General features: G+C 47.6%; 4 protein-coding genes across 5 annotated transcripts; all 4 read right to left on the reverse strand.

Moving 5' to 3' along the window:
* Positions 1 to 4,198: 4,198 nt before the first annotated feature.
* Positions 4,199 to 4,729, reverse strand: LOC127219252 (60S ribosomal protein L23a). Its single transcript, XM_051180627.1, has one exon. It carries the CDS (start codon positions 4,727 to 4,729, stop codon positions 4,259 to 4,261), a length of 471 nt encoding a protein of 156 aa, XP_051036584.1. The 3' UTR covers positions 4,199 to 4,258.
* A 10,425-nt stretch (positions 4,730 to 15,154) lies between these two features.
* On the reverse strand, positions 15,155 to 23,387 carry Sap30l (SAP30 like). Of its 2 annotated transcripts, XR_007834265.1 has the most exons (5): positions 22,708 to 23,387; positions 19,240 to 19,362; positions 17,308 to 17,406; positions 16,357 to 16,480; positions 15,290 to 15,425 (listed from the first exon to the last, which is right to left on the reverse strand). XR_007834265.1 is itself a non-coding variant. In XM_051180628.1 (4 exons), exons 1-4 carry the CDS (start codon positions 22,903 to 22,905, stop codon positions 15,297 to 15,299), a joined length of 549 nt encoding a protein of 182 aa, XP_051036585.1. In that variant the 5' UTR covers positions 22,906 to 23,381; the 3' UTR covers positions 15,155 to 15,296. The 2 variants fall into 2 exon arrangements, 1 of the variants encoding a protein (XP_051036585.1); XM_051180628.1 differs by lacking the exon at positions 16,357 to 16,480 and having other exon boundaries at positions 15,155 to 15,425; positions 22,708 to 23,381.
* Positions 23,388 to 37,737: 14,350 nt separating this feature from the next.
* On the reverse strand, positions 37,738 to 175,364 carry Galnt10 (polypeptide N-acetylgalactosaminyltransferase 10). The gene is made up of 12 exons (XM_051180629.1): positions 175,070 to 175,364; positions 103,910 to 104,012; positions 99,766 to 99,904; positions 89,799 to 89,965; positions 61,344 to 61,529; positions 57,149 to 57,332; positions 55,189 to 55,306; positions 48,480 to 48,587; positions 45,357 to 45,578; positions 44,262 to 44,378; positions 41,402 to 41,551; positions 37,738 to 40,660 (listed from the first exon to the last, which is right to left on the reverse strand). The coding sequence occupies exons 1-12, from the start codon at positions 175,226 to 175,228 to the stop codon at positions 40,502 to 40,504; spliced, it is 1,812 nt and encodes a 603-aa protein (XP_051036586.1). The 5' UTR covers positions 175,229 to 175,364; the 3' UTR covers positions 37,738 to 40,501.
* An 83,174-nt stretch (positions 175,365 to 258,538) lies between these two features.
* On the reverse strand, positions 258,539 to 264,055 carry Mfap3 (microfibril associated protein 3). The gene is made up of 2 exons (XM_051180634.1): positions 263,696 to 264,055; positions 258,539 to 261,392 (listed from the first exon to the last, which is right to left on the reverse strand). Exons 1-2 carry the CDS (start codon positions 263,967 to 263,969, stop codon positions 260,623 to 260,625), a joined length of 1,044 nt encoding a protein of 347 aa, XP_051036591.1. The 5' UTR covers positions 263,970 to 264,055; the 3' UTR covers positions 258,539 to 260,622.
* Between the last annotated feature and the right edge of the window lie 7,463 nt (positions 264,056 to 271,518).

A 271,518-nucleotide genomic window follows, 5' to 3' on the forward strand; every position in this document is an offset into this window, starting at 1 on the left:
TGGCTCTTTTGAAGGACCGGGGTTCAATACCCAGCTTCCCCAAGGCAGCTCACAACTGTCTATAACTTCAGTGCCAAGGGACCAACACCCCCAAGCAGATATACATGGAGGCAAAACACCAATGCACATTAAAGAAATGTAGCTACATTAAAAACATAGATGGGTTGGCCAGAAGGCCTGGTAGGGATTGAAAACTGTCCTTTCCTTTACACATGTGCCTAACATGTGTGCACCCCACCACATTTGCACACAGTACATACAATACATAAATACCCGTAATTAAAACATTTTAAGTTATTTTAAAATTTCAAAGAAATTATGCTCTGTGAATGGATGTTTTGCCTGAACCACATGCATGTCTGATGTCCCAGGAAGACAGAAAATGGTGTCAGACCCTGTAGATTACAAATGGTTGTGAGCTACCATGTGGGTGCTTGAAATCAAACACAGATCCTCTGGAAGCAACCAGTGCACTTAACCAATGCACTTGGGAGGCAAAGGCAGGTGGATCTCTGTGAATTCCAGACCAGCCTGGTCTACAGAGTGAGTTCCAGGACAGCCTCCAAAGCCACGGAGAAACCCTGTCTCCAAAAACTCCAAAACCAAAAACCAAAAAATACCCCCAAAACAAAAAACAAAACACAACAAAAACAAAAAACCAATGGGCTATCTCTCCAAACACTAAACATTTGTTTTAAAAAAGACTCAAGAAGGTTGTATGTGGTGGTGCATGCCTTTAGTCCCAAACTAAGTAAATCAAGAGAGAGACAGAGAGAGAGAGAGACACAGAGAGAGAGAGAGACACAGAGAGGAGAGACTTGTGCAGGAATAATGGCTCAATGGCCAGCCTGGTCTACAGAGTGAGTTCCAGGACAGCCTCCAAAGCTATACAGAGAAACCCTGTCTTGAAAAAAAAAGAAAAGAAAAGAAAATAGTCCATTAGAAACAAAGATCAAAGGTCGTCAGTGACCATGTCAATAAACCACTACTTTTTTAACTGAATATTTTTTGATTTATTATTGTGATTGGGTCTCTTGGATATTCCAGGCTAGCCTTGAATTCTCTGTGTATGGGAGGATGACTTTGATATTTGACCTTCTTACTTTCACCCTTTAGGTTCTGGGATTACAGGTGTGTGTACACTCAGTTTATGAAGTGCTAGGAACTGAACCCAGGGCCTCATAGAGGCTAGGCTAGCACTCTCAACCAAGCTAACTCTCCAGCTCCTTAGTGTGTTTCAGATAGTATTGTTTAACCTGCCTGGACTTGCCTGCTTCTTCAGACCAGGAATTCAGATTTTATTTACTATGTATGCAGTATACTGCCTGAATGTATGCCTGCAGGCCAGAAAAGGGCACAAGACTTCATTACAGATGGTTGTGAGCCACCACGCAGTGGCTGGAAATTGAACTTGGGACCTTTGGAAGAGCAGGCAGTGCTCTTAACCAATAAGCCATCCCTCTAGCCTTGAGTTCAGTTTTTTTTCTTGGTTGTTATTTTGTTTTTTTGAGACAGGATCTCACTGTGTAACCTTGGATGATATGGAACTTACTCAGTATACTAGGCTGGCCTTAGTACAGAGATCCACCTGCCTCTGCCTCCTGAGTGTTGGGATTAAAGGTGCAATGCCACCCACCTAGGCCAAGAGTTGGGTTGTTAATTCATTGGTGTAACTATTAAGCTGCCCAGCTAAGGCTCAGACTCAGAGCCAGGCTCTTTAGCCTATAGTGTGAGTCACCGAGTTCCAGGGTGTAGAGAGGCAGGAGTCGGGTGGGAGAGGGTGGCATGTCTTGGAAGAGTCTTCCTGGCTCCAGACCAAGCCATGTAAGTCAGGAGCCCTCCAGCCAATCATCCTCTAACATCTAGAGTCTGCTGGACCTGTCTGCCCTCTTGTCAGGCTAAAATGGATATAAGTCAGTGTTTTGAAGCAGACTATCACATGCTGAGGTCATGAGAGAGAGGTCTGCTCAGATCCCAGAGTATATATTCACAACCATTTTGAGCTGGTTGGCTGAGCTGTATGCTGTGGAGCAGGCTTCCTAACAGTTCTGAGTTAAGAGCTGTCTTTTCATGAAAGGCAAGTGTGACTAGCTCCTGGAGATGGGGCAAAGATCCAAGAAGGGTGAGTCAAAGTTTGGAAAACTTCCTGACACAGAGGAGGTGGGTGATGGGCACCAGCCATTAATAAGGCTGTGGTGGTGGCTGGGATGGGCAGTTTGGCTTGCTCAGAATCCCAGTGCACAGCAGAGTAGGGGTAGGGGTAGGCCTTTCACAGGCCTGAGGTGATGGTGATAGTGATGGTAAAGGTGGTGGTGGTGTGTGTAGCTAGTGTGGGGTAGAATGCTAGGCTCTATGGCCTTGAGCACTGGCCAGCTGCAAATCAAGGGCATGGGGCCAGAGCTCTAGGTTCCTTTCTGCTTTGCTTGTCTAGGACCTGCATCCGTAGCACTCAAAGCCTTGTGGGAGGGGACTGAAAATGTGTTAATGGCCTGAGCTGCCACCGACCAGGGAGACGGCGCCCCCTAGTGGCCAGAATGCCTCCTCTGCTCCATGAGTGCAGAGAAATCAGCAATGACTCCAGAGTCCTTGTGCTAAGGGCACGGAGAGGAGCCAGCAGGCTCATGAACCACAAGTTCTGAGCCTGATGCAAAATCGCCAAGGCAACACAGGGTCTGCAGTCTAAGATCACCTAAGCTTTTTTCCCCTGAAGTCACCTGGCAACAAAGTTTATCTGGGCCTCCTTGCTATACAAAGTCCAAAATGCAGGGCACCTTTTCTTTGAACTGAGGTTGCTGAAATCATGGCAGCTCCATGGTAATCAATCTGCCTCCTGTTACCATTATGCTGTGCTGGGCTAATGGAAGGCAAGGTGGGTTTCCCACAAGACTGATTACCCCATACTTCTTCCATCTCTCTGACACTATTAACCTTCCTATTCTCTCTGTACTGAGGGTCGCATGGTGCATGCAAGAGGCTCACCACAAGATCCTAGTAAACCACTTGATGAGAGTTTGTGATGGGATGGGTCTGTGTGACTGTCAGCATGGACAACAATGTTCCAGTGTTCTCTCTTTCTGGAAGGTGTCTAACAAGCATCACCCCCCCATCCTCATTATCATTTCATGTCCAGCTTTGGAAATATCCCTAGACAGAAATATGTATATGACATCAGCAACTGGAGGAAACACACCCTTAGCTGGAGATGATGCAGTCACCGAGGAACTGTTCAGGTTGATTGAACCAAGTTCAACCTCATTTCATTTAAATAAATCCCTGGAGGGCTGGGGGTCCTGTTAGTCATGACCTCCCTCGGTCCTCACTCTGGGCTGTATTAGGCTTCACCTGTGGCAACTGCCCATTGATGTGGCCAAGAGAGAGCTATGAGGAGCCCCTTGCTGAGTGGACAGCAGCCAGGTCCTCGCCTGTATTGTGGGATGTTCACTCGCACTGGTGAAGGTCTGCCTGAGCACAGGTGTCCCCCAGGGTTTGCTTAGCTCAATTTAGACTTTTTGTTGTGGTTGTTTTGAGATAGGGTCTTATTGTAGTCCAGGTTGTTGTTGAACTCACAATGTTGCCAACTTGAACTTCCAGAAGATCCTCTGGTCTCACCCTCCATGCACCAACTCAACCCAGCTTTAATACAAGCCAAATTTGCTGGTAGCTATGAGCCCTAGGTCAGCCTTTCTTAGCTCTTTTGGCACAATGGCTCAGGCTTCTCCAGGGCTTCAGAGCACACAGACACAGCTCTGTCTTTGAAGGGAAAGCCTGTGGACTCTGGGACCTTTGCTCATCACAGTACTTGCCTGTGACTTGGAACAAGTCATTTATTTTGTTATGGTTTGAATATGAACTATACCCTCAATGGCTCATTTGGTGAAGACCAGGGTAAAGAGTTTGGGAAGTGATTATCTCTTGGGCACTGCCCTTAGCAGACTCACAATACAGTGGCATTGCTGGGAGGTGGAGCCTGGTTGGAGGAAGCAAGTAAGAGGGGTGTGTCTCCTAAAGGTAAAACAAGCACCTTTCTCTGATTAGCCCTCTTTGTTTTTATTGTACTTAAGTGCTCTCATTACATTGTGTGATGAGAAGGATGGAATGCAGGCAAAAGGGTACGTGAGTGATGAAAGAGTATCAAAGCTATTTTTTTTTTCTAGTTTTAAGTCCATTGTAGTTTTCTTTCTTTCTTTCTTTTTTTTTTTTTTTTTTTTTTTTTTATGGTGAAAAAGTGTGTATTTGGAATTAGCCAGCTGGACTCAGTTTAAATGATCCCAATTTTGTTGGCAACATCCAGAGCATCATAATCAGGAGCCAACCGAACATACACCTTCTTCTCTCCGTCAGGCCTTATGAGGGTGTTGACTTTGGCCACATCAATGTCATAGAGTTTCTTCACAGCCTGTTTGATCTGGTGCTTGTTAGCCTTGACGTCCACAATGAACACAAGTGTGTTGTTGTCTTCTATCTTCTTCATGGCTGACTCAGTGGTCAGAGGGAATTTGATGATGGCATAGTGGTCAAGCTTGTTTCTCCGGGGCGCGCTCTTCCGAGGGTATTTGGGCTGCCTCCGGAGCCACAGGGTCTTGGGCCGCCGGAAGGTGGGTGACATGCGGATCTTCCTCTTTTTATGGCTGTGGATGCCTTTCAGCACTGCCTTCTTGGCTTTCAAGGCCTTCGCTTTGGCTTTGGCTTTGGGAGGGGCAGAAGCTTCCTTCTTCGCTTTCGGCACCATCTTGGCGAAAAACTAGTTTTCTTTCTTTTAAATCATGGTGGATAAGTGAATTCAACCCACTTTCAAATTACAAAAGGATCCAACATGTCATATCTTTGACTCAGTGTCCTAGGTACTTTTCTTGTTATGATAAGACACCATGACCAAGGCAACTTATAGAAGAAAGAATTTATTGAGGTTTACAGTTTCAGAGGGTTAGAGTCCATGCCATCATAGTGGGGAGTGTGACAGCAGTCGGGCAGGCAGGCATGTCACTAGAACAGTAGCTGAAGGACCACATTTTTCTTTTTTAAGAGACAGGGTTTCTCTGCGTATTCCTGGCTGTCCTGGAACTCATTCTGTAGACCAGGCTGGTTTCAAACTCACAGAGATCCTCCGGCCTCTGCCTCCCGAGTACTGGGATTAAAGGCACTGAACCACCACCACCAGGCAATTTCCTTTTTGTAAACATCTGAATAAAACTCCATTGTATATCTACATATTCATCTGTTGATGGATGCAGACATCCCCTAACTATTGTGAACAGAGCAGCGAATGAATGTGAATGCGCAAGCATCTCTGTGGAAGAAAATGGCAGCCTTTGGGTGTTTTCCTAACAGCGCTGCAGTTGGACAAATAGAAACTCTCTTTTTAAATCTTGGAGAGGCCTCCATACAGATTCCCATCATGGCTGTGCTAGCTTTCACTCTCCCCAGCAGTGAATGTGGTTCTTCTCTTCCATACCCTTGACAGTGTTTCTTTTGGGGGGGCACACATCACCTTTCCAAAGCTATTTCTTCATCTACAAATAGTGGTAACCACACTACTTATTGCAAGAGTCTTTGTTGCGAGAATTTCTCCCTACGGAGATGTAAGTAATGTCTACCCTTCCTCCTCAGGTCCCAAAGACAAACAGAAGTATAATTTTACTAGTTTACCCTGGGAAAGCGGGGGGGGGGGGCTGTGCTTACCTACACACCATGGTTGAGAGGGTGCCCACAGGAGCATGGGTGACCTCAAAAGAGTTGCACTGGCAAGTCTTGACCCAACACAGATGATGGCTTCTCCACAGCCACAATAGATGGAGCCCTTCTTTAGTTAAGCTCCCCCAGATTACAAACCCTGGCTTTTCCTGAGTCTCCATAGGCTAAGTGCAATTAGGGTAGAATTGCACGAAAATGGTGAATGGAGCAGCTGGAATCTCAAGTAAGGGTCTGATGACCCTGCTCACACCATCCGTCTCTGAAAGAATATCAACAGTCACCAGGCTCTATTGAGCCAAGATAGCCTCTTACTAGCAAGCATAGGTGTAGATGGAAGCTTCTTTCCTGCCTGGTCCCACAGCTGTCCAGTCCCAAATAAACACACAGAGGCTTATATTAATTATAAACTGCTTGGGCTGGCTCAGGCTTATTATTGGCTAGCTCTCTTAATTATTAACTTATTTCTGTTAATCTGTGTATATCCATGTGGTCTTGGGTTACTGGTGATGCCTGGACTTCTTGCTTCCTTGGCAGTTACAAGGCGTCTCCCTGACTCTGTCTACTACCTTTCTGTATCTCCGTTTGGATTTTCTATCTAGCTAAACCCTGCCTATCCATTGGCCAAAACAGCTTTATTCATCAGCCAACGAGAGAAACATATATTCATAGCATACAAAAAGATATCCCCCATCACATAGTTGGTCTGATGAAGATGGCTGCAGTTTTGCTAAGGGGCTGGCTGTTCTATAATAGCTGTCAAGGCATGTAGGTGCTTAGCATCGAGCCTGGCACACAGTGTGTTCTTCTTAGTGACAAATGCAGCACCAATCAAAGAGTTTTGCTTTCTTCTCCAGTACCAACCTTTGTTTGACAGCACGTGATGGAAACCTAAGGTGAGAGCCCCGGGATGGCCCTTTATAAGACCAAGTGTTGCCCACATTTGAGACTGCATTTTTGTGCTTGTTGTTTGTGGGGCTGTGGATGGCACCCAGGGCCTGGAACATGGTAGGGAAGCACTGTGAACCTGGGGTTACTGCTTATGCCTTTCCACACGGGTGAGGGATAGAGCTCAAAGTAAGCAGAGATCATGAGGTTCCTTTGAAAAGTAGCTGGAGAGCTGGGCGTTGGTGGCGCATGCCTTTAGACCCAGCACTGGGAAGGCAGAGGCAGGAGGATTTCTGTGAGTTTGAGATCAGCCTGGTCTACAAGAGCTAGTTCCAGGACAGGCTCCAAAGCCACACAGAGAAACCCTGTCTCAAAAAAACTTAAAAACAAAACAAAACAAAAACAAAAACTGCTTGGTTCTTCTATAGGGCCAGGTTTTGGTTCCTAGAACCCATATTGGGTGGTTCAGAGGTACCTACTAACTGCAGTTCCAGAGTGTCTGTTACCTTTTTCTGGCTTCTGCGGACATGCACATAGGTGGCATACACATTACATACATATAAATTAAAAAAAATGGCTTTGGAGGTTGGGAATGTGGCCTAGTTGCTAAAATGCTTGCCTACTATGCATGAGGCAATGGCTTTGGTTCCTGGCACCCCATCAAACTGAAAGTGGGGGTGTATGCCTGTAATCCTAGCACTCAGGAGATAGAAGCAGGAAGATCAGATGTTCAAGGTCACCCTCAGCCACACAGCTATTCAGGCTACATGAGACTGTCTAATTGTTAGTGTACTCAGAACTGGTGACCATTGTACACTTCAGATAACACCCAAAAAGCAGCCTGCTCCCAAGTCTACCAACCAGGGCTCTCTGAGTTGGCACGGTGCTGCTGGCCTTTCCTGGCTGGCTGTCCACATTGTGCTCAGGGAAGGAAGAAGTGGGCTGCAGCTGTTTAAGAAACATCTAGTGACTTCCCGCAGACAGGCTCTTTAACAGAAGTATGCTCCTGCACAGTTCTTCTTGTCAACCTCTGATGGTTTCATTAACCCCATTAAACCCTGCAGGTGCCTGTGCTCCTTAGCGCGTTAATACTCTTGGGCTCTGGGAAGCTGAAACCTGGCTGGAAGGTTGGGTGCACCTTGTTAACCTCCATTAGACCCTATTAAATCCCTAACTGGAGTTGTAGTGACTTCTTGGGATCCCTCATTAAAACTGATGGGGACCAGGGTGACCTGCAGCGGTGCCGCTTCAAAGAGCAGTTCTCTGAGTTCTTCGCCATGAGGGTGACGAGTGTTCCTGGAGTCAGATGAGCCTTGGGTTCACTCCCAAAATAGTTCCAGTACCTCAGGGTCCTGGGGGGTAGGAGGAGTTCCAGATCTCTGAGTGTATTTATATCCCTATAAACAGGCATTAGTAACTGAGCCTATTTATTGGACTGAAGTGCTGTGTGCTATGCAATGCATTTGACAGCTTATGGGAAGAGCCCAGTCAACTGTGGGCGACTGTAGAAACTGAACACCCAGCTCTTGCATGTAGCGTCCTCATACGATTTTTAGATTGCTGCCATACAGGTGGCTCGTCTCATCGCCATCCCCTTCCCTCTCCTTTCTGTCATTCTCGTCCTCTTCATCATCTTCAAACTCACTGTGTACCTGAGGATGACCTTGAGCTTCTGATTCCTCTGCTTCCCAAGTGCTGAGATGACAGCTGTGTCATCAAACCCAGCTGTAGTGCCTGGGCTCAAATCTGAGGCTTCTTATACTTAGGCAAGCCCTCCTTGTTCTGAGCCACATCTTCAGGCTCAAGCAATTTGCTGTTCTCTTTTAGTCTTCATTTCTTTCTAAGAAAGTCTCACTATTCAGTCGTGACTAGCTTAGAGCTCACTAGCCCAGGTTGGCTTGGAGCTCAGTGATCTGCCTACTGATGCTTTCTGAGTGCTGGAATTAAAAGCGTGCACATCCTCCCTTCCACCCTCTACTCATTATTCTTCTCTTTCACTCTCTTGCTTTCCCCTAACTTGCTACATTGCCAGGAACAGCACCGAATGAATTACTGACCCTTTAGTCTCTACCTCCCAAGTGCTGGGATTACCAACATTCCCTCCACCCTTGGCTTGACTTCTCATCTCTTGTGAGGACAGTGATGAGGAGAGGCTCGGGACTTTGGAAACTTCCATCAGTTGAGCTGGCTGTGCTGGAGCAATGACTTCACACCTGTGGCCAAACAGGTCACAGGCCTTAGGGGAGAACCCAATACTATCACTCTGCTAAATGAACACAGTATTACCCTGACTCCTAATGACCTTTTGTCATATCCACAGATCAGAGCATCTCTTAACCCTCAGCAGAGATGCTTCCTCTTGTAAGTAGGTGCTAATTAACATGAAATCTCAGCATAGAGGGGGAAGGTGGACTGAAGAGCTGTTGGCATTTGATACCTGCTGGGAGGGAGAGTCCGCTTTAAGTTTTTGTTTGTTTTTTTTCCTGTTGTTATTTGTTTGTTTTGAGACAGGGTTTCTCTGTGGCTTTGGAGCCTGTCCTGGAACTTGGCTCTGTAGATCAGGCTGGCCTCGAACTCACAGAGATCTGCCTGCCTCTGCCTCCCAAGTGCTGCAGTTAAAGGTGTTAGCCCGGATCAGTTTTAAGGTTTTAATGATGTGACTGGTGGGTAGGCCCCACTCCCAAGACTAGTGGGAAACACAAACTTGATAGAGAAAGAAAGAAAGACGAAATCCCAAGGCTGGGTAGGAGGGAATGGGAAGGTGGAAAGAGTGGTTATGAGAGTTGGGGTAAGTTCAAAATACATTGCATGGGATTCTTAATGAATAAAACCATTGCTAAAATTTATCTTTAAAAAATGTCTTGTTGGGAGGGCAGTACACTCCATAGTCCCAGCACTTAGAGGCTAAGATAGGGCGGACATTGAGCTAAAAATCTAGCCTGGTCTGCCTGATGAGAACTTGCTTCAAAAAAGCCAAAGGAGAAAAAGAAAGCCATAGCCTGGTGTCACATCTCTGTATTGACAACACTCAGGAGGCTGAGGTAGGAGGATCCATGAGTTCAAGGCTGGCCTGAGCTGCATACCCAGATTGTCTGAAAAAAAAAAAAAAAAAAAAAAAAAAACACATGACAAGAAAAGAAAACTATCATACACTTTCCTTGGTCTGCTGCAGATAGAGGTGTGGGTAAGGCACGTATTCCGAGTCTTGTGTGCCCCTAGCAGTGTAAGGCTGGGCAGGGGATTCTAGCCCATGCTGTCTCAAGAACCTGCAGACTCAAAGCTCAGTCACAGAGCCCAGGCTTCTCAAACTGTGGGATGTCTGTGTGTGAATAGTTTGGGGACTGGCAAAAGCAAATGTCAGTGCAAGGGGAGACACAGTAGGGCATGAGCTGGGTGGGGAGCAGGGTTTCCATACTTGGCATTGGGATAGTTATAAAAGGGTCTGAAGCTCCATTTCTCTTACCAGAAGACCTGTTCAAGCTGGCCTCCCCCACAGGTTATGGGCAGAAGGATCATGGGAGAGACCTGGACAGTGCTTTGCAGCCTGCCCCTGTGGACTTTCTAGCTGTTATCTTCTATCTACTTTGTCTGGGACTTGAGTCCTCTAGACAAAACATCAGTGAGCTAAGGGACTGGGTACTTATTACCTCTTTCCAGGGGAGGGACACACAGGGGGTGTAGGACTTGGGTTCACCCCACTGTGATCCACACATCTCTGCCTGCACTGAGACTAAAGGGCAGAATAAGTGTGGGTACCTGAGGCTGTCACTAAAGCCTGTCACACACCGATGGAGCCCAGATTGGGTAGAAGCAGCTAGATTTTGAGCAGGAATTCAAAGGGAACCATGGAGGATATCTCTTGCTCATTCAGATCATTTATTGAGAATAAAAGTCGGGCCATCCCATCTGTGTGACACTGCAACAGGGGTCACATACATGCTAAGGAGAGTCCAGAGAATAGACCTTCAACAGTACAGAGCCACAGGCACAAAAATCAAAATACAAATGCCCCCTCCCCCCAAGTTTGGCAGGAAAACAAATACAGTTGGAGGCCTGGGATGGAAGGGCACTTACTTTTCAATAAGGCAGTTACAAAGCGGACAAACCCCATTCCCCAATGGGAATCACAGGCAATAGGAAGCAGGCGAGGATGGCGCATGACAGTAAGCAAAGCGAGGCTTGTGTTCAGAGGTGCCAGCAGGGGGAAGTAACCCACCAGAGATGGTCCGCCTTAAGCCCCAGGCCTACTTTGTCCACTTCAAATATCACAGTGACTTCTCTTTTCCCAACCATAAACTTGGAAGCAGTCTGTAATCCAATGAAATAATGCAAAGCCATCCATCCCCAAATGCATGATGCTCCCCAGAGCATGAGCCTGAGCTTGAATCCTGTCATCCAACTGCCCTGCTTAGTTCAGTAGGGACCCAGAGCCAGGGCCATCACCCAGCCTCAGAAACAGGGTGGAAGGCAGAAGTTGGGCAGAGATCACAGGCAGAGCCCACTTTATAAGGGCACAGTGAAGATTAACACTGCATCCCTCAGGTGGTGGCCCAACTTTTGGTCATCAACAAAAATTCTTGCTCAAGGACTCCACAACTGAGTTTTATAAATCATAAAACAAATCTCATAATACTTCAAATAATTTATGGTTCTCTGTTAGGTCACATTCATAGCTATCCTTGGTGGCAGGGGCCTAGGGGCTGTGGTGAGCATGCCTGGTCCTTGGCCAGTCATTTTGCTAAGCTTAGCAGTCCCTATTCTTACCTCATCCCACCTGGAATTCTGCAGGGGCTTGTCCCCAGGGATAAACTCTGAGACATGTCAGGGCAGCTTTCCTCTTAGATCACCTGTCACCCTGGGAATGACCTAGGGGTGGTGGGCCATAAAGGTCCCCCCACTAACATGAATTTAGCAAATTTCTTGGGACTTTCCCCAATCCACTAAAAAGTGATAGGAGAGTAACCTTGAGTGACCCTGAGGATCTAGCATCCCTCTGACAGAGACATGGAGTGCTGTCAGCTTTGCTGGTGAAGCCCTCACAGCAACCAGAAGGCAGGAGTCCTCAGCAACCTGTGGGGGGGAGGGGGTCTTAGGCTCCAGGCAAAGTTGTGTGCTGTTTAAAACTCTCCAGCTGAGGTTTTGCCTTGGAGATGCCACAAGACTGTGTGGCCAGCATGGGACTAGGGCCTCCGATGACTTGGATTCTTGTTAGCAGGCTGGTACTCTGCTGGCAACTTTGGCATGAGCAAGCAAGGACACAAGGCTGAAGGGTTTCTTCAACATTTCCTAACAAGGAATCAAGACCAATACTTAGGGGTAAGGGCAGTCAAAACACCATGTTGTTCTCTTCTAGAAAAAGATACAATGTGTGGAACAATGCTGGGACTGGGTCCTTTGCCCAATGAGCCACTCTGTCCACATGGCCCCCAAATTTCAGAGACACAGGAAAGCCAGACACTAATAGACAGAACAGTCTTGCCCAGGAGGTAGTGAGCTCTCTGTCCTTGGGAGGTGATCAAGTGCAGACTGCTCACTGGCTGAGATGGGTAGGCAGATGTCAGCACCAATGGGGAAGGAAGCTGCATGGGAGGATTCAAGACTCTTCCAATCTTTTAGATCCCATCATACAACAGAGAGCCTTCAGATGGTGTTGATAAGGCAACTTCTTTGGAACTATGCCTGGCACCATCCACTGCAGTGGACAAGGTATCCTACCACCACACACCAGGCAGTCACTAGGTAAAATGTTAACAGAAGTTCCTATACACAAACACACATAACATACACAAAGGCAGCTACAACCTCTACCTGCAACATTAAGATTTGCTCTCTGAGAGGTTACTAGGATTATAGCTAGCTATGGCAGGGACATGCAGCACACAGAAGCCAAGTTCCTCAAGTCACAACCCCCACCTGAAATTTTGGTTTGCTGTCCTTCCTGAGGTTTGGCTATGATCTTTTTTTCACAGTTTGTCCCATGAATGAGATACAAGAAGCCTGTCTATTTGCGTTGTAAAAAAAATTAAAGCCCAATATGAATAGGCTATGGATGTCTTGGTAAGACCATCCTTAGGGCACATCCAAGAACCACACCAGGCTAGACCACCATGCCAGTTCTGGACTTGAAATTCCAGTTTTGCAGAAGGAGCACCAAGTAGAGAAAAGACCATGCTGAGCTGTCACAGATTGGGAGAGGGAGTGTGGGAGGCCTGAACAGATGATATGAAAATACAGGCACTCGAGATGAGTGTTTTTCTCTCAACAAACCCCGTGGCTCCCCAAGTCAGGCCTCAAACCTTCTTGAAGGCAATAGGCTCTTGCCATAGCTAAGCCAGAAGATGGGAGGCAAGGGGCTGGCTGCTATGTAAGTTCAAATAGCTTTGCCTTTTCTTTCAGGTGATGTTTTGAAAGGATGAAAAAGCTAGCCCTACTTCTCCAAGGCTGGGTGCATCAGAGGACAAGGATTCTGTGTTGGTAACTGGCTGGAGGGCAGATGTTTTCCAGCTTGGATCTGTACATAGAAACATGGGAACAGATGGAGCCTAGAGCCACATCTTATACAGATTTAGCCTCTCCACAGGAAACTAAACTTGATGCTGAAGAAACAGTGATATAACTTATATGCCCAGTTTTGGCTTAAGTATCAGAAAGTTACATTTCCTTTCTTGATAAGACACTGACATTTCCACAACGCCAGTTAAATTAAAGGTCCTGTCTGCCCTCAGACACAGCTTCTCCTGGGCCCTCTCATTGCCTCCATCAGTGGTAGGAGGGAGATTGACTTCTGCTTGGAGTTGAGGATGTAAAACACCCAGAGGACACCTCACCAGCCCTTGCTTGCAACCAGGACACCTTTCATATTCTATATACACCTATTTACACACACTCAAGGGCTGTAGTCTGCTTGGCATGCATTTTGAGAACTCTGGGAGCTTGGCCACCGTGGAACACAATGCAGATTAGTGACGCTGGGGGCTCTGTCTCTATTCCACAGAAGCATGGTGTTCTGTTCCACAGAAGACCATCTCACACTCCTTCACTTACTCACTCACTCACTCACTCACTCACTCACTCACTCACTCACTCACTGTGGGGTTAACTCTGATCTAAGATGCTGCTCAGGAGAAGCCATCTGGAGACAGTAAGACTACTGGGCCAGGCCTCTGCTGTCCCCTTGTTAGTTAAGGCTTAAGAAAAACTCAGAATTGAAGTGAAATAGGAAAATGAGACATTTGACCAAATCTATACTAGGATGGTTGGAAATTAGCAGTCTTTTTCTCTTATCTTTCTACCCACAGCTTTGGCCCCACTGACTGGAGACTCTGCAAACATCTTTGGATAGGAAAGCTCTGCTCTCCCAGGATGCTTTGGTTCCAATATGACTAGACAGCAGAGTCTTGAACAATGAGAAAAATTAATACTTGCATTCTCCTGAAAGGAGGCAGGTTCTGACTTTTTCCACTTGAACATCAGGTGTCAATGACTTTTGTTTCCCTTTTTTTTTTTTGGCCTAACAGGGCCAAGGAGCCAAGTCCTACCACACTGTCTTCCCACAACTGGGCTTCTGAGCAGGAATCACAGGGACCCTGGCAGCTCTCCTGCAGGTCGTTAACTAAAGACTGCAAACATGAGCCTAGACACTCCATCTGTCTGTCAGAGCACTGTCAGGAGCATAATGGGACATGGTATGTACCTCACTGTGGGTGAAGTGCAGAGACTCATGGAAGGATATGCTTTTGCTTGACACTTTTTTAAAGAAAAAAAAAATCACGTATCTATTGTGTGTGTGTAAGTCAGAGGACAGTTTATAGGAATTGAACTCAGGTCACCAAGCTTGGCAGCAAGTGCCTTTTTCTGATGAGCCACCCCCAGGTCCGTTGCTTTGTTTCTGAAACAGTCTTTAGCCTAGCTTACTCTTGAGCTCTCTATCCTCTGCCTCGTCCTCCTGAGTGGTGGGACTAAAGCGTGCACCACTGTGAGCAGCCTATGACATCTGTGTCAGTTCTAGAATCTCAACAGACAGTTTTGCACATGCAACTGCCCAGAGGTCCTTGCTTACCTCAACTGCTTGTGGAGGGGCAGGGTTTCCTCCATGTCTAGCGGTTAAGCAGAGAGTAACAAATGACAGTCTCCATGGTGTGAGGAGCAAAGCAGAAGCTGCATGGCTGTGATAGCTCTTGGCCAACACACGCTGAGTGCCCACTGTGTACAGATCACAGGGCAATTGGGGGACCAGGGTCAAAATGATTTGCTACTAAACAACAAACCTTGCAATAAAGCAGCATGCCTGTGTCCCCAGTGGGCAAGGGTCAGTTCAGACATGGGCCCACTCTGAACTTCCACTGTCAATGAGCCATGCCGCAAGGGCTGGGCCTCGCCAGTGGCAGCCTGGTACTGCATGGTGACTGCCAAAATGCACATCACCCAGCATTTCCCAGGAGAATTGATTTAAAGCTTTGCTGAGTATTCAAGACACGGTTTTTAAATTCCTTTTATGATACTGTTTTTTCAGTCTGAGAGGTTGAAAGTCTTCTTACACACATGCTAACCTGTAAGAATATAATCCTCCTGACAGAAATTTACAGTATCCATTATTCAAACTTTATTTACAGTAGATGTGAACAGTCCTTATGGGCTGAGATGTGCAGACACCACCTGACATCAAGCATCGCATTGCTGTCCTCTTCCCAAGGCCTCCGCCTCACCCGGCTGCCTGGGCCTTACTCCAGCTGCTTGCTGCCCTCCGATTTCTGGTCCAGTCTGCTCCTGTTACTCTTCACCATGTAGATGAAGTAGGCAAGCGTCTCTTTCTCATTCACTGGTATGTTCCTGAAGTGTCGGCTCACAGTCTACATAGGAGGAAAGACCAAAGTCCTTTAAGCTAAGTGCACTTTGGGTCCTACATCCTACACTCTGCAAAGAGGGAACAGAAACTGCTTCTAGATAATTTCCTGGCACTTAATCTTGCAAAGGAGCTGCAGGACGTAGTGGTCCCCTTGCTCCAGGGCTTAGCTGCTTTTCCCCTAGGGCTACCAAAAGGGTACCATTTCTGTTCAGGATACCACTAAGGTACAGATATATACTTCAACAGCAGCAAGTCATCCCTGGCATAACTTTAGCTATCCCTGGTTGGCCAACTGCCACCAAGCCTTTCAGGCTCTAGAAATGACCTCCCCCCAAAAAAAAGTTTTTAAAAATTGTGTCAATCCTGGGGCAGTGATGGTGTACATATTTAATACCAGTACTTGGGAGGCAGAGGCAGGTAGATCTCTGTGAGTTTGAGGCCAGCCTGGTTTACAGAGAGTTCCAGGACAGACAAAGCTGTTATAAACCCTGTCTCAAAACACACACACACACCCCAACCAAAACCCAAACAAACAAAAAAGAAACCCCAAAAATTGTGTCAATCTGGGTGTGGTGCTGAATGCCTGTAATCCCAGCTCTCAGATGGATCAGGAGTTCAAGATCACCAGCCTCAGCTGACTTGAAAACACACACATACACACACACACACACACACACACACACACACACACCAAAACCCACCCCAAAATATTAAATGAACAGTCAAAACAGATGTGTCTGGCCCCAAGGATCCCTCTAAGTGGGGACCCTGGGAAAGTGTGCCAGCCTGAAGAAGGGTGCTCACTGGCCACGCCCTGATTCTGCTTTTGCTGACTTAGCCCTGGAGAAACACACTTCCTCCTTCCTCCTCTTGCCCCGCGCTCTTCCTTCTAGCGGGCAGTGGGTAGGCAGCAAGGCTGTGCGCTGCTGTTGTACCTCTATCTGGTGAGGGAAAGGCTGAAGAGTGAAGACACATCACACAGACCCAAAACCAAGGCGGCGGGGAGCTTTTCAGTAGACCCTGCATGGATGGAGGTGGTCAGGGCGGATGAAGAAAGACCTGGAAATAATAAAGTCTTGGGATTGTGTTTGTCTTTTCTCTGCCTCTCAAATTTTCTACAACAAAAGGCAGGAGAATTACGAGGGATGAGGAAGCTAAGTACTGTGACATGTGCCTGGAAGGGAAGCTGAGGCAGGAGGGTCACCTGAGCCCTCAGCATTACTAGATCATATACAGGGGGGAGACAGATGAGAGAGACACACAGAGAGAGGCAGAGTGACACAGACACACAGAGGGACAGAGACAGAGAGAGCCCTGCTAAGGGTGACACCCTCCCACTTCCCACCAAAAGAAGAACTTAATGAGGAAAAAAAGAATGTTCCTGGGTGCCATGAAGCATACAGGAAAAGATTTCCATTAACACCAGAGGTCTAGAAGGGGGTGTGGTAGGTCCTGGAGGTTGAGGGGTAAGCTCACTGGTAGATGACTTGCTTAGTCATACGCAAGGTCCTAGGTTTGATCCCCACTACCCAGAGGGGGAAAAAAACCAAGCCAAAACCAAACTCTAAACCTAAAGGCACAGTGGCTAAACACACCGACACACTGAAAGGACTAGTTCTATCAAGAATCTTGTAAAAATTTTGAGAACCAAGGTCCTCATGTTGCTGTGAGACTTTAAGCAAGTCCATCCCTGTCTGTGAATGGTTTCCTTGGGGAAACAGGACTTTCTATTCTGCATGGTGTGGAAAGCTCCTGAACTCTATGTCATGCAAAAGACAGATTGGCCTGTAGAGAATGGAGGAGATGCAATGAGTGGATGATCTGTGTGGGAGGGATAGCTAGGGCCACAGGAACATAGGCCGGGCCTCTCAGATTTATCTACCTACTTCTGCTAGCTGGGCCTTGTTGAAGCCTGGTCTGGTCTGCAGCTTGTAGTGCCGTTTGTAGCGTCGGAGAGTGTTCACCTGCAGCTGGAACAGATCAACCTAGAGAAGAGAAGAGACGGTTATGTCTGAGCCGGGCACACCCTAGGTAGGGCTGGGGAGGGAATAAGTCAGAGACACTGTTCATCAAGGACTAGTACCTGGCAAGGAGGCCAAAGGCAGCTGTGGAAAGGGCTTTTGTGTGGGTGGAGGAGGGGAGGCTGAAGCAGAAGGGCAGTGGAGAGACAGAAAGAGGAGAGAAGGGAACGATTCTGAGCATGGAAACCTGGAGCGGAGGATGGGCTTGGCCAATAAGCAGGGGGGCTACATGTCCTGGAAGACCGAAGGAACCTGGGTTGGGGGAGGTACCTCAGGGTAGGGCTGGAGGTTGGAAGGGAACAGGAGGCGCTGATGCAGCACTAGCCTTCTAGTGAGTGGATAGAGCTGAGCCCTGCTGCAGGCAGAGCTAGAGGACCCCGAAGTGTTCAAAAGGCCAGCTCAGGGATATTGAAGGGAATAAGCTAGAGAATGGACTGGTAGGGATCCCAGGGTGTCAGCAGAAGAACACAGATGCTCAGCCTCAGGTGTCACCTTCCTAGAGAGTTAACATAGTGCTCTACCTGCAGGTCGGGGCCAGAGTCTCTGCAGATGGCTGAGTAAGGGCCAACAAGGAGCCCTCTCTTGTTCAGCTAGCCTAGGAAGGGGTAAACTACCTAGTCGCGAAACACAGAAGGCTCAGAAAGGGTAGCCTTTACCTACCTCCAAGAGACTCTTTCTTCAGGCAAGTGGGACTGGCTTAAAAAAGAAGAGTGATCAGTATAAGGGTCTAGAACCCTCCATTCATTTGAAAACATTCTTCGAAACCTTTCCTAAAATGTTTGGTCAAAGGGACTCAGAAGCTGAATATGTCTTTATGAAATAACCACAATGCTCCAGGCAACAGAAAGACACTGGAGAGTAAGGCTGGAGAAGGGACATGGGGAGAGGTAAGGGGAAGGGCCAACTTTCACACACCCTTCCACACCTGCAGACTAAGGACCGCCCAGCCATGAAGGGTGCTCACAGGTGGTCACCTTATGAGATAAGGTGTTAAGAATCAATGCACACTGGATACAGTTCCTTTTTTGCAGAAGCCCAAGTGAGAACACTTTGAAAGGAAACCCAGCTATTCCTTCCTCAAATTCCTTCCTTAACACAATGGGACCCTTCTGGGTGAGAAACTGGAGCTCATGGTCACATGCAGTGCTTTTATAGGGGGCACATCCCAAAGGACATGTGGCAATGTCTGCAGACATTTTTCACTGTCACAACTCAGGCAATGATGTCACTGGCCTCAAGATGTCAGGGGTGCTGATGATTCTGTAAGACTCAAGATGCACCCCCTTCTCCTCAAATGTCAAAATTTAACACCTGCTAAATGACTGCAATGTGTCTCTGGGGACAAGCCCCAGTCCAGCTGGTGACACTGACAAAATGCACCACCTTTAGTTTCAGGTCAGAAAAGAAGGGGAGAGCTGCTCAGATCACACAGGCTCAGCATTAACTTTAAAGACAAGAACAGGGTTTTAAAAGAGGCAGCACCATGGTCAAGCACTGGTCGGGTTCATGAGGTAAAGTCCTACAGTCTACTATAAGGAACATGAGCAGGGCCACTAGCCCTACCTGGGACTTCAAAGCCTGGCCTGTTTCACAGTCAACATTACTGAAAGTCTAGAAAACACATTTCAAACAAACCACAACAACACAAGCAAAGGTGACTGGTTGGTTCAGAAAACACAATAGCGAGGGGGAAAGCTGGAGGCAAAACCCACTATTCTCATTCTCTGGCTGAGAGGGAGGCTTCCGTCATAACCTACTCTCCCGGTTCTCTCTACCAGCGAGCATTCTGGCCTTTACCTCAGGAATGTCAGCATCATGCTCAGGGGAATCTCCGCCATCATCACTTGTCTTCCTCTTCCTTTTATTTCTGACACTCTGGATAAAATTTTTGTGGAAGTCACAGATGTACAGGTGCCTTACCTGATGGGGAGAAACCTAAAGTCAGTGTTAGTCTGTAAAATCATAAGCCTATTCTTTTGGTCAGGTACTAGAGAGAGATGGATGAGAGAGGCAGGTCACAGCTTACAACCTTATTACTATAGGCTGCAAAGAAGAATACAGAGGGCTGGGGGTACAGCTAAGTGAAAGAGTACATACCCAACTTGCATCTCTCTCTCTCTCACACAGTGCATTAACATCTAAGTCTCTACAGTACAGGAAAGATGGCTGCAGCTGGGAGAAGACTGGCTTTATAGGTACCAGGAGGAATTATGAACTTGCAGTGGGCAGAGATGGGGCAGCAGGGACTGTGGAGATGGTACTCACCACAGCTATTACTGCAGGGTGACACTGAAAAACTTGACATCTGATCCACAAAGGATCAGAGAGAGGCAGAATTCTCACAAAGCAGAACCACATAAAAGGGAGTGGGTATTATCCTGATTTTCTAATAAACACTGGAGTATATTAGTAAAGGTGCCAACAGCTGCTCAAATGTGAAGAACGTGTTTTTATTTAAGAACGTGAGTACCACAGTCCCCCGGAGGAACCGTTCCAAACCCCCATAGAACCCAATTCCTGTGTAAATGGTTCTGGTTAGGGACAGCTGGTGCACAAATGCTCTGTGGAGACATCTGAACTGAAGTTTAGGCTTTAAATCTCTGAAGATAAAAGTAAGCTGACAGGAAGTCACCATCAATTAATTCAGGTCCTTTTATGGAGGAAATAACAAAAACTGTTTATTTGGATGATTATCAGTTTCATGTGGTTGTTTTAGTGAGTCATGAGTCATTTTTAATTTATATTGTGATGCTGTCTTGCACACAGCAGGAGCTCAATAAGTGCAGATGCACCAATATAGGTACTCTCATATCTGCAAACAGTTTATGCTGGTGAGAGTCACCTCTTACATTGTCACAAATTGGGATGGCTTTGCCAGATTCCACTCTGACAACAAACTTTCAGATATAAGTATGTATCACTGTCCTAAAGAGTAACACCTGGGTGACAGAAGACTATAGAACATGTATCCCTGTTCCACCCCTGGCAACTGGCACTTGAGTTGGCAATGTTGGCAAGTGACTCTTGAGAGAGCAAGCTGCTTCTCTCATGTGCAGTGGTAAACTGAGAGCGGCAGAATGGGGTGTTTCTAAAGCTTAGATGGGAAGATGTCCCCCCCCAACTGTGGTAAATGCCCCGTTTCTCCTGCTACATTTCCTTGATACTATTCCCAACTTCAGCCACTCTGCCAAAGCAAAGAAGAAACATGCCCATTGCAAGTTGGTTACTTATTAATCTATTACAGAGGCTGCCAGTGTCCACCTGAAGGGTTGTGCTGCCTTATTTTAAAAGGGTACCCACTAGATCCTTTTACAAGACAGCCATCCTCTGTCCTTAACCATGTCCAGCAACTTCAGGGCTCAGAGGCCTTTGTGTGTGGGGGGCATGGTGGGGATGAAGGCCCAATGTTGGTTGCCTTTCTTTTCCTCTCCTGTTTCACTTGCTACAATAGCTAAAAATTCTTGTAACACAGTAGTTACTTGGGATTGGATTCCTGCCCAAGTCTGTGGGATGAAATAGAGACTCTTTCAGAAATAATGATGCTCCACCAGCACCTTGAAACAGACTGAGGCTCTTTCCAACCACGGCCTTTGGGAGATGCTGCTGCAGGGCAAAAGGGCCTTTCTTCTAGATGATTTGTGCAATGTTCTACACTGCTCCACATGGGTTCCCCATGGGCTGAGTGGGTGAGTAGAGTCCCTACTACTGCAACAACAAAAACATCCAGATGTGAGACTGCTAAGAAATACTGCCAGCAGCCCACACAGGGGGGTAGGCACTGTTTCCAAGTGCATAAATTCATTGCCATTCTAAAATTCCCTTTTCACTCCCACATGTGATTATCAGGGGACACCTTAGTGTCTAACCAGTTTTGCTTCAGAGTAATCCATTTATCCATTCATTTCTCATTTATTTATTGACAGACATTTGTTTTAAAAAAAAAAGTCCAAATCATAAAAAAAGCATTGTTCAAAAAAAAAAAAAAAACTATACAAACTATACCAGCTAACTAAAAAAAAGCTGAATGTGCAATAGAACAGTCTAGAAGAAAAGATGATGGCCTTATTTATTAAAGACAAATGGAACTTGGGTGTAGGGCTTGGAAGCAAGCCAGGTAATGGGTTTAGGAAATTAGCCAGCTCCTAAGTGCAATATGCATTTGGAATCGTTGTTTCCTACCCCCAGCCTCAGTTTCTGCCACATCATGAGTATAAAGACAGACTCCCTTTTCAGGTAATAGGCAATGTCTGATGGGCCCTAACCTAGTGGTTCTCAACCCGTGGGTCGCGATCCCCCTTGAGGTCACATATCATTATTTACATTAAGATTTATAATTGTAGCCAAATTACAGTTATGGAGTAGCAAAGAAATAATTTTATGGTTGAGGACCACCACAACATGAGAAACTGTATTAAAGGGTCACACCACTAGGTAGGTTGAGAACCACTGCCCTAAATGTGGGCCATTAATCATTCAAGTTTCCTGAATACTAAAAGTTTCTTAACCCAGCCCCAATTCTTAATCCGGAAGCTGCCACTCAGGGCTTGCAGCAACAGATGTCAAACTAAAAAGTTCATAACTGGTTGGCAATAAGCACGTCTTCAGAACCGTTAACAAGAGCAGGTGAAATCACTCAGGAAGTTTCCTATAATTAGGAAGGCGCAGGGCAATCCTATTCAATTTTAAATGTCCGCCTCCATCTGCATTACCAAATATGTTACCCGTCAAGAAAACTGATTCCCTGCCCCCCTCCAATCACATCCACTGTAAGAGTCATCTAAGACCTGGCCTTGGCCTTATTTCTGCCACATCTCAGAAAAAACGCATTCGCTGCCAGCGAAGCGGGCTCTGTGCTGAGCTGCAGAGACAGAGGCCGCCAGAGACAGGAAAGTCGCGGCCACCTTGCTAGTGTCTGAAAGAACGACAAGGTCCCTGAAGGGAGGACGAAGTTGGAGAAGAGCCTCCGGGTCCCCTTGTCGCCTCTTATCCCCAATTCTTGCAAAAAGTAACCCATCGTTCTCTGTTCTACTATCCGACGCAACAGTGACAGCTGGAAACTGCTGTCACTTTCCCAGGCATGGAGAGTGTGCCAAGCCCTCCTCGGCCTCCCAGCCCACCCTCTGGGATGCGGGCAGCGTCGCGGAGCACAGAGCGGCCTCCACGATCCTGAGTCCCCTGTTCTGCACAGACCGCGAGGCGAGGCCCAACGCACCGAGCGTCCCCGGGGTCCCTTCCCGCGGCCCTGAGCTGATCCCCGAGACTCACGCTCTTGTCGATGTCCAGCTTGAGTTTCTTCTGCGAGATGCTCTTCTGCACCCTCTTGCTGAAGGAGGCGTTGCCCGCGGGCCGGACGCAGCGCTCGCCGTCCGCGATGAGGCAGCAGCTCTGGCCGTAGCCCGGGGCGGCGGCGGGGGCGACAGGGGGCCCTTCGCGGCTGTCCTCTTCAGTGCTGAAGCCGTTCATCTCCCCGCCCCGGCCCGGCCCCTCCGGGGGAGGGCCCCTGTAGGCCACTCCGCCGCTGTGAGCCCCGCGGGGCAGCTCTCCGTCAGCCCCGCGCCCGAGTCCCACGGTGCGCCCCGGGTCAGGCGCGCTCTGAGCTCCGGGAGGCCCGGCTGCTCTGTGCTCCTGCAGCCCGGGCTCCGCCGGGGATATGCACGCTGAGGCTCGGGCCCGGGCTCGCAAGGCTCCCCCGGGATCCGGGCCCGGCCGCCCTGGGGCTCCCGAGGCCCCCGCCGGCTCCCGCCTGCTCCGCGCCGCGCCGCAAAGTCTCCACCCCGCGGCTCCCCGCGCGGGGGCCCGGCCTCGAACCTGCCGTGTCCGGGCCCCGCGGTGCTCACGGCTCGCCCCAGCGCCCTGCCGCTCGGCGGCGCCCCGAGTCCCCGCGGCAGCCCCTGGGCCGCCCCGGCCGCCGCCCGCCCGACGCGCCGCACCACAACAGTGCGCTCCCCCCGCCCGCCGCGGCACAGCGGAAGTCCCGCCTCCGTGCGCATATTGGCCGTATTCTCTGTGTGGGTGGGGCCTTCGTCGCCGCTGGCGTTCTCCATTGGTCGCTGCTGCTGCCGGTCTCCGGTGCCAGGCTACTTCCTGGACTCTGCTGGGATGGGTTCAAAGTAGAGAAAGTGCAAGAGGGAAGAGTTGCCAGGGAGGGGAGCGGGCCGCAGGTTCAGTTCTAGCTGTGGTGCGGGATGCTGAGATGGGTCTAGAGGGATGCAGGATCCTCTGGTCCCAGTTAGGATGGTGAGCAGTGTCCTCGCTCCGAGGAAGAATACTGAGCGGGGTCTGGAAGATTGCAGATGTCCTGGTCCGGGGGAGGATGGTGCAAGGGCGAGATGATGAGCTGGGTCAGAAGAGACGCGGGGTCCCTACTCTGAGGATGGGTGCTGAACAGAATGTGGGGGGACACAGCGTCTCCACTCCGGGATGGGATACTGAGCAGGGTCCCCACTCCGGGTACGAGATGCTGAGCGAAGACAGGAGAGACACAAGGTCCCGTCGAGGGGCGGAATGCTGAGCAGGTTCCTAGTTCTTGCGCAAAATGCTGAGCTGGATCCCGGAGCAAGGTGCTGGTACCAGGACGGAATGCTAAGCTGAGTCTGGCAGGCCGCAGGGTCTGGTATACCGAGCAGTATGCTGAGTGGGGTCTGCGGGAAGCAAGGACAGAATTAGAGATCACGGTCAAGGTGGACTGAAGTATCGAAGACTTACGTGGGAGAACTGAGGGACCGGCATAGGGGAGGAGTGAAAGGGGACCTTAGGGACAAAGTGCTTCCAGGAAAACAGACTGGGCAAAACGGAAAGGCCTGGGCTGGAAGACCTGCGCAGCAGCGGGAGGTGGAGTGCAGGACACGGGATAGAAAGCCAGTGTGGATATGCGCATAAAGAGGCGTGGAGAGACGATGGAGGTCTGATAGGGAAAGTAGCAATCTTTGGGTTCCCCATACACCAAGGAAGGAGGGGTTTGAAGAGGGAGGGGGTCAGTCAATCCTTCTCTGGGTTGTTCTGTAGGATGGGCTTTGAAGGCTGAGGCAACAGAGAAAGGCCTTTAGGTTAGGCCGCCCACAAACGACTTTTTAGGAACGGATTTATAGTTTTATTGCTTCAAGGCCCCCTCACCCTGTGAAGCTCAGGGTGCCACCTCACCCTTCCTGAAAATACAGGTCTTATAGCCAGCAGTGTTGTGCAGGGGGATGTGGGGGAGGGGATGTGGTGGGTGTTAGGTGTCAGGTAAGCTCTTAAATTCTCTTCAAGAGCCTAAAATGAGTTTGTGCAGTCTTATTTTACTTATTCCACACAGGAGATTATGTTAGGAAATTTTAGCCCACTACAGGGGCTGTCTCAGTGGCAGAGTGGTTGACCAGCACACCCGAGGCTCTGGGTTTGTTCCCAGAGCTGCTTAAACAGGGTGTGCTGCAATAGGCCTGTGATCTGTCTCTAAGGAGTAGTATCTAAAGCTCAAGGTCATTCTTGATGGACTGCATAGCACACAGGCCAGCCTTCGTTTTGTGAGACCTTGTCTCAAAACAAAATATGTCCATTACGAATTTGCTTATAAAAAATAGCAAGAAGCGGTTAAGCAAATTTTAACATCTTCAGAAACAGTTGTGCACTCGAGTTTTAAGGTAAATTCAACATCAGTATGTACATGCATTAAAATTCACCATCAACTTTGGCAAAGATTGATGAGAAATTGGAGAAATGCCTTTTACTTTCTTTTTTTTTTTTTTTTTTCTTAAACATTTATTTATTATGTATAGTGTTCTGCCTACATGTGTGTCTTCAGGCCAGAAGAGGGCACCAGATCTCACTACAGATGGTTGTGAGCCACCATGTAGTTTCTGGGAATTGAACTCAGGACCCTTGGAAGAGCAGCCAGTGCTTGTAACCTCAGAGCCATCTCTCTAGCCCTTTTCAATGCTGACTAAAAGATGTAGAATAAGCTCTGCATGGTGAGACTCACACTTGAGAGGTGGGTAGGGGAATCAGGAGATCAGGAGTTCAGGGTCACTCTCAGCTACTTGTTGAATTTCAGGCTAGCCTCGGCTATGTGAGAACTTGACACAACAAAACTAGGATATAAAATTGCACGTGGACTTGTGAAATGTGCAATGTATGTATCTGCAGGGAGTGGGAGGCTGGAAAGATACTTCATTTTCAAACACTTATGTTGGGTGGCTCACAACTGTCAGTAATTCCAGCTCCAGGAGATCTGGCCTCCCTGGGTACCTGTTTGTGCATTCATACACGCACAACCACACACACTTAAAGAAACAAAGCCACCCTCCCTTCAGGACAGACATGGGAGAAGGAGAGAACTGATTCATGCAAATTGTCCTCTGACCACAGCCTCACTATGGCATGAATGCACCACCTCCCCATAGGAAAAAACAGTAAATGTAATAAAAAAATTTTAAATTGCCAGGTGGAGGTGGCGGCAGCAGTGGCCACGCATGGCTTTAAACCCAATACATAGGAGGCAGAGGCAGGCAAATCTCAGAATTCAAGGCCAGCCTGGACTACAAAGTGCATTTCAGAACGTTTTCATACCTTTGTTCTGCCTTTGCATTTTCCCTAATAAACATTTTTTGCCTTTACAGTAGAAAAATATAATAATTCCTTCAGAGTCTATATGCTCCAAAGCAACTTCTTGAAAGTGTCTTGTGTACTGTACAGAGGGGAGGCTCTAGTTTCACTTCAGTTGCTGTGATATATAACCGGGTTGAAAAGCAAAAAACAATATAGGTGATAAAAGGGCTTATTAGTTTTATAATTCCAGTTCAACATTGAGGAGAAATCAAGGCAGGAACTTGAAGCATCTCATCCACAGTCAGGAGAAGAGAAAGGATAAGCAAATAAATCCTTGCTTGTTCTCCCCACTTAAAGGGGGGAAAAAAAAACTTTATAGCTAGGCAGTGGTGGCACATGTCTTTAATCCTAGCACTTGGGAGGTAGAGGCAGGTAGATCTCAGTTCAAGGACAGCCTGGTCTACAGAGCAAGTTCCAGGACAACCAGAGCTACACAGAGAAACCCTGTCTCCAAACCAAAGCAAAAATGTATATATTTTTATTTTATACGTATGAGTGTTTTACTTGCATGTATGTATGTGAGCACCACATACATGCAGTGCCTTTGGAGGTCAGAAGAGGGGATCATCCCCTGGAACTCAAGTTATAGTTACAAGGCACCATACACATGCTTGGAACCAAACCCCAGTCCTCCTCAAAAGCAGAAAGTGCTCTAAACCACTGAACCATCTTTCTAGTCCTACTTTCTCTACTCTTGCACAGCCCAGGGCCCCAAGTCAGGGAACGGTACTACCTGCAGTAACTTGGGTCTTTCTACAGTCAACTAACAAAACAATCTCTACCCTGAGACATGCCTACAAGCCAACCTGTTCTAGCTAATTGCTCATTGAGAATCTTCTCAGGTGATTTTAGGCTGTGCCAAGTTGACAGTTAAACCTAACTGGTACAAGTGTCTACAGAATGAAGCATGGCCCTGGCCTTATAAGGATGCCCCGTAGGTAGGAGTTCAGTGTACAGAGAACGCAGTTGGGGGGGGGGTGTCCACACAAGGCAGTGTGCGTTGGTTCTGAGGTTCATTGATGTAGAAAAAGCTCGGCTTTTCTTTGCATGTTATGTTGAGATACTTCTCAAGTGTCTTGCATTCAGCCAAGTCATTCCAACACCCAGCTCTTCATTACCATTCTTACTTGGCTGGAAGGGGTAAGCAGCTCCCCTTTGGGGCTCCAGTTCAGTTCTCAGGGCTGACACTCATCATTTCAGTGTCCTTTAGAGCCTTCTCCATCTTACTTGGCAATCCTTTGTAAGTGCAGTCCTGTATTAAAATCATCTCATCTTTGCCTTTTTAAAAAATGTGCACTGGAGTTTTGCCTAAATGTGTGTCTGTGTGAGGGTGTCAGATCTTGCAGTTATAGACAATTGTTAGCTGCCATGTGGGTTCTGGGAATTGAACCCAAGTGCTTTGCAAGGGCAATCAGTGCTCTTAACCATTGAGCCATCTCTCCAGTCCCAAACCAGCTCATCTTTAGATCAAAATAAACACCAAGGCTGTTTGTACAGCATATGTATGTATATGAGCCACATGTGTAGTGTAGTGTGTGTGTGTGTGTGTAGATGCCATGTGTGTAGAGTGTGTATTTAGGCACCATGTGTGTAAAGTATGTGTGTAGGAACCACGTGCGTGCACCTGCTCTCATGCTCTGCCATCCTTTGTATTTCTTCCAGGGATCTTCCATCACAACCTTTCCCTGTGTGTGTAGCTCTGGCTGTTGCTGTTTTAATGACTTCATAGTACTACAGCTGATGCACCAAGCAGTTTTAGATAGTCAGCTTGACTGTCAGAACTGTCTTCAGATCTGAGTGCCACTCTTCATGGGCAATGATGTTAGCAAATTATTTCCTCTCTTCCTGCCTTCCTTCTCCTTCATTATGAGACAGTATCTCATGTGTCCCAGGCTGCACTGAAACTCACTACATGTCAAGAATGACCTTTAACTTCCGATTCTCTTTCCTTCATCTTCCAAGTTCTGGGATGACAGACATGTGACACTGAACACAGTGGTGCTGACTATGGAAACCACTGAGCTACATCCCCAGCCCCATTTCACTGAAGCCTGCTATAGATAGTGAGTGCTTAACACAATGCCTGGTCAGCATTAAAGGTTAATCAATGCTAGCCTGTCTATCTACCTCAATTCACTTGCATTTGCTTCCAATAGCTAGATCCCCCCCCCCAAGACAGGGTTTATCTGTGTAGTTCTGGCTGTCCTGGAACTCACTCTGTAAAACAGTCTGGCCTCGAACTCACAGAGATCTGTCTGTCTCTGCCTTCCTAGTGATGGGGTTAAAGTTGTGCGCCACCACCACCGAGCTGGATTTTCTTTTTGGACAGGGTTTGTCTTTGTTTTGCCTGCATGTAGGTGTACCATGTGTTTGCTTGAAGCCTGTGGAGGTCAGAAGAGAGTGTCAGATCTCCTGGACCTGGAGTTACAGATCAGATCATTGTGAGCTGCCATGTGGTTGCTGGGAATTGAACTTAGATCTTCTGTAGGAGCAGCAAGTGCTCTTATCCACCAAACCAGTTCACCAGCCCTAGGGTTTGCCTTTATGGCTCAGGATGGCCTGAACCAGAGGGCATAGGCTCTCCTGGAACTGGTTGACAAATGGTTATGAGCCACCTGATGTGGATACTAGGAACTGAACCTAGGTTCTCTGTAAGAGCAGTACATGCTCTGAAACCCTGAGACATCTCTCCAACCCCAGTATAAATTTTTTCAACACAAAACTTTTTCTAACTAGGCATGGTGGTGCATGACTTTAATCCCAGCACTCAGGAGACAGAGGCAAGTGGATCTCTGTGAATTCTTGGCCAGCCTGGTGTACATAGGAAGTTCCAGGACAACAAGGGCTATGTAGAGAGACCCTGTCTCAAAGAAAAATCAAACAACAATAATAAAAAATAATAAAAAAAATGTTTCCTATTATTTCCCTATTACTATGATGGGATGTCAGAAAGGGGATTGTAATGAAACACTAAGGTTTTCCATATTTCTCCATCAGGTCCCCTGACCCACTGTCTCTTAGCTGCCCTGCTCTCTTCCCCATCACTCTCTTCCATCCAGTCAGCAATGATCCCATAGCATCCTAGCCTTAATGACCACGGTTGGCACCAATGTTGAGCAGCTGCCAAGCAGAAGGCATTTCTCTCTGTGTTCTTCCTTCCATTTTGGAAAGCTGGTGGCAGACCACACTGGAATTACTTTCAGTGACTCTGGGGACAGGTGGAAAAATGAGCGACAGATCTTGGATGTTAGGTTGCTCATTAGGAGTATCCTTGATTGTTGTGGGTGGCTGATAGGTTAGTCCTTTGGCTCAGACATCAGTGGTTGGTGTTTGGCATTATGCCTGCCAAATACTTCTAATGTTTTTTTTTCCTTTAAATAAGCTAAGATGTTGGGATCTCAGGAGATTTGATGTCTTTTTAAAAAATGCTTTATTTTTATTTTATGTGTATTGGTGTTTTGCCTGAACATATATCTATGTGAAGGTGTCAGATCCTCTGGAAGTGGAGTTATAACAGTTTTGAGCTGTCATGTGGGTGCTGGGAACTGAACCCAGAGCCTCTTGAAGAGCAACCAGATCTACCAGAACTGAGGTGCTGTGATGGTTAATCTTCAGTCACCTCAGCTGGATGGCATACCTCTGTGAGTGTCTGAGAAGATGACTGCAGACAAGTTTAAGTACAGAGGAAAGTCCCACCCTGAATGTAGAAGACACCCTCCCATGGGCTGGGCTCCCAGACAAAATAATAAGAAAATGAGCTGAGCACCCACCATCACCCCAACCCCCCATCCCTTATCCTGACCCTCACCCCCTTCCTGACTGTGGATACAATGTGATCAGCTGCCCCTTGGCCTTGCCACCATACCTTTCCTGCCAGGATGGACACTTTACCCTTAAGCTTCCAGCCTAAAACCCTTCCCTCCTTCCTTGAGTTTCTTTGTCATGTGTTTTGTCACAGTCACGAGACAAGTAACAAATGTAGAGGGGATGGGAAAAGAGAGGATGTCTGCCTCCTGTGCTGCCCAGAGTCTGGAGGCAGAGCTGGTCTGTGGCATCTGCAAAGTGTTGCAGGGGATGACTGGAAGCTGTGGGGACAGGTGCTGTTTTGGGTAGGGCCAGCACTTGTTGGATGAGTGGGTGGATGGTTGAGGGTAATAGCCTCCAACCTCTGGAACCCAGAGGCAGAGCAATCCTGTGGCATGGATCACTAACTCTGGATTCAGTCTGGCTTGGGATCCTGGTTTTGCCACTCAGCTTGGGAACATTGGGGAAATGACACGGTCTTATCTTATGCCTCAATCTCCTCATCTATAAAATAGTAACCGTTTATTATTGTTGTGATAATCATCTGAGTTGGAAGCTACCATAAGTCATGTGTAATAGTGCCTGGAACAAGTTGGGCATTCACCAAGCACTAGTTATTATTAGTGAGTGGCTAAATCAGTTATGGTTGGGTTTGGCAAATAACTAAATCTCCATGTTTCTCTTACCTTCAAGAATTCTGAAGCAATCTGCGAGCTTCCCTCAAGGGCCAAAGAACAAGTCTCCTTTGTCACTCTGCAGTGAGGGTGGTGGGACTGGCAACCCCATGACTTCCACCTTGATCAAGATGGGTGCTGGAGTTGCCTTGGCATTCTGGCCAGAAGGAAAAGGGAGAGACAGGACCCACTTTCTTAGGGAGACTTCTCAGGGGCTATGGGGACCTCCCACTTTTTTTGGCCACATCTGACAGCAGAGTAGGGGATGAGTACAGGGAAATGTCTTTTGACTTTCTGGTAGCTATATGCTCAGTGAAAATGGAGGGCCTGTGACTAGGGTATAAAGGTGACATATGTGGTATTTCAGCCATAGCCAACCATTTCTGCCATACATACCTCTTTTAAAATTCCCATGCCCTTAATTTGAGGGCTGGGGATGTCTGGTTAATTTGGTTCTATTTTTCTGGTGAATCCTCTCTGATACAGTTTTCAAAGAGCTGCAGAGGTTTTATGGTATTTTTGTTTGTTTGTTTTTTGCTTTGGGTGTTTTATACCTGTTAGTGTGGGTGGATGCATTGTATGAGCAGGTATGCATACACACATGTGCACCACATGGGGATCACAGGTTGCCACTGAGTGTCTGTCATTCCTTGGTAGTTTACAACCTTTATTATTTTTCAAGTTATTTTTCATTATGTGTAGTGTAGGCCTGTGAGTGCAGGTGCCTGAGGAGGTCAGAAGAAAGTGTCAGTTCTGTGTGAAATTGGGAGTCACAAAAGGTTATGAGATGCTCAACATGGGTGCTGCGAACTGAACATGGTTCCTCCAATGGAGCAGCAGGGAGTAAGTACTCTTAACCATTTAGCCATGTCTCCAGCCCCAACTTTTATTTTCTCACGGAACCTGAAGCTCATTGGTTTGATTAAGGGGGCTGGCTACACAGGGATCCGAACTCAGGTTGTTAGGCTTGGCAGCAAGCTCCTTTACCTGCTGAGCCTGCCAACCGTGGTTGATTCTTTTTATGTGTCAAAGTTCAAGACCCTCCCTGCTTTAAAGGTCAGTGTGTCATAAAGTTTAGTCACTTTGGTGTCATTGTGACAAAAACTAGCCAGAAGCTAAATGGTGGACTTCTTTAATTTTTTTTTTTTTTTTTGAAGTGTTGGCTATATTGTCTAGCGAGGCGAGGGACAGATCCTGGCAGAGAGAGGACAGGCCCCTACTTAACTTCAAGTAGTCCTCACCTCTTCCTCTTTCACCAGCTCCTCACAATGAAATGGATTGAGAGATACAAGCCTGAGTGGCTCTTTGTGGCTCTGTGGGTTTTAACAGCCAAGAGAATCTACTTTGCCACATACACCATATACAAGTTTAGATATTTTTGTATCTGTTTTTTTTTTTTTTTTTGTTTGTTTGAGACAGTGTTTCATGTGGCCAGGTTAACCTCAAACTTATTATATAGCTACTAACCCTCCATCTCTAGCTACTAGTTATAGGAGTGCTGCACCATGCCCAATTCAAGAGGTACTGGAGATCGAACTCAGGGCTTGGTGCCCTGAGTTCCCAGCCATTGCCCCTGCTCACAAGTCTAGGTCCTCTGTTTGCAACAGTTACTGAATTCCTTAGAAAGATTTCTGCTGTTTGGATATGTCAGTCTACTCTGCAGGGCATTTAAATCTTTGAGAAAACTCAAGCACATTCAATTCTTAATTGTCTTTTAAACTATCTAAGGAAGTTGATTAATTAAGGCAGTAAGTCTATCAAAAGACTAAGAAGGATTAGATCTATTAAATGTAACAATTCAACAATAATAAAGAACAAACAAAATGATTCTTCTTGTTTTTGTATGAAAAGCTACTATGTTTCAAAGTCCCCAAGTCTGTAAACTGAATTTAAAAATTTTAAAGGAGCTGGGTGGTGGTGGTGCACACCCCTTTAATCCTACGGAGGCACACGGATCTCTGTGAGTTCCAGGCCAGCTTGTTCTATAGAGCTAGTTCCAGGACAGCCAACACTACACACAGAAAACCTGTCTCCAGCTCCACTCATTGTTCCTAAATGAGCAGCCTTACGCCAGCTGGTAGCACACACCTGGAATCCCAGCAGAGGCAAAAGGATCATGAATGAGGCTACCCTGCACTAATTACACCCCATACATACGTGAAAACTGATATTGCAAATTTCCCTGACTCCACTTCATGCCACCCTCAGAATAAATAAGTATATATAATTTAAAAATTAAAAAGTAGTCTGGCTTTGGTGGAGCACACCTTTAATCTTAGAACTTGGGAGGCAGAGGCAGAAGGATCTAGCTCTGCGAGTTTTAAGGACAACAGCCAGCACTCTAAAGAGAGACCCTGTCTCTATAAACAAACAAACAAACAAACAAACAAAATAGCTGGTGTGGCAGTGCACACCTTTAATCTTTGTGATTATGGGAGGCAGAGGCAGACAGATCTCTGTGAGTTCAAGGACAGCCTGGCTGACACAGTCAGTTCCAGCACAGCCAGGGCTACATAATGAGAGCCTGTCTTTAAAAAACAAAATTTAAATGAAGCAAAAAGTCAGAATTCTAGCTGACTGTAGTGTATGCCTATAATTCCAGTATTTGGGAGGTGGAGGCAGGAAGATCAGAAGTTCAAGGTCATCTTTGGCAGAACCTTGGTTTAAAAATATGCACTTATGTGTTCAGGCTATGAAACTAAAAAAAGGGATCATGAAGGGGAGGGAAAGTCCTCAGTGGAGGTGAGAAATGGCACAGTGGACGTGGAGAGCAGAAGTGAGGACTAACTAGAAGAATGGGAACCCATGAGGTAGAAGGCTGGTCCAGGGAGGGCAGTGGAGAATAAAGGAACCTGACACATGTGTGAAGACATGCTGATGAAACGTATCGTTTTGTAGGTTAGCCCAATTCAATAGTTAGAAACAAAACAACTGGAGGGGCGATGATAGAATAATTAGAATGAATTTTGGATTAGCCTGTGCTAATTAGATGGGGGGGGCATTGGCACTTCCAGACCTGTAGAGGGTATGGACTTCCTTCCTGCTGTCTTTAGCTCCTCTGGCTTCTTTGATGTTTGCTTACCCAGCAAATTTCTCAGGGGGTGTCACGCCACTACTCCAGACACTGGAAAGTTCTATATCTACAGACAAAATGAATAACCCCTGCTTCCTAAGTCCTTTATGAATTTGGACAGGGAAAGAGAATCAGCCACTCCTCAGGAGAGATGCCTTGAAGGGGCTGAGTGATGCGCGCAGTTTCATCTGTGCAATGCAATGAACATCTCTTTCATTGTATTCACTTATTTATTTAAAGATTTATTTATTTATGCACACAGTGTTCTGTCTGCATGTATCCCTGCAGGCCAAAAGAGGACACCAGATCTCATTATAGATGGTTGTGAGCCATCATGTGGTTGTTCAGAATTGAACTCAGGACCTCTGGAAGACTAGCAAGTGTTCTTAACTACTGAGTCATCGCTCCAGCACCTTTTTTTTTTTTTTTTTTTTTTTCATTTTATTGAGCTTGAGTCCTGGCATGTAGTCTGAGTCTCCTGAGAGCTGGGATTATAGATGTGTGTAACCACAGCTGGATTGCAATTAACCTTTTTTTCCCCTCAACTTTTTATTCTTTGTGGATTTCACATTATGCATCCTGATCCCACTCATCTCCCCACCCCCTCAAATCTGTTCTTTGGCCTTGCAACCTTCCCCTCCTCCCAAACAAACCAAAAGGCTTAAAGGAAAAAAAAATCTCAGTGTGGAAGCTGCAGTGGCACACATCTCTACCTGCAAGTGTGCATTGTCACTAACCACTGGTCTGGTTCGAGGCCTCTGGCTTCTGCTGCCCTATGGATGCTGGGCCCTCACTGGGACTCCTCTTGGATATCCTGTTGTACCATGTCATGGAGATCCTGCAGTTTTGGGTCCACAGGTCTGGTCTCTGCACATGCTCCTGCAGTTCTCAGATGAGTAGCTGGGTTGGTCAGCCCACCAGCTTTTCCTTGTTGTCACCACCAGGAGACCCCTCCAGTACTACCCCAGCTAGCTCAGCCAGTGCAGGCGGCAGCAAGGCACAGGGCCAGTTCTGCTCTCACAGTCGTGGGTCCAGCTCACTCTTACTTAACACACCAGTGTCGGCTCTACTGTTTTTCCCAGTGAGGTGCTGGCCCCTCTCTCAATCGCTGTAGGGGACTACAAGGGGGATGGGGTCAGTGCTCCTGTTTTCATGCCCTCAGGGCCAGCTCACCTGCATCCCTGTCAACAGGGTCAGCTCTAGTGTACTGCCCAGGTGAGAGGTGTAGGGTCTCTTTCTTGAGTGCTGCAGCCAGGGAGGGGCAGGGCTAGCTTTCCCACTCTTATGGCCAGGGGCGAGCTCTCCTATCTGCCTCAAGTGGCAAGGGGTGAGGCAGGGAGGGCATCTTCCCTTCACCCATGCCACAATATGGCAGATGAGGAGTGGGGCCAGATTTCCCATGCACAGTTGTGGATCACACGTGCCCCTTGGCAACAGGATCAACTCTACTGTGCTGCCCAGGTGAGGTGCTTCAGTGGGTGAGGGGCAGAGACAGTGCTGCAAACAGTGAGGGGCAGGGCCAACACTGTGCATCCCTATCCTCGTTGCCTTCAGTCGTAATAGGAGCCACACACTTTGACACAGATTATACGTGCAGCAGGGCCACAGATCCAGCAGTAGCCCAAGGTCCAGACAACACCATGGTCCCTGGTGACGGTGCAGGCCACTCAGATCTGTATGGCCTCAGCAAAGGCATAGCCCTTGTACACTAATATGGCCTTAAGTGGTAGCTAGGATTAAAGGCATGTGCCACCATGCCTGGCTCCCTTTGGGATTTATTTTTATTTTTATGTGTCTGAGTATTTTGCCTGGGTGTATGTGTGTGTACTGTATGCATGGCTAGTGATTACAGAGGCCAGAAGAGGGCACTGGATCCCCTGGAACCGGAGTTGTAGATAGTTGTGATCCACCATTTGGGTGCTGGGAACCAAAGCTAGGACCTCTGCAAGAAGATCCAGAACTCTTAACCTCCGAGGTCTCTCTCCAGCCCCATCAACCACTGATTTTAAGCAGGTCCTTCACTGATCTCTCCTCGGTTTTCTAGTGTGTAGGTGCCTTAGTCACTGTTCTTTCTATTGCTATGGAGAAACACCATGACCAAGGCAACTCTTATAAAGGAAAGCATTTAATTGGGGCTGGCTTACAGTTTATTGTTATGGCTTGGAATGTGGCAGCAGGAAGCACGGTGGCAGGCTGGTGTTCTGCTGGAGAAGTAGCTGAGTTACAATCTTTCTGAAAGCAAGGAGAGAGAGAGAGAGAGAGAGAGAGAGAGAGAGACAGACAGACAGACAGACAGACAGACACTGGGCCTGGTATAGGCTTTTGAAACTTCAAAGCCCACCCCCATTGACACACTACCTCCAACAAAGCCCCACCTCTTATCTCTAACAGTGCCACTCCTTAATGACTGAACACTCAAATATATGGGCTTATGGATGCCATTCTTATTCCAACCATCACTGTAGATGATGTGCCCAGAACTTGGAGACCTCAGCATTCTCTTGGACCTCCAGGGTCATAAAAATCTCAAGGTCATGTCCCCTTTGTGGAACTTATGTAGATGCTAATGCCGGGCTAATTTTAGCTCCTTCAGGGTCTGTTCTTGCTAGACTACAGGCTAGCAGGGCTCTGACACTGTCATTCAGTAGACATGTGATACTTTTTGGCTTTGACTCAGGGTCTCACAAATTAGTTCAGGCTGGACTTGAATTCACAATTCAGCACCCCTGAGTGCTAGAGTTATGGACATGCTGGACCAGTCTGGGCTACTTGAAACTGAACAAAAAGCTGGAGACAATAGGAACAAAGGGCTTTAAAAACAGCACCTTGGAGGCTGGCCATGGTGGAACATGCCTTTAAACCCGGCAGGCAGATCTCTGTGAGTTTGAGGCCAGCCTGGTCTATAAAAAATGAGTTCTGGGACAGCTAGAGCTGTTTCACAGAGAAACCCTGTCCAGAAAAACAAATAAAACAAAACAAAAACCCAGTACCTTGGTGGCTGGAGAGCTGGGTCATTAGTTAAGATTACTTGTTATTCTTGCATACGCTCCAAATCCGGCTCTTAGCACCCATGTAGTAGGGTTCACAGCTACCTGTAACTCTGTACACTTGCACATATAAACTCATCTTTAACAAGAAAGCAAATGAAGCCAGGCAGTGGTGGTGCATGTCTTTAATCCCAGCACTCCGGAGGCAGAGGCAGGTGGATCTCTGTGGGTTCCAGGCCAGTCTGGTCTACAGTGCGAGTTCCAGGACAGCCAAGGATACATAGAGAAACCCTGCCTCAACTCCTCATCCTCCTACCCCTACAAAAGAAAGAGTATCAGCTCCCCTGGAACTGGAGTTAAGGATCGTTGTCCACCACCCTGTGGTGCTGGGAATCAAACCTGAGTCCTCTGTAACATCCGCCAGTGCTCTTAACCACTGAGTCATCTCTCCAACTCCAGGTGTGCACCTTTAAGAAGACTGTCACTCTTTCTTCCACCAATTAATTAATTAATTAATTAATTTATCCGTCCATCCATCTCCAGGCCTGAGTCCACATTTCTGGTACTTTGCCTTCTCTAAGCCACGGTACATAGCACTCTCTGGTATCTGCTAAGTGACAACACTGGGGACAGTTTCCGCTCAGGGTTCCTCTAAGAACATATTCAAACACTGGCCATTTCACTATGAATTAAGGCCCAGGGTGGTAGGAGTTGCCCAAGATCTCATGGAGGGTGTTTTAGTCATGGTTCTACAGAAACAGTCCAGAAATAACACTTTGATAAAGAGGTTATTTGTGGTTGATGGTTGAGTTCAGCTTGTTCTGTCGTTGCCCTTGGGAATTCCCTCCCTTCTGGTCTAATCTAGAAAACTGTGGGCATGGAGTTCACCCCTGTGCCTCTCCATATCCAAGTCCCTTTCTGTATCATTGCTTTTCAGCGGCTGCCCTCAGCCTATCCTTTGAGCTCTGCAGGGCGTTTCCTGATGGCTTCACCCCAGCTTCTAAGACATCCTGGTTAACTTCCCTTAGTGCTCTGCTCCTACAATCGTCCTTGCTTTGGTCCGCCTTCCCCTCTTGGTTTCAGCACTCTGCAGGACATCTGGAAGCTGGGCAGGTGCTCAGTACTCTGAGGACATCGACAGAAAGGCAGGTGACAAGGGACATAGCACAAACCATTTTCAAGAAAGTCTGGAGGTTTATTGAAAATCACAGTCACAACTGAACATGGTAAGTTGTCCTTCACAAGGCTCACTCTTCTAGGCAGGAGGGATGAGCAGTTTTGGGCTTTCCCCATGGAATCCCTGTCTCATTTCCCAGCTTCCCTGCTTGCAGTCCCTCCCCTGGGGACCGGGTCTTCTAGCCAGTCACAGAGCAGAGTGGAACATGTTAAAAATCTTTAAACCTGGGACCACTCTCACCCAATGTTGGTAGCAGGGCTCTGACTTTGTCCCCTTCACTCTGTCTTTAGAAAACTACAAACACAATGCCTCCTGGGCACTGAATGTATTCTGCCTAATCTGGAAGACTGCCAAAGCCAAGAGACTGTGCTTCTCATCTATGCACAGGAACAAGAGTGACAGGAAGGTCTGAAGAGGTACCATGATGCTGAGTTTGGAGAGCCACTAGCCCGCCTGCTGCCTCAAGAGAAGACCTATCATTCCCGGCTGCTTTCAAAGCCAGAAGTTCCAGTTGGCAGGAGAGGGTAAGACAGCTTGCCACACAGAGGCCTTAGCCTCACAGCAAGGACACTTCACATTCCAAAAATGCTTCTGGAATCTTCTGGGTGGAGGGGTTGTGGGGGAGGCTGCCTTTCCAACCTCATCTTGTTTTGTGATCTAGGCCTCTGAATGAAGTGTTGGGGGAAAAGGGGCCAGCTGCCTGGCCTGTCACTTGGCCAGTGGCATGTCCACAGGTCCTTGTGCCTGTGTGGACTACCAGCTGAGTGGAAACCTGACTCTTTGAGATAAGGCTGTCCACACCTGACATCAAAACAAGGTGGAAATCAAGCATTTGCAGCCAGCCACCAAAACCAACCTGGTCCTTCCTGTGACATATCCTCCTCAAGTCTTACGCCCTAAGATCAGACAGAGTCCAGCGGTCACAAATGCCGAGGTGAGCTCAGAGGAAGTGGCCGCCTGAGAAGAGAGATGAACCAGATGAGAATGAATGAATGAAGTGAGGGAGTGGGCGAGCGAGTGAGGCTGAGGATGGCTTGTGGCTGCCCCTGCCTTAACCATCTGCTTGGCTTGACATCACGTGGAAATCCAGCTGGTCATAGTGAGGGACAGGCAGAGCACTTCTCGGGGCTGGCATTCCCCCTACACAGGGCTGCCAGGTTCCTAGAACTTGCAGGCCATCCTGTCCCTGGGAGGGCTCCTGCACTGGTAGGAGTTGCCCCCGTTTCAGGCCTCTGGATCTCAGGTTCTGCTTTAAGCCTAGCACCTCCTGCTTGAGTCAGACATAAAGACACGCACTCAGACCACGGGACCTGCACAAGCGCCCCTCCTCCACCCGCCCCTGTTTGTTTGTCTAGCAAGGCACTAGCAAGTGGTTCAAGTTTAGGGAATCGGCTGCTCGGTTGCATTTTCTCTTTGTAAAAGGCACAGTTTTTATTGTAATGAGGCCGCATTGCTCTCTGAGGACTTGACTCCCCTTGGTTGCAACCCACATCCCCACTGGATTCTAGACACCCATCTGCCCCGTTTTGATACCTTCCTAGCTGGCCATTTGTAAGGTAGAATGTTCATATGGAAAAGGACACTAGGAATCCACAAGTGAGCAGGGACAGCACAGGGCTGCATGGAGGTGGCTCTACGCCAGCCACTTGGCCAACCTGGGGGCTTGCTGACCTCAGTACCAGATTCTCTATGGCAGAGCTCTGTCCCCAGAACCACGTATCAGTTACTTCACTGGTAGGTAACATGATCAAGTGACCCAATCCTTAGAGGGTGAGTTTTTGTTTGAGGCCCCCTGGGGTCCTAACACGGGGGTGGGGTGATCTGGTAGGGGATAACAGCTCATGAGGTCCTCATGGTTAACAAGGCTGCAGCTTCCATCGCTAGGGTCATATGTGGGCTTGGGTCAGTGGTTGCCTGACCCTTGGCTGATTGCATTGTATGCTCACACACCCCATGGTTCACCTTGGCTTTTGACAGAACCACAGCACTTTTAAGAAACTCCAGGGTTCTGTGAGTTTAGAATCACAACGGTCATTATCTGGGGGATGCTGCCCCCATGGGACTCTGGAGGGGAGCACCCTTTTCTCTCTGAGGCAAGGAGCTGCCAAGGAGAGACACAGAGAAAGGGCTTTGGAAGCATGGGCTGGAAGCTCTTCAGTCTGGAGGTCTGGGGCTGAACTAGCCCCCAAATCCTACCTAGTGCCCAGACAGCCCTGAAGCTAGAATGGGTATCTGAAATACCCAGAAAGCCGGGGGGGGGGGCATCCTTTACACCTAACTGCTGGCCAGGGCTAGTTATGGAACACTCTGAGGTCGCAGTGGGCTCTCACTGTCCTGCACCAACACAGAAGCTGGGCAGGATTGGCAGTGACCCCCAGCACAGGCAAACTGCCTTGCCAGTGGCTGGCACATAGGCTTAAAAGCTGCCCGAAGGCCGATTCCGCCTTTCTTTCTAGGGCGCTGTCATGTCTGGGAGCAGCCCGAGGACTGGGCAACCTCCCAGGACTAATTTTCTGGCCTGAGGCTACCCAGGTATTCCAAACACTTAGGGGACATGTTGATAGCTGAGGAGCTCTGCCTTCCTGTAGAGCTGTTTGTGCCATCTGTTCTTCCTCTGGCCCCTCCACACAAGTGCTTCAAGGACCTCTGTCCCAAGCCATTTGGCTCAGCACCTTGGTGCCCACAGGTCCCCTTCTCCCACAGGAGGAAGGTTTGCAAGCTCCATAGCAACCTGAGGGGCTTGTTAAGGAGGTCTGAGGATTCAGTTTCTGTTGAACTTTTCTAAGACAGTAGAGTTGGTATGTTCGAAGAGCCACTGCTGGGTGAGGGAGGAGGGGTTGCAGGTGTTCATGAAGATCCTGTGGTCACTTTCACTGCAGTCCATGCAGCTGCCACTCACAGGGTGGTACAGGGTCTTGTCCTACAAAACAGGGAGGTTGTCAGGTGGGGGACACAGCAGCGAGGAAGCAAGAAGTTGAGATTGGCGCTCACATCCTGCTGGCCCTGCTCTTGGCCAGGTATGGCCCAGCATCTCCTGTTTCCTTGTGATGAAATGTTACTTCTAAGCCGGACCTTCAACACTGCCTGCTTCCACCCAAACACATTCTGTCCCTGCTGTATGGCTTGGCTGCTCCCTCCCTCCCTCCCTCCCTCTTTTCCTTTTTTTTTTTTTTTTTTTTTTTTTTTTTTTTGGAGACAGAGTCTCACTATGTAATTCTGGCTGACCTGGATTTTGTTATGTAGACCTTATCTCATTTCACTGAGATCTGCCTGCCTCTGCCTCCCCAATGCTGAAATTAAGATGTGCAACACCACACCCCAGCTTGTCTTCCTTCCTTCCTTCCTTCCTTCCTTCCTTCCTTCCTTCCTTCCTTCCTTCCTTCCTTCCTCTCTCAGGGTTTCTTTGTGTAGCCCTGGCTATCCTAGAACTAGCACTGCCTCCTAAGTGCTGGGATTGAAGGTATGTGCCACCACTGCCCATTGGCTTTCTTTTTTAAGATGTATGGATCTGGGTTTCTGCCCTCTCTCTCTCGGGGCTACATTAACAGCAGAGAGGACGAGTGGGCAGGATCTGCAGGGAGAAGAAGGAGGCATTGCAATCCTTAAAACAAACAACCTCGCAAGCAGGTAGTCTGCTCCCCCATCCCACACCACTCCCCACCTTTCGGTACTTCCACAGCTGGTTGCCCTTCATGCTGTGGCAGTCGTAGAGGGTGACTGGGCTAGTGTGGGAGACAGCGTCGAAGCAGAGCTTCTTGGTGTGCTGAGGGTCTCCAGGCCGGATGTCCTCCTTCCAGGTGAACGTGAACACCTGCACAGATAGGGACATCGGTAGAGAGGTGGCAAACACTGAGAATGTCCCTTTTTGCTTACTAGTTTGCTTTTTGAGATGGAGTCTACTGTTGGATGGCCCCAATCTTGTTATGTAGTCAGGGATAATCTTGAGCTCTTGATCTTCCTGCCTCCAGCTCGCAAACGTTAAAATGACAGACATGTGCCACGCCTGGCTTGCATGGCTGTTTTTATTTGTTTAGTATTCACTACTGTTGGAACAGGGTTTTAATCTGTAGCCCAGGCTGGCTCTGAATTCTTGTGTCCATTGACTCTACCTCCTGTTTTAATAAGCCAGCCTTAACTCTTAGAGGAGATTTGCTTTTATTTATTAGGAGCATGTCTGTGCATATGAGTGTAGTGCTTGCAAAGACCAGAAGAGGGTGTTAGCTCCTCTGGAGTGGGAGTTATAGAGGGTGGCAAGCTGCCCAGTGTGGCTGCTGGGAAATGAGCCTGGATCTTATGTAAGAACAATACTTTCTTTTAACTGCTAAGCCATCTCTCCAGCTCCTGTCTCTCATCAATAAAAGCTATCAACTTCCAGCTAATCCTATCACCTTGTTGCTACTCCTACTTCGTTCTCAAGTGCATCCCAGGCAAAGTAACATGTCAGAAGCTTCAGCAAGCACCACTCTAATGAGAGCAGGTCCCCTCAGAGACCTTGGTGTCACTAGACACCGAGTGGACTTCCCATTCTGAATGAGAATCCAAGCTGGCCTCACTTTCTGAATTTAGCTTATTAGTGCTCTCCCCAGCCCCTCCTGGTACATTTCCACAGCCCTGCCGAAGAATAAGTAATTGCTGATGCTCATCCACATTGTGTGTGCACAGCTGGTGTGCTTCAACTGCCTAAAACCACCCTCAAAGATAACAAGCTGTCCCTCTCCAGGGTCCCTGTGCTCCCTGGCCTAATCTCCCTCTAGTCCCCTCATGGTATCCTCAGGCCACCAGAGATCTGCTTTCTCATACTAGAGATTCAATTGCAACTTCTAGATTTCTCTAAAACTGGAATCATAGCATGTCTTCCTCCTCTCTCTGCCTTTGTTTCCAACATAATCTCACTGGTCACTCTAGCTGCCAGTACATTTACCAACAGTTCGATCCCTGATCTGTCCTCTTGTGTGCCTGTTCCTGATATCTGGGCTGGCTCCAGATTTTGGTTTAAAAAGCAGGCCATTAGGAACATTTATGTGCAAGTCTTTGGCTACATGTTAGGGTTCCAGGCCAGCCCTGAGAAACCCCTAGAAGGCTGGAATTGTGCTGAATTTACACAGCGGCTTGGAAAGGACTATCAGCAGTGTCAAATCTTCCTGGAGAGTCCAACCTTCATTCACTCACGCCTAGGATTTCCACCAACAGGGTTTGCTGTGTGCAGTTCCCGCATTTTGTTAGAAGCCTGAGTAGTAAACACTGTTCACGCTGTAGTACCTTTGTGTTTTTAATTTGTATCAACCGGAAAACAGAGGACAACAGAAGCCAGCAAGGATGTAGGGCAAAGGAGCTCTGCTACCCTGGGGAGTATATCAAGTTAGTGCAGCCCCTGTGAAAATCAGTGTGAAGGGGCTTCAAAAACAAAAAACAACCTACTATATGTGACCCAGCTCTCCTCAAAGGAATCAATGCCAACACATCAAAGAAAGACCTGCTGTGACTTAGTGAAACAAGGTCTCACACAGCACAAGCTGGCCTTGATCTCCCACCTCCTGCCTCAGCCTCCAGAGTGCTGGGTTTAACTACAGGTGTGTGCCACCATGGCCAGTTATGTGGTGTTGAGGATTATATCCAGAGCTTTGCACATGCTAGGCAAGCACTCTGGAGCTGAACACCTGCTTCCCAGTGGTTTTTTTTTTTTTTTTTTAATTTATATTTATAGGCTGGGCTTGGTGCACACCTCTAATTCCAGCATTTGGGAGACAAAAGGCAAGAGGGTCTCTAAGTATGAGGCTGATCTGGTTCACATAGCAAGTTCCATGACAGTCAGGGTTATATAGTGAGACCCTGTCTCAAAAAAATTATTTTAATACTCTGTGTGTGTGTGTGTGTGTGTGTGTCATGGCATGAGTGTGATAGTCAGGGGAAACGTTGGGATTTGGTTCTCACCTTCTACGCTGAGTTCTGGGGATTGAACTCAGGTTTTTAGCCTTGCAAGGCAAGCACCTTTCCTGGCTGAGCCATCTCACCAGCCAGCCCCACTTAGTGATTTTATATGCCGAGGAAGACAGACATAGGGCAGGCAGCACATGCTGCCTTCCAAGGCAGTGCCCTCTACAAGTCATTCCCCTGAAGAAAGGTCCTCAACAGAACTGGCCAGAGGCTGGTGTCATGCTCTTGAAGCTGCAGAACCATGAGATCTGAAAGTTCAGTAAACTTCCATTCTTTATAGAGAACTCAGAACACAGCATTTGGTTATAGTAACAGTAACCTCAGGAAGCATGTGTGTGGACACACACACACACACACACACACACACACACACACACACACACACACCACTAGCCTGTTGGTTCCAGGCATGAGGGTGGAAGTGACTTTAATAGGACAGTCCAGATGAACATTAGTACCCATCATATGCAGAAATCCCATTCTTTCTTCCCCTGGTGCTCTGGGAGCTCTGGGACTCATTCTCTGGTTGACAACTGTCCCTCTTCTCTAAGTGTGAGGACCTGGGAATCCCTCTGAGTGGCCCTTACCTGCATGCTGTTCCAGGCAGCCTCCCCACGGCCCCGAATACAGGTCTCGAGCCTCAGTGGTGAGCCCAACGTGCCGAGCTTTGTGTCTGTGCACAGTCCTGTGCCTACATTGCGAATCTGAGGGCAAAAGGAAGAGCAACTGCTGAGGATCCTCAAGGCATCCACTGGGCCCGGCTGGGTGGTGAGGAGACAAAGGCAGAATCCAAGACAGGCTGACATCTGAACTAACTACCTTAGAGGAGCTTGCCCCAGGCTGCTGGAGGACCTCCAGTGACACTGTTCCTGAAGGTGAGAAGGAAGGGCCTTCTCTGGCCTTACATTGAGAGCACTCTACCCAGCAGATCCAGGATCCAATTTGACCCCCATTCCAGGGGCCTGAGGGGGAAGGTTTGTGGTGGGGGAAGTATCTTGGAAACTATTCGAGCAGGATGCAATATCTTTGCCACTCATCTAGAGTTATCCGTCAGGGCAAGGAACTAGCACAGGAAAGCAGGAGTTCTCCCCAGCCCATTCCAAAGAACAAAAGTGGCCCTGGTCCATACCTCAGCCATGAAGGCCCGAGGGTCAGGCGGGAGCTCTGGGCTGTAGATTTGCTTAGGACGCATACATCACCAAGAGGCAACGGGGTGACAGTTGAGTTAGTCAAAAATGGGCTCCCGAGGTTCTGGTGAGAAATTCTGTAGTCCGCAGGAGGACGAGATGGAGATGAGGGCACTACAACTCAGTTGTTCCGAACCTGACTTCTATATTCTTATTCCGAATTTCCAATGGGTTCCATGGGTTGGGAACATGGTTCACCTGAAGAGCATGACTTAAAATGTGCAAGCTCCCGTATTCCTGTCCCCGACACTGCCAAGGCCAAAGGGCCAAAATCCAGCAATGTCTCATAGTCAAAAGGTGAAATGAATGCTGAACCCAGCTTACATTCTCAGAACACTCAGTAGTAGCACGATAAAACAAAACCAGAAAATGAAAATCAGCCCCACCCTGACAGGGTCTGGGAGAGAAAGGGAAAAAAGGATGGTGAGCGACACTGAGGTTTTTCCTGGGCACATTCTCTGGGTGTCTGTGCCCAGTCCCTCCAGCCACACTCACCTCCCCCCACGCTGCAGCTGGGGGCTCTACAGGTGGATAGAACTTGGGCAGGTCCCAGGCAATCTTGGTCATGAACCACTTGAAACTCTTGCAGTTGAGGGACACTCGGAGCTTTTTCTGAGCCACGACATCCCCAGATGAGAGGTGGCGGTACTCTGGTCTGCGCTGGTATATGTATTCTGCGTACTCATCCATCCACACCTCTGCCACTCGCTTCAGGTTCTGCAATGAAAGACGACTTGCAAGGGTCAGCTGGAGCCATCTTGCCAGCCCTTGCGCCTTATTTCTTGAGGCAGGGTCTCTCTCACTGAGCCTGGAGCTAGGCTGGCAACTTGCACAGCCCAGCTAGCCTGTCACCAGCTATCCTGCCTCTTTCCCCTGGCTTGGCTGTGGTTATAGTTGCCTGGTTACAGGTGTCTTTTTATGTGGGTGCCAGGACCCAAAGTCAGGTCCTCCTCACGCCTTTGCACTGAGCACTTACTCACTAAGCCAATTCTCCAGCTCTTCAAAGTCAGTTTGAGTTGGGTTTCTGTCATTTTCCACCAACAGTTCTGGCCTAATTCCACGATAAGAATGATTTGTGCCCAGAAGGTCTAATCCAACCAGCAGGTGGGATTCCTACCAATCCTCAGAGGTTTGAGAGTTTTATTATAAAGCTTCAAGACAGCCAACTACAAAACAACCAATGGTGACTGAAGGCAGCTCTGGGCAGAGGACTTTGGAGACAGGAAGACTAAGATCTTGCATGTCAATCAGGTGAAAATCCCCTATTCCTGCAGCGAACCCCACTCAGAACACAAGAGCCTAAGTCAAAGGAAGCCCCTACTTGCAAACCTCTTCCTTCAAACCCAGACTTCCTTCAATGGCTAGGACCCCTTACCCCTTCCCTCCACACAGGGAACTAGATGGTTTGACTTCTATCTTGTGGTTAATCTGAATTTTCCTCTGAAGTGTAACAGTGATTGACACCTGTGTGTAAAGGTTTGCTTTAGGAGCAGACAGCATGGCGGGGCTGGACAAATGTTTAAGTGTTTTCTGGTGGAGATAATTGAGTTCTGCAGACCAGATGGTCCCAAGGCACAGAGCCTTAAAACAGCCAGCCCCTATGTAAATGAGGGGGTGTGGCCACACAACAATAAAACTTTATGATGTCAATCACTACTGGATTTTCAAGTGTCACAACCTGGTGTCCTACATTCTTTGGCTTTCCCTCCCGTTGCTTAAAATTGTGAAAACCATTGTTAGCTCTTGACCCAAGCAGAAAGTCACCTTCTCCTGAGCATAGGGAGGCATGGCAACACTGGGGAGGCCCTGCATGGGAACCCTGCTTTGTGGCAGGGCTCTGCCTATGATAGCTTCCAGAGACAGCCAGGCTCCCCTGCAGCCACTGGCCCCACTGGAAAGAGAGCCTGCACCACCGGGTGTCTGTGCAGCCAAGGCTGGGCCTGGTGGAGGGCCTCAGAGTCTGCACATCGGGAACATTCTAGAACATGGAAACTCTTCTCCTTCCCTGCCCTCCACCTGCTGCAGGACTGCCTTTCTCACGCCTCAGGCCCAGTGACAGGCTTGTGTAGTAAGTAACCCTCTAGTTTGTTCTAGAGGCAGATGTGCCACTAAGAGAGCATACTGGCTCTCTCAGGGCCCTGAGAACCTCTACATGCCATTCAGGAGGCAAGTGCCCTAGAAGCCCATGAATGTTGTTGCCAAAACAGTGAGCTGACTTTTTTTTTTTTGGTTTGAAGACCAAATCTTGATTATGAAGCCCAGGGTGGTTTTGAACTCTCCATCCCCCCTCATCTCGAGATTCTGGAATGCTGGGAGGAGCAAACACATTGTATCTGACCTGGAACTAAATGGTGGCAGTGAGCTGCAGTTATGGTGGGCACAGGCAGCCACACAGGTGACAGCTGGGCTTACAGAGAAGAGGTGGGATGCACCCCTGGGGCTGGCCCACATCAGGACAGATGGCCAATGATGTCAGATGCCTGAATGGGATTCAGGTGAGACACAGAAGCATACTGTCCAGCTCCAGCTGCTAACAGGGATGCAGCCACTGACACCTGTGGACAGTCAGAGCCGCTGTCGAGGGAACACATGCAGGTGCCTGTCACACTTAAGCAGGAGTTGGAGTTCATTTCATCTCTCCATCCCCAAAGTGGAGAACAGAACCCAAGGGGAAGGGAGGTCAGTCAATGTCCCTCCTCTCTGCAGGGTACCTGGCTGGAATTCTGTGTGTGGCTGCAGCCCTCCAGCACCCTAATGTCCATCTCTGATTCAGAAAAGGATGCAGTCGCTGTCCCCATGCTCCTGGTTGCCCCCAAGAGTGGCAGTCTCCTCTTATGAAAAGACCGTGGCTCTGTTTTCCTGCTTGGCATTCTGCCGCGAAGGCCAAGGGCATCTGAGAAGATTTCCACTTCTTGGTGGGCCTTATCTGGAGTCCAGCTCCACTAAGGGGCAGGCTGTCCACAGAGCAGGCGGTCTGGAGGCTGTCATCAGAGATTCTCACCGCTAGAGGGCTCTGCCACCCAGCCTTCCAGGCCTGTGCTCTCTGGCTCAGCGGTGCTAGAAGCTGAGGAAATGCCTGTCCAGCAAGGCTGGGAACCCAGGCAAGAAGGTCCCCTAACACTTCTTTGTTGGCACATGGCTGCACTCTGGCCTTTCAATCCCCGATACGGTTTGGGCGGGGTAAAGGAGAAAGTCACTTCTTTATTACCCCCCCACAGCAAGCTTTTCAACAGCGATGAAGAGTCCCACTGTGCCTGCTTGACACATTTCTTTAACTCATTCCTGTCTAGCTTTGTACCTCCATTAACTCTACCACAGGTAGCCCTCCTGTGAAATGACCAGTTCACTCCATTTAACACATCATTTTCCTATCTTTCTGCAATGCTGGGCAATGCAGAGTTGGAAAGGATCTACTCTGTTTCAACAGAGCTCCAAACACAGCCTCAGAGGAGTGGGGCAATCCAGTCTTCCCAGCCCCACAGCCTCCACGTAGCCACGTGGGCTTTATTAAGTCCTTTTCAGTTGGACTGCACTTGGGCATCAACTGGATCCTGGGCCCCAGGATGCCTCCATGCTACCACTGGCTGCCCCCAGTCTCCTGGAAAGCTGCCACCTTACCCGGGCCAGGCTGACTCCAGCAGGGACCTTGTAGGGCACATACTTCCTGTAGATGTGGCCCACCCTGGAGCAGGGGATGTCCTCCATACGGCCCCCACACATCCACACCTGTAGGGCGAGAAGGGAGGATGAGGGTGATGCCTCTTTCTTTATGTCCTCATTCCCTCAAATGCCAGCACACTGCCTGCATGGCTTTCTCAAGTCCTGAATGGTACGGAAAAATACCTCACAAGCTGTGGAAAGGGTTGCCAGCCATAGCTGCCGAGCACCCATTGCTGACACTGAGACGCACAGGAAGTAAGGCCCACAGGCTAGTAAGTTGTCGAGGCTAGAATGGAAGCCCACGGGCATTACAAGGCCACTGTGTTCTTGAATTCATAGCAGCTGTGATTCCCTGCCTAAGACCTCCATGCCCAAGATTGGGACCCCATGGACCAATGGATGGCTCACCAGGTAAAATGTACCTACTGTCAAGCCTTGGGATCTGCATGGTGGGAGGAGAGAATGGACTCCCCCAAGTTGTTCTCTGACCTCTAAATGTGTGCCACGGAACCCCCTCCCAAATTCATTAGTACAAATAAATAAAATAGATTGGCCCCTCAACATTTCCGGCATGAATGGGGGTGTTAACGGGAAGAGACATTTTCTTCAGTGGTGTAGCCACTGGTAAGGTGTCTGTGATCCTGTAAATAACAGTTAAGCTCACTGGTTCACATGCACACAAGACATGAAAGTAGAAGGGGTCAGGCTGGGAAAAAGAAGGGGACCAGGGAGGAGGCTGCTACACTGTCTTCATTGGCTGGGACGGTCTGATTCAGGACTATGGTGAAGAGAACACCAAGTATGCAAAGGCTCAGGGGTAGGCGCTGACACTGTGCCATGGAAGCCAGAGGCGGAGTCCAATGGGGTATGAGGGAAGGGTGGGCACGGGCATTGTTAGGGTAGGGCTGGACAAGATGTCTTCATACCATTCAATTCTACAAAGAAGTTGCTTCCGCTCATGGAATGGGGTAGGTGCAGTCCTGGGCAGATACTACAGTCCAGAATTGATGCCACAGTGGCTTTGGGCATGGAGGGTCCTAGCTGCTTCTGGGATATTGATCATGTTTTCTCCTGTGGATTGAGGGACTGGCATGGGACTCAGATGATCCAAGTTCTGTGCAGCACCCTTGCTAGTGGCACACTGGGGACTGGGCTTCATGCCTTAATCCATTCAGGGCTCCTAAAGGGTCCTGGGTCTTGCTACCTCCTGCGAAGATGGATGCAAGATTTCCTCTGTGCCATTTCCCATGGTGGGAGGTGTTTGAAGCTGCAGTTAGCAGAGGTGCTGTCTGAGCAATGCAGTTCTACTCAGATGAAGAAAAAGGAAACCCTGGCCAGTCAATTGAACAGGACACTGGTCTCAAGATAATGGGCTCTGGATGCTAGATTAATGTCAAGGCCAAGCCAAGAAGTTTATTTTTAAAGCGGGATATCGATCAGCCGCCAGGCTCTCCTCACTGAGGATTGATGGGGAAGTATGCATTTGCCAGGCAGATATGCCTGCTCATTGCCAGGCCACCCTCTGCCTTTCTGAAAGAGGGGTGGTGTCAAGCTGGTTTTGACCATCTCCTGTGGCACATGCATTGGCCAAAGCTGTCCCCAGCTCTACTGGCTTGGGGTCCATCCACTATGCAAGTGGAACAAATGAAATCCAAAGCCTTCTTTCTGCTGGGGCCTCCAGGTCCTGTGGCCCTGGCCACACTGGCCACCAGCCTGAAGGAATCAGGGTGACCTTGCTCTGCTGGAAGGTTGAGGTATCCAAGGTGTTCCCAGAGTGTAGGATGTTCTGACTTCATAGATGATCTGGGTTCCCTCCATGGATTCCTGCCCAGGATGGAGGTGCTGCTGATGGCCGACTCAGAATGGGAGTTCCCTTCAGGCTAAACTGCAGGGGACTGCCAAGTCCACTTGGACTACCCAAAATGCATCTCACATGAGGGTGCTGGGAATTGAACCCAAGTCCTCTGGAAGACTGCTGAACCATCTCTCCAGCCTCTTCATGTAGCCCAAATATTAAAAACTCAGAGACAGATATTGGAGTTCAAGCTGACGATCAGAAAAGCAAAGCAGCCAGCCAGCAACTCTTACTTCTACTAAGCTGAAATGAAGATCCTGTCTTCCCTGTGATTGGAAACTGAATTTCACATGAGACCCTTTGCTTCTTCGTTATATACCCTCTCTAGTGCTGCTATTAAAGGCATGAGCTCTGTTACTCTTTTAGACTGATTCACTCTTGTGTAGCCCAGGGTGGTCTTGAACTCACAGAGATCCATCTGCCTCTGTCTCCTAAGTCCCGGAATTAAAGGTGTGTGCCACCCCTGCCTGGCCTTTTTGCATTCTGATCTCCAGTGGCTTTATTAGATCACAAATAATGTATCACCACACCTCCATCGCTTTTCTCTTAAATGCAACATAATCATATGCATAGATGCATGTCAGCTGCCATCCTGTGCAGTGGTCATGGCATCTCTGCCTGTTGGCAATTTCTCTGTGGGGTCACTGTCCTCCCCACTCCTCCTGGGCCAGTGGCCAGGCCAGCCAGCTTCCATCCTCAGCCTTGTCGGCTGAGGCCTCAGGTCTTTCTGTTTGTTTTGAGAAAGGGTCTCATGTGCGGGTGTTCTTAGCTAGGAGAGCGGTCACTGGCTGAAATGGAAGGCCCTTCTCTCATCTTTCTCTGGAAAGCCTGCCTTCTTTCTGGGATGGGCGAAGTGGGATAGACACAGGAGGCCAGAGTATCACTATCATGGCCTCCATATGACAAACATCTCTTAACTGCAGATATGGGTTTCCAAAACTTGGGGTTGCCCCTTTCTGGGACAGAATGTCACAGACTCAGGTTGGTGTCCTGGGTTGAGCCATGGCAACCATGGAAGGTCCAAGGCCCAGACCTGGCTCTGCTCTTAGCCAGTCACACTGTACTGGCTTCTGGCCTTCCTTCCTTCACAACCAATGCAGCTTTACATGGCGAAAGTGAGGTCTGCTGTAGTCAAGTCCCTCTCCCTTCTGGCTCCAGGAGGGCCAGGGCTGCAGCTGGCCCTGGGACAGATTCACAGCCATCAGGCTAATGACACTCAAGGAGCTTCCCACAGGCTCTCACAGGCTGCTTGAGCTACAGGAGACAGACCTGGAGAGGGAGCCATAGTAGACTGAGTGACTAGACCTGGAGGAGCGGGGAGGGTTCCTACCAGGGAACTGTCAGCCCTTCAAGCCTGGCCTTTACAGATGTTACATTGTTTTCCATCTGGGCTACTGGTGTAAGAGTCCCATGGAATGATAGGGCCAGAGGGGAAGGGGGAGGCACAGAAAGAAGAGATGGGATGTATGTACTGAGCTACAGAACCCAGTACTTAACCAGCTTCTGGAACGGACAAGATGTCAATCTAAGCAGGGGCTCTGACATAATGACCTCGGACAGAGACAGAAGCCTGCTGGGGACAGGGCTGGAAAAAAGAAGGGATCAGTAACTTTCCCAAACATTTCAGACTGCAACTTTTGTGTTCCATTTTGAAGTAAAGTCTCATGTAGCCCAGGCTAACCCTGAACTCCTGATTTTCTCCTGCTTCCTAGTGCTTAGGCTCACAGGCATGTGCCACCAAGCTACTTTATTTATGCTGGGGATTGAACCCAGTGCCATGTACATGCTGGGCAATCCCTCCACCAAGTGAGCTACACCTCCAGTCCCTTGCTTTTTCTTTTCTTTTCCTTCCTTTCTTTCAACACAGGGGATTCTGAGTGCTGGCATTACAACTGTGTACCACCATAGCCAACCAATTCACCAATGGTGGCATAGATTTAATTATTTACTTAGTTTTGGGGCAGGAGCTCACAGTAGCTGGGCAAGCTATGTCTTCAGCCCTGGAATGGGTTTGCTGGGGTTCTCTCAGAGGACAAACAGGCCTGGTGTGGAATCAGAGCTGGATTATTAATCTGTTAGAGCCAGTGGTACAGAGAGATCCATCACGATTTCTGGAAGTACACTTTGTGTACTTTTAGGCCAGTGTCTTTTCTGTCATCATGAAGGATGGGGAATCTGGCCCATGGGAGAGGCTAAGCCCTGGCTGAGACAGAACCTTGTGTTCAAAGAGACACCACGGCAGATGGACAAGCCTGCCTCGGGCCTGGAACACAGGCAGGACAGGTGGGCTGTCACTGGCCAGGCGAGGAGGGAGGGAGAAAGAGAGAGAGGGAGGGAGGAAGGGAGAGAGAGAGAGAGTTGAGGGAAGAATGCCTGCCTCCCTCCCCAAGGCCTCCCCACTCATTATATCAGCTCATTTCCCCCAGAGAGTGTCGGATATAATTGGATCAGATGGAATTCGAGCCAGCCTCCTTCCTGATATTCCAGTACGGCTTCATTACAGACTCTTTTGTAAATAAACGGAGTGGAAAAAACAAAAAACAAAAAACAAAACAAAAAAAAAAACCCAAACCCAAAATCACCATTTGTTCTGCTGTGACTGCCTGATGAGTGACATTAGACGGGTCTTTGAAACACATGGAACAAAATGAAACCCTTTTGGGTTCAGAGATCCCTTTGTGAATAACTCTCCGCCATTCTCCACGGCAGCCGTTTCTGGAGAACAAGTTGCTGGGGGACTTGGAAGCGGCTCTGGCCCATGACCTAGCCACCAGATATTCATGCAGCATCTTCCATGCCAGGCAATCCTACAGGTGCTGGGGATGCAGGAGCGAGGAGACACAAAAGGATCCAGGATCTATTGCAGTTGATTACCTAGCAACACCTCACAATTCGGATGGGTTTCTTTCTGGAGACAAACCTGGAAGACTACGTCATCAATCAATGTTTGGTGGACAGATCCATGACTTCCCAGCACCCATGCAATGTAGCACGTGTCAAACTAGATTATGTGGGTTAGGGAGACTGACCCTACAGTCAAGACCTCTGACCTGGACCCAAGGCTTAACTAAACTGTGGTGGATGAGCATGGTTGCAGCTGAGGGTGCCCATCCAACAGGGAGGCCCCTACCAATGGGCCAAGGGCATCTGGGGAGAGACTCCTAGGGTATTTACTTTTCCTTTTGAAAAACCTTTTGGGTTTGTACCTGGGAGAGTCGGTACTCGCAGAGGCCACAAGGGGGTGTCTGATCCTTTGGAGCTGGAGTTAGAGAGGGTTGTGAGTGTGGAATTTGAACTCAGATCCTCTGCAGGAGCAGTAGGTCTTCTTTCCTACCGAGCCATATCTCCTGTCCCTCATTTGCTACTTCCGACCCATTCTATTCACTGAGAGCCCGAGGAGTAACCAGGTGGAATAGGAATAACCCCAGGAAGAGGCAAGACCTGAAGCAATGATGAGCGAGTGCAACTGATTTTCAAGGCTAGTTTTCCTCTCAGTTGCTTTTTTCTCAATAGGCTAATATGTGGGCTTTGAATCTGGCAAGCTTGGGGTCAGGCCTTCATCCAGTCATTGAAGACTGAGTAGTTTGAGTCCTACTTGCCCTCACGATGGGGATGTGTGACAGTGGCGTCACTGTCATAGGTGGCTGGGAGGGTCATATAGTCTGACACACATGAAGGGTTGGTGTGGCATCTTGTTAACTCCACAGGGCTGGAGGTGAGCTGTTATAGGGCATCTGTCCCAGTTAGTTGGTACCAAATACTTTGGGCATTACTCCTTGGAACCAACGTTTGAGAGGCTGGTCCTCTCAAAGGGCACAGCACCAAAGACCTGGAGGTTAATAAGGACACTATATCATAGCATTACCATTGCACAGAAATATCTCGGCAGAATTCTAGGGAGCTGTTTGTATTCCCCAGGTCTGAACTGTGCAGCCAGTTCTGTAGATGATGCCAATGTCTTGAAGGAAGATAATGTTCTTTAGGATTCTTATTAACCAGCCCCTAGCAAGCATGGTCTCATTAATTCTCAACAACTCTGACAGCCTCATAACTACCAACCTCATTTTAGGGAAGCTGAAATTAAGACTCAGTGAGGGGAGATGCCCTGGTCCAAGACCACACAGCTACTGTTGGAAGTGGCTGAACTTGGACCTGACACGGACCACCTAGGCCCAGCCCTGAGGTCCTTCACCACAGTACTTGACATCAGACCACTACACTGGAACATGATTCTCAACCCAGAAATGGTGCTGTTTGTCCCTAATGAGATGGGGACTTGTCAGCCAGGGACTGGTCATGTTGGATGTCGGGATACGTGTGTGTGTGTGTGTGTGTGTGTGTGTGTGTGTGTGTGTGTGTGTTATCATTCAGCTGAGGAGGCAGAGCCCAGAGAAGTGATCTAAACTGCTCAAAGTCAAAGCCACCAAGTGATAGGACTAGAACTTGGATGGAGGTCTTCCCAGCTCCCCCATGGGAGCTTCCACCCAGTGGTCTCTGCTAACTCCTGCTGTGACGGGCACAAGAGGGACAACTCGAGAAGGAGACTATGTAGGTCAGCTGGGCATCTGCGAGGCTACAAGGCTTGCGGCCTAGGTTTGCCTGTCTTCATCTTCCCGGTGCTGGTGGGTGGCTCTATCACAGCCTTGCCATGCTGAGATGCCATGCACAGTTCTATGGCTGAGACCGGGGAGTTTGAAGAGCCCTTCCACCCCCTCACTGCCCCTTTCCTCAGGGAGTGGCTAGCCAGCTCCTGACTCCTCTACCCCAGGAGCAGAGAAGTCCCAACAGCTGTACATGGGAGAAGAGACTCACCTTGAAGGAGATCTCATACTGCTCCCCTCCCCAGATCTCCAAGCCAGGGTCATATCCGCCCAATTCCCAGAACCACTTCCGGTCCACAGCAAACAGCCCTCCAGCCATCACAGGAGACCTGTGAGAGAAGGGGTAGGGTATGAAGATGTGCAGTCAGAAGCTCTGCTTCTTTGCTCATGGCGTCCCCAGAAACCCAGCTTGTCTGCTGGGGACTCCAAGGCCTCACGGGCGGGCGGGGACCTGGCCTTCTTGCCTGCCACTTCCTCTCATAAACCACTGCATTTTAACCTAAGGGATCCCCAGTCCATTGATGCAATTAACCCCTGAGGGTGTCTGTGAAGTGACATCTGCAGCACCAGCACCAGCATTTCCTCCCCACAGGGCTCACGGCTGCATTACAAAGCCTGTCTCTAGCCTTCTCTTTAGTTACAGGGTCTGATTCAGTTGTCTTCACCATGAATGTGCCGCAGAACCTTCCAGAGTTTGAAAAATAATGCAGCTTGCTGGTACCTTGCTGGGCCAAAGGAAGCTGCCTGTGGGCCAGGATCCAGACAGGCACTCGGTTTAGAGCTGGCCCCTTTGAGGATTCTCTCTCACTGAGCTCAGCAGATGCTCGGCTGTGCTGGCCAAAATGACAGCTCAGTCCTACCAGTTACTCTGGCAGGAAGGATGAACTCCATTCACTCATTCATTCATTTATTCATTCATTCATTGGTTTATCACTGGTTGCCACCCATGAAGCAGGTCCTGGAGGGGCCAGGAAACAAATCACTGTCCTTTGGCGGACAGCGGTGTGGTGGACAGGTCAGCTCAGAGGAGGGATCCAGGTGAGAGACGGAGAACAGCAAAGGCCTTTGGGAAGTACAGACAAGAGCATGAAGGAAGGCAAAGAGTGTGTCTGCTTCAGGTCCTGGGAGTGGGGCGGCAGGGATAGGGAGTAAGGAAGGATGCCAAAAGGAAAAGGTGTTGAAGAGGGTTGTTGAGGGGAAATACCTCAGGGGAGGAGGGGACCACGCCAGCAAGGCACAGGCATGACACAGAGAAGGGTTAAAGAGCGAGGGTGTTACACGACAGGTGCCAGAGGACACCGTGATGCTTCCCACAGAGCAGTGCTGAGCAGAAGCTGCCTGATGTCCGTGGTGTGAAAGCCTATCACTGACCAGGTCTGATGATGGGACAATCCAAGCCTTCAAGCCGACGTGCTCAACAATAGCCTTCCTGTTGCTGCTTGGCCCCAGGACTCATGGCAGAGACTGATGTGACAGCGCTGTACCTAACCGTGCGCCTCCTAAGCCTTCTTTGTGGCAGGTGGAGGGGTACGAGTGCAGGAGGGGGACCCCTGGGACATTACTGAAGGCTTGACACACCACAGGTCACCCTGCAAGTACTTAGGTGTCCTTCTCACCTCAGCTTTCAAAGGGGGTGGAGCCAACTGTTGCTATCCTGACTTTGCTGCTGTGGAATGGCAGCAGTCCCGGGTAATTTGTGGGAGGCTTCAGAGCCACTGGCTCACCCTGCCTCTAAGCTGCAGGTTCAAATCTCTGACCTTCCACCCTGCTTCCCTCACGAATGAGCTGTGGCGATACAGTAGGCAAGTGTCAGTGGGCTACATGAGACCCTGTTTAAGAAAAAAACACAACACTCACCCAGCTTCTCTGGCCCTCTTATGTCACCCAAGGTGATAGCAACCCTAGGTGGCTTAGGGTAGCGGCTGCACTTGAAACATGACCCTTGGCAAAGAGAGGTGGTTGGTGTGTGTTTGGGATATCTGAGATCTGGGGTGAAGAAAGAGATGTGAGGGAATTGGAAAATCTTAGTGGTTAGGTGACTGGTGCTTGGTTCTTAGTGGGCTCAGGCCTGTGGACTCTCCGCACTGGACACGAGGACAGGGGAAGAGTCTCGGTGTGTTGGGAGGGGCCCTGGGTCACTGCCAGTATGAGCCTAGATCAGTTGTACTTACTCAAATGGGTCACTGGGGTCAGCCTTCTGCAGCTCTGGAGGGATGGGGATTCGCTTGTAATACATCTCCCAGTCGAAGGCACCTCGCATGGCGTCCCCAGCCTGTGTCTCATACCGGAAGTCATCATGGTCGATGACGTCAATCATTGGACACACGATGGTCTTTCGGTTCCGAGCAATGCGGTCTGAGGTGGTGGAGAGATGCGTATTAGGGGAAGCAGCAGAGGGCAGCTTCCTGCTCTATGGGACACTTACTCTGAACGTTCCCCAGATGACTACCCTCAACAGCTCCTTGGGGATGATTCTCTTGACTCTACTTCAATTTACTATGTAGCCAAGGCTAGCCTTGAAGTCCTTAACTTCTCTCAAGTGCCAGGATCACAGGCATGTGCCTAGAGGCTGCAAGATTTTGTAAGGAATGTGGCTTCCTTCCAGACCCAGCACCACAGAAAGGGACTTCCTCACACAACATCTCCAAGTCCTAGCGTCTCCTCTCTGAGGCGGGGTGGGAGGGTCTGCCTTGGAGGTTGTTAAAAGGCTTGGATAACACAGTATTTGAAAATGTCCGGCTGGGCGGAGGTGGCGCAAGCCTTTAATCCCAGTGCTCCGGAGGCAGAGGCAGGCAGATCTCTGTGAGTTCAAGGCCAGCCTTATCTAGAAGAGCTAGTTCCAGGACAGCTTCCAAAGTCACAGAGAAACCCTGTCTTGAAAAACCAAAAAGAAAATGTCCAATTACAGGGCTATGAATGTATGGCTTTGCTGTTGGTATACACTAATTTTCTTCTATTCGGACCCCTATTCTGGCCTTGCCACACACTCTTACTGCAAAATCCTGATCATGACTCATGGCCCAAAGTAGCCAGGTTTCCTAGTATCTGTCTGTCCCCAACTGCTCATGGGCACCGATGGCTGTGGTCAGGAGTAGGAGCATTCAGATTTGAGATTTTAAGCAGCCCATGCTATGTAAGAGGGAGCAGACAGCCCTTGGAAGTTCTGTGTGCCCAAGCCAGAAGGTATGCAGGCAGAATGTGCCACCCCACCGAATGCTACAGGCTGAGAGATTCAAGACAGCAGATGGAGCCTTGACCCAGTCCATGTCATAGCCCCTTTCAGGCCTGGGAGGAGCTGATTGGTTCCCTCTGCCTGACCTACCAAGAGGATTCCAGTGCTGGTCCGATCTACGCTATGTCTGTCTGCTTCAAGGGAACCACTGTGGGGTCCATGATCTGCCACGAGGGGCAGATGGGCTGTGCTGGGGAGCTTGCTGCTCAGGGTCAAAGTTCATGGGTCATGTTCAAGTCTTGCAATGTGGGCCCTAGAGGGCTAGAGAAGGGAAGGGCCCACATTTCATCACGCCATACAGCATTTTCCCAAGAGTATTTGTGCCTGTTTTCTAATCTGAAGGCATGACCTACAGGTGGGAAGGTGAGTGGTGAAATTGAGTGTATGTACGTGTGTGCATGTGTACATGGATACATACATACATGCATGCAAGCCTGGAGAACCGTGACCATTAACCCTACTTCACAAGACAGCAGATCCTTTTACAGGCAAACCGATGTCAGGAAGCAATATTTAGTCCCACTAAGTTTGAAGGTACATACTAGATTGAGATGGCCACTGCATTTCCAACTCGTGGTTTAAATAGCTGCAGAGGCTGGAGATGTACCTTAGTGGTAGAGCATTTGTCTAGCATGTACTAGCCTCAACACACACACAGACACACACACACACACACACACACACACACACACAGTTACAGAAATGCCACTTGCAGGATATATCCCCAAATGGACAGTAGCATGACCAGTGCTAGATACACTTGGGGGTGAGTTTTATCCCTACATTGTTCTCATCCGATGAGTCAGAATCTCTGATACATGGCTTCCATCTGCCTGTGGACAAGCTCCCTTGGGTGGAAGTGTGTCTTCATGATGCTTAGGGGCCTTGATGGAAAGATCAGAAGAAGGGTCCCTATCCTAATTATTCAAGACCTCTGAGGTGATTTTGCTTCCGTAGACGGTTGGTGCCAGGGATGGCTGACAGCTGACCTTGCTAGATAGCAGTGGCCTGTGTCACTGAACTTGTTTGGGAACAGAACACCTAGGTTCACACCCCAATGTCACCTCTTCATAGTGCATCTTTGGACATGGCTGGCTGATGCCTCAAGAGTTTTGGCTTCTTTGTTGAGCACAGGAGGATGAAATGCCCCACCCTAAGGGTCTCTGGGGACCGAGATGCCTGTGTTCCCCATTTCCCATGACCATGAGGGATATGGTAAGATACTCACAGGAGCTACTCTGAGCCTGAGTCCCTCTGTCCTTTTTTGTCACATGCAAAGAGTAGGTAAGGATGCCGATCCTGCCTGTTGGGCCGGGTAAGTCAAATCCAAGTACAGACCTGGCCTAAATTCAGAGGGGCTCTCAAAGCCTCGAGGATGGTGACAATCATGAAGAAAGAGGAGATGATGACTGGGAGTGGCTTTCCCACCAGGCTGAGTCCTCAGGCTCCACAATGTCTGATCATTAGTAAGGGCAGAGGCTGTCAAGCGAGGAGGTGTTAATGGATTCACAAACAAAGCCATTGCTGGGACCCACATGGATGTTCTAGTGTTTCTATGGGGGAATGGGAGGTGGGGGCGGGGAAGAGTGAGAGGGGATGTGTCTTCCTTCCGCCAAGGATGAAAATAGCCCTCACTCATTTCCATAGAAACAGAGTTAAGGCTGTTTAGACAAGCTCAACTCAGTGGTCCACCTCTTCACTCTCAGGAAAGGACCATCCACAGGGCTTGGACTGCTAATGTGCCGGCTGCTGCTGAGACCGAGGCCTTTTCCTTCTCTTCTTCGGGAATGAAAAGCAGATGCAGGCCATTGCTTGGTTTAATTAAATAGGCAGTTTATCAGAAATTCTGCTCTTTCTCTCAGCCCGGTGAGATCCTGGGCCCCATCGTCAGGAGTGCATGATCGGTGATGTGCTCAGGGCTACAAAATCAGCTGGGTTGTCCTGTGGTTGTGTGGGCTGCCCTTCCCGTCCTCACCTGCACGGTGGCATTTGCTGCTGAGGTTGCTGGACCAGGTAGCACTTGGTAGCTGGCCCCTCTGGCCACCATAGTTGGCATGTGTGGGTTGGAGTGTGTGGCTGGGGCATCATGGGTCTTGTGGGGAACTGTGATGCTCATTTGTTTGTCCTCTGAGCTGGACAGCTTACCCTCTGCTTTTGAGGAGTTCACTTTTCTCTTGAGGATGGTAGCCTCACAGCTTGCCCTGGTCCTGCTTTGCCTTGTCTCTCAGTCCTGACAGGACATTTGACTTAGGTATCTGCCTGGCAGTGCCTGCTCACTGCCTCCATCTGGGTGGAGCTCCTCAAGTCTTGACGTGATCTTCCTCCATTGTGAGTCCCTCATGCCCACCTTCTACCCACGGGCTTCGGAGGAAGGTTCCTGGATTACGCCTCCCTCCAGGTCATCTGAGAGGAAAGGAATCTGGGACGCAGTGTGGAGTTGTGGGAAAGAACAGACTCTGGAGCTGCCATATAGTGACACCAATGGCCCAAGGGGACAAGCAAGCCCCTAAGCATCTCAACTTCAGTTTCTCTGGTTACAAAAATGACCAGTTCAGTCCTGGGCACCCTTGTGATCTTTTCCGCAACCTGGACCACAGTATTGGTGCTAAGTGGTAACTACTTTCATTTGATGTGAAGACACATCCTTCCCCACCACCACAATTTGGTTCTTTTGTTTAAGACAGGGTCTCATGAATTCCAGTATGGCCTTAGACTCATATGTAACTGAAGATGACTTTGAACTTCTGATCCCTCTGCCTCCACCTACCAAGTGCTAGAGTGACACATGTGTGTCACTATTCTTCATAGGTGTGTGTCACAGTATTGCTGTGCAATACTGGGGATCAAACCCAGACTCCTACATGCTAAGCAAATGCTCCCCCAGGCCCTGTAATTTGCCTCTCCATAGCAAAAAGCTTTGACTTGCTCTCCAACAGACTTAAGGCCATCTGAGGAAAGTCATCTGGTAGCATTTTCCTAATCTATGAAACACAGGGACAGGACTGGACTTCTGGGCCCCCTCTGGAGCTTGGAGCTCCATTGAGTACTGTCAGGGGAGCAGAAGTCTTAGAAGTCTTAGTGTCACATTGGGGTGGCAGGGCCACACACCCACTCCAGGTTACCCATCTCCTTACCGAGCAAAGGGGGGAGCCAGTTGACATTGGCTTCACAGTGCGAGTCTAAGAATGTGATGACGTCTCCGATAGCGGCTGAAGCCCCCAGCATGCGGGTCCTTATCAGGCCTTCTCGTTTTTTGGTCCGGAGAATCCTCACACTGGGGAAAAGGGCCATGTAGTCCTCCAGTGGCTTCTTCAGGTGCTCTGTGAGGAGACAAAGGGGCAGAGATGGGGCAGAGTGACTGTGTGAGACTCACTCCTTCACCCAACTCAGTTTGGACCCTGATTCCCAGTCCACTGCCTTGCAGGTCTCAGACGAGCCAAGACGGGCAGGACCAACATCTACAAATGGGGAAACTGAGGCTCACAGAGGTCCAGTGATGCTCCAGGGCTGGGACACAGCGAGGCTTCACCAGCAAAGGTGGGGACACAGGCAGCTCCTTATGCCTGTCTGGTGTCTATTCCCTCATTTACTCACAGAAACAACACTGTTGTTTCCCGAGGAGACTGACCTTCTTCTTATGTCCAACTTGGTTGGGTAGGCTGACTGCCTTCCCCTGGAGTAAGTGGGAGGGGCATGTGGCTCAGGCCTAGCCAATCACGGCACTCCATCCCTTGCGATTGGCTCAGGGATGGCCATGCAACTTGGGCAGGCGCTTTAGCTTAAGTCCTGGGTGGAAACAAGGTGAAGAGAAGGGATGCGGGGAGCTACCAAGGCTGCAGGCAGCCTGTAAACAAGACAGAGGGTGTGCTGGTTAGATTCAGCATCACCTAGGAGACACAGCTTCGGGTGTGTCTGTGAGGGAGTTTCCAGAGAGGGTTAAATGGAGGAAGGACCCACCCTGGGTGTGGGTGGCAGCATGAAAGAACGAACGCAGAGAGACACTGTGTTGATGACATTTCCATTCACCATTCCCCAAACACAAAGCAAACAGACTGCCCAATACATGACAGCTTCTCTTGTTTGTTCAGTCTACCATGGGCTGGATTTTTGTCCTATGCCTGTAAAAGTTGTCCTGCATAAGTATCGGAGATTTTCTTTCAGGCCAGTAAGGTGACTTATTGCACTTGCTACCAAGCCTGATGACCTGAGTTCAGTGCTTGGGACACACACGAAGGAAGGAAACACACTCCCTTAAGTTGTCCTTTGTATGCTGCCATTCCCCTCTCCCCATGCACACATAAAATAAATTATTTTTAAAGCACTTCACGTTCCTAGGCATTCTTCCATCTAAGTACTCACCATGTCTGACCATGACTAGCTTCCAAGGTCAGGCACAACTGGGTGAGTTCAAGGAGGCATGGCTGTAGACACAAGATGGTACTTTAAAGAATGTAATAAAAAAGGTTTGGGGAGATGGCTTGGTGGTTAAGAATACTTGCTGCTCTCGCAGAGGACCCTGATCAGTGACCAACTGCACCCACAGAGAGGCTCAAACCTGCATCAGGGTAACCAGTGCCCTCTTCTGGTCTCCAAGGGCACTGCATGTACATGGTCCATATACATACATTAGGCAAACATACCACAGTCAGCGATAGCTAATGCCCTTGAGTTAGGAAAGCTGTGTGTGTTCACTGCCCTCATTCCTTAGAACAGACTTTCCAGATGGTGCAACTGGTTAAAAAAAAAAAACAAAACAAAAAACCTAAAAGCACAAAGACCTGACTAAAAAGATAACAGTGTTGTTTGTAGCTGAAGATGGCACTAGCCTCCACCCAGAAAATCCATACATTCCCAGAGAAAATGGATTCAGGATACAGATCAGTATTTAAAAATCCATGGGATGTTGGTGTATAATTTAAAATGATAAAAAATACCATTCACATGTCTATAAAACAAGAGCAAGTATAAGTCTCAAAAATACAAATCATTAGCCAGGTGTGGTAGCGCACACCTTTGATCCCAGCACTTGGGGCAGAGACAGGGAGATCTTTGAGTTCAAGGCCAGCCTGATCTACAGTGAGTCCCAGGACAGCCAGGGCTGTTACACCAAGAAACCCTGTCTAGGAAAACAAAACACAATAAAATACAAAAAACGTGGTTGGGAAATTTGAAACACCAAGTCAGGTGGGAAGACATCTCTTGCTCAGGGACCAGGCGTGAAGACAGCCATGGTTCCTAGTGACACAAACTTAAAGCTGCTAAAATCACAGCGCCTTCTTTTCAGAGTTGACAGTCAACAAACTGCTCTGAAAATTTACATGGCCATGAAGGATCTAAAATAGTGGAGGTCTTTTAGAAAAGAAAATGTTGGGAGACTCTTGCTTCTTGTAGTAATTAAGACAGCATGAGGGCTGCAGATATGGCTCAGTGGGGAAAGTTGATTGCCACATGCCTGACAACCTGAGTTTGATTCTTGGGACCATGTGGTGGAAGAAAAGAACAGAGTCCCACAAGCTGTCTTCTGACTTTCACACATGGCACACTTGTGCCTCATATCACATATGCATACACACTGAACAATATGGGTGTAAGGATCCACCTGCCTCCATCCCCCAAGGTTGGGTTTACAAACACACACAGCCATGCTTGGGTTTTTACATGAGTGCTGGGGATGTGAACTCAGGTCCTCAATCTTGCACAGTAAGCACTCTTATCCACTGAGCCATCTGCACAGTCCCCATACTTGTTTTTTAAAGATATCTTTACATTAACCCACAAATGTGCAATTGGTACCATTTACAATTAACTGCGAATAAACAAAACATGTTGACAAATAAAAATGGAGTCAGGCTTAGCTTCTGTTTTAGTTTTGCCCTACCTAGAGGTAAACTGGAGGTCAGAACAGGTGATCTGCGAAGCTAGCAGAGGCTCTCCACTTGATGTACGGGGAGAAGTGAGAGGGCATTGGTAAGAGGTACATCCCCCTGCCGGGATCCTGTGGAACCATGAAGGTCACCCCAGGTACCGTTAACAACTGCTCTGGGGGTGGGGGTGGACTGTGGGTCATAGAGACTTAAGACTCCAGAAACCTCTTCCGGATGAAGGGTGCAGCAGGTCACGTTGCTTAGTATCATAAAGGTGGAGCAATTGAAAAATATACTGGGGAGAGATTTCCCCAGTATGCACTCCTGGTCCAGTTTGCACTCAGGCAATGAGGTGTGAACACAGAGAGGGAGGCATGGCCAAGCTCTGATGGGTAGTTGTTTCTGCAGAAACAGTCTCTCAAGGAAAGAGGAAACCCACAAGTCAGTGCTGCTTCTGGGCTGTGTTCAACCGGTGGGTCGTTAACTTGTGAGTGAGATTATGGGGCGCCACACACCAGTGCTCCTGTGGAGGGAGAAATATCACCACCACTGTGTAATCACTGAGGTCCTCATATGCACAGAGCCCCATCCCACTAAATCACCCTAATGCAGACGGTGGCAGTTGTTACTGATTGGCCAATTAGAGCCTTTCGACAGCTTGTGGTAAAGTTGGAGCGATTATTTAGGGGCAATTACTGGTCTCCTGTCCTTATGAGAAGGTGTGTTTACTCAAAGCAGGGCCACCTTATTTTACCATTCTCCTTGCACGGGGGGACAGCTCAGAAGGTCGCAGGATTTGGAACTAAAAGGAACTGCAAATGAGGACGGTGATGGTCACCATGGTGACAATTACAGGGACACCTGCTGAGCCTGACTCACACACAGGTCTCCCCACTTCACATGCATTACCTCAGACACCCACAGCTCTAGAGTATTAAGTGTTCCTGTTTGGAGAAGATACTAAGAGATGTAATTTGCTCAACAATTACAAGTTGGACACTGTGTCTACAGACTGATGTCACCTCTCCCCTGGTCCCTATACACACACCCCTCCACTCAGTTCTACCCCTTTTATTAAGGAGTGAGGAGGGCTCGAGAAGTTAGTGACTTTACCAGATTCACACAGTAGGTAAGCACGGCAGGGTCATCTCCCAGATCAGGACACAGGATTCCTTCCAATGTCAAAACTCCTTCCCCTGCCCACACCTGTCCCTTTGCCTGAGGCTTGCTGTGTGTGTCCACACTTGGGATGTGTGGAGTGCCGTCTCCATTGCCCCCTACTATGTGGGAGGATTGTGCACACATGCTAGCCAGTGAGGGATACAGTCATGTTTATTTCCTGCCTGTCCTGCCTGAGGCCCTGGCGCTTAAGGAGTCTACCGTGTGGAGAGGCTAGGGGAATTCATGAAGAAGGGCACTTTTAGCACCACAGTTCCCACCCCCTCCCAAGAATGCTTGCAGAGTGATCACATGACACTGGACTCCATATCACTCTAGGAGAGGCTGAATTGTCCCCTTGCACCCCCTTCAAGACCCACATTGGGGGGGACTGGACAGATGCCATTGGTCCTCAGGAAACTGAGCCTGTGGGGAGAAAGGTCTCACCCCAAGTTTCTCAGCTGATGAGGCCTGAGTGCAGGGGACTTGAGGCCACCCTCCGCCTTTCTCTCTCTCAATTTGGAGGATGGAAGGTTCCCTCCCTCCATCATGTGGGTTACAGCGACCACTGTTTGTTAGGTGCTGCGGCAGGCACTTTTACATGCTAAGCCATCTTGCTAGCCTCTTGCTGTTGGATTCTAGGGATGGGTCCTACAGGGAGCTGAGATTAGAAGGACCCCCTAGCATGACACATCCACTTCATTTTTGACATAAAGTCTTTCACAGAACCTGGAGCTTGCTGATTGGCTACACTAGCAAACACCCTACCAGCTGAGCCCATTCTCAGCCGTAGAAGCCTTTTTCTACCTCTGTGACTGGAGCAGTTGCCAGAGTCAGCACCCTTCAGCTCAGCTCAGCTCTCTGAACCAGGCTGTGTGGATTCTCTGTTCATCAGGTGTCCTTGAGCCCAGCATCAAGCCAGGCTTCTGCATGTCACTGCTGAATTATCTGTGGCTTCTTCTGGCTGCCGGTCAATGCCACTAGGGGAGTGTCCATAAAACATGGAGAAACTTCCTAGTACAATCAACATGCTAACACAATGAACATGTTAAGTGTCTGTTGCCTCCAAGCAGAAATGCACCAGGAATGAAGAGGTTCTGTTCTCTTTCCTTGGCTAGACACAGAGACAAGAAACAAGCATTCTCTAGCTGGTCCTCATGCCACCTGGAGGTGCCACAGTGTGCTTTTGTGTACTTGTGGACGTTCTAGGTCTTGTGATGTCCTGTCTCTGCTGGACTTTTCTGGTGTGGACCCTCATCTTTTTTTCTTTGTTTTTCAAGACAGGATTTCTCTGTGTAGTCTTGGCTATCCTGGAACTCGCTCTGTAGACTAGCCTTGAACTCACAGCGATCTGTCTGCCTCTGTCTCCTGAGTGCTGGGATTAGAGGAGTGTGCCACCACTGCCTGGTCATGGACCCTGACCTTTATGGTCATGTGCTTTCTGTATGCCAAAGCTCTTTGTGATATGCTGCTATATACTTGGGTCTTTCATTCCCAAGACTCCAGAAGGTGTTACTGATGGCCCTCTTGTACCTCATATGGGGAACCTGCGGATCAGCAAAGTTCTACATGAAGCTTCATCCCGCCAGCTGGACTTGATGGCCAGGAATCAGGCAGGTGTCAGGCATCATTAACCATGTGATTGAACTGCTTCTCCATCCCTCAGTTGCTCGATTTACCCTGCCTCATGGGTGCCAGTTTCCAGGTGCCCAATCCCAAGCCTCTGGGCATCGACCAGAGGCTCACACCTGCCTATAAAAGTCTAAGTGTAGTGGCACTCAGGATCTGCGGCATTGTAAACCTAGCCCTTGCTTGCATGGCTGAAAATAGGGAGCCAGCTGTGCCTAGCAAAGGTGTTTCTGAAGAACTCCGTTGATATGAATCAAGACAGCCCTTGGGGAAGGGCGCGCTAGGAGATGTCTCAGTCTGTAAAATGCATATCATGCAAGCATGAGGATCTGAGTTCAATCCCCAGGATCTAGTCAGGAAAGCCAGATGTGGTGGCCAGTGCTTGGAATACCAGAGCTGGGAGGGTAGAGACAGGAAGATCCCTGAAGCTTTCTGACTGATCAGCTTAGCCTCATGGGTGAGCTCCAGGCCAGTGAGAGACCCTGTCACAAAACACAAGGTGGCTGGTGCCTGAGAAATGACATCCAAGGCTGACCTCTGGTCTCCACATGCACATGTATCAACACACACACACACACACACACACACACACACACACACACACACACACACACACACGAGAGAGAGAGAGAGAGAGAGAGAGAGAGAGAGAGAGAGAGAGAGAGAGAGAGAGAGAGATTGAAATGATATTCAAAATCATCACACTGGAATGTACTTTCTCATGCTTTCTTCTGCATTCCTGTTCCTTTAGCTAGTTGGGCTAAAGGAACCCTGCAGATTGCTTCCCTGATCTCGAAATGGGTCCACTCTTACTCTCTAGAGAACTTCAGCCTGGGGGCACATTCCAGAATCATCAGTGATAAAAAGACACTTGATCCAGAGGGAGTAGTCTTCCAGCCCAACTCTGTACCTGGGGCAGGTGCTTCTTGCAAGACCCCTAATTGCTGTGATGACCAAGCATCCGAGAACATGCAGGTGTCCGCTGTCATATCTAGATAGGGCTGTCCCCACCTGCTCACCTCATCAGGTGATCACTCTAAATACTTCCTATCGAATCAAGGTCTCTGAAATGCCAAAGGCCCTTCCTTCTCTAAAGACTCCAGAGGGCATGCCGGATCTTTCCTTTCACCACAGAGGCTGCTGGGAGAGCACGAATGCAAGGGGGGATGTTTTACATCTGCAGGCCTCTTGTCTTGGAGGCTGGAAAACATCAAGACCACTACAGATCTAAGGGGAGTAGGGAGAAGAAGCTCTTTGTCATAGGCTGGCGGAACATCTGGCTGGACCTCTTTTAATTATGGCTCCATGTCTCTTTATGTCACAGCTGGTTCACATTCTGCCTTTTAAAAGTCTTGAAATTTATAAATTACATCATTAGTGTAAGATGACCACTTTTCAAAGAATTTCCATATAATGCCACAATTGTGGCATTACAGAGAAATAATGAAATAACAAGAGTTTCAGTGTGTAAATGTTTGGGTTGAAAGCAGGAGGAAGGAGATGAGGCCAAGCATTGTATAGTCAGTGTTCTGAATTCACGGGTGATATAATCTTCTTCAACAGTGTTTGAAAATACTAGAAAAATCAATTACACCTGTACTGATCATGTCATGGACTTGTTTTTCTTGTCATTATCCTCTGAACAAGGATAAAGCCTAACACAGGGTAACATTACAATGAGGCTCAATAACTACTCACATAGTATCCATTGTACTGTGTATGATAAACCATGTAGGGATAATTTAAAAACTTACATTTCTGTATGTGTGTGCATGTATATTCGTGTATATGCGTATATGCTATGGCACACATGTGCAGGTCAGAAAACAACTTGCAGGAGCCAGTTTTCTCCTTCAACCATGTAAGTCCTGGAGAGTAGACTCTGATCATTAGACTTGGCAGCCGGTAGCTTTACCTAAGGAGCCATCTCTCTAGCCTCCAATAATGCAGAGATGACTTATTGGAGATGGAGGGATATATGCAGGTTCTATGTAAATGCTACACCATCTTGTATCAGGGACTTGAGCATCTGCAGATTTTGGTATCCAGTGGGCTCAGAGAGCCCAGCTCCCAAGGATACAGAGGAACTACTGTCATTGTAACTGTCATAGTCTGGCAAATGTTTCCATTAGTGAATGGGGTGTGTGTGTGTGTGTGTGTGTGTGTGTGTGTGTGTGTGTGTGTGTGTCTGTCTGTCTGTCTGTCTGTCCATATGTTGTGCACTGTACCTATGCAGGTGTTCCTGAGGTGTCATATACCTTGTTTCCCATAGATAAGGGTCTCTCACTGGCTTGTGGACCCCAGTGACCTGCCTATCTTTGCTTCTGCAGGGCTGGCATTGCAGGGGTGTGCCACCATACCTATATTTTTTCTCGTGAGTTCTGAGGATTGAACTCAGTTTCTCATGCTTGCATGACAAACACTTTGCCAACTGAGCCATGCTCTCAGCCCTTGCATTGGAAACACACACACACACACACACACACACACACACACACCAACCATAAACAACCTCTGGTGGAGTCAAGCCAACACACAAATTGTGTCCCTGAAATACTCAGATCCTTAGATGAGTCAAGGAGGAAGATACAAGGTGAAGGCTGTTCCAGCCAATGAGCCTCCTTAGCAAGAACCCTGCAGGGGTGTGGAAGGTGTTTTGGATGGCAGATGGCAGTGGGGGTAAGGAAATAGGAAGAGAAGCCGGGGTGGAGGGAAATTCGGAGATGAGGGGAGGAAGGAGAGGGTCAGTGAGACAACAGACAGCCCCTTTGGTATGGTGGGGGAGGGGAGGGGCATCCAGAGTTTGTTGCTGGTTACCCTGGAGTCAGCAATGACAAGCCTCTCTGTGGCCTCGTCCATCAAGGGCTTGGTCCAGCCTCTAGTCCTCTGTAGCACTTCTGGGCACATGTGATTTTTTAGGATCTGAGAGCCACTGGGGTCATCGATTAGTTCTAGGGTTAACTCGGAGTGAGCCCTTGAGCAGGAAGCCAGTGGACATGGGGACAGCTGACTCCACCTCATCCTAAGGCTCCTGGAAGACCTCACTCCAGGAAAGCTAACCCATAGCTGGTACCCATGGGAACAGACTCGGTGGGCCTGGCACTGGCAGAGTTGATGAGCAGCCGTTGTGATGGCTCAGACTGACTGACAACTTGACAGGATCTACAACCGCCCAGGAGGCAAACTCGAGGCCAGTCTGTGAGGGCATTTCTAGGTTAGGTTAACTGAGGTGGAAAGACCCATCCTAAATGTGTGTGGCACCAACCCCTGCCTGGGTTCCTCGACTGGATAAAAAGGACCAAGTGAGTTGAGCACCAGCATGCATCGCTCCCTGCTCTTCACAGTGGACACAACCTAGGGAACCACCTCTAGCTTCTGCCTCTAGGATTTCTCCATCATGACAGACCGTACCCCCAAACCATGAGCTAAAACAAGACCTTTTATTTCTAAGCTGCTTTTGTCAGGTGCTTGGGCATAGTGCAACAGGGCTAACTAGCACAACAGTAGCGCAGGAATTCAACAGCACCCTTCCTTAAATGAGGTGCCTGCTGGTCCATGGCACAGGCTAACCTAAACTTTACAATGGCCTGAGATTGCATGGCTGGACATGTGTATAACTTCCCGAAACATTTTCTTTATCATCACATTACAAATGACCCTACTCCTTATATGCACAGGTCTCTGGCCTGAACATGCCTTTGGTGGTTTTAAGAATGGATTATGCTCTTCCTCAAGCAGCAGCATCCTCCAGCCAGCTCCCAGGGCTGGGAAAGCACTTCATCACACAAATGAACTGCTTGTCCCTAGTCCACGCAAGATGAGTCACCTATTGAGAGAATTCCTGTTACCTAGACAGACAGCCTTGCCTGCATTTTTAATTTCAGCTAAATGCTTTGGTCTCTTTTCAGAAAGTGGGAAGGGGCATAAATCTGTTTAATAGTCAGACAACGAATAAAAATACTCAGAAAAGCCACCTTGATGGAGTTAATTACGCCGTGTTTTCTGAAAGTGATTCCCCACCAATCGGAAACAGCCTTTCCCAGCCGCAGTCTAACCAGGCTCCTGGGTGGTCCTAGTCCTGGGCTCTCAGTGACTGTTTTTAAATCATGTCACTTGACAGATGTCTAGGGGTAACATGTGTTTCATGTAGGATGCAGGCTTCCATGTGGATCACTCACAGTGTTATCAAGAAATGAAGAAGAAATTTTCCATTCCAGCAACGTGTTGGCCTGTCAGCTTGTCATTTGCTAAAGGGCAAACGTGCCTCCTGGGGGGATTTTCCTGCACAGTTCATAGAAAGAAAAAGCCAAGCATATGCAAGAGATTTCTAAGCACTTCTCTACTGTCCATCAGCTCTTCATCTAGAAAGAAAAGAGCGGGCAAGATGGCTGAGGGAGTAAAGGCGCTTGCTGCCAACTGACAACTGCCAGCACAAGTTCCATCTCTGGTATCCACATGGTGGAAGGAGAAGTAACTTCTGCAAGTAGCCCTCTGAACCCCACATGCATGCAGTGGCATATGTGCACCCTCCCACCACTTAAAAAATAATTAGAAAGAAAAAATTCTAGGAATGAGGCTTAGTCAACTTGGTGCTTGTCATGCAAGTTTGAGGGGCTTGAGTTTGGATCCCCAGCACCCATGTTTAAATCTGACCATGGAGGTGTGTATCTAGAACCCCAGCACTGGGGAGTAGGGTGGGTAGAGACAAGAGGATCCCCCGAGTTCCCGGACAGACAGTCTAGGCAAATTAGTGAGCTCCAGGTTTAGGGAGAGACTTTGTCTCCAAAAACAAGGTGGACAGTAAGAGAGGAAGACGCCTAGAATTGACTTCTGGCCTCCATGTGCAAGTGCATACTTCAAGTACACATGTGTACAGATATACATACATACATGCACTACACACACACACACACACACACACACACACACACACACACACACACACACACCACACCACCACCGCCACCACCCCAAACCAACACAGGGTATTTGGACTAGGGCACGAATTCTAGGGCAGGAACTTTGAGATTTTTTTGGCTCCTTATAGAAGCTTCTACCCAGGAATTAATCTAATGGACAGGAGTCTTCTGCTCTCTCATTCTGCTACCACAGTTCATGCGGTGACAATCTAGTCCTCTTGGTGGTGTTGGGGGCTTGCCATTCTCATCCCCCCAGTCCCGTCTCCCCCAGTCTCACATTCCATGCTGCTGATTTGGCTCCACACATCCTGTTTTGTGTCTCTGTCCTAGGGAGTCATAGTCATGCCTCAGATGCTCCCCACAGCAGCATCCAGAGACGATGCTCACTCACTGTCCCTGGGGGGCTGTGCAGGCTCCTGCCCAGCATGGGTTTCTAGGGAGCAGGGCACAGGGCGATTCATTTCTCTGGTGGCACCTAGCATATGGAAGGTGCTGAGACATCTGGTGAACAATGCTGATCTGATCTACTTTGTCACTTTCTGCTTTTACAGTTTTAGATCCCTGCACACCATAAGCAACTTGGATACTAGCCTGCCAACAGAAGGTAAGACAGAAAGCACGCTGGGGAAGGTGCCATCGGGTACTCTCTTGGGAGTGTCCAAAGGATGTCTTCCCAGCTGGCAAGTACCAAGGAACTGACCACTCAAGTTCCCACATAAATGCCACTCACTCTGTTTTTAACAGAGGAGCGATGTGTGGTCTTGGCCCATTATATCCAAGTCTGCTCTATGAGATGGCTATTTCAGATGTGACAGGGACACCGAGGTAGGGAGAGACAGAGAATTTGCCCAGTGTCATCAACTGTGCTCTCTGGCTCAGGCCCTGTCCAGGCATCTCCCGTCTGCCTGGAGCCAGAAAAACCACCGCAGGGGATGACAGCTCAGTTTAGTACAAAGAAGGAAGTTCACACAAGAGCTTCCGCTGTTGTCTTCTGCCACCGCCAATCCAATAAGGCAGAACTGACTGACCCAACCTCAGATGTTGGACTCACGGTTGTACTTTATGACCTTGAAAGCTCTCTCCAGTCCTGGCACCTTGTGATTCTACTGTCCCACCATGCAATGCTCCAGGAATGGGGGAAACCTAGCTGGAGCTTGACTCCTTCTGAGAGGCACCCCATAATCAGCATAGACTGCGCTTTTCTTTTTATAAGCACCTCCCTATTTACCTACCCCTGTAATTGTCTCTCTGCCCCTGCTGTGATCAATTTGTACTTTCCAGTGCTAGGTTTGCTTTCATTCATCAAAGGCCAGAAAACACACATCAGTGCTGCTCGGAGGGAGGGAATGCTACATACAGTGTGAGGAGCTGTGTGCAAGGTGATGCAGCAGGCGAGAGTTCTGTGTCTTAGGAACCCAGAGCAGCAATGGGTGGGTGGGTGCGATGTCCCAGGCCTCCAGCTTAGCACGAGCTGCTTGATGCCTGGGGATTCCCATTTGTTTCATGCTAAATTGTGAACTACATATGTCCACTCCCTCCACCAATGGCCAGTGCTCCCACATCAGGTAAAGAACAGATGATACTGAATGCAGCCATAGCATCATAAGTTCAGATCCAAATAAAGAGGGTCATAGGCCTGTGTGTGCTGTAGCAAGAAGCAATCAGTCCTGTTCTGACCATCTAGGGACCCTAGGTAGTCATCAGTCAGGAAGCCAGCATCACCAGAGGCCGGGGTGTGAGCTCAGGTCACAGCAGTGCTCCAGGGCTTTGCAGTGTTAACCTACCTGGGCTTGTTACCCGGCTTCACTGCTCAGTCACTGAGACCTCATTTCCTGTGGGTGACCTGGCTCTCCCCCCGGGGAGCATTTAAAAACACAGTACCAGGAAAGGACATTCATGTTTGGAAAATAGGACATACAAGAGAAATTAAGTGCCACTTTAAAAACTCACTGTCCAAGTGGCTTCCTTTAGTTCTTTAGTCCGCTTGGCCTTTTATGTCCCTAAGGTGAAGAGAAAAATCTACGCATCCAGGTCAGCTTTCCTTATTCTGTACTTTAGAGATAGCACAGATAAGGGCAGCTGAGCCTCCTGGACTGGTCAGGGGTGGCATGAGTGGATGGGGAGATGGCTAAGTTCAGACCTCCATTTAGAGAGAAAGGCATTCCTGCTCCCCTGACAAGAGAACCCTTTGCACACAGTGTCCACGATCTCAAGACATGGCACCAAGCGTCCTCCAGGATCCTCTCCTGTATCCCAGGTTGGATCCAGGAATATGAAGACTAAGTGGCAGAACAGAATCAGTGGTCAGTGTGAGTCCAGAACTTTTGTTTCTAAACACTGGGAATCCTTAAGTTGTGGATGTGTGTGCAAAGATTAGCAGACACCCTTGAGGAATGGGTTCAGTGTAGAGCAAGTCCGCAACAGGAGAGGCTTCCTGAGCTGGCTGCAGTGGAATTCATAAGGATGGACACTCTGGGACAGAGAGAGAGAGAGAGAGAGAGAGAGAGAGAGAGAGGAGGGAGGGAGGGAGGGGAGAAGGGAGGGAGAGAGGGAGGGAGGGAGGGAGAGAACACTCACAAAGGCACAGGGCCCTAGAGCCTCTGTGCACTCAAGGAACTGGAAACCAACGACCTTCGCTAATGATCATCTCATTAACATGCACTGAGTAAGTTGTTCATAATTGCTTTAGATGGAAAGGGTACAGTTCTTAAGAGTGTACAAGTATCAAGTGTGCTCTTTGCTGGGAAGCAAGAATTCAGTGTAGGCAGGATTATGACCCAGTGCCCTTGAAGGAGACGGGCCATGATAAAGCCTTGTAGGATGCACGTGACTGGAGCAATGACTTTGTTTTCTCAAAGACTACCACTCTCCAAGTGAATAAGAAATAAGCACTCTGTGAATAAATAAAACATTACAGAGGAAAATGTCATAGTTCCTGTGAGTGTGTGAGTGAATGAATGAGTGAGTGTGTGTGTGTGTGTGTGTGTGTGTGGAACCCCTACACATACCTGGGAAGAAGGTGGCTTTTGGGCACTTTAATTGCTATTGATGTGTGAAAGGCTCATCCTGGGCGGATGGGCCTGGCTACATAAAAAGTAGCTGAGGAAGCCAGGGGGAAGCAAGCCCATAGACAGAGTTCCTTTATGGTTCCTTTATGGTTTCCATCTCCAGGTTGCTGCCTTGCCTTCCCTCAGGTTGCTTTTGGTCAAGGTGTACTAGCACAGCAACAGAGAATCCAACTACAAGGTTTCTTCTGGCCATGACCCTCAGCCTCTGTTCACTCTACCATCTCGTGGGCCACCTTTGCTGGCAGCCCGGAGCACACCCTTTCTTGCTTTTCCCTGTGTTTGTTTGTCCCCTCCCCGCAGTGTCTTTGTATGGCAACCTACTTTTTTCCACTCGATGTGGCAGAGCTCTGCTTATGTAGTTAAGACACAGACTCGCTCATGCCAGCCGGTCTCACGCTCACTATTGTAGCCATGGCTGCCCCTGAATTCCTGATTCCCCTGCCCCCCATATCCCAGAGTGCTGGGGTCACAACAATGCACCCCACCCGACTTCCACAGCAGTGTCTTCCACAGCTGTGTTCCACACCGGACCTATAACGCACTCATCTGTGGATGGATTTTCAGGTTGTTTCTAATATAGTATGACTAAAATCTGTGTCATAGGGGCCATCTGTAGATGCACCCACGGTTTACAGGCAACTGTTTCTCTAGGCTAGAACTGAGCAGTAGACTCTGCAGATGACGAATACACACTAATCTTAGTTTTGGGATGATAAACAAAAGTAGGGCCCCTCTCAAAGAGAAGGCAAGATTCCCACCCAAATCTGAGAATCCACATAGACAGTGCAGAGTATTGGGGGGGGGGGCGATAGAGGCAAGAGAAAGAAGGAAGAAAGGGAGGAATAGAGAAGAAGAATGAAAGGAAGGAAGGAGAGAAGGAGAAAGAGAAATGGGAGAAAGAATGAAAGAGAAGAGGGAGGGGGCAAGCTCAGAGTCCAGCTGTGTTTGGGTGGAAACCACTCACTCGGAAGGTCCCCAAAGGCAGGCTTCACTCATCCCTGGACCTTGAGACCACCTGTGTCTTCGAAGGCATGCCTGGTCACTACCAAAGCCACAGGTCTAATAAATCCAGGGATATAGGTAGCCTTGCTTGGGTGAGCTCATGCACCTCTTGCTGGCCCACATTCTTGCCCTACTCCCCTGAGCCAGTTCAGATGACGAGCATTTGTGTGGTGAAATGAAGCCGCTGTGAAAGCTGCATTTTCCTGGTGCTAAGGGTACAGGAAGGAGGAGACGGCGCTCGAGAGAGCGAGCCCCGCTCTGCTCCAGAGCGGGCACCAATTAAGATGATTACTGGTTTCCCTACAACACAAATACTAATGGCCTGTCACGCTCTGGCATATTTTTCTTGGTAACCTTCAACTCCGAGTTGATTAATCAGGCTCTTGTGGGAAGGCTCAAACGTGCTTGGGCAGAAAGAACGCAGGGAAACTAGCCCAGAACTCTGAAGGTTGGCAGTGGGGTGGAGGAGGCACACTCTCAGCAAGGAAGAGTGTGGGGAGCCCCCCCGCCACAATCTGTGGGGGAGATGCCCTGAGAATGAACTAAGAACGAGGAACAAGGGTGAAGGCTGACCATGTGATTCCACTGTCTCCCACTCTGGGACCCACGGCCCGACCGGTTAAAGTGGATGATAACTCATGTCCCGTTCCCTAAAGAGAAGGACACCAGGGTGACTGACAGGAACGTCAGCTCCCTTAGCACAGGGGGAATGGGAGTGAGCACAGCTCCTGAATCAGAAAGACTCAGGCAGTTCCCCGCCTACCCCTCCCCCTTTTTCCTTCATGTAACCGGGTTGGTCTCTCAAACTCTCTACATATCCAAGGATGACCTTGAACTCAGGATCCTCCTGCCACTGTTGGGAAATTTAAGTACTTGTCCCTAACAGCTCTCTTCCTCCCCATCCAGCTGCAGAACTCCGGTGCTCTCAGGGTTGATCAAACAAGGTTGTTCTCATAACTTTCCAGTGTGCAGTGCCCATGACTTGACCCCAGGTGTGGGTGGTGCATGATTTCCTCCCATGCTTAGCCCATTCCCTGGCTTGGGTATACAAGCCCATTACTCTCTGTAATAAAAGGCAGCAGCTTCCTCTTTACTTCTTGTGGTGGTCTGTTAAGTGCTTCAATCTCAACACCCTCCGCCAAGCTCGGTACTCTGGCCGTGCGGGCATGGCACTGCCACCATCTCTCAAGGGCTGGGATTATGGATGTGTCCCGCCCCCCCCCATGTGTCCCGCCGCCCCCGCCCCCCCCATTTATGTAGTGTTGGAGACCGAACTAGGGCTTCTAGTACACTACCAACTGAGCCACATCCCCAGCTCAAATGCCTACTTTTTCCACAGACCAACTCTGCCAAGGTACATAGGTCTCTGGTTCCTCATCCACCAAGCAGTGACTGACAGACTGAGCACCCACTTGATAATTATTAAACAATAACTGTCTGCAAGCCAGATTTAATAGTTATTAAACTATTGCCGTCTGCAAGCCAGGAAGAATGGCACAGGTTCTTGGAGCCTCAAGCAGCTCCTCAGCTACAAAGGTACCTCCTGATGCAGAATGTGGCAATCCTGGAGGTCATGGTCAGTGTAACACTCAGTAATGATGGGGATGTGGTGGGAGCTGCATGTGGCTGCTCTTCACTTTCCTCTCCCTCCAGGCATAGCAGAGGATCTAAAGTTTGTCCCTCTAGCCCAGTGACTTTCCCCAGCCTTCCCCCTAAAGGCATTCTGGAACGTCCTGGACTTCCTGCTTGCCAAACAGCAGGCTTGGTAGATTCTGACCAGCTCTTAGCAATGCAGGCTAATGCCTGGGCTGGAGGGCTTGAGAGTGAACTGCAGGCCATGTGTCTCTGGAACTGGTCAGCTTGAGCATGTATGAACATGGCTAGCCTGGAAACCCTGGGGGATTCCCTGAGAACATTGGTTCAGTAAGGACAAGGGGAGAGCCAAAGACCCAGATTTGCTATCCTATCCCCCCCAGTCCCCCAGATAGGGTTTCTCTGTGTGTATTCCTGGCTGTCCCGGAGCTCCCTCTGTAGACCAGGCTGGCCTCAAACTCACAGAAATCCACCTGCCTCTGGCTCTCAAGTGCTGGGATTAAAGGCGGGTTCAACCACCACACGGACAAGACCCAGATTTTTGTGGGAATTTCCTTGGCTTCTAAATATTGGCAACTACCTCAGATTTTAAAAAAAAAATATTTTGAAGGTAAAATAAAGAGTTCTGTGGGGACTATTACTAGGTCCTTGAAAGGAGCATATCATCTTCAAAGCTGTTAGTTTGTGGCCTAGAGCAAAGGAGAGTAACTCACCAAATAGTTTCCACAGACCAAAGGCATTTAGTGCATGAGAAAAAGGAAGACAGAAGCATTCAGATCACTCTTAACATAGGCTCTCTCTCTCTCATAGGTCTTGGGTGGGTTTCTGTTGTTTTGTTTGTATCTTTCTTGCATTATCTGCATCACACAGAAAAGGGTCCTTAGCAGGCAGTTCTCACACACCAGCCCCTCCTCCCTGTCTAAGCCTGCCCACAGTTGTGCCTGGACTTATCTGTTGTGTTCTCAGAGCCTGAACAGCCTGGCTACCTGACCTGGGGAGGGTGGGGATGAGGGCTGTCAGAAGGCATAGGACAGATGTGTATGCCCAGGAAAGAGGGTGGTGTGAGTTGGGGCTAAGGCTGGATAGGCTCACTTGCTCGATCAAGTGCTCGAATGCCCTAAGTTTCAGCGTCTTGGCTTGCTCCTGAAGGTATATCCCCTAACTCCTTCCTGCAGCAGCATTCAGCCCTGGTCTATTGCACCGGGGGCCCTATGTGGTGCTAAGGGGTACCTCAAATCCATCACATAGATGATATAAGTTAGCCAAGCACACTAATCACTAATGATATCACAGTGAGTTGGCAGTCTGGCTGGGAGGTGACAAATAGATAAGCAGAAACAACAAAATAAAACAACTTGGCCTCTACTGGCCCTGAAGGTGTAAATCACAGCTAGCATAAAAAAAAACAAAAAAAAAACAAAAAAACAAACAAACAAACAAAAAAAAAAACCAAAAAAACAAACAAACAAAAAAAACCAACAACAACAATAACAAAAAACCCCACAAACAAATTCCTTGGAGCTGTAAGGGCACAAGGGTTATAAGCATTTGCTGCTCTTTCAGAGGTTCCGAGTTCAGTTCCCAGCACCTACACTGGTTAACACACAGATGCCTTGGGATGGCTAATCTTTGTTGTCAACTTAACCACACCTGGAATCAACTAAAACCCACACCTGAGCATGCTATGAGGGATTTCCTTTATTGGATCATTTGGGATGGGAAGACCCACCCTATACCTGGGCTGCACTTTTTGATGACAGTCCACACAAAAGGTCATAGAAGAAGGACACTTTTGCTTTTTGCCTCCCTTCCCTCACTCTGGATGGCAAGTTCATCTATCGTGCTGTGGAGGCATTCCTTTGCTGGTGTTAGAACCTACTTCTTTGGGATTCCAACATAGACTGAAGGCCAGCAAGCTCTCTAGAAATCCTCTGGCCTCCAGCACCATGGACTGAACAACTTCTGTTAGGGCATAGCCATTGTTGGGCTACCCAGACTATAGAATATATTCATTATATATATAAAAGGATATACTCGTTTGATCATCTCTGTTCCTTTTATAGAACTTGGACTAATGTATGCCCGTGAATCCATCTTCCTTGCCTCCCCCCCACCCAGTTAAAAATCAAAAAATGATCTCTTAAAAAAGATAAATTCCTGGCCAAAGCCAAGCTCCTGGCATGACTAACAAGGGGACACCTTAGAATGCAGCCCCTGGTCCTTTTGCTCTGGAGTGGGTTAGTGTTGGGGAGGGCTCCCTCTGGGAGAATCATGGACCCCAGTGCCACCTTCAGGTGTCAGAACAGAACTCAAGACAAAGTAGTTGTAACCAGAGAGGAATCCTGTGAAGTTTTCTCCAATCTATGGCCAATGCTTGATATAATACATAAACCAAAGATGAATCAAATTTTCTTGGCATTAAAATGTCCAGGCGCTTGGCAGAACATAGCCGCATTTCCATTCCTGCCAGATCTGTGTCACTCAGCATCGGCTCAACTGGGCAAGCACTAACAATTACAAATGCTTCTCTACAGCACAGCCATGTGGGTATCGGGACTGGAACTCAGGTCCTTTGAGCAGCAACTGATGATCATTAAAAAAAATTTTTCCCCAGGGTCTTTCATTTGCTAGGCAAGCACTCTACCACTGACCCTAATCCTCAAACGTGTAACAATTATTCTTAACCTGAATACTGAGCCATCTCTCCCTTTCAATTTTTTCTGAGACCTTAGCCATGGTATAGTGTCACCCACATTAAGGGTGAGAATTCCATGTCTGCCCTCCTCAGTTAATCCTTTCTGAAAATGCCTGAAGATATGCCTCATTTTTGCCTTAGTGTTTCTTCCCTTTAGACAAACAAACAAACAAAATCAGGTGTTTTCTCAGTAGCACTGGCTGTATCAGAACTCACTATCTAGACCAAGTTGGCCTCAAACTCACGGAGACCTGCCTGCATCTGTCTCTCGAGGTTAAAGGTCTGTGCCACAAGGCCGCTTGCTTGATGTTTCTTAATCCAAAAAAGTTGGTGGTAAGGTAGGGGTGGGGAGTAGGGTATGGCTATGCTCAAATGGGGCTCATGTTGTCAGTACATGAACAAAGTGAAGACCCTGTAGCTTTGCCTCTCAAGGGGGGTGGAGGGTCTTGTAGCAACAGCCTGTGGGGACCTGGCCATGTGTCCAACTTCTGGAGGGGCCTGGTATCAGTGTGGCTATGGCTGCCAGTAACTGGTGATCCTTGGACATGGAACAAGACTTGTCATTAACTGGCTCTGTGGGGTAAGGCAGATCACTACATAGAATGTGTAGCTTGGGAGCAGACTCCTGGAAGTAGTAGAGAATTCACTCCCTAGCACTGAAGCCAGGTGGCCTCAGAACAAGAAGCTTCCTGGGGGAGGGGAGACGATCTCCAGATTTGAAAACAGGCTTTGCATGTGGGGGTAGCACACAGTAGCGTGTGCTGAGCACAAAGAACTGGGTGTCCTGATTTGAGTTTTTCTCCTTTCCAACGTTGTGAAGACAAGCCGAGGCAGGCTGCTGTGGCTAAAGGATTCTGGAGATGCTCATGAGTAAGTTACATGGTTTGAAAGCAGGGCCAGAGAGGCTTTAAATCTGCTGTCCCAAGTTAGGAAAGATGCAATCCACCCCCAAGTAGAAAGGACAGGATAACAGGAAAGGCAGGAAATGTCTACCTGAGGATTAGGCAGGGCCCCAAGCACGTTCTCTCATAATTCTTTTTTTTTTTTATTGTTCATTCAGGAGCGATTTATTCTATGCCCTGTGAGTTTAGAGTTACGGGCTTGGTGGAAGCCTCAAACAGGTGATTATGGTAATTTAGAGAGAAAGTATCAAGCCATTTCTGTCACAGGCCGCTCCAGCTGGAAAATAATAGCATCACCTTGTATTTATAGAGTGTTGAATGATTCCAAAGTGGTCTGTCGTCTATTAGCTCATCTCATCCCCACGGAAGGCCAGCGAGCCAGGCTGAGTCTCTGAGGTTGGGCTCTGACCAAAGGTTGTCCCCTCTCTGGGGTTCAGTTTCCCTACTGAAAAAGGAGGAACTGAGATGTGCTTCAGCTGATAGAACACTTGTCTAGCATACACAAAGCCACGAGTTCTATTCCTAGCACTGCACAGCCTGGGCCTGGTGTTGGGTGCACACCTATAACCCAAGGTGATCTAGGGCCATCTTTGGCTACATAACAAGTTTGAAATCAGCCTGGGCTACAAGACACTGTCTACAGAAAAGAGAAAGGGGGGGGGTGGGAGACAGAGACAGAGAAAATGTTCTTGTGGCCCCCATAGGCTCATATATTTGAATGCTTAGTCATCAGGGAGTGGCGCTCTTTGAGAAGGATTAGAAGGGTTAGAGGGTGTGGCCTCGTTGGAAGAAGTGTGTCCCTGGGGTCTGAGGTTTCAAAAGCCCATAACAGGCTTTTATCTCTTGGCCTTCGGATCAGGATGTAACACACAGCTGCTGCCCCAGCACCAAATGTGCCACCACGGTCCCCGATGACAACGGCCTAAACCTCTGCAAGTATAAACGGGTCCCCAGTGAAACGCTTTCCTTTATACGAGTTGCCATGGTCACAGTGCCTCTTCACAGCAATAGAACAGTGACTAAGACAGGTCTCATGCCCGTTTCTGGTTTTCCCATTAGTTGTTCGCAAGAGGCCTCAGCAGCCCTGATATCTAAGGACGAATTTCTCAGCTCTGTGTCCCAGGACTCCCCCTGTCAACATCCCCAGAAAAGGTGGCTATGATGCAGCTCCCTGGTTCTACCCAGACACAGTGTAGAGAGGTGTGGCCTGGGAATCTACTCGACACACTCATTTCCTACGTGATTTCCTGCATGCCAATGTCTACGCCCTGCCTCCTGACCCTTTGGCTAAGGTCTCGTCCTATGACACAGCTGAGTCCTGACTTGGGGGGAGGGCGAGGTGATGACACCAGGATAGGACAGAGCAGTGCCTGTGGAGTGTGGCAGACGACCCGGATAATGATAGCCTCTTGAGGACATAATTAGAACCCTCACAACCGGAACAGGACAGTTTAATAATTTAAGTGAGATCTCAGGATTAATGAATAGTGGTTGGAATGACATGTGGGACCATAAATCCTGGCCTGCTGTAGGAAAGTGATGATTTACAACAAGGCTTCCTGGAAAAACAAGGTTTGATGAGCCTGCAGGCGGACCTCCCCCGCCTTCAAGGGACTCATGTTAGGCGATCTCTCATACTTTCCATGCCCACACCCTCCAAATACGCTACAAGGTGCCCTCAGTGGCCTCGGCATACCTGCATATCAGGGTTTCCCACAAGTCTGAGAGCTTCACTTCATCTGGAATGTTTGAGACTGAAACCAAGGACCTTGTATATACTAAAGCAAGGCCCTCTATCATTGAGCCACACCCCCAGCCCCTTCTGGGGGATTCTAAGCAGGGGATCTGTACACCAGATACATCCCCATTCTCTCACTGGGGTATTCTAGCCAGGGGATCTCTACTCTGAGCCACACCCCCAGCCCCTCACTGGGGAACTCTAGCCAGGGGTTCTCTACACCAAGTCACACCCCCAGTCCCTCACTGGGGAATTCTAGGCAGGGGATCTCTACACCGAGTCACACTCCCTGCCCCCCCAGCCCCTCACTGTAGAATTCTAGGTCACTGATTCATTTTCCCACCCCTGGCTGGGGACTTCTAGGCAGGTGCTCTACCACTGAGCCACACTCCTAGCCCCTCTGGAGTAGCCTAGGCAAGTGTGCCCCAGTTAACAGTAATAGCACAGCCTCACTGTAACAGTGACAGCCTGATGATGACCATTCCCTGAATGCTGGCTAGGAACACCAACTCTCTCTACCATAAAAGGGAAAGTGAGAGTGATGGAAACTCCACTCCTAAAGGCTTGCACAAGAAAAGAAGGCATGTGCTCTGGGTATGCGGACAGGATGTAGTACACTGGCCTAAAGCACACTGGATTCACAACAGGCTGGTTGGCATGCAAGGGAGAGTTATGAGGGAGGACAGGCTCACTACCTGACTCTGCTTCCTTCTCTCTCTCTCTCTCTCTCTCTCTCTCTCTCTCTCTCTCTCTCTCTCTCTCTCTCTGTGTGTGTGTGTGTGTGTGTGTTAGAAGAATGAAGCCAGGGCCTAGAACATGTTAGGCAAGTGCTCTACCATCCCCAGCCTATTCCCTATTCCTATTCCCCAAGCCTAAGGAGGAGCAGGACTGGAGCTAGTATCCACTTGCAATGGCCTCTTCTCAGAAAGGCCTGCTCATGGGTCAATCTCCCCCACTTCTGTGTCACAGGGCTGTCCCAGAGCAGCTGCAGTGTGTTGGCTGGGAAAGGTCAGGGCCCAGCAAAGTGATTGTTGGCTGGAGTTTATGAAAGAGAGGCTAGACAGCAGTTCAGATGGAGAACATTCCAGCCCACATTCTGACAGCATGCAGGGAGGGAATCTGTCTGAGCAGGTTTGGCAGACAGCAGAGCTTCCCACTCTCCTGTGGTGTTCCCCTCACTGCAGCCTTTTACAATGCCCAGGAAACCCCCTCATGAGTGGGCTCAGAGGCAGAGAGCCAACAGCAGACAGGAAGAGGTTAGCAGCTACCCTAGAGTTCCTACTCACTCACAAATAATGTGTGCATCTCTAAGAAGTGAAGCAAATGAATACAATTAATTTTTAACAATCACTGTGGGATCAAAAAATGTTCTGGAAGGAATTCAGTGCGCAGGCTTCTCAAGGCTAAGCAGCACACATCTGTTAATACTTATAGGAGGCCTCAACACATGCCCGGCCCTTTGTTCTCTGTAATGATGTAAAAATTACATGTTCATAAAATGTATTGATTTGAGGTAGGAAAGTAAGAGGAAAAGAGAAATTAAGCTTCCAAGGTTGGAGAGTACTGGATACTGTTTTCTTCTTTCAGATCTCAGAATAAAGACACAGAAATGTGTGGATTAGGCCTCCCTAATCTTCAGCGCTGTGGAGCTGTGCCTATCTGGAGTCATGAGAACCAGTGGCATTTTAAGCTGGATAGTAACAGCTTCAAAGGTGCTTCTGGGTTCAGATCAAACCAACATGGGCTCTGGAGTGGTGGATGCCTGAGAAGACAGGCCTGGAGTCTGAGAAAAGCAGGAAGAGTTCTTGTAGACTCTGTGAGCCATGGCCACATCTGGAGGCTGCCAGGTGTATGCATCTGTGTCTGTGTGCCCATGCCTGTGTGCTTATGCATGTGTGTCAGTGTGCATATCATTATGTGTTGGTGTTGGCTAGTGTTTCTGTGTATATGTGCATGCCTGTGTATATGTCTGTATGAATTGGCACTGGTGTGTGTGTGTATGTGCACATGCATTCATATGCATGTTTGTGTCAATGCGTGTATGTCTTTGTGTGTCAATATTAGTGTGTGCATGCATATGCCTGTATGTATACATGTGCATGCTTATGCATGTGTGTGTTGGTGCTGGTAGTAGTTAATAACTATTTTTGGCCAATGCCCTTCCTTAACCAATTATAAACAATATTATTTAAAGGGTCTGAATTAATGTTTATGATAAATGAGAATAGGAGACCATCTCTTTTAGATATATGGATAAAGATCAAATGTCATGACTGAATACTTTGAATTTTTAACCTAAGAGTTTTTGCTGTTTTATTAGGAGGTGATATGCAGGGGCAGAGTAGGAGTGTAAATTTCTTACACTTTGGGGTGATGCTAACTATATAAATTTTCCCTTTGGGTGGATGCTAACTAGAAGAGGCTTCCTGTCAACTAGCTATGATGTGCTTAAATGACTTGTATTAGTTACTTTTCTCTGCTGTGACCAAGTATTTGACACGAAACCACTGGTGAAGAAAGCTTTATTTCAGCTCACACACAGTTTGAGGAAGTCCATTATGGCTGGGATAGCATAGCAGAGACTAAAGCATTGGGAGCATGTGGCTGGGCCTCACTGAATCTGCAGGGACACAGAAGCAGTGAGTGACAGGAAGGGGGACCAGGCTATACCCTGAGGGGCAGACACTGACCTACCTCTTTTGGCAAGGCTCTACTTCCTAAAGGTTCCCCAACTTGCACAGATGGCACCACCAATTGGGGACCGAGTGTTCAAACACACGAGCCTGTGGAGGACAGTTCTCACCCAAACCATACGATCACAACAGCACGTAGTATACAGACGGAGCTCTCTCGGTGTTATTGTTTGTTTTCCTCTGTATGCTTCCCATTTAGTGAGCGCAGTAAGTGATACTCAGCAGGTTTCTGCTAGATCAAGTTGCATAGCAAGGAATCCTTTACTTTTATTTTCACCTTAAATGCTCTCTCACTCTCAACCCTGGATCAAAATCACTTCCACCAGCTTTCAGTTGACAAGAGTGGCCCAGCAGTCACCTGCAGACAGACTGACATGCCCTCTCTCTTCTTGCAAGAAACTCAGATGTCCTGCTCCATCCAGCTTCATTCCCCTCTCATTACACTTTTAGTGAAACACCGAAACAGTTTAAAGACTCGTTTCAGAGTCAGGGGAGCTGGTTCAGTCAGTCAAGTGCTTGCCGTAGAAGCACGAGGACCCGGCCTATGTAGAAAGTTGGACATGGTGGTACACGCTTGTAACCTCAGAGCTGGTGAGGGTGAGCCCTGCAGCTCACTGGACAGCTGGATGGCAAGCACCAGGGCACTTTGAGGCTCTGTCTCAAAAGCAAACAAACAAAAAGCAACACATAAGGCAGAGGGCTCCTGAGTAGTGACGTGAAGGTTAGCTTTACTCAGGATGGTGAGATGGCTCGGTGTGTAAAGTTGCTTGCAACAAAAGCCTGACAACCTCATCCCTGGGACATACATGGTGGAAGGAGAGAAATGATGCACGCAAGTTGTCCTGCGCCCAAACTGATACCCATGCTCATATACACGATAAACAAAATATAATAAATGTAAACAATGGCTAACAAGATGCAGCAGAGAATCACTTGAGAAGAGGGCTTCAGTGAGGAACTCCTACATTGGGCTGGCCTGTGGACATGTCTAAGCCAGGGACTGTCTTACTTAAGTTAATTGATGGGAAGACCCAGCCTACTATGGGTGGCACCACTCCCTAAACAGGGGGTTGTGAATTATCTAAGAGTGGAAACACCAAGCTGATCACAAGCAAGCAAACAGGCACACATGTATTCATCTTTCTCTGCTCTTGGATATGATGTGACCAGATGTCTCAAGTTCCTGCCACCATGACTTCTCTGTAGCGATGGGCTGTCACCTGGGATTGTGAGCTAAATAAAACCTTCCCCCCAAAGAAGCTTTGGTCATGGTGTTGTATCATAGCAACAGAATGAAACTAAAACAAATGGTATCTGAGACTGTCTATGGCTTTACACATAGGTATGTGTATGCGTGTGCACATGTGCGCACGCGGAAACACACACACACACACACACACACACACACACACACACACACACACACACCTTACAGAAAACTGGGAGAAAATGCACAGCTGAATGCACCCGCTGTGCAAATTTTTAAAATGCAGACGGCTCACCGCCTCAGTGAAGGTGTCACTTTCTGAAAATATAATGCAGCTATTTTCCAGGACAGGAACAATCCTTTCCCACACACCGGAGCTCTTGATGCTTCAGACGCACTCTGAACAGATTTACCCAATTCTTTTCTTTCCCAGGACATCATTTATATAGTGCTTGATTCATAAACCCTAGCTTTTGCTTTCTTAAAGATGCACAAAACGTCCCATAAATACATCAATTCTTGCACCCTGTGTTTTTGCCAGACATTCCCCGAAGGTTTACAGATTTCCTTCATTACAAGCTAATTGATATTCAGAAAGTGCCGGAGTCTTAGCAATCCTCTCTGTTGAGAATGAGGGAAAGTGCTCACAACGTCAGAGACGCTACAGGAGAAGAGAGCCTGTAAGCCAGAGCAGGTGGTCACGGTGACACGAGGGATGGATAGGAGAGCCTGTACGCTAGTGTGTGTGGCCACATCGACATCACACATGGATAAGAAAACCTGCAAGCCAGTGCACGTGGCCAGTGACGGGGATGGAGAGGCAAGCCTGCAAGCTGGTGTATGTGGTCACAGAGACGGGGAACAGATGAAAGAACCTGCAAGCCTGTGAGCACTGTAGTGACAACAAGTGACCATTAATGCAGATCTGGGATTCTTAGACCCAGAGAGACTCAGCTCCCTGTCAAATGTCATCTGCCTACTCTTCGGGCAGGCTGGTAGGGGACAGGTGAGCATATTGTGCCACTTAGAGCATCTGCTGCGGCTCTGTTTCCCCATCTGTGTGACCAAAGTCTTACTTCGAAGAAAGGGACTCACCCCAAGGCTGTCACCTCAGCATGTCAACGCTCTAGGCAGCTACAGGGCTACACTCACAGCTGAGCTCTTCAGAAAAGATAGCATACAAAAGTAGGGAAGCGGAGGAATAGATGGACAAGTGCACATGTCACAGGAAACCCACCAGTGTGATCCCCTAGGATGCTCCAACAGTGGAGCCACTGAGGACGACCACGGAGGAGCCATTGTAAAGGGATCGCGGGCCCCGGGAGAGATGGAGTCTCCTATGGACTCTGCTGTTGCAGGTGCACAAGCTGGGGACCATGAGAGTGGGTGAGGCCTCAGAATACATCTATTAGGAAAGCTGGGAAGAACATTTACCCCAGTGGAGGGTCATTTGCTCCCTCAAGCCACACACAACTTTGTGTTGTCTAATGGGAGTCTCTGACCTGAGCGTAGCAAGGCCAAGCCAGAGAAAGAGGTTGAGATAGGAGGCTGAGGAGGGCAGGAGAGAGGGGACAGAGGCTATTCCACTGCAAAGCAGTCATAAATAATAGCAAGAAACAGCAGTAACAGCCAGCAGCAATGGGCTTATTTTTTTATTTTCCCTGGGTGACACATAGCCCAAGCACTTTACTGCCTACTATCTAGCAACTCATTTAACAGTCAGGGCTCCCAGAGGGAAGTCGGTCTTAACAATTCCTTTTCACACGTGAGGGACTGGAAGCACAATACAGGGTCAGGCGCCAGGCTAAGGTCATAGAAAAAGTGGGAGTCAGGGGCAAGGTCAGAGGCTAACTGCTTCCAGGTTTGCAGCTAAGAGCTGTATAAGGAGGAAGGCCTCCCACTGCCATCACAGGCTCACAGACCTTACTGGGCGGCCTCGGAGTGGGAGGCCATGAGCTGGAAGGCAGTCTGTCTTGGATTTCGTTTGTGGCCACACCTCTGTGTTCCTTCAAGCCCCGAATGAGATACATAGTGAAGACGCTCTGCATATAGACAAGGTCATGTGCTTGGAGGCACCGTTCCGTGCCTGCACTGTGCCGTGGTAAGTGCCACAGGCTGGCTGGCTTGACACCCTCATTCCACGCCTGCAACCTCCTCCTTCCTCTACCACAGACACAAAGGCCTCATGCTCCTAGCCTCCCACACAGATAGAAGGACCAAATTCTAGCGTTCTGGCCACAAGGTTCTGGAAAACCTTCTAGAAAAAGAAGATAAGCTTGACAGGAGGAGGCTGAGTTTTTACCCAGAACTTACACCAGTTCAGCAGTCATTTCATGGCCAGGAGGAAGGGGAAGAAGTATTGAACGACTTAATTTCTTCTTTTTTTTTTTTTACCCCCTTAAACTACAGCCCCTATTTTGGTCAGTTTTTACTGCCAACTTGACATAACCTAGAGTCACCTGAGACAAGGGAGCCTCAGTTGACTTGCTTGATGAGACTAGCCTGTGTGCCTGTCCGTAGGGAACTGTCTTCATTGCTAACTGCTGTTAGGAGGGTCTGACCCACTGTGGGTGGTGCTGTCCCTAGGCAGGTGGGCCTGGACTGTATAAGGAAGCTAGTTAAGCAGAAGTTAGGGATGAAGCAGTAAGCAGTGCTCCTCCACAGTTTCTGCTTCATTTCTGGCTTAACCTTCAGACTTGACTTTCCTCATCAATGATAAACTGTGAACATAAAAGCAAATGCTTTCCTCCTTCAAGTTGCTTTGGGTCATGGAGTTTATGACAGCAATGGAAAGCAAACTTGGACAGCCCCCAAATGCAAGATGTACCAGTTCTGTGAATAGGTACACAGGGGAGTGAACTGATCCATGGCTTATGCCAGCTATTGCTCATCCGATTGTCTATTCTTCACAGTTTAATGCATTTCCAAACCAACAAAAGGGGATTACAATAGGATCTGCTTGCTGGGATGTTGTGAACATGAAATGGGATTGCGTGTAAGATACAAGGTCTGTGGAGTAAATAAGGAGTCATATTTCATACTGCTGGAGAACTCTTTTGTGGGTAGCACCCCTTTGTAAGCATGGAGCTCAAGAAGCAGAGCCAGGGTGGGCAGGGCCTACCTCGATCACTGAAGTCATCGACCAACACGATCTCCGCCACCAGTTCTGGGGGTGAGCGGTTGAGCACACTGTGAACAGTGCGGAGCAGTGAGGACCAGCCTTCGTTGTGGAAAGGGATGATGATGCTGGTGTTGGGGAGTGTCTCCAGGTAGTGCTTGCTGTTGCAGCTGGAGGGAGACACAGAGAAGATAGGCATTATCCAGTCACCCACCATTCAGCTTTCACATCGTGGCAAGAACGCAGATGCAGCATCAGGCTAAATGGGAGTCCCACATCCTCTCCAGCCATTAGGGTAGGAGAGACTTTATTCTTCTTAGCCCTACTTCCACTGCTAGTTGACTGGGACCTGTGTAAAAGACCCGTGTGTTTGTATGAAGTTTACACACACACACACACACACACACACACACACATACACACACACACGAGAGAGAGAGAGAGAGAGAGAGAGAGAGAGACAGAGGGTGTCATTTACAAATAGCCAATTTTACTTAATTTCTAACCTAGAAGCTATTCATTAATTTATTTACTTATTTTCTTGTCTGATTGTCTTGCTTAGAGATTGTAAAGCAAGATTGGGTAGAAGTGGCTAGGGCATGTGGAGGGACCTTTCATCCCTAAGCAATGTAGTTTCCTATTGGTGCCATTTGGCAAGAAGTTCCTCATATTCTTAGTCTGTGGAATGTCTCAAGCTCCCTAAAGTTTTGGATTTTGTCAAGTGCTTTTCCCCTTGCATCGCTGACATTTGTCGTTTGTTGCATTAGTATGGTGTATCAGATTAATTGGTGAGCCTATATTAAACCAACCTTGCATTTCTGGGATAGGCTAGCTGGCCACAGTACATTATCCTTATATAATGTTGAATACTTTATTTACTGGTTATTTTGTTGAGGAGTTTTGCACCTATTCTCATTAGGAAGACTGACCTATAGTTTTCTCACAATACCTTTGGCCTTCCATGTTGCATTTAGTTTCTAAATGCTAGGCTATTGGGACTGGAGAGATGGCTCAGCAGTTGGAAGCATTTGCTGTTCTTTCAGAGGACCTGGGTTTAGTTGCCAGTATCCACATCAGGTGGCTCACAATATCTTGCAACTCCAGCTCCAGATGGGTTCCAACACCCTCTTCTGGCCTTTTCAGGCACCAGGCATATATGTGGTCCACATACAAACACATAGGCACTCACATGTATAACTAAAACAAACAAATCCTACCTAGCTTCTTAACATAATTATGCATTTGCTTTTTGTTCTATAATATGCAACAATTCCAACAATACTGGTAGCAATATTATTACATATTTTTTTTTTTCCTGAGGAAACAGAGTCCTATCTCAGTGTCTGCGCACTAGGGGATGGCACACTCCAGATCCGAGAGAGAAGGGAACCTGAGGGAAGAAAGAATGTCTGGGATGCGGGACACTATTCAAGAGTGCTTCCCTATCTCCCTCCTTTATAATGTACCCCCAAATGTACCCACTATGAGGCTGGTGGTTTTTCAAGTCCTCTCATCCCAGCACAATGTCATCTCCTAAGAGGTGACACCCAGGTCCCTGCTTCCCCAGCTTTTTTTAATATACAACCTCAGGGACCCACCAAAACTGTGACCTGAGAAACAAGTCTGGCAGATTGTTCTTGTGTGGCCTTTTCCAAGTTTCATTTCTGTTATGATAATAAAACACCTCGACAAAAATCAACTGTGGAGAAAAGGGGGCTCATTTCAATCACAATTCCAGGTTACAGTGCATCATATCGGGGAAGCCACTTAAACATCGGGTCGCAAGGTGCACACAGTCAAGAGCAGTGAGAAATGAACGCACTGCATGCCTCGTGCTCAGCTTGCACTCTCTGGGCACGCACATGCTCAGTCTCCTGCCGAAGCAGGCACTCCCAGCCCTTCTCTACCTCTGTCCAGGGATGAGACAGCTCTCTCTTTCATGCACTTGGTTAGAGCTGAGTGTGGTGCTGTGTACCTGTCCTTCCAGCACTGAAGCTGAGTGTGGAAGGCTGGGAGCCCAAGGCCAGCACTAGCTATGCAGAAACCCAGTGTCAAACACAAACAGAAAACCAACACAACAGCGGCCAATCCCTAGACAGCAAACAGCAGGCCACAGCCGGCTGGAGTCAGGGGAGTGTGAAGATGTGTGGGACAAAAGGGCCAAAGCTAAGTTCTTTATGAAGCCCTTTCACATTCACAGCCGCTTTGCTGAGAGCCAGCCACAAGCACCTGCTCAAGACACAGCCAGAGGAACAAAGTTTATTGCCACTTAGTCAAAGTTTATTGCCACTTAGTTACGGGCCTCAGCCTAATCAGGCATCCATAGATTTACATTCTTGGCTTGCTTACCCCAGACTTCAGGTGCAGGTAGTCTCAACCAGACAGGGTTTCTCTGTGTAACAGCCCTGACTGTCCTGGAACTCACTCTGTACAGCGGGCTGACCTCAAACTCACAGAGACTCGCCTGTCTCTGCCTCCCTGTGTACTGGCTTGTGCTGGGTTTTTGTTTTTTTGTTTTTTCCTTACCTGTATGAACCGATGTTCTAGAAACTTCTTCGTTCAGGTCATAAATAATTGTTTCTTCTTTTTGAGACAGGGTGTTGCTATCCCAGCCTAAAGTTGGTTTAAAACTCACGATGATCCTCCTTTCTCTGCTAATGACTGTGGTTCCTAAGGAATGTCATGGTGCAGCTGCTAGGACAAAATGGACTTTACCCCTAGACACTTGATGATTTATGAAAGGAGGGAAGACAAACAAGCCGAGATGCAAAGTTCCAGGATGTTCTGCCATGGTGTCTCCAGAAGCAAAGAACTGGAAAGTACCAGTATGGCACACCTGTCTACAGAGAAGTGGACAAATAGACTATTTCCTGAGGAACATGACACACCTATGGAAAGTGGCTGACACACATGAACATAACACATAAAATGAAAGAAGCTACGTGTAGAATAAAATAGTTAGACCACATTGTTGTGAAATCAAGCAGAACACTAAACTCACATGTCTATATATACTATGAGCAAAGACTGAACGTTTATGCTCCCTGCTTGGGCAGAGCTTGGATCTGAGCATGTGGGGAGGTGGGACAGATGACTGCCGTCCCTCCTCCCATCTCAATCCAAATGTGGAGAGGAGAACTTGCCACGAGGAGGGCACTCTGTTGTGTTTCTAAACTAGGCTGCCTAGCTTGTCACCACATTTCCCCATGCCACCTTAAGGAAGGGAGAGGGGTGGAGCGCTACTTTCATTATGTTGGCACGATAAACGCCATGATCAAAAGCAACTTAGGTAAAGAGAGGATTTTATTTAGTCTGTCCATCATTGAGCAAAGTCTGGGCAGGAATTTATGCACAAATCATGGAGCAATGTTGCTTGCTGGCTTGCTCATAGGCTCATGCTTAGCTAGCTTTCTGATACAGCTCAGAACCACATGCCCAAGGAATGATGATGATGCCCGTAGTGGGCTGGAGCCCCCTACATCAATTAACAGTCAAGACCTGCCCACAGACCAACCTGATGAAGATGGCTACTTAATTGAGAATCACTTTTCCGGTGAGGTTGCATGAGGTTGATAGGTAATGCCGACTAGGATAGATGATAATTATTCATCTTTCCTTCTCTTTAAACTCTTTCAATATCAACATCACTTATGATTCCACTCATCTCTCTGACCAGTCCCACTGGATTCCAACTCTCTGTTCCTGGATAGGTGTGTACCATTTTCAGTGTTGAGTATGAAATACAAGTGGAAATTATGTTGGTCATGTTTGCTGGATTTATCTAGTAAAATCTATTTGAAGTGCTAGTCCAAGGACCTTCCCCTACCAAGGAATAACATACTGAAGTCTCTCCCTCCTCCTTTGTGAGACATGGACCCCTGTCCACAGGAGAATGCAGGGGTAAAGAGTCACGTGCTTTGACCCACTTTCTACTGGCTATGTTGACTTTAGCCAAGGGCTCTCCTAAGAGTCAGTCCAGGTGATGTAGTGGGAGACCTCCATAAAATCATGCTGGGGGGGGGGGGAGCTGGAATCACACTGTAACTGGGAAGTGCCCCATCCAGTGTCCAGCACACCAAGAAATGGATAAGCACACAATAAATGGGGGCTTTTTTTTTTTTTTAAAGATGGATGTTGCGTCTGTTTCTAGGAGATTCAAAAAAATGCATCTGTTTATAAGAACAACAAAGCAACAACAATAAAAAAAAAAAATCCAAACTCACATACACTGACCATCCCTCGGCTGGCATGGCTGTGGGTGTTTTTTAGCTAGCATGTGTTGTGGGTGATGCATGCTTGTTTGAGTTTTAGCTGACAGGCAGCCATTTTTGTTTGCAAGCTATCAATCTCTCTGATTTTCAACCCACAGGCTGAGCCTACTGAAATCTAGCTTACAAACCAGAGGAAATAAAAGTCACCTGAAGAAACTGTATTATTGGCTGCCATTTTACTTCAAGGTTCTTGAGTCTTTAAATCTTGATATTGGGTCCAATGGATCAATAACTGCTATCTTAAAAAAAAAAAAAAAATCAACACTCCGTGGTTCAGAAGGAAGTAGTTTAATTTTAGAGGAGAGCTGGTAAAGTCTCCTGGGAAAGTAGAGGTGCTGCAGAAGGACCTGGATTTCTTTTCCCAGTGCACAGACCTCTCTACCCACAGGGCTCCCAGCTCATAGCTGCCTCGGTAACCACCTATCACATCAGGATACCTACATTCTGCCTGCAACCGGAACTCTGCATCCTGGGTGATCCTGGAGCACTCTGGTTTAAAGGTGCCCAGCAAGCTCACTTTACTACACGAATCATGATGAAAAGGATGATGTCTGCTAGTCAGCATTGTGACTTCTAAGCGTGTCATTAGTCTGTAGAAGGTCTAACCAACTCTGTATGGCAGAGGTGGTGAGTAGGGCTCTTGCCAAACTGCAAACCCTGAAGGTGGACTACTCTGGCTTCATTTTTGTCACTGAGGTAAAACACCTTGACCCAAAGCAACCTTTGAGAGTTGAGGGTCTAGAGGGCTTATCCCTCCAGGTTATATGCAATCTATCTCTGAGGGGGAAGTTGAGAGAGGGACTCAAAGCAGCTAACCACATCACACCTGTAGCCAAAAGCAGAAAGAAACAATGCATTCGTGCTGCCTGCTTGCTTTCTGTTAGCATTCTCTACTCTTAAGACTACTCAGAATCCCAAATCAGGGAATGGCACCTTCCACAATGGGCAGGTTTTTCTACCCCAATTAACAATCAAGACCCCCCCCCCCACACACACACACTCCAAAATGTGTTCACAGGCTAACTTGGTCTAGAAAATTCCTCAGTTGAGGCTGTTTTCTCAGTTTCTAGGCTGTGTCAGATTAACAGTTAAACAACTAACCAGCACTTCATCCACGTATCCTGACACCAGCCAGTCTAGGGTCAGTTCGAGACTCACAACCTTGTTGGATCTCTGCTGTCTCTTGCTCTTCACAGAAGGTGAGCTAAAACCACAATCTGAATACCGCAACTCAAAAGAAATAAAAACACCCCATTTCCATTCTTCACAATACCACCACGCACTCGCCTACTTTGTGGACATTTACATATTTAGTAACATCTCATTCCGAATGCCTACTCCAATCCTGCTCTTCCAGAGGTCATTCCCTGCCTGTCTGTAAATGGCGACCCCACCTCTCCAGCTGCTCTGGGGGCAGGAACCTTGACATTATCCTTGACTCTGCTCTTCTGCTCACTTCCATGCAGCTCTTAGGTAGATCTTGCTGTCTCCACCTTCACGGTATCCTAAGGGCCAGTCCTGGCTTCTCTGCTGCTCCCTGCTAACACAAGCCACTCTCCTTTCCGGTCACAGACTCCTAGCTTGGGTTCCTTGTTCCCATCTGTGGCTGCCGACAATGACTTGCTCTTCGTGTGCATGAATGTAGGCATATGCATGCCATACTGCACATGAGGAGGACCCGGAACAACTCTGTGTGTCCACTCTCACCTTCCACCTTGTTTTGAGACAGGGTCTCCTTGCTGCTGTCCATGCCAAGCTAACAGCCCATAAGCCTCCAGGGACTCTGTTGCCTCCATCTCTGTTTCCACCTCACTGTGTGAGCGTTGAGATTACAGACCCATTCTACCGTGTCTCTTGCTGGCTCTCGAATGCGAACTCGGGTCTTCATGCTTACGTGGCAAGTGCTTTACCCACTGAACCATCTTCCCAGCCTCCTCACTGGGTTTCTTGGATGTAGCTTTACTGTTACCACCCAATTTGGAGCGCTTCAAGCCATTATTTTCCTTCTCTTTGTCACAGATTCCAATTACACTCACAGTAGATGACTCAAAATTATCCCAGACTTCATAGAGTTTTCAGTTATGTTTCATTCTGGACGGTTTCTTTCGCGATGTCTTCAAGTTCACTAACATTTTCTCCTGCAATAGCTATTCTGTCATAAATCTATGCATTTCTAATCTCAGCCACAGTTGGTTTAATTTCTTGAGTTTGGGAGGTGGTTAAGAGCACTTGCTGCTCTTATAGAGGATCCAGCTTCAGTTCCCAGGACCCATTTGGCAGCTCATAAATCTGTAACTGCAGTTCCAAGGATTTGACAGCCCCTTCTGTATTCTGAGGGTACCAGTCTCCCTCTCTCTCTCTCTCTCTCTCACACACACACATACACACACACACCGGTGTATACACACACATACATGCAGCAAACAAACAAACAAAAAACACTCATACACATAAAATAAAAAAAGTATTTCTAGAGTTTGAGTCTTTCTATATCGTCTATGTCTACTTTATAAACAACACAGCTGAAGTGTCCTGCCAATGCCACATCTGTATCAGAGTCAGGCTGTTCTCATCATCACAGGTCACCTTCCCTGCTACTTTGCACTCCTACTAAGTTTCGACTGGCTACCAATGTTCACAGTTGAGTGCCTGTACGCCTGCACCCTTGAGTTTTGCATTACATTAAGGTACTTGAAAACACTTTCATCTTTCTGATTCATAATTTATGATTATTTTCAAGACTGGTCCGGGGGCTGAAGAGTTCCCACTAAGGTAAAGAAGTGCTTCTAGGCACTACACCCAGCTGTTCATGGAGTGTGAATTATGAGTTTCCCCAGCATGAGCCGTAGGAAGAGAAACAGTTATCAGACTTCATTGGTGTTTCTCTAGTCCTCCTGGGTGATTTTTTTTTCCCATCCAAGACATATGCTGAAAAAGATATATGCTCCACACACCGCCCTAGTCTACCCTCTCTCGGTGCTCTGAGGATCAACCAGTCTCAGCGCATCCCTGACCCCTAATAGCAATAGAGGCATGTGCCATCACACCTGGCTTTTATATGAGTACTGGGGACTTGAACTCAGGTCTTCATACTCGTGTGCTGTGAGCACTTTATCACCTTAGCCATATACCCAGACCATTTCATTTTATTAGTGTGTGTAATATGACTGTCAGACAACAAGCTCAATCTCCCTTTTCATTTGGACTCTGTAACCTGTTGGAGTTCTAAAGTGGCTCCAGAGAATCTGGCCTATTACAATAAACCATAAGTTCTTTTGAGGAAATTCAGCACATATCATAAATTTTATCATGCTAACACAAAAGGAAAAAGCCAAAGGGAGTATAGGGGGTGGGAATGTGGTTGATAGAGATTCCATTTACATCCACTCACTCTTTCCTGATATTACATATGCTCACCATGGAGAGAGCAGGTCATGGCTGTGGGCTGCTGTCATGTCTAGTGTGGTTAATTTTACAATGTGAAACCAAAAACCCCACTGAGGCATCCCAGAGGAGTCTACAGACCCTACTCCTGCCTTCAGTCCTGAAGAGCCTCTATGTTTGGTTGCCAAGCAGCTGGACTGGGTTCCCCAGGGAGCAGGAAAAGTGGGCCAGCCCACCAGCCAGCCTGTGTTCACACTCACTGGGCTGGAGGTGCAGAGGGCAGGCCTGCTTAGAGCCAGCTGGTCATCTTCCACATGCCAGCCCAGCAAGTTGGGGCCAAACTGCCTAGCTCCTGCTCTCTATGGGTGTGTGTTTCTGGAGCAGCTTCTGTGTGAGCAAAGGCGCCTGATATAAACAGACAGCCCCCTCCATCCTTCTCCTGCCATGCCGATGCCAAAATTCAGTTTGAAAGGATAAAAGGCAAACAGGAAACCCAGCTCCTGCCCGAGAAGTTGTTTAAGCCAGAAGAAACCGACGGCACCAGTCTGCTCAACCGCTCTAATTTGCTCAGGTGCTCCCACTGTCAAACCACAGGAGAGGCGCCTCTCTGGGGAACAGAGGAGGACTTCAAGTATCTATCGACTCACTGCTGGAAACTCAGCTTCCACACATGGGGAAGCTGTAAAAAGCAGGTGTTAGAAGTACTCAACATTAGCAATCAGGAGGCTAGTAAGGCGGATAGGCTGCTAACAGAGGTGCCAGGGGCCTCCTGAGCACGGACCCCCTCCCAAGCTGTGGAGACATTTCAAGGCGACACTTCTAACGCGGAGGAAAGAAACACAAAGAAAGAACGAAAACCTGCAGAGATGGCTCAGCAAGTTAATGGGTATTGCTGCCAAGCCTGAGTTCGATCCCAGGAACCCACATGGTGGAATGGGAAAACTGATTCCTATAAGCTGTCCTCTGACCTCCACAGGCACTTTGTGGCATATGTACCCTCACATACATAAACACACACACAATTTTTTTTAAAGGAAAGAAAACCAAGAGAAGGGAAGCCAATCAGGCAGACACTGTTTCCAGCTTTGGACTGTTCAGGTGAGGGTTTTCCTATTCTATAATCATATAAAAACATCCCCCATGCAATCTATTCCTCCTCACTGTCAGTGCAGAACCTGAGTTACATGAGCTGAGCCTAACACAAAGGCCTGTCATTCCAGTTATTTGGGAGGCTGAGGCAGGAGGACAGATCATTGAAGGTCCACATCAGGAGAATAGTGAGAATTTCTTCCTAGGAGCTGGTGATGGTTTAAGGTTGGGGCACTCGTGGTATAAGTTTTTTTTTTTGTTTACAGTTAGGATTAGTGGTCCAGATATCGGGCACAGGGTTTGGTCTGGTGATTCTCAAAATGTCAGCTCACTGATCTGAATCCAGCAACACCAGTGTGGCTCAGCAACGCTCTGAAGACCATGAGACAAAATCCCACAGGCAAGCACTCCAGGCCCCTCTTCTGTCCCCTCTAGGTGAGAGACCTCGGTGCAAAGGGCCTAGTCCTGGGTACAGCCTGTCTTCTAAGCAAGGCTTCCCACCTGTGTGGTTACCTGTTCTACACTGTGGCTGCATCAGAGTCACCTACAGGTCTTCTGGGGACACTGATAGCTGATGGCCTCCAGTGCTTTGATGCAGTTAATCTGAGTGGAGGCCTGGGCTGGAGAGATCGCTCATGGGGCAGAGTGCTTGTTGAACAAGCCTGGGGACCTGGGTTTGAAGTGCTAAAACCCACATAAATCCAGAACAGCAGGAACCATCTGTAACCCCAGCACTCCTACAGTGAGGGGGGCGGGGAGGAGAATTCCCTAGGGGCTGGCAGCAACTAGCCTCCTGTATAGTGGTGAACAACAAATGGACCCTGCCTCAAACAAGGCAGAAGGCAAGGGCCTACACCAGAGGTTGTTCTTTGACTTCCACATGTGTGTTGTGACACATGTGCCCTTTCCCCCACCCACCCACCCACCCACCCACACACAAACACACACACACACTTGCACATATGACAAATTCCCAGGTGAATTGATGCTGCTGTTTGGGAGACTCTGAGAATTGCTGGCTCCTACCCCCTGAGTGAAGGAACACACAAACAGAAAGCACCATCCCTGGCTACATCGGCTCCAAGTTGCAGAGGGTTTGATAACTGAAGCCTCTGCAGAGGCTCTGTTCCACAGGAGGCTGGCGGCACTTCCTCATGTAACTGAATTTCACAACCCAGAGCAATGGGCAAAATCCTTAGGCAGCAGACGAGAGGTGTGACACTCACTTTGGGTGCCGGATATCGGGGAGAGAGCGATTCAGGGAGATTTTATCACTGACGTAGATGTTAAATCCATTTTCTCGGTATGCCTGGTCCACTCTCTCGGCATCGGTCATGGGGTAAGGCTTCCCCTGTTCTCCATTTCCTAGGGGCAGAGAGCAAATTCAGTGTTGCTGGTTTACCTGACAGCTGCAAGGGCTGAGACTGGGGAGAGAATGACTGGACTGCAGATCCAGCCTGATGCTTGAGGCTGGAGAGATGGCTCGGTGGTTAAGAGCACTGGCTGCTCTTGCAGAGAACTCAGATTTGAGCTCAGCGCTCAGTGGTGGCTCACAACCACCTGTCACTCCAGTCCCAGTGATCAGATGTCCTCTAATGGCCTCCATGGGTACTGCACACATGTGGTACATAAGACTCACATGCCAGCAAAACACTCATACAGATAAAATAAGTACATGTAAATTTTTTTCTTAATCTTATACCTGGTCATGGGACATACTGGTTACTTCTGCATTACTATGACCAAGGAACTGAGAAAAGCTTCTTAACAGAGGAAAGATTTATTCCAGAGTGTTCTGTCACATGGCTGTGTGCTTTTGTGCCGGTTGTGAAACATAATGTAGCGGCAGCAGGAATGCATGGAAGAGGCCCAGGGAACACAGAAAGCAGAGAGAGGGAGTCCAGGAAGAGACCAGGGTGAGATTCAGCTCCAAGGATACTCTCCCACTCCTCTACCTTTTTCACAGAAACCCTACCCCCTACTCTTGTCTCCTTCCAATTTGTCACCACATCAGCTTCATCAGAGGATCAAACCATTCATCATTAGGTCTCCAATCCTTCTGGGGCTGTTCTGGAGGCTTCACAAGATCCGGCCACACCTTTCGGAAACCCCTCTCTCTTCCAAGGGTTTCTTCAGAAAGCAGGCAGGCCACTCACTGCTCTCCCAAGAAGCCAAATCCTCTCCCTCCCTCTGCCACCTGGACACCAGGGACAAGCTGACTACAGACATGCACTGTGGACAACCTCTAGACCATATATTAACTCAGCCCACTTCCAGGCTGTGTAAGGAAACCTTTAAGAATAGACCCCGTATTTTGTGAGACTGAAGTCTCTCTCTTCAGGCCCTCACTGGACCATCTTTGACAGTTGTCTTCCTTTGAAGAACAGTTGGTCTTGGTGCCTTTCCCCCTAACCACACCCTCTCATCTTCCTCCCTATAACCTACAGTGATTAGGTCAGAGGTCCAAAGATGTGCTTGTCTCTGGAGAGGCCCTGACAGATAGATCCAGAGTGAGCTCAAGCAAAAATAAAATTTAGACAACCAAGATTTAAAAGAAAAAGCTTTCTTCTGTTGTTGTTGTTTTAATTATGTGGGGGCTGGAGTGATGGATAGGCAGTTAAGAGCACTTTCACACAGAGGACCTGGGCTCAGGTGTCCAGCACCCATAGTGGTTTACAGCTATCCAGAGGATCTGATGCTCTGTTCTGAACTCCCCAGGCACTAGGCACACATAAGAGTATACACACACACACACACACACACACACACACAGGCACACACACAGTCACACACACACGGGCACACACACAGTCACACACAGACAAAACATTCATACACATAAAAAGAAAATTTAAAGTGTGTGTGTGTGTGTGTGTGTGTGTGTGTGTGTGTGTGTGTGATGGAGAGACAGAGAGAGAGAGAGAGAGAGACCGACCGACCTGTGGAGGCCAGAAGAGGGCATCAGTTCCCCTGGAGTTGGAGTTACTGGCAGTTGTAAGCTGCCCAACATGGGTGCTGGAACCAAACTTGTACCTCTGAAAGAGCAGCAAATGCTCTGAACTGCAGATTCATCTCTAGCTTGAAATAATCAAGATTAATGTCACCTAAGCACCCCCCCACAAATTGTGCAAGAGGAGGAGGGGTTCCAGCATTCATGCAGCCAGGGTAATGTCCTGCACTCCACCCATCTTTCCCTAGAGTCCCCACAGCGACCCCGTACAGTGGAGTGGAGAACTCTCACTCTGCAGGCATGCTGAAAATCATAACAAGATTTCCGAACCAGGTGTGAGGCCGAAGCCCATGCTCCCTGAACTCCCTCCAGAGCCTGAACCCCATGGCCACTTAGTCCCCTGGACAGGAGGCAGGTCTACCTTCTCCGAGCTGATGAACCCTGGCTCTCTAAGCTACACTGTCTCCCCTGATAATACCAGCAGCACAGAGGCCGCACAAGTGAATGCTTTTTGTAAACTGTAAAACACCAGATAAACTTGAGGCAATCTGATTCCCATCTAAACAAGGAAAATGTTCTGTAGAAATCAAAATTGTCACACAAACAAGGGCTAGGACGAAGTAGCTCAGTGGCAGAGCACTTGCCTAGCAGCTATGCTGGGCTGGGGTTGGACTCTCAGTACAGCTGAAAAGAAATGGTAAGTAAATGACTTTTAAAATGCCACAGTGATAAAAGATGCCTTGATTTCTCTTTAATGTTGGGAGGTAAATTAAGAGCTACCTTATCTACCCAGCCAGGTCTGCTTAGAAAGTTCTACTGCGAGTCACAGATTCACGGTTGACAATCTGTGTGCAATACGTCTGAGAAGGACAACTGAGGGTACTGATGCTGTGGAGGTGTGGCAGGAGGGAAGAGGCCTGAACTCACGCTCCAAATGAGGCATCAGGAGACCCACACAGTAGGGTGTGTGTGTGTGTGTGTGTGTGTGTGTGTGTGTGTGTGTGTGTGTGTGTGTGTGTAACAATCTGGCTCCGAGGCCTAGCAGAGGAGAGGCCAGCCCGCTGAACCTCAGCAGGGCATCCTGGCAAGGCTGCAATTTCTGTCTTCTCAGACAAGATCCGCTGTGATGGTTGAGGAGGACACTGGGTCTGTACTTAGCACTTCTCAGTGTCATTGTTCGCCTTTTCTTTTCTTTTTCTTTCTTCTTTTTTTTTTTTTTTTATAAAAATTTAGGCAATTATAAATTAATTTTTAAAAAAGATTTACTCTTTAATACTTATGTATAAATTTTATCTCAACAAACAAGAAAGTAAACAGTCATTATTTTTCTTAATTTCCCTGTTGTTCTTTCTTCCCTTGCTAGCCAGCTGAATATTCTAATAATTCAGGCACGATTGTCTGGCCAGCTGGCTCTCTGCAGATGTTTCCTTTCTTTAATTTAAGCAGTGCCCTTCCCCATTCATATAACACTCCTGGCACATGGAGTGGAGTACTGGGCGTCAGGACTGGGGATGCCCTGGGCACCAGCTCAGTTATTACGCCTGTTCTCTTCCAAGATTTGCAGTAAGCTGCTTTTGTCATAAATAATTTAGAGGGGACACCTTTAACCCGGATCACTACACACAATTTCAATCCCTGGGGCTGCAGTATCCACTTTCCACTCAAGCAAAGCAACCTCATACCTCATATCCATTACCTCCCTCCTCACTCTCAGAACAGCGTTCTGAGGCTGCTCAGGCGGACTGCATGTGATCACCCACAGGTGGGGAGATGGAGGCTCAGGAAGGGTGGATTTCACGGGTGGCCCCTTAAGGTGGCAGCTGGCATTGGAGTTGTTCTGACCTTTTCTTGGACTCTGCATAGAAGAATCTCCACACACGGTGTCTGTACCTCTTTATGCTGGCCCTTCCCCTACCTGCCAGCCTTACAAGAAAGGTGACAAAGTCCTATTAGCAAAAGGAAACTGGAGCTGAAGTCCATGCAGCCGGTTCCGGAGCTGGTGAGGTACTGGCCATGCCTTCCAGACCTGGGTTCAAGTCCTAGGTTGGCCTTGCTCTCCCTGTGTGATGTCTAGCAGGTGACATCATATCTGAGGTACAGGTCCCCTCTTATTCAGTGGGCCATAAAGGCTGATCAGGTTGTGCAGGGTGGATGCTCTGTGTTCAACTCAAATCACTGCTACTTACTTTACTGTGTAGGGGACCTGCTTGCTAATTGGAAGGTAGCAAACTTGAAGACAGTGGGTCTGGTATTGATAGGAGAGGCCAGAAGAGGTGAAAGGTGGGCACAGGAATTAGGAAGGATGGTTGCAGGGAGGAAGCAAACAAGAGGTCCAGATGCTCCTAACACACACGACACACGCACACATGCCTGTGGCAGCTTACTTATACAATGCCCATACTCAGCCCCGCCCTCCATACCTACGCGCTGCGCGTCCCTCCTGATGGCCTCCTTGTCGTGCCAGTCCTTCAGCTTTTGCTCATCTCCCAAGAAAAACGTCTTTTTTGGTCGACTGTTTGAGTCCTTAAAAAAGAAAAGAAAAAGAAGAAAACATGAAAATGAATGGCAGTAATGAAGGTCCAGAGGCTGTACTGCCTAAAGGGAGCACTAGAGACTGTCCAGCCTCCTGAGCATCCTTCTGAGAGCCTGCCATATGACTGCTAGATGGGAAGAAGCCAGGGGGGCGCAGAAGCTCAGTGCCACCCCCTGGGAACTCGACACCCAGGAGAGGAAAGAAACAGGAGAAAGTGCCAAGGGTGTTGCTGCCCACCAGAAAGGATATGCGGAGCAGACAAGGCAGTCAGAGCAAATTGCTGTCCACACCGAAGAAAAAAAACGAGGCTGGGCGCGGTAGTACACCCTGTCATCCTAGCACCCAGGAGGTAGAGGCAGGAAAACCGTGAGTTCTAGGATAGCTTGGCCTATACTGTGAGACACTGCCACACAACAAAACAACAACAACAACAACAAGTAGCAGCTAAGGGATGCAGTTCAACGGTGGAGTGTTTGCTTGGCACTCATGAAGCCCTGGGTTCAGCCCTCAGCACTCCAAAGGAACAAACAAAACACATGAACATAGATTTAGTAACATATTTAGTTTTTGAGGATGTATTTAATTTTTAATTATGTATGTATGTGTCTGTCTGTGTGTGGGAGGCCAGAAGAGGGCATCGGATCCTCTGGAGCTGGAGTTACGGGGGCTGCTGGACCCAGGTGTTAGGAACTGCATGTAGGTCCTCTGCAAGACCAGTGCACACTCTGAACCACAAAGCCATCTCTCCAGTCCCAATGCATATAACTAAACCGAATTCATTTCATCTAAAACATTGGCATTTCAACGATCAATCAAAGTAAAATGCAATTATGGGATTTTACTTTTTGCTCTGTTTTGGTTAGGTTTTTTTCCAAGACAGGGTTTCTCTGTGTAGCCTTGGCTGTCCTGTCTCATTCTGTAGACCTGGCTGGCCTTGAACTCACAGAGATCCACCTGCCTCTGCCTCATGAGTGCTGGGATTAAAGGTGTGCGATACCACCTGCTGGTATTTTACTCTTTTTTTTGGGACTAAGTCTGAACTTTCGGCATTACACCTAGGAAAGAGCCTCAAAAGTGGGTGTTAGGCGTGTCTTTAATCACAGCACTCAAGAGGCAGAGGCAGACAGATCTCTATGAGCTTGAGGTCAGCCTGGTCTGCAGAGTGAGTTCCAGGACAGCCAGGGCTACCCAGAGAAACCCTGTCTTGAAAAACAAAGAAGTGAGTGTCAGGTGATGGAATAATAGACTCCTGCTTCTACAAGAGTCCTGGGAATTCAAAATCAGGTTGTCACACTTGCACAGTAAGCTCTTTACCCACTGGGCACTTTCCTAGCTCCAAACACACAGCTCTTAAGTAAAACTGATCATGAAAAAGAGCATGCCAAGACTTCTAACCCAGAGGTACTTGGATATTTCTGTAACGCTGTATCACACCCAGAGGTGTGTGTTTCTGAAAACTGAGATCATTCTTTTTTGGCTTGCAATCATCTTCTGATTACACCTCCTCATTCCTTCACACCCCACTGAATGTCCCCTGGCCACAGGAGACGAAGACAAGGGAAGGAGTGCAGTGAGGAGGCTGGCACAATGGCCAGAAATCCCTTTACAAAGAAAGCACACTGCAAATGCATGTGGACACGTGCTTGGAGTGACTGTGTCTGGAACCCATGTACTCTTAGTCAACATTCCAAAGGGATCCATCATGCTCCCAACTGCCACTCACTCACTCATCCAGATGGAATTTTAATTTTTGTTTAATCACCATTTAGTGTGTCTGGCACCCTCTGAAGAGAGAACAGAACTGTGACACAAAGCCAACTGCATTCTGCTGGAGAAGAAAGATTGGTCCAATCCCGAGACTGCAGACTTGGCAGCGCCTGTCAGCGAGGGTGCCTGAACCTCTGGCCCAGCTGGCCAGGGTCCTCAAAACCACAGGAGGGCTGAAAAGGAAATGGAGAGGGTCATGGGCTTCAGCCAGATCTCAGGATGTATTAGGGGAGACTTTACTGCAGATATTGGGGTGATTCTCTAGACTCCCAACCCACCCTTCAGATTTTGCTTTTAAGATCACACACACTCTTTGATCCCAAACATTAAGTAGATTACTCTAATAGCCCTTGTGGTAGTTTGAATGTAAACGGGCCCCCATAAACTCATAGGGAGTAGTACTATTAGGAGGTGTGGCTTTGTTGGAGCAAGTGTGTCACTGAGGAGGCCGGCTTTGAGGTCTCATATATATGCTCAAGCCATACCTAGTGTCTCAGACTACTTCCTGTTACCTGCTTGTCAAGATGTAAGACTCAGCTTCTCTGGCATCATGTCTGCCTGCATGACACCATGTTGAACAGTGATAATAATGGACTAAATTTCTGAAAAGGTAAGCCACCGCAATGAAATGCTTTTCCTTTATAGAAGTAACCATGATCAAAATACCAACTAATCCAATTAAAAAATGGGGTAAAGATCTAAATAGAGAATTCACAACAGAACAATCTCAAATGGCAGAAAGTCACTTAAGGAAATACTCAACATCTTTAGTCATCAGGGAAATGAAAATTAAAACCACTCTGAGAGTCCATCTTATACCTCTCAGGATGTCTAAGATCAAAAACACCAATGACAGCTTATGCTGGAAAGTATGTGGAGAAAGGGGAACACTCCTCCATTGCTGGTAGGAGTGCAAAATTGTACAGCTGCTGTAGAAATCAGTATGATGATTTCTCAGAAAATTATGGGATCAACCTACCTCAAGACCCTGCAATACCACTGTTGGGCGTATACCCAAAGGAGGCGCATTCACACCACAGGACATTTGCTCAACTGTATTCATAGCAACATTATTGCTAATAGCCAGATCTTGGAAAGAGTCTGAAGAATGGAGTACACAATGGAGTACCACCCAGCAGTAAGTAACAAGGACATCCTAAAATTTGCAGGCAAATGGACAGAACCAGAAAAAACAAAACAAAACAAAAAACAAAAACAAAAAACATCCTAAGTGAGGTAATCCCAAACCAGAAAGACAAATATAGTATGTACTCAATCATAAGTGGATACCAGACATAAAGCAAAAGATACCCAGCCTACAATCCATAACCCAAGAGAAGCTTGAACTCTCTGACAGAAACGGATGGAAGACAGTGGACCAAGCTCCTGAAGTACAATCAAAGTGAGGGAGGAGCAAAAATATGAACAAAGGAGTCAAGACCATGATGGGAAAACCCACAGAATCAGCTGACCTCAGTTAGGGAGAGATCACTGACTCAGGGCTGACAAATGGGGAATCTGCATAAGACCGAACTAGACTCCCTTGATATAAGTGGAAATGGTGCGGCTGGATAATATATGAGGCCACTGGCAGTGGGTCCAAGATCTAACACTAATGCACAAACTGACTTAGTGGAGCCCATTCTATATGGAGAGATACCTTGCCAAACCTAGACACAGGAGTGTGGGGGCGGAGAGGTGCCTTGGTCCTGCATCAACAAGATGATGGGACAAACTTAGACTTCCTAGGGGAAGCCTTACCCTCTCCACGGAGCAGATGGGTGGAGGCAGGTAATGGGGAGAGCAGGAGGAGAGGAGGGAGGGGGAACTGGGATTGGACTATAAAAAATAAATTAATAAAAACAAAAGAAATAAAAGTTACCACAGGCATGGTGTCTCTTCACAGCAATAGAAACCCCAACTAAGACAGTCCTCCTATGTGTATGCTTGACACAGGATACACACACACACACACACACACACACACACACACACAAACACACACACACACAGTATTCTTTTCAAGGTCAGAATGGACCAGATAGACGTTATTTAGCTAAATATGCAGTTACTTTATGCAGGGTGTGGTGGTCTGAATGAGAATGGCCCCCATAGGCTCATATGTTTGAACGCTCATATGTGGAACTCTCTGGGAGGTGTGTCACTAGGGGTGGGCTTTAAGGTTGCAAAACCCCATGTCAGGCCCCGGTGTCTCCCTGCTTGTTGCTTGCACATCAGGATATGAAGCCTGTGCTCCAGTGCCATGCCTGTCTGTTTCCATTACAATGATCATGGACTAGACCGCTGAAACTGTTAGCAAACCCCCAAATAAGTGCTTTCTTTTGTAAGGGTTGCTGTGGTCATGGTGTCTCTTTGCAGCAACAGAAGACCCAGGAGACACACCTTTGGGGGTGTCTGAGAGGCAGTGCCAGGGAGGTTTAACTGAGGAAGGAAAGTACATCCTGAGTGTGGATGGCACCACCCCTGTGATTTAGGGCCCCAGACAGGATGGAAAGGAGCATAAACTGTGCACCCACATTCACTCTCTCTGCTTCCTGACTGTGGACCACATGCTCTTACATTCATCTCCCGCTGCTGTGCCATCCTTGGCATGATAGACTATAACCTTTCTTTAAACCATTAATTAACACAAACCCTTCCCGGGGCTGGAGAGATGGTTCAATGATTGAGAGCGCTTCTGTTTGTTCAAAGGACCTGGCTTTTATTCCCAGAACCATCTGTAACTCTAGTTTCAAAGGATCTGATGCCCTCTTCTGGCTGCCACAGAAACTAGACATGTACCCGATACACTGACTATATACCAACAAACACCCACACACATCAAAAAACAAAACAAAAACCGCATCTTCCTTCTGTAAGTTGCTTCTGATGATATATGTTGTCATAGCAATGAGAAAAGTAGTTATACATATAGATAAATAAGACAGTTCATGGGCTCAACAAACAGGATGATATAAAGGGGAAAACCCCTACATCACTGTAAATGTATTGCCTTAAAAGACAGGGATAAAATTTACAGATATTTAGAAGAGTAAAAAATGAGCATCCCCCCACCCCAGATGACTGGGTAAGGATTCCTCCAGAGTCTTTGGGAGGCTTGTGGAAAGATGGGGAGGGGTCTGCCTGGGAGCAGTGCAGGTGGAATCCAGCCAGAGGGGATGAACAAATCAAGAAATGGAGGCTTGAAGGTGATAGACAGATTTACTTAAGGGCAAAAGACTGACATGGCAGAAATAAATAAGATTCAAAAGGCAGACATGAGCCACACAGAAGGAGGAGGTCTGGACCAGTGCTGCATGGCAGGTGGGAACAACAGACAGTGTCTGAGCAAGAAGTGAGGCAGAGCAGAGCTCAGGAATAAAGTGCTGATCTCCACATCATTCCTTCTCCTCCTACGAGAGACTTGGGATGGAGACGACTTTGCTTTAATCTAGAGGAAATGTTTCCCTTTCCAAACCGAGGGCTGCTCTTATTTTAGCCCTCACAAGCAAGAGCCAAGTGAGGTTGACTACCTCAGACTCCATCTGATCTGCTGTTCGGAGACAATGTGCTTTGTTTTGTTCCGTATTTCAACCAGAACCAAGTCGTGTAAGAATACAGCTGAACCTCACTGGTACCATCCCCCAGAGAGTCTCAGATTCTAGATCTAAGTGGGAGCTGAAAGGCCATCTCCTGGACACCCTTGGCATCCTTGGTCCGGGAGGAAAGCCCCAGGCAAGCTACCCTGGCATTGCAGAGCATTCTCAAGGCTCCACATTTATGTTGCTTTGGGAGCTCTGAGGACTCATCTGATGATGTGCCAGTCTCCCCAAATTGTGCACCCCAAGAAGCAGGCATAGTTTCCACTGATGGGCACATATGGCTTTGTTTCATTTTATTTTTCTGGACAGAGGGAAGGTCACGTAGGGATTAGACATGCCTAACATAGTCACAAGGATTTAATGCCATAAAGGGCTCTGAGAATTAACTGTGTCCTTGATTAAATGGCTTCAGGTCAGTTTAATGGGCTGCACAACTCTAAAGAGAGAGGGCTCACCTCACCTGAAGGTGATTTCTAAAAGATGCCACAGTTTTTGAACTCTCACACCTGCCTCCTTCATTGCCAGTCGCTTCCTGTCTGTATCCCAACCCCTGAGGCTGGTGGCAGAGATTCTGTCTGTCTTTCCTCTGGGGCTGCTTTCATTTTCATTTTCAGGTAGAAGTACCAGATGTTTTAGCTCTCACACTCATGAAAACACACACACACACACACACACACACACACACACACACATTTCCTGCTGTGTGCTGGTACTAAAGGTGTGTACCACCATGCTTGACAAAAATGTTTCTTAAAAAATAAGAGACAACATAAATTTTTTCTGAATTGGAATTCATTACAACCCTATCTTTTGTTCTTCAAGGCCCAAGACATGGACTAGAATATGTACAAAGTGTAACTGATGAAGGACTCATATTGAGAGTGCACAAAGAACATCCAGAACTCTAGGCATTGGATATTAGGGAATTAGGACTCAAGCCTATTATGAAGCATCATTTACTATTTAGCAGGATAGCATAACCGGATAAACAGAAAGCAAGTATTGGCAAGATGGGGGTAGAGAAACTGGAACCCATGTGAATGTTGGTGGGAACGCCAGTAGGAACACAGCTACCATAGACAAGGTTAGAGGTTTCTCAAAAGGATAAAGAGAGCCATCCCATGACCCAGTGATGCCTCACTTAAAGTTATGGACAGGAGAGACACAGACTCAAGACACCAGTTTTCGCTGCAGCTGGTCACAACTGCCCAAAGACACAGTTCAAGTAGTGTCTGTCAGTACAGATAACTCATGGCCCAGACACACAGAAGAACACCACTCAGCTGTGGAAGGGACAGACGTTTGATAGCTACTTCAACATAGACAGACCTTGAGAACATATTAATGCAGAGTGAGATAAGCCAGGTACAGAAGGATGTGTGCTGTATGGTTCTATTTCTGTAAGTACTTAGGAGATGAATTCAGTAAAAGAAAGAATAGAGGTTATTACTCTGGAGTAAAGAGAGTGAGGAGGGGGCCTTCGGGGAAAGGTGGGGGCACGGTGGTAAGACAGCACTGGGAATGTATTTAAAGCCAAGATTAACATACTTGACAATGGATGGGATTAAAATGTTATGTCACCTCCCTCTTCTGCATCCTAGTTTACAATGCTTACATAACCACACACCACAGTGTACCTTAGCATAGTAAGGGTTCTTTGAGGACCGGGAAATAGCTCAGTTGGTAAAGTGCCTGCCTTGCAAACAGGGGGACCCCAGTTCAATCCACAGAAGCCACATAAAAAGCCACGGTGTCCTAACCTTGTAACTCCAACACTGGGGAGGAACAAACAGGTGGGTCCCTGGTGCTCACTGGCTGATCAGCCTACTCAGCAAGTGCCAGACCTGTGAGAGATCCTTTGGGGACCCTACCTCAAAAGAGTGGACAGCGCCTGAGAAATAAGACCCAAGACTGGCCTCTGGCCTCTACACATACATGCATCTCTGCCCTACATGTAAGTCACCTTCACACATCCACACATTAAATAAATAAGGGCTCTCTGAAGTCCCATAGAAAGAAAGATGCTCATTTAATACAGTATTTCAAACATTTATCTGAACAGAACTCCCACCCACCCCCACACTCACCCCCAGCCTCCGAGTAGCAATTAATATAGCCAGGAAGGAAACTTGGGAATCTCATTTTTTTTTTTTTTTTTTACTGCTAATAATTTCAGGGTTCCTGAGAAAGAACACAGCATGGCTCCTCCCACACAATGCACAACTGGATTTTTTTATTCTGCTTTGTTTCTTCAGAGCATTCAGATGCTGAGAGTGGTGCACGTGTCTGTAACCCAAGGAGCATGGTGAGCTATGTAGTGAGACTTTATCTTAGAAAAACAAAACAACAAAAACCACCACCAAGGAAAAGCTTGTAGACACAAAACATCTACACTAAATCTCAGTAACTTGCAGGAGGAAAATGAAGTTTATGATAACAACATCAGAAGCATCTATAGTTATGTCCTTAACTATCCATCTACCCACAGATCCATCGATCCATCCAACCCATCCATCCATCCATGTTAACTGTGCAATTACTTTTTGTTAGGAAATAGTAATTTTTTTAAGGTGATGGTTTTTGTCTCTGATACAGGACAGATCTGAAATCATTCTAGTCTGGAAACGTCTACCAGGTCATGACAGCAGAACCGTGAGTTTTCCTCTCAGTTAACAGTGGTTCTGGGTGCAATTTGGCAGAGGAGTGCTGGACGAGGCACTGAAGAATGAGTAGAATGGGGATGGATGGGTGTACCACATGAGAAAAGGAAATGACGTTGTCCCACAAGCCCGGTGTGTATGATCCATCAATAGATAACACCACAGGCTGGTGACAGTGGCACATGACTCTAATCCCAGGACTCAGGAGGCAGAGGCAGGAGGATCTCTGTGAGTTCGAGGCCAGCCTGGTCTACAGAGGGAGCTCCAGGACAGCTAGGGCTGTTAACACAGAGAAACCCTGTCTCAAAAACAAAAGCAAAACAAACAAAAAACATACACACACAAAAACCAACAACAATAACAAAACAAATACACCAAAACCAAATAAAAAACTCCAGATAATATCACATTCACAGTTTCTCATGTGTGCATTCCCCCAAAACTTTGACTTAGTCTGAGGTCTCACGAGTTCTTTTATTCTAGAGAATTCATTTAGATTGAGCACGTTACTGTGGTAGATTGGCTGGAGGTGGCCCTAATCTTCCATCCCTCTCTGCATCCACCTCTCAAGGGTCTTGCAATGAGATGGCATATGGCTCCTTCCACTAAAACTGCCACTTTCTCACTTCTGGAAGCTAGATTGGCTTCCTGCTTTGCTTTGGCTAAAACAATGAGGGCAGAATGAGGCTTAAACCAAAGCTCCAGTGACTTGAACTCTTTCACCCTCCTGTTAGTTCTTCTGCCTGACCCAAGGCACTGGAAAAATATGAGGCAAGCAGAAGATGAGACCATCTGGATGGTTAACCTTCATGATCAACATGGGTTTGATCACCTAGGAGACATGCCTTGTGGGGGGGGCAAGGTGGTATGTGAGGATGTTTCCAGAGAAGTTTAGCTGAGCAGGAAAAACCAATCCTGAATGTGGGTATCATGAGTTGTGGTCCTGGAAAGAATTTTAAAAAGAGAGACAGAGAGAGAGAGAGAGAGAAAGAGAGAGAGAGAGAGAGAGAGAGAGAGAGAGAGAGAGAGAGAGAGAAGGCAAGCTAAGCACCAAGATGGATATCAGTCTCCAAAGAGATGCAAGATCCCAGGCAGGAGAAGCAGGGTTACACATGGATGGCCAGAGATGCACCAGGGAGTCCAAAGGGAGAAACCACCCACTGACCTGTGGCAAGACAAGTGGCAATTTGAAGCCCCTGCCTGCTGGAGGTAGTTTGTAATAAAGCATAGTCTATGGGAACAGAGGGCAATAAAAGAACCTAAGGGAGTTCATATCGATTTGTCCCTTGTATCTGCAGGTGTCAAAATCCAAAGAACTATTTGAGCCTTCACCTCCCAACTCATTTCTTAAATATTCAAATCATGTCTGCCTTGCAAAGCCTATGTCCTCCAAGAGGCCTCCATCTGCATCACTGTATTTAAAAACCGACCTCACTGAGCCCTCTCTTTGGAAGTTAGGACATGGTCTTAAGGTACAGCTGTCTGCATAAATATTATTCCCTCCCACTGGGAACTACCCAGTGTTGTCAAATTGTCTGAAGAAGAGCTGCTTTGTTTGAGTTTTCAAGTCATTGGGAACCAAAGCCAAAGTTCTAAAGGTAAGCATCTTTTACAGTCCCCACCTCTAAGAATGGACAGACTCTGTGCATGTGCGAGCAACACACACACACACACACACACACACACACACGCACGCACGCACGCACGCACGCACGCACGCATCTTCCTCCTGTGCTTGCAGTGTGCTCTATGGCAAAAGGAAACAAATCATGGCCAGAGTCACCTAACCCCACACAAATCCCTGAGAGATTCCTCCATCTGGCAGGGTGAGAGGACATCAGAGGGATTTGGAGTGGGGACTCTGGAGATTGAAGAGACCATGTGTGGATGTCCGAGGAGCAGAGACCAGTCCCATCAGATAGCCTGTAATGAAGTGGAGGCTTCCATCCTGCATCCACAAGGTCTCAAGTCTGCCAACAACTTGAAACAGTGGTCATCAGACTCTTAGCCCAGAGTTTCCACTGATGAACCCAGGATGGCTAACATCTTGATTTTGATCTTCTGAGAAAACCCAGTAAAGCCCACCTGGCATCAAGACCTGTATTGTTCCTAGTTTTAAAATGTGTGATAACCTCTAATATGGCAACAGAAAGCAATTATACCTCTTAATGACACTTTGCCTTATACTGTGTTTTCCAATCTGATTGCTGACATAACTTTCCACCTTAAATTTCCTTCTAGAACCTTCCACTAGCCCACCAAGAGATGGGCTCATGGCTCCTTCTTTTTAAACATGGGCAGATCCTGTGCATTTCCCAACAATAAGGTCTGGCAGGGCAAATGCCGTATCTGTATACCATGTGTGTGCTTGATGCCTGTGGAGGCTAACTCCTGCAAATGGAGCTACAGATGGTTGTGAGCCATGGTATGGGTGCTGGAGCAAGTGTGGGGCCTGCACCACACAAAGTTCAACACATGAGCCTGCTCCACATCTGTTCAACAGTGGTCTACCATCTGTGCTCATGGTGTCAGAGCACATCAGAAGGCTCTTCCTCAGTCCCTACATATATCTCACGAGCTGGGTGTCTGCTGAAACATCTCTGGGCCACCCCCATCCTTCTTTCTCAGCCCCATGTGGTCACGAGTTCCTGTTAGACTTCCTGGATATGACAGGGCTCTGGAGAACATTTACGAGCTGTACAAACTAACTGCCCCAAAGACTAGAGAGAGCCGAGGCTGGAAGCTCAGCTTGCTCACTTTATAGATGATTGGAGTGCTGGTCCCTAAAGGTGAAAAGACATGTGTAGGGTTAGTTACTGTATCTGTTTCATTGTATTTTCTTTTTGTATTAGTTTCCTTCCTGTGGCTGTGCTATCACAGCTCAGGGAGGAAAGGTTATTTTGTCTCACTGTCTAGAGGCTGGGAAGGCAGAGTGGTGGGAGCAGGAAGCTGCTCATCATCACACAGCATCCCAGGAAGCAACGTGAACAATGTGTGGGCTAGGAAGCCCACCACCAGTGACATATTTCCTCCAGCAAGGCTCCATCTGCATGCTCCTGTGTGTGTGTGTGTGTGTGTGTGTGTGTGTGTGTGTGTGTGTGTGTGTGTGTGTATGCTCATGCGTACATACGTCATAGTGAGCTTGTGGAGGACAGAGAACATAGTGAGCTTATGAGAGTCAGCTCTCTCTCATGCAGGCTCCAGGTGTCAAACTCAGGTCCCCAAGCTTGCCAATCCCTTCTCTACCACTTTGTTGACTTTTCCTACTGATGTGGTAAAAACTGAACCTGAAGCCAATTAAGGGAGTTAAGGATTTTGGCTCACAGTATGAGGGAACAGTCACTACGTTGCTTGAGGCTGTGGTGGCAGGAATGTGATTCTGCTTTGCTCATGTCTGGGTGGCATCAGGAATAGAAATGGGACAGGAAGTGGTGCCAGGCTATAAACTTCCTAGCAACCCACTTCCTCCAACTAGGCTGCCACCTGCCAAAGGTTTCACCATCTCCCAATACAGCACCACTGATTGGGGAGCAATGTTCAAACACAGAAGGTTGCCAGGGGCATTTTATATACAAACTATGATGCCGACACACCAGCCTGAGAGAAACATCTAAAAGTGACTGTTTCCCCACATCCCAAAATCGTGAGTGACACTCAACTGGTGCCAACTACCAACTCCTACAGTAAGGGAAGGAGGTCTGTGGCTACAGGGGACTGCGGCCAATCCTCAGGGCCGGAGAACCCCAGCTTCCAAAATGAGGACAGAGCAGGCCAGACTTAAAGAGGCAAATAGGCCTGTAAGAAATCACTGAAACCCGTTGTTTTCTAACTGTACGATAGATGTGTGGAGATTCTGTGGCTAGGAGGAGGGGTGTCCCAGCATGAGGGGCTCGGGCTTCCTCTCTGTTGCCCATTAATTAGGCTTTCATGTAAAATTATGCAGGAAGTTGTTTCTACGATTTAAAAGAAAGCTCAAAAACCAATGGTCTGATCCAAAGCCTTCATTGCTGGTTTTTTTTTTTTTTTTTTTGAAAGCCAAACCCTGTAATTTGATTTGCAATTACAGAAATAATAAAGACAAATTGTGAAACAGTCAAATATGAAAGAGTCCAAAAAGAACATACTAGAAAATAAACCTCTCCATTCTTAAGCTTCAGTCTCATGCCCTATAAATGACTCTTTTCTTGTGGATGTTTCCAGAACTGATAGTGAGGAAACAGACCCAGAGCTGGGCGTCAGAGAGCACTCAGCCAGGCTCCATGTTCTTCCACTGGACTCTATGCTCCCGGCCCCCCTCTCTCATTCTAACTGTGCAAGTTGCCAGCATTTCCACAAATCACCCCGTCACCTCAGGCCACCAGCAACAGCACTGCAGCCCATCCATGCACAATGCTTCTGCTAGCCTCACTCACACAACAGGAGGGCCTCCCGTCCTGTCCAGGAGACCTCGTCTCCCTGTGGGCTGTTTCACGGTAGGGAGGTGACTAGAATTAGGCCCTCTGCATTCTCAGCATCTGCACTGGCTCAGTTCAGGCACAAAGCAAGATGCCGTAAAACCCTGAGCAAGTGATCTCCACCAAAGGAGAGGCTAGAAGTAACACCCTCCAGTAGTGACATCTTCATACGCCTGACCCTGGAGAGCAGCTTCCTGCAGCCTGGATGCTTGTCTCTGCAGTGCTGGCATATTTAGCATTCTCCTTGTCCTGGGCCACACCCATGCCTCCTGTACCTTAGTTGCTCTCCTTGATCTTCCCACCCTCCACCCCCTTTCTACCTCCTCAAATTCAGAAGGAGATGAGACAGGATGGTTTACTCCCCTACAGGGCTAGCATTTGCTGGGCTCTCTGTGCACCAGGATCTGTGTGGGGCCAAGCCTAAGGAGGGAACGGCTGGCATCACCCTCGCTGCTTCCGGGAGGAGGGGATGGAACTGGAAGGGACAGCTGGCATAGGAACAGGAACCTGGCCAACCCAAGGCTTAGGGGGGATGTGCTCACTCAAGTAGTTACTTTTGATCCCATGGCCTTTGATATCATATCTGTCTCCTACACTGACATATTGCGGTTCTGAAGAAGATGGCCCTAAACAACGCCAGGAGACTCTTACCACTGACGCTTTCCTCCATCACCTAATAGCCCACCAAGCTCCTTCCTGAGCCTTTGAAAATGGACTCAACTCCAGAGAGGGTCAAAGATCCAGAAAGAGAACCATTTCTTCAGCTCTATTGCACGTGCTTTTAAAGTGGTGTGTTCATAAAATCTAGTCAGAGAAAAATGCCAGGATGTACAAATGTTCCCAGAACAGAACAATAGAACTAGCATTTATTGAACTTAATAATTTTAAAAGCTCCTTTAAAACCCTTCAATAGCTTCCCATCGCTCTTAAAATGAAGCCAAATGCTTCACTGGGTTTAGAAAGTTCTGGAAGGCCTGGCCTATGCTCACCTCCCCTTGGTCTTAGAGCTCTAGGGACTTATGTCCTACTGTGAGGCTTTTGTACAAGTTTCCTCTACCACAGACACCTGTCACACCTGCCCCTGCTCCTACTCCACACTGCATCTCAGATTCTAGTTTCTCTGGGAAATTCAACATCTCAGTCTCTGTCTGCTCCCGGCACAGCTTGATCCTGGCATCAGAGCACAATATCAGAAAGTGGGCTTGCTTGGCATAACTGCTTAAGGAATGTATCTATGCCTGGATCACACACTTCACAAGGGCAGGGGCACTAGTTAGTGTTAGATCACACTAACACTCGACCGATGACACTTTTAGCAACATACCAGGCATGTGCAAGTGCTCAATAAAGGCCAGTTCAATAAACCAATTACACGGATGAATGAGTGCTTAACACACACTGACCCTTGGAGTTCCTTCTGGGTGCTCCAGCTTATTTTACACTCAAAAACAACCCCCAAGGGGAGGATAAAAGTACTGCCAAGGTCACAGACCATAGCTAATACATTTTACCAGTGATGATGCCAGGTGTGTGGCACTTATTTAATCCCAGCACTGGGGAGGCAGAGGCAGGAGAATCTCTATGAGTTCAAGGTCAGCCTGTTCTATAAAGCAAATTATAGGCCAGTAAGGGGTACATAGTAAAACTCTGCCTTAGAAACAAAACAAGCAAGCAAGCAAACAAACAAACAAAACCTAAAAACAAAACAAAAACCCAGCATTAAATAATTTGTTCAACGCTACAGATATATCAATGATTTGAACCCAGGTTTGCATAATTGCAAGTCTTCCCACTCTTCTAGAAATGTTGTTTTTGTTAGAGATGGCTCAGCAGTTAAGAACAACGGTGGCCCTTCCAGAGGTTCTGAGTTCAATTCCCAGCAACTACCAGGTGTCTCACAACCATCTATAGTGGGATCTGATACCCTCTTCTGCCATTTAGGCATACATGTAGACAGAATACTCATATATATAAATATACACATATATACATACATCCTTTTAAATTGTTTTAGAATTACATTTGTGTGTGTGTGTGTGTGTGTGTGTGTGTGTGTGTGTGTGTGTACATGCTCACTTGCATGTGCCATGGCATGCCATGCATGTTGAGGTTAAAAGATAACTCCAGGAGTCGTTTCTCTCCTTCCACCATGTGGGGTCATGGAATTGAATTCAGGATGTCAGTCTGAACCACCTCACTGTCCCAACTCTACTTTTTTAACTTGATCCCCAGCCTAGCTGCAGAGGACACCTCAAACACCTACTTGTTCGCCTTGCTTTAGCATATAAACTTAAACGGGGTGTGATCTTTAAGGAGAGTCTTTTCTTCCACAGACCTGGATCTGGGTCTCAGGAATCTACATCCCATACTCTTTACAGCATTTTCTAAGCTGGTTCTCAATAAGTTCTTGAGAATCCCATCTCCTCCTGGCCTTTCTTCTTGGTTCTTGGGTGCCCTTGGGACTGAGGCTAGAGAGTAATCGGAATGTCACATGAGAAATCCATGGAGATCTGACAAAGAAAGTTCAGTGCTTATCTGTTATCTTGCCTAATATTACTATCAGGAATCCAATCCAGGGATGGAGAGATGGTTCAGCAGTTGCGAATGCTTGCTGTTCTTCAATAGGACCCAGGTTCAGTTCCCAGGTCAAGTGGCTCATAGCTACCTCTAACTCTAGCTCCAGGGATGCAGACACAGACAGACAGACAGACAGACAGAAAGAGACAGAGAGACAGAGTCACAGAGAGAATTTTTTGTTTTTGTTTGTTTTTCAATACAAGAATTCTCTGTGTAGCCCTGGCTGTCCTGGAACTCACTCTGTAGACCAGGATTGCCTTAATATTAGAGATCTGCCTGCCTCTGTCTCCTGAGTGCTGGGAGTGTGCCACCACCGCCCAGCTGACATACACAATTTTTTAAAAAATAGAATCTTAAAAAATAGCAGCCCCAAGTCCAAAATTATATATCTTATATATAAAATTGTACATAACATGCTTCTTTGAATAGATTTTTATTAATAGAATCTAACATTCTCTTGCTAGCTTTGTGAACTTAAGGAGATCCTAAACCACAAATGAAATGTGTAACTTCTGATCTAAACACACCTGTGCTATCATCTCCCCTCAAATGATGTCATCTGTGGCTCCTTATTTGGCATTCATTCCAGAAAAGGACTCCTATAGGAAGTCAAGAGTTTGGATGCTGTGTGGTGAGTCTCTCTTGCCTGCATTTCGGAAGACTTGAGTTCATGTCTGGCCAAGGGCTTTGATGATAGGGTCTGCTAACTGCATCACTGCATGTAACATTGATCTTGCTAACAACCACCGAGGCTACAAGTCTGCCACCCTGATCACTGTGTTATCAGGAATTCTTCGACTCTGTGCAAAAATGTTAATTTCATGCTTTGTAAACACATCTCTTGTAAAAGAATGGCACACCTACAAAAATTGCTTTTGACACCCCAAGATGATCTTCAGGGGAAAGGAAGTCTCCCGTCTGTCCATTTCTGTAGCCCTCAAACTTGAGCTAATTTCTTTTATAACAGAAGCATTGACATCAGGGTCCACTAAAGTGGCAAAGGAATAACTCCAGGCTCTGAAGACCAGCTTCAAAGGAGGCTCAACTTCCTGAGGTGCATTGTGTATCTTCAACAATGTGCAAGGAGCTTGGGAAAGCTGGCAGCACCCCACACTCTAGGTCTCAGAAACAGGACTCTAAGAGATGATCTGCCAGATACCACAGTCAGCTTGCAAAGGAAGAATGACAGAGACACAAGGGAGCCCACCAGGCTCGTACAGAAACTAACAGTGGGGCTGAGAACCCAACCCACAGGCCTGATTCTCGATGAGAGTGGGGTGCTTTCTGTAAGCCATGAGTCCTAAGACACAGAGAGAAGCAAAGATCCTGTTAAAAGTAGAGAAGTTAGGCATGGTGGTGCTGGGTTGTAATCTCAGCACTTGGCAGGTGGAAGCAGGAGGGTCAGGAGTTCAAGTTCATCCCCTGCTACCTAAGTTCAATCTTATGTAGCCTGGGCTTCACAAGATTCCTCCCCTGTGCCAAGCAAACTAAACATACAAAGTAAATAAAATAAAAACAAAGGAGGAGACCCTAGCCGCTCCATTTCCTATGGAGCTGTGTTCTGACATCCACCACACTGGATGAGGGTAAGAAAACAGATGAGCCATCTAGTGAATTCCAGAAGTACACCGTAGGCATCTGCTCATCCAACCTGCTGCCACTATCCATCCTGCTGCTGTCCCCAGAGGAGACAGACAGATTGGAGCAGGAACATATTCGGAGCATTTGATAGAAGGCTGTTGGGGCTACTGAGCTTTGCTTTAATTTCAGGACTTCTTTTCCACTCTGGAATTTGGATGTTTCAATTTCACTTTAACTTTAAAAAGTCATGTGACTAAATGGTTTGAGGAAGCCTGACACTATCAGCAGGTGTGTGTTGCTGACCAACGTGACCTCTCTCCATGAATGCTTGCACCAGGCATGGGTCTCAAGGACTCAGGATTCCAATAAGATTCTAATATGCACAGTGGGCCAAGAGGAAGGGGTCTACAGAGAAACAAATGAAAGGCTAGCTTCCCCAGAAGGGAGAGAGAGAGAGAGGAGAGAGAGAGAGAGAGAGAGAGAGAGAGAGAGAGAGAGAATGTTTGCACGTGTGCTCGTGTTCTCCCCTTGAGTGCATGCCCTTGTGAATGTGTTTAAAATGATAGCCCTCAACTTTATTTCCCCCAACTGTCAATTACATGGCAAGGAAAAAGCACAGAGGGAAAAATAAAATTCCCTGCAGGAAACAGAGAGGAAGGCATAGAAGACTTCTCTGCAATTCTCACTCCCTGTAATTGCATGTGAAATTTACAATTAACTCAGAGTAACGTGAAATGTAATTAAGGAGCACTCCCATAACTCCACCATCCAGTGTCACCACTGTGAATGGCTTCATGCTCTGCTTTATTATCTTGCTTCATGCCTGTGTCTGAAACCTGAAGACCCACCCAGAGGTCCAGAGGCAGCTTTCTTCGTCTATCATTGTCAAGAGACAATCCCCTAATTAAATATACTTTGGAAGCATTGTCAGAGCGTGTTATAGCCTAACACATGTTTGCACTTATCCCCTTATACTGGACATTTGTTTCCCATTTCCCACTATTAAGGGGTAAGGGGGTAGATAAAACGCTTGCTGCACAAGTATAAGGAACAGAGTTCAATTACCCAGCAGGCACATAAAAATCCTGAAGAGTGGGTATGGAAGCCCTCCTGTTATTCCAGTACTGGATGTGCGGAGACAGAAGCTGGCTAGGCAGACTAGCTGAATCAGCTCTGGGTTCAGCTGCCTTGATAAAGTGAAGTGGGCCAGCAAGATGGACCAGTGGATAAAGGTGCTTGCTGCCAAACCTGACAGCCTGAACTTGACTTCTGACCTGGCGAAAGCGGAGAACCAATTCCCACAAACTGTCCTATGTCCTCTGCACACAGCATGGGCACGTGCATACTTGCACAAAAAAAAAAAATGTACACAATAAATAAATGTAATGTAAGAACTATCATAAGCCACGGTTATAATTAACGAACACCTAAGTGGAGAGTGACTGAGGAAAATGCCCGACACCAATCTCTGGCCTCCACAAACCTGAGAGACATCTTTCCAGCTCCCCGGATCTGACTATTCCAAAGGAAGGCTGGTCTCTGCTCTGAGAGGACACAGCTCAGGAAACAGGCATAGACCACTGACACTGGGTTATAAACAGCATGGAATGACCCTAACCTGCACCACTGAAGGTGTACATTGTGAATTTAGAATCAAAACACTGTAAATTCGTGGCAAAAAAAAAAAAAAAAAAAAAAAAAAGCTTTTGGAAATTCCCCTCCACATGGCCTTGGGTGGGTGTGCAGCATGGAATGAATGGGCTTCCCTTGAGTCGGCCCTTGTCAGTGTGCAGGGAGCAAGGAAGCCCTGACAGGGCTGTTCTAACTCTGGGGTTTTGTTTTTGTTTGTTTTTGAGCCAGGGTCTAATATATATAGACTCACTAGGTAGCCAAGGATATCCCTGAATTTTTCATCTTCCTGTCAGTGTCTCACAGACGACAAGATTATAGGCAGGCGGCCCCATGCCTACTTTTATATGGGGCTAAGGGACTAAATCCAGGACCTTGTGCTAGGCAGGCATTCTACTAACTGAGCCACATCCCCAGCCCCTGGGTCTGACATTTGGATGATTAATTCTCCCATTCATTCTGGGAGACATCTGGCCAGATGCTTCATGAATGTAAAGACTGCCTGGCAACTTGCAGGTCTTTTATTTTTTCTTCATATTCAGGCACAAGGATGCAAAACTAGAGACCAAGTCTACAAGTCTCTATAGACCCCAAACGGAAACTCTGCAATGAGGAGAAAACACGCTAAGGGTCCAAAACCTTCCTCCCCAGAAACCACACCTGCTGGATCGTTCTGGGTTTTCCTGGAAGAAGAGAATCTGCTGGCCTGCTTCTAAAATGAGGTCAGGGAGGCGGGTATGATGGGTCGGGAGTGGGGGTGGGGTGATGTCCCACCAGCTGCTCACTGGAGGTCAGATGAAAGTCCCCCCTGATGGTTGGCACAGGGGCCCTAAGACTGGGCTGTGAGTTTCAGACTTTCCCTAGAAACAGCTGGATGGGGGGAGGGGAGCCTGCCCTGCTCTGAGACAGAATTCACTGCACTGGGGAAGGCGGGGACAAGAGTCCATTTATCCTTGTCTTAGACAGAGACTAAAGATGGGTGACAGCCAAGAGCACTCTGACTTTTTTCTGTCCCTTGGCATTCTAAAAATTCCAACTTGGTGCCTCGTGAAAACAGGACGCTCCAGCCTATCATTTCCAACAATGGCAACGGAAAGGCAGAAGGAGCGCAAAGACCATCGAGGCGTCTCACTTGCTTTGAGCTTGCTGTGCATGTGACATTGCATGCTCTGTCTTCTTCACACAGTGGAGAGACCAGGAACCAGTGTCTCACTGGGGCCTTCTGCCGCACAGCAATTTCATCCTGACCAAAATACTCCCTGTTGGAGGGTGGATGAGGCTAGCCAGATTTGAGAAGCAAAGAAACTCAGGAGGCTCATGAAGTTCAGAAAGTCGAGACTACCACAAGATCCCTCTTCCAGACTGCGTAAATACGAAACAGGCCCTAGGGTGGGGGTTTTCAGTGGAACTGCCTACAAAAAGTGTATAGAGTAGCTTCCGTCATCTTTGCTGGGGTGGGCTTTTCAGTGATGCAACTACCTTTAAGTCATCCATATTCCAACACACAATTAAAACACACACACACACACACACAGAGTCACTAAGCTTTTTTGGCTTGTGGTCAGTATCCACCTGGGGTGAACAGACTTGTCCAAATCTGTCCTGCTTTGCTTTCTGTTGCTGGTATAAACACTACAATCAAAACAACTCAGGGAGAAAAGGGTTTATTTCATCTTACAGCTTGTTGTCCATCACAAAAGGGAGTCAGGACACAAAAGGGAACTCAAGGCAGGAACCTGGAGACAGGAACTAAAGCAGAGGCCATGGAGGAATGCTACTTACTGGCTTGCTTCCCATGGCTCACTCAGCCTGCTTTCTTATACCACCCAGGCTCACGGACTTTTCCCAGGGATGGCACTGCCCACAATGGGCTGTGCCCTCCTAAATCAATCACCAGTCAGGAATAATCCCCACAGATATGCCCAAGGCCAATATGATGAAAACAATTAAACAACTCCTCAACTGGTATTCCCTCTTCCCAGGTATGACCTAGGTTTGTATCAAGTTGACAAAACCAACCAGTGCAACACCTCTATTCTTCAACAGCTGAATAATATTCCATAGCACGGATACAGTGTTCTGTACATCCATTCATTAAGGTAATATGCATGCCTAGGTCTAGTGTGACTCTAGGCTTCTGATTCTCTTGGGTCTATTCTTACATGTAAAAATGCTGGGTCACCTGACAACTCCACAGTGAACCTTTTTACAGAGCTGCCAATGTCTCCAGGGCCCAGGTTCTCCGCTTCTGTGCCAACATTTTGCTATTGTCCGTCTCCAATCTGCTTTGATAGCCATTTCCCCTCAGAGCAAGATCCGTCATGGGATTCTGCACAGTGTTCCACTTTGGTTTCTATAACTGGCTCAAATGCCACCCATCTATCATCTGCAATATCACATGGAAAGAACAGAGGCAGGGCCTAGTGCACAGGAGGGGTTCACTCTGGCTCTGGCAGGACCCACAAGCACCTTTCGGTAACCTGTCATGACAACTTAGGACATTCTTGGGTACAACCTAAAGGGACTGATGCTGAGAGAATGACCTGTAGGGTTTGTTTTTTTTTTTTTTTAAACTACTGTCGAAAACCATCTCCAGCTTTATTTTAGGAGGGAGCCAAGGGAAGGACAGCAGGCTGGACTAGAGAAGCAGGACGCTGAAGAGACATGGGGAATCAGAGTTTGGCATCTAAGTGGCCCTCAGTGATATCTGCTTGTTTCCACTGTCTTAAGTCTTGGTGTTAACTAGAGACACAGGGTGTAGCATGGAGAGTAAAACCTCCATTCCAGGCATGGTAATGAGCTTGCATGCAACAATTCTCAGGCAGGAGCTAACAAAATACTCCACAGCTTCTACAGCAGCAACAACTTAAGCACTTAAGCTGGGGATAGAAACGGTTACCAGGAACCTACTCCTGCTTGGCCAGGCTTCTGGCATCACCAAGGAGGAGGTGTAGTCTGGGCAGGGTGTCTCAGCTAATGCTGTTGCTGAGATCTCATGCTTTCTTGTCTAAGACAACATGGCAAGAAGGCAGAGCTGCTGATGCCACTGGCAACACAGTCGGTAGCTTCTCACTTGTGAAATACTTGCTGTTCTTCTGCCTCTCTTGTCCCCAAAGGGCTGAGCTATTCTCACTTAATGGATGAAGGTTTCTGAGCTCAGTTAATGAATTAATTCCTGAACATTAATTACAGTATATCTGGCTAGGTAACTGCAAGACCAGGGGCTCTAGACCAGGAGCTCCACACTGGGCTGGCTGGGTAGGGACTCCCTTTACATGTTCAGCTAGAATGGAAGCTCGGCGAAGCCTGAGCACAAGGATGCTGAGGAAAGAGTGAGGAGTCCAAGTGGGGACCCTACCCTGGGCTAGTTATGTGGGAAGGTTACATACAGAGAGCCTCCTGCTCTCTCTAGCCAGCCTAGGCCGAGGGAGACGCTTGCCTAGGGTAGCAGGAACGAGATTCCACCTGGGCTTGGGAAGGGCATGGAGCATAGCTTCCTTCCCAGAATCATTCCATGAACATGCCCAGTTCTGGGGAGAACTGCATTCTGAGTAAGGTTCCAAGCAAGGGTGCTGTTGGCCTGTGGCAAGGGCCAGCCCTTCCTCCCTCATGGACCCTGTTTTTCCATCTGGATGCTCTTCCACTTGGGCCACTGTCTTGCTCCCTCTTCCAAGGCAGGCACTGGAGAGTTTCCATGGTGTTCTATAGGATCGCAGGAACAACATCAGGAGTTTTCCTGGACACAGCTATTTAATGAGTGTCCCTCCCCACACCTCACACTCCCAAGCAGTTAGTTAACTGGGTCATCCATAACTCATCCCAACAGAAGACAGCACGCCAGTCTATGCCTTCTGCAGAGGCAGATTCACCAAGCAATACTTACCCCTTCTCTCTAGCCTGACATTTATGTATGATCCACGCCAGTTAATTAAACCATAACCATTTTATACATTGACTCCTGGTTGTGATGGGCACAGACATCCACAGGTCTACCGAGGTCACACTGAGTCTGATGGGGAAACTAAGGACTTCACTTAAAGGAGCATCAAACTGTGCAGGCACCAGATCACACAGCCAACAGAGGCTCCATGTCAAAGAGGCTTGGAGGAGATGCCTTTGCCACTTTACTCCCCCGAGAGACAGACGCTTCTCAAAGTTATTTCCTGAGACTAGAGTGGTTTTGACAATTTTCTGATTTGCTTAAAATGAGCGATGACGAAATGTCATTAGAAGCATCTGCAGTCATTAAGGGGGTTCGTGCTGGATTCTGCCACTGTCTCGGAGGGAGAAGAGACAGGAGACTAATTAAATGAAGCCGGCTCACCCGGGAGCCTGGCTTCCAGAGCGTAGTCTCCCTTGCCAGCTGCCTGGCTGCACTAGCATCAGCCGCTCGCCCTCCCAGCATAATCCTCCTTCCTCTGTGACAAACATTCCGACGGTGTCCAGAATAATAATGCAATTACAGAGAGAAAACACCTCAGCCATGAAGGGCAAGGATTTGGAGCTGTTCAAACATGGGAGCTGGAATCAAAGCCAGCAAAGGGTGGGATTTAGGGGAGAAGGGCTTAGAATGTATTACCATTCCCTGCTCCTCTCCCTCCCCCCCCCTTTCTCTCTGCTGAAATAAATGTAGCCCCTTCATCCTCAGGGAACATGTTCTGAGACATCCCTGTGAACATCCAAAATGGCAGACCCTCTTGATAACTGCTTTCTTCCATACATAGGAATCTGTGGTGAAGTTTAATTTAGGAACTGGGCAATGTAAAAGATTAATAACAACAGCAGGGCAGTGGTAGCACACACCTTTAATCCCAGCACTTGGGAGGCAGAGGTAGGTAGATCTCCAAGTTTCAGGCCAGTCTGGTCTACATAGTGAGTTCCAGGGCAGCCAGGAATACACAGAGAAATCCTGTCTCAAACAAAAACAAAACAAAAGATTAATAGCAATAATGAATTATAAAATGGTATAGTTATCTATCAGAAAGTTAGGCAAAACCAATGAATCAGAACTTTCTATTTTGTGGTTCAGAAAGGGGAACCTCAGATTAGAGGAACTCAGAGGGGAAATAACTGCCTGAAGTCATGGCATAAGGCCAGCTAATCCAAAGTGATCTCTGCAAGGTCCCTGAAGCTCCCAAAGATTCTTTAATGTATTTCTGCCAAAGGGCACATTTCCTGTTTCTTTGCCATTGCTACAGTTGCTCCTTGGGTCTGGATACAAAACCCTCTGTGTGGAAAGGGGGGAAGATGCAGGTTTCATGGACAGCAATTATGCTGCATGAATTTCATGTTCCTAAGACAACACAGGGTCTATGCACAGAAAGTACCACATAAATGCCTGCCGATGGGTAAGAAGTATGCTCCATGTTGTTTATGTTAAGTCTAATTTGGCTCTCTTCAGTTTGAAAGAGAACCACCCTGCAGGGTATTCTGAGGGCTTTATAATTTGTGCAAAATTCATAACCACCAGAAGCCAAAGCCACAAACCAGAGATATGGTCTGCTAGCAGCATTCCAGAGCACAGGGTTCATTTTTGCATACTGGGGGGGGGGTTGGTAAGATGTGTAATTATTCCAAAATGAAGGTAAAGACGTTTCCAAAAAACAGTAACATCTAACAAGCCAGCATTTCTTGAGGAAAACAACTGTACTTCTGCTAAGGTTAATTTCACCTTCTCAGGGTCAGAGCAAGCTCTGAATGATCATGAACAGCAGGCCATAATTCCTGCTTCTGCCTGGAGATGCCAGAAGAGCAAGACAGGGACTCTTGATAGTGAGGGGCAGGCAGACCACTGTTCTTGTGTCAAAAAGGTACAGGCAACCAACTTCTTCTAAGTGACAAGGGCCTGGGTCGGAATGGTGAGCAGTTAGGTTGACATCCCATTCATCTGCTGGCCAAAGCCCTGAAGTCTATCAGTCCAGGGAGTCTACACTGGACAGGTCACATGGCCTTAGACTGACCTCATAGGAAAAGTAGCCTCCTTTACGTAGCAGAATCTAAAGGCGTTCATTTTTGGAGGCCTGATTTCTGGCTTCTCCTAGCAAAGTCCAAGTGTATCCTGGCATGAAGGCATAGGTAGGCATGGAGGATCATGCCTGTAATCCCAGCACTGGGGAGACTGAGGCAGATGACTTACTTGCCACAAGTTTGAGGCCATCCTCAGCTACAGGTTGAATTCCAGAGCAGCCTGAGCTATAGTGTGAGACCCTGTCTCCCTCAGGTTTCATCTATAACACTCGTGAGAATTTCACATAACACAAGCATGTTTACTTTATGTGAGAAGTGTGGTCCCTCCCAGCTCAGGTCTGGGGAAACATACTGATTCTCCCATAGACACTCACACCTGCTGGCACTGAGCCTGGCTTTCTAGAAGTGCAAGCGATGTGGAAAATCCTCCATTTGTGTTCATCAGGTCAGCATACTGTTAGTGTGAAGAAGTGCTTTAAGGGAGGTTTTTTAAAAACAATGTCAAACCTTGAAAGCACAAACACATTGATAAAACCCGCTCGTGCAGAAGCCATTGCTCCCTAAGGACAGCAGGTGAAAGCAACTCTGCCTTTCCAGGATGCTGTGTGGAGACCCCAGGAGGCTGATGCGCGCACATGTTAGTCACACAGGGGCAGTAAAGCTACACTTTCACTCTCTAATGATGGAGAAAAGTGTGAGTCCGCTAAACTTCCACGTGGCCTTTCATCTTTAGAGACCACCTAAACTGCCAACAAAAAGGTAGCCTGCTTCTTTGTATTTTCAATGCTTGATTGTTTATTTTTGTTGTTGTTCTAGGGTGGCCTCAGAACTCTATGTGGGGGCTGATCTTGAACTTCAGATCCTTCTGCCTCTGCCTCCTTGAGTCCCAGGGCTGTAGGTATGCACGGCTGCTCTCAGGGTGCTGGCTGCTCTCAGGGTGCTGGGGATCATACTCAGGGTTTAGTGCTTGTGAGGCAAGCACTCAACCAACTGGGCTATACCTGCAGTCCTTTATGTGGCCTTAAAAGTCCCATCTATCTCCTTTAGCAAAAAACCAGGATCCATGAAGCCTGTGCTTCTGGGGCTTTGTGGTCCTTTGAATATTATAGTAACTGCAGTTTTAAATACAAAAGCAGGTAGGTGACTGTATACCCAGCCTTCATCTGCCCCTTTTCTGGGGCCTGCACCCTGATCTTGGGGAACAGGTTTTCTCTGGCTGTTCACTTCTGAGCATCCGCATTCCATTCCAGAATCAGGGGTCCCACCACCACCATCACATGAGGGGCAATGTATGGGTAAAGGAAGAAGGTGCTGAGGTGGCCAATGACTTTGGCCATAAGCAGCAGGAGGAAGCCCTCTGTGCTGGGCAAGCTTCCTGCTGCCTTGAAGAGGGGTAGAAAGGCTTTCCTGGAAGAGGCAAATGATACCCAGTAGAGGTCACAGAAATCTTGGGATCCAGGGAGCATCAGGGCGGCACTGTCCCAGTCTTTCCCATTGTGGCTTCAGTAGCTTAAAGAGGAGTTCTACCTTTGCAAGTGATATGACATCTTTAAAATGAACAAGATACACCAGGTAAGACAGACAGCCATGGTCACAGGCCCCACATGGTGCTAATGCTCGAAAATGCACTAAGTTCTCTGAAGGCCTAAATGTCCTGTTTTCCTGAGCAGACAGCACAGATGGCAGGGCCAACCCTGGGTGCCTAAAGCAGCAGGTGACAGCTGTGCCTCAATGCTGGTGGCTGGCTTTAACCCAGCCAGCCCTCTTCATCGCCAACAGTAGTCTCTCAGGGCCAACTGCTTGAAGTAGGCCTGTAAGCAAGGCAGAGGTGCGCAAGCTCAGCAGACATTGCCAGGGTCCTCCTGCTACCCTCCCCACTACAGAAACAAAGCCACTGGATGATTGCGACATCTGGCTTCCTAGGCGACAGCCTTAGAATTGTGGTTTCTGAGTCACTGAGATATGAATGATAACAGTGCGTGAATCAAACCTGAACAAAGCCAGAAGAAAGAAAGGAAGGGGAAGGGAGAGGAGGGGAGAGACCCGAAGAACGGGGATGCGAAAGGATGCCACTGGCAGGTCGTTCAACCTTTTCACATTGTGGCACAATGCAGCTGTCACTTCCAAAATTACATTGGAAAACATCTCCCCCCCCAAAAAAAAAATTACTTAACTTTTCAGTTTACTATCTTGTGTTGGGCACATCCATAGTTCCCCTTAGCACTCTCCTCGTGGGCCATGGATCAGACAGACAAGAGAGCCACAAAGCCTGTTTGTCTGGATTTCAGAAAGACATGCAAGGCCACCACTCAGCACAACCACTGGGACAGTGACCGCAACAGGATGAGCCACCAAGGCTCCCAAGAGCCTAAACACGAGTGGAGAAAGCAGGGGACACGGGAGGAAGCAGGAAGTGATGGGGACAGTGGCTCTGTCCTGAGAACAGAGTCCTAGCACAGGCAACAGAAGCAGAAGGGGAATATGGCACAGGCCAAGTGAGGACTGCAGCCCGCATGACCTCCAGGCCTGGCATCAGCGACAGGTGAGAGACCTGTGTCAGCCCCTGACACACCTATTACTGCAGAAGAGACTGAGCTTGCATGATCAATACACTCAAGGAGAAGAAGATGAGAGGCTGGATGTTTATGTCCAGCGACACTGCCATTCGAGGTCCAAGAATAAAAACGGTACCAGCACTGAAAAATGTAAGGGATACTGCTCCCGGGAGCCCCTCAAAGAATCTACCAGAAAGAGCCTCAGCCAGCTAAGCCAACTGCAGGGACATCGGCAGGTGGTGGCGGCAACATTACTCAGCTGCCCCTGGGACTGTGTGAATAAATATAAGAGGGACAGTGAAGAGTGACAGTCACACAGCACCTATAAACACATAGGTAGGGCAACAGGTACAAAAAGGGTCCCCAGCACTTTCCAGGCCTGTCGTGGTTATTGTAACGCTGCCATCTCGACTGCCAGGGCTGTTGCTGAGGCTACGACAAGGTAGCTAGGGTTCCCCATGGGCTGAAACCTAAGGTGCACAGATAGACAGAAAGAAAACAGTCACAGAGTCTTTGGTTTCAATTAAATACATACGTTAGGAATCGTGAGGCAGTCTATCTTTACAAGTGAATACAACTGTATTTATAATCCCTCCCTCTTAGCAGGTCCCCGAAAAAGTCAAGAGCATGCACAGGGGCAAGAAGCATCCCTGGTACCCAGTTTGTGTCTTAAAATCCCATTTTCCATTAAAAGAAACTAGGCAGCTTTCTCAGAGAAATGGCTGATAGCCAGCCCAAGGCAGAAAAATCACTGGCTGAGTACAGGTATCATGGCATGGCAGAGACCAATGACAACGTCAAAGAATCTAGGGTAGTGTCACCAAGACTGGAAAGCACCACAGATGGGCAGAGAAAAGACACCAAGCGACATGGTGTGCCTCTTGACCAGGAGGCAGAGGGCCATCTGGGGTTCTTGCCACAAGGACCAACTGCATCAGCTGCCGCTTGGCAGACAAAAGGAGAAGCCGGGGCCACTGGAAGCTAAGGCTTAAGTGTGCAGCAAGCAAAGGCCAGCATGAGATGCTTGCTGGGCCAGACCACACAGCATGCACATCATGGAGGGTTGGAGTGGTGGGAGACATGCACTGAAAAAGCACACGTGACCAAAAGCCCACTGGGGCGTGAACCTGAATATTAAATCTTGTGGCTTGGTACATCATAGGCTGAGAACTAGGCACCGTGGGGGTATTCCAGACACAGGTCACAGTTCAAGCATGGCAAGGAGGTGGAAATGGGGTGTGGCTTACTCTGAGCACAGCCAGGGATCTGACACCAGAAGTTCACTTGGAGACACCAGAGGAAAAATAACACTAGGAAGTGTAAGTCCCATCCTGTCAGGACAAGATGTCTGTTCTGAGGCCAAAGGGAAAAAAGGCCAGTGTGTCCCACCATGGACTGGCGCTGGGATCCCTTACCCCAGGGGTCACATCTCACTCCAATCCCTCCCTCTTCCTAAACAGAACTCTGATTTTGTGCATTTATCCGTCCTGCAGGGTTCCAGAGTTACATGAGGGCTGAAGCTGCAGCCCTCATCTCAGCACAGTGAAGAAATGTACCCTGGGGAGAACAGGCCCAGTATGGTGGAGCCAAAGAACAGGAGAATGGCTATCGGACCATACTGGCTGAGCCCCTGAACTAATTCATCCCACAGTCACCCTTCAGCCAGGTTCTTACGAGGAGAAATAAATCACCTTATCATTTGAACGAGCTGTGCCTCCCATTAATTACAGCTACAAGCAGCCAAAATTATGCATGGGGCTTCTAGGGGAGATAATCTACAGGCCTACCAAGCACTTAGAAGCGATACTCCAGGAAACAAAACTCCATCTAAACAGTCACTACACCCTCAGGTCCAGAAGCTGCATGACTCTGGGGTTACCCCCAACAGTCTCCTGGTTCTGCAGATGAACAAGGGGTTCCCACAGCTGCCTTAACTTCACCACTTAATCACACAAATCTAACTGGTGTCAGGCTCAAAGGGGAGCTAATCCCAGGGAAGGGAGAGAAAAATGAAAAGAAAATGCAATTTAACAGTAGCCTGCAGAGACCACCAGGTGAGCAAGATTGATTCCACAGAATCTCCATTTGTCTCCCTGGAATCTCTTCGTGGAATCCTACACTTGGGGTTCCGGGAAAGCAATGCTGCTTACATGGTGTGTATGTGCGTGTTCAAGAAAGACATTCCTGGGGATGGAAAGATGGGTCAGTGGTTAAGAACCCTGGCTGCTCTTCCTAAAGGACCTGGATTCAATTCCTAGCACTCACGTGGCAGCTCACAAGTGTTTGTAACTCCAGTTCCAGGGGATCTGACATCCTCACACAGATATACATGCAGGCAAAACACCAACACACATATAAATAAATAATTAAACACTAACACATATAAAGTATTTAGAAAGAAAAAAAAAAAAGGAAGGAAGAAAGGAAGGAAGGAAGACATTCACTCACATGCTCCTGAAGGCCAAGGGTGACCTGCAGGGTAGCAGAGAAACCTGTGGCCTCTGCAAGCCAGAAGGAAATGTTGTCTGGCTTCACCTCCTTGGGGATTGTGACTCTCGCTATCGGGAGCACCAGGGATTAAGGAATGTGTGGGCCTGCCATGGAGCCTGAAGTCCATCAACTGCTTGGGACAGTTGCCTTGGCCTGACTGCAAGTGGAAGGTCAGGCCCTTGCTGACCTACATCCTGAAGACCACACAGGGACAGAGCTGTTAGTGGGGTGAGGAACTGGGACAAGCTGGACCATACCCTCTTGACTGTTCAAAATGTCACCCCTTTCGTGGCATGCTTACCGCTTTGGCTTCGACTGTCTCTGGGTTAGGACTGGTGATGTGCTGGCCAATTGGCCTGTAGCCCACATTCTCCATGGGGGAAGACAGGAGAGGACAGTGGCACACCTTAGAACACAGCACCAGTTCCAGAAACTTGGTTAGGCACACAAGTTGCTGTCTGAGCCCTCAGTCAGTTGGGGCTCACCCTGGGGTAGGGGCAGGGACCAGCAGTGTAACAAGCCCGCAGGAAGGTGGGACAAACAGAAAGGAGCAGGTGTGGTAACAGACAGACACACTTTTAACCACACAGCTGGAAGGTGGCAGAGGCTGAATGACCCACCGTGAGATGCCACCCTTTCCCATGACACCAGGAAAATGAAAAGAGCATGGTCTCCCTGTGACCTATGACAGCTCTACAATATATGAACTGCATGCCCCAGACCCTGAGGGCGTCACCCTCTTGCCCTCTTTATCTGCTGGCTGAGCAGAGACATAAAGGTGCCTGTGGTCAAATGGCGACTGCCACAGCCACTGAGCTTGCTCTTGTGTCTCTCTTGCATCTTATCAGCTTCTTACAGTGAAATTTTATTGCTATTGGAAAATACAAGACATCTCACCCCATGCCCTCGGATGCCTCCCTCTGTCTTCGGTCAGTCTCATACATTTCAGGGGCTCTCAGGCCCAGCACCTTAGGAACTGCCAAGCTTCAAACCCATACTCTTCAGAACCAGCTGGGGTGGGGCCTGCCAAAGAAGCCACACTGAACGGGTAAGAACATGTCCTGTCCCTATAGCCCAAATTTGGGTAGGGCTGCCCTATGCACTGCCTCTCATGCTGGCTGAGCACACTAGCATTATGCATCCTGCATACTGCCTTACTCTATCAGCCCAGCCAGCCAGATACTTTCCCTCAGATTACAGATGGGGACGCTCAAGGCTCTGTTATCCCCTGCCTGGGTCTTATAACCAGGAAGTGGCCAAGAGGGCTTCAACCCCTGGTCCCTATGGAGTTCCAGAGGGACAGGAACATGCTGGCACTGGTAGATCTGAACATACCTGGCCATGAGTTACCTCCCTTATCTGAGAAACAGACTCATGCCCTCCATCCACACTCACAGACAGAATGGCCGTTTCCAGCCAACAGGTTAGTCCTTAAGACTTGAGTCCATGCCTTTTGGGTACTAGAGGCTTTTACTCCTCCAACTAGGGCCTTGGAAACAACAGAAATGACCCATATCCTTAAATCTACATGCCCCACTGTCTACCACCTAAGAATGACAGAGAAAAGCCTATGGAGTTGTTGGGCTGGCCCTTTCTGAGAATACACAAGTGTGTATAGAATGTCACTCACTCCTCTTTGTACCACTACTTAATGAATCCACCATCAACCACATGCTTCCAGTCCTTATGGAGACCGGGGCTAGGAGAAGGGACTTTTCAAGGTCGTTTGGGAAGTGTCTGATAGTCACGTCTGAGGTTTATCTTGAATCTGTCAGTTTATAAGAATGTATACCCATGAGGAAAGGCATGTGTCCCTCACTGGCCTTGTACTGCACCTGGTGTATTATAAACAAATTTGTCCCCTCTCTCTCTCTCTCTCTCACACACACACACACACACACACACACGCACACACACATGCACGCATGCACACACGCGCGCATACACTCAGTATCACAAGGGAACTGGAATGGGAACCTCTAGATTTGGATAGACCTTCCTTGCCCTAAGTGGCTATACTTAAACAGTTTAGTCTTCTGTGAGCTTCAGGTTTACTCGGCTGTTCTATAGAGTCACCAACAACCTCATCAACTAAGGACAAGCATCACAGATGTCACCCTCTTAACACAATGCCTGGCATGTAGTAGCTGCTTATTAAAACACAAACATGCTCATAAACAGAGGCTGCCAATCCACGGTTTCTTCCCTGTGAGAATGTGAGCTGCTTAAGCACAGCAACCAGGTCTCTCACATCTATAACCTCAGCAAGGCTCCTAAGAAGAGGACATGAGAGCTTCCTGCCCAGTGTGGTGACTCTGGGCTATTTCCAGGACAAGCAGGCCAACCCCTCTCAACCATGGGGTTCAGCTCCTAAAAGTCCCTCACTGCAAGATGGGGAAAAGATGTCTTCCAGCAGGGGCAGTGAGGAAACTTTTGCCCACCTGAAGCCTGAAGAGGATAACAGTATGAGGACGTAGCACAGCAGCCAGGCTGGAAAGGCCTTGAATGGTCAAACTAAAGAAAAGCACAGACAGTAGCCCTTTGAGTTCACACCCCAGCAGATCCTGGTAGTAGGACCCTGTAATCTCTGCGTGGGGCAAGATGAGGAAAGAGGATCATCTTGAGTTTCAGGCTAGCCTGGTCTGCACAGCGAAAGACCTCTTTAAAAAACACCAAAACCAAACAACGAAGGATTCACACACAAGCTCTGCTCTTTGCCAGCCTTCAGATTCCCCTTCACTGTGCCCCGACTTCCTCAGGTGCACTGGAAAGAAAACAACAGTCTCCTCACAAGGTGTGTGTACGTCAAACCCAGATCTCTGGGTACCTGGCGCACACACAGTAAGAGGGCAAGCAGTAGTCATATTATAGAGAATACACTTTTTTTCTTTCTTGAGATAAAAAAAAAACCAACTTCCCTCAGACAATAACCGAGCCAAGGAGGAATTCAGCTGAAATAAAAGCCGGAGCAGAAACTGCTTCCTGTAGATGAGTATTTATGAAGCCAATTTCAGCTCTAAGAGCTAATGATTCCCCTATGGAGTCCGTGCAGCAGTCCTCAGAGCAGGACATGTCCTTCCCGAGTGCCCCAGGGGCTGTGCACAACCCTCCAGCCCCACCAGCACTTCCTAATCAGTGATAATCCTGCTAATGATCGGGGAGGAGGGGGGAGGAGCGGGAGAGGGAAGGTGCAGGTGGGGGATCTAACACGCCAGCTACTTTGTTTCCTCCAGACAAACTTTTGCATGAAACAGATTAATTCAATCTGCATATTAATTCGGACTACTAATTAATGACTAAGAATGCTTTCAAGGCTGAAAGTGTGATGGGAGGGTTTAAAAAAAAAAATAGCAACATCCAGGAGTCTCTGGGTTAGAAGAGGGAGGAAATAAGCCAACCTCTTTTATTTTCTCTCATTTGAACATTCATACTTTTATGGTTGGAGGAAATGGCGGGCAATAGGGGGATTCGGGGAACGTGCAGAAAGGTACAGTAGGACAGAATGATGGGAGGGCATGTCCTCAGTATCCCAGGGCACCCCAGGGTCGGGTCATGTCCTGATCTCTGTTGCTTCTGTGCCTGCACACAGATAGTGACCAGTGACCCTGACAACAGTAACGCTTGTGAGCAGAGGGCAAGGGCAGCACAGGCCATAGTTCCAAAGGCTCCAATGGGAAAAAGAAGTGGGAACTCAAAACTCTTGTCAGGGCAAAGGGAAGTGGGTACTAACAGCCAAACCCAGGAGGGGAGTACAGAGGAAGGGAATCTATAGGTGCAGACCCAGGCTCACAGAGATGGCAGGGGCAGGAACAGAGACCCAGCTCCTCAGTCCCTTCACTGAAAAATGTCAGAGTGCTGAAGACAGCACCCTTTCCCATACACTGTGAATATCCTTGCTTTTAACTTGACAACTTAAACCCTACTTTCCTTTCCTTCTTTGAAGCCCTTCACTTCTCCTAATCAAAACTCCTGTTTAATTTGGCTGCCAGACACCCGGTGGGAGTCTAGAAACCGATCTGGTGCAAGAGTCACTCAGCTTAACAGAGGGAAACCGGAAGTCCCCAGCAGAAAGAAGCTGCTGCTACATCAGGATAGGTGCCTGGTCTAGCCTGCACTCCTACTTCAGAGCACTTTCTTTGCTTTCTTTCTTTCTTTCTTTCTTCTTTTGCTTTCTTTCTTTTTAATTTTATGTTACAGGCACTAGCGTTTTGCTTGCATGTTTGTATGTGTGCCACATGTATGCCTGGTACCTTCTGGGATCAGAAGAGGGCATCAGATCCCCTGGAACTGGAGTTACAGGTGGTTGTGAGCTTCCATGTGGGTACTGAGAACAGAACCTGGGTCTTCTGCAAGAGTAATAAGTGATCTTAGCTGCTGAGCCCTCTCTCTAGTCCCCACGCTTTCTGTTGACTACGGAGCCAGAAAGAACCAGTGGGGGAAATCACTGCTAGATCCCAGCTTCATCTCCATCACAAGGAAGCCAACCTTCTTCAGTGACATGTCCTTCTACCCTAGTCCACCCTGGCCACCTCCAAGCAGACAGCCCAGACCTGGCAGGTTAGGCCTGAGCCACACAGCCAGCCTTCAGCTGAGGTGTGTGAAAAGCTTGGCCTGCAGGGCCTGCCACACACTGCCTGCCTGGCCCCATCCATCAGCCTGGGTAGATGGTGGTGGTGCTGCGGGGGAGGGGGGGTCTCTCATTTTTCCATCATGGCTTTAGGGACATTTTCTAAATGTGACCCTGTTTCTGTTATGAGTCTCAAAGTGCTCCAGCCGCAAGATCATAAATACTCAAAAGTGACTGCTAATGGCTATGGCAGCTTGTAGAATGCCAAATGGCAGCGAGGAGTGGCGACCGTAAATTACACACTGCCTCCCTCCTCCCTCACCATCTTGTTGAGGTGTTCCGTGGATTGGCAATGATAAGACAGGCTTTCCAGTGGATTTCAAGGGGGGCTCCCAGTGAATTCAGATGGAGCTTTGAAAAATATTTCCAACAGATGCTAAAAAGAAAACCGACAGGGATTTCCATACAGAATCAATTTATTAAAGATACTTTTAGTTAGCTGGGCAGAGTGGTACACTCAAGGATCATCAAGGGTTGGAAGCTAGCCTCGACTACACTTCACGACCTTGCCTTAAATGAAAACAGTCAGTGAGATGCCTCAGTAGGTAAGAATACCTTTGCCACATAGCTTTATAACCTGAGGTTGGTCCCCAGAACCCACATGTGAAGACTAGCTTTAATCGTCAACTCTACATGCTCTGGAATGACTTGGGAAGAGAATCTCAATGAGGGACTGTCTAGATCAGGCCAGCCTGTAGGCATGTCTGTAGGGAATTTTCTTGACTACCTTAATTGCAGTGGGAAGAGCCAGCCTGAAAGTGGTGGCTCTATTCCCTGGGGTTTGAGTCCTGGGTTGTGTAGGAGGAGAGAAAGATGGAGTCCTAGTCATACATTCATTCATTTCTCTACTCCTGACTAAAAATGTGATAAGACAGCTGCGCGGAGATCCTGCTGCTATTATTCCCTCCCACCATGAGGATGTAAGCTGGAGCTGCGAACTAAAACAAACCGGTCCTCTCCTAAGCTGCGATTCATCGGGGTGTGCTGTTATAGCAATGGGAAGGACTCGAGAAGACCACTGAAAGGCCAGAGAAGACAACTCCAAAAAGTTGCCTCTGACCTTCTTCACATGGCATCACGGCACAGAGACATACAATACAATTAAACGACAATTAAACTTTTAAGTTGTATTCATTTTTAGAATATAATTGCAAAAAAATAAAAAGTGACCCAAACAAAAATGAATATACTTAGTATATGAAAGCAATCATTAAAAGAATGGAGATGTTGACAACTAATATCGGGATCAGGGGGTGGGGCTGTAGCTCAGTGGTAGAGCTCTTGCGTAGCATGCAAGAGGCCCTAGGTTGGCTCCTCACTACTGCCTCTAAGTAAATAAACACATGCACTGGGTCAGGCATCAGGCTGAGCACTGCACATGGGTTATCTATCTAGTGGAATTCCTGCGATCACTTCATGCAACAGATGCTGTGATTATATCCTTACTTTATGCCAGGAGTGTTGCTTAAGTCATTTATCCAGAGTCACAGATGGAGGGACAGGCTGGGTGGTGTGCACACAGCAGAGTTCAGGGTCTGACTCACCCTGTTGGTCTCCCAGTCAAAGCAAACATCACACACACACACACACACACACACACACACACACACACACACACACACACACAGAGCACGAAGCAGGGGCCTGCAGAGCTCAGCAGCAGGGCGTCAGGGCACAGTGGCTCACATAGCACATGCATCTGTGCTCTCTGCATTCAGGAATCACGACACAGGATATGGTCCCGTGAGGGGTGGAGGTGAGGTGTCAATGTGGACAAGAGAAGCCTAGGGCCTACATCAATATCATATTACAGAGACTGTCATTAGCATAATGAACAGAGGACATGCCTTTTAGACTCAGCAAAATAAAGGCAATATCAGCTCCCAGCTCTTAAGACAATTTGATGACATCGCATACGTGAAAAAAACTCTTTGAAACCCTGTAAAGGATTGCCCCGACTGCATTATTCATAAGAACTCATTGATAAAGAAAAATTCAAGTCCAGCTCTAATGCTCAGGTCCCCTTTGCAGAAGAACTGAACACCTTGCTCATGACAGAATATCAAGTCGCCTCATTTCCACCTCTGTCTCCTAACATGCACACACACACACAGATTTAAAAAAACGAGCAACGATCAAGTGAGAGAAATTCCCATGTGTCTACACTGGCTCCATACTAGACACAGACCATCTGACCCTATCTGTGAGACTGTCCTGACAAGACCCTTGACCTGGTGCTGATCCGCTTCCCTCATACAGAATGATCTAATGACTCAAACTTCTCCTTAGGAGCAAAGGCCTTAACCACAGGACAAAAACAGTACAGAGCAGAGCAAACCCGGGGATGCTGGTGGCCACACTGCACACCAAGAACAAACAGTCCTCTGGATATCTGCAGATGCACAACCCCACAGCCTCAGGACTTTCTCCTGTCCTGGAGCTAAGGGGCTGGTCACTACTGCAGCATCAGCCACTAAGCTTCTGGGGAGGAGGAGCTGCAACTGCTGTGGCCTGGATCGGAGCTGGGGTGTAGCTAAGTTGCTAGGGTGTTTGTCTAAAATGCTTGGCCCACACCACTGCTTAAGTGGGAGTGGTGATGCATGTTTGCAATCCTAACACTCAGGAGGTAGAAGCAGAGGGACTAGAAAAGTCATCCTTAGCTACATAGCAAAATCAGATCTAGACTACATGAGGGAGGAGCAAGAGAAGGAAGAGGAGGAGGAGAAAGCCAGGCCTGATGTCCCAGCTACTTGGGAGGCTGAGGCAAACAGATCAGTAGTTCAAAGCCAGCCCGAGTAACCGGGGAAGATGCTGTCTCAAAATTATTAAAAAGGCTGCTATGCTAGCAAGTTTTGTGTCAACTTGACACAAGCTAGAGTCATTGGAGCCTCAATTGAGAAAATGCCTCCATAAAATGGGCTAAAGGGAGCCTATGGGTCATTTTCTTAATGATGGATGTGGAAAGGCTCAGCCCATTGTGGGTGGAGCCACCCCTGGGCTGGTGGTCCTGGGTTCTATACGAAAGCATGCTGAACAAGCCACAGGGACCAAGCCACTACACAGCCCCCTTCTATGGACCTCAGCACCAGCTCCTGCATCCAGGTTCCTGCCCTGTATGAGGCATGCACATAGGAGGAATAAGGCATGTACATGGGTGTGGGGGATAAGGCATGCACATGGGGGGATAAGGCATGCACATGGGTGTGGGGGATAAGGCAGGCACATGGGTGTGGGGGATAAGGCATGCACATGGGTGTGGGGGATAAGGCATGCACATGGGGGGATAAGGCATGCACATGGGGGGATAAGGCATGCACATGGGTGTGGGGGATAAGGCATGCACATGGGGGGATAAGGCATGCACATGGGTGTGGGGGATAAGGCAGGCACATGGGTGTGGGGGATAAGGCATGCACATGGGTGTGGGGGATAAGGCAGGCACATGGGTGTGGGGGATAAGGCATGCACATGGGTGTGGGGGATAAGGCATGCACATGGGGGGGATAAGGCATGCACATGGGTGTGGGGGATAAGGCATGCACATGGGGGGGATAAGGCATGCACATGGGTGTGGGGGATAAGGCAGGCACATGGGTGTGGGGGATAAGGCAGGCACATGGGGGGATAAGGCATGCACATGGGTGTGGGGGATAAGGCAGGCACATGGGTGTGGGGGATAAGGCATGCACATGGGGGGATAAGGCATGCACATGGGTGTGGGGGATAAGGCATGCACATGGGGGGATAAGGCAGGCACATGGGTGTGGGGGATAAGGCATGCACATGGGGGGATAAGGCATGCACATGGGGGAAATAAGGCAGGCACATGGGGGGGATTAGGCGCACACATAGGAGGGGATTTGTAAATGCTGCTACACAGAAGCTGAAAAACATGCCTGTGGTCCCGCCCCAAAGGAGGGGAAGTACCAGTGTGGAGGCAGTGGTGAGACTGGTTAAATTACCTCATTTTTGTAAAGTAAGAGCACACGACCCTAGAACTTGCTACTGGGGTCCGTCCCATGGTGCAGAGAAACTCAGGCTTGTTGCTGAGGCAGGCACTGTTGGCTGCCATGCCAGCTCAAGATGTCCCCTCAAATGAGAAGACAGATGGTCTCTGAGACTAACCCTTGAGTGTCCCCTGTCAGGCTTCCCAGCCTCACAGATGGCTTTCCTCTCCCCCTTGGACCTGTTGCCACTGAGCAAGTACAGCTGTCAACCCTGTGGAATACAGACCTGACCTTCACCTAGGGCTACAAATCCCTCCAGGACCCTCTATCATCTCAGCTCCCAGTCCTCAGACTCACTCCCCAAGACCAGGCCCTGCCAGCCAAGTCACAAGGGGAGCCTTGGTCTCACACGGGGAGCCTTGGTCTCATCGCTGGGTCTTCCCCTCAGGCTATCTTACCCTTCAGACATTTGCCCAACAGCACTTCTCCCAAGCAGCATTCCCTTGAATCCCAGCAGCCAAAGCTCTGGCCAGTGTCTGCTGAGTACCACCACGGTCTACGCCATCTTCCTTCATTTGCCTTGACTGTGGGTTCCATCTGCTTTCCCACCAGAAGCAAGGCTGACAACTGACAGCCTGTTGCTGAATGACTGTTTGGCTGTGTTGAAAGCACAGGGCAGGGGTCCCTGGCAGTGGCACTCCGAAGAGCCACAGCCTCATTTCCTTGACCCAATAGCCTTGGGGCCACATATACTTTTGAGAGGCTGCAGTCACTGCTGGTGACAGTCTCTTGCAGAGACAGCAAGACAACACTGTCCACATTTGCCGTTTCCTGTTCCCAGATCCCTTCCAGAAGCAGCTTGACTTCACAAACATTCATTCATTATTCATTCCCTACCTCCGAATATGGTCTCTGCGGCACTGGAAGGGTGCACATGGAATAATGGCTTCCCATCTGCAGATCCTCCTGATCCAAGCTGATCTCAGAAAACCTTGCCAAGAGCACCCTGTCACCAAATCCCAGTGAACTAGCGATGCAAAGGACCCAGCTGTGGCCAGGCCTCTCTCCTGCCACAGCGTCTCTAAAGCCAGCAAGCCATGTTGGTGCTTTAACTTTAATCTTTGCAAGCACTCTCTGAAGGACAGAGCTGAGAGGACGGTCCCTGTGGCACAAATGGGGGAATCTGGCAGGCTGCAGCATTTGTCCAAGGTCGGAGTCTGAGACCATGACACACTACAGTGTGGTATTCTCCCGTCTGCATTCTGACAATGTTTTCTTACATGGTAATCTATATTTTATGTGTTTGGGGCTGGGGGGCCCTGCATGCATGGAGGTCAGAGAACACCCCTGGAGTCAGGTCTCTCCTTCCACCATACAGGTTCTGGGTAATGAAACTCAGGTCCTCGGATATGGTAGCCAGCTGAGCCACACCATGGGCCCCCTGGGCATGTCTTTGAATGCTCTGAGTCTTCAGAGTACATCCCTACTGACTTGATAACTCTGAAACGTGGAAAACAGAAAGAAATGGATGCAATGAGGTGGGAGGTACTTAACGAGGAGCAAGCAGACACTGCTCTGCCTGCCAGGAGGGGCTCCTGCCACCCTGGTCTTCACTGGCCTCTAGTGAGCCCATTCCCAGAAGCCTTGGGGGGTCTCCACCCTCCATTACCCTGCTGTAACACACTTCCGGGGCTTCAGGTCATGATCTGATAAGTCATATTGTTGGGGCTCAGGAAACAATCTCCCAAATTCAGGACTCAGACATTAAGATCCCAAGCCTCCCTGTCACCTTACCCAACCCTCTCTCAACCCTTCCCCTCACAAAAGGCCGATTTCAAAAGGTCCTCCTTCAGCCATGCCAAGACAGACCTGTGGTTTCTTCTTGAGACTTTCAGGGACCGAGGCGCACCATGACAGCTCTGTTCCTCGCCTTCCCAGAACTGTCACGCCTCCAGAGCCAGGGAAACTTTGTCCCACATCGTGTTATTACTGTCTGTGGTCTGGCCCGCTCCAGGCTACCCCTCTAGAGCACGTATGTCCCCACTTCTCTCTTCCCTATGAAGAGTGGGTTAGAAGCTTATCTCCCGATGTCATTGAGTCATGGGTGTCTGTGTGCCTACAGGCCTTCCAGGCAATGAAAATGAGGAACTCTCTGTTATTCTAGCTGGCTGGAACTTTCAAGGGGAGACAGGAATGTCCCCTCAGTCTCTTTGCAAACCCCTTGGTCCTCTTGTACCAGCACCACAAATATTTCCTGTTCACTGCCTGGCTTATTTGCCACCTAGGTTTTTCTCCCCCCCCCCCCACCATAGTGGAAGCCTTCAGAAGGCTGGGTGCGGTTTTCGTCACTATACACAACTGTTTCCAGCATATGGCAGGCGTGAGCAATAAGCAAGCTGAATAAATAAATCTTATTTGCGCTGGATGAGTATGCCTGCCTGTAACAACGCATTTTTAGAAACCTAACAATGTACACTAGCCAGAAACTTTCCAATAACCAATTGGAAGCAGGGTAGATAAGAGCTTTCTATTGGTACTAAAGACAGAATTACCATTAAGAGGGAAGGGGCCCTGGCCCACTTGAACATATGGCTCTGACAGGCCCTGCCCTTCTCCCCCATTCCCTCTGCCCTGATAAAAAGCATTACATCCTTAAAGCTAGCCACCAAGGTCTATTCCCTTATTTGGCCACATCCTCCTCCTGAGACTGACTACCAACGTCCAGCAATCAAAAGCCCCTCATTGGCTCACCTAATTAACATGCCCAATTCAAATTAAACACCTCATTCTAACACTGGATTTTCCCCTTTACCTTTATAAGCCACCATTTGCCCATGCACCACATATGACTCTCTTTATCCAGAGCCAGTCCTCTGTCCCTAGGGACAAGTACCCTTTCCCCTTGTCCCCTATCTCCTTTACCACTGCATCCTAGCCCATACAGACACAGAAGGCCCCCCACCTTCTCCTCTTAAAAATCACACCTGCAGGGTCATTTGCTGCTGTTTTCTGCCTGAGTCTGAAAGCAGCCACTGTAATTTTTCTTAACAAAGGATCTCTCTGTAAAAAAAAAAAAAAAAAAAAAAAAAAAAAAAAAAAAACAACAGGTGTTTGGGTGTGCCTTGTGCCTAATCCGGTGTCTGGGAAGACACACACACACACACACACACACACACACACACACACACACACACGGGGTCTCCTTCAAAGAGAAGTTTGCTGGCTCACCTAGAGTCATTGAGCACTGGCAGAAGTTTGGTTTTGAACTCACATAGGCACTGGCTTCCTAACTCATTTTCTGTAAAAAATCTGCTTGGAATATTTAGTGTCTTCCCACTGCCTTGAAGATCCTCACAGGTCACCGAGTCCCTGGCTCTCCATCACCAAACAGCAGAGAGCTCCCCACGATCCAGGTGATGCACAGCAGGGGCAGGGGGTGGGGGTGGGGGGGAGGATGAACAGACTCTGCGGTGAGGCTCATTCATAAATAAAAGGTACTGAGGACTCTACAAAGAAGCCAGTGAAGCCCAGGGGCTGAGCATTCTCACAAGCTAAGCAGTTTGCAAACCTCAGTGCTAGAAAGGACTACAATCAGGGACAAGACAGCTTGTGGCTCCTGCCATGACCCAGGACAAGTGACCATATGAGACAAGGGATCAAGGCCTACCCACCACGGCCTTCTTCCTCCAAGCCTGGGACTAACAGGACATCCCTGACTACCTCCTCTTCCTTCTGCATCTCTATGGTGCATACCTGATCACTGCTGCCCATGTCCAGAGAGAAGTCTGGGTTTGCTTAGCTTTTATTCTCTGCCACGGATGTATTAGAGAAATCTAAGAGATGAAGAAAAGTCGGCAGAAGGCGCACACCTCTCATGACTCCCGCTACACGAAGGTCTTTATAGGCACACTCAATCAGTTGACACTTCAATTCAACACTGTTGTTTACTGAGGTGTGCAGAGTCCCCAAGGGGTCAAGGCTGCTACTGGAAGCAGGAATGAGGGAGCAGAAGCTAGGCAGACAGGCCTCCGTGCCTGGGGAGAGCCGTGAGTGTGGTTTGGATGTGATTAGCCCTGAGGGTGCCCTCGTGGCACAGCTCATTTACTCAGAGCCCCTAGCAGTCCTGTAGAGCCCCCTCCTTCCTGTGCATTCCTGTGGTTTCACTGTTTCTGCTTTCATTCTGAAGACTTAGGCACCTGCAAAGCCTACTCCCGCCCCCCCCCCCACACACACACACAAAGATACAATGGTGAAAGTTCAGGCTGAGCTGGAGGCCTGACACAGGGGTCCCTGGGGAACAACAGGAGGCAGAACCCCAGAACAGCCAGAGCAGCTCCATACAGATGAACACACTGTATGCAAAACTCCACAGGCTTCCCCGAGCCCTGGGGTAGTGCAGGGAGGGACAGGACAGCACCTTTGAGAGTGGAATTCTGTGCTAGCATCTTTCCGCCCCCGCGCCAAGTGTCATTTTAAGAAAAAATGGGCAAGGAAGAAGCAGCTTGCATCTGGTCCTTGCAGATTGTCCTCTGGAACTGCTAGGCTCCAGGTGCACTGGCCCCACCAGATCTGTTGGATCACAACCATACCAGCCCTGGAAGCCTGTGCATCTGCCTGTAAGGTCCAATGTGCCTAAACCACCCAGCAGACATGGAGGGCTGTGCTTGGACAGCACTGCATGTGACTTTCAGGAGACCCACCCCGCCCAACAGTGAGTCCACTGTGCACAAAACAGGTACTTGACCTAGAGACAGTTAGAGACTTCAGTAGGATTCTAGCACATACCTTTCTCTCCTGCTGTGCCTCTCTGCACATGAACTCTCTCTCTCTCAGCTATGAGATGACAAAGCCATCACCTCACCTAGATCAGGCTGCCCTCCTCATCCAGAACTCTTGGTACATACACGGTCCCAGCCCTGATCATATCCCTTGCTATGGGAGTTCATGACCTTCTGGAAAATTCTCCCTCTATTCAAGTGGAAGATCTTTCCTAGGACCATTCACACTGGCATCCAAGATGTTGCTATAATGCCCTCCCACGGGCAGCACGCGGGCATTGACCCAGCTAGATTATCCAGGAAATTAACTGCAGGTTTTCTCAGTGCTTTCCCTTCAGTCTCAATCTCCTGCCTCCCGGGCCTCCACTCCAGACCTTTTGGGAGCTAGACTCAGTTCTTCCCACTACCTGGGGGCAAGTGGAGTAAGTGAGTCGCAAAACTCCCCCTGCAGGCCCTCGGACAAGCCACACTGCCTGGCACCTCCGGAAACACTCAACCAGGTTCTGTCCAGTTAGGCTCTGCCTCCCAGACAGACCTCCCAGCACCATTCCGGATCATTCTCCTCCCTACAGACCACTCATTCTGAGACAGGAAAATGAACCATCTGGAATTTCCTGTATTTAAAAATCCATCTAAGTCGCTGAGCCAAAGTGGTTCTTCGGAGTTTTTTTTTAAAATAAGTACTCTGAAGCGAAGAAGCTCTTTTTACCGAGAGGAAGCAAACAATGTGCCAAGATTCCCCAGATCAGAGCTGAGGTTACAAGGAGACAAATTCTCTCTCTGGCTCATCCTGGCGCTTTCCCAAAGATCAATACTGTGCGAGGGTAGGAAGCATCAGGCCTTTATGTCATCTCGTGTGTGTGTGTGTGTGTGTGTGTGTGTGTGTGTGTGTGTGTGTGTGTGGATAGAGAGGCACAGCAGGAGGGGGGAGGAAAGGGCAGTGAAGGACAGGAAGAAAAGGTATGTATTAAAATCATACCGAAGTTACTGTCTCTAGGAAGTAACAGTGTTGTGAACACTGGACTTGGGTCAGATCACTGAAAAGTCTTCTCATACTTTGGGAAATAACTTTCTGGTTACCTACAGAATTCTGACTCTGGAAGAGTGTTCAAAAAAAAAAACAAACTTTTTTTTTTTTTTTTTTTTTTCAATTCTGGCTCTAGCAGGTGAGAAATGGCACAGTCCCAAAAGCTGTGTGACTCTGACAGGTACCTACTTCCTAGGTGTGGTAACACTCTGCTCCATCCTGTCTTCCATGGCTTGGCTGCCATGGTGCTAAGGAGTCGAAGGAAGTGAGGCATGCAAGTACAGCCCTCAGAAGCACATTCATCTCCAGGCTGGGAAGAGAAGCTACCAAGGTCACCCTGGTAGTGGGAGGAGATGACACACCCACAGGTCCGGGCATCAGAGGGTACCTGTGCAGCCTGAATGGCAGCAGAGGAACACTTGCTAAGAAAGGTGATGTCTCAGCAGGGATCTGATTGTGTGGAGGACCTGGGTGGGAGAGATCCAAGATGGAGGCACTTCCCTGCTTGAGCAACAGGTGGAACACACAGTCGTAGTGATATATTACTTATGATTTATAGAAGCTTGCCTGAGGATTCAGAAAGCAAAGTCAGCTACAAGTCATAGAAGCCAGGCACACACCTTTAATGCCAGCAGCCAGAAGCTAGGAGGTGGTGGTACACATCTTTAATCCTATGACTCAGGATTAAGAAAAAGACAGATTGATCTCTGTGAGTCCAAAGTCACCCATATCTACACGAGTGAATCAGTCCGAAAGAGAACTACAGCTCACACCTTTAATCCCAGCACTAGAGGGGTATAAAAGACAGGAACAAATAATATTCAGTATGAGGCATTCATTCTCCAGCCATGCTGAGGAGAGGTTACTGTCTGAGGCTTGGTGAGAGCTCATGCAGACAGGATCAGCCCATTCAGCCTGAGGTAGAGGTTAGAAGCTTTTCTGATAGTCCTTGAAGTTTGAACCCCAATATCTGTCTCTGGGTCTTTTATTAATTAGTGTTACACACAACCGTGGCAGAAGAAGCTGAGGACAGCAGGAAAAGAGGCTGGTGACAGTGGTAGGGGGTAGGCAGATCATGTGGGCCTGGGCAGCAAGACCTCTAGAGTCTATCCTAAATGGCTATGGGAGCCAGCAATGGGGTCTGAGCAGGGAGGGGGCACACTGTGGAAGATGGTTGTGGTTGCCATGCAGAACAGGACTGAAGGAAAATGAAGGTGGAGGGAGAAGGAAGGAGAGGCTGTGACTCAGTGGCAAAGCCTTTGTGAGCAGGCACAAGAGCCTGGGTCCAGTCTCTGGTATTGCCAAAAAAGGCTGACATACAAAGAGTGGACTTTTCACCACAAAGATGGAACAGAACAAGTGGTGGTCAGCGGGGTGAAGGGAAATTTCAGGTTTCTGGCTTCTCAGCCTAGGTCCACAAAGATGGCTACTTCTTCCTGGGGTGCGTGTGGGGGAGCCAAGGTTGGGGGGAAGTTTGGGCCTATATTCCTCTCCCCTCTGTTTCCACTGCTGTGGGCTGCTTCCTTCCCTTGAACTCATGAACCAAAATGGAAGCTGCCAGTTGGTTTTAAAGCAACAAGTAGCAAAAGCAAGAAGGTTCTAGAAGACTTTCAGGAGTAAGTCAGCCCTCATGCATGCCATTTGGTTCCATCTCTTGCTTATGGCCAGCGCTCTAAAGTTACAGACATTTTGTCACCATGTGCTCTGCCTCATTACACCCCTGTAAAACTGGTGTCCGCAATCTACAGAGGACACGGAGCCTCACATACCCTCTGGACACAGGGTGAGGGAGAAATTCCAAGTTATTGATTCCCAAAACTTTAATGTAATTAATTAAAATGTCTCCTCAGGACTAAGACAAAGCTCCGGAGAGTGTTTCCTCCTCTAGGAAAGCCTGGATGACTCTGGGATGATAGAAGAGTCTAAGGGCTGGTAGAGGCCTGTGGGCCAGCTGAGAAGAGGGGGCCACCCCCCCCCCCCGGGAGACAGCAGAGCCTGCTCTGCTCCTGGGAGGTGGAAACAGCCCTGTTGCTATGGGATAGACTGGGTGGGGATGAGGCTGGCAGATGGGGCATGGGAGGCAGGTTCCTTTCCTTCTACCCCTCCCAACATTTTGATCCAGGCCAAAGCAGGTCAGATAAATAGCATACCTTGCAGAAAAAAAGGATCTCCAAATACTAATCAGCTACAATTGAATTCTGAGCCCTACACCCCGCCAGACACAGCACCCACCCACACCCCTCTCCCCATCCTCAGAAGCCTGTGAAATAGAAACTACCATTTCCATTATAGGAAGACACAAGGAAGACTTTTTTTTAAAGTTCATCCTCTCTCTCCAGCTTCTTCCTTTAGATCTCCCTATGCCATGACGGTGACAGGGCCACTAACCAGACCTGGGCCCACCTAGCTGCTGAGCCCTCCTAGCAAAGGTCAAAGTTCATCATCCTGCTTGTGCCTGACTGGTGTTGCTTTATTCCAGGGAGAGGGGACCCTCTCTACCACCTGATTTTCTACCCTGAGAGAGGGGACAGACACAGCGGTGGCTAGGGGTGGCTGCTGAGAGGTCAATGGACTTAGCTGACAACTCCAAAGACAAGGGAGCCAGAGGCTCCCATCCCCCAGCCTCAACACAAACACGGGGAGGCAACAGCATGTCACCCCCACATCAGCCTGAGTGGCCAGAGGCAACAACATGGAGACAGGCTGTCCTGGAGCCTCTCCGGCTGAAGTCCCCCGCTGCTCACAAAGGCTGGCGGTGAGAGTGGGGCAGACGGAAGGGTGAGAAGGTGACTGAGGCTGCACGCTCTCCAGGAGGCTCAGGGCTAATCTATTCGTCACCCCAGCCGGTCAATACTTGTTTGGGTGATATTTTATGGGCAAACTGCCCACTAAGCCTCTAAGCACATGGGGAAACAAATTGACCAGGAGGTAAAAGGTAATGTTCTTATAATTAAAACATGGCCAGCCAGGGCAGGCAGAGGGTACAACCTCTCCGGAGGCCAGGGAAGGTTTTCTTTCATGGGTCGATACTATATAGAATGAGGGAAATCATCCACGTTCTACTCCTAAGTTAAAAACCAAGGAAGTTTCTGGTAGGTAGAACTTTCTTTTTCTTTCTTTCTTTTTTTCTTTCTTTTCTTTCTTTCTTTTTTTTTTTTTTCAAATCAGGTTGTCATATTGTCTAACTCAGACATAGTGAGTTAACAATGACTGGCTAATAGAACCATCCAAAACCACCAGCAATGGCCAGGTTCAGGCTGTCTGAAAAACAGGCAGTCCTTTCATAATTGAAGCCTCTTGTCTGGTAGGTGGAAAAGTTGCCTTTTATTATCACAAGTCTTAACTTTCAGATTTCTAAGGTTTACTGTGAAGTTAACCAAGGAAGGTTTTTTTGGTTTTGCTTTGTTTTTGTTGTTGTTGTTGTTTGTTTGTTTTTTACAAGACAAGGTTTCTCTGTGTAGCCCTGACTGCCCTGGAACTTGCTCTGTAGACCAGGCTGGCCTGGACCTCTGCCTGCCTCTGCCTCCTGAATGCTGGGGAAAAGGCGTGAACCACCACTCCCTGGCAATACAGGCTAAGAGTGACTTTAACCTGATCTTGCCTAACCTCCCTAGTGCTGGGATTATAGGTTTGCACCACCACACTTACTGATCTATTATTTATTTTGTGTGCACATGTTCATGCATGTGTGTGGGCACATGTGTGCCAGAGGATGACTTGTAAGACTCAGTTCTCTCCTTCCACCGTGTGAGTCCTAGGGTTGGACCTCTGGCCATCAGGATTGGTAGAGGGCCTTTACCCACGGAGCCATCTTGCAGACCCCAACATACTCAGTTTTAATCAGTGCTGGGGACTGAACCCAGCACTTCCTGCATGCTAAGTGGGCACTCTACCAACTAAGTCACAGGACTGTGGTTCGGCTATGTATGCATTTTTGTTTGTTTTTTTGTACACAGGACTGGCTCTACCTTTGCTCTCAAAGTAATCTTCAATTAGACAGAAGCCAAAATAGTGAGCCTGTGTGACTTGCAATGTGAAAAACATGGACCCATGAAACCTGCACATGATTTAAAAGAAAAAAATATCCTATTCCTTTCAAGAGAGTCAGGAAAGAGAACACAGGGGTGCCTGCATGGGTTTCCAGGGTCTGTGAAGTACTGTCTAGGTCTACCTCCAAGGTCCCCCAACTAGCCTCTGCAGTTTCTCTCACAATGACGACCCCAACAGGAAGCAACATAAGCCCCAGCGGCAGAAGCCAGCCCAAAGGAAGATAGGAGGAGATGGGAGAGAAGGTGACAATACTGTCACAGACAACAGTACATGATCAGTTAAGTCCCCCATACCAGGGCTAGAGAAGCCCCAGCAGCTAGAACAGAGGAAGGCTTTCAGGTGCTCACTGCTGAGCACCCCACTCTGCCCTGGCCTAGGGCCAAAGCCAGTACCCTAATAACCCAGGAGCTGCTGTAATACAGCAGAGAACAAATATGGAGCCCTCAAGAAGCAGCTTGACCCTTGGGAGGCAGGCCAGCAGGTCTTTAATGCATGCTACAGCCTGACTCATTTAATGACTAATTAACTAATTAGTAGGAGTGAGCTAGGGCTCTATAGCTCAGGCTTTGCCTGGGACTTGCAGTGATCCTCCTGCCTCAGCCATTGGAATGTTGGACTGACAGGCTCAAACCACTGCCACTCAGCACAGCCATCTGCTGTCTCAGAGGCCAGGGAGAGCTTAGTTATGTCCCACATCTAGAAAGAACAGGTAGGGGTGACTACAAAGTAAAGGAAAGGGAGAGAAGGTAACCTCCATATCCTGGAGTTACTCAGGCTAAGACTAGGTGAAACCTGTAAAGGCCACTGGCCAGGCTTTCTCCCCAGAGGGACGTCTGTTGATGACTAACTAGGATCCCTTCCCAACCCTAACTCTGCTTCTCAAACTATCATTTTAGTGATGGGAGATGTCATTCTGGAAATATGTTTCTCTTATTGGTTAATGAATAAAACACTATTGGCCAATAGGAAAGCAATATAGGCGGGACTAGGAGAGAAGGAGGATTCGGGGAGAGGTAGGAGGAGATTCAAAATGTAGGACCACGAGAGAAGAACTGTGGATCATCTCTCCAGTAAGATAAGATCATGTGGAAATACTTAGATTAATAGAAATGGGTTAATATTTAAGACAGAGCTAGCCAATAAATAATGTTAGTAACAGGCTAACAGCATTATATCTAATACAGCATCTCTATGTGTTATATGGGTTGGTGCTGCTGTGGGACCAGGCTGGTGGGAAAACTACTAGTAACATTTTAGTTGTTTTGATGTATGTGCATGTGCGTGTACATACCCATGTGGACATGTATACATACACTGGCAGGCCAGAAGTAGACACTGGGTGTCATTCCTCAGTCATGCTCTATCTCCATATCTCTTACTAAACCAGTAGCTCATTAACTAGTCTAGGATGGCTGGTCAATGAGCTCCAAGGATCTGTCTACCTCTGTCCTCTCCCTCTGGCCTGACAACTAGGGTTACATCTACATGCCACTATACCTGTTTTCTTTTCTTCCTCTTCTGAACTCAGGTCCCCATGCTTACACAGCAAGCATCTAGTCAACTGAGCCATCTCCCAGCTCTGCTTTGTTTAGAGACAGGGTTTCTATGTGTAGCTCTGTAGACCAGGCTGGCCTCGAACTCACAGAGATTCACCTGCCTCTGCCTCCCGAGTGCTGGAATTAAAGGCATGTGCCACCACAGCCTGGCCTGTTTTGGATTTTTGAGACGGTCTCACGTAGCCCAGGTTGTCCTCTACCCCTCTGTATAGCCAAAGGTGACTTCAACATTATTATTATTTTAATTACAACAGTTATGTATATAGATTCTGGTACCTCAGGCCCCAATGCTGGCATAATGGAAGTCATCTTGGTGGGATGGGCCTCTGAGTTTAAGGGCTATCCTCATTTCTTCTCCCTCCCCACCCCCCTCCTCTTATTTTCAGCCTTCAGAAAGGTTCCATTTCACAGGAAAGGAGGAGGAAGTAAAAATCACTGTCACCGGGGCAGCCAAGCAAGAGGTTAGATCTGCTCCTGCCATTCTGTGCTAAGGCATGCATGGTTAAGGGAACATTTACCCAGACTTGGTATATAAAGTATGCGTCAAAATGGCAGTCATTTAAAACACTGACCCACGATAGCCAAACCAAATTTTATTTACATTTTTGGTTTTTGAGACAAGGTTTTTCTGTGTAACAGCCTTAGCTGTCCTAGAACTAGCTCTGTAGACCTGGCTGGTCTCAACTCACAGAGATCCTCCTGCCTCTGCCTCCTGAGTGCTGGGATTAAAGACATGTACCACCACTGCCCGGCCCACCAAACCAAATTTTAAAGAGGGTGAAAAAGTCCTTTTTTTCTTTCAAAAAGGAAGTGTTTAAGTCTGAAGTGAAAAAAAGACCATAGGAGATTCAGGTTTTTCGAGGTGGGCTGTTATCCCCAGGGTGAGAGCTTCTTCATGCCTTTGGGCTTAGTCAGGGAAACACTGAGCTGGTTTCCATAGTGACCCTGCACAGGCACAGAGAATGCATGTCAGGGAGGGCTGCCAGCTCCAGCTCAGCCTCCTAAAACTTCAGATCTGCCATGGACTGGGGTTATGGAGGAAGTTGAGAGCAGGCATGCCTGATAGCCTTCACACCCATACGGATGGAGCTGAGAAGCTGGGATTCAATACCTGCTGGAATGCACGCCTGTTTCCCCTTCATCTTTATTTTTAAATTATGTAGGGGGGTGGGGTTTGATATGTCTGTGCACATGAGTGCAGGTACCTGCAGAGTCCACAAGAGGGCACTGGGTCTCCTGGCGTTGGAGTCACAGGAGGTGGTGAGTCAACCCAAGTGGATGCTAGGAACTGAACTTGGGTCCTCTGCAAGGGCAGTTGCTTTTAACTGCTGAGTTTTCTCTCCAGTCCCCTCCCTTCATCTAAGTCACTATATATGAAGGGCAGGAGGCTGACCCTAATATAGGCTTCTCTCATCTCAGCCTCAGGACGCTGGTCGAACTAACTCAAAGAATGTCACAAAGCTGAGTTTGGCCCTTAACTGTGGCAGAGGTGTAGCTGCAGGCTCCCACATGCCCGGGCACTGATGAAGCTAACACACCACTGGATCTGTACACTATGGCTACAGAAAAGACACAGGCTAAAGCACAAGGTTTTACAGCCTTAAAACCTGGGCAGTGGTGGCGCACACCTTTGATCTCAGCACTTGGAAGGCAGAGACAGGTGGATCTCTTTCAAGACCAGCCTGGTCTACATAGTGAGTTCCTGGACAGTCAGAGCTACATAGTGAGATCCTTTGTCAAAAATCCCAAATAACAATAACAATAAAGCCCTATGTTAACTAATTAGTTGCTTTAACTAATCCCTGACTGAGTGAGACAGGGCCTCATGTAGTCCAGGCTGGCCTGGAACTCACTATGTACCTGAGAATGACTTTGACCTTCTGATTCTTATTTCTCCACCTCCTAAGTTACAAGGAGAGCCTGAGCCACCAGGGAGGGTTTATCAAGTGCTGGGGACTCATGCATGCTTGGCAAGAATGCCACCAACTGAGCTACCTTACCAGCTCAAAGCTCTATGGTACAGGTGCTGGTGCCTAGGACCCCAACCACACTGCCTCTTACTGGCTGGGCCATGCTATATAAATCAACTTAAATTTTTGTTATATTTTATTTATTTAGTGTGTACTTTTGTGCATGCCCTGGCATACATGTGGAGGTCAGGGGACAACTTCCAGGAGTTGGTTCTCTCCTTCCACCAAGTGGCTCCAGGGAATCGAACTCAAGTCATTTGGCTTGGCAACAGGTGCCTTTACCCATTGAGCCATCCCACCTAATCCAAGTTTACTTCTGTAAACATTGATTTTTCTGGCTTATATAATGGAATGATGGTAATGAAGCCATGAGGTACCAGGACCATGCTGCTGTGCAATTCAAGGGGCGATGTCCATAGCAATGGTCTTCCTGCCCCACACTGTGCTCAATCTTCAGACAGGTGTCAGTGACACCCCCCCCCCCATGCTCCCTGTTGCTTCCAGCCACTCTGATTTGCCTCTCTCAGCTCTCTCAAGTAGATTGCTATAGGATGCTGCTGTACCTATGGCCAATTTCAGAACATGACTTACTTCTCTGGCAGATGGAAACTTCTGGAGGGCAGAAGCTTGTTAGCTCCTTAAGGACTCTACCGTTTATAGTGCCTGGTATACACTCAGCCACCAGGAATTGTAATGGTTAATAGTGCTCCTGGGTTTTCTAGAATGTTCCGGTCAACAGGAAGAGTCTTACCCTTTCCTTGCCCAGGGCTGAAGTTCACTCAGTTACTTCTAACTGACAGAACCTAAGTATCCAGGACCATGTGTGTAATCGTGGAGATTAGGCTAGGACACAAGAGGATCTGTGGCCTCAGCTTGCTTTCTCCCTGTCTCCTGGGTCACTTGGCATAGATGAAGCCAGCTGTCACAGTGGAAGATCACAGAAGCCTCCTGTGGATAAGTCCATATTTTGGGCAACCGAGGCTCCCTCCTCCTGGGAGCAGACTGTCCAATGAAAGAGAGACTCCAGAAGTCTGAAATATGATCACTACCTTTAAAAAATTCTTTTTCAGTTTGTGTGTGTGTGTGTGTGTGTGTGTGTGTGTGTGTGTGTGTGTTTGAATGCTTTACATGTGTTCGGGCACACACCTGTGGGTGTGCATGTGCACTTATGAGCGGGTACACACATGTATAGAAAGCTTGAGGTTGATGTCAAGAATCCTCTGTGATCACTCTTCTACCTTTTTTCATTGAGGTAAGTTTTCTCAGTCAAACCCAAAGCTCAACCAATATGGATAGTCTCAACATCAGCTTGCTCTGGGATCCCATGACTCTGCCTTCAGAAGTTGGAATTACAGGTAGGCTGCCACGCCCACCTGACATTTATACAGATTCTGGGAATCCAAACTCCAGTCTTCATATCTGCAGGGTAAGGGCTTTAACCACTGAGCCACTTCCCTGGTCCTCTATTTACCATCATCATGTGCTTTTTCCTTTTTAGAAAAAAATCCTGTCTCAGCCTTTGCAGGGCTGGGACTGCTCCGAAGTGAAGTGTGAGCTGCTGCACCCCGCTTATTCACCGAGTTACTCCTCAATGCTCCACTGTGAATTGTAAGCTTGCAGAGAGATGCAGGCTGTATAAGAAGCTTCTACCCTCTCCACTGACACCTGACTATGATCATTCTCACACTCATTTCTCATTCTTCCCCTTCTCTTGAACCACATGAAAGTTGACATGGTATAACTATTTTTAATTCATCAGTGTGTGTCTCCTGAGAATAAAGACATTAAAACCAACATGGACACAACACTACAGTCTAATTATAGCTAGCTTCCAAAAGTTGCAAATTTCTCTGGTAACCTTCTTTACACCTTTTATTTATTTATTTTTCTAGTCAAGAGTTAGCTTCATGTAGCCCAGGCTGCCCTTAAAATTGTTATGTAGCAAGCCGGTGGCGGTGGTGTACCCCTTTAATCCCAGCACTCAGGAGGCAGAGGCAGGAGGATCTCTGTGAGTTCTAGGTCAGCCTGGTCTACAAGAGCTAGTTTCCAGGACAGGCTCCAAAGCCACAGAGAAACCCTGTCTCAAAAAAAAAAAAAAAAAAAAAAAAAAAAAAAAACCTGTTATGTAGCAAAGGATGACCCTGAACTCATGATCTTCCTGCCTCTATCTCCTGAATGCTGATTCCCTGATATGTCCAAATGCACATTTTTTTTTTTTTTTTAAATTCTGGTCCAGGAGCATCCAAGTTTATTCATTCCTTTTTTCACTCACCAGGTATGACATGGGGCAGGCACTGTGTAAAACAGTAGGGATAAAATGGTAGGGGAGAGGACACAGTTACTGCCCTTGTAGATTTTCAGTCAACAGCAAGATGGACTCATCAAACAACCTCACTAAGTTTAAGACTGTATAACCTAAGCCAGGGAGCTTTAAAGGGAAAAAAGATCCATAAGTGGCGTGTGGCCAGCAAAGTCCCACCATGGGAAGGGACAGCCAGGCTGAGAACGGAAAGGTGTAACAGCATTAGCAAGGTGAACTGTGTGTGCTGGAGTGCTTTTTGGTGTGTGCAAACTTGTGTGTTGTGTGTGCAGGTGTGCCTGTCTGGTCTGTACGTGTCTGGGCAATACGTGTGAGCATGCATTTGGTGTGTGCATCTCTGATGTATGCACGTGTATCCATAAGTGTTTGGTGCATGGGTGCATATTTGGTGTATATGCATGCATGTTTTTGGTGTGTGTTCAAGCACCCAAAAAATGCACTCCCCGTGGTGAGAAGCAGAGCAGGGTCTCCACTGCAGGAGGGCAAGAGGCTGATGTGTACTTAGTGAGGGCAGCAGTGGGAAAGCACAGCACAAGGAGGGGCCTGGGGCAGAGCTCAGGTCTCTATTCTGGAACAGGAAGCCACTGAAGAGCTCTCAGGAGAGCAGCGGCATAATTTACAAATCAGAAGCAAAGTAATGAAAATAAGACGGGTCAACCAGCCCTCAGCTTCAATTCCCAAATCCAAAATGCATTTTTAATAACTTCTTAAATTAACTTGTTTAGTGACAGAGTCTGACCTGAATAGACACGGGCTTATTCACAGTCTTTGTTTCTCCACCAGCGTGTCTCTGTATTTTTGTCACAGAGAAAAATAAAAGCATTTGATCAGAGGAGCCTCTGAAGACCCCAGCAAGGCAACCATGGAATACAACGCAGACATCCCACAGCTGTTCCCAAACAGAAGGCACCTGCGCCAGGGTTATGCTGTGAATGCTTCCCCAAGTTCATGTTCAAATTTTAGCTGCCAATTTGAGGGTGTCTGGAGGTGGGGCTTTAGAGGTAATCAGGTTACAAGGGTGGGGGCCCCATGAGTGAGATTAGTGCCTTTCTAAAAACAGACCCAGGGCCTCCCAAGCCACAGGACATAAGAGATCAACCATCTGTAAGCCAGCAAGAACTCTCACCAGAAAAGACTCCACTGGCACCCTGAGCTCAGACTTCCAGCCTCTATATCTCTGAGAAGCAAACATTCATTATTTAAATCACTTGTCTGTGGTATTTTATTGTACTAGGCAAACCACCACAGCCATTTATCAGTTTGTTACCTTTTGGCTCCAAAGACACTGTGCCTGCCTGCCATGGGAAAATGCCTCTGCACCTTTCAATCTGTTTCCCTTCATAGTAACACACGTGCTGTTGTCCCTCAAAGGGGCTGATGGGCACCACAATACAGAGGAAGGGTTTGCCACGTTGGCTCTGATCACACTCATTGGGCAGGCGGCAAGGGCGGTGCCCCGGCACTGGGCTCCTGCGGTAGCCAGATCTCCAGGTCTAGCTCTTACATTGCCCATTTCTTCATTGGTGTTGGCAGCTTCCCAGCACCTATTCCCTGAGTGGCTTCCAAGCAGAAAGCAGCTGTGACACACTTCACTCGAGCCTCCCTCCCTGGCACCCTAACAGGAAGAACAACACATTTCACGAGTGGGTCACTACAGCTACTTCTCTGCCTTGGGAGTACCCTCCCCCATTAAGGTCAGGAGGCCAGTGGGCAGTCTCCACCTCAGCCCTGGCTGGAGGGTGCTTCCAGGACATTTATTTCAGCAGATGCCAGTCAGGGCAGTAGTGACAATAGTATCTGTCACTGAAGGCCAGAGACTGGTCTGAGTGCTTTGTGTGTCTGGGCTCATTTAAATCTGATAACTGGGCCAGGTGGTGGTGGTGCAAGTCTTTAATACCAGCACTCGGGATTAAAGGCAGACAGGCAGATCTCTGTTGAGTTCGAGGCCCACCTGGTCTCAGAGCGAGTTCTAGGACAGCTAGAGAGAGAGAAACCCTGTCTCAAAAAACAAACAAGCAAAAACTGTGATAACTGGCTGGAGAGATGACAGTAGGTAAATCACTTGGCCATGCAAGATGGCAGGAGAGAACTGACTCCACAAAACTGTCTTCCACACAAGCACCCAAAACACAAATTATACACAGGCACAATAACCTTGACAAGATCCCGGGAGGCAGGTGCTGTCGTTGTGGCTCTTTTACTTCATTTTATTTAAATTTTCCCATAGTGCTGGGGATAGAACCCAGGACCTTAGGCACACAGGGCAAATGCCCACCATGGAGCAGAACACCCGACCCTTCACGCTCCATTTAAAATGAGAAAACAAAGAGATCAGAGCATGCAGCCCAACTCACGCAGCTGGTTAAGTGCCAAAGTGGGGTTCAAGCCCAGTCAAACCAGTGGCCTTAAAACCTAGAGTTAGACCAGGCATGGTGGCTCATGCCTGGAATCCCAACACTTGGGAGGTAGAAACAGGAGGGTGAGGGTTTCCTTAGCTACACAGCCAGGTCCAGGCTAGACTAGGACACACAAGACATTGTCTCTAAAAACAGAACAGTGGGAGAGAGATAGCTCAGCAGTTAAGCTCTTGTTGCTCTTCTAAAGTATCGAGGTTCATCTCCAGCAACCACATGACTGCCCCATGTGTCATTCCAGTTCCAGGGGACCTGACTCTGTCTTCTGGCCTCCACAGGCACCAGGCATGTGTACCATGCACAGACATACACACAGGCAAAACATCTACACACATAAAGTAAAATAAAAGTACCTTCCAAAACCAAAACAGGGATTCAAAGGCCTAGGGTTAAGGCAGCACGACGGTTAATTTTTCAGAATTATCTGGGGAAAGAATTTCAATGAACACCTGTGTGTATGAGGTTGACCCGTGGCATGTCTGTGTATATTATATATTAAGTGAAATGGGAAGACTCAGCCCATTCCCTGGCTTTGGGCTTTGAACTACATAAAAGTTAAGAAATCGAGGCGAGCACTGAGCATCCGTGCATCCATTCTCTGTGTTCTTGATCGAACATGTAATGTGGCTAGCTACTTCAAGTCCCTGATCCCTTGGCTTCTCTGTTACAAGGGACTGCAACACAAACAGAATCCTGATCCCAAGTAAGCCCTCTCTCCCCTAAGTTGCTCTTTGCCAGGGGATTTTATCACAGCAACAGACAGGAGACTAAGGGGGGCAGGAACATGGAGAAGGGAGGAGCAGCCGAGAAGGCAGTCTGGGGCTGCTACACATCATTTAACTGTGCTTACTCCAGCTCAGCAAACACTCTGCCCTGGAATGACCCGTGTAGCGGTCTAGCTGTCCTCAAGGTCAGGGAAAGCCATCCTTTCCTCTTGGAATGTCAAGTGCTTAGCAGAGCCAGCCTGGGGCACATCCAGTACTGAGTCATAGGCTGATGAGTGACTGACATGTTGAATGAAGCAGAACCCAGCTTGTACAGCAGCTCCATGGACAGAACCTTCAGGTCCTGTGGCTTCTCTGTCTCTCCTGGCCTGGTGGTTGAAAGAAAACAAAAACAAAAACCCAGTCTACATGTTTCAATTCCTAAACTACAGGATGCTTGAAAAGCAATTCTGGCCATACGATTTTATATGACTGGGCACTCTTCTGCTACAGCAACTAGAAGATGGATCTTTCTAGATCATGGACCTGGTTCTGCCTGCACTCCACTCTCTCTCAGCCCAACACCCACCTTTACTTCTCAAGGCCAAGTACCAATAAATTTTGGAGACCTTGAGTATCCCATGCAGCCCCAGCCCCCTGCCAAACCTCACATCCTCCCATTCCCCCATTGCTGGCTGTGCTATCTTCCTGTCTGGAATTCCTCTGTGCCACCCTTTCCCCAGCTGTGTCAGCGCAGGCTAACCCACCTTCCTCTTCTTGAAGGAAGCAAGCCATAGTTCCCTTCTTCAATAATCCATCTGCAGGTGGAGCCTAACTCGACAGCTCTCTCTCTCTCTCCCTCTCTCTCTCTCTCTCTCTCTCTCTCTCTCTCTCTCTCACCCCCTCCCTTCTTCCCACCCTCCCTCCCTCCCTCCCCCCCTCTGGTGGCTGGAATATTGGCCTGGGCTGAGAAAACAGCTCACCTCCCCCGTGCTTCACACCCTCAGGTATTCAATGGGGATAATTACACTCTCTAGCCACTGCTGGCGGATTGAAAAAGGCAAGGTAGCAGAGGGTTTAACACCACACCTGACAAAACAACTAGCAAGTCACTGTCACCAACACCTGGAGTTCAGAGATGCAAGAGACAAGTCCTGCGTCTGTAGCACTGTAGTCATAGGACCTGGACACAGCAGGATGAATGAAAGGATTTGTTCTCCCTTCACCTCAGTGGCTGGCCTCTTTGCCTCAGTTTCTCCCTGCATAACCACAGCAACCTATCCAGTTATTTACTGCCCCAAACCACCCTAGCTCCCCAGTCTTCCCAACTCAGGAGTCAGAGCCTAAGATCCATTGTCTCCTACCTCTCCAGACTCATGCCGTTTCAATGACTCCTGCATTCCTCACTGCTGCTGGGAGAATGTCCCCTTTCTGCCACCTGAGAGGCCCTGTCCTACTTCATACACACTGCTATGGTTTTGGCCTCTTTACAGAAACCCCTTCTGACCTCAACCAGGGTCCCATAGCAGGATGCTGGTCTCCCAGGCAGCTGCCAGGACTGTCTATGTCCTCCTTTAGGCTGGGAGCTCTGAAGGCAGGACCTGGCTTTTTGTATATAGTACACAGTAATTCCTCAAACCAATTTAGTGGGGACTCAGAACAAAAATTAATTGTTGCAATCAATGTAAGAGCCTGGGACAAAAAATGAAATGGTGTAGAGAGGGAGGCGGAAGAGAGAGAGAGAGGTCTTAATTAGGAGCACGGCTTCAGTTAAATAACACATGTATGCAGTGTGACACTTTAATGTTCTCTCAGGAGAGAACCTTTCCCATAAACTACAAAGGAACAGAATTAACTGGAAGAGATTAGCACTATTACCTACGGCTCTGGCCATGCCAGGTGTTTCTGGCTTATGGTGCCTCTAGGTTCCCAGGGCTCTCTTTCCTCTTTGTGTCTCTTCACTTCTTTCAGAGATTCCATCAGTCATGGAGGATGAAGGACGCACTCCAGTCCAGCATGGCCCCATCCTAACTGTCACCACCCTCTTTCTATGAAAAGTCTAATTCTGAGGTACTGGGGCTTAGGACTCTAATGCATGACTTGGGGATATGTTAAAAGCCACTCCCACCCTGGAATCCACTTCACAGGAGCTGTGGGCCTAAGAAAAGGCTGGCTCTGGCCAGCGGTTCTTCTCCTCAGAGACCTACCACAGATCTAAAGGATATTCAGCTCCACCTGCAACAAACACCTTTCCCCACCACCAAGAAGCAAGCAGGAGACCACAGGCTAAAGAACCACAGGAAAAACACCAGCCCAGAGAAGGTATTTCCAATTGCTAGCTACATCATAAAAACCCTCCTCAGGCAAGGCTACCAACCAAGCAATCCGCATGGTTGAAGATGGAGTCTGCCTGGGGGAGAAAAATAGGGTCCCACCAGGGCTCCTCTAAGCTCTGCCAACAATCCTTGGCTGTTACTATGAGCTCACACCCTCAGAGCCCTCATATCTCACTCATCAGGGAAGAAAAAAGTCTGCCTCTTCCCCAGAGGAACATGTTCAGTGTCTCCCAGAACCAGGGCCCCAGGATGTCCACATGAGATCCAAGGAGAGAGTAAGAGGTAAGATTCAGCCTTCATGGCTGTGCCTCAAGGGTGCTCAGAGACAAGAAATTCATTCATTCATTCATTCACTCATTCATTCATTCAGCAAACAGTCCGAGCACCTCCTGTGTGCTATCACTGTGTAAACAGCAGTAAATAAGACAGGCAAGGGGCCCACCCTCGTGATGCTCAACAGAAACATGAACCAGTAAATGAATGAATGAGGCCATGATAGTCAATGTTAAGATGCGGCATGGACAGTTCAGTTTGAGACACTGAACAGAGAAGTGTCGCTCTGAGGTGACCCTGGAGCTGAGACCCCAAAGATCGTGACCCAGTCACTCCCTGATCTTTGGGAAGAACATTCTGTGTGTTCAGGATCATGGAGGAGAAAGCATGCCTGGTGTGTTAAGATATCCGCCACAGCTGGAGTGTTGGGCAGGCAAAGAGGGGCAGGTCCGGAGTGGAAGGTGAACAGGAACCAGACCAAGCAGGAACTTGAACCGTATACACTGTGGGCACTGCCTTGGCAAGCTGGAGAATTTCAGAGGAGAAACAGGTGCCTCTGAGCTCTGCCTGTGATACATTCTCTGACTGTATGTGGCAAATGGACTATAATCTCACAGGAGGGTGGGGCTATGATCTCAGTAAGGTGGGGCAGGCACCGGGTGGGGAGCATCAGCCGGAGGGAGTATTTGGTATATGCTCAGGCAGGAATTGGCACCAGCCCAAAGGAGGGAAGCAATACCTTTTTGTATATCCTTTAACCACTGCTGAGAGAAAGAGCAGAGCCTGACAATTTGGGTTGAAACTAATCAAATGTCCCTTTATTACCTCTGGCTTGGCACCTGGCAGCCTTCTCAATGTCCCCCATTGTTCCCTGGCCGGGGGCCCTGGCAGGAGCTGTCAGCGGTCTCTCCTGCTGCCAGGGGAGCTAGAGAGCAGCAGGATTCAGGCTATGGGGCTGGGAGGGACAGGGATCTGCACTCCAGAGGGCAGGCAAGAAGAGCCCTGGGTGGGAAGGTGTCCCCTCCCTCCTATCTGCACATTGCTTGCATGCCAGGAAAGTCAGTTTCCATTTTACCGGCACAGAGGTGATATGACTCCCCTTGGGGTCAATCAAATTTGGCAGCTAAGAACACAGATCTGGGAGCCAGAACCCTAAGTAGAAGCACCCACTGTGGCTTGTCCTAAGCCTGCTGTCCCATCTGCACATTAACAACAGGCAGGATGTCCCCAACCTGGGGATCCGAGGGCTGAAGAAGGGTCATCTCACGGTGTGTTAAATGCAGACTAACTCAATAAACAAGTGATCACCACTGTCTCGGCTAGGGAGCCAGGGTGCAAAGACAGGGCAGGCTGTCATTCTAGGACAGCTACTGCCCCAAGCCAAGGCTCCCACTGGAGCTTCCCTCATCCCATGCACCTGCCATGGCAAATCCCCACTCGGGAAGTCCCTGAACTGTGGTCACCGCGTGTGAGGGCCTTGGACTCAGACCTGCATGGCTGCATTTGGCTGAAGCGCCTCCCACAGGATGCACTCGGGACCCCAATCAGACCACACATAAGTCCTCTGTTCTCTGATGACTCTGAGATGGCTAGAGTCCCCTGTTGCTGGGAAAGCTGTCCTCACTCTCCTGCAAAAATCCTACCACATCCTGCCACTTTTCCAATATAGGAATGCAGAGCCAGAGAAGGCTGATAGCCAGCGTAGGAAAAAATAGGGTAGACCGTGTCTACAAACTATCACTGACAGCCTCCTAGCAAGGAGCAAGCTTCATCAGACAGAGAGAAGCCGAGTTCAGAGGCCTAGAGAGAATCGAAAGATACCCCCCCAACCTGTATTGGTGAGAATCTGCATATAAGCCTAGAGGGTCTGTTTGATAACCAGGGACCACACACTTAACTCTTCTGGGTTATCATCTCATCCTCACTGGACAGTCTGTGAGTTAGAAGACTGCCTCAACTCATCTGCCCTCAGCCCAGTATCTCATCATGGAGTTTTCAACTGGCTCCCATGAAACAATATTTGAAGGGTGAGGTGCCAGGTCTCAGACCACAGAGGGTGGCAGGGTTTGGAGAGCTGGAGGGAGATAGGGCCTTGTCTAGAGAGGCAGCTGCCGTGGGACCCACATTTTAATGATACCCACACCTGGGTCTATTGCCAGACTTTTAGGTTTTTACGCCCAAAGACCAAAACTAAGAATTTTTCCTAAAAGTGTGAGTTATTTAGCAAATTACTTTTTTATTATACCATTTTTCTTTTGACAGTTTCATGCATGTATACAAGGTAATTTGATAACATTCACCTCCAGCTCCTACCACTCCCTCCCTCTGGACAACAGATCCCCCCTCCTTCCCACCTTCTTGTCTACTTTTTTAATAACTCCTGAGTCCAATCAGTGCTGCTCACTGGGGTGTGGGCAGGTCCCCTGGAGCATGGGCAACCTACCAACCGCCACACTCTCAAGAATAGACTCCCCTCCTACCAGTGGCTACCAACTGTCAATAGCTCCTCAGCTAGGAGTGGGGCCTCAAGAGACCCCCTCCCGTCTGTGCTAGAACACTGACTGAATTTATCAACCCACCAACATTTAAAAACAATAATGGCTAGCCAAGCAGAATGCCAACCTTGGACAAGCCACAACACACTGCTGGGTCAAATGTGGCCCATCCATGAGTTAGAACCCATTAAGGATGCATGCAAACTGGGGAGCTTGGGTGGGAGACGGGTCTTAGCTTAGTCCATTAAGTGCTTCCCATACAAGCTTGAAGATCAGAATTGAATGCCTAGAATTCATGCATTAAAAAAAAAAAAAAAAAGCCAGCTGTGGTGACATACCTGTAACTCAGCAATGGAATGGGGAGGCCGAAGCAGGAGGAGGCATGAGGCTCACTAGCTAGCCTAACCTAACTGGTGAACCCCAGGTCTCAGTGAGAGACCCTGTCTCAAAAAACAAGGCTGATGATCCCCAAAGAATGACATCTGAGGTTGACCTCTGGCCTCCACATACATGTGCACCCACCCATTCCCCCACATGCCTTCCACACACAATTAATGAAAGACCTTGGAAGAAAACAGCTGTTAAGGCTTATTGTCAGTAGAATAACCAGGAATCCAAGTTACAGACCCCAGAGTGCTGGGATCATTAACTTCTTGCTGAAGTTAGGCAGCAAATTTAGTAACTAGTTGTTACACACACACACACACACCCTCAGCTGTCAGCAGCTGACAACGATCAACACTCAGGAGGAAACAGGCAAGAATAAACAGTTTTCACTAGAGAGCACAGTGTGCCTGGATAGTGGGGAGCCATGCATATCTCCCCGAGATGTTCCAACCCGGCCCCTCTAGGAAACTTATTCCTTATACAAGCCCCCAACACCAACCCACCTCTTGGGGAGACCAACACAAGACTAGAGGTCCAGGCTCCTGGGAGGCCAAAGGACCATGTTCAGTTGTGACCCTCATCCTGCCACTGCTATTGGGCACTCAGTGAAGGAATAGTTTTCCAGAAGCAACAGCCATCAGAAACAAGCATTGGGTTTACAGCTTGCAGTGGTGACCTCCAATCTGTCCTTCTTTGCTCCCAGGGAGAGGGCAGACTGGACTCAATCCAATCACACAGACAGCTACTCTAAAGTAGTGAACAGAAGCAGCCAAGCCTGTTCCCCTCGATGCTTGGCTGTGTGGCCCCAGACATGCTATTTAATCTTGCTGTCCTCAGTCAACCATCTTTAACTAACACCAGGACACTGTGATGTGGTATAGTGTGCTCATCTGGGGAGAAGGAACTTGATCCCTCGAAGGTGAGCCATGGTAATTTAAGTTGGGGCTGCCAGACTTGGTAATGAGAGCCAGGACCAGTTCCCAGCTTCACACTGTCTCTTCTGCCCTCATTCTTAAAGGGAAGGATTCATAAATTCTCCACGAAGCCACCCTTTCCCTGGGGCCTCTTGACTTGGGCACCATGCCCTGGTCCCACATATAACCCCACCTTGGAAAGCAGCAGATGGCAGACGCTCAGCCAGTCTGTATAGCCCAAAGAGCACACCAAAGATCACCACTCAGACCGGATGTAGACTAGGATCCAGACTCAGAGTCTGACCTGCTGGCATCTGGCAGAGTGCTGCTCTCCGCTGTCCAACAGGAAATCTGCAGAGAAAGGCACTCCCAGAGAAGAGGCCTGCAGGAGACCCTCTCTGAGAGTGGAGTAGGCACAAGAAGTGGTCTGACCCCAGATATGGCAAAGAAGAGATGTGTGGGGGAAGTTCCAGGGTTGAAGCTCCGCAACATCCCCTGAAGGCACCGTCCTTTCCAGGCTCAGAGGTTCTCAGCACCCGGAAGCTCATGGAAGCCATTCCTGAGGCTGGGCCTCCAGCCCTGGCCAGTGGCTACTGAGAAAACCAGACAGCTCCTCCCTTGGTCCTTGGTCATTAATGTGGAAACACAAACAGGAGGGGCAAGTCCCTGCCTTCATGAAGCGGTCTGGGCTGGTCAGAAATGATCACACTGTATGACAGATTTGCACGGATATCTCACCAAATAGAGTGGGCACCCAGGAAGGCCTCCCATCTAAGCAGGCGGATGGGGAAAAGGAGACTCAGGAGAACTTCTGGGGCTACAATGGCCCAACACACTTCCTGGAGGTGACTGGTGAGGAGATGATTCTAGAAAGACGTCAGACGCTTGGGTTCCCTCCCAGGCGGGAAGCGTGAGGGCACCACACAAGCAAAGATGGCTTCAGGTTCCAAATAGTCAGAGAGTGCACACAAAAGAAGCATTGGCACACACGACGTCATTCATTCCGCATTACCTCCCAGCTATGGCGATGCTCAGAACCCGCGCCACCTCCATGAGGGCCAGACCTTTCTCCCAGAGCAATAACCTTTCAGTGACATCATAAGCTTCCCACCCTCTCAGCCACTGAGAAGCTAAGAAACTAGTCCCTACCCAAAGCCAGGTCAAGCTGAACCACAGCCACTTTTACCGCTGTCAGGAGCTCCAATTCTGTGCTAAGTGCCGTGCTCAGGGCTTTGCGCTCAGTGACCTGTGACTAGTTCATCTGCAAAAGAAATACCAAGATAATTACTGTCACTCTTTTGACACAGACCAGGGATTTCATGTTTGGACATCAGGTAGCCCACCTAGACCTGGGCATTTAAATTGGCCTGTGGGGTAACAAAGCTGGAACCTTGTAACTGGCCAGCTACAGTCTAAGAGAGCAGATGCTATCATAGCATCACTCAGGGACCCACTGGGAAGGGTTAGTCCCGGGGCAACAGCCTCTCCCCTCCGCTCAGATATCCCAGTAGGAGGGAGTGGAGGGGTGGGCTGAGAGACAGGTCCTTTTTTTTCTAATCAGATATAGAGAAATAGAGTATGGAAGGGCTCCACTTCACTCTCTCTCTCTCTCTCTCTCTCTCTGTGTGTGTGTGTGTGTGTGTGTGTGAGAGAGAGAGAGAGAGAGAGAGAGAGAGAGAGAGACAGACAGACAGAGACTATGCCTGTGAATGTCCAAGTGTGTGACAGACAGACAGACTGACAGAGACAGAGACTATGCTTGTGAATGTTCAGGTATGTGACCCATTCCCATGGAAGCTTGAACGGGACATGGAGCATCTTCCTTTATCATTCGCTGCCTTATTGCCCTCAGATAGGGTCACTCACTGACTCAGAAGGTCACTGTTTTGGCTAGCCTGGCTATCCAGCGGGCTCTGAGAATCCAACTGTCTTGCCCCCCACCCCCCCAGTACTGAGGTAACAGGCACACATAGCCAGCCATGCCAGGCCGGCTTTTCATGCTGGTGCTGGAGATTCAAACCCAGGTCCTGAAGCTTGCAGAGCAACAGCAATCTTACCTACAGAGCCACCTCCCCAACCCCCAACATCATTCTTCCTAATGCTGTTTTAGGTTCAGTTGTCTGTCCTGAGAGCGGAAGTAAATCCAGCACCTGAAGCTCAGCTTTCCCTCAGGAGCAAAGGGAGGAAACCCAGGGCCTGCTTTCTTCCTTTCCCTCTCCCATCAACACTCAGCAGAGGGCAGCAAACAGGAGCCATGAAACGATAAGAGGAGAGACCACATGGAGAGAAAGCTCCACATGCATAAACACACACCCACCCACCGCAGCAAGCGGAATTGTTTAGCTTCCTCTAGCTTCCAAAGTATGAACACTCCCGCCTCCTCCAGTGAACAGGGCCAGGCAGAAAAGAGTCGAAGCTGAGGAGACACAAGTTCTTTTTTCAGCTTGAGAAAAACATGCAGTGGACTGGCTTCTGGTGTGTGGAAGGGAAGGGCTGCCTGCACTCAGGATGTGTGTGAAGGGAAAGGAAGGAGGCTGCAGAGTTGGTGAGAAGCAATAGAAAGACGGCGTTCAACCCATCACGCTGTGCTGGTAAAAATCTGGGCCCATGCCTCTCCAGCTGTGGACAAGGCCACACTCTGAATCTCAGCCCAAGATGAGCAGGGCTGATGGGAACACAAACTTAGAGCCACAGATTCTGCATGTGAGGGTAAGCCAAATAACTGAGACAATGCACCAGGACTCTGGGTAGACATGCTAGCATCTGCTCGGGGTGTCCCTCTCTCCGCAAGTGTCCAGATCCTACTGTGGGTGCTATTCTTTCTCCCACGTGAGTGGACCAACCCATCCCCAGCTCCAGCACGGTGGAGTCTACCACCATATACATTGGTTGTGACAGTTTCTCAGCATGGCAACCCCAAACTGGAACAGGAGGACCGTCTAGAGCTCATAAAGAAAGATAGTTTCTTCTCTCTTCTACCCAGGCAGCTAGAGACAGACTCTCTTCCAGGATTATGTTCTGCTACCTAGACTCGGTCTAGGTCAGAGCTAATACAGAAAAAGCAAGAGAGCCCAGATCACCCAATCCTTACAACCACAGTGGTCCCAGGAGTCTGTGAACCCTGTATTGTTTCAGGCTGAACCCACTATTATTCAAAATAGATGCAGACGGGAACATACGGAGGCTCTGAGGGCCAGTTAGTTCTGTCTGCTGTAGACAGTATCACTGCCACATGCCACATACCTTTGAATCACTCTTCCCCAAGCAGAGTCCCTTCACAGCTTTAATGTTTAATCCATTTTATTTGCTGGGCTCCAAGACTGAGAGATCATCTTGGCTCTCAGGGGAAATAATGGCAGAGGAAAATCCTCAGCTGTGAAACGGTACGTGGACCTCAGAGCACCATGTTCTAGTCTGCATGTCTCCTGAGAGAACCTGTTTAAGAGATCACCCCCTCTGGGGCCTCAAGCTTCCATCAGCCAAAAGTGAAGGGGGTTGGTCACAATGTCTATCTTCCCAGACATCTGAAGGCAGCGAGGCCACCATGGAACCCGTGGGAACTCATATCTGTAGAATCTACCTCCCATGTCAGCTCTACCAGACATGAGAACAGTGGTTCTGGGGGGGGGGGCACAACAAGATTCTTGTATAAACTCCCTGCTTCCAGACTCAGACATCCACAGAACATGGAAAAACTCAGGTGGCTACACAAAACACAGATGCCACTGAGGAGCAGTGAGCTATACTGGGCCATCTTCACCTCCAGGTGCCTTTTATAAAGTGACAAAAGACACCCTGGATGCCACCTCTGAATAAAAGTCTGCTGTAGACAAGGTACAATTAGCAAGCTAGATGGTTATCTATTAAATAGGCCTTTGCTTCCCCATCCCCGACTCCATTATCTGTTATCTGTCACCAGAGCCCCGACACACAAAAAGCTGCCTGAGAGAAGCTAGAACATGAACAAAAGCCTAAGTTGAAGCTCCAATTGATTCTAGACCTTTCTTACAAACACTTCCAAACTCATGGGATCCTGGGATGTCAGGATCAGAAAAGCCAAAACAAAACATCTATTTCGCACGTCACAAATGAAGCCAGCAACTCTACTTGAGAAGCCCTGTTGAGCAACAGACTGAGGCCGTCTGGAATTAGTGATAAACATTGATTAACAATGTCTGCCCTGGCCATGGGTGTGTGGGCACTATAATGACACACACACACATATATCTCCCTCCTTTCGGAATCTACACAGAATCTACACACATTTCACAGGTGAGAACTACAAGGCCCAGTAGAGGTTAAACCTCTCCCCTGAGAAGGCACAATGAGCTTAGGGCAAGAGAGAACCAAAAGTAAGACCTCTCTCCCAGGCTTTCCTCAGTGTGGATCCTCAGCAGACAGCAGGCCTGGGAGGAAGAGGCATGCTCTGGTAAGTCAAGAACCCTTTCCTGATGGCATTGGATTTCAGCTGGGCAAGCTGACAGAGAAGTGATTAGCAGTCTCAGGGATACCAACCCCTCCTTGGAAAAGTAAAGAAACCACTCCAGACCACATTTCCATGGTACTTAACTTGCTGATGGGGTAAAGTTCTGCTACCAGGAAGACTGAAGGGAGGTAAAGTATTGATGTCCAAGTGTCCCAAAACTAAAGTTCAGCTCTGTAACAATGAGAAACAAAACAAAACCCTGACACTTGAAAATCATAGTCACTGGCATTCCACAGTCCTACCAATCATAGTCTACCAAACAGATGCCATTACCCAGGGAAGCCATTTCTCACCAGAGATCCTGGCTCAAAAGTGAGGAGGAGCTGCACCCGAATTCCTACTGTGGGATTTGGGGAAAAAAAAAAAAAAGCCCACAAGCATGAAAGAAGAAACCAATCCTAGAATTAAACCAAGATGTCAGGCTGGCTAAATAGGGAGTGGGAATGAGAAGGATCCCCCAGTTAAAACAAAAATGGCCTCGAGGCCAGCCTTCTTTACTGGATCTTGAAACTTTCAGAAAAGCCAGCTGTATGACCAGCTAGACTCTGAGCCCACAATGTGTGCTTTATGAATCCAATGTGCTGCTTGGCGGCTCCAGCAGTACCGGAATGAGACCATCAGGTCAAGGCATTAGAGAGGACTGCTCAAACCAAGGTAAGTAACCTCATAGAAGAGCCACTAAGATATCTCACAGGGATAAAGTTCCAACAGTCGTTTTTTCTAGAGCATGTAGCCCAGGTTGGCCTTGAACTCTTAAGCCTCCTGCTGTCACCTCCTAAGTACTAGAATTATAGATACACACTACCAAGCAGGTTTATGTCATCATGCTGAGGGTTGGACACAGGCAAGCACATTGTCAACCCAGCTACATTCCTGCCCAGTATTTATTTCTATCAGATCGATCACAGACATGCTTGGGGATGACTCTCAACAGTGACAGAGTGACAACTGGTCAGCACCATCCCAACAACTCTGGATGCTGAAGACTGTTCCCTAGCTAGCCACTTGATATGCTCCCTGCAGGCTCCAAGACATGGAGGGGTGGGAGAAGCCAGCCTCTTTCCTGGAGGCCAAATGACATTCAGAAGAGGGGCCCGGAGGGCTCTGCATCTGCGGGAGAACAGAACACAAAGGGGCTGTGTGGAAATTTGGCAGAGCTTTCTTGAAAGGCAGCCTATGAATGTTGAATCCTGCCGCACCTACCCGGGCCCACCCCTGAGAAACAGTTCCCTTCTGTGACCCCCAAAAAGCAAGGATAATCACACAGCAGCCCTCCCATACCTCTTCATCGTTTCTCTCTTCCCTCTAAGCCATTCCAGAGAGGCAGACAAAAAATTGGAACACTGGGAGGTCCAGGTAGTACCTCCAAAAGGCACTCACTCAGTAGCCTCTCTTTCTCTCTAGCTAAGCAGTGGCCTTACTCCATCAAAACCCTCTTGCACAGTGAGTAATTTACCATGAAAGCTAAGGCCAAACTGGCTGTTAACCTTGACCTTCGGGCTACACATCTGGGTCTATAGAAAATGAAAATTAGGATGTCTTTGGCCTCCATGGCAAGTGAAATACGAGGGCTCTCTCCAGGCAGAGGCAGAACGTCAAGAGCTATTTTAGAGCTGTTCACAGCTATTCCACAGAAGAGTCTGCACCTGGCTGGACACGCCCACTCTCAGCCAAGGCTGTGTCCAGCAGAGCATCCCAAGGTAGGAATGCTGCAAGGAACCCTAGGACCCATTGGTCCACTGACAGCATTGCAAAATGTTGGCATCAAATCATACACGTGAAGCAAACAAGGCTCAGAGAAGGAGACCAGACTCATCAACACACAGCAAGTTAACAGATGAGCTGAGAACATGAGCCTAGCCTCCTGCCACTGGTGCCACACAGAGCAGCAACAAGGGAAAGAGATTTCCCATAGGAAAACCCCGCTCAAAGAGTGTAAGGGAGAGAAGTCTAAACCGGCTCTCAGAGTTTGAGCCAGGGACTCAAAAATGGAGTTTTCTTATTTGCCAAACAGACAGATAGATCACCCAGACCTTTGGGACGATTCACAATTACCAGAGTGACAAAGCCAAGTTCAAATTGATCTGCTCTGTAGCAAAGAGTTCTCCATGCTCCAAAATGCCCAGATGGCAGCCTAACACTGGAAGGGAATGGTGGGGATTAAAGAAAGCATCAATCTCAAGAAGTTAGCCTCACCCCACAAGGCCAGCCAGCAGTCAGTCGAGGCTGACCCTGATGCACAACTTCCCATGGGTTCAAGGAAATCCAGTAAGCAACTCTAATATGTCCCACTAGAGGAGATAGCTCAAGCATGTCCATGCTTGCCAGGAGCTGGGATAAAGAAGCTGGGATGGTCAAAGGAAAGTGACAAAGCTTATCTATGCCAGGAGATACTAGCCCACATCCATGCACACACCTGAGTATATGCGCGCGCGCGCGCGCGCGCGCACACACACACACACACACACACTCTCTCTCTCTCTCTCTCTCTTTCTCTCTCACACCTTTGAAGAGGCAGACCATCCCAATTCTGTCTACTATAATCACACCTCATTTGTACAAAGAAGGAAAGCTGGGAGTGTTCTGTCCTCAGGGCACTGGGCACCTGTAGCCCTGTGACATTTGAAGAGCTCTCCATCAGAGCATCTATGTGACTCTGGACTTCCCCCACCCCAAGAATCAAAGGTGAAAAGTTCAAGGATAGGCACTCAGTCCCTACCTGGCCTCCTCTGAGGCAAGGGCTCAGTATTCTCAAGAGAGGCACAGAATCAGCTGGGTGCAGAGTGTGTTGGGGGAGATGGCTTACTGGTTAAGAGCACTGACTGGTCTTCCAGAGGACCCAGGTTAGATTCCCAGCACCCATATGGTGATTCAGGGTCATCTGTAATTCCAGTTTCAGAGGATCCTTTGCCTTCTTCTGGCCTTTAATTAGCACCAGACACTCATACGGTGCACACACATATGTAGGCAAGGCACAGGTATGTATTAAATAAACGAATAAATGAATTAAGACAGAGGCTCCAGGTTGGAGACTTAGAGATGTCCCTGTGTTGATGGCAAACCAGGAAAGGTCTGGTCTGAGTCAAAACATTAAAATTAGCAGGCGAGGGGCAGAGACGTTCTGAAGAACACTAACAGGAACGCCCAATATCTCCATTCCCACCGACAGAAGGAACAATCCTGAGCGGCATGGATATGCAGGTAGGATCCTCCAAGGAGAGCGCTGAAGAGGCCAGGAATAATAGACGGCAATAAGAGGAACGGAGTCAACTAGGAAAAGGGTCCAGGGCTGGAGGCTGTTTTAGGCTGAAGTAGGAGCCTAGGAGCCTGAACACATCTTTTCTCACAGCCTCGATGTTCCCATCACAAAATGGGAAGCTCTGCCTCGGAGCAGACACGCAGTTTGGTGGAGCAAGCAACTGCAATCTGGGAGTGAAGTCGGAGAGACCGTACTCCCCACCCTCGGCCGCGGACCACTTACCTGTACCGCCACGGGGGCCGCTGCCAACCCCGACCCCCCAGGGCTACCGTCGGGCTGCCGCTCGCGGTACAGAGCCCAGAGCCCCACGTTGGGCAGGAGGACCAGGGCCGCCAGAGCCAGCGCCACCGCCTGCAGGAGCCGCTTCTCTTTGCGCCTCATCGGGGCCGGTCCGCCCCGCCGCGCCCCGTCGCGCCCGCCCTGGCTTTGCGCGTCCGCCCGCCAGTCCACCCGGCGGCGGCAGCAGTTCAGCCAGCAGAAGCGGCCGCGGCGCCGGCCCCGCTCCAACTCCGCGGCACTTCCGCTGCTCGCCGGCGGGGGAGCTGGGCGCCTCCACCATGTCACCGCCGCGGGGGTGAGCTCCAACCCCTCCATCCCCCGGAAGCTCATCCTAAATCCTGCACCTCATCTCCCGCCGAGGGATGCACGGTTGGGTCCTAAACGCTTCAATTCTTTAATCCGCCACCTATTTAAAGAGTATCTTAGCCCTCCGGGATGCACGGGGCCCTGGCTATTGTCCTCTGACCCCCACGGGCCGCGATGGTGCGTCCCGCTTCTCCGCCGCTCCCCGCCCGGAGCAGCTTTGCCAAAGTCCCGGAGTTGGGGAGTTGGGCGCTCGCTGAGGCCGCTGGGCGCGCGATCGGCGATGTCCCCGAAGACCCGCGTGGCTCTCCGCAGCCCGCGAAAGCCCCGGAGCTGTGCGGACACATTGATACCTAATGCGCTGGGATGCTGCAGTCTACTCTCTTCCCGGCTCTGCCCCGGGACGTGCAGACCAGACCCGCCTTTGACCTGGAGACTCCGCTCAACCTGTATGCAGAGGGCACCGCGCGCGTCGCTGCTGGGTTTCCTTCCTCCTTTTCTGCAAGCTGTGCAGTGCTTAGTGCCCCGCCACCAGTCTGGGCTTTTTGCAGAACCTACGAGGAGACCAGAGCCTCCTTGCGAGACCCATCTCATGCACATTCAACCGGCTGGACTTGGACTGCCTTCCAGTCCCAAGTATGCTTATGGATGGACACAGTGCCCAGAACCCTTTCTGAAACCTCGTGTCCTTTCTTTTCTTTCTTTTTTCCCATTTAAAACACCAGCGAGCGCCCACGATAGGCCTGGCACTGGGTCAGGAGTGGGGAGTAAGGAAAAGTAGAGCTCGCACTGGTTCCTGGGGTTTGCAGCGCCGAATGCTGGGTGCCCGGGACGAGGCTGTGCATGCCCATGGCGACATGCCCAAAGAAGTCTAGCTTCTGGGCCGCGGACCTAGACTTAGATGAAGCCTGTGGGATCCTCCTCTAGGCGCTTAGTGCCTGTATTTTAACAGCTTGCTCCCTGATGCCCCTGCCCTCTGCCTTGCACTCTGCTAACGTTCCAGCAGGCTCATGCACTCGCTTAAGCCTCTGCTTCTCCAGCGAAGCCATTGAGCCTTGTGGCTACCCAGCGGCTACCCTCCCCTCCCCCAGTATCCTAAATTCTAGCCTTGCAGTTTTTTTCACCTTTAGGCTGAGAAGGGATTTTTCTTACATCACAGCTTGGGTCCCCTCACTACAGAGACCACAGTCCCAGGTTATATATCTCTAAGGCCAATTATCTCCCCTTCTGCCCTGCCCTTTCTTTGGGACTCTTGTCTGTTCCTCGAAGTGCTGTTGACCATACAGATCCTTGCAATGCCCCGCCCCCCACCATCACCAAGGACACCTCTGTGTTTAGGGAAATCACCATCTTCCCCCAAGTCTCTCTAAACACAACCTCCATGTTCATCAGAACATGGCAGACACACCTACATCAGGACCTTTGTCTTATCGCCTATGCCTAGGTGAACCCTCTAACAGTTCTTCTGATTATAGCTCCTACCTTACATCTTCAAAAAAAAAAAAATAGTTATGGCCGGACAGTGGTGCCACAGGCCTTTAATCCCAGCACTCTGGAGGCAGAGGCAGGCAGATCTCTGAGAGTTCAAGGTCAGTCTGATCTACAGAGCGAATTCCAGCACAGGCTCCAAAGCTACATAGAGAAAACCTGTCTTGAAAAACAAAATACAAATTATAGGGGCTAAGAGATGTCTCAGTGGTTAAGAACACTTGTTGCTCTCCCAGAGGACATGGGTTCAGTTCCCAAGAACCAGATTTGGCTCCTGGTACCCACATCAGACAGCTCACAACTGCCTGTCACTCTAGTTCCAGGGCATCTGATGCTCTCTTCCGGCCTGTGTAAGTACCTGCATATGTACATGTAGCATACCATACATATATTTAAACACACATATACTCATAAATAATAAGCCTTTAAAAATAACCTTTCATCTGCTACAATATACATTAATTAATAATTTTACCATTTTTAACCATTAAAACACTTTTATTACATTTTGTGTGAGGTGTGTGTGTGTATATATATATTCTCTTAGAAGAATGAGGGTGCCTTGTAAGATTCCAGAAGTAAATGAGTCTTACATGACCCAGGAAGTTTAGGAAGTTACAGGACATCAAGATTCCATTCCATAGGTTGTAATAAAGCTGGGGAAAGTGGACCCTCAGGGCCCACCATGCTGCCTTTGTGTTGTGCTCCAGGATTCGTGAGCTGTCATCCACACCAGTGTGGGCTTTTCAGTGATGCCCCTGCAAATAGCCCAAATAGCTCACTGTTTCCCTAAGCCAGATTTGGGTGAAATCATTTCTTTGGTATGTTGTCAGTGTCATATCTGTGACAGACATTTGCTGACATCTCCCCTGTAGAAGTCACACATGTGTACCCTACAGTTTGTTTATCCAGTTATCTGTTGATAGACATTTGGGATGTTCCCATCATTTCCCAGCCGTGAGTAATGCTGAGCCCTGTGTCTAGTGCCGCTATGAGTATGCAGCATTGGTGCAGTTAGAGAGCACAGCTTCCCACCCCTGGACATGGCATAGGTAGCAGCAGCTATATTGACCCTGTGGCCCTCCCTTCACTTTAGAATAACCCATGAGAAGGCTGAGGATATGGCTCATTCAACAAAGCACTTGCCTCACAAATGTGAGGACTTGAGATCCAATGCCTAGAACCCAAATAAAAAGCTAGGAGTACCGTAGCTCATGATTATAATCCCAGTGAGAGTGAAATGGGAGGTGGGGACAGGCGGAGCCCTAGAAGCTCTCTGGTCAGCTAATGATAAATAAAAGGGGGAGGGAGCATCAATGGGATGGCACCAAAGTTGCCCTCTGACCTCTACATGCATGTGTGTATGTGTGAGACTCCTTAGTTTAAAGCCTAGATTTTGCCGTTTCTCATCCTCTCCAGTTACTCTGATGCGTTACATATACACACCTGACAGCCGCATCTCGGGGTCTATCCACATAGTTCTGTCAACTTGATATGGCTAACCCCGGTCTGACAGTGGACCCTCAACTGGAGAATTGCTTAGATTAGGGGCTGGGCAAGTCTGTGAGGGATTGTTTCGATTATTAACTGATGTAGGAGGGCTCAGCCTACAGCAGGCAGTCCCTAGGCAGGAGGTCTTGAGTTGTATAAGGAAGCTAGAAGAACAGGAGCCTGAGGGTGAGCAAGCAGCCTTCTCCCGTGATTCTTGCCTTGAGGCCCAACACTGACTCCTTTGACAGACTGTGACCTGGAAGTATAAAGCAAATAATGCCCCACCACCACAGTTGCTTTTGGTCAGAGGGTTTTATCACAGCATCAGAAGGGAAACCAAGATTGGGCCTTCGCAAATTTCTAGAACTCACTTCCTCTCAGTCTATGCTGGGTTTTCTTCTTTCTCTAGGGAACCAGGCCAGAGGTCCTGCCTCTTGAGATGGCTTTCCTAGACTCCACTTCAGAAATCTCCTCATCTTCATTTGCTTTGTTTTTCTAGAGAGCAGGTCTGAGGCTAGCCAGCCCCCCACTCTCTACCCTCCCCCCAACCCTCTACCCCGGCCAAGAACACAAGTCCTGAGCATTTGGAACAGCAACCGTTCCTTGTCTCCTATAAGCACCTCCATCTCGGCCAACACATAACACCTGCCTTTACTGCTAACCAGAAAACCAGGGCCTTTTCCTGCCCTTGTGACAAGTGCCCAAGGACCTCACTCAGTTCTCTGTCCCCTGCATCTTGTGAAGCTGAGAACCCAAGTGGATGTCCTGCCCACTAATTCCTGGCTGGACAAAGCATGCAATTAATGTCACTAGGGAAGAAATGCATTCGGTGTCTCCTCCCCCTCTTCTTCCAGCTCCCTAGAGCATCCCACAGGAAATTGGATTTGAGCTTTCTCACGACTTAGCAAAGTCACTTGTTGATCAAAGCTCACAGCAGCTCAATCTGCCCTCAATGGGGACTGGAATCTGAGAAGCCAGCTTTAATCCGAAGTTTCTTTGATCACTTTCTACCATGTGGGATGGACCTGACAGGAGGAGGGCTCCTGGGACTTTCTCTTACTCACAGAGAAAATGCTGCTTCCTTGGAAACCGTGCTTGTCATGAACTGAAACTCACAGGAGTTCAGACCACGCCATGGCACTAAGTCTGGAGTGGCCATTAAATGAGATAGTGCACACAAAGGGCTTATGGGAGACCCTGTCCAGTGTGAGCACAGTAACTGTGGGTGGAAAGAAAGCTGATCACCAACAGAAACATGGAGGTGATTGAAGCAGGAGTGTCACCTACAGGACAAGTCACACTGCTCTGGCCTGTGCCTTGCTCTCCTCCTCGTCTGGAACATTTATAGGTACCTTCCTCCTGCTCCTCGTTCTCTGGCCCTGCATTTGCTGCTGCTTCTGCCAGCTGTTTGCCAGACCTCTCCAAGTGGCCAGCTGACGCTCATCCTCCAGGTCCCCTCTAGCACATGACCTCTCCATGTTGATCCTTTTGAAAATGCTCTCTCCACTCTATACCGTACAGTAGTTCCATCACAGCACACAGCCCTCAGGCTCATGCACCTGCTTATCTCCTGTCATCATCTGAGGATCTAAACAAAGTGTGGATTAAGAGCCTTAGGGCAGGCATCTTGTCATCCCCCCCCCCCATCCATACCACTGAGAAGTGAGAATCCTGACACTTCAGAAGGGATTAAATCTTGTGTCTGGTGAGGGGCTCATCTCCATCTTCCCATCTTCTTCTTTTTGCATTTCTTTGAGCTGGCTCCTCAGCTTTCTAGCCTGTGATCAGTAACAGGAAGAGCCACTCCATGGGGAGGGTGACAGGGGCAAGCCTTCAGCAGGCAGCTCTGGGTGTCCACACCTTGCCTTCAGAAGCCCTGCTGCAGAACCAGGCTGGTGCAGCCAAACTCGAAGCGGAGGGACATGAAGCCCTTGAGGTGTGCAGGCAAGGTCAGTCTGTTTCCAGCACTCTTTAAGCTTGTCAAGTCCTTGAGCAGGGTCAAATCCCATTTCTCCCTCAGCTGAGCTTGGTGCATACTTAGGAGCACTTGGGAGGTGGCAATAAGACAATCAGAAGTTCAAGGCCAGCCTGGACTAAACATGGAGATCAGAACACATGAGTTCTCTCTCTCGCTCTCTCTCAAAAATATGACAAAACAAAAACAAACAAACAAACAAAACACACACACAACCAATCAGAGCTGGAGAACTAGCTCAGCAGTTTAGGGCATTTGCTGCTCTTACAGAGGATTTTGTTCCCAGAACCCATGTAACAACCCACAACCATTAGGAACTCCAGTTGCAGGGGTCTGACTCCCTCTTCTGGCTTCTGAAGGCACCAGATGCATACATGGTGTGCATACTTACATGCAAGTTAAACACCTTGTCCTAGTTTGCTTCTCTGTTGCTGTGGTAAGACACGGACCAAAAGCAGCTTGGAACAAACCCGTTTATTATACCTACAGTTATAGTCCATCATCAATGGAAGCCAAGCCAGGAACCTAGAGGCAGGAATTGAAGCAGAGATCATGGAGGAATGCTGCTTACTGGCTTGCTCTCAAGTGTGCTCAGCCTGCTTTCTTATATCACCCAAGACCCCCAAGGCACAGGGAACTAGAGTTACAAACAAATATGAGGCACCCCTTGGGTGCTAGGAACTCATCCCAGGGTCCTTTGCAAGAACAGAAAGTTCTCTTAATTGTTGAGCCATGTCTCCAGCCCCTAATTATTTTTTCACTCTTGTACACAGGAGGAAAGTGAAAGTGGAAGGTGGGGAGTGGGATGTGGGGCAGAGGGGTCTCTATAGGCACCCAAGCCTCCCTGGAGAGTGGATCTGCCCTGCAAGCACTTCTGCAGTAAGAGAGGCTTGGGTGCTCTGAAGCTGTTGGCCATTTGCTAGGGTCACTAAGCTCAGCCCTGCACATGAGTCAGGCTCTGTCTCCCCAGGTCTCATAAAAGCCAGCCTCAGGCTACTGCCTTCTTTCTGTAGCAAATTAAAGCCTAAGCAACTCGGTGGGGGGTTTGTTGTGGTTTTGTTTTGTCTATGCAGTAGGTCATCTGACTTTCTACTGGTCACCTGTCAGCAAAGTTTAGTGAGTCCAGGTTGGTCAGTTTGGATCTAACTGCCAGGAGTGAACCCTGAAACCGGGCTAGGTGTCTCTCACCTGAATTTACTGGTCAGTAATTTGATGGGTAAACTGGATGGGTAATCCCAGCGTTTGGGGGGTGAAGAAAGGAGGGCCTGGAGTTCAAGGTAATCCTTGGCAAATTAGCAAGTTCCAGGCCAGCCTGAGTTACTAGAGACCAGTTCTCTAAAAACAAACAAACAAAACAACAAAACAAAACAACGAATTTGACCAACTGGTGAGAACTAGAGTTACAGAAAGTTAAATACTGCAGTTGGGAAACTGAGGCTCATGGAGAGGGTAGTTTCTGGTCTCTTCTGCCCCAGTCCATTCTCCAGGAAGTGCTCAGGTCACTGCAGTACGGGATATGGGTCTTCCTGATCTGCACCTCCAGTTTCCTTTTCGATCCAGGAATCTTCTATGAGCTCAGAGGCTGGGCCAGAAGTGGCCCACCCTCAACTGCTGTATTAGCCAATTACAGCATCCTCTCTTCTTACAGTGATTGGTCCAGGGATGAGCAGACTGTCCTGGAAGACAGTCTGACCTGTGAGGTTCAGGTCTGTGGAGGAAGAAATGACCCCTCGGCTCTGGCTGCCTCAAGTTCGGCTATGAACTCACAGAGCTGTGAACTGGATGAACTGGATTGGAACTGGCTTTGCTCCAGTGAAGCCTCTCAATGCTCCAGCAGGTGTGCAAATACATCTTTAGAAGCTATGAGTGGTATCTCACATCTGTAATTCCAGGGCTTTGGAGGCAGAGGCTGGTGAATTGCTTTGAATTTGAGGCTATCCAGAACTTGGTGGGGCGTGGAGGGGGGGAGACAGAGAGCGTCATATATCTGTTTGCTCTGAATAGACTCAACCCTAGGGTTGCCTGGGAAGGGATTCAGAGGGAGAGAGAAAAAAATGGTGCATGTCTCAAAGCAGCTCTCTTGCTGTCAAGTTCCCCCCTTTTAAGTGGCCACAACTAAAGTCACCCTGCCTTCTACACACAAGCCTCTCTCACTAGGCTCTGGTCCCAGCCCCTTTCAAGCTCACTGATGAATAATATACATTCCCATTTCATTTGTGGTCACCTTTCCTCCCCACCCTCCACCCTGTACCCTCCACTCCCCCCCATCCTGTTGTTCTGTTAAATTCCTATCTAATTTCTTGGCATAACGTTCCAAGACCCTCAGTCAAGATGAAGCGCCTAAGAACAATCATACAAGAAACAGGAGTGGAGGCCATACCAAAAACCCTCATTGTCCCTCCATTCCACCTGACATCTCACATTGGACCAAATAATAATGTTGACTTTATTGTCTAATAAAATTTACATGTATTCCTAGCCTTCTGGGCCAGCTTAGTAGGACAGATTTGAGATGCCTGCAAGAACCTATGATGAGATCTCAGATGCATCCAAAGGCTGAATTATTCACTTCAGGAACTGTCCCTTCCTCTGTGGACTGGCCTGGCCTGGCCCGGATGGGAAGGATGAGTTTGAGGTACTCAGAAATCGGAGTCCAGAGCTTGAGTAGCAAGCATCTCACATGCATCTCATCTTTATCCACACCTACTCCTCCCAGGTTGGTATTTCAGATAGTTACTGGTGATGTTGAGGAGAAAACCGTGTTTCTGCCCTGTGCTGGTTTCCTCTTGTGCATCACGTAGTGGATACTTTCGCTTGTTCATTCAGCAGGTTTTCATAAGGAACCTGATACATACCACCATAACCTTTCTTGGGCATTCCGTGAAGGGCAAATGGACAAGATGTCACCTCCTAGGGTTCACAGTTAGGGGAAAGTGTGACAATGAACACACAAGTAAGAGCTGGTTGATGTAGGGCAAAGGAGAAAGGTCTCCCAGATGGAAGGGTCAGATGTGGCATTGGAACCCAAATCCAAGCACTCAGCAGTTGTACTAGTGATAGGCCAGCCTGCCTCCAATTTAAGATTAGAAGCCATCTTATTACAAGGTCAAAACACATTCATTCCTGTTTTCTGTAAAACGTAAGTTTTATCAAGTCTTGATGAACTTGATAGGCCACATGGTAGTTTGAAAGAAAATGGCCCCCAAAGCAAGTGGCATTATTAGGTGTGGCTTGGTTGGAATAGGTACGGCCTTGTTGGAGGAAGTGTGTCACTGTGGAGGCCGGCTTTGAGATCTCATATATGTTCAAGCCATGCCCAGTATCTCAGACCACTTCTTTTGCCTTTGGATCAAGATGAAAGGACTCTTAGCTCCAGCACAAAGTCTGCCTGCATACTGCCGTGCTTCTGCCAAGACGATAATGGACTAAGCCTCTGAACTGTAAGTGAGCCATCCCATTAAATGTGTTCCTTTATAAGAGGTGCTGTGGTCATGATGTCTCTTCACAGCAGTAGAAACCCTAAGACAACCTATTTTCTGGAATTTGACATATTCCATACCCTATGCTCCGACCCTGATTAGAAGGTGTTCTGCCAAAGAAGTTTGAAATGTTCAACCAAGTACCCACTTAACCAGAATTCCTCTGGAAACCCCCCAACCCTTGAAACCCCTGCTAGTCTTGCAGTTTGGGGGTGATAAACCCCCTACCCTCTCCTGTAGTTGTTGTTACTTTCTCAAACTCCACTTTAGGGGAGACGACCCTGACAGAAAATAAAGATTGCTTAATTGGAATAAAAGAATTTGAGTAATAGTCTTTAACTATTTGCTGGGATTATAAACACTAGGGTGTCTACTTCAATTGCTGCTCTGGGGGCATAGGATTTGCTAGTAACTCCCAGATTAGTGTTCTCTCCCTTCCTCCCTTGCTCTCACACTAGCTGATTTTCTTAGACTATACATTACACCACCCATAGCTGATTGAATCATGACTAATCTTCAGAGCAGAGTGATAAATTGATTTGTCTTGTGAGCAACCAAAGGGACAGGGCAATGTCACAGGAGAAGAACTTGGGTTATTCCCTGGCTCATTCATTCCTTGGCTCATCAAACTAAAGCTGTGGACCAGCCCATGACCTAAGCATCAGGACCCAAAGATAAACGATGTGATGCATTTGATTGGAGGATAATGAAGGTTGCTATGAGAGCCCAGAGGAAGGAACTTCTGATTCTATTAAGAGCCAGGTGGAAGAGGTCACAGAGTTGGTGATGCTTGGGTGAGTTCTGAAAGGTGCTTGGAAATTTTCTGGAAAGATACAGAAGGGGCAAGGAGTTTCTTTAGAATAACCGAAGTATAAGAGTGAGGAATCATGGAGGCAAGGCAGCCCTGCAGAGGGGTATTGCGGTAAATAAGGATCAGGATAAACAAATAGGCCGATTAGATGTTTATTCAGGGAGAAATAACTTACAACCTAGACAGATGAACACCAGGAAATTTAACCCGATCCTCTCCTGTCCGAGACACGCCAGCAAGAGAGAGCGCCTTCCTGGCCCCCTCCGACCTCCTTCCTCAGGTCACCTCCGCCCATCGCTCCACCCCCCAATGGGCGTGGTCAGTGCTACAGAAGGACTACCTCACTACAGAGGGGTGCAGGCATTTCCAGGAAACCCCAAGCAAAATGCCCTGCAGTGAATCAAACAGCCTGCTGGCTCAGATGCCTTGCTCTCCACAGGGCCTGCCACTGGGGTTGGCTGGGCATCATGAGAGTACCACATCAGGCTCATGGGCACTGGGACAGAGTGCTTCTTACTCTCTTTTTTCTTGTTTGTTTGCTAGGTTTTGTTTTTCAAGACAGGGTTTCTCTGTCACTTTGCAGCCTGTCCTGGGACTGGTTCTGTAGACCAGGATGGCCTTGAACTCACAGAGATCCACCTGCCTCTGCCTCCAGAGTGCTGGGACTAAAGGTGTGCGCCACCAATGCCAGGCTGGGACAGTGTTTCAAGGAAGCAGAGAATTACTGAGAGAATGAAGCATGGGTGGCAGTGAACACAAACATCCTCTGGAGCTGGAGTTACAAGTAGTTGTAAGCAGCCTGATATGGGCACTGGGAATGGAACGTGAGTCCTTTGCAAGAATGATACATGTTCTTAACCACTGAGCTATCTCTCCAGCCCTCAAAACTGAGTTTTCTAATCAGTGTGTCTGTGTATGTTTGCACATGTGACAGGGACTGGCTGTGTAGCTCAGGTCAGTCTAGAATTCAAAAATCCTCCTGCCTCCGTATCCTGAATGCTAGGATTAAAATTACGTGTCACCACACCCAGCTACGTGTTTGTTTGTTATGTGTCTGTGTTAGGGTCTTGTATAGCCTAAGCTTGCCTTGAACTCATGGAGATAATGGCCATGAAGTTAGTGTGCACACACTTGTGTGTGTGTGTGTTTGGTTATAGTGTGATGATATGTTTGTATGCAGGTACACATATGCCCATGCAAGCAAGTAGAAGCAAAAGACAACAGGTGTCCTGCTTTATCAATCTCCCCCTTATTCCCTTGAGACAGGCTCTTATTGATGTTGGAGATAGGCTGGCAGCTAGCAAGCCCCAACCATCCTTCTCTCTCTGTACCCAGCCTTTTACATGGGCATTGGGGATTTGAACTTGGGTCTTCATTCTTGCAAAACAAGTGCTTACCCACTGAGTCACCCTCCACCTCTAGCCCTGACTTTGACCTTCTGACTTCCTGCTACTGTGTCCTGAAGATAATACTAGGGACTGAATCCAGGATTTAGTGTACACTGGGCAATCACTCTATACCAACTGAACCATGTCTCCAGCCCCTGCATGTATATTTAACATTCTTATTTTAGTAATTAAGTCACTTGGTTATAATAAAAAGGCACTCCTCCATACATCCTGGTCCCTGGAAGCCACTTACTTTTAACTGTTTTTACTTTCAACTGTGGCTGACATTTGCTGGGTGTATTTGTCACAAATCAAGCTGTGCTGAGCCTTTGTTGTACTTTGCCTCCTTGAAGGCTTGCAGGAGTGTGAGAGGTGGATACCATCACTCTGTTTCATTTACAGAGGGGTAACTAAGGCAGGGAGGGAGTTGTTAAATGACCAGTCAAAGATCACACAGCTCATGAGCAGTAGAAGTGTGGGTATTCTGACTACAGAACCCCACCCCCACCCCACCCCCATACCCTTAATCATGCAACTTCGGTGGTTTCTGTGGATGATTTATTAGTTCTGCTTCTTGATTTACCACTGCAGACAGTAGCTATTGACATCTTAGTATGATTGATGGGGCTTCCTCTCACCGAATCCCCCTCTTCTGCATATGATTTTTGATGATTACCGGAAATGTGGAGCCCTCCTGTGGGGACCCTTGGGACTTATAAACAGTGTATTCAGACCTCTGTCCTGCATTCCTGCTCTACAAGCAACTGCTATTTGCTTATGTGAGATCACCTGTGAGGTGAATGATGGGCAGACCGCCTCTGAATTTCTAGTTACCCATCCCCACCTGCCATAGTACCTACTTCTGTGTCAGACACATGCCTGGTGCTTGGGAATTATTTGTGTGCTAGAAAACACACACACACACACACACACACACACACACACACACACACACACACACAGAAAGCTCAGACAGGAGGCAGGCATGGCAGGAGCGTCTGCAGTGTCACAGGTGCAGTGCCCTCTGAGGAGAAAAGAAGGCACTAGGAAATGGAGATTCAAGGAAGATCCCTTCAGATCAACTGTCAGGAAGTGCTTTGCCTTGTTCCCAGAATGACCTGGATTGATATAATGACCTGCACTCCAGCACCAGCACGTGGCTGGGTCCAGCAAGCCAGCTCTCCATGATCCTTCAAGGATGTCACTGCAAACTGTGAGAAAGGATGGTCATTGCTATTCTTCCAGGACAGAACCTTCTTTGAAGCGGAAGGCAGCACACCAGGGTGGGTATCTTCAGGAGCACCCCCCCAGGGAGGGGCTTTTCTCTTTCCAGAAGGTAATAGCTGATTTCTGTCAAATGACAGCAACTTGCTTTGGCTCATTTAGCCTAAGAAAAAGGCCTGGACCTTATTGGGATGAGTTCTTATGGGACTTCCAGCAAGTCATCCAACAATGTTCGTCCTCATCACTGCCACTTCTCCATGTGGGTGCTTTTGGGCAAGTCACATCAGCTCCCTGGACCTCAACGGATGGAGAGCATGTGCACAAAGAAAGCTTGTGCCAGAGACCTCATTACTTATTTATTTACAATTTAATTTATTATTTGTGTACATAAGATGTATGTGGAATGAACATCAGAGGGCCAAAGAGTTGAAGTCAGAGAATAATTTTGTGGAGTTAGTTCTCTCCTTCAACCCTTATGTGGGTTCCTACAGGGGAACTCAGGTTGTTGGACTTGGACAGCAGCACCCTTCCTGGATGAACCATCTTGCTGGCCCTGCCTGAGTCCTTATAGCTGTGACAGCAAGGATGGATATTCAGAAAGTGATAACTTTCACTCCTACAGCTGCATGCTTGGCAGGATTTTTGAGAAGTGGCCGGGGAGGGGGCATTTTTCTTCTGTATCTCTGGTCTTCCCTTTGGAAATTCCTTCCTTTAAAGTTTTTGCCCTTGGGCACCCTTGTAGCTGTCTGTGGAACCCTGGTGTAACAGCTCAGGCAGCCTGTGCTTGTGACTATGTTCCTGGGGCTCTGGCTGATTCGGATTCAATGGGTTAGCAATGGGCCCAGGAATCTGCATTTTTATTACACTTTATTTTTTTTGTGTATATCATGGCATGCATGTGGAGATCACAGGACAGCTTACAGAAGTCAGTTTCTCCTGCGTTGTAGGTCCCAAGGAGCAAACTCAGGTCATGAGCCTTGGTGGCAAGCACCGTGACCTGCCAAGCCACCTTGATAAGTACTTGCTGAGCAAGCATGAAGACCTGAATTCATATTCCCAGAGTTCACTGGAAACCTTCTTCACAGCCCTTATCTCTCAGGACCATGCTGTTAGCTCTACATGCCATTTAATGGTGTCCATTTTGGGGTGGTGAGTGTCTAGGTTCAACTTTCATGTTTAAGAAAGGAACACACATTCTAAGAGCTGTGATGGCAGCCAGTGTGTGAAAAGGAATTTTAGAGCATCTTCCAATTGGGCTATTTCTGGAGAGCCCCCTACTCTGCCTCAGGAGAAGGGCAACCTGCCTCTGCTCCTGGCTCCTTCTCTGCCCTCCCCTTATGGTACATAACTGACACAAGGAACCAGGAGCTCAAGAGGGTCCTTGGAGCTACCATTGGCAGTAACTGTGCCTAATACCCCGTGTAATCACCGCCATGCATCCCTGTCAAGAGCTGCCTTCTGCTTCAGTGAGGTCCCTGGAAACTCCTTGTCAGACCCTCTGGGCAGGAAACAAATGGGCAAGTTAGGATGGTAGCAAATCCTGCTGTCCTTCTGCTGACACCGAGATCCATGAAGTAAAATAGCCAGGGAGAGACGAAAGGGGAGTGATCTCTAAGGCAAAGTGCTTCTGGATGTGGGGTCTTGAGCGGAGGCTGCAGTGGGATCTATCCAGTGACCTGAGAGTAGGAGGTGACATGCCAGTTACTAAAGAGCTGAGACAGAAATTGTGGGGCAAGGGAAACATTTGGTTTTGTTTCTTTCCCCCCAACTTATTCATTTCCTAAGAGCTAACTGTGAACTGGGGTTTCTGAAAGGGAGCCTCGGACTGACTCCTTAGAATGTCCTGATGGTGAAGTATGGGGATGTTGCAGATCCAGAGCCACAATCATCTTGTGATGTCGTTAGTCCCCTTAATAGCCTTTTATTACCATCCTCTGCATCTGACGTAAGATGCATGGGACTATCAGGAAAGACCTTTGGAATGTGTTAACTCAGCCAACCATCATCATCATCCCCAAAACCAAGCATGTCATCTGAGGCCTAAAACAGGACTTTGCCACTTCTCAGTAACCTGGCAAATGCCTTGATCTATGACTGTCTTTTGTTTGGTAACTTTACAGGGTCATGTCAGCATGTGTATGGTGAAACATGTCATTCAAGGTAGTCTGAGTCTGTGTCACTCATGTTTGGCTTGGAATAAAATCTCTCTAATCCCCTTTAGAGAGTGTGGTAATATACTTTAACACATAAAGCTTGCCTGAAGATCAGAGTGTGGAACTAGCCATACTAGTTAGCCATAGACACTAGACAGTGATGGCACACACTTTTAATCTCACCACTTTGGAGGCAGAGGCAGGCAGATGTCTGTAAGTTCAAGGCCACCCTAGGTTACATGAGATTGACCCAGTCTAAAAGGGAAACAGAGCCTGTCAGTGGTGGCTCACACTGATATAGCTGGGTGGAGAAAGACTTATAAGGTGGGAAGAGACAGGAACTCATTGCATTAAGTTTGGGGATTCCTAGACAGGATCACCCTTTGATCTGAGGATTTAGTAGAGGTAAGAGGTCTCTCTTGTGGCTGGCTCCTTTACTTCTCTGACCTTTCTGCATTTACCCGAATATCTGATTCCATTTTTTTTATTATTATTAAGACCTATTAGAACTTGTGCTACAGGAGAGAGAGTAAGCTGTGTTTCATTTGGACACAGCAAAGAGTAGCTTCTTTGGCACCATGCTTGTGTATTCTTGTCTCAACCTGCCTAGGTAAGTCTCTTCTTGCACAAATTCTAAGCCAGTAAATCTTGTCATGGTGGTGCACATCTTTAATCCTACTATTCAGGAGGCAGAAGTAGGACAATATCAGTGAGTTTGAGGTTAGCCTGGTTTACATAGTGAATTATAAGCCGGTTTGAGAACCTGCCTGGGCAAGAAAAGTGGGTAGGTTGTATCTTGGAGACCAAATTCTTTAGAGCCTTGAGTGTTTTACTCTAGAGGCTGCCTCCCTCCCTCATCTAAGATCACTACATCAATGTCTCTGGGCACCTACCATCTTTGCATCTTTAATAAAAATTTTAAGAATGGTAGCCTGGAGCCAGACATAGTGATTCGCACTTTTAATCCCAGCACCAGGGAAGCAGAGGCCAGCAGATCTCTTAGAATTGGAGGCCAGTCTGCAAAGTGAGTTTCAGAACAGAGCTACATAGTGAGACCTTGTCTCGGGGGAAAAAAAAGGAAAAAAGTACCAAATCAACCAACCAAACAAACAACCAGCAATAACAAAACAGAAGCCTGGATGAGAGAAATAACTCAGTTGGTAAAGAACAATGTACAAAACAGAATAAACGTATAAAACTCTGGACATGGTATCACACTCCTGTAATCCCAGCCCTGGGGAGATGGAGACAGCCCCGGGTGCACAGGTGTATGCCCCCCCACCAAAGAATAGAGACCACTTACTAAGAGACACAGTGCTTACAACACCACATGCATGCCCTCGAATGTTTGTAAAGATTCAGTTCCATGTTTTGAATGACATACGTGAAGCTCACGGTGGGCATGTGACTTGTGAGGTGTCTTAACATCTGTAACTGGATTCCCAGGAACAATATCACAAGGGGCATTAGCTCTGACCACACCTGCAGGGTGACTCTGGGCTCTGGCTTCTCCCAGAAGTTTGAATTGTTCTTGTAACTTCTCTGTTCTATGGTTCTTCCATGCTGTAAAAAGGAGGCATGCTGTAAACTCTCTATCTTGACTACCAGTGTCCACATCCCAATAGGTACTTGTCTTTATCAGCAGAACACATATGGCAAAACCTTTTGTGCGGTTAATGTAGGGCCTTGAGATGGACTGATCATCTTCCCTTGCCTGGACGGGCTCAGGTTAGCCACAGGGGCTGCTCTACAGGGTTCAGGGGAGGATGGGCAGGGTCAGCGTTATTCTGACAAAGAAGAGATATGACACTGCTGGCCTTGAAGCCCAGAAAGGGCTGTAAGCCAAGAAATAATTGCAGTTTCCTAGAGGAGGACAGGCAGGAAGCAGAGTCTAGGAGCCTCCTAAAGGAACTCAGCTCTGCTGCCCCCTTGATTTCCAGCCCGTGGAACCCATCTAGGACCTCTGACATGCAGGCTGCTAGGTTTGAATGTGAAATGCCCCCATTACAAGAGCATATGTTTGAAGACTTGGTCCCGGGCTGGAAGTGCTGTTCTAGAAGGTTGTGGAACATTTAGGGAAGGGGGCCTGGATGGATGAGGAGAGTCTGGGGCGTAAACCCTACAGGTTATAGTTAGGTTGTGTTTCTAGCTGAGTTCTTTGTGCCCTGATTCTCCAGATGGGGTTGCACACCTACTGCAGCAGCCATGAGCACTTGTTCACCACGCCTTTCTTGCCATGATGGACTTTGCTCCCAAATCTTGATCTGAAATAAACCTGCCCTCCCTTCAGTTTGAGATATTTTATCACAGCGATACACAGAGTTGCAAGATAATAAAGCCATGTTATGAGACTCTCTAAGCCTGCAAAGCTTTGTTACAATGAGACCCTGTCTCAAAAATAAATAGCTATAACTATAATAATTAAAGAAAAAAAGAGAACCATGGATTTTGGGGGATGTGACACAGGAGGAACTGGAGGGGAGGTTGATGTAAATATAGGACACAAATATGTTTAAAAAGAGAATTTTAAAAAAGAGAAATAAATTAGAAAATAAACTCAGCTCAGGTGCGTTAGAATTGGAAAAAAAGAAAAAGTGAGATGAAAATAATAACTAAGTTAAAAACCCCAAATGTAACTAAATGTATTGACTAGCATGACTACATATCTACAGCCAAGGGGCAGGCTCTGGGTGCAGACATTCCATGGATGTCATTGGGGTTTGTTTTTGCAACCTCTCAGCTTCCCTTTCTTTTCTCTGTGTTGGTTCAATGGTTAATCTCCACTGTCAGCTTGACTGGATATAGAATAATCACCATGGAAACACATCTCTGGGTATGTCTATTACGATGTTTCCAGAGAGGTTTAACTGAGGAGGGAAGGCCTGCCCTGAGTGTGGGCAGCACCATTCCCTGGGCTTCTGCCCTGGACTTAATTAAAAGGAGAAAGGGAGCTGAGCACTAGCATCTATCTCTCTGCTTCCTGGCTTCAGCTTATGTGACCAGCTGCCTCCCAGGCAGCTTATGTGACGTGCCTGCCACCATGCCTTCCCAGGCATAATGGACTGTATCTCCAAACTGCAAGATGGCAATAATCCCTTCCTTCCCTAAACTGCCCTTTATCAGGTATTTGGTCATAGAAACAAGAAAAGTAACAAATATAATCAACTTTCTTTGGGAGCAGGTTCTGTCTATCTGGTAGACCTGGGAAAATTCAGGCTCATGGGTGCCAGGTTAGCCACTCCTAGGGAAAGAACATCTTCTCTTCAACAGTTCTAGCAGATGACTTTGGATTCTGGTTGGTTTCACGTGCTCATTTCAGAGTCAATCATGGGTGGCTGGAACATTCTGATCTGTTGGACCTGTATCACCTGCTCACATGTGTAGAGCAGACAGGCTCCCTAGAGCCACATAGGCTGGTAATTAGAGAAAGGCAATCCTTAAGAGCGGTAGTGGAGTCCTGTAGGAAACAATGAGGGAAAGGCTGAGTAGTGTTGGAGCCCAGTTTCCTCCAGATTGAAACATTTCTTCTAGGAGGAAGAGGCTTACAGGACTCAGTAAATGAACTTCACAAGCTTAGGAAAGCTGAAACTGCTAAGACTCCCCAGAGTTAGGGAAGCAGCAAACAGCTGCAGAACAAGGAGACTCTGAGCTGCTGAAGGGCTGAGAGCCATGCATGCTCCTGTAGGTAACCCCAATAAAACTCACTGATTCACCACCACCAAGTTGGACTCTGACACCATAATTACTAGGGCTGTCAATGGGTTTCCTTTCTAAGGTGAGTAGGCATGCGTACATCATGTCTTCCCAGGAAAAGTCTGTCACACAACAACAGGCAGAAACTACAGCGTTTCTTTCCTAAGATCACCTAGAGAGCAGGGAGCAGAAGGAAAATCAGAGTCCTGCCTCCTACTCCCAGAGAATTGACTCTTCCAGATGGTCAGGCCCAAGTGTGGGCACTGGGCCTGCTACTAAAACCAGGGCATTTCCTCCAAATATGAGAGTGTGGGAGAAAGGAGCTGGCAGAAATTTATGATTCTGCTAAGGAAAATCCAGAATGTCAGGATTGTGAAGTCACCGAGTCTACCGACTCCATCCCCCTCACAACCTTGCCTCCTGCTGGCTGAAGCTCTGACCACTGAAACAAGTATTTCTCAGTTTAAATCTGTTGTCCTTGGAGCTGGAAAGATGGCTCAGTGGTTAAGAGCACACTGACTGCTCTTCCAGGGGACCTGGGTTCAATTCCCAGCACCCACAGGGCAGCACAATTGTAACTCCAAGATCTGACACCCTCATACAAACATGCATGCAGGCAAAACACCAACACAAATAAAAAATAAATCATAAATAAAAAAAAATAAATCTGTTGTCCTGTAGAACCAAGCTGCTCACACACCGTTGGGATGTGCCAGAATAAAAGTATGAACACCTCCAGTCACATCTTGACTTTCATTTTAAGATGAGCAGTTATGGACCCTTTTGCCTCTACTTCTCAGGTTCTGAATCACATGTGTGCACCACCAAGTCTGGCTCAGAACCCGATTCCGGTAAAGCTCTTTGACAAGGAGACTAAGAAAAGCAAGAGCAAATGGACATGTGAAGCAGGGCATGATGGCTTATGGGTAATAATACCAGCACCTGTGAGACTGAGGCAGGAGGATTGCCTGGTGCTTGAGGCTGGCATTGACTACATAAAACAAAAGCAATGTGCCAGGTGGTGGTGGCTCATACCTTTAATGCCAACTGTCAGAGGCAGAGACAAGTGGATTTCAGTGAGTTCAAGGCCATCCTGGTCTACAAAGTGAATTCCAGGACAGATAGGACAGAGAAATCCTATCACGAGAAACAAAAATAACAACCAAAAGACAAACAAACAAAACAAACCAAAAAATCTGGGCTACATGAGACCCTGTCTCAGTTCACCCCCACTACAGCAAACTGAAGGGAAATGTGACCTTGGATGCTCTGCAAGTCCTAAGTACACAAGGTAGTTACCTGCCAGAGGTTTTGCTCAGGGTAGTTGATAACTTCATTCATATGAAGGACACCTGAGATAAACAGTTCTCTGATTGATATTAATGAACAGCAAAACATGTCATTAGAGTTGAAGTCACATGTCCTCGGTCACATAGCTGATCTTAGGGGCCCACTGGGTGACTGGGGCCTGCTTGATTCCCAGCTGGGTGGCCTCACCATTTCTTCGGTTGACAGCTCAACTTCAGACCTCTCCAGTAAGAGGGGACACTCAGCCTTCTGTCCTTTTCTGAGGTTACTGGATGGCTTTCACCTTTCTTTCTTTTTTTTTTTTTAAAGTTGGGAGAGCTATTGTGTGTTCCAGAAGCATCTGAGAGTCATCTCACAGTCAAAGGCACCCCTAGGCAGAACTTCCATTGTAAAACTGAATGAAAATAAATAAATGAATAAAAAGGACAGGACATGGCTGCTCCTAAGTACGGTGGAGAAGAATTTATTGTAGATATGTGGGAGACCATAGCCAGAGGCAGGGACGTCTGGGAGAGTTCAGAGTGAATACTACTCTGAGCCATGTTGGCGTGGGGTATGTGTGTGTGTGTGTGTGTGTGTGTGTGTGTGTGTGTGTGTGTGTGTAGGGGGTGGGGGGTTGGTCAAGGGAGAGGGAAGAGAGAGGAACCAGGTGCAGCCGCCAGGTGATGCAAAATAGAGTAGACAAGAGAAAGAGCAGGTAGCTGAAGTGGTTGGATTATGTTAAGGAAGGGGTTGGGAAAGGGCAGCCTAGCCCCTGGGATGGAGAAAGTTCGGCTAGGGGGCAGGGTATGCCAGCTACTGTAACAGGTAGGGACCAAGGGATGAGGGAGGGCTGGTACCCAGGTCTGCTCTGATATGCTAAATAGGCACTTCATGGGTTTGTCCTAGTTTGAAACCCAGCTACAACAAAGTGTGCTCAGAAGCTTTTACCTCAGTTGAGAATTTCCCCTAGGCAGCTGTCTAGGACAGTGAGCAGGAAGGTGGTGCATGAGGCTCACGGACAAGGGCACAAGCAGGACCCAGTCCTGTTCAGACAGCGAGCTGATTCCGGGAAGTGTCAGCTAGTGGGTAATTATCCTTGGCGTTTCCAGCACTCCAGATCTCATAAAGATGCTTCAAAGACCAGTTCTCTAGGGACTGTTTTATCAAAAGGGATTTAACATGAGGAAAAGCGTCTAGATCAAACTCGGCTACTAATTGAAACAGCAAGATCTGAAGGAAAAAAAAAGTCTTAACAGCGAGTTTTTGAAGCAGTGGGGGAAATGAGGTGGGTATGCAGATTGACCAGACACCAGCTCAGTCAGTCTGTGCTGTTGCAGGCTGGCAGCGGTGAGAGTAGGGACTGAGGACTTGGAACCTAAACTCAGAGCTGGTGTGGAAAACACGAGGCGCCATCTGCTGTCTTTACAGTTCAGTCACTCATATTCAGTGCAGCCCATTCATCATTTTCCAGTGAGTGACCATACTCACTACACACTGGGACTGAGTGACACCTGGCTGGTCACGATAGGGAGCACATTGCTGGGGCGGGGGAGGTGGGCGTGCTTCTTTTATATGTTTGCTATACTCAAGCCCCCACTAGGTCATCTTAGCTGGAGGAAACACTCCCTCGTCTCCCCATCCCTGAGATTTTTCCAGGAAATCCCACAGGGTTAGTTGTTTTTAAGGGCATAGCTGTCTGATTTCTGATGGTTTGGCTTTTACTCTCAGGTTAAACTGGGACCAAGAGTTTGCAACCCTGAGGATGTAGCTCAGGTGATAGAAGGCTCTCCTGGTATGCATGAGGTTCTAGATTCCATCCTCAGCAGCAGTCAACTGGACATTAGGGTGCTAACAGGCAGTTCTAGAGGTTAGGAAGTGGAGGCAGGAGGATTAGGAGTTCAAGGTCACCCTAGGTTACATCTGGAGTTTAAAACCTGTTTGAGATACATGGCTTAAAAAACCAAAATCAACAACAAAATGTTTATGCATATACTGGAGGAACACATTCCTTCCCTGGCTTTCCCAATATCCACTCAGTGGTCAGATCTTGGCCCAGATTCTTGCAAGCTGTGTACCTGTGAGCAGGCAGCTCACCCACATTTTTCTTTAGCTTCCTTATATGTGAAATAGGATAGTGGAAATCTTCATTAACAAAAATGTGTACAAGGGCAGGCAAGGCGGCTCAATAGGTAATGGTGCTGGCCACAGAGACTGACAACCTGAATTTGACCCCCAAAAACCACATGACAGAGAGAACTAACTCCTGTAAGTTGTCCTCTGACCTCCACATAGATGGCATGGCATGGATGCATGGCACACATGCACACACACACACACACACAAATACCACGTACCCATAATATATGTAAAGTATACAAATAGTAAATACAATGAATTCTTTATGTTTTAAGAAAAAAAAAAAAAAAGAATGTGTGAGATGCTTAGACTGTTTCCACATGTGTGATAGGCATTACAATTGAGCACAGTGGTTATTTTTCACAGGGTAGCTTAACATGTGTTCCTGTCTGTTTTGAGTGGTTGTAGATTTCTGTCTGCCTCTCCCAGATAGATCAACTCCAACAGAGCTGTCTGACCTGCCCCAATATCCCTAGCCTTACTCAGCAACTCAGTCACTGCTTTTGTAATGATCTAAGGAACAAAAGACCCACAGTGCAGAGGGAGATTGAATACTAGAGAGAGCAGGTGCTCTTGGAGGTTTTTGTTTTTGTTTTGTTTTTTACATCTCCAGCAGGTGCTTGTGCTTGAAGCCACCATGAAGAACATCCTTAAGGGCTGGAGAGATGGCTCAGCAGTTAAGAGTAGTGACTGCTCTTCCAGAGGGCTGGGGGGTTCAATTCCCAGAACCCACATGGCAGCTCACAACTGTCTGTAATTCCAATTCTAGCAGGCAAAACACCAATGCACATGAAATAAATATGCAAATATAAAAAAACATCCTTAAAAGCAAGGAGAGCAGGAGTTGGAAGTGTTCTGTAGCCCAGCCTCAACCTTGATTCTACCTTGTAGCAACCCTGGGGAGGAGAAGGCTCCCACAGGAAGGCAGGGGCAGGGAGAGCAATCAGAGATGCTCCACTTGGATATTTAAGAGGCAGAGACAGATCGCCAGGGACACTTCTGGTTGACAAAGACAGAGGGGCAGCTGAAGACTCAAAGGAGGGAAGACAAGTGTTGGGCTTGGTAGGGCATTCTCCAAAGGCTACAATTGACTGGTGATTTATGAGCAGTGAGAGCTTCCTCACAGAAGAGCCCCTAGAGAAGGTAGCTGGAGTGGGACCAGCAGCTCTCAGAGCCAGGGAGTTTGTGGTGCATAGGCGTTCAGCCTCTGCTCCACATCACAAATTTCGAACAGACACCTGTGAGAGCAAGTTGGTAGTTCAGGACCAGAATCCCAGTGGCTCGAGGCTAGCTTCAGTTTCATAGCAGCACAAGGCTAACCTAGGCTCCTTGTCTCACACCCCCTATACCAAACATTGAGGCCCACACAGGAAGTTTTTACTCAAGATTGATGGTGTTAACTGCTCTCCACCCCTTCCTCCCCTTTTCTCTCCTCTCCCCTTCCTTCCTCCCCTTCTCTCTGCCCTTCTACTCCCTGCCTCCATCCCTATCCCTTTCCTTACTCTCTTCTTTCCTTCTGAATTATTTAGCATACAGAAAGTACAAGGTGAGCAGGGCCACTGAGATCCAACAAGACACGATTCTGAACCTTTAAAGTGTCCACAGTGGCAGCCGGTGAGAAGAAAGATCATCAGGATGGTAGATACTGTGAGGTACCGCTTATAAATATCAGTGTTTAGTTTCGTTTGTGTGCATTTCCGGGGTGTGGGGGTTGGGTGAGCACGAAGTGAGCCAGGCAACAATGATCAAATTTGTAACTGAAGCTGCCTGGGGTGAGTAGAAGTGGAACCCTGCAATTGAAACCAAGGGGTTTGTTTCATCTGGACGTGAGTGAGATGGTTTTGCTTTAGAGGGGCAATGAGATGACTCAGTTAATGAAAAAGCTTGCTGCCAAGCCTGAGTCCCTGAGTTCCATACCCAGAACTTCCATATGGTCAGAAGAGAGGAATGAACTCCCAAAAGTTGTCCTTTGATTTCCACACAATCTCCCTTACAGTAAATTTTTCCATGAAAAGGAGGACTACCTAATGGTGTTTCAGAGCACCCATTCTTAGATGGTAGGCACCATTCTTGCAGGTTTCTCATGTTGGAGAAAAGAAGCTCAACAAGCCATGCTGTGGGCTGTGATACAGTGAGGTGTTTGTTCCTCCACATTTATTGAAAAGCAGGAGCACCAGGGCCAAGCAGCCAAAGGCTGCAGTGAGAACATGGGAGAGCTGGGTGTTTATATCAGATGCCAGCTCTACAGGGACACGGAAGGAGTGCCCTTCCTGTATTTTGTGTGACATGAGAGAGGGTTTAGACCTTTTTTTTTTTTTTACATATTGACCCCAGTTCCCACTCCTTCTCTCCTCCCTCCCTCCCATGCTCCCCCCTTCCCATCCCATCCACCCCCCTCCACTCCACAGGGAGGGTGATGCCTTCCAGGAAGGATCAATAAAATCTGTCAAGTTATTTGGAGTAAGGACTAGGCCCTCCCACCTGCCTCTAGGTTAAGTGCTTAGACCTTTTTGCATCCTTCCTTTCTTCCTTTTTCCCTTCCTTCCTTTCCTTCTCTCTTTCTTCTTTTTTTTTGACAATAGGTAGCCCTGGCTAGACTTGAACTCACTATATAGGTGACGATGACCTTGAAAGCCTGATCCTCCTGCCTCTATCTCACAATTGCTGAGACTTCAGGCACGTGCCACTATGCCTGGATCAAGTGTTTGGATCTTTTGAAGGCCTTTGGCCCACATTTGTAAAATAGGAATGATTTCTGTCTCACTGCAATGTCACACATATTAAATGAGCCTAGCCCATTGCACGGGGTCAACAACATAAATAGTTGCTTCCTGTTGGAGCCACAGTTGCTATGGGGAGTAGTTTCTGTTTCCACTGGAGGACTCTATCAGCAGGCCTAGCTGTGGAGGAATAGAAGCTGTTGAGAGTAAGAAACGAAAGTCCCCGGCACTTGGTGATGTCCAAAGTGCAAACCCTGGACCTTGCAGTATTTGGCCAGTATTCTATAAACAGGCAAGAACAAATAGGGGCAGTTCCCCCCCCCCACATTGTAAGGGCACATTGGCTCTATGTGTAGTAGAATGGAATCTGCTTGTGCTCAGTGGGACAGCTCAGCACACATACTAACACTTTGCTTGTTCTCAGTTTACCCAGGTGGTTCTGAGAGGCGTGCAGGACTGATGTGGGCAGACACTAACCACACTTGCAGCTGCACGGAGACCAACAATAAGGGACACGGTCTCACGGATGAGGCTAACCACCTGACCAAAGGGGCAGGACTGAGCTCTGGAATGACGGACTATTTTAGGCCTGTTCTCTCTATAAATGGCTGGCTGGAGATGAGATGGAGGGTAGTTTCCTGAAGCCTGCTTGGACCTGCAGCTCTCAATGAAGTGCCATTTAGAAGTTCTGCTCACAGCGACAGTGGTGAAAGGTGGTCACACCGTTAGTGAGCTGCGGTAGATGAGAAACTGAAGCTGGAAAGAGAGAGAGAGAGGCCATGGAGTATGCAGGAGGAAGACAGAATCTAAGGATGTCCCTCCAGCCTTTCCCACAAGGGCTTCCAACACACTTTCAATAGGCTCCAAGCAGAATTGCAACTAATTCCCAAGGCCCAGTGACAGTCAGCTCACCTGAACTTCATCAGAGAGCCAACCCAAAGCACTGATGGGAGGCTGCCCCAAAGCTGGCAGAGGCCAGTGAGGTCTTGCCAGGGGCTCCAGTTTCAGCCTCTACCAGCAACTATCTCAGAGACCATGTAAGTCTGAAAGCTTCCTAGAGCCTTTGGAGTCCTGGCTCCATGGAAGCCATGGAGAATGACCACAGCAGTCTTAGCAGAACAACCAGGCTGACATCTGTGCCTCATGGCTGTTGGCTCTGAGTGACTGACCTGAGAAGATCCAAGAGTCAGCCTATGTGGGCAAATCCCCAAGCAGACTGTAGCCCAGGGCCAGTGTTACCCAAAGGCCACCTGCAGCCATCTCTGTGTCTCCACAGAGATCACAGATGTGAGCTGCGGTTGCTTCCTCTGCCTGGAGTGTTCCATGACAGCACTCATCAGGTGAAGGAAATGGCCAATCAATAACAGTAACATTTACAACCAGCTACCTGTTATTTAACCACAGAGTTCATTAGAGTGGTAGCACAGACATCATCATAATGGTAAGCCTCCCACATGATCTTCTGAGAGGAGGGGGCTGTGAGTGCCGCATTTGCTTGACAGGCTTGACAGAGCTCTCAGCCTGTGACTGAGTGAAAGGAATAGAAAGAGGATCAAAATGTCAGAGTCAAGAGATTTGATGCCATTACTGTGATGCGTTAATTAATTAACCAATATCTTTGAGTACTGTCTTAGTTAGGGTTTCTATTGCTCTGAAGAGACATCCTGACCACAGCAACTCTTAAAAATGAAAACACTTAATTGAGGTGGCTTACAGTTCAGAGGTTCAGTCCATTATTATCATGGTGGGAAATGGTGGTGTGCAGGCAGACATGGCACTGGAGAAGGAGATGAGGGTCCTACATCTTGATTCATAGGCAGGAAATGAACTGAGACATGGCTTGAGCACATATGATACCTCAAAGCCCAATCCCACAGTGACATACTTCCTTCAACAAGGTCATACCTACTTCAACAAAGCCATACCTCCTAATAGTGCCACTCACTGTGAACTTATGGGGGCTAATTACATTCAAACTATCATAAGCACCAATGTGTACCATGACCTGCTTTAGATGTCAAGGGCTAGGCGTCGGACAAGGTGTTCATCAATACATTTATTTTCTATTGCTGTGTGTGCGTGTATGGTGTGTCGTGTAGAGTATTTGTTTACACTGTAAAGATGTGTCTCTGCCTAACATGCCTTCTGATTGTTTTAATAAAGAACTGAATGGCCAATAGCTAGGCAGAAGAGAATAGGCGGGACTTCCTGGGAAAAAGAGATGCTAGCAGACTGGGAGAAAGTCAGAGGTGCTGTAATAAGGAAAGGTAAAAGCCACATGGCAGAACAGAGATTAATAAAAGCAGGTTAATTTAAGCTTTAAGAGCATGTTGGGGAAAAGCATAAGCTGAAGGCTAAGATTTAATAATTACTATTAAGTCTCCACGTCGTTATTTGCAGGTTAGTCTTGGTGAAAAAGTACTACTATAGGTGTGTGTGTGTATGTGAGGGGGTTGTATCTATGCATATGTGTGTGGTATGTGTATTCATGTTTATGTCTGTGTAGTATATGTGTTGAAAACTAGGGGCTTGCACATGCTACACATGCAGTCTACCACAGAGCCACATTGCCAGCTCTATTACTGTTTAATAAGCTCCTCATGAATTTAGCAGCTTAATGTGGCACACATTTCTGATATCTGGAGTCTGAGCATTTGTCGTCTCCAAGGATGCCACTGAGAAACCATCCCTGGGCTCAGTGGTTAAGTTGATGCTGTGCAAGCATCAGGAACAGAGTTCATATACAGAACCCACATAAGAGGTGGGTGGGTGTGGTGACCTACCTATCATCCTAGCTTATGATGTAGAAGATACAGAATTCCTGAAGCAGACTGGCTGGTGACACTAGCCATGTTGGCCAGCTGTGGGTTTGACTGAGAGACCTGCCTTGATGAATAATGTGGAAGAGTGATGGAGCATGACTCCTGACATCGCCCTCAGGCTTTCACATGTATGCACACACATGTGCACCCATACACGTGTGCCCACACATGTGCAAAATATGCATATATACACATTCACACTACACACACACATACACACGAAAATGAAAAGAAAAACAAAATACCAGTCCTATCTGATACCTCATTAGAAGTATTGACTGGGAAAGGATAATAGTCTTTTGTCACTAATGACAGACAAGTGTTCTGGGAAAGTCATCAGTAGGTGAATCGTATGTGAGAATTGTAGAGTCTACCTGTAAAAAACCACATGGTAGAACATGTTACACACATCGGCTATGTGGTAAGTGTGTGAACAGGCACCTATATATGTTTTAGCTTATTGCTCCTGGGCCAAGGTAGAAGGAAACAGCATTGGAATTCAGTCAAGCCTAAGACAGCATGATGAAATCAAGGGCTATTGAGAACAGGAGTTACATAAAGCTGACTCACAGCATACTGTTTTACAGTAAGCTTTCTTCCTTAATAAGTAGGGATATGGTCCAACAAAAAGTATAGTGTAAGTCAAGAGGTGGTGGCACACACCTTTAATCCCAGTACTCAGGAAGCAAAATCAGGTGAATCTATGAGTTCAGGGCCCACCTGGTCTACAGAATAAGTTCCAGAATGGCCAGAGGAACACAGAGAAACCCTGTCTGAAGAACCAAATAAATAATAATATAAAAATTAAAAAATATAGTGTAATAGACAAACCATTAATGTATTTAGATGATTTTGTGTTGCCATGACAGAATGCTCGAATCTGGATAACTTATACAATTAACAATGCATCCATGGTACTCAAACCCACGGACCACATGCATGCACACAAATAAATGAATGATCAAACAATTGAAATAAAGAATAAATGGCAGTGGCTGTGATACTACTGGGCAATGGGAACTTCTCAGCTTCATTATACCCTCACAAGATCAATGTTGTATATACAGTTCATTGTTGGGTATATGTCACTATATGGTGCGTGACTTCACTACCAAGTCTGTGTGTTGTTAACAGGGTTCAGGTCCTGTAGACTGGGAGACAAAAAAATCTAACTAGTTGCTGTCTGGAAGCCACCTACATTCCCTGCCTTGCAGTTATCCCCAGCATGGTAACCTGCTTCCTAAGAGTCAACAAAGGAGGTCACCTGGCAAAACACACACTGTTACCTTGCACAAAATAAACACAGAACTAATGTTAGTTTGGTGCATAATTGGGAGGCTGAGGTAAGAGGCCTGTGGCTTCTAGGCCAATGTGACTACAAAGTGAGATACTGTCTCAAAACAATAAACAAGAGCTAGGGAGGTTACTCGGTGTTTAAGCACTGGCTGTGCAAGCCCAGGGACCTGAGTTTGGATCTCCAGAACCCACTCAAATGCTAAATGGGCTTGCTGATCTTCCAGCCCTGGAAGGCAAAAACAAAGGGTCCCCAGAGCAAGCTAGCTAGTGAGACTAGTCATATTGGTGAGATTTTGGTTTGATCGAAGAACTTTGCTTCATTAAATAAAGTGGAAGAGAAAATAAGGATGATTCTGAACATCAACCTTAGGTTCCCATACACACACTCACACACACATAGACACACACACAGACACACACACAGACACACACACAGACACACACACACACACACACACACACACTGAAAATGGAAAACCAAAACCAAACCAACCAACAAATCCATTCCACTACTTTGCTGTATTTTCACACAAATCCATTCCACTACTTTGCTGTATTTTCAGGAGTTTCAGTTTCTCGACCACAAAAAATGAAGCTCATGTGTGGGTGTGAGCATCAGGCCTGGGATAATTGGTGTCTGTTTTAGTTTGTCTACTATGCTCTGTCTCTGCTGTCACTCAGTTTACAGGAAAGACAGCCATAAAATATAATTCCTTCGAAGTGTGATTCAGGCCATGAGAAGGGAAGAACTCAGGGGTATTAAGTCATGTCAAATTGAATCCCCTGAAGAACTCTGTACACATCATGCCCTGGGGCTGGAGAGACAGCTCAGCAGTTAAGAGTGTTTTCCACTCTGGTGGCAAGAGACCAGAATCTGGTTCCCAGTACCCACACTGGATAGCTCATAACCTTCTGTAACTTCAGCTTCATGGGATTGATGGGCAATGTCATTCTGTTGAATATGTTTCTCTTATTGGTTAATGAATAAAGCACTGTTGGCCAATAGGAAAGCAAAATAGGCAGGACTAGGAAACTAGGAGGAGAGAGGAAGAAGTAGGGAGGAGAAACAATATGTAAGACCAAGAGAGTAGAGGTCTGGACCCTCTCTCCGGTAAGATAAGATCACGTGGAAATACTTAGATTAATAGAAATGGGTTAATGTTTAAGACAGAGCTAGCCAATAAGTAATGCTAGTAACAGGCCAACAGCTTTATATCTAATACAGCGACTCTGTGTGTTATTTGGGGTTGACGGCAGCTGTGGGATGAGGCTGGCGGGAAAATATGCTCATAACATGGGATCAATGTTCTCTTCTGGTCTCTGTGAGCACCTGCCCAGGCATGCACTTAAGTGATGTACACACACACACACACACACACACACACACACACACACACACACAAAAAAAAAAAACCAATAAAGTAAATCTTAAAAACAAAACAAAAATTATCATGTCTTAGTCAGGTCTGATGGCACAGGCCTGTAATCCTAGCACTCAGGAGATGAAAGCAGGCAGGTCAGAAGTCCAAGGCCAGTCTGTGCTATGGAGTGAGTCAGAGGCCAGTCAAAGTTCCTAGAGACCCCATCTCCTTAAAGCAAACAAACAAAAAGCATCACGTCCAGGTCCCATGCAGACACTGCTGAACTGCTTGGTCTCAGGTCAGCTATGATGACAGGAGTTTTGATAGGTCTCTGTATCATTTTGATATGAGGTGACACTGAGAACTATTATGACAGACTAACTCCTCCAGTGTTACAGATGGTAAGTTAGAGAAACTGAGCTCAGAAAGGAAACATCTGCCAAAGGGTACACAGATGCTGCTCTGCCAAACCGGAGTGAAAAACTCAAAGAGGATGCTTGTACTGACAGTTCTTTGTCCTGTTCTCTAGGACTCTGTCATTGTCACTTTTCTTGTTATCAAGACAAAACAACTTGAGGGCAATGTTCTAGTTTTATTCTGTTGCTATGATAAAACAAACAAACAACCAAACAAAAAACTCTGGCCAAAAGCAACATAGGGGAGGAAAGGGTTCATTTAGATGACACTTTCAAATCACGCTCCAGCATTGATAGAAGTCAGGGCAGAAACTCAGGAAGGACCTTGAAGCAGAAACCATGGAGGGTGATGCTTGCTGGTTCTTAGGCTCTTGCTTGGCTACATTTCTTGTACAGGCCAGGACCATTTGCTCACTGAAGATGCTGCCAGGCCTTTTTGCATCAATTAGCATCTCCCTACAGACATGACACAGGCCAATCTGATCTGGGCAGTGCCTCAATGGAGACTCCCTTCTCAGGTGACTCCTCCTGTGTCTAGTTGATAGCTTAAACAATTTAGGACAGGAGGGCATAGGTGGCTGCTTGTTTACAGGGCAGCAGACCAGAAGCAGAGGGGAGGGGCTGATATCAGGCCTGGCCCCAGCTTAAAGGCACTATCTACAGCCTTCAAAAATAGTGTCACTGCATAGCCGGGGTGTTGTGGCACATGTCTTTAATCCCAGCACTCAGGAGGCAGAGGCAGACAGAGCTCCACGAGTTCAAGGCCAGCCTGGACTACAGAGTGAGTTCCAGGACAGCCAGGGCTACACAGAGAAATCGTGTCTCAAAAAACAAAAACAAAAGCAGTGCCACCCCCAGGTCCCATGTAGCTAAACATTGGCCACACACACCTGAACATCTCTTGCTGTCTCCATGGGCTGTGCTCTGAGCAAGGCTGGCTGAAAGATGTTTTCAAACATGCCCTTTTCTAGGGCATCCATTGTCTGTCAGAGCAGGGAGAAGTTCACTCAGCAGGAACCAACTCTGGCTGGGTTTAATCTACGGTGTGCTTATTAGAATTAGGGTTTTAATTAAAATTGACATTTCAGACTAACTCTGAGGAAGCCCTGTGTTCGTTGAAAGCATACCGCAGTGGCTGAGGTGTCCCTCCCTCATGCTAGCCGGTGGCAGCAGACTCATTGCTCGGTCTCCCTTCCTGGTGTGGGTGGACCTTTTGACATGGTGGCAACAGTGAGAGCTGGCACAGGGGACAGAGGTGATTCTGTTTGCCCTGTGGGGCCCAGGACTCTCTGGTGGCTCTGGACTTGATGCTGAGTCTTCTGAGTCTCAGTTCCCTCGCATACAAAATAGATTGTTCATTGCCTACTTTGGGAAGGGTTACTTTGTTTTTAGTTCTCGTTTTCTCTCTCTCTCTCTCTCTCTCTCTCTCTCTCTCTCTCTCTCTCTCTCTTTCTCTCTCTCTCTCTCTGTGTGAGGGGGAGGGCTCATTGAGTGGATGGATGGTGTTGAGCCCACTCCCTTCTCCACAGAACCCAGGAAATCACTTTCTCCCCTTTAGCACCCCTGGCTGGTATGAAGGGCCGCTCCTTTCAGACATCTCAAGGGCAGCTGCTGTCCCCAGCCTTCGGGAGGAAAGAGTAAGGCTGCTTTTTTAAGCTGGGGTCTAAAAGCAGAGGAGTCCCAGAGTTCTCTTCTCCATCCTTTCTTCTGATACCTTCACTCCACTGAGCCCCATGTCCCTGGTGAAGAGCACGCATGCCATGCAGCAGAAGCCACCACTGCCACCTGCATTACACGAGGAGGTGACAAGAGCCTACTTCAGGAGCATCCTCAGGAAGAATGAGGAGGAGGCACCTTTCATCCAGAGACTGGATGGAAAACCCAGGAGAACAGCCTAGGACAGGTGGTCACCTTGGGAGGAGGTGCTGTCATCCACCGGTACTGAGGAGGAACCAAGCCCTGCCACCTTCCTCCCTGAAGTCACTCTACTGAGAAGCCAGACTTGGAAACAAGGTAAAGAGGCCTTGGTCAGAAAGGCCACACAGCAGCATGTACTCTCTTTGGAACAAGACCTGAAGAAAGTTCTGGAGGCTCTGCTGAGCTGACAACTAGGAAGGAAGAGAAGGGTCACGGGGCTCTTCAAGAAGTCAAGAGGCTGGAGGCCCTTCCTCTGCCCTCAATGGCCTTTCTGGGAATTCAGCAGAAAGCTAAGTTAGTCTGTGGCCTGGAGGAAGTCATAGGTCATGGAGAAGGTGTGGGTGCCCCCATAACCATAGTTCACAGGTGACAAGCCTGTCCCAGAACCAAGGTCAAAGCCTCCTTGCTTTCCCAACTCTAGACATGGAGCTCTCTCTGATGACAACAGGCTGGTTTGGGCCCAGAGGAGGAGCCGGCCCTCGCAGACATTATGGAATGCCTGATGTGACTTGGCTGGAGGAGCAGGGAAATCTCCCCCCCCCCAAATTAACTGGCTAATTAATGAAGTCACCAAACATTTAGTATTCATCAGATGCTCTGCCAAGCATTATTTGTTCTTTTTGCAAACACGTGCAGCAGAAAAGCACAATAGCACCTCTACTCCAGACTAGCCCAACTGTTGGGGAAAGCCAGTCACCATCTCAGTATTTGCAGTTTCTGCTGCTGAAGGCTTAGCCTCAGGATGTGCCAGTCAACCTTCAGGGCCCAGTCCAGCTGCCCATCTCTGGAAAGCCACTCTGATCCTCCTAGTTGACCATTGTCTTAGCTGCATGAATGGCTTGGTTGATTCATTACTATATCTGTCTCTTTCCCTGGCCTGTGAGCTCCACCAGGACCAAGGCCACCTTCATGATGCTGTTATATCTATGGTTCCTGGTGTGCATAGCATGCTCAGTGTGCCTGAACCAGAGCTGCTGTACCCTAGTTCACGTGCTGCTGCAGACTGCCCTATGGTCTCACTCCAGCCTGCATCTTTATCCCAGCTTCTGACTGTGATTTTAGACCCAAGCCACATTATTAACCAGCAATAATGAGTCCCTGGGCTAGCTTCAGAGCATTGTAAAGGATACTCTGTTGGGAGGAGGCGGGAGGGGGATTTCAATAAAGCTGGGGTGGCTGTTGAGACAGAGGGGTGCTGGTTCAGTATCCTCTGATCTAGACACACTACAGCTTCAGATTCAGTCCACATTCTGGAGTGATTGGAGAGGCTAAGAACCAGGGCAGTAGATCAAGTGTAGTCCCCAAAAGTTACCCACATCCTAGTCTCTGCAAGCACCTTCCACAGCAGAAGGTCACTTAGCTAAGGAAGTCAGGATGGAGATAATCTGCATGAGGCTATGTGTGAATCAGGGTCTTTGTGAGAGGTTGAGGGGGCCTGACTACACACACCAGGAGGCCATCAGAAGCTGGGAAGAGCTGCCTCGAAAACCTGATCTCAGACCATCCTCCCTCCCTCCCCCCCTCTCTCTCTCTGTGTGTGTGTGTGTGTGTTAGAGAGAGAGAGAGAGAGAGAGAGAGAGAGAGAGAGAGAGGGAGAGAGAGAGGTGGGGGAGACAGAGAGGCATAGACAGACAAGAGAGAGACACCACACAGAGAAAGGAGACAGAGAGGTATAGACACGGGTTGGTGGGGGGGGGAGTGAGAGAGAGAGGAAGGGAGGGAGGAAGGGAGGGAGGAGGAGAGAAAGAATGTTTGAGACAGGGTCTCATGTAACCTAGGTTGTCCTCAAATGCATTATGTATCAAAGGTCAACCCTGAATTTCTGATTCTCCTGTCTCTACCTCCTGAGTGCTGAGCTTACCTGTGTGACACCAAGATTCTATTTAGATATTTAATCTGAAGGTTCAGGATGGAGTCAAGGAAGACTTTGATTCAATAAACTTTCTCTCTCTCTCTCTCTCTCTCTCTTTCTCTCTCTTTCTCTCTCTCTCTCTCTCTCTCTCTCTCTCACACACACACACACACACACACACACACACACATACCCTCATGAATGCCATGTTTATGAGGTGCTGGGGATCAGATCCAGCTAGGGAAGCCCTCTAGCAACTGAATAGCACCCTGTGTTTTAGACCCTAAAGGGTAGTAGAGGGGTTGTAGCATTAAGTTGATGCAATGTTTCTGGCCAGTCCCAACTGCTGTCAGAGTTGGAAAGGAAGGGTGGAACTTGGCTTCCATCCCTGAATAAGTCCAGGTATCTCCATCAACCAATGTGGGAGCTTAGAGATGAGAAATGGGTATCCCTGGTGAGGCAAGCAAGCCTAGGGAAGGCTTGGTAGCTTGACACTCCATTTGGCTTGGGCTCACCTTCACAATGCTCCTGACAACCTGGGACACCCTCCCCATTACATTAACCAGTACATGCACTCCACTTCAGATAGTGGCCTGAGTCTCCCCTCCCTTCTGTAGTTTGGTCTTTCTCCTGGGTCAGCTCCTCCAAAGCCCTAGTTGACAGCAAAAGGAAGCTACTATAGGCACATCATTCTTGTTTAGAGTAGAGTTGCCCTGCAAGACCTGTGCCTGCAGGACCTGAAGCCAGCTCCAATTGAAGCCATGGTTCTGTTGAGGCCTTTGTCTGGTTCTGGGCACCACCATCTGTCCCTTCCTGGAAGGCCAGGCTCTGATATCCCTGGAGGTGATATCCCTGGAGGCTTGTGACAGACTGTCTACCCTAGGCAGACTTATTCACCAAAGTTCTGGTGTGAGTTCTGCTACCTGTGCCAGTTAGCGACTTATCTGAGGGAGTCTTCATGCTTTGTGCTAATCTCTCCCTGGGGAAAGCTGAACTTGTAACAGGATAGTTGTGGGGAAGCCGAGAGGCAATATGCTGAGACATAGGCTCCTGTGGCAGATGGGCAGTTACAGTCAGCAGGAATGGTCCCCTTCACTGATGAGTCTGTAAGGCAAGCATCCACCATGCAGGGCGAAGCAGCTCACCGACTGCTCAAGGGCTCTCGCTGCTTGCAGAGATGTGCTTAGATTGCCCTGGTGCAATTTAATTGGGCTGCATACTTCCTTTCTAACCTTCTTTCACCCCTTTTTTCTTCTGCTATTAATTAGTCAATCTCACTGTTCTTGAAGAATGAGCCATTCATAGTGGCATTAAGGCATTCATGAGAGTACCCTAGGTCCTGTCTTCCAATATAGCCAGGCAGGAAACATAACACTGAGACTCAAAGTCCTGTATTTAAGTTGTAGGCTTGACTTTTATGATGCTACTGCAGTATGCAGGCACATTCCATCATTTTCTCTGTGTGATCATGGGCTGGGTGTAGGGGGATGATTTGGCTATTGAGTTTGGAAACCTAAGTTTTGCTTTTCTATCCACCCTAAGCATACTGGGCGACTTTGGGCAGTCCCTTTACCCCAGTCTATGGCACTTCGGTTTATACTTTCAAAGAGCTGGACAACATGGTCTTTAAGTTCCCATGGAACCCTAGAAAACCTCTGTGAGTGAGCTCCAGTGGGGAAAGAGTTGTCCTAGAGGTGAGGATACACCAAGGACCATAGTCTTCCTGGGGCTGGGGAAACTGGGTTGGCCTGGTGAGGAACAGCCAAGTCCAGGATTAGCTTGTGAGGAGAAGGGATTGCAGACAGTACTGGGAAGGGAAAATGGAGTCACAGCTCTAGGCCCAATACAGAGTCTGCTATGGGGTCTGCTGAAGAGAGGGCAAGCCATCACACCCTGTGCCCCTGAACAAGGTGTAAGACCATGGTGCTGGCCAGAAGAAAAAAAAAGTGTTCTGGGTATTAAACAGGACGACTGGAGTCCCATAGCTGACCAACATTTTAGCAGTCACTAAACACACAGGGTGATGGAGGAAGGGAGTTAGAGACAAGCTAGAATCCTGGGTAGAGGAGACTAGAGAGAGGGCTGGATCCACAATATAGGCAGCTGTTTTGTAACAAGAGGGAGAAACAAAGATGGGGAAAAGGAATTTATCTGTCTTGTCTAGACATAAAGAAGCTGTAACAGGGGGCCAAGACCTTCAAGGGAGGGTGCTGAAGCTGTAGGATCTGAAGAGCTTAAGGTGGGGTGGGGTGGAGGAACCAAGAGCAGGGGAAAGAAAGAAGCCAGAGGGTAGCACAGGAGAAGTGACAATAAACTCTCACTGAAAGCTTACTACAGGACTCAATATTCTCTTCTGTAAAATGGAGCTGGCTCCCAGGACTGAAGTGAGTATTAATAAAATATATCACCAGCTGGTTTCATCAGCACAGCACAGCTTAGGACGGAGTTCGGCTCACATAGGGGATGTTTCACAAATAAAGATTCTAGTCTGTTTTGGGGTTGCTATAGCAATATATCTGAAGTAAGGTACTTTATAACAGAAAAGGATTATTTGACTACAAATTTTGGAGGTTGAAAATACAAGATTGAGAGGTGAGTTCTTCCATGTTGATTGTCAGCTTGATAGGACCTGGAGTTGCCCGGGAGATGGATCTCTGCATATGTCTGTGAGGGAGTTCCTAGACTGGGTTCGTTGAAGTGGGAAGACTACCATCCCCTGGGCTGGAGTCTGGGCCTGAGTAAAGGGTAAAAGTGATCTGAGTGCCAGAGTTCACCTCTCTCTGCTTCCTGACTATGAAGTACATGTTGCCACCTGGCTTTCCCTCCATGATGGACTGTGCCCTCTTTAACTGTGAGCCAGAACCCCCTCCCCACCCCCTTGAGATACAAGTGAGTGTGCGCGCGTGCGCGCGCGCGCGCACACACACACACACACACACACACACTTAGACTGCTTCTTGTCAGGTATTCGTCATAGCCATGGAAAAGTAACTAAGGCAGGTAGTTTCCTCTGCTCAACTGCTGGTGAAGGCTCCTGACATCTCAAATTTAGCAAAGAAGGAAAAGAATGACTTTATATAGAACAAGTCAGACACTCTCAGAACTAACCTGGGTCCTTCAAGAACTATGTTAATCTCTGAGGGAGATGCCTCCTCCTATGACCTATGTTTCACTAAGTCTCACCTCCCACGACTCCATTCCCTCATCACCACTGGGAATTCTCCTCTACAGTGTGACCCTTTGAGAGACACACCTGCTCCCATTCAAACCACGACAATGACCTTCATTATCATTACTCAGTCACACAACAAATATTTATTGAGTGCCTCCTTATACAAAGCACTGCTCTAGATTCTAGGGCCTATCAGTGAGCAAACAGACAAGTACCATGATCCGTGGCAGGCATTTCATGCCTGTTTCTCTCACATTCATGGGCCTGTTAGAAAGGTCCAATGCACTCCTGTATGGAGGTTTGCTAGACTCTGGGAGTCATGCAACTTACTAAGATGTGAAGCTAGTGAGCATCAGGGGTAGGATTTGAACTCAAATCTGTGAAGCATCATGAAGCCTCCTTCCATGCGCTCTCATTCTGTCTCTGAGAGGCAACACAGAATTAACTGTTGCATGCATGGTTAGTTCTTACATATTGTCAATGTCAGCTTTCTGTGTGTGGTACCGATTCTATTTCAGGTGTTTAGTTTTAATTAATCAATGCTTTTGAGACCATGTCTCACTGTGTATCCCAGACTGGCCTTGAACTCATGGTTCTCCAGCCTCAGCCTCCTGAGTGCTGAAATGACAACTCTGCCCTGGAGTGGACCTGATCTCGACCTGTGTCTCACCAGGCCTTGGGGTGAAAAGATGAGTTGAGCTTGGTAAAGAAATCTGAAGAGGGGGAGGGGAGGGCCAAGAGAAGGATTGAGGGTGGCTTAATATGAAATTTAGACTAGGTGAGTGCACAACATATGTCCTTGTGTGAAGGAATGGTAAGCGTGTGCACTGGCTGCAGCCACAGATAGTTACTGAATGACTGAGATACTACATACTGTACTGGGCAGTAGAGAATCACAGCTAAGGTGTGCTGTGTCCTTGTCCTCATAGAGCTTATGATGCATGTACATGCATGTGCCTGTGTGTGCCTGTGCTTGTGTGTGTGTGTGCATGTGTATACATGTGCCTGTGTATTGAAGGATGGGACAACAGTCATCAGCCACCGGGCTTTATGTCAACAGAGGACTTCTTTGCTCTCATCTTTCTCTCCCAGCCTTGCCTCTTGATGCCATTCCAGCTTTCTGTTCAGTAGAGGGGCTGGCCCACACAGGCTCCTGGAAGCCCCCTTGGCTCAGGAAGCCCCAGACACTGCAGTGGAGACTAGGCCAGAGCACAGTGCTTGGCTCGGACTCTCTTTATCCCTGTGCTCTGTGCAGGCAATCAATGCTAATCCAATCTTCTGGGACCAAATGAAACAACCCTATGCAAAGGGTCTGGGCTCGCTTTTCTGATTTGCAAATGACCTACATAATCGCCTCACTCCAGTCAGCCTGTGAGGGCACTACTGCCAGCATAGCCCCAGCAAGTGCTTGCCCTGCTGGGTGCTGGCTAGGGTTTCTTCTGATCTTGCCAAGTAGAAGGGAGAAGCCTGGCCAAGTGTTCCCTTGGCCTTATTCTCAATTCAGACTTAAATTACCTCCCTGTGGGAACACCCCCAGCCTCACTTTCTTTGTTTAAGACATGAAGGGGTTGAGCCAAACCATCTTCAAGATCTTCTCAGTGGAATATGGTGGCATAAGCCTGTCATTTCAGTACTTAGGATGTGAGGGCAAGACAATCTGAAGCCAGCTTTAGCTACATAGTAAATCTGAGGCCAGCCTAAGATACATGGAACAGTGTCTAAAATAAAACAGACAAACAAAAACAAATAAACAAACAAGAAACCTCATAGAAAGGCTGGAGTGTGGGCTCAGACATTAAGAGCACTTGCTGCTCTTACATGAGGATCTGGATTTGGTCCCAGCACCCATGTCAGACAGCTCATAAGCACCTGTAACTCCAGCTCCAGGGGATCTGATGCCTCCTGGCCTCTGGTGACACCTGTGTGCATATGCACATGCCCAAGTATACACACATTAAAAAAGAAAAGAAAAGAAATCTTTTCTGGGTGGTGATGGCTCGTACCTTTAATTCCAGCAGTCAGCAGGCAGGCAGAGGTAGGCAGATCTCTATGAGCTTGAGGCCAGCCTGCTCTACAGAGTGAGTTCCAGGATAGCCAGGGAAACCCTGTCTAAACAAACAAACAAACAAACAAACAAACCAAAAGAAAGAAAAAGAAACCCTGCAGAAAACCAAAACTCCAAACAAGCACAACAACAAAATAAATGAATAAGTGAAGCCCCCAAACTGAAAAACTCAAAAATAAAAGAAAGAGTCCCTTCTCACAACCCATTCAGCTTAGTTTCCCAGCCTGAAAATGTCTTCAGACACTGATCACTGTGGGGCTGGAAGTTTAACAAGAGTGACTCAGGACGGTGTCCCTGTGAGTGAACTCTTGAGCAGTCCCAGGTTGGTATCTACTGTACGACACCACAGATGCACACAGATCACATACACAAAGGGTGAATGCACACAAACAGAATAACTGAATGTTGCTGGACAAATAAACATCTGTACACAACTACACTTGGTTTTTTTAGTAATGTGGGTCTGGGGGACTGAATTCAGGCTCCAGGGTTTGCAGAGACTGAGCTGTCTCTCCCCAAACCTGATGTGACAAAGTCACAAGGAACCCCTTGCTGCAAAGGAGACTTGCACAGGGAGGGTCTCCACGATCTGCACCAATGGAAAGAGGATTCTTTCCTTTTTCTGGAATGAAGCCAGATTCCTACTGGAGCCACTCTCACCAGGGACCCTGTCTGGGTGACAGTGACACAGCATGAGAAGGTCTTTGACAAGCTTTTGGATGTCACACAGGATGGAGCTCACCAGTGAAGGCCAGACAGTTTATAGCCAATTGGAAGTCTCTATTTTAAATGGCTGAGACTACATTCAGATATACAGAACCAAGAGTGTATCCCCAAGCATTGAAAACAGTGGTTCACAGTCTTTCTAATGCTGCGACCCTTTAATACAGTCCCTCTTATTGTGGTGACCCACCCCAACCACAAAATCATTTTCTTTGCTATTTCATGACTGTAATTTTGCTACTGTTGCGTGAATCATAATGTAAATATCTGTGTTTTGTGATGGTCTTAGGTAACTCCTGTATAAGAATTATTCAATCCCAAAGGGGTCCCGACTCACAGGTTGGGAACTGCTGATTTAGAGCAAGGGACTTTTGAAGGCAAAACCCACATCCTGGTATCTTGCTCTGCAGCTACAGGGGGAAGTTTTCATGCAAGCAAGCAGTTTAAGCTAAGCTAAGTTAGCTGGGCCATCCTGACCTCAGGTTCCTAGAATATTGGGTCATTTTCCACAGGACTCGACATCAAGGAGATCAAATTCTAATTAAACCTGACATGGCCTCAGCAAGAATACAAGATAGAGGAACCTCTGCACCATCATGCCCTGACACAATGTCCTCAGCTAGATCTTTGCAAACTACTTATCATCCCTCAGCTCAGAGTTTTTCTGAAACTGAATGTGTTTTCCTGGGTTGCCATCTCCTTACTCTGTTTTACCTTTTTTTTTTTTTTTTTTTTTTTTTTTTTTTAATTTGGTTAGTTTCTGAGACAGGATCTTACTCTGTAGCCCAGGCTGGCCTGGAACTCACAATTGTGCTTCAACCACCTGAATGCTGGGGTGGCAGGTAAAGGCATTCCACCTAGCTCTGTCTATAACTATTTACAGCACTTGTTACCCTGTGGAATCACCCTTAGAGAATTGCCTCCAGGCTTGCTGCTCTGGCTGGTCCCCAAGGCTAGTGAGCAATTGTTGAGTGAATGGGCCTCTGCAAACCCAATACACTCCTACCTCCTCCCCTCAACCTGGCTCTCTCTGCTTCTCTCCCTTAAAATAACTGCTTTTCTAGCATGCTTGCATGTCTATCTGTTTTCCTCAGATCCAGATGCAGCTGCCAGCTTCCTTCCCACCATCCTCTTCAGGGAGCTCTTTGTCCCCTCCATACCTCCTCCTCCTTCTCTGCTGTGGACCCTCCAGAAAGCATTCTTCCTCTTACCGTCCCGTCCTCTGCTACCCAAAGGCTACTGCTATGGTTTGGATATGAAATTTTGCTGCAGGTTCATGTGTTTGAACTCTTCGTACCCAGCTAGCGGCTCTGTTTGGGAGGTTGTGGAACATTTGAGAAGTGATGCCTAAGCTGGAGGAAATGGATACCTGGGCGACTTGCAGCCTTGTCTCTGATTCTGCTTTCCCATTGCACCCAGATATGAGGAGGCCAGCAGTTCCTGCCCTGCCTAAACCCTGTCTTCTTGCCTTTGGTGAACCTCAAGCCCTCCAACTGTGATCCCAAATAAATCTTCCTTTCTCTAAGATGCTTATGTGGGTGGTTTGTTCAGTAACAAGAAAAGCAACTCATCTAGACAATTCTACCCATTCTCAGCCCAGTTTGAGGACCACTCAGCTCACCCCCAACCCTGAGTTGTCTTTTGAACAACAGAAGTTGAGATTTTTGGTTTTTGTTGTTGTTTTAATTTTTGTTTTGAAGAAGACCAATTTGTCACTATCTTATGGTTATTGCCATGACTGACAAATCTTTTCAATTTATTTTTAAAAGGAACAAGGTAAGGGGTTCTGGAGAGACAACTTAGTGGCTAAGAGCAAAGACTGCTCTTGTAAAAACAACAAAACAAAACAAACAAACAAAAAAACAAAAAAACAAAAACAAGTTTGTTGGGCAGCTCACAACTGCCTCCAGCTCCTGGGAACATAATTCCCTCTTCTGGCCTCTGTGGAATATGTACTCTTGTGTGCATACACATTTTGCCCCTATTCTGAAAGTCATTGTCCTGGATGTGCAATTCTAGGCTGACCAATGTTGTCTTATTTATTTTTCTCTCAGCACTTTCAATAGGATATTGCATTTTCTTCTTGCCTATTGTACATTATTTCTAATCAAAAGTGGATGGTCCCCTCCGTTCTCCAGAATGTAGTTGGTTCATCTCTCACCAACTGTAAGTAGCTCTGTCTACTTAAAAAAATAGGGGAGGTGGCAGTTTTGGTTGAAGCAATTTGAATATTTATATGTTGTGTTGGTTCAGTTTGTGCTGTGATACAACTTTCTGACCTAAAGCAAATTGGGAAGAAAGTGTTTATTTATAGGTTACAGACTGTCACCAGGGAAGAATCAGGAAGGAACTCAAGGCAGGAAGCTGGAGGCAGGAGTTGAAGCAGCTGCCATAGAGGAGTGCTGCTTCCTGGCCCGTCCTCATGACTTGCTCAGCCTGATTTAGTATACAACCCAGGACCATCTGCCTAGGGGGTGGTACTGTCCACAGTGAGCTGCATTAATCATCAACAGAGAAAATGCTCTCACAGTCATTCCCACAGGCCAAACTATTGGAAGAAATTCCTCGCAGTTTGAGTTTCTTCTTAGATGACTCTAGTTTGTGTTAGATAGACAAAAACAAACCAGCATAGTAGCAATACAATTCCTGGATGTGTATCAGAAGATCTGTATGCCTCTGCCTCCTGAATACTGGGACCAAAGGCATGTGCCACTATCCCGACTGAGCTTAAAAATCTTTACACAATTGAAATTAGTTGCTAGCACTTGAACATGAAGAGATGTCACACACCAATACAGATTTTCAGAGTGACGGAAGCTGTGGTGGGCTATGATGTAGTTCATTCGGTAGAACAGTTGCTTAGCACTAGGTTTGATCCTTAGCACCACATAAAACCAGGCATGATGGTACATGCATGTAACCATAGCAACTCAAGAGGCAGAGGATGGGAATTAGAAGTTCAAGGTCATCCATGGCTAGATAACAAGTTGGAAGCTAGCCTGGGCTACATGAGCCTCTATCGTCCCTCCTCTTTGCTTCTTTTCCCTCCTTGGGCTCTGAAGGGATATGAGTCTACTACTCCTTAAAGCCACCCAAGAAAGACAAATGAAATCCCAGGACCTGTCAAATACCTGCAGAATTAATTAATTCCCTCTTAATGATCAGGTATTGAGAGTAAGGCTAACTCCATAAAGGTCATGTGATCAGTGCAGGGCAGAGAGAGGGATCTAGAGGTGTTTGGCTGGCTGCACAGCCAAGGCTGGGTGTCTGATAGCCTTCCAAATGCTTGTACATGCATGCCTTCTCCCTATTAGCTGTCTAATGGTGGTAGACTTGGGCTCAGGCCCTTAATGATCTTGGTTGCTCTCCTATGGACCATTAGCACTCGCCTCATTACTACAGTCCCTGGGGAAAGAGGCCTCAGGCTCTGTGGAGAAATGGCTCTGCCTGACTCCAGCTTTGGAGTCTAGGTGCTCTTTCTTCTTTTTTCTCTTCCTGTGGAGTTCCCCGAGTTCTTGTCAAATCTACTGACAGTTGGCACTAAGGGACTGTGGGAAGGCAGGGGAAGGTTGCCCTGGGCAAGATGCATGGCTCAGGGCTACTTTGCATCTGTTAAAAAATCATTTTTTTATGATATGTGTTTGTGTTTATGTGTGTGTGTGTCTATGAGTGCTGTGTGCATGTGTGCTCTGGCATGTGCACATGTGTGTGCTGGTGCCCTGGGAGATGAGAAGAGGGCTGGGATCCTCTGGAGCTAGAGCTGCAGGTGATTGTGAGCTGCCCTGTGTGGGTGCTAGGAATCAAACTGTGGTCCTCTGCAAGGGCAATAGCAAGCACCATTACATCCTTCTGGGCCCATGCTTTGCCTCCTTAGAGGAAAAGCCGAGCACACAAGAGTCCAAATCCTTCAGGATGCAGGATGGTCACCAGGTAATTGCCTTGAGAACTGCATCTGCCACTGTACTGTTGGCCAAGCCCAGAAGAATGTCATAAATCGGTCCCTGCATTGTGTGGGAGATGAAGAAACCACTTTTAAGGACAGAACACCATAATGCAAGGATGGTGGCTGTGGGAACACCTGACTAAGGCAGGAGTTCAGCAAGGCTTCCAATGGAGCTCCAAGAACATGAAGTAGCAGTCTCCAGGGAGGGAAGGAAAGAAACCCAGGAGGATGGGAGGTGCTGTCAGCATCATAGTGCACTAGTATCCTGGGAAAGACCTGGCAGTGTAGAATGCAGGCTGAGTAGCTGGTGGGCATCTGGCTGTGACATCACTGCACAGCGGGATACAGGGCAACCCATCCTTTATCCAGGCACAGGGTCCAAGGCAGAGGATCCAGACAGCTGCCTTCACCTTCTTGTGATCAAACTCACCAATGTGCAGACATGCTCCCCAAGGCAGCCTGCAGAGTAGCAGAGTTCTGTCATCTCCTGCCAGCCCAGATTTCCATTCATATTCTGATGAAAACTAAGGAGGGTGGGATGGAGTATGGCTCAATTGGGACAGTGCTTTCCTAGCCTGCAGGAAGCTTTGAAGCCCTGGGTTCAATCCCCAGCACCATACAAACCAGGTGTGGTGGCACAGACCTGTAATCTCAGCACCCCAGAGGTGGACACAGAAGCACCAGGAGTTCAAAGTTATCCTTTGTTACATGGAAAGTTTGAGATCAACCTGGGCTACATGAGACCCTGTCTAGGAAAGAAGGAAGGGAGAGAGGGAGAAAGGAAGAGAATGCAAATTAAAAAGAACAAACTAAAAACAAATTTAAAGGCAAAGAAACTAAGAAAAGAGAGGCAGAGGTGAGGGCTTGTGGGGAGCATGTTCCTGGAGGATCTTCCTTTCCTCCATTCCATTTACAGCTGGTGAAGAGTCAGGGCATCAGGAGAGATGCTGTAAGGGCTCCTTAGGAATCTCTCCTGCATTGTGGGGTTCTGCAAGAAGGGGAGACTGAGAAGTCACACTCAACTGTATAAATTGCTGGTGTCAGAGCCTCCATGGGAACTGAGTGTGATTAGCTATCTAAGCCTGTAGGTTCTTTACTCAGTGTAGTCCCCTAAGTCTGGGGCTGGGGTGACCATGACTAACAACTGGCTCCCTCCCTCTTTGCTCCCTCCCTCTCTCAGCTGTACCTCCTCCTTCCCTCCCTTCCTTTTTTCCTTCCTTGTACTAGGGATTAAACTACTGAGCCACACCCATAGCCTGAGAGAGGTAGACGTTATGTATAGATTAGAGGACAATTTGTGATAATGGTCTCTCTCCCTCCATCATGTACCTTGGGGATTAGTCTCAGGTCATCAGGCTTGGTGGCAAGCACCTTTACCCACAGAGCCATCTTGCCAACCCAAGCAGCACTTTAAATTGGACTAGACTTTCAGTGAGCAGACTGTTCTAGCCTTTGCTGTAGTCATCATCACCAAATAAAGATAGTAGTGGACTCTGGGGACAATCAGAGGCAGAAAATCAAAGAGGACTAAGAACTGTATTATAGCTCCATAAATCAGATCCTCATCTGTCATATCTCTGTATCTGCAGAACAATCTAGAAGACAGGTTCATTATTCTCTCAATTGTAGAGATGACGGAAGGAACATCCAGGAGATGAAGAACTCAATCATAGCCTTGTAGCTGATAAGCAGCTGAGCCCAGAGAGAATGCCCATGGGCAGGTCTGTGACTCAGTTCCATGGGCTTCTCAGGGGAGCTTATATCAGGCACCTCCCTCTCAGTGACTGATAGAAGGATGGGCAACTTACCTGTCTGCTTTCTTGTTCCATTGTCAGGTGGCTGCTGAAAATAATAGCCAGTTACATAGCTATCGAGTTTTGTGCTCGACATATTCAATTCTCACTCTGTGAGTATTTATGGGGCACTTTCCACTGTGCCAAGGCCAGAGCAAGAAGTCTGAACTCCCATATGTTCTGAGATGATGGCTCAGTGTGTTATGTAAACATGGATCTGAGATCTGAGCCCAGGGAATGGGATGTGCGCGCGTGCGCGTGCACGCGCACACACACACACACACACACACACACACACACACCTAAAGTAAATTAAAAAAAAAAAGATTAGTGACTTGCCTAAGGTCACACACAGCCAAGGACATATTGCTAACACCACCCAAAATGCTTCTTAGTGTGTGCCAGGCACTGTGGCATTTGCTCTCAAAGTCTTCGTGGCTTTAGAGGATCTGGCCAGTACTTTTCCATTGCCTGGTGATTCCCCCATATTTTCATTCCTGGCATCCTTGTTTTCTGCAGGGAGCCTCTGGTCAGAGTGTCCATTCTTTCTGCCACAGGCAGGCCTTGAAGTGGGATTCAGGGAATGGCTTGATCCTTAGAGAAAAACAGAATTTGATGTTTCTCTAGCCTGGGCACATCGCACCCACTGCTGTAGGAGGGCCAGGGCCCTTTTATAAATGAGAAAGGTGCTCTGTATTGCAGTGAGTCTCTGTTTCCTCTGTCTTTATTGCATGGCATGGACCTTGGGGTCTACAGCTTCTAACTTCCAGGCAGATTCAGAGTGCTAACCATGGCTGAATGTGTCCATGGCTCCCAGCTCTGTGTTTCATGGTATGGGTGAACTCCTCCACTTGGAAACCTGTCCTGCAATCTACATTCTGACTCAGAGAGCAAACATTTAATAAAGGAACTCACCTGTATTTGAATTTCAGTGGCTGGGGAGAGAACTCTGTAGTAAAGTGCTTGCCCTGCGAGCATGAGGACCTGAGTTTATATCCTTGGCATTTGTCCAAAAGGCCTGTGTGGGGATTCCTGTCTGTAATCCTGGCACTTAAGGAGGCAGAGACAGGAGCGAAGGGCTGCTACCCAATTGCCTAGCTTCAGATTTAATGCAAGAGACTTCAGGAAAAAACAAAAGAAAAGGAAACAAAAAAGAGAGAAAAAGGAGCTGGCATCAACCTCTGGTTTCCACATGTGGATGTATCATTCAGTTAAGAGCACAGACTGCTCTTCCAGAAGACATGAGTCTTAGGTGTGCCATCTAATTCCAGCTCTAGAGGATCTGATGCCCTGTCATGGCCTCTGTGAGCACTCATACACACATGCATACATAGAGAAAGACATACATTCATATACATAAGTATAAATAAAAACTTTCTTAAAGAGCAGAGAGCATTAAATTGAGACCTCATGGCAGTGCTCAGCTTGCTTTCTCTGCTCTTTACAACCCAGAATCCCCTGAACAGAGGATGGAGCCACCCACAATGGGTGTGTCTTCCTATTAATCATGACAATCCCAGACAGAGGTGGCCACAAATCATCCTAATCTAGACAATCTCTCCCTGAGACTCCAGGTAATCACAGACGTGTCAAACAGACCACTAAAACGAACCATCTTAGCTGGGTGTAGGTGGCACATACCTCTGTCTCTGTCCCTTCCAAAGAAGCTGTAATTAAATCTCCAGTCTCTTCAGGTCAGACCTTCCCAGTCCTCATTCCATTTTCCTTTGGGTAGTTGTTTGAAATCTCAGTTTGATAGAAAATACAAGATCGGCAGTGCTTGTGCATGCCTTTAATCTCAGCACTCTGGAAGCAGAGGCAGGTGGATCTCTGTAAGTTCGAGACCAGTCTGCTCTACAGAGCCAGTTCCAGGATAGTCAGGACTATTATTACACAGAGAAACCTTGTCTTGAGAGAGAGAGAGAGAGAGCAAACAAAAAAAGAAACACACATGCCCCCCCCCACACACACACAGGGGTGTGGGGCTGTTCATATGCTCTCAGACAGAGCTGGGCTGATGAGCCTGCCATTCTAGGAGGCTGGGTGCTAAGTGGGGAAGAAGAAATGGAGACACTTGGTGACTCATTTCCCAGATGAACCTGCTTGCGTTTGCTTTTGTATTTGATGGCTATTCAAGCATGGTCTCCTGAAAGCTACTGAGAGGAGAAGGTGAGGAACAAATTCTTCCTTTTTTTTTTTTTTTTTTTTTGCCAAACAGCAGAGTCTGCCCAAGCAGCTTGATGGGCTTCATTTTTTTTCCCTAGTAGTCAAGAGTTGGCTTTTTTCCTTGAGAGCACCTTATAGTCCATCTCCTCCTCCAGACATCCTCTCATTGATATGACTATTTATTCCATCCAGTTTCCCACACTGCACAGTATTCATGGTACATATTTCATCTGATAAATGTTCATTTCACACCTATTTTATGTTAGGTGCTATGACAGACCCCAGGGACAACACACCAAACAGAAAATAACCCCTCAAAACCAAGAGCTCTGACCTATGGAACTGGTATTGACAAAGGAGACAGGTAATCCAAACTTTCAACCCCAAACACAGTTCTCACCTCAAAGGGAGAGAAGTGACAGTTTATTCTGAACCACATGTGAGTGACTGAGGTCACAGGACACACGGACTTCGGTTGCTCCAAAACACATGTTCCAATGTGGAAAAATTAGACTAGCTTTCATGGTCACAGAACAAAAGCATGAAGGGGAATTCACAACTGCGGGTCTTTAGAATATTCTAGATCCTGTACTGGGGGCTGGGCTTAGCTGAGGACTGAGTATGTTTCCTGCTTCAGGGAGTCATGCAGGCTTCTGGGAGGGGAGCTATCACCCAGGAAATCCACAGGCAAGTGGCAATATTCTGATGAGGAGGACAGGACAGCAAGGTCATCTTCGCCTCCAGGGTATTTGGGAAGCAAACCCAGCTGCCTTTCCTGCCCTCCTGCCCCAGTGAAGGAACTTGGAGGTGTCGCTTCTCGTATTAATTTAGCTGTAAGCATTTTTTTTTTCACATCAGCCGTCCTCACATCCCTGAGCCCCCGAGGAACAAGGCACAGAGCCTTGGAACATCATTAAAATGCTGTTCAGAAAGAGGCACCGCTGAGCCTGCTGGATGAGAAGCTAAGAACTGCAGGAGCGAAATAAAGACAGAGTGCTAGGCAGACAGGCCAGGCAGGCACTGTTCCCACGGGCGGGCGGGCTCTGCACCAGCCTGTAGAACAATCCTGGACGAGTCCCTCCCTTCCAGGCTAAGGTTTAAACACTGGTCTTCTGTAGCCCAGGCTGACCTCCTATTCAGTATGCAGCTGATGATGGTCTTCCTGTCTCTGCCTCTGTTGGGATTACAGGTGTGCACTGCATACTTGGTTTTAGTTTCAATGACCTCTAATGACATGTACACCCAGAATGTTAATTAACATTGCTTCTGTAAGCAAAGGTGTAGAGAAATGGCCGAAATGACAAATCTATGAGTGGGAAGAAGGCTTTCATTATAGATATGAGAGAGAGAGAAAGAGAGAGAGGGAGAGAGAGAGAGAGAGAGAGAGAGAGAGAGAGAGAGTAGCCAGTGGTCTTTGAAACCCAAAGCAGCCATGGCCACCTCTCTGGGGCAGAAAGGAGAGGAGTAGACTGATAAGGGCCAAGGCTATTTCTTTTGGGAGCAGAGAGAAGAGAGGAACATAGAAAAACCTCATGGATAATTAAGAAAACTGGTAGCTGCAGGATGGGGGTGGGGGTTGCTGTGAATTGGTACAGCCTGGAAATTTAGGGTGGCAGGGGAGGGGACTTGGGGGCCTGGTGGCTTTGGCATGCACCGTAGAGGTACGTGGCAATAGGGAAGAAACCAGTTTCTCAGGTTCATGGTGAGAGTGGGCTTTTATCTCTACCAGCAATCCTGTAGTTCAGCCTAAGCAGAACCCAGACCCATTTTGGACCAAGTCAGTGGGCCTGTCCCTTTCTTGGGGTGCTTGGGATTTTCCTCTTTGGACCTGACTGTCTCTAATCACCTGATGATAACTGACTACTCCATGATATTCCTAAATCTACTTGTAGCATGATTATTTCTAAGATGTATGTAATCCTGGCTGTGATTTAGGCTCCCCTTCCCCCACACACTGTCTTCTCTGCCTGCCTCCTCTACACTCATGTCCACCTAAAACAGAGTCCTCCCAAAGGAATAAGAGTCTATTCTCAGTCAAATCTGAGCAACCATAGCCTGGAGGCACAGATTCAGATCACCTGGAATGACTTGTTGTCTGCACACCATGGACTTTTTGTTTTTATCTTACAGCTACAGAACAAGAGCAGACTATGAGTCAAGGGACCCATCAAGCACATTGATGAAGGTCCTGGATTGGTAAGCTACAGCTAAATGGGAAGTCGTCTGCTGGAGGCGAAGTCTTACCTGATGGTCAAAGAAGGACACAAACAGAGGTGAGTGGCTATTGGCTATTGAGAGGGCAGATGTTAGTTCAAGGTAATTTGATCTCTGGGTATGTGAAAGGTTTCTGTATCCTGATATTAAGCCCCTCAGCCAACACTGTAATCTAAATCAAGCTGAATTAAAAGTTCAGGTTTAATGAGCAAAACACTCCTAGATGATTTTTTCAGGCCTCCAGAGAGGAGTCAGGGAGAAGTGACAGAAAAACCACATGTCCATTCTCTAGGGGGCAGTTTAAACACCCTATAGGTGTGGTCCTCTGGGGGAGGAGCTACTGTTTGGTGGGTTTTCTGAGATGAGGCAGGGTTTGGGGTGGGGAGAGAGAGAGAGATGGGGACTGAGGTAGACATTCCACCTGAACAGTATGGAGCATTCTAACTCTCCACAAAGATGGTTTAACCTGCCCTGTTGAAGGTTCGGACAGAGATATGGAGAGATACGGCTTTTTCTGGGAACTTTATACCTGGGAAGTGAAGATGTGCCAGCCAGTCCTCTGTGTGCTCCTGTCTCCTGGTCTACATATGCCTTTGTGTGTGCTTCACATCTTGAGCAAATCATCTCGAGAGAGAGGTGGAACATCCACCCGGGTGGGCCAACGTGGCAAGATCTGCATAAAGTCACCTGTCCTTCAAACCAGGAGGGAGAGTCCAGGCTGAACATGGTCTGGTTTAACATGGCTGACAGACTAAACCGGACCATGAGAGGAGAGAGGGGTAGGGAGGACAAGAGAGGAGTCCATGGCAAAGAGACCAGTGTAGCCAAAATGGCTGAGTTATATAGGGATCAGGCTGGGGGAAGGGAAGTGGAAGCCCCACCCAAGGTAGGGAGAGGGTTAGGATAGGAGCAGGGTGAGGAGTGGTGGGAGGAGCCACAGGGACTGAGTGAGACTTGTCCTGGGTTTAGGATCTAACACAGCCCTCGGTTCTGATTCTCATCATCTGCTGAGCTCTCACTGTCTGTAACTCTGGTTCTAGGTGATTTGACACCCTCTCTGGCCTCTGTGGACATCAGGCATGCATGTGGTTGGTGCACATATATACATGCAGGCAAAACACTCATACACATAAGATAAAATTAGCAAGTCTTGAAAAAAAATAAACCAGCTCCTGAGGAATGATACTCAAGGTTGATCTCTGGGTTCCACATTTGTGTGCACTCACACACATGTACCTGAACACACACGAACTTACACAATATATCATATATGTGTATAGATATGTATGTATGTATGATTAAATGAGACTGTGTAGCACAAATTGAAGAAATGGCTGCACCCAGGCTCCTTTCAAGCTAGTGCTTCCAGCTTGCCATGGGCTGAGATCCTCCCCATCCCTTCTGTAAGTCTGTGGGACACACCCAAAGCCCAGCAGGGCCTCAAGCCTGGACTCAAGGGTGACTGGGGGGCTTCCTGGCAGTAGCAGTACTTTCCCCAGCCTTCCAGTTCTGCCCACTTCCTGGGGTAGATTTACCAAGTGTCTTTTACATGGTTTTACAAGGGTCCAGAATAGTCCTAATTACAATATAATTACAGTATAGGATATAATCTCCCTTGTGGTTAAATACTCGAGTTTTAGCATATTTTAGCTAACAGCTCAGTTTGTCTTTAAGAGAACACAATAAACAGATGAAAAACTTCAGAATTTCTTATCAGTAGGACCTGAGCTCTAAGGGAGCTCTCCACCCCACTCATCCACTTCTGGGGTGCACACCCGCTCCTCTCAGAGTGGGTGTTCGATGTTGCCTTCTGAAATCTCCCATTTGGGTTGATTCTTCAACCTCCATTTTCTTCACTTTAAATTTGGGTGCAAATCCTCAGGGTACATGCAACCCTCCAAGTCAGTGTGGGTAGGCTCTGCCAGCTGGGAAGCTCTGGGCTCCATTCTCAGAGCCTTGTTAGGAGCAGCTCACATGCATGGTTCCCTCTTTGGCGAGAGGTGAAGCCTGGCCTCCCCTGCTGAGAAGGCACTGGCTTATCAATAAGTGTGGGGAGACAGACTGGGGGGGTGTGATTTGAATTGAACAAAAGTTGACTTCCCCCTTCCATTTCTCCCTCCTTTGATTCTATTGCTGAGGCAGCCCTGTTGCTGGAGTGTTAGTGTCTGGAGGGCTCCATGGCAACAGCCCGGGAGTTGAATGGTGTGAACCTCACCTCTTTTTCTTTTTGCAGGCTGGTTGGCAAGGCAGACACCATTTAGGAGAATTTCCAAGGAAGTGAAAACAGAACTCTTTGTCACCTTGGTATCTCCTGGGCTTGCTGTAAGGAACTGTGGATAGATTGCAGAGGTGAGGGCAGAGCTGTGGAGTGTGATGAACAAGAGTAAACTTACTAGCCCCCCACTCTTGAATGGAGCTCTTTCCCCAGTGGTTCTGAGGAACCCACCAGACTTGATGATGCTTAACTGCACAAGGGATGTCTGGAGAAACCAGTGCATAGCCTTCTGTTGCTATAACAAAAACACTCTGGCCATAAGCAATTCAGGGGAGAGAAGGGTTTATTTGGATGACACTTCTAGGTCACAGTCATCACTGAAGGGAGTCAGGGCAGAGACTCAAGCAAGATCTTGAAGCATCAACCATGAATGCTGTTGGCTGGCCTTCGCACAGACTCATTCTCAACTAGCTTTCCTACAGTCCAGGAATTCCTGCTTGGAGAATGGTTTTACTCACAGTGCTTTAAGCTTTACTTCAATTAAGGGTTGAGAACCACCCACATACACACACACAGACTTGCCCAGAGGCCAGATGACCTCAGCAATCCTTCAATGATGACTTCCTTCTCAGAAGACTCTAGGCTGTCAAGTTGACAGAGAAAGCTCTCTGTGAGTGTACTGTTGTTGCGTGAGAAACACTGGAGGGAAGTGGGAGGCTCATAAGATTCAGGAAGTTCCTGAAACTTACAGGCTCAGGAGGCTGAGAAAGTTACAAGAATCACAAGGCCCCTCCTCAAGATTACATAAGCAGTAACGTAGCTGGCAGAGAGGAGACTGTCAGGAGGAGCTGCCCACTGGGTGCTGGAGGCAATGGATGCTGCCTGGTCCACCATGGCAGCTAGAGATGCCAGCTGTTGTTTAGCAACCTTGGATGATGCAACAATTTGATGAAGGGCTGCTGTAAACTCAATCACATGCCCCTGTAGCATAGGGCTGCCATAAAGCCACATCTTGGGCTCAGAGAGAGAGAGAGAAAGAGAGAGAGACAGAGAGAGACAGAGACAGAGACAGAGAGTGTTTTCTCCTGTACATGTTGCTCGTGCCAAGCAGGAGGCCATTTCTGCATGTGGTTAAGGTGGTCTGCCTTTCCAACCCTCAGGTCATAAATGGAGCTGCTGTGATTATTGTGATTCAATGATTCCTGGTGTCTAGTGTGTTACCAGGGGTATAGACAAGATAATGGCCAGCTCATAATCAGGACCTTGGATTGAAATAAGGGGTGTGTTATGTTTTGGGGGCATGTTTTGCTTGTTCCCTATAGGTCTGTTTTCATTAAAGTCTTGCTCAGTCCCCAGGGAAGTACTATAGGGGAATTCTTTGTATTGTTTTGGCATGTGTGTTCATGATTATATGCACATGTGTGTTTGGATGCATGTGTGTGTCTTCTAAGTCACTCTCCACCTTGTTTGTGAGACGGGGTCTTTTGCTTTTACCTGGAGCTCATTGACCTGGCTAGGCTGAATGGTCAGTAAGCCCCAGAGGTCCTCCTGTCTCTGCTTTCCCACTCCTGGGCTTACATGCCGATACCACCATACTCAGTCCTTTTTACTCTTATTGTGAGGACTGAACTAAGGCCACCATGTTTGTATTTATGACTCCAGATTTTTCTTTGGTTATGGGGTGGGCCACATGTTCTCATGTTCTTTGCATCTTATTTGGTGTATTGAGATAAATGTATATGGATTTGAAGAGGAGCAAGGAAACTGTATTCATGGTCAAGTGATAGCACAGGTCAGCAACATGATGTCAAGAATGATAGCAGATTACATGAATGAGGGGACTTGAGAGTCCTGATTTAGTCTTATGAAATTCAAAAGAAGGAGGGGTTTGGTTGCTAGGGGCATAGGTTGGCTTTCTATTTTTAAATATTTATTTTATTACTTATTATGTGATTGAGTGAGTATGTGTATATGAGTGCAGGTGCCCTCAGAGGCCGAAGAATGTGTCAGATCCCCTAAAGATGGAGTCACAGGTGATTGTGAACTATCCAACCTGGGTGTTGAGACCTGAATTCAGAACAAGAGAAGCATGTGCTCTTAACTGGCATTTCTCCAGCTTCAAGGTTCTCTATTTCTATTGACAGATTTTAAGTTATATAATCTATAGTGTATGCCTTGTCTCATAATGCGTCTGATTTTAATCATATATACACCCAATTGTGACCAGATAGGCATAAGATGTTAAATAAGGGGTTCTCCTTTAAAGTGTACTGGGAGAACACAGTTTGCTTCATTGTGTATGCATCTAAAACCCACCTATCCTTGTTCTCGAATGAATTAAGAGTATGTTTGGATAGAAACTGTCCAAGTCTGATGGCCATTAAGGAGAGGAAAAACATATCCCATTGTTCTGAATGGGATGTTTGTTGCCAAGTGCATTGTTCATTCAGAGATAGATGTCAGTGCATGGTATGTACAGGCAAGGCCCTTAGGCTGCCTCAGAAGAGGGATGTATGCAGAGCCCAAAGCCAAATGTAGTTCCAGGGTGCCATACTATTCCCTGTGTTTGCCTCCTACACAGGGACATCCAATCAATGGCTGAATGGGCATAGCACTTGAGATAGTTCAATAAGACTCAAATCTGAAGATTCTACTGGGATTCTTAGAAGTATGATGTCCTTTCTATTGGGGTGGCTAAGCTGGTGGGGGGAATGTCAGATTCCTGCAGCTGGCAGCCATTTTGCCCCTCTAAAGGACAGAGGCATTGCTGAAGACAGAATGATGGAGAAATTGAGAGAAAGTATTACTCTGTCCCTAGGTCAAACCACAACCATGATCCTGTCTCTCCTTGGGATTTTCATTTTCACATATTCAAAAATCCTACATTTCTGCTTAAGAAGCTCTGTACCACTCATGTAGGATATCTTTATTCTCCAAGTCTTTGGATGCAGTGACTGTATGTCTCTTTACATTTGACATTCTCAGATGAGTGACAAGGACCATGCTCTCTCACAGGTACTCCAATCATTCTCTTCTGGTCATCCAGGGGCTAATTGGAGATGGGGCTGGGGTCTCCATCACCTAACTCGTTTTCTAGTCTTTCCCTTTGGATCCCATGACATGAACTTCTATTTCTGTTAGTAGCAAGCTTGGTCCCAACAAAGTGGAGGCTCAATAAAGCACATGATTAGCATCTGATGAGGTCCTCACTGGCTCACACAGGACAGTGGGGAGCATGTGAGTGCAGGGTGACTAGAATGTTGATCTGGGTTTGGACTCCATGAGGTCCCAGATCCTTGAGATGGGTGGGGTGGCTGATTGGCTGGCAGGCTGGTGGACTGACTCTGGGAGCTCCTCTATGCAGACCCAGTTTGGTGCAGTGGGTGATATGACTGATAGGTAGCCAGGCAGAGGGGCGCTACCCAAACTTAGCAAACAGTGGGCTTTCTGTGGGGAGAGGAAAATGAAAGCTACAAATGTAAGACATTTTATTCTTAGCTGGATTACATTATTCCCTTGTCTGTACAATATCTCCCAAGCATCAGACGTTAAGTAGGGATTTTTGCATCATTTCTTGCTAAATTCTTAGCTTCTACCAATCCCCACCCCCGCCCCGCTTTCCTGCTTTTCTGGCGCTGCAGAATTCTTGGAACGCTGTCCAAAGTGCTGACAAGTAGTTTTCTTCTGGAGATCTCAGCTTTGCCAAACGGCTGTGCTGCATATGATCAGGGTGTAGGGCTGGGGTCTCAGGATGCAAGCTTTGGTAAAGAGAGGGGACCTCTGGCCATCCCAAATCACTTCCTTCCAGCAATATGTCTTCTGGAAAGCGATGTTTATCTTGGCTTTCTCTCAGCCACTAGGATCCACACACAACCAGGTGGACAGTCAGGGTCCAGATGGTAGGTACTGCTTCCTAATGCTTAGCTAGGATGGCAGACAGACAGCAGAATTGGAACTCATTCTTTTAGTGGCTGCCACTATTATACACTGGCTGTGTGCCAGACACCACACTATGTCCTCAGTGCACATTTTCTCAAGCAGTTCTCAGCATCACCCAGGATGGTAGGCACTGTTATTTTTTGTGTTATAGCTTGGAAGGGTGCAACCTAAAAGACAGATGGAAAGTCTGTTTGAGGGCTCAGCAGGCCAAGGCACTTGCTGCCAAGGCTGATAACCTAAGATTGACGCCCCCCCCTCCGAATCCACATAGTGGAAGGATAACTCATAAAAGTTGTCCTCTGACTTACATGTCTGTCCACTGTGACACATGGATACCCCTTCCAAATAAATTAATATAACTGATAGAAGAAAGATAAATGGTTTGGCAGGGCACAGGGGGTTAGCTTTGGCTAGGGCCTACCTGATGACACAGATCCCACCCTCAAACCATCCAGCTGCCTATTGTGAATAAAGCCCAGGAACAGGGTCTAGACATGGACAGTCAGCCCTCTGCTCAAGAGTTGACTTCAAAAGAGCCACTTCTCAGGCTAGGGAGATGGTTTGGTGGGTAAATCATTTGCCATACAAGCATGGGCACCTGAGTTTGGACCCTTGGAAGTCATGTAAATCTGGGTGCACTGGTGTTTCTGTAATTCTCACCCTGAGAGATGAAGGCTGGAGACAGAATTCCTGGAAACTGAGGGCCAGCTGGCCTATCACGTGCAGCAATGAGCAAACAAGAGGTCCTAAGGTGGAAGGGGAGGACTGGCACCCAGCTTGTCCTCTGCCCCCCACATCCATGCTCTGGCACATGTGTACCCCACCCCCAAGCTCTCCCTGTAGATCTCTGAACTCCCCATCTGTAGATGTAATGGGTTGTCTCTCCTGCCTGTAATCAAGCCACCCTGATTGAGCAAGTGAGCCCTGTCCCATGGGACATGAGCTTGAGTCCACATTTGTAGTGTGAGGGACTTTTCCTGGGGAGACATGAACTATATTGACATCTATTCACCCCCGAGAGACCGATGTAACAACTGCAGTGAAGTCCAACTTGGTGAACCAGTAGATTTTATTGGGGTTACTTGCAGGAGTCAGCATGATTCAAAAGCAGCTGCATTACTTAAGAGCCCACTCCAGAATGGGTGAAGAGCAATGACCTGGAGCTCTCTGCATGGCTTGCAGGCACCTGGAAAGGTCTGAGAATTTCCTCCCGGCAGCTCTGCTGGTCAGTCTCTGGTCCTGCTCCAGGCAGCTCAGGCTGAGGGATGGAGGTGACTCTCCTGACTCTTGCAGGGTTCAGAATCCAGGACATGTGGTGTTTGTTCACCTCCTGGGTCTCATGTGCTTCCTCCCAACTCCTGGAAGAAAGGTTTAAATCATAGGAAACTGTTCAACACCAACATGGCTATCTCAGGAGGGCTCCAATTTTAAGATGTGAGCTGGCACCACACGGCCCTTGCCTGTGACAACCTGATGATGCCAGTGCATTTCTGCATTCTTCCTGAAGGTGTGGCTTCTCTGAATACAGGAACATGTGGCAGGAAAGCCTGGAGATAATTGCCAGAGAGAGCTTTGTTGCTGGCATGCCCTTTGTCTTCAGCAGGCACCAGATACCTGTACCTTTAGCAGGGATCGTACTTCACAGAGCACTCAAATGCCCATTGAGGATGTCAGTTTCTTATTTGTGGAAATGTCAGACACCAAAGGGCAAGTACCACTTAACTTGTCAAGGAACAGTGAGGCTGGCAGACACACTTATATGTGAAAACCCACCTTCAGCGCTGCATCTGGGAACTGAGGTAAGATGTACTGAGTGCAGTCAGACATGATGGACCATGCTCAGTCTACGGACAGGGTTAAACCATGCATGCATGCAGCCTACCCTCTCTGCATGTTATCACTCTCCTGCTTGATCTTTTCAGCCCTTGCACTCCTGGTCTTCATCCACAAACCCTTACTATCCTGATGCTGCTCTTCATTTCTCCAACCATCCATACTTCTTCTTGGGCTTCCCCTTTGACTATTCTGCCATGACCTCATTGGTCAAGAAACAATGTTCTGCCTCTTACTTCTTCCTCCCACAGTCCATTGTAGGTTAGTGACCACTGGGAGATGTAGGTGGACAGGACAGGAATAGCCTCTTAGCATGTGAAGTTTCAATGGTTTCTTTCTTTCTACTGTGTGTGTGTGTGTGTGTGTGTGTGTGTGTGTGTGTGTGTGTGTGTACACGCATGCGTGCATGTGTATGAGTGTACAGGCAGGAGGGTTGGAAGTTCGAGGCTATCCTTGAATTCTAACTCACCAATTTGGCCAGACTGGCTGTGCAGCAACTCCCAGAAATCTCCATTCCCTGCCTCAGTGCTGGGATTACAAACATACACTATGGAGTCTGGTTTTTAAGGTTCGTGCTCTGGATCTGAACTCAGCTCCTCAAGTTTACAACGACAGGTAACTTACAGAATTAGCTTCCTCTCCAGCTTCCTGAGTGTTGGGATTATACCCATAGGCCACCATGCTTTGATCATATGGTGCTGGCAATTGACCCCAGAGCTTCATGTAAGCTACACAGACACACTATTAAATGAGTTATGTCCCCATCCAACAGGTATTTATTCTGTTTGGAATACTGTCATAGTCACTGTTCTATTGCTGTGAAGAGACACTATGGTCAAGGTAATTTAGTCCACCCCCAGTGACATACCTTCTCTAATAAGGCCACACCTACTAATCTTTCCCAAACAGTTCCACCATCTTGGAACCAAACATTTTAAATGGGGGGCATTCTCATTCAAACCACAACCAATCAATTCCACATGCTGGCATTCTCAGTGGCTTTTGAAAGCCACTGAGAAACTGCAGATCCCCCCATGCACTCATAAACACACTTATTCATCCAAGGAGAGTCTATTTCAGGACAGAAGAGATGGGAGGGGAGGTGGCGTCAATAGGCCTGCTCCAGAGCCAGCTGTCCAGAGGCTCTGAGAAGTGTCTACCTGCTTCTGTTCTCTGGAATAATATAAGGAAAGATTTCACAAAACCAGGCCCCTGCTCTATCAGCACCAGTCGGAAGGGTCTCCTTCTACCCGCTGAGCCTTCCCCAGATACCACTCATTATCTGTTTGTCTGTTTTCATGGATGTAGGAGGTGGCTAGGGAGTGGGTGCCAAGCTTATCAGAGGGGATGGGGAATCCAGAACAGGGAACAGTGAAAGGATGTGATGCTAAGGAACTATTGGGTCCAGGGCTCACTAAGGCAAGTGTCTTTACCCACAGTTGGTTCTAGGCTCTCTGGCAAGTTGCCAGAACTGTGGGATCCATTTCCCAGAGACACATTTCCCCTCTGGCTAGAACCAGGCTTCAGCCTTTTCCTTCTAGCATGAGGCTCCTGGGGGGACATTCAAACATCTCGAGGTCATTGTCTTAGTAGTCTGACAGGCAGATGGAGGGGCTCATATGTGGTATGTTTCAGAATATTATTTTAAGATGTGTTACATTTGTTTACGCTGTAGAATATTTGTTTAATGATGCAAAGATGTGTTGCATTCCTTTATATGTCGCATTTGTTAATTCTGTGAAGCTGTGCTACTTTGCCTGTCTAAAGCACATGATTGGTTCAACAAATAGGTGAATGGTCAATAGCAAGGTAGGCAAAAGGATAGGTGGGGCTGCCAGGCAGAGAGAATAAAAGAGGGGGAGGGCTTTGGGAAGAGGATAGAAGGAGCGAGAAAACAAGGAGAGGAGGGCCAGCCACCCAGCTACACAGCCAGTCACAGAGTAAGAGCGAAAGTAAGATATACAGGAGTAAGAAGAGGAAAAAGCCCAGAGACAAAACGATAATTTAAGAAAAGCTGGCTAGAAATAAGACAAGCTACGGCTGGGTATTTATGAGTGAGAATAAGCCTCTGTGTGTGATTTATTTGGGAACTGGGTGGCAGGCCCCCAAAAGAGCCAATGAGCCAAAAGAGTGAAAAACAACCAACTACAATGGTATCTTCTCTTTTACAAGGACGGTTTCACTACAGTGAGGCCTTTGGTGCCAAGTGTGACTAGGGACACCGGAAAGCCAAAGAAGTTAGTCACATGATCAGCTTGTGTCTAAAGGGCCAATCACCAGATCTCCCACTGGCGTTCCATATAGGAACTCCAAGTCTAAAGTGACCAGGTCTTCTGACTACCCAGAGAAAGCTGAAAATTTGGCTGATTCTCATGTTGGTCTTCCAATTTTAAGTTATTGACAACCCACTGTAAAAATTTAAAGCAGTGGGCAGGACAGGTTGGCCAAGAGCCTTGGGGCTTCCAAACTGAAGAAACTTTGCCCCGTGCTTGCTGCACAGCTGAGCGATAGGGACTTCTGAGCTCCAGGCATCAAGTGTGCACAGGGGTGAGTATAACTGTGCTACCACAGAGGGTGAGGCTTCATCAATGAGTGCGTCAAGGAGAGACTTCAGATGAAATACTCAGTGTGGTGCTTGTGAACAGTCAACAAAGACATATGGTGTCTGTGTAGTTTTTAATTTGAGAGGATTAGATGAAGGTTTGAGAATGGATGTCCTTTAAAATTGCTCCTGGCTCAAAGAGTCTAAGATGATAAGAAAGTCCTCATTAATCAGACCGTGTGTTCAATAGCAGAAGACAGGACTGTGTTCCCCAGTCTTGATTGAGTCTCTCCATTTAATCCATACAATATAGAAGGCTTCTTGGGAAAGGTAATAATGAGTTCTGAGATAATGGTACTTGAGGCAGAACTCAGGATAGAGAGGAACCGTAACCACCTGCTGATTTCACACAGCTTCCCCAATGGGGGTCAGACCCCTGTAATCATGTGCTTATAGCACAGCCTCTGATCACCTTGCTCCTCTCAAGAGAGCTGGCACTGCTGGCGGTGGTGGCCCACACCTTTAATCCCAGCACTCAGGAGGCAAAGGCAGGTGCATCTGTCTCTGTGAGTCCGAGGCCAGCCTTGGTCTACAGAGTGAGTTCCAGGACAGCCAGGGCTAAACAAACACAGACAGACAAAAAGAGATCTGGCACTAACACGTCCCCATAAGTGAAAACCAGTTGTGGTTCTGTTCACCTTCATTGTTAACTTGACTGGATTTAGAACCATCTAGAAGACACAGCTCTGGGCCTCTCCTTGAGGGTGTCTCTAGAAAGCAGACCGAGTTTAACTGAGGAGGGAAAATCCATTCTGAATGTGAACAGAACTATTTTGTGGGCTTATATCCTGGACTGGATTAAAAACGAGAAAGTGCATTGTGGACGAACATCCACCTCTCTCTGCTTCCTGACTGTGGATGCAATATTACCTACCACAAAAAAACTAAGCATAGCCCAAGATAATCTGAACCTGCACCATCCCAACTCTCCACAGTCAGTCAGTCAGTCAGCTGAGTGGAGCCTTCAACACAGACACAGCTTTTTTCCTTTAGGAACTCCACCAAGGGATAATTACAATTGCCATGCCCCTGCCTGGTAGCAGTTATGAGGGGGAAAGATGGAAGACCTGGATGAGTGAGGGGACTTCTGAGAGACTGCAGGAGATAGGGAGTTAGAGAAAGAAAGGAAAGGGGACCATGTAATGCATTGAGGAAGGAAGGTGATGGTTTGGGAGGGGACACTTTTGTTAGTACTTTTGCCTGCAGTTCTGGGAAAGGCTCGGACTGCTGTCCCCTGGAGCTTGGGCAGAGTAGTTTCCAGTTGTCACTCCCAAGTGCTAATTAGAGGATCAGCCATTGCCCACCTGTAATCCCAGCAGAGACAGGCTGGATATGAGGTCAGTGAGAGACTGTCTCAAAGAAGAAGGTACATGGCTTCTGAGGAATGATGCCTAAAATGCTCTCTGTGATGGCTTGAGGGAGAACCGTCCCCCCCCCCCCCCCCCCCCGTAGGATTCTGGTCCTTAGATGGTGGCACTGTTTAAGTGGGAGGTTTAGGAGGTGCAGCCTTGCTGGAGGAAGTGTGTCAGAGGATGTGGGCCTCGCCATGAAGAGCCTCGTGCTACACCTGGTTCACTCTCTCTGCTTCCTGCTTGCAGTTGAGGGTTCGAGCTCTCAGCTTCTGGCTCTGGACATCCTGCCTGCCTCCATGCCCCCCTACCGTGATGGACTCCTATCCCTCTGGAACTATAAACCAGAACAATCCCTTCCTTCTGTAAGTTGCCTTGGTCATGGTTTTATCACAGCAGCAGAAAATTGATCAGTACAACCTTTGACCTACATACATTCAATAAAAAATAACCACCCCATACAAGCTGCGGCCCCCTGCAGCTTCACGGCAGGCGGGGGGGGGCGCGGGGGGCTGTTCTGTTGCAGCTGCCTATGAAGGCTAGTCTCCCCTGTGTTTATAAAGGTCTCTCCTGGCAGAGGAAAATGACAGTCTAGTTTCTGAAATCTAATCTGGGGCGATGGGGCAGGGCAGAGGCTGTCAGGCAGGCAGCAAGAGTCATGATGAAGTGGTAGTACATGCAACACGGTGTCTCTTGATTGCAGCTGGGGAGGGTGACCCCGTGCGGAGTGCAGAGGGCTCTCCAGGGTGTGTATACCACATACGTGCTTCCTTGGCGATGCGATGTGCTCCTCCTAGTTCAGAGGTGCAGATGAGGACTCAGAGGAGACTGCTTCTATGTGGGTAGCTCATGGAGAACCTTTCATTTATTTGAATTGAGCCTTAGATCTGCCCTCTGTGATCAAATTAATGAAGGGAAGCACGCACAAGAAGCCTCTTGGTGTGGGATAAAAAAAGACATCGGGCTCAAAAGAAAGGGTGAGAGTGAGGGAGCAGAGAGAGCCTGAGGGGCTCCTGGACCTTGCTGCCTGGCAAAAGCTTCACAGAGCCAGCTTCTTTTCTCGATCTAGGGAGATGCCACAGGAGTCAGGGAAGGCTTCCGTTTCACGGAGCCCCGCTAACAAGGTGGTAGATGCTATGTAAAGGTCTCCCCAGGAAGACCTACCTTTCCTTTGTACTCCAGTTCCTCCAGTCAGCCAAATATTCTTATTCCTGGTTTAGTTTTTGGAGGGGAAATGAGCTTGGCAGGAAGCTAGAGGGCGAGGGAGGATCTGGTTGGGTTGGGGGCTCTGTCAGTGCTCTGGAAGTGAGCGAGAGCAGAGGATCAGCCACAGAAGTGACTCAGGTGACATGGCAACTGGGGCTGTGGCTCAGTGGCAGAGCGCCTGCTTAGCATCCATACATTTGTGAGTTAAATTCTCAACTCTGGAACAAACAAAAAACATAAACAAAACACAAAGGGCACAGGTTGTCTTTATAACAATAGCAAAGCAACCCACCTCAGTAGTACCTACAGACTGACTACTCAGCAGGCCGGGCTCTTTGTCACCTTTCTCCAGATAAACTCTTGTGTTTTCCTGAGGCTCCAGGAGGGGATGAACTGGAAAAAGATTTGCAGAGAGCAAGACCTGGGTTCAAAGCCCACATCTATTTCTACATAGCTGTGTGAGTTTACCTCCCTGAATCTCAGCCTTATAAAACAGGGAATGAGCCCCTTGCACTTGTTAAGCTTGCATTGGAGTTAACAGTGCTAATGGTCCTCTGAGGCTTGACTTCTCCATAAGAACGGGGGTTTATTAAACCTTTTCCACTATGAACCTTCATGCCCAAGCAATTTTTTTATGTGACCGGGAGTATGCAGGTGTAGAAAATAGGTACACAAGCAGATGACCACTCACAATGATAAAATGTACAGAAGCTTATTAATTTTTTACATTAAAAATTATTGTGCTCTGCGTGCATGTATGTGTGTGTGTGTGTGTGTGTGTGTGTGTGTGTATGTACACATGCACAGCACAGTATGTAGGGTACTGGGGACTGAACTCAGGTAATCAGGCTTGGCATCAAGCCCTTTTGTCACTGAGCAATGTCACCAGCCTAAGAAATTTATTTTAAAGAAATTATATATATATATATACATATATATATATATAATTTATTACAGAAATAATCAAATTTGCATACTGATGAGATGGGTGTGCTGGCTTACTTTTACATATATAAGATTCATGTTGGGTTGAGTCTTTGATGCTGCAGGACACACGTCTTCAGAGCGGGTAGGTGCTTTGACTCTCTGATCATCGGGGATAAGAAGGCTGATTCACATGACTACATGGTACAAATGACAGAAGCATGTTTACAGCCGTTTCAGAAATTGTCAAGAATCCTGTTTAATCCCGAGCTAGCATTCACTTAATGATTTTTTAATGAAGCTCAAGTCACATCCCAAACAGCAATTTTAAAACCAAACATTCTAATACAATACATGCCAAGCGTACACTCATTTGATACATGCTGAGGAATGATAGAAAATGCTAAGTCTTTGTTTTTCATGATTAGATCTTTATGTTTCTACCAGAACTGAAAACACTGCATGAATAGTAAGACATCACAATTCGGAACACATCACAGTCTTGAATCTGAACTGAGGTTAGTGAGGCAGCATTCTATTTATATATTTATGTGCATTGGTGTTTTGCCTGTATGTATGTATGCCTGTGTGTGTGAGGGTGTCAGATCCCCTGGAACAGACTTGGTATGAGCTGCCATGTGGTGGCTGGGAATTGAACCTAGGTCCTCTGCAAGAGTAGTTAGTGCCCTTAACCACTGAGCCATCTCTTCAGCCCCCTCAGGCAGCATTCTTTTATATCTAGTGACTGACATCAGGTAAGATGCAGGGTACCTGGATGTGTGTTCAACACCAAGGCTTCAGTGAAGTCATGGTATATAACACAGAGCACAGGCACTGCTAGAAATACACTGTGTGTGTGTGTGTGTGTGTGTATGTGTGTGTACGCGCATACGTGCGCACGCACGTGTGAACCTTTATTTTTATATTATGTCAAGATGTTTTGCCTGACATATTTTGCTTTGAATTAATTCTTGGTTGTTATACATTCAGAAACCTTTATCATTACTAAATTTTTCCCAACCATCACACTCGGTTACATGGTTCCACAGGGAGACATGACCCACTGCTTAAGCAGCTGTGAGCAACATGAGAAGTAATAATAAGATACATGAAGTAGGGCTGGAGATAGCTCAATGGTTAAGAGCTCTTTCAGAGCACCCACATGGCAGCTCATAGCTGTCTGTGACTCCATTTCCAGGGGATCTGACAGCCTCACACAGACAAATATGCAGGAAAACACTAATGTACATAAAATAAAAATAAACAAAGATGTATAAAAGATAAATGACCTAAATGGTGATGATTATTCCTTCTCAGGAGTGGTGTAGGTGTTAAAGAGCTAAATTGTGATTGGCACCTGGTTGCAGCCCCACTACCCAGGTGGCTTTAAAGGCAACAATGGATAGTCTTTTCCCTCAGCAATTCTGGTTAGGGTGTGTGTGTGTGTGTGCGCGCGCGCGCGCACGCTTTTGTGTGTGTGCTTTCATGTGTGCTGGACATAGGACAACTTCCAGTGTTCCTCGAGTCCTCTACCTTTATGTTTATTGGGACAGACTCTCTCACTGGTCTAGAACTCACCAAGTAGTCAAGGCTAGCTGGCCAGTGAGCCCCAGGGATCCTCCTGCCTCTACCTCTTTAGTACTAGAATTACAAGTGCATGCCACCATGCTGGCCTTTTTGTTAGTTTGTGTGTTTTGTTTTTAATTTTTAAACTTGGGTTCTGGGGATTGAATTCAGGTCGTTGTGCATGCAGGGCAAACATTTTTATGGACTGAGCCATCTTTCCAATCCTCAGGTTGTTTTTCCACACAGGTTTAGACTCCATTTGCAAGGCTGCTTCTTGTTTGGTAATAAAAACTAACCTCCCCCATTACCCCACCCCTGCCCAGGTATGGTGAGTTGTTGGCATAGTTGTCTCTGGATGAGCAAACAGAATCTGCTGATGAGAGAGGAACTCCCAGAGCTCCCAGTAGAATAACTGTGAACAAGGAAATGTCAAGGAACTTATTTTTCTCCTGGTAAATGTCCTGGGCCAACCTGGTCCTGTTTGATTTAAAGGCATGAAGTGCAAATGAAATACCTCCCTGTGAGAATTCATCTCCTCTCACTGTCTCCTGCTGGAGGCTAGGAGGGGAGGTGGTGGCAGCTCATCAAGGAGGGAGAGGCGTGGGGTGGGGGCTGCTGGCTTGGCCTTCCCCACAGTGTTAGAAAGGGCAGCTGGAGCAAGTCTAAATGAAAATCTGGTGAATTCTAGGCCTGGAGAAACAAACCAGCTGCCACCGAATGCTAGAAATGATTTACTATAAACTCCCTCACTCCAGAGGGGACCTGAGCTCAGTGAAGAGACCAATAGCTCCACAGCTGGGAGGAAGGTAAGGCCGTGAGACTCCTGGCTTTGTGCAAGCATGCAGGGGTGGTATGGTGGTGCTGGGGTAGCAGAGTAGGGGGTTTGGGGTGGGAGCAATCAGGGGTCCCTGCCTCTGCGTTTCTGCTTCTCTTTTGTTTGCTTTGTGTCACAATTGCATGCCATCTGTTCTGTTATTATCCTGGTTTTCTTAATACTTGAATCAATTCCATCTTTTGTTCCTAAATAAATTAATTTTGATAGGCAACTGCTGAAAGCAAAAGCAGGGATCTTTTGCCTCCGTTGCAGGCAACTGCAGAAATATATGAAAGGCAGTCAAATGTGAACAAGACACTCTTGTGTGGGGCTGAGGGGGTTGCTCAGTTGGTAGAGCATCTGCCTAGTATGCATGGAGTCTCAGGCTTGCTGCCTAGCACTGTGTAAACTGGGTGTGGTGGTGCACATCTGTAATCCCTGAACTCAGGAAGTGCAGGCAGGAGGAACATGAGACCCTGTCTTAAAATCAAAAACAAAAACAAAAAAGCAGAGATCTCTTCCCGTCCCCCCCCCCAATATGGAGAGAAGCTCACTCTCACTTCTAAGGGAGTGGTCCCGTTGAATAGAACTTGGGAACCACTTTCAAAGGAGCCCTCAAGCTGATCAGGAAGAAAACACAAAAACAAAAACAAACAAACAAACAAAAAAACCCGTGTGAAAGTTCCTAGAAGTTGAATCCAAGGCTCAGGAATCTTCCCTGAGATCCAGCAGTACTGACCATCACCTGAGCTCTGTAACCTGGGAATGACAGTATGCCATGGCAGTTGTCACAATCACTAAATAAGGTACATATCAAGAAGCCCTTGAGTAGCAGATAGCATAATAGGCACTTAGCAGAATCAGGTATTGGAATTATCATTGTTAAAACATAGTGAGCCAGGCAAGGTGGTACAGGACCATTATCCCAGAACTCAGGAGGCAGAGGCAGGAGGATGTCTGCAAGTTTCAGGCCTGGACTTTATAGTGAGCCAGGTGGGGATGCATAGCAAGGATCTGACAAAATAACTGACTGACTGACAAACAAACAAAACAGGGTCTGGAGAGATGGCTCAGTGGTTGAGAGTTCTTGCTGTTCTTGCAGAGGACATGGATTTGGTTCTTAGCATCCAAGTTGGATGGCTCAAAGCTTCTTGTAACTTCAACTCCAGAGAATCTGATGCCCCCTCCTTGCCCCTGCAAGTACCTACACCTGCCATATGCATACACAAAGACACACACACACACACACACACACACACACACACATCACATATTTTTGTTGTTGTTTGTTTTTGTTTTCCAGACACAGGGTTTCTCTGTGTAACAGCCTTGGTTGTCCTGGAATTTACTCTATAGACCAGGCTGGCCCAGAACTCAGAGATCCACCTGCCTCTGCCTACTGAGTACTAGGATCAAATATGTGGGGCCACCACTGCCCAGCATACACACATAATTTTTTTTTAAAAAAAGGATAAATACATTAATAACTAAATTAAACAAACAAAAATCCCATCTCCATCACATTACCAAAAATAAAAAATAAGCCAGATCTGGTGGCACATGGAGAATGGATATTGCTATGCTCCAGTGAAACTCAACTCACACAAACAGTTGCCAGCCTGGCTTTGACTGGCGGGCTGCAACTTGTGCTAGAAAGCCATAGGTTGTGGAAAACAAAGCAAACCCAAAACTTTACAGATGCTATGAATAAAGCGCCTATCCACATAATTGACAGGAATAGACCTTTTCCTACAGCCAAAACATCAACCTTCTGAATTCAGTCCTGGGCACCTGAAACACAGACTCTAACCCTAAAACTGTGGTTTCACTAGCTGTTGCCTTCTTAGCTGGTCCCACCAGTGGCTGTGGAAACAGCTTCTGATGAAGGGAAGTTAAAACATGGTTATTTCAGTGGACAAAATGCCAGCTGTGCCATCATGGGGCCTAAGTTTGATCTCCAGAATCCACTTAGAAAGCCAGCCTAATGGCACAAGTTTGTAATCAGAGCACTGTGGTGGGGAAGACCGTGGGATCCCTGAGGCTTGTTGGTCAGCCGGTCTAGCCCAGTCAGTGGGACCCAGGTCCCAGTGAAAGACTTGTCTCAAAACAAGTAGATAGCTCCTGAGGACCCATACCTTAAATTATCCTTTAGTTTGTACATGTATACACAGATGCATACAACTGCACACACACATGTACACATGCCCATCTCACACACAAAGATAAGCTGAGAGATCAACTTGGGTTTTATTTTCTCCTTGCGCACTAGGAAATTGCAGCTTATCACAATAGTGTGAGTTGCTCAGTGTCAGGCGACAACAGTGTGACATCAGCCCTAGGAACAAAAGGCCCACGGCCAGCTGCATGCCATCAGCAGGATTCCCTTTCCAGTTTCTAATTTCCATGATAAAGAAGGAGAGAGCTGGAGAGGGCCCTAGAGTGGAAAATGATGCTGACTGCTCAGGACTTTCTGCCAACCCAGGACGGAGAAGGGCAGAGTCCTCAGAAGCCACAAAATAGGGTGCAATGGGTAAAGAGCCACCTGCTCCTGTCATTATTTTGCCTCCTCATTGAGGATCTGGCCTGGCTCTCACTTCCCTGTACCTCAGTGTCCCCAAACATAATCAGGCAAAGCATCTATTGGATTCTTGCACGGGCCTCTTCAATGCCTGTATCTTATTTGTCCCTCACAATGGTGTTGAAGTATTAAACCCATTGTATGGATGGGTAAGGTGAAGCACAGAAAGATCATTTCAATCCCTGAAGTGACTGGGAGTAAGGAGTGCAGCCGGGATTTGAATGAGAGTCTGCCTGGTTACAGCCTGAGGTTTTTTCCCCAAGAGAAAAACAACCCTCAAAGAGTCTGTGTTCATTCCTACGTGAGGTCTTAAGTATGAAGGTCCTGTGGTCTGCAGAGCTCTTGACCTGCGCTCCTTTGTGGCTCTCCTTGTCTTCAAGACAACCAAGAATCATAACATGGAGAACTCGGCATGGGCACACTCGTGGGGGTGCAGAGGTCAACCTTGGGTGTTGTTCCTCAGGAGCTGTCCATCTTTGTTTGTTTGTGTTCCACATCCCCTCCCCACAAATCCCCATTCAGATGACTGAACCCAGGTCTTCATGAATGCCCGTCAAGTACTCTACCACTGAGCTATATCCTCCATTTGAGACACCTCCCACTCACCTGGAACTTGAAGATTTGGCTAGGCTAGCTGGCCAGATTGTTCCAGATGCTCACCTGTTTCCCCCTCCCCAGCGCTGGGACTCTAGGGGGATCTGCTGTGAGATTATTTTTTCCCCTGGAGAAATGAAAACAACCCTAACCCTAACCCCTTTTTCATTAACATCTTTACAGCAGACCAAAGTTTCAAATCTATCAAAATTCAACCAGGGGAACCAATAAATTTACTGGGCTTCTGTGGTAGTTCAAAAGAAAATGGCCCCCAGTAGCACTATCAGGTGGTGTGGCTTTGCTGGAGCAGGTATGGCTTTGTTAGAGGAAGTGTGTCACTGTGGGGGTGGGCTTTGAGTTCTCCTATGCTCAAGCTACTCCCAGTGTTACAGTTGACTTCCTGTTACCTTCTGATCAAGATGTAGTCAGTACCATGTCTGCCTGAGTACCGCTATGTTCCCCACCATGATGATCATGGACTGTAAGGGAGCCACCCCAAATAAATGTTTTCCTTGTAAGAGTTGCCATGGTCATGGTATCTCTTCACAGCAATAGAAACCCAAATAAGACAGCTTCCTTACCGAGGATGGGTGAGGGATCACTGCCTGGAGCATGAGTGGCCCCCAAGCAATAGCACTGGAAAGTCCTCCCCCTTCAGGGATGAGGACTTCCTCACAGCCACAGAGAAGGAGTACCCCAGTTAACTTTCCCAACCTATACATTCTAGCTTCTCCTAAGACACCCCATCTCAGGCTATGTTCAATTACAGCAAAACTGCACACGAAAGGGGCATCTGGGCCCAGGTTTATAGAGAATGTCTACTTCACAGGCCTGATGGCAATGGATTCTTGCAAGGAGGCATCAGTGATCTCATGAAGATGGTGGTAGTTTTGCTCGGAGAACTGTTCCACAAGGTGGAACTCAGATCCTCATGGCTGCAACTGCAAGTGCTTTACTGACTGTGCCTTCTCCCCAGCTCTGAAGAGCTCTAGCAGGCTGGCACAGGCACCATTTCCCATCATGATTAATATACAGTGGCAGCAAAGCACCAGGATCAGTGCTGGAGGGTTTTCAGAAGGGGTCAATCTAATGACGGCGTGGGGGTGGGGTGGGGTAAGGAGCAACAGTGAAGGACAGTCGGCCTGGGGTCCCTCCTCCTCTTAGATGGCAAGCCCTAGATGGAAAGAGATGGATTATAGAGTGCTCAGAGGAAATGGAGATAAATGACTTTAGATTCAACATGATAAGAAGAAAAGGATCCCTTAGAGCCAAAAGAGACCAAAGCTACATCAGGAAATGGCTTGAAATGGAGGAACTTTGACCTCAGGGCTAGACTGGCATGGCAGGTGGGTAACGTCTTCCTTGCACATTTTGGATATGCTGGTATCTCTGCTTCAGAATTCCTAGAATTCAACACAAAGGTCCTTCCTTTCTGTGTAATGTTCATTCCTCCAAGAGAGCAACTTAAAAAAATAATCCTGAAAACCTGAGTCTCATCTCTGAGAGAGAGAATTGGTTCCAAAAATCTGCCCTCTGCTTAGTGTGTGTAAGACTATGTGTGTGAATGCAAGTAACTCAGGGGCTGGGCCAGTCCTCATCAGTCATAGACATAAGGGTGCTGGGAAGGGGAGTCTCTATTAAAAGAAAGCGACAGAGGGAAGCTTCAAGATAGGTTTGTTCTCCCCTAAAGAAGGGACCACAGTGTGGGGCCTGCTTAAGGGTTACCCAGTAGTTAAAGAGTCCTGGTAGGGCAAAATACCCTCACTGTAGCCTTGACTGAGTCATGCTCCAGGCCAACCCTGCTGGAATGGCAAGGTCATCGAGTCAGAGTGATAACAGGCAGAGTTGGGGATCAGGATGTGGGGTGCTGAGGCTGGCTTGGCCAAGGGGAGCCTCCTGATGTACATACAGCCCATGACATCCATGACACAATCTTCCAAGTATGAAGCTTTACTGAAATTAAATGTGCACTAAGGCATTTTGCAGCCAGCGTACCAAAAGCCATTCTGAGTCTGAGTCTTGCTGTGCCCAAGTGGGTAGCTTAGAGCTAAGAGGCTCTTGATTGGAGAGTGGGTGTCCCCAGCCATGATCTCTCTCTCTCTCTCTCTCTCTCTCTCTCTCTCTCTCTCTCTCTCTCTCTCTCTCTCTCTGTGGAAGTAGAAAGGATGAAAAATAAGGGATGGTGGCTGGACAATGGCTGTTTTGGGTCCTTCCTCTCAGTATCCCTCAGCCTTAGGAAGTGTGGATGCAACTCTACCAAGACAGAGCTAGGGGATATCCAGTTCTTCAGACTACCAGTCACAGCAAGAGGACATTTTTGTTTAGAGATGGTCTGTGGGCTGGCTGCAAAGTCTGAGAGAACCCAATGGGGAGAAGGCCAGGATGGTTACCACTCGGAGCTTTGGGATTCCCCTACCCCCCCCCCCCCCCCAAGTCAGGGTTTCTCTGTGCAGCCCTGGCTGTCCTGAAACTCACTCTGTACACCAGGCTGTCCTTGAACTCAGAGATCTACCTGCCTTTTCCTCCCTAGGGCTGGGATTAAAGGTGTGTGCCATCACTGCCAGGTGGGACTCTCACCTTTAATGGGTACTCAGGATAAACTACAGGACTTTTTGTTTGCTATTTATTAAATTTATTCATGTGTATGAGTACCACATGTGTGCAGTGTCTACAGGGCCAGAAGAGGGTGTCAGATCCCCTGGAGCAGGAGTTACAGGTGGTTACTGTGGTCCTCACAAAAGCAGCGAGTGCCCCTAACCTCTGAGCTATCTCTCCAGCCCAGACCAAACTACTATTTACTGAGTCCGCCAGGCTGAGTGCTTCAGGCTTCACACACTTTCAAAGGAAATGCTGAATTCATTTTATGGCAGGAAAATCAATAGTCTGCAGAAGACAAACACGTGTGGTAAAGCCAGGTGGCATTCATTTCACAGTCCTTCCGGCTTACTCCACAGTCCCTCTGTGGTACCAAGGATGGGAGAGGGGGCTGGCTGCCTGGGCCTAAGACTCTCTTAGTCTGGTTCTGGGGGCAATTACTTAACAGAAGTGAGTTTCATTTCTTTTGTTGAGATAATAGGAGAGCAGAATAGGCCTCACCTCACTGATTTTTCAGGTGGATTAAATGAAATTAAGTTTGAAATGGGTTTCTGAGCCCATGGTGAGGGTTTGGGAATGTTTTGGCTAATGGTTTTAGACTGTATGCAAATTTATGCAAACGAAACTGTGGCCCCTTGAATTCTGCATCTAGGAAAATGGTTCTGATAAGATCTAGTCTGCATAAGTGAAAGCTAAAAAGGCACCCCCTTCTATCAGGACACTTAGATGCCTCCCAGAATGTTATTAACATCCCAATCACTTGATTAGTATAATCCACCAAGAGACAGAGGCGTGCCCATCACACTTTTCAAGTAGTCAAGTCTTGAGTCACTTGAAGCAGGGCAAAAGCTTTTCTGCTTGTTTTAAACCCCTAAGCCCAGAACGTTTGTGTGCCATGTTGCCATAAAGAACAAAGGCAGGTGAGTTTTCAGGAGAACTGGTCTTGCAGAAATTGGCATTTATTTGTGCATGTGAAATCTAGAAGATAGGCACCAGAGAGAAAGCTGAGCTAGTCCAAGGCACGTGTTGTGTCTGCCTGTGTCCTCTGTAATTCTTGGGAATTTGTTTTCTGGATGTCAATTCCACATGTTCACTCTAATTCCCACCCTGGACTGTGTCTTCCTGGATCTGGCCAAATTCACTCTTTCCCTTTCCACTTTCCCCAGGAGCTGGTGTCTGTCTATGTACTGCGGATCTGTTGAAATATCCTCACCATGGTACCTCTAATGCAAAAAGTTTACTGTATATGGGTTGCAGCTGATCTCCAGGAATCTGCCCACACATCCACACCCGAGCTGGGCCTGACTGGTGGCTGTGCCACTGCCTGCTATTTCCCACCCAGGCATGGGAAAGCTGATTACTAAGAGCCATGTGCCCTGTTTCCAATCAGTGACACTACAGCAGCCTCTGCTGGCTGCCCCCAGAACTACAGGAAGTCTGGTCTGGGTTTCCTTTATTCCATTTGCTGTTGAGACTTGATGGACCAGGCATGGTTTGGGCATGCTGTGGATGTAGCAGGGAGAAAAAAGTCCTGGCTTTCATTAAGTTTATTATTTAGCATGACACATGTGGCAGATCTATGGAAAAGGTAAAGTGGAACTGAGGGGAGGAGGGGAACGATTGTGTGTGTGTGTGTGTGTGTGTGTGTGTGTGCATCCAGTGGATGACACCAGGTATCCTGTTCTATAATTCTCTGCTGTATTCCCTTGAGGCATGGTCCTACTCTGAACCCAGAACTAAAGCTAGTCCGGGAGTCATCAAGCAAGCCTTCAACCTTTTACTTCCTACAGCACTAGGATCGAATGTTTGAGCCAGACCTAACCCAGTTTCCTGCTAAGAATCTAACTCTAACTCAGATTCTCATGTTTGCAACAGCAGGTGTTCTTACCACTGAGACACTGACCACTAAGAAGTGGTTAGCAGGCTGTGCCAGGAAGTGGGCTCCTACTGTGGTCCTCAGCCCAAGAATATTACTGTCCCCAGGGGTTCTGACAGAACACAAATGATCAGACCCTGTGCAGATCTAGCAAGTCAGACATGTGGCAGTAGGGGAGAGCTGAACCTTCGAGAACTGCTAGTTAAAGGGAGGTGCCAGGACTGTGGCTTTTATTCGAAGAAACGAATCTTCTGAAGTTTCTGGGCAGGAGGACGAAGTGGTTTGACTTTCAGAAGCAGAGACACCCATGCTGGGTTTTGATTGGTCTGAGATGTGGTCTGGGCTCTGCAATTTCTACTGCTCCCCAAAGGATCGGAATGTATAGCCAATGATGAGGTCATGCTGGCTTCTGGGTGGGGTGACTGATGGGGTCATGGGAAAAAGCAGGGAACTGAGCCAGAAGACAGTAGTTGTCAGACAGGAGAGTGCTGAGGTGGCTTGGTGGCAGCAGTGAGGAGACAAGAGTCTGTGGGGTTCTGGCTCTAACTGAGGCTGAAACAAACATTTGTAGCAGATCGGCACACAAGAGACAAAACTCTGAATGGCTCCTGTGTTTACCCCTGAGCAATTCAAAGGGTTTTTCCCATTCTAGAAGATGGGGATATGGGAGGGCCAGGAATTTGATTTTAAACACATTATGCTTGAGATATTTTGTTTTGTTTTTGAGACAGTGTCTCATTATGTAGCTCAGCTGTCCTGGAACTCACTATTAGGCAGACCAAGCTGGCTTCGAGCTCACAGAGATCTGCCTGCCTCTGCCTCCTGAGTGATGGGATTAAAGGCATGGGCCACCATGCCCCAGCTGAAGTGTCTTTTTGAGACACAACTGGAGATGCTGACTAGGCCTCACTCAGGGGAGATGACCAGGCTGCATGTGGAACCTTAGGTAACAGATGGTGTTAAATGACTTAAAGTCAGATGAGGTCAGTTAGGAGGGAAGAAAAGGACAAACAAACAAACTCCCCACATATCTGAGGCAGCTCCCGGAGAACTCCACTAGAGGAAGGAAGTAGTGGCCTCAGGGACCCAAGGGGAAATTGTTGCATGGAGGAAGAGGGATCACTGGTCAAAACTTGGTCATCAAGACAGAGAACAGGCCTCAGGGCCAGTGGCATGGAAGCACGTGGGTCCACGGTGACAGATATCAACAGAGTGATGATGCAAGCAGCAGAGGTCCCTTTAGAGCGGGAGGGGGTACATGATCGGGTCATTGGAATGAGTTATTTATTTTTATTTTATGGGCATTGGTGTTTTGTCTGCAAGTATGTCTGTGTGAGGATGTCAGATTCCTTGGAACTGGAGTTACAGACAGCTGTGAGCTGCCATGTGGGTGCTGGGAGTTGAACCCAGGTCCTCTGGAAGAGCAGCCAGAGCTCTTAACCATGTGCATCATCTCTCCAGCCCAAAAGTTTAGTTTCTTAAAAAGAAAGAACCTAAGCTTTTCTCTTTGTTGGAAGAGCCTCCAATACTGGGAAATGAGTTGGTATTTTAATAAGAACAAATGTTTATTAAGCGTATTTTTATACTCTTGGCACTGCATTTAATGTTGCATATGAATTATGTTCCTCTAAACACTTGTCTCCACAGTACTCTGGAAAGTTCTGCTGTTGTCTGTAATTTACCGGCAAAAGGAGTCTAAGCTCTGGTGAATGAGTTTTCATTCCTACAAACACAGCCAGAGAGATGGGAGAGTGGAAGTCACCCTAGAACCCAGGGCACCAACAACAGAGATCCCTCTAACTACTCAAAGAGCCAGAGTCCGTAGCCCTTGTGCCAGACTGGGGGTGCTCTTTATACACACTTGGACTTTGACAGTCCCCCAGAAGGAATGCAATAGTAGTCAACAATCAGTTAAAGCAATCGTGACCATGGCATGGTATACAGATTCCCATGGCTCACACAAGCTTCTCTGTATACACCACTCTGTTGTGTTACCCTGGCACTGTGTGGTTGTCCCCAGGCTTGCTTACTGTTTGCACCGCCCCCTGTGTTCCCATACAACACTGCAGGGGACAGTGCTCACATGTCCTCCTGTACCTTGACACCCTGGAACAGGTGTCCCAGGCTGCTGGTCTTTCCAGGGTCTGCAGACACACTGTTGTGACAGTATGCATCCTCGTAGAAGCAAATGGAAATGGTGTATGTATTGAGTTGAATAGTGTCCCCAACTCATGTCCACTTGGAGCCTTAGCAAGTGACATTTAGAAACAGGGGCTTTGCTAGTGTGAATGTTAAGATGAGGTCATCCTGGATAAGGGTGGGCCATATTCCAAGCACTGGTCCCCTCCCTCTCTCTTTGCTCTCTTTTTAAAATTTGAGATGGGAACTTGCTCCCTATGTAGCCTAGGCTGATCATCCTTCCCCCGTTGAGTACTGGGATTACTGGTATGTAACATCATGCCTGGTTCCCTTTTTATGAGAAAATGAGAACAAGGCCACATGATGGTGGAGGCAGAATTTACAGTGGTGCAGTTATAAGCCAGGAAGAAAACACAAAGCCTGGCTGGCAAACGTTGGAAGCTAGGGAGAAGCAAGGATCCTCCACCGGGCCACTTAGAGACAGCATGGCCTTGCCAAGACCTGGATTTCATAGGTCAAACTTCACATTTGTGAGAGAGGATGTTTCTGTTGTATTATGACACCGAGTTCATGGTGATATCCTCCCTTGACCCCACTCCACCCTAGACAGGCTTTCCCTTTGTAGCTCTGGCTGTTCTGGAACTCCCTCTATAGACCAGGCTAGGTTCAAACTCAAGCAGTGCTGTCTCTGTCTGAGTGCTGGAATTAAAGGTGTGTATCACTGCCATCAACTGGCCTGCCCCACATCCTGACAGTAACCTGAGAAGTGTTTTGTGCCCCACCCCATGTGAGTTAATCACTGGATTGAGATCTCTATTAAGGATACACCAATGGGGGTCCTGCTGGGAGGCTCTCTGGAGGTACTGTGAATCAGAGAGCTGATTTTCTTTCTTTCTTTCTTTTTTTTTTTTTTTTTTTTAGACAGGGTTTCTATGTGTAACAGCCTTAGCTGTCCTGGAACTAGCTCTGTAGATCAGGCTGGCCTAGAACTCACAGAGATCGCCTGTTTCTGCCTCCAAGTCCTGGGATAAAAGGCGTGTGCTGCCACCACCACCATCACCACCACCCAGCTTTGGAGCTGATTTTGAAGTCAAGCAAGAGCAAAGGGTCAATCCGAGGTCACTTGGTGAGGTGGCACTGAGGTGATTGCAGGTCTATACCTACTCTGGTTCACAGTCCTCTTGGTCTCCAGCAGGTGATCAGCAAATATTTGTTGAGTGAGTAACAATCACAATGCAAATGTTCAACTTCTTTCCCAGAGTTCCTGGCTTGCAGGATAAAGGCCAGTGCTGCTTTGGTGAAGTCCGAACCACTTTCCTTTAGAAGCTCTGGTTAACATCTCGTGGCTGCAGTGACATTATACTGTCAAAAATATCTAGGCTTCTTAGAGACGAGGCCAGAGGACATTTCTAGTGTCAAAGCTCTGCAGGTGTTCTTTTGCTATGGAAAGAGGACTTCACGGGCTGGCAAGATGGCTCAGTGGGCAAAGGTGCCAACAGGCCAAAATGAAAGACTTCTGAGGGTCCTGGTGAGGTCGACAGCCTTCCTTCCACACCATAGCTTGGTTGAACTTCCATGTTTAGCTCAAAGCTCACCCTGACCTGGCAGCACTGCCATTTTCTGTCACACTTGGTTTTTTCCTATCAGCTCTTCTGCTTGTATTACCTTGTGCTGAGCCACTTGGCTCTCAGCGTGCAAATCTCCTTCAGGCGGCTTATCATAGGAATATGGCAGTGGGGGCTTACAGTTTCAGAGGGTGAGTCCGTAACTGTCATGGAGGGGAGCAGGCAGGCATGGTGCTGGAGAAGAAGCTGAGAGTTATCCCTAGGCAGCAGAGAGACAAAGATTGGGCTTGGCAGGAGCTTTTGAAACTTCAAAGTTCACTCCCAGTGACATCTCCTCATCTTTCTCTAATAGTTCTACCAAATAAGGTTCAAGCATTCAAATATAAGCTTGGGGAGCCATTGCCAATCAAACTCAGGCCCCAAGTGGTTCTTTTTACTTTTTCAGTACACTGTTTTCCTAATACCAACAAGCTCAGGCCCTTTTGAGCAAGTTTTTCTCCATTTCCTTTCACACGTCTCTGTTTTTAACCTATTCACCCTCTATGTGACTAGTTTTCTCTGTCTTCTCACAGACTGGGAGAACAGAGGTGCCTCTGGTTTTGCTCATGGTCCTGTGCCCAGTTAGTGTGTGTGTGCAAGCACCCATCGACAAAAGTGTTAGACGCCACCACAGAGTGCTGCTCAGGTCACAACATCCAGTTGTCACAACATCCTCTCTTCTTAGCCATACAGGCCCCCTATTGAGACCCTCTAGCTAACAGATCTCCAAGTGCCTGCATTCCTCACTTGGGGAAGGAAGTTTGCAGGCTCAGATGTAGCAAAGAGCCAGTGCAGCTACTGGTGCCCCACACTTTCTCTTCCCTGCTCCTTCCCCTGCCACCTACTGGGGAATCAGGAAGCCTGGCTGCAGGCTTATGCAGAAAGCTCCTCCTTCCTCCGGGACCTACAAGAAGGGACCCCAACTCTGCCATGTGGGCCTGATTCCTCTTCAGGATCCCTGCCATACTTTCTGTCTGTAGCACTGAGGCCTGAAATCTCAGAGTCCCTGACATGTTGTTGACTGTCCATTCATAGCCTTAGTTACCGTTACAGTAAGCTCATCTCCAACATTCTGTCTCAGGATCCTTGAACACTGCACTCAAGACATTTGAAAGGCCACAAGTATAGCCCTAGATGTTCCAGATGTCGGGGCAGAGGAGCCTTGGGAATGGTTTGCTTGAGGTCTCCAAAAGAGCAATGAATTTTACACAGAAACCAATCACGCAGGGAATTCTTCAGGCATTTCCATTCTCTTAGGGACCCCTGAAAAGCTGATTCATTGGTACTTAGGACACTTGAGTGCTCCTTCTGGAAGGGCTGAGCTGGAAGCAAAGCATTGTGCCTAACTGTCAGAAATAATAAGCAGCCAGCAACACCACATGTTCTCCAGCATATGGGGGGTGACATGTATTTATATATATACATTGCCTGATCGATAGTTCCAGTGAAAACATGAAAACTCAAGAACGTGGCTGGAATTTAAGGGGCTCAGATGGAGTTTCATTCTATACAGAAAATCAGTGGAAGTGTCTTTAAGTTGCAGAGGACTTCAGGAAAACCAAAACTAATAACACCCACCCCTTCTAGAAATATGTAAGCCTCCTTTTCTGGATCAGCTGTTTTTAGCATCTCTTCTGGAAACAGCCTAGAAGAGCTTGAATTCATGGCCCTATCTCCTCATGACTCAAAGGTCTGTTTCTTCTCAATCAGAGCCCCTTGCTGTGCCTTCATGCTTACCTTCAGGAGGCATGGTGAGGGAACTTAGTCACCACTCCACGTTTTATTGATGAGAAGGTGACCTTGCTGCACACTACCTGTGGCTTATAGATTTCATTCTTCTATCCCTAAGAAGTGAGTCAGGCTTTGGGTAATGTACTCAGCCAAAAATACACTAATCTCAGGCTTGATTTTCCCATTTATTTATTGTGTGCACACACTCGCGCACACACACACATGTGGAGGTTGGAGGACACAATGTGGGAGTCATTTCTCTCCTCCCATGTGGGTTCTGATGTTTGAACTCAGGCTCTGCTTGGTAGCAAGCAATTTCACCTGTTTGAACGAAAGGTTTTATGCACTGAGCCATCCTGCTGGCCCTCATCTCAGACTTATGACTGCAGTGGTAACCATTTGTGGCCATTTACCTTGTCTGCTGGATTTAGAATCACCCAGATTGGTGAAGCAGACCTCTGTAATGGTGTTTCCAGAGAGGATTAACTGATCCTCACTTAGACTCAGCCTGGATGTGGGTGGCAGCATCTCATAGGCTGGGTACTTGGATGGGATAAAAGGGAAATGGAGAAAGCTAGCTTGGAACTACCATCTCTATCTCTGCTTCCATGATCTGCTCAGGTAAGCAAGCTCCACACTTTCCTGCCATGGACTGTACCCTCACAACAAGGGCCCAAACAACCCTTCCTCCCTTAGGTTGCTTTTGCCAGGTACTTGATCTCAGCAACAAGGTAGGTGACACACTCTAACCCAGTCCTGGATGTTGCTGGGTAGCACATGGATAAAGCTTCAGGAAGTCTATTGCTTTCTTGATAAAAAAGGAGAATACTCAGTTGCTGTCTTTTGCCCTTGGACTGCCTGCTCTTCTCTTTGCCCTGAATGCAGAGCCACACTGGAAGCAGGATTGTCCTATTAGCAGGTGCTATTGGCACCCTGCCTATAAATTCCTGCCACTCACTATCTCTTCAATCACCACAGACTTCCAACTGAAAGCCTTGAGTCTCCACCCAGAGCATTCATCTGTTAAAGGATGCTAGAGACCCTGAGAACAGCTTGTAAGTAATAACAGATTTTTTGGTGGGCAAATATCCAAGCTTGCTGGCCTTGGGCCAGGCAACTCCAGATGTGAATGGTTGCCAGGAAGACTGAGCATAAGGTACTCATAGCAATAACCCACTCTGGAATGTTCTTGTATTGGCTTTCTTCTCCTTCCCATCTCACTTCCCTGCATTTCTACAATCATCTCCAAAATAAATTGCTTAAAAAAAAATGTCTCAGGAGCTCCTTCTAGAACCCAACCATGACATCTTGTGACCATGAGAATGAAAGCCACATACATGAATAGAGAGATGTCTAGGAGCCAAGTCCTCAATAGCACTCCTGAGCCCTTGTGCCATCCTTGGACTACCTGTGCTGGAATTATTTGAGAAACAGTCTGCTCTTGGTGGGCCACCATCCTCAGATTGCCTCAGCACACAGCCAGACATAATTATGAGCGGTATGAGGAACTTGTGGCTGTCATGCATATCATTTGGACATTGCTAACAGTCTGATGCAGCCTTTGCACTCAGCAAACCATGTTTCCTCCCACGAATCCTCATGTGGATTCTACCACCAATTAGGTGTCATCAATTCAACACTTAGCCCAGTGAATACATGCTGAAGTGTGTGGTGGAATTCCATTTTGAATTTAAATTTACTCCTCTTTAAGACAATTAACATCAAATTCCATACATCCACCTTGGACTTCAAAAGCCAGTGGTGGCATCAGGATTGTGTTTTTTGTCACTGAAAGTCAGGGCTCGATCTTTACTCCATAGAGCCTGTGGAACTTAAGTAATGACTGTATGTTCCGCCCCTCTCCTTTCTCTGCTGGGTTCTGTCACTAGTGCCACCACCACACTTCTCCCAGAGCCAATGCTTCCAGTTGCTGAAGCTCATGAACATGAGACACCAGGAACACAGGCCTTAGTGGGATCTGCTATCTAGTCATGGAGAGTTTCACTTCAGAATTGGGAAGCTGTGCTGTTTGGGTCCAGAGTGACAGTTACCTGCTGGCTTGCTGTGGGGAGGGTACCCACCAAAGTGTGGCTCATGGCACTACACAGATTAGGAGAAGGATGTTGTATTGAAACAATCGCACTGCATTCAAATACACTCGTTTACAATCATCAAGATCAAACTTCAGGGCTGGAGAGATGGCTGAGCAGGTTAGGGCTAGGGCGCTTGCTGCTCTTATAGGGACTTGGGTTTAGTTGCCAACCATCTTCATGGTGGCTTCCAACCCACAGCTCCAGTTCCATGGGATTTAACATTTTCTTCTGAACTCCTCAGGTACCAGGCATACCTGTGATGCAGACATACATGCAAGCAAACACTTCTACACATAAAATAAGTCTGTAAAGAGACCAAACTGGATCATATATGAGAAAAAACCTATTCTGTGTACTCAGGTAAACACTCCATTCGATGTACAACATTCCACTCTGACTTTTTAATTCAAGTTTTTATTAAAATAGCGGCTGCAACACAAGTACTATCAAATAACACTCATTTCCTTTTGTGAGACAAATCCATAAGCACCCAGAAATTTTCACGAGGCTGAGTGTTGTCACTATCCTGCCCAGATGAGAAGCATGTGGCTCTGGAAATAGTACGCACTAGAGTTACAATCTCTGGTGTGGGGATGAGGCCAGGACTGTGCTGAGCTGAACAGTCAGGGACCCAGCTTAATTCTGCCATAGGGTGAAACCATATGCAGGGTATAGAAAGCACTGGCCCAAGGGCTCCTGAGGTTCGGGAACTGAAGAGGAAGTGGCACTTGGATGGGGATTTGACCTTAAGCTTGTGGAAGGGAGATGAAGTAGCAGAAGGGGCTCTTTCTCACAATTGTCCCACGGTCAGCAGTTCTGATAAGGTCTGTATCAATGTGTAGTGCACAGGAAACAGACAAGCTCACTGGGCCTGACTCAAGAACCAAGCCTGAAAGTCAGGCACAGTGGCACTTACTTGTAACCCCAGAGTTTGGGAGGCAGAAGCAAGAAGACTGCTTCAAGTTCAAGGCCAGTCTAGGCTATAGTCTGAGACAAAGGCAGATGAAGGCCAGCACGGTAATCATGCTATAATCCTAGTATTCAGGAAGCTGAGACTGGAGGATCACAAAATTGAAGTCATGTTGGACAATATGGCAAGATCTGCTTTAAAAAAAGAAAAAATTAAACCATAATAGACACAACTTTGAGGACTGGGGCTACCAAACCACTATAAACACATCAGGATATCAAGGAGCATGTGTGGAAGGAGTACATGAAGATGCTGAAATCACAACTTTTGGTAGATTTATAAACCACTGTTTAATTCTGTAAGGACACTGAAGTTCATTAAATGACAATACAAAATTTACAATATGACGACAGAACTATTTTAGACACATTTTTCTGCTCAAAGGCATTAAAAAAAAACCTAACATAAAATTCAGCAAGACAGAAAGATAATGACACCAGATGGTAACAATAGCCTAGGTGAAGGTTTACGAACAGATAAGCAGATTAGACACAGACCGTATTGACAACTGTGCTCTGCACTTGAAAACAAGTTTTGCAAGTCTGCTCCTCCTCCCGAGTTTGACCTGCTCTTGGTGATGGAACTCAGAAGGTTCAAAGCAGGGTGGCTGCTTTGGCCTCCAGATAGGAGACCACTGGTGGAGGGCTCATACCCAGGCTTAGTGCATGCAGGAAAACTGACCTCATCCCCAACTGCATGCCCAGTGGTTAGTTTACGGAGGCTGGGTCTTGCTAGATAGCTCAGGCTGGCTTAGAAATTACAGTCCTCCTGACCCTGCTTCCCAGGTGCTGGGAGTACCGGTGTGCTCCACCACACCCAGTGCCTGTCTTATGTTTTTGTGATGAATGACCCAGGCTGCATTGGAGCAGGCCAACTGTTTTGGTATTTTCTAATTTTGCAAAATACTATTTTCTGAAACTCTGGTCGTTAAATGTGTCTACCTTAAAGTTCAAGACATTAATGTCCCTTCTAGGAACATGTGGTGTAAAACCAGTATTTAAGGCAACAAATTTCATTGTAAGAAGTGACCCCAACATTGCTTTATCAGGTGAGGGACTGCAGATCTGAGGGACAATCAGGACACTGACCCCACAGAAGAGATTCTTAATTTTAGTATATCCAGAGATCCAGTGTAAGGAGGGAAAACATGTTCTATAATTTAGGATATGTTCAAGAGCCCTTGTTCTACAGCCGAATGTACGAAAACAGCTTTCCTTAAAGAAATACACATCTGAGCCAAGGCAAGCTTTTTGGTTAAATGATTGGTAGCTTTTGTTTGGCTCTGGAGGTTTCCATGGAAACAGCCTGAGAGATAGAAAAGGCAGCATTACCATATTATCCTTATGCCACCTGATAAAATGGCACACTGATTCATTCATGCTGTCCAAAGCAGAGGTGTCATGTCTGATAAGCCTGGACAAAGGCAGGCAGGGAGTTCACTGGTTACACTAGGAATTTCCTGTTGTCCCCTGCTTGTTTGACCCTTCTAATTAAATTCCGATGAACACCTCCTCTGCACAGTTCCCTCAGGACTTTCTAGTTCAAGCAATGCTTCCACAATTTGGCTTCCAGAAGCCAAATGAAGCAAAGCATCAAATTGAGCTCCATGGCCATGATGTTAAAAATCTACAGGAGCTTCCTGCAGCTGAGGAGATGACTGTGAAGATTATTTATAATCTGTCATATCACTCTAGGCTAGGCGGGGAGTGGCAGCTTCAGTGCATACGGTACCCAGATGATCTAGGTGGCACTACCTGCCATTTCCCCCCTTATACCTGGATTGTCTGTTTTAATACAATAATTCACTGAACACAATGATCTCATCTGATTTCAGGTAAGTGCTTCAGAAAGGCTGTGAATGCAATCCTCACTTAAAAAGGATACATCTGAAGAACAAAACCACCAGTAATGATGAGTCTCAACAAGAGGAGGTTTATCACCTTTAGCACCAGGTTGAGGACCACAGAGGGCAGGATGTTGCTGGGCTTGTTCTAAAGTGGATTCTGCAGTTCTGGACCCAAACACAGCCCACCTGGGAATTCAGTGCTTTCAAGAAGAGAAGCCTGAGACATTATTAAAAAGTATCAAAATTGATTTGAAAGAGAGGAGTTGACATCATTCTTGTTCACAAAACACTGAAAACATTCTTCTTTGGGGACACTGAGGCCAGCCTTGCTGGACTAAAGGTCTTGGCAGCTAAAAAGACAGGATGCATTCCCAAGGATACATTTCTCATGGAGACTGTTTTATTTTTCTTTTCTTCCTCTTCTTTTTTCTCTTCAATTTTTTGAGACAGGGTTTTTCTGTGTAGCCTAGCTGTTCTGGAACTTGTTCCATAGGTGGGGCTGGCCTTGAACTCAGGTATTTGTTTGTTTCTGCCTACCCATGTGCTGGGATTAAAGGCTTCAGCTACCACACCCAATGAGAGTGGTTTTCTAAGGGCAATTTACTCTCTGGATCTGTGTAGCACAGGGTGGCTCAATGAAAAGATGTGCCTGGCCCAGGATGCATGACTGTTCACTTTCCAGGGCAGAGCATCTCCCCATATGGCACTGGTATAGACACCCAGAGTGCAGAATAAAGTCTCAAAAGAGGGACCAAAGGTCTACTGAAAGGCTGACTCAGAGGTGCGACAGGCAAGAAGTGCTGGGCCAGACACAACTCATTTAGAATAGATCCCGCATTTCATGGACAGGGAAATGGGGGCTTCAATGTGTCACACATGGACCAAAGAAAAACTGTGACCAGAAAAGAAGTCTCACAGCTCAGGTGCTTTTCAATCTTAGCACACATCACTCCAGCAACCTTAAAGTAAATGACCACATATCAGAAAAATGTCTTGTCACAAGGACTTTGGCAATTCATGGTCTGGGGTGCTTAAGGTTAAACAGAAGACCCTTGCCATCTTGTAATAATGCTATGTCCTCGTAGCAGGCTCTTTTCCTGAGCACTGGGCAGGCTGTCAGTTGTCACAGGCTCATTCTCTGTGGTGAGTGCTGCCCTCAGCAGGTGCAGGGTCATCAGGTGTGCTGAAGTGACTGCTATCTTGAGAATCTGTCCCAATACTTTTGGTCTCTGACTGAAGGTGGACAGACACCTGCACTGCTATCTCCTGGCCTTGCTCACTTAGAGAGCCATCATCCGAATCTCCACCAGGAGAGTTACTGCGTCCCAGCTCTGGCTTAATCACATAGATGCTACCTTGAGCATCCAAGGCAGGTCTCTCCTTAATTCTCTCTCCCATGTCATCAGGGTCATCCACTCGCACAGCCTCAAACATTTCCTCAACAAAGGCCCGGCAGTTCAGAATAAGGGGTGGGAGAGGAATACTTCTGGCCAGTTCTTCAATGTAGCGGGCAAACTCCATGGTCTTAAACTGGGTGACCTTGGCAAGCTCCAGGGTTTTGGCTGAGGTGATGATGGGGATGCGCTTTGCTATCTCAAAGGCCTTCTGGAGCTTTTCTGCCCCCTCAGTCCTGAAGAACTCATTGATGGCCTTCTCGGTCTTTCGGAGATGGGTGCTCATCAGGCATAGACGAGTGACATTCAGTATGAGTGTGATTGTGAAGGCGATCAGGCAGACAACCATATAGTAGACACTCATGTCTCCAGAGGTGAAGATCACACGGAGGGTGACTGAGTAGGAGGCACGAGTTGGAGAGTTGACAATACATGTATAGAGCCCACGGTCATCAAAGGCTACATTGGTGATATTTAGGAAGTTATCAGAAACCAACCATTTTCCACCTAATAAATTCAACAGAGACAAAAAAAAAAAATTACAGAAAAGATCATCTGCCTTGCCAATATTTACCTTTTCATAAAACCATTGTAGCTGGTCTGTCAGGCTCTACTGTTTCAATCATGCAAAAAAAAAAAAAAAAAAAAAAACCAAAAAAACCAAAACAAACAAACAAACAAAAAAACAAAACAGAAAGGAAGGGAGGAAGAAAGAAAAGCAGACTGCTATGTCTGACTAGGATTCTATCAGTATAAAACAAATAATGAAAATTGATCTTCCTGACCACTCTAAGGCTAGCATTTCCTTCTCATAGCCAGACACCAAACATCCACATAGACGCAAAAGACCAATCTTTCAAAGACATGCTCATCCATGCGCGTGACACTACACCATGCTATTACCTGTACATTTTCATACATGAGATGGACATGCCTCAGAAGTATAGAGGGTGCTTATTTATGGGGTGATGGGCTATGCACTTTAATCTTTATTGAAATGCTGCTTACTTTTCATCATGAACTCATATGATAATGTATTTTGAAAACGCTGGAGATACTTCAGTGGGTAAAGGCACTCCTCAGTCAGCCTGATAACCTGTAGCAGTTGAGCTGAACAGCAACATGCTTTCACGGCTCTCTGCTTCTTGAATATGGATGCAATACAATCAGCTGTTCTGAGCTACTGCCACCGGCTCCCCTGAACGGCAGACTGTAACCTGGAACTGTGACCTATAACAAACCCTTTCTTCCCAAGCGCCTTTTGTCAGGGTATTTTACTACAGCAACTATACTTTTCAGTGTGTGGTGCTGGAGAGCCAACCTGGATTTGCTAGGAGAGAACTTAGCACTGAGACATGCTCCATGACTTAGCAAATAGGTATTTGAGAAAGAAAGAGCACCTATCTCTTCTGCTTTAACTTAGTTTAAGAAGGAATGCCTTCTATGTTTAAGAGCATTTCCTGAAGTTTAGCTTATGGGGGATTCTGGGATGACTTCATTTTGGCTTTCATGGTAACTTCTTTTTGAGGTACTTTGTAACTCAAGTATTTATCACAAAGATCTTTCTTTTTCTCTTTCTTTTTTGAGACAGGGTTTCTTTGTGTAGTCTTGGCTGTACTGGGACTCACTTTGTAGACCAGACTGGCCTTGAACTCAAAGGAACTGACTGGCTCTGCCTCCTGAATGCTGTGATTAAGCAAGACTACTACTTGGTTTGATCTTTTTTTTTTCCATTGTTGTTGTTTTAAAGATTTATTTTTATTTTATGTATATACATGTTTTGCCTTCATATATGCCTATGCATCACATGTGTGCATCATGACTATAGAGGCCAGAAAAGGGTACCTAGTCCCCTGAAACTGGAGTTACAGACAGTTATGTGCTGCCAAATGGATGCTGAGTCCTCTGCAAGGGCAGCCAGTGCTTTTAACTACTGAGGTACCTTTTCAGTTCCTCAAAGATCCAACAGAATACTAGTGAAAGAATTATTCTAGATTAAGATATGCATCAAACAAATCTACACAAAGAAAGATAAAATAAATACCCAATAAAAAGTAAACCTTGACTAGATTATCAGTGTACAATCCTTTAAAAATTATATATATATATATAAAGTATGTATGTATGTATAAGTGTGTGTGTGTGTGTGTCTATGTATGTATGTGTCCACATACCAGTGTATGTGTGGACATCAGAAGACAATTTGTGGAAGTTGGTTTGCTATCTCTATGATGTAGGTACAAAGTTGATAGGCTTGATGGCAAGTGCCTTTACTTACTGAGCTATCTTGATGACCCATCACTGTGTGACTCTTACAACAGAAATAAAGATTAAAAGAGAAACTTTGTTTTCAAGCAAATTAAGGTTAAATTAGGAAAAAAATTGAAGTTGGGCATGGTGGGACATGCCAATAATCCAGCATGTTGGAGTTGGAGGCAGGATGATCTGGAGTTCAAATTCATTCTCGGCTACAGAGTTCCTGGTGAACCTGAACTACAATACTTTGCCATGAACAACAACAACAACAACATCAATAACAAGGTAGAAGGAAAACAGCTTACGTATTTATACTATCCTTTTTTGTTAAATAATTATAATTATTTTGTTCTTTTTGATAGGTATATTTCAGACATTACTCCCTACCCCCAGAAGGATCAAACCCAGGGCTGTGTGCATTCTTGGAAAGTGCTCAACAACTGAACTGTTTCTCTAACTTCCTTTGAAGCCAGCCCATCTTGGAGAATTCTTGCTCAGTATGCCATAACCCCCAAAACCAAAGTCATCTGGCTGACCACACCTTATAGGATTACCTCTGCTGTGTAGCCGCCGTCCTTTTGAGTTGTACCAGTAGACATCTCCATACTGATCCATTGTGAGAAGACACTCCAGGGAAACATTTGTTCCCTCTTTGGCTATGATGACATCATCACCAGAGTAGGAACCTGCTGAGAGTTCAAAGCTCGGGAGAAATGATGCATTGTAGGAACTCTGATTCGCTCCCAGTGGGGCCACATCTTCCAAAACCAGAGCAGCTGGCAGAAGAGTAACCACAAGTAAGATGGACAGACAATGATGCAGCTTCATGGGAAAACCAAAACCAGTCTTCTTTAGACTTGGAAAACTCAAATGTGGCTATGCTGAACAGGATCACAGTGAATAACTTGCTGCTGGCAGAAAAGTTTTCCGAAGAAGTGGTCTGGATTGAGGATTTCTTAATTAAAAGGATGAGCGTGGAGGCCAGCCTAAAAGAAAGCCACACAGTGTTTAACTGAGATTCATCATGGGGCAAATGAAACTGATTAAGTAATGGCGCTGACTGACATCAGGGATGATTGCACCACATCCGAGATGGAGCAGTGCTGAGCACAGCACCAGCAGACCGAGTCCAGTCAAACCTTGCTGCTAGTGGCCCCGCCTTGGCACACAGCTTTCTCTGAGCTTCCACTTTCTCACCTGCTCACTGAAGGGAAGGATGAGAGGCTCTTTAAGGATGCTGATTCTAAATGCTGAGATGCCATTTCACTTGGACAATTTCTGTGCAATAGGGAGTCAATAAGAGTGGAAATACAGTTTAACAATCTTTTATTTCAACCTGCACCACTACCATATGCTATATCAGTATGTAAAAAGCAACTGATATGTCTTATTCATTACCATGGAGATCAGAATCCATGTAATCTGACTATGTATGCAGATTAAACAAATAATTCAGGGACATTTGAGGTAGAGTCTGGTTTCTTTTAGGAAAAAACAAAACAAAAAAATCTGTGTGACCTACATGACATATGAACAGGCAAACTTCTGGACTCTAAACATCTTCTCAGAATGCTATAAAAAAAAAGCATCTTCTTTACAAAGAGGATATTTAATGATATGTACACTTAACAAATTTTGAGACTGAAGTCTAACAAAATTGACATTCTAAGGATATATATAGTTGGCAGAAACAATATACAACTACAAGGAAAGACTATTAGATTAGGAAGAAGAATAAACTATTACTAAAAAGCAAAACCCAAGTCTAGGTTGAGTCCAGGTTTTGTTTTTTTAAACAGGGTTTCTCTGTGTAGCTTTGTAGACCACACTGGGCTCGAACTTACAGAGATCTGTCTGCCTCTGCTTTCCAAGTGCTGGGACTAAAGGTGTGTGCCACCACTGCCTGGCTGAGTCCAGGTGTTTATTATTTTCTTCTTGCTAATTTGTTTCCTCACTTAAAACCACCAGCTTGCAAGGAAGATGTCAATTTATACTTCTATAAATATGTGGCAAGACTCTGCTTTATTTCTTGTCAAAGTCCAAGGTAATTAGCTTTGGAGACAACATTTATCTACTTTTATATTCAAAGGAAGTCTGCTTGGTCACAGAACATAAAAACCAATGGATCATTGTATTTTGTCATTATACCCTCAAAGTTTGAATTACAAGTTTTAAAATGTTATTTAACTTTCCATTAAGCTCTTGAAGGGTTGGATGAATAATGACAATAAAAAAAAATCTCAAACTTTAAAATTTAAGGATAGAATGTTTAGGATAAAACAAACTTCAGACTTTGGCTCTACAGGATAGATTAAATGTGTCTACTTCCATTTCCTCCTAAAAACCTGCTAAAATGACACTGAAGGAAAACAGCCTTGGGTACTTAACAAATGATTTAGCTTAATTTACAGACTTCACAGTGATGACTTGTTAGGATTATGCGAGAAGTCAATGGGAGGGTCTGATCTAATAACTGAGGTGATAGGCACAAACACTTACTGATGGGGACCAGGAGCCAGGCTCTGTGCTCTTGGTGACTGAAGATGAGCAATATCTGACAGACATGACTTTGCCTCCTTCTATACTAGCTGTTCTATGGACATTGACAAGGAGTTCCCAGGTTCATCTGAATTATCTTGGAAATATCATTCACTCCACTGCCATACTTTTTATTATTGACTAGAGCAAAACCTTTAAATCCACTCATTTTCTTCTTGTGTATTTATTTTAAAGGGAAATTGTGTATCGATTCTGTGTATAAAATCACCTACATGGTTGAATGTAAAAATGACTCACTCCAGAGTTACTGCCACCTGCTTCAGGCTCAGCAATGGATACCTACTATCTTTGTAGCCTTGTGGTGTGAGGACTGCTGCCAGTCCTTGTGTGTCAGAGGAAGGTCTGTTCCCATGCTGTGTTCTTCTCACTGTCTTGATCCTGCAGCAATGCCTATTCCACAAGTGAGCCATGCCTCTTGACTACTCCATTCTTTGACATTGTGGATTCTTGACTTTGGACAGTATCTCCCTTACTTACCCCAGTCATTACAATCCCCAAGGTTATCCCTGATTTCATGTCAGAACCAAGAATCCAACCCAGTCTCTTTGCTTCCAGAATCAGGACCCAGCAGAATCTGGGTTCCTGAGTTTGGCCATGAGATGTACCTGTCATTACAGCTTGTGGTTCTTTCCTGTAAACCTCTTGACCAGTAACCCCTCTGCTCTTGTGCCCTGGCTAACTGAGAAGAAGTCCCATTCTTAACTGTCCATCCCTCAGATCTACTGCATTGTTTACACTCTTGGGGAGGCCTTCTGCAGTGAGCATAGTTCCATGCTCTGAGTCCTCCCACATCTACCCCTTGGGTAGCATCTAGTATAATGTATGTCTTTTGACAGGTTGGCACCGAGTATGTGCTCAGTAGAAACGTGACTAGATGAGAATGTGGGTCTCCATACTGAAACTCAGTGCTGGTAAAGGTAGAGAGGAAGGAGGTAAAGCAGAACTGGTACAGACTAGATCTGTGAAGAGCTTCTTGGTTTGGATTTTGTTTTCCCTATAAACACGGTGGGTGTTCATTTCTGAGCTTGATCCAGGTGGCAGTACCTCTAGAGTAACACTGCATTTTTGTTTTTATTTTCAAGTGTACATGCATTTTTTCAAAGGGACTTGCAACTTCTTCATTACCTGGTACCTAAGGAAAAATGTGGGAGTTAAAAAAAAAATCACCTAATTCAGGAATTCAAACTCATCTAAGTATTATCATCACCTGGAGAGCTGTTAAAAATACAGAGCTGGCCGGGTGGTGGTGGCATATGCCTTTAATCCCAACATCTGGGAGGTAGAGGCAGGTGGAAATCTGTTGAGTTTGAGGGCATACTGATCTACAGAGTTAGTTCCAGGACAGCCAGAGTTGTACACTGAGAAAACCTGTCTCGAGAAACCAAAAAAGGATCTGATTTGGCCTTAGATTAGCATCCTGGGTAATTCTGAGGCAAGGGTCCCTGAACTGACGTCATGCAGCACCAACAGCTCCTCTCCTCTCTGCTAGCCTTGCTAACAGTGCTCTAGACTGCCAAACACTTCCTTCCACAGAGCTGAGCTGTCATTTTCCATCCTGTCTCTGGCCTTCTCTGCACTGGTGCAACTGAATGCCTGCAATCTGATAAAATCAGGGTGGCAGAGGTGCAGAGTGCAGACTTGAGCCTGGTTTCCTGGACAAATATTCAGGCCTGGATTCTAACCAGCCCTGTAGTTTTACAAAGGATTTAAAGTCTGGGTCTTGTCCCCTCATCTTTAAAGTAGGAAAAACAACAGTACCTATTCTTACAGGAGTGGCAACTAGAGGTAATTCATATAAAACACAGTCTGACAACAACACTCACTAAGTGCACTCTAGTTGTTTCTGTTGATGGTTCTTTGGATGTGCTTACATGTAGATGGTTCTGACAGTTACACCATTAAGCACTTTTACTCAGAATACCACACAACTATATAATAATCTGGGGTGGGGAGGCACAATTGAAATCTTAACTTTCAATCCAAAACATCACTTTTCTTATGGTCTCACCACAAATCAGTATTTTGTAATAACATGAGTCATAAGGGGCACTATATGTTATGTTACCTGTGCCCTGTATTTGTGGCATACAAGCTTCCTTAAGATCCACTCATCCTGTATCCTATGCGTCCCTTTTTAAGCCCCACCTCTGTTTGGTTCATCTCTGTAGTTAAGTAAGCTAATTGAAACCTTTGTTCTTGGGATTTAGGATGGAGATATTTAAGTCCATTTGGGAGGAACAGGTATTCAGGGGGTTGAGACAGTTTGGTTCAGCCTACCTACAATGGAAAGCTGAGGGACAGGACAAGAGTTATGAGAAGAGAAAGCCATGAGAAGATGGAGCAGAAGGTGGAGAAAGAGGCTCATATATGCTGCTTTGGCTCCTGCAGAATTCAAGTGCCTGGTACCAATGACTATTTTTTTTTCTTAAAGAAATAAACATCTTTATTTGATTTATTCAAAATTAAAACCAAAAATCATATCTGACAACGGTCTCCAGTGTCCAGTCAGCACCAGACACTTCAGAGCAGTCACAGGCATCCTGAACATGAAGGCCTTGTGATGTCAGCCATGAAGAAATAGGACCCACTTGCAGGTGGGAAACAGTTGGAGCAGTTGAAGACAACAGTGGCCAAAGTCCAAGGTGACTGCAGAAGAGGAGTGAGGCTTCAGATACTCATGGCTTATTCCTCATATTGAAATCTTAAGTTAGCTTTGGTGGTTTCTGCTACCTGCAACCAAAACCTCATCAAGCAACCATTAGTGGTTTCTGCTACCTGCAACCAAAACCTCATCAAGTGACCGTTCTTTTTTCATCAGCAGTGATGATGGAGGTTGGCAACTGTCACTCACTGCTCAATCACTGCCTGACTTTACATCAATTAATCAGGAACCCATCACATACTGAGTGAAGTTGCCAATGCTTCAAGTGCTGATCATGTGAGTCAGACTCTGTCCTACACATACACTCAGGAATTTACAAACTAATTTAGAAGCTGGGGGTAAAAACATCTAACCACACACAAACAAGACGGCATGAGCAGTGCCGGAGGAAGTGCAACTGTGCTGTAAAAGCAACAAAAAGGAGGGAGTCATGAATCTCAGGGGCACGGCCCACTTTTAAACTTGGCACTTCCAACACCATGCCTGTTATTCTTCGTGTAGCAGGTGAAATGTTGGGATCAGGAATAAGCAGAAATGTGGACAATTTTACCCTAGAAAACTATTATGAATACTGACTATTATTCAATTGTCAGGAAGTCAGGAAGAGAACAGCCTTCACTGCCATGGCAGACTGCTTGGTTGCTGTTCCTGCCAACTTTGAGTGAAGAAATATTTCCATTCGGCTCCGATTCTCAACAGAAGCAAACAAGGAAGCAATGTGGTTGACTTCCGTTCCAGGGGCTCAGTATTAAGTTGGCTGAGGAAACTGCCTTTTGCGGAAATCACTCTGGGATAAGTCAAGGGGGAGGAACACTGGAGCCCAGATGGCAATGTTTTCCACTCCAATTACAGCAGGATACTAATGTCTTATTCTCCATAATTAACTGCTTGCTGCTGTATTTACAGCTCATCCGCTCTGCTCTGCCTTCAGTCACACGTGCTAAGTGGAGGCGCTCCTACAAACTGCCACACAGATGACAAAGTGGCATTCTGAGCTGGCAAAGGAGGAAAGCAAATGGAGAGCAGCTTGCGTGTATCCTCCATCCACTGCAAAGAGCAAACACAGTTGTGCTGCTTACTGCCAGTGTTGCCATGAAGATCTGTGACATTACAAAGTCCTGGGGCCAAGGAGATGGCCCAGTGGGTATAGCCACCCGTTGAGCAAGCCTGAAGACCCGAGTTCTACCCTGGGACCCACACAAAGGTAGACAGGGTTGTCCTCTGACCTCCACACATGTACCATGGCACACATGTTGCCTGGTCCCACAGACACACACATCTGTCTGTCTGTCTGTGTTTGTCTGTCCATCCGTCTGTCCTGGTGCCACAGACACTAACATCTGTCTGTCTGTCCGTCCATCCATCCATCATCTATCTAAACACACACATCATTTAAAGTTACTATTATTTGAACAGAGGACATCATTTTGAGGGCCATTTACTTAAACATTTCTAATCTATATTTCCAGTCATATCCTGGATTCCACCACTCTATCTCCAGACATGGGCATCTCAACTCAAATGTCAACATATTTTCTGGCACAATGAAAAGTATCTTCTGTATTCATCCTTTTTGGAGCTTTGTTTAAATCCCAGCATCATTCTGACTTTTATCCGTTTTGCCATACAGTGACTGCCAGTGGATGGCAAGATATCTGTGAAACAGGCTTAGATTCAGGACCTCTCCCATCCCATTTTTTTCCCCTCTGTAGCCTGAATCTGAGAAAGACCTCACTGTATCTTTAACTCAGTAGATACAACCCCTCATAGTAACTCTAGACCCACCTGTCCACACAGCTTAGAGGGTATTCACATAATCTTTCCAGTTTTGTAATGCTAAAATGACAGAATTATGTAGTTTAGAGGCTAGTAGAATGGGTTCTGGAGTACAAGTACTCAGTCCTTGCTCTGGGTGAAGCCCAGGCTGGAAAAGCCTTTGTTTTCACATCTACTGAATGAGGCTATTAGCAGTAATGATCTTGGAATGTCTGGAAGCATGCATGAGGGTACATTATAAATACATGCTGTTGTTATTATTACATGTTTTAGTTTCCAGTTAGGTCAACTGTATCTACCAAAATCACAGTCCTTTTATCCCATCTGGGTACCACACTCAAGTCCAACCCAACTCCCTGTGATATATCCAAATACTGTCTTTCAAAGAATGACAAAATCTATTAGGGGACATTTCACTAGCCAAGAGCTAAGCTTAAAACTTCAGTACGCAGCTGTAACTATCCAGGAGCTGAAAATGTAGGCAGCAGTGCCCACATGCATAAACTCCTTGAAGTAGGCATGCTTACAATTTGGCACAATCTTTAGCCACACCTCTATCATTTGCTGAGGTGTGCCCTAGGGCTCTTAGTTTTCCATATTTGGAGGCTGATTCCATCACCATCCCTTTCTTTGACTAAAATCATACAATGTTTCCAGCTTGTAAGCTTCAATTATCTGTGTCTTACTCTCTATTTACTGTCTCTAAGTAATTTTCAACTTAATGTTCTGGTTCTAGTTGCTCTGTTTATCATTTCCCTTCTCCAATTACATCTTCCCATGAAGATTCTATTTGCAATTCTCATCTCCTGTTATTCAGGAAACCTACTTACCCCAACTCTCCCCCTGCCCTCTGTTTTCAGGGTTTCTCTGCTTAGTCAGGTCAGTAAGACTCATCAGTTTCCCTCCAGCTGCCTCTATTTAGAAGAACCTCAGCCTTTAACAGACACCACTTTCTGGGGAAGGGTACAACATCTGGAATTCAGATGAGCACCAGTCTGGGAAGAGGAAAGGTGTTCAATCAAAAACTCCAAACTGGGTTTTCATTTTCAGGCTCTGTAAACTGTTTATAAAGAGATCTGAAGAGAAGGAAACAGTCTTTTGTTGTTGTTGGCTTTTTTTCTTTAGGAATGGCACTCCAGAGAATTTAATCTATAAATGGCTTTGCAAGCTCAACTTTGAGAAAATATCAATTTATCTGTAGTGCTTGCTAAAGATGTTGAGTTCTGGCCTCTCTCAGATGTATGTTATAGCTGTACTAATTTACAAATTAAGCTTACATTTCTGTTAACTGTCATGATGATACTGTAATTCAGCAATTCCCATGTGTAGAACAGGGAGTACTGGGTGTCCCTGAAATAGTTTCATGTCCCTGCTTACATG

This window comes from Phodopus roborovskii, unplaced genomic scaffold (assembly GCF_943737965.1).
Source record: "Phodopus roborovskii unplaced genomic scaffold, PHOROB, whole genome shotgun sequence".
NCBI lineage: Eukaryota > Metazoa > Chordata > Mammalia > Rodentia > Cricetidae > Phodopus > Phodopus roborovskii.

Excerpts from the sequence above, each read along its gene's own strand:
- Galnt10 (XM_051180629.1), bottom strand. The coding sequence starts at position 175,228 with ATGAGGCGCAAAGAGAAGCGGCTCCTGCAGGCGGTGGCGCTGGCTCTG. Across the intron at positions 89,966-99,765 it reads CCCGATATCCGGCACCCAAA|CTGCAACAGCAAGCACTACC; the intron begins GTGAGTGTCACA and ends GTCTCCCTCCAG. Across the intron at positions 61,530-89,798 it reads CGATGACTTCAGTGATCGAG|AGCACCTGAAGAAGCCACTG; the intron begins GTAGGCCCTGCC and ends GTCTCCTCACAG.
- Mfap3 (XM_051180634.1), bottom strand. The coding sequence starts at position 263,969 with ATGAAGCTGCATCATTGTCTGTCCATCTTACTTGTGGTTACTCTTCTG. Across the intron at positions 261,393-263,695 it reads ACGGCGGCTACACAGCAGAG|GTGGAAAATGGTTGGTTTCT; the intron begins GTAATCCTATAA and ends TGAATTTATTAG.
- LOC127219252 (XM_051180627.1), bottom strand. The coding sequence starts at position 4,729 with ATGGTGCCGAAAGCGAAGAAGGAAGCTTCTGCCCCTCCCAAAGCCAAA.
- Sap30l (XM_051180628.1), bottom strand. The coding sequence starts at position 22,905 with ATGAACGGCTTCAGCACTGAAGAGGACAGCCGCGAAGGGCCCCCTGTC. Across the intron at positions 17,407-19,239 it reads ATGATGCTGACATTCCTGAG|GTTGATCTGTTCCAGCTGCA; the intron begins GTAAAGGCCAGA and ends TCTCTTCTCTAG. Across the intron at positions 15,426-17,307 it reads ACAAGGCCCAGCTAGCAGAA|ACTGTGAGCCGACACTTCAG; the intron begins GTAGGTAGATAA and ends CCTCCTATGTAG.